This window comes from Acinonyx jubatus, chromosome D2 (assembly GCF_027475565.1).
Source record: "Acinonyx jubatus isolate Ajub_Pintada_27869175 chromosome D2, VMU_Ajub_asm_v1.0, whole genome shotgun sequence".
Taxonomy (NCBI): Eukaryota; Metazoa; Chordata; class Mammalia; order Carnivora; family Felidae; genus Acinonyx; species Acinonyx jubatus.
Window position 1 is genome coordinate 73,782,937 of NC_069393.1, and position 255,202 is coordinate 74,038,138.

A 255,202-nucleotide genomic window follows, 5' to 3' on the forward strand; every position below is an offset into this window, starting at 1 on the left:
TAATGTGGCTCAAACCTTCTTCCTTCGGAGGAGTCCCACCCCACACCATGCAAAGCAATCTGTTTGCCTGTTGTCCTCCCGTTGCTCCCCGAGTGGGTCAGCTTGCTGACCTAGGTGTTCTGTTTGTTATTTCTTCCTCCTCTCCTTTGCCTCTCCCTTCTGTTCATCTCTTCTCACTACCCCCCACGCTGCGACTCTTGCAAGGTTGCTGCCGCTCAGTAAAAATGCTACAGTTTTGAATCATTTGAGAAAACCATGCAGTAGAATGGAGCAGCTCTGCATCTAGACTCGGGCACTGGTCTGGGAGTCTCAACCCTGAAGCTTTCTGGTTAGGGGTCTTGTATTTCTCTGGCCTGTAATTTTCTTATACTTCAAATGGGACTAATAGTATCTACCTACTTTTCAGGTAGTTTGTACCTTGTTGTTCAGCACATGAATATCATTCATCACTTGCTCTGATCCAAGTATTCACTTATCACTGGTTTTTTTTTAATGTTTACGTATTAAACATTAAAAAGTTTTTTTTTTAATGTTTACGTATATTTGAGAGAGAGACAGAGACAGAGAGAGAGTGGGGAATGGGCAGAGGGAGAGGGAGACACAGAATCTGAAGCAGGCTCTAGGCTCTGAGCTGTCAGGACAGAGACCAATGCGGGGCTCAAACTCATAAGCTGTGAGATCATGACCTGATCTGAAGTCAATGCTTAACTGACTGAGACACCCAGGTGTCCCTAAACATTTTTTTTTTAATTCAGGTGAAATTCATGTTAATGAAATAAAAGTAATCATTTTATTTATTTTTAAAGATTTTTTTTAAAGTTTTTAAATGAATCTCTCTACACCCAATGTGGGGCTTGAATTTACAACCCCGGAGCCAAGAGTTACATGCTCCACTGCCCAAGTGAGCCAGGTGCCCCCAAATTAATCTTTTTAAAAAATTTCTTATTTTTAAGCAATCTCTACACCCATTGCAGGGCTCAAACTCACAACCGTGAGATCAAGAGTCATATGTGCCACTGACTGAGCTAGCCAGGTGCCCCCCAAAATTAATCATTCTATTTTTTAATTTTTACAAAATGTTTGAGAGAGAGAGCAAGAGAGTGCACATGTGCAAGTGGGGCAGAGAGAGAAGGAGAGAGAGAATCCCAAACAGGCTCTGCACTGTCAGCGCAGAGCCTGATGTGGGGCTGGAACCCACCAACGGTGAGACCATGACCTGAGCTGAAATCAAGAGCCTGTTGCTCAACTGGCTGAGCCATCCAGGTGCCCCCAAAAGTGAACAGTTTGGAGGCATTTAGTACATTCACAGTGTTGGGGGACCACCATCTTTATTTAGTTCCAAAACATTTTCATCACCCCAAGACGAAGCCTAGTCCCCCAGTAGGCAGTTTTCCTATTGCCTCTAGCCTAGCCCCTGACAACCACCAATCTATAATTCTGTCTCTATGAATTTTCTGGAAATGTCATATAAATGCAGTTAGACGCTGCCTTTTCACGTCTGGCTTCTATCACTTAGCAAAATGTTTTTGAGGTTTATCCACCCGTACCCTTGTACTTCATTCCTTTTTATTATTAAATAACATTCCACTCTATGGACACACCACAATTTGCTTATTCAGGCTTCTGCTGGTGGACATTTGGGTTGTTTCCATCTTTTGTCTATTGTGATCATGCTGCTGTGAACATTTGTGTACAGACGTGTCTTCTTCCTCTCCAGTATATATGTGGGAGTGGGAACTGCTGGACCATGTGTTAATTCTGTTTAATGTTTCAGAAACACAGATGTTTTTTTAGGGAAGAAAAAAGTTAATGTTAACAAAATCAGGGGTGATGGAATGTTGCTACATCTTGGTTATACAAGTATATACATTTGTCTAAACTCATAGAACTGGACACCAAAAAAAGGCGAATTTCATTTCCAGTTTAAAAGGTGGATGACAAAAAAATGTTCATTAATTCTTTAAAAAAATTATTGTTTCATTGTTACGGGAGAAGATTGGTAATAATAAATATGTTCATCCATGGACAGCTAGTTAAATGAGTCATGGTCCCGCCGTTCAAGGGAATGAACATCCCGCATCCTAAATAAGAACAGGCTAGCCTTTCCCCCACCTCTTCACAAAGAGTGTCCAGATTCAGCCCAGAGAGGAGGGGATTCCTTGGAATCCTCATTGGATCCTGAAGCACATGAGGGTTGTAGAGCTTTGAGATGTAAGTAATGGAAACATTCCATGACCCAGTAATCACTTCATGAGCAAAATTCCCTTCGTAGTATGTAGGAAGAGTTTGCATCATATACCAGCTGGCTTAGCCCACCCATGGACAGATTTTAGGCCACAAAAACGTGGACCCTGAGGCTTACTTTTGCCATTTGGGGGCTGGCTGCAGCTCTTCAGAGTTCATGCTAGATGGCATCCTCTCCCTATGGATGGAGGAGACCAGCTACCAGGAATGAGTGCTCCACCTGCCAGCTCCTGCACGAGCTCATTTTTACGTCACAATACCCGTGACTTTGCTTTTACAGGAGGGGCTCAGCCTGCCCCAAATCAATTGGTCCAAATTAGATATGATATTCCATTTCACGTAACTGTCAAAAAAGCCATCTGTGCAAAGCATTACATTTTTAAACTCCGAGTATTTGACAGATCCCATTTAGCATATAACTGGCTAGCTGGGACTTCAAGGAGGGAGCAAGTATGCCCTCCTTTTATTGGGTCAAATATTCACGTACCTGCCATGGCTTATTTTAGGACAGTAAAACCTTCATATTCATGTCTTGGAGATAATTGGGCCCAGAGTCTCGGGAGTAAGAGAAAGTTTATGTTATTGCAGCATTAAGGTCAAAACTGCTGGAGAGCCCCTTTCACCTATGAGTCATCTGGTTTTAAGGGCGCCAAATTTTGCATTCAATTCATCTCACCTCCTCTTTAAGAAGAAATTCTACCTTTATTGTCATGATGGTATCCATAGTTCCACTATAGGCCTCCAGGCTCCAACAAATGAAGCTGGATTTGGTCACGTCTGGCCTCATAGATGCTACTCATAAGAAGACCAGAAGTGGGTTTTTTGTTGTTGTTGTTCTTTTTTGATGATGGTTTGGATTCTTTTCTTATCTGTATTAACAGAAAATCATTGGCTTTTAAGTAGATTACTAGAAAAGAGACTATTTTTCCTCCTTCCACTCTGGATTAATTTTTATACTTTTGCTGTGCAATTTCCTTACCGAGTTAAGCATTTTCCTCCACCTAAATCTGAGTGCTCAGTGCTGAACGAAACAAAAAATGTCCAGCTTTCTGTGCACCATTTTTGGAGTGACTATCTTGTGTTTCACTCTGTCTGAAAAGTGAATTAAAATTCGTCTGCTTAGTTTAAAAAAAAAAAAATTGTGCTATCAGTTTAACTACTGGGCTGATTGCAGGAGACAGCTGGATTTGAGGGTGGAAGTGTAGCCAGAGAAGCGGGAGTTCTGGGGACTGAGATTGTCCATGACTTTCTGTGATACTGACCTCTGATACCAGGAGGTAAGTCTCCTACTTTTCCTTTTTAATATCTGATCTGGCAGGGACATGGGGATTTTGATAGTTAACTAGAATGGATTAACCGGATCCCAGAGGCCTAGGTGGGGCTACGTCATGCCATGTTTGCTCCAAGTCAGAAAATATTGCTATATACTCACAACGTGCAAGGCATTTACTAGATTCTATAGACAAGGGAATTGGAAGATGATATAGACACATTTCAGGCCGTCAAGTATAGAAGGCAGATACCTAAATGACTAGCCTCACTGCTCACTTACCCGTTGACCTTGGGCAACAGACTTCATTCTCTGAGGCTCAGTTTCCTCTCTATACAATGGAGGCAACAACTTTGTAACTATTCAGGACACAAGCTGATCTACTGTGGAGACATTCCTAACTGAATATGGCACCAAGAAGGAGGCCTTTCCTTCCCACTAAAGAAGGCCATGTTAAAGTGCTGTAGTTCCAAGAGCATAGAGACCACGTGTGGCTGGGACCATCAGTAGACGTGTGCATATTGGCAGGAACCTCTTTTCTGAACTTGCATGCAAGAACCCGATAGATGGGTGTTTAGATGTCTAAAGGTCATAATCATCTGACAACAACAGGATGAAGCCTCCCAACGCATTTATGAAGATCAGCTGGTTCATCGTGAAACCAAAGGCTGCTAAAGCTCCACATGTTGCTTGGAGGTCACTTGTTTCCAAACTGTGATGTTTCTACTACTACCCCCATTTCATAAATATTATTAATTAGAATGAATAAATGTTTTTAAAAGTGACTTGACTGTTGGGGCGCCTGGGTGGCTCAGTCGGTGAAGCGTCCGACTTCGGCTCAGGTCATGATCTGACAGTCTGTGAGTTCGAGCCCCGCATCGGGCTCTGTGCTGACCGCTCAGAGCCTGTGTCTCCCTCTCTCTCTGACCCTCCCCCGTTCATGCTCTGTCTCTCTCTGTCTCAAAAATAAATAAATGTTGAAAAAAATTTTAAAAGTGACTTGACTGTAAAGATAAATATTAAGTAAATAGAAGAATGATCAGCGGTCTACAGCATGGCAAAAATTTTAATGTCAAATTTGGTAACCCCTGGGACCATCCACGAAGGGACTTCTCAGAGGAGGGGATGTAACTGGAAACCTCACACCTCCAATCCCACGTTCAGCTCTCATTTCTCCTCTCTTGGAATCTTCCTCTCTGTTTCCAAAGTCCTTGTGTTTGTGTCCAAAATGATCCTTATTCTATTCTATCTTGGTAGTCTGCCTTCCAGTTTGCTTTCCTTCCCACTGGCCAGCTCTCATGGGAAACCACCGTTGCTTTCCCCACAGCGCTTGGCACATGGCGGTAAACTCCGAAGAAGGAAAGAATAAACGGGAGAATGAAAGCATTATCTCCAGCTGTTTCCTGATGATTAGGAAGCTGTGAGGCCAGGAAAGGCTTGAAAACTCCAGATCCAGTACTATTCAGAAAGGCAGTTGGATTACTCTGGCAAAAGCAATCTATATTTTAGGACCAAGATAAGTTTGTGGCTTTCCTGAATAGTTGATTTCTATTTACAAGAACTCTGACCCAGCAAGCAACGTTAGCCATGTCATACAGGTGCCAAATGAAGAGTGAGACACTGTGGCTTTTTTGCATTTCTGGGTCAGCTGATCCCAAGCGGATTTGGAAGTCAGTATTTGACATATGCCCATCCCTCTCAAACTCACCCACTTTTCCATTTGGATTTCCATTCTTGCGCTCAGCTAGCAAGATTCTCTACTGATCTATTGATATTTAATAGACGACTCTTTCTCGAATCAAACCCAGTTCTCTAGAAGACTGCAGCTGTTAATGCAGTTAATTGAAAGGAATAAGGCTATAATGGTGGAATTATAGGAAGCTATAACGGTGGAGTGGAAAACCCCCTTAAGTCTTAATCACTTAGCCAACTGCCTGCTTTGCTTTCTTACAATACAATTTAAGTTCACTCTGGCAGCCAAATAGGTCAATTGCAGCCAAGTTTTGCTGGCTAGCCTGAGGTAGCCAGAAATTAAGTGCATAGACTCTGAGTCAGACTGCTAGGTTCAAATCCCACATCTTCTGCTTCTTAGTTGTGTGACCTTAGGCAATTTATAAAACTTCTCCTAACCTGGTGACTTTATAAAAGTGGGCTATGTTCTCTACCTCATCCGGATGTTGTGTTCAATGCAATAATCCATGTAAAGCGCTTAGCACAGGACCTGGCCCACAGTTGGATCCAGTAAATTTAGCCACTATCATTCCATTCTCCCTTTGGAATGTCCTAATTTCCTCACAGAGGCACAGATACTTGAAGTGTAACCATTTATTTTTGTAGGCAGGATGTCTTACCATGCAGCAGAGAGAGTAGCTAGGCTTTCACTTGCTGAATGACTGTGCAGAACCCACTTATTCTCTCTGGGTCTGTTTCACATCTGTCAAATCAGTCGGCACAGGCAGGATTTTCCAGAGTTACAAACTCAAATGTCTACAAAGGCCAACTAGGTAAAATTAGGCAATCACTGGGGACCTGGGCTGGGTATAAGATAATAAGAGTGTTGGCTAACAACATAATATGATAACCATAGATAGGATAACCAGATAATATGGCTAACCATAAAACTTTGCTACTCAAAGTGTGGTCCACTGACCAGCAGGATTGACAGAAACTTGGTGTTTGTTAGAAATAGCAGAATCTCAGGACAGACCTAGTGAAACAGATCTGCATTTTAACAAGGTCCCTAGGTGATCTCTACGCACATAAAAGTTTGAGAAGGCTGCTTCGGAGCACAAACCATCTAAAGGCAATCAACTTCGCTTAGTTTTATTTTGTTTTGCTTTAATGTTCAGTCACACAAACTTTGGGTTCCAACAGGCCTCAGGCTGTAGTTGGTGAGCTCTAAGATGCGGCCAGTTCTAGGATTCAGAGAAATACCCTATCATTATAAATCACGCCTCTGGGCATGTGGATATATAGCCAAGACCAAGCCTGGCTGGGTTGCTTAGAACAGTAATTCCTGCAGTGGAAGATGCCTAAAAAGTCATCTGCTCAGCTCCCAGTCTTCTGACAGGCATACTGTTATTGCCCCCACTCTGCAGACAAGATCAAGTGAGGCCCAGGGAGACCCCCAGACCCAAACCCAGACACCAGGAAGCGGTGGTGGTGGGTGTATGGCATCAGGAACAAGACAATGCTGTGCTGTTAAAATCTGCGACCATTCCGGTTTCCAGGGCTTCGAAAGTCTATTAATTCCTGTACATTCTCCAATGTGTAGTAATTGTTCTCTGTTTCTCCCGGCACCTCCCTGCCACTTCCTGGCAGCCCTAGGGACAGAAGGTTTCCTCCTTTTTGGCAGAGAAGGCCCAGAGCCGGGTTTCTGAACGGATATCCGGCCCACAGGATGCAGAGGAGGCAAAGCCCTCATTGTTCGTTGGGGCCAGCCGCCCCTCCCCCAGCCCGGAGGACACTCGTCGCCGACCACGGGTGACTGAGGGCCCATTTCCCAGGAGTGGGACGTTCAAAGGAAGCAAGGGAGAGAGGCTGAGAGTAGATCTGAAGGTTTGATGTTCTGAGCAGACAGCTGAAAGGCGCTCAGAGCCCCAAGATAAATACGCTTGGAATCTGAAAACGTTATCTCCAACACTGGCTCCCCGCCGTTACTCATTACTGTTGTCCACGGCCGACTCGGGCGATTCCGTGTGCGTTTTCATAAATCGGAATGTTTGACTGTAACGAGGATCGTGGAATCGCGGGTCCCGCTTGCTGCAAGGCACTTTATTAGCAGAAAGGAGCCGCTTCCCACGCCCGGATCCCCCGAGTGCCCGCCAGCGCGCGGAAGCGGTGCGGAGCCCTGGGGGGCGCGGTCCGCGTGGACCTGCCGCCGCGCCGCCACCCCGTGGCCACCAGGGGGCGCTCAGGCCGCACGGCTACCCACGCCGCCACCAGTGCCGGGTCGCCGCCGGCTCGCAGACCCCTTCGCGCCCTCGGCGGAAACAAAGTACACCTTTGTCGGCGTCCCGGCTCGTGTGCCTGTGAGACCGCGCACACTGGCCGGCCGCAGCGTGCGGAGCCCGCCGGGCTGACCTTCCTCCCACCCGAGCACGCCCGGAGGGGCGGCCAGGACCCGCGCCGGCTCCTGCCGGAACGCGGCGCTACGCCCGCCGCCGCCGCCGCCGCCGCCGTGGCCCGTGGACTTCGCTTTCCCGGCTCTCGGCAAGGCGGGAAGCGGGCCAGAGGGAGCCCGGCCCCGGGACTGGGGGGGCTCCGACTCGGCCGAACCGCCTTCGATTCGCCCGCTGTCCCCTCGCAACCCCGCGCCCGCCTTGACTCTGGGTGAGAGTCCCGGGGCGGGTCTCGGACTCCGGCAGCCGCGCGCCAGTCTGGCCCCAGCGCCGCGGGTCCTGAGGACTCCAAGTCCCAGCAGGCCCGGCCCTGTGAGCGCCGAGACAGGAGGCGCGGCCCGCCTGGCGCCTGCGCAGTGCGGCCGCCCAAGGCTGCTAGTACCACACCCCCGGGAGGGACGGAGGGGAGGCAGAAGCATCCGAGGCATTAAAGCATCCGAGGGAGCCGGAGGGGTGGAGAATGGAGTGACAGAGAAACGCGGAGGGTGGGGGGTGGGGGGGAAAGTGTTGAGGGAGGGGGGAGGGGGGACACAGAGGGAGGAAGAAGCGGCGGCGGCAGCTCCTCTTCGCAGAGGGGGAAAACTCCGAGGGATAAGAGCAGGAATAATGCGGTAGGCAAGGCGGGCTGCTCGCTCCCGGCTCCCGGCTCCGGCAGCAGCAGCGGCAGCCCGAGCAGCGGCAGCAGCAGCGGCAGCACCCCCAGCAGCTGACAGCCCCGCCGGCAGGCTCCCTCGCTGACCGCCGACTGTCAATGGAGCTGGAAAACATCGTGGCCAACACGGTCTTGCTGAAAGCCAGGGAAGGTAAGAGGCAGGGCTGGTGCGTGCCTGGCGTATTCGCCACGGGCCAGGGTGCGGGTGTCGGGCCGCGAGTAGGCTGGGGTTGTGCGTGTGCAGGATGCCTGCAGTGAGTTGGTCGCGAGCAGGACACCTCGGAGAGCTGCTCTGCAGGCGCTTCAGGGTTCCTGCCCTTGGGATCACAGAATCTGGACTTGAGTAGAGAACGAGAAACGTGGAGGTTGCAGGGATTAGGATGTTAAAATATCCCTTAGTTTCCGGCTCTAACCTTACAGACCGTGCCTTCTCGGCAGCTGTTGAAAGGTCAGTTGGAAAAGCATTCATTCAGGAAGAGATGGGCAAACATGCAAACAAAATAGCTTTTCCAGTCGGCCCGGGATGGTTCTGTGAGTGTGAATTGGTGTGTGTGTGAATTGGTGTGTGTGTGTGTGTGTGTGTGTGTGTGTGTGTGTGTTGGGCGGGGAGGGGGCGGGAGTGGAATTAGCAGAAGCCAAGTCTTTGCTTGCGCAGGCTGAGTTGATATAGGCTATTGCTGGAAACCATCCGCTGGGAATGTTTCTTAGGGAAATCCCGTCGTGTGGAAGGAAGCTTTTTAAAGGCAAAGTAAGATGTTAAGGAATTAGCCTGTCCATAGAATAACGGGAGAATGGCTGTACAAATCACCTAGAAAATAATTCGGTATTTCAGAGTTGGGTTTTTTCCCCTTTGGTGATGGGAGGGAGAGGTCACTGAACTGCCTGATCTGGGTTCAGTTTAAAAAAAAAAAAAAAAAGGAAAGGTAAGTGTGCTGGGTGCTTAGATGCATTTTGGGTGCAAATTATTAGATTTCCTGCATTTAGCTGGCAGGAAATATCGTCAAAACGAAGTGGGTAAAAGCCTCGGTCAAAGCTATAAACACACATTTGGCCTCTTCCTTGAGATGAAAAGAAAAGAGAAGAAAAGAAAAAGTGGCCCAGAAACTTAGATGCTTCCTAAAATGATTGCATGTAAACATACATATTTAGGAACACCTGGAATTTATGTAACATCTCTTTTGCCAAGATTTGAGCTCTGGCGTGCAGTCATTTTACAAAAAGGGGAAGTGGTTTTTCTCTTTCATGGGAGGAGGCTTTATTTGACGCCCCAGGTAGAAGGGAGCCTAAGTAAGGTCTTGACTTCAGAAGGAGACTCAGGGGGCAGCGCACAAAAATGCCTTACCTACTTCATATTTTCATTCACCCACTTTGATGAATGAAGGAAGAATTTCTGGCTCGCAATAAAACGATTCATGTTTACCCAGCCAGTTCCATCACCTTGTGGCTCTGTACACGCTGTGCGGGTGGGTGATGCACAGCCCAGTAACTCAACCCAGGCTTCACGTCGTAATTTCGTCGTCACATGTGCTCTAAACCAGCCGCCTGGAAGGTTTGCTTTGAAAACCCCAGCAGCGTTTAAAATATGCACGTCCGTCCCCGCTCCATTGGTCAGCTTTGGTGAGAACAGATTTGTAGGCGAGGCTGTTACTTGCTGATTTCAGGTTGTAAGCCCTGAGCTTTTTTCTTTTTACCTAACTTGGCATTTTAGTGAACAGGATCGAGGTGGGATCTAGTGGGCTCTCCCCTGGACTGGGCTGTGCGTCCTGGAGGGAAAGAAGTGGTGAAAACAGCCCCCCTCTCGCTGCCTTTGCAACCGCCACCTAGTGGCGAGACGTGGTGGCATATCTTAGGGCTTGGGGGCTGGGAAAGTTTTCCACCCTCCCTCCATTCTGAAATTATTTCTTGGGAAATCACTGGATATGGTGGTGCTGGAGGCTTTGCAAATTTCACTGGTTTCTCCCCTAAGGAGAAATTCTGTTCTTTAGATTTGCCACTCTACACATCCGTTTGCCTGGGGCATGCTGTTTTCTTCTTTCAGCATTTGGTGGCTTCTTTTAAAATGTTTTGCTTGGAGTTGGCAAAGTGTTATCAATTTTCTCTCCTAAACTGGTCTCTCTCGTTTTTGTTTTTTTTTTTTCCACAGCCTGATATTTTTGTTTGGCAGGTTAACAAATTGGGTTTTTCAGAACAGTAGGGAAGAGAACTGAAGGCCGGAAACCTATATGGAATGACCGAATTACAGTGATTAAAAGTGCTGGAGAATGTGCCTTTCACTTCCTTTGCGTTTGGAAGTCTTTTCAATTTCTCGGGGAGTTTGGTAGTCATCTCACAGTGAGAAAATAACTCTGGACGATGTCTTTGAAATGGAGAGGGCCTTGTCTGTAAGGAAACAGAGAGACTGACACATGAATGAGAAAAATTAATCACTGACATGGAAGTTGCATTTTTTAATGTGTCTTTCTTTCCTTCTTTCTTATGTTTAAAGAGAATCCACGATTTTAAGTGCTTCCACTTTCTTCTCACTGGGTCTTTATTAAATATCTGAGCACATGGCTTCTAGTTAGTGTGGAAGGTTTTAGAAATAAAAGCAATTTTGGGGGAAAACTCCTTAGTTTGAAAGAGTGACTTCAAGTATATAACTGAGAAGAGAAAAATAAATTTTCTAAATATTCAGAAATGAAAATTTCAGTTTAATGAAACATCTAACGTAAAATTTCTAGTATCTTTAATAATCCAAGTTGTTTAGAATGTTCTAAAGCACTTCTTACTTGGAGATTCTTGTGAAAGGTTACAGATGAGAAATATAATGGGCGTATGTGAAATTTAATTTAGTTCACTTAACAAAATACATTGTAAACAATTTAAAATGTGGCTTTCAAGTAAAAGTCACATTTGTCCCAAACAATAGAGAAACAGGCCTTGAAGAAAGACAGACACACTTTGGAAATGTTATAAAGGAAATTGTAGTTGTCCATGTTGGTGGGTAATTTTGGGGCCTATCTTTTGTTATTATTATGCATTCTTAAAGGCAGATGGTTTCTTAATTCACTGTATATTCAAATTCTTACCATAATAAAATATGTATGAGGGGAAAACATGAATATAGCAATAAAATAGAAAATCTATAAGTGGATTAGAGTCAAATGATTCATTGTTAGTCATTACAAAACAAAGCAAACTCACGGCACCTTTGTGAAAATTGTTTTGGAATAAGAAAAGATAGATCTCGGAAGATGTAGGTTCAAAATTTTAAACCATCCAAATGTATGTTGTGGGCTGTTTATCTGTCCTGGTCTCATGAGAAAACATTGCCTTGATCACTCTTAGGAACTTCAGATTACTCTCCTAAAAAGTGGTTAAGGAAAAAGAGAAGTTGAGGCTGAATTCATGCCAGTTTATGGAAATGAGCTAAGTGATTAAGCATTTAATGAAAAGAGATCCAGACTAACTCTCTCTCTATCTATCTGTTTACATTTTAGAATCTCAGAAAATTGGCACACAAGCTGGCGTTGAAATAATAGTGAGAAAGAGTGTTTGCAGAATTCCTTTTGTGTGTTTCTTTTCAGTTTTATTGTTGCAGTAAAGGTTTTTATGTTTTTCTCATATTCTAGATCTCTCGCCTCACTCATTGAGTGAACAGTGATGAGAAGCCATTCTGCCAGGGCTCACCTTCCTTCACAGGGCCAGCAATGACCATATCTGATTGATAAGGACGACAGAGGGAGTACTGATCATATTTTCCCGCTCATGATCTTAGCAGACACTGAGCACAGGAACCCAGAAGTCAGAAATGTAATGACTTGGCCATTGGTCACAATTGCCAAAAAGCAGAGTGCGTAGGAACTTTTCTCTCCGACAACTCTGTGACTTGTTGGCCTGGCTCTTCCTGATGAGATAGGGGCCTGGGGAAAAGGTGAAGCTGTGTGCTAGCAGAGGCTAGGGATAGTAGGAGGAGGGAGGGAATCTGTGAGGGGCAGGCGCAAGGGGCAGGCTCTTCCCCCACAGCCTCAGCATTCCACAACAGGACCGAAAGTCCGTGTCTCGCCACCCCCACCCCCGCTCCCCATCCTCTTTCCCTTGCACCCCTAGTTCATGATGATAAAACCGACATGTCCGTATATTTCGTTATTAGAACGCTGGGATGTCTCTGAAGCTTAAGCCTCCTTACTGCCGTCGGCAGGCATACTGATTCCACCCCATGGCCTCTCGCTTCAATCTTAACCGTACGGGAGAGCAAGAGGAACAGCGCTCACCCTGGCGAAAAGCTGCCTGGCCCATTAAGTACAATGCCGATAAATGAAACTGCCGTTGATTTTCTCTAAGTTTCTTTTCAGTACTGACAACTGTAAGGTACAGACACCAAAAGCGATGTTTTCAGAAGGCCTAGCTCTCTTACAGAAAGACTTCAAGTGACAGTTTTAATTAATCCAGCTGCCTGTTTTAAAAATCATCAGATAAATGCTCACAAGGCTCTTATCTTCCAGTAGCTTAGCTGCTTCTTGTCAGATTCCAAACTCCAAAAAGCTTGATTCGTGCTGTGGCTCTTGCAGTGGCTTGCTAAATGATACACTTTGGGTCCGGGCTGAAGTCTTTAGTAATGTCCATGCGGATTCAGGAAAGAGCTCAATATATGGCCAAATCCACCTTTACCAAGGGCTATTCACCTCACATCTGGGAGCTCCCAGTGTTCTTGGGAAACCATTCAGGACTGCGGGCAATAGTTAAAGTTCAGATTTGTTGCCAATATATCTGTGGCTCAAGGTAAAGCATTATGATAGCTAGACATTTGTTTTGAAGTAAAAAAAAAATAAGTCTTATGGTTACCAAAAGATATCACTGCAGTGGACCATGCAACCGAAAGGAAACTTGAGAATATGAGAGAAGGTGACTACAAACAGGTGACATGTAGAGAAGGAATTTCAGGAATTTCTCCAGTCCTATTCCCTCCAGCCCCCACACCTCATATCAAAATAGAATAGTGAAGGTAAAGGGTTTTAAGGTGTGATTTTAAATGATTAAAATGGCTCATGCGGGCTTAGATAATGGGAGTGATTTCTACTTTAAAACACTTTCTGTTCTATTTCAGGGAAGATTTTATTTTAAAATATCCTAAAGATTGAAAAGATTTTAATCAATCAAACATCTTAAAATTTATCTTTTTGGGATAAAGACCATGTTGTTCCATTTACTACCATTCAAACACTGGAGGACACACACCATTTTGTATAAATCATGCTACCTTTTTTTTTTTAAGTTTATTTATTTATTTTGAGAGAGATCGAGAGAGCAGGAGCACGCACACTCAAGAGGGGAGGGACAGAAAGAGAGGGAGAGAGAGAGAATGCCAACGAGGCTCTGCACTGTCAGTGCAGAGCCCTACTTGGGGCTCGAACTCACGAACTTGTAAGATCATGATCTGAGCCTAAATCAAGAGTCAGATGCTTAACCGACTGAGGCACCCAGGCAACCCCCCCAAATCATGCTACCTTTAATTTTTAAATTATTTTTTAAATAAGAAGGTGCTATTTATTATTTTTTATTTTTTAAATGTTTATTTTTGAGGAGGGGGGAGGGGCGGAGAGAGAAGGGGGAACAGAGAATCTAAAGCAGGCTCTGCACTGTCAGCAGAGAGCCTGATGCGGGGCTCCACCTCATGAACTGTGAGATCGTGACCCGAGCCGAAGTTGGATGCTCAACCAACTGAACCACCCAGGCGCCCCAGTCATGCTACCTTTTAAAAAGAAAGCAGTTGTTTCCTCACTAGACCATCACCCATGCCCCTCCAATCATTGGTTAACCAAAGGTTAAGAAAACCATTCTTAATTTGTCTTCGGAGATTCTTAAGAGTAGAATTACTCACTCATTCATTCATTTATTCATTCATTCAGCATCTGTTGTTGAAGGACCCTGTGGGAGGATATCAGCCTTATAGACATGCTGCTAGAGGTCAGGGGCCTGTCATCATTTTCATGTTAGACTTTTAAAAATTTTGTTTATTTATTTATTTCGAGAGTGAGAGAGAGAGAGTGCACTAACAGGAGAGGGGCAGAGAGACAGAGGGAGAAGGAATCCCAAGCAGGCCCCACGCTGTCAGCACAGAGCCTGATGCAGGGGCTCAAACTCACAAACTGTGAGATCATGACCTGAGCAGAAATCAAAGAGCCCAACGCTCGACTAACTGAGCCACCCAGGTGTCCCAAGTCTTAGGCTTGTTTTTTAAGTTTATTTATTTATTTTGAGAAAGAGGGAGCATGCGTGGGGAAGGGGCAGAAAGAGAGGGGGAGAGAGAATCCCAAGCAGGCTTTGCACCATCAGCACAGAGCCCAATGTGGGGCTTGAACTCATGAGCCATGAGATCATGACCTGAGCTGAAGTCGGATGCTCAACTGACTGAGCCACCCAGCCGCCCCTTGTCTTGGGCTTTTAAACTGGTAAATCAGATATGAGTAGAACTAGACTTTTTTTCCTCCCCAAAGCTGAAGTTGATGGTGCTGTGACCTGCATAGCTAGGTTACTGTATTGCCTTCGGCGTTCTTAGAACTTGGAACTTGGTCCTCAGTAGCCTGAGGGACCAAAGTATACTTTAAGGATAATCAAAGGTCATACTTGAGGGACAGGCTGACGTGTGCAGGACAACTACTAATTTTCCAAGACATTGTGATTTCCTGAAGGTCAGTTCCTGCGTCCCTGCAAATGGAAGATACTTGAAGCAGTGGCAGAGGACCATTTGGTTGAGCCATGACAAGATCCAAGGGGAAGAGTGGTGTGCCGGCGTGCCTTCCAGGTGGAGCCTTGGAGCTAGGGCAGTGGCCTGGGTGGGGCTGATGGGCCGCCCTTCTGGAGTGACGACGGAGGAGGCCGCCTTCCTTTCTGGCTTTTTGTTGGGACTGGTTTGAGCACGTCCTCTGTCACCTGGAGTGACCTGGAAGGGTTGAAGGCATCTAGTTCTCTAGCTTGGTGTGCTGTCCAAACATGGTAACTACTAGCTGCTTGTGCTATTTACATTTGAATGATTAAAATTAAAAAATTCAGTTCCTTAAGTATGCTAACCACATTTCAAATGCAGTTACTGGGTTGGACTGCGCAGATATAGAACATTCCCAGCACTGCAAAAAGTTCATTTGGACATAGCGGCTCTAGGGTTCTGCATATTCAGTTGAAGAGGGCAATAGCCCCCTAGCTTCTGACATGAAAACTGGGGGGAAGGTAAAGGAGCAAGAGTGAGGGAAATGGGAGGGTGTGGAGAAGAGAGAGGGAAAAAGGCAGAGGCAGGGAGGGGAGCTGGGGGATTAGGGATTAGGAATGAGTCACTTTGGAGAAAAATTTAGTTCAAGGACACTCATAGATATTAGTGGTGGTGATGAGCCAGTCATATTTTTATTTTTTCATATCTTGTTGAGAAATTTGCCTAGATTGAGCAACTATCTGACTTTCCTGATTCAAATTAAGTGCATATTATAGATGCAGACAGAGCCCTATGTTCCTTCTTGAAACTCCTGATGTGAGGATATTTTATTTTATTTTTTAAAGTTTTTAAAATTTACTTTGAGAGAGAAAGAGAGAGAGTGGGGGGCATGCCCGTGTGTGAGTGCAGGAGGGGTAGAGAGAGGGAGAGAGAGAATCCCCAGTGGGCTCTGTGCTGTCATCAAGGACCCTGACACAGGACTTGATCTCACGAACCATGAGATCATGACCTGAGCCAAAACCAAGAGTTGGACGGTCAACCGACTGAGCCACCCAGGCGCCCTGAGGATATTTTAAAACAATCATTTTATTAAGAAAAAAAAAGTTATATATACAGTAAATCCACAGAAGGAAGGGGGAAAAAAAACCCCAACAACCCAACTCTTTCTGTGGACTTCAAAAAGGTGTTTTAAAATAAGGGTGAAAATAGGTAAAACAATTTTAAGGCTTTCCATTTCTTCTGAACAGGACAGATTGGAATAAGACCGTGGAGAAAGATGTCAAAAACACACCATCTTTGGATCTGCTTTCAAATGATTTCTTCTTAAAAACGGTTGCCTGTGAGAGTTGAAAGATTTTAAAGATAACCCAGTTAGAGCTCGCTTAGAGCAGCATAAGCATTGGAAACAATAAAACAGTTAGTTGCTGTTCTTTGGTGTCTGAAGCAAGGAACTCTATTTGAAGTTGTGCCAGAGTCGACTGGTAACATCCTCCTGACAGAAGTCAGTAATAAATTAGGCTAATCTCCATAGGGCCTGCCTTGTCTCTAGGAATTCGCAATCTGTGGAGTATCAATCTTTCTTTAAAAGGCAACAATGAAATGAACCTGGAAGGACAACTTCCGGGCATTTGGGGAAAGCAAAAGAAACTGAGATAAACAGATAAGATGATTGCCCTGTTGTGCAGTGGCAGAGGCCCACTGTGGCCAGTGCCTTGGCTGCCCCAAGCCTTCTCAGTTGGTCTATTAGTCTGTTCCCTACTTTCCAGACTAGAGATTACCCTGGTTTAATAGATGGGGAAACTGAGTTGAGAGAAAGGAACTCACTTGAACTGTGGGCTTTCCTCGAGCGACCTTCCGCAGTCCTTTAATGTTCCAAAATAAATCTTTCCCCTCCATGTCATGTAAGCCAAAAAGCAAACTCATTTCTCAGGGCAGTATGGTTTCTAAATGTAAATGCCCAGGGCGCCTGGGTGGCTCAGTCGGTTAAACTTCCAACTTCGGCTCAGCTCATGATCTCATAGTTTGTGAGTTCAAGCCCTGCATCGGGCTCTGTGCTGACAGCTCGGAGCCTGGAGCCTGCTTCAGATTCTGTGTCTCCCTCTCTCTCTGCCCCTCCCCTGCTTGTTCTCTCTCTCTCTCTCTCTCTCTCTCTCTCAAAAATAAATAAGCATTAAAAAAATAAATGCCCATGAGGTTGCAATTATGGAAGAGAAAGAGGGTCTCTGTCAGATTTCCTGACAAAGGCAAAATGGGAGTATAATTGCCCTCACACACCCTGATTTCAGGTCAATGCCAATTTGAGAGACATTGGATGAAGTAATTCCTACTAGGTTGTGAATGACTACTGATAGGTGAATCCTCACATTAGGTGTTTCCATTTTATTTATTTGTTTATTATTTATTTATTTATTTATTCAGACAGAGAGAGTGAGCAAGCACGGGTGGGGGAGAGGGGCTGAGGGAGAGAGAGACACCCAGGTGCCCCATAAACAGTTTTACTCTAAAATGGAAACACCTAAACAGTTTTACTTTATTTTTATTTATTTTTAATTTTTTAAATATTTATTTATTTTTGAGAGAGAGAGAAACGGAGTGTGAGCAGGGGAGGGAGAGAGAGAGAAGACACAGAATCCGAAGCAGGCTCCAGGCTCTGAGCTGTCAGCACAGAGCCCAACACGGGGCTCAAACTTATGAACTGTGAGATCATGACCTGAGCCGAAGTCGGATGTTTAACCGACTGAGCCACCCAGGTGCCACCAAACAGTTTTATTTTAAAATGGAAACACCTAGGGTGTCTGGGTGGCTCAGTTGGTTAAGCACCCAACTCTTGATTTCAGCTCACGTCATGATCTCACAGTTGTGGGATCGAGCCCTGTGTTGGGCTCCATGCTGAGAGTGGAGCCTACTTCTCTCTGTCTCTCTGTCTAAATAAATAAGTAAGTAAGTAAGTAGGTAAGTAAGTAGAACTGTTTATCAACTCAAATGAATCTGTGACTGAGGAGGGGGCTATATGTGTGCACCCATGGCTCTGGTCCTTTCTGGAGCCTCATTACTGGTGTTCTCCTTCTAGCTGCATCTTCCTCCCTCCCCCATCCCTCACACATACGGACACATCAAAAGAGCAAGGTCAGCCTCTTGGCCTGTCGTCCTGGCAGAGCTTGGTGAGAATCTTGCCACAGAGGCCACAGAATCGCCCCTCAGGGACAGGGTGTTAAACCAGATGGGTGGTGGTGAGGGTATGTCATTGCCAGCGTGCTGCTCCCTTTCCTCGGTAGAGCTGACGCATGGCACTGGGCAGGCCCGTTCCTGCTGGCATTGGCTTACCCCTTGCCGGTCACGTCTGCCCCATGCCCCCCTTCCTGGGGTGCTTGCTACCCCTTGGGAGATCCCTGACCTCAGGTACCTCTGCTTGATGGCACCTTAGGTGTGTGCTTGGGTCTCTGCAGTTTTCTTTACTTGATTAAAAAGTAGGGGGCTGGGGTGGGGGAGGTGGGGGGAGCCCGCCAGAATGAGTCCTCTGCCAGATCTCAGGACATCCCTGTCTCTGTCCCGGGGCGAGGCAGCCTTTTCCTCCAGAAAAGCTTTTCAGGGTTAACCTCTTTCCATTTTTCAGTGGTAAACTTTAAATGTTTGCATTTAGAAGACAGTAACGTGTGTGTGTGTGTGTGTGTGTGTGTGTGTGTGTGTGTGTGTGTGTGTTGCATTAATTTAGCAGCTTTACTTTCCAAGGATCTTTGCAGCTGAGAGGGTCTCTTCCTAGGGGGTCCCCGTCAAACTTGAGATGCTGGAGAGGCAGCATGATGTCACTGCCTGGTAAGGAGGGGACAGGAAGTCAGGCCTTTGCTCTGCCCCTGCAAGGGAAGGTGAACCTTCTAGCTTAACCAGGTCAGGAAGGGAGGGAGGGGTGAAGGATAGAACTACTCAGCCGCAGGACAGAGGGTGCCCAGCCAATGTAATTGGTGGGCATAGCTGATAAAAGGTCTGGAGAAACGTCATTTGAAAACGGAGTTCTACCTTGGCAAGGGTTTTACACCACTTGTGAAATGAAAACAAGCTGGAGGGTCAGCAAACGGCCCAAGAAAAACAGCTTGGTAATGGCTGATGCAGAAATGTGTTCTGCTTCATCTCGATGTTGTCTGTTAGTACACTCGGGAGGAGCTTGTTGGGATGTTCGGATAACATCTGTGAGGAGGAACTCCAAGCCCTAGGAAAAATAGGGGAGGGGTGGGGGACAAGGAATTGGGCCCCAAACTTGAATGGCAAAGAATGTCTTAGGATCCAGCTTTTCTCAAGTCTAGTGCTGTTGTGGGCCCATGTGTCTAAGCCTACAGTCACTGATTAGGGAGGGTGTCTGTCAAATGAGCACGTGCCTGGTCTGTTCAAGAAACACTTGATGGATGCTCCAAGTTGCGTGGGGGAGAGGGGGAGAGCAGAGAAAGTAAGATCTTCAAGAAATGGCCTTGATGTCACAGTAGATGGTAAATTAGGAAACGATTCGGCGTGGTTAAGAAAGATTAACGGAGGGTATAGGGCAAATTGGAAAATGTTTTCCAAATGTTTGTCTTAACTGTGAAAAATGTCTGGCAAACTCCCCCACCCCCACCCCCAATTTGGAAGGGGTTTGTTTTATTTGTTTTGGAAGAAATAAATATTTGCATTAGATCAAAACATTTGGGGCAAACTGTTCTCCCCAGTTCTGAGGCTCTGTGTGGGTTGGAGGAGATGTTTCATGCTCGTGACGCTCATACCTTTTTTGGCTAAATCGAAGGCACCTTAGGACACAATCTTCACATGTTTTTCACATCACCACTTGAACGAGGCTGAGCAAATGGAAAGAAAATAGGAAGCCAATGATCCTTCCAGACCTAGGAAAGGCTGATGGCCTGCCCTGTGAAGGATGCAATCATTATAGAAACGTTGCCTTTCTGCTTATGGGCAAAGAGGCTGGATCCAATTAAGACTAGGAAAACGTATGTTAACTTGGAGAAAAAAATTTCTAAACAGGCAATTCTGTAATCCTCTCTGGAGAGGAAGAGGCCAGCATGGCGGGGCTTTATGGATGATGCCAAACCCTGTGATATATAATAATTAGCAACCACTGGTTATTTTGCCACACACTCATTCTACAAACCACTAACCATTGCTTGGGATGGAACGCACCGAGCCTAGATATTTGCCCCAGATGTCTTCCTATCAGTACTATCCAATTAGAGGGATTTTGAAAATTAAAGCTTAATTCTCTATAACGTATAACAGAATATAAATTAAAGAAGGACAAACCTGATTTCCTCAGTGGTTCCGTGGGTTACCAAGGTGAAGGTTAGTTTCCGGGGACACTTCAAGTACACTTCTCAGTTTACATTTTGGTAACTGTTGGGTGGCTGATGGTTTTATATCATGGTGCCTGGTATTCTCACCAGTCTTTCTGGCAGCTTAAACACATCTTAGGACTGAACGTGAGGGGGTCAAGGATTTGAGAGGTCTGTTCAGAGTCAGCTTGTTCCTGGGCAAGTGCTTAGAAGTGAACCTATGTCTGCATATCATTTCATTCACCCAGGGTGGGCCTTTGCGCTCTGAATGTCTGCTTTAAATATGGGAGCTTGGGGGTTCCATGGAAGCAAAAATCTGATGGGAATGGCCCTGGATTGGCTCCTGTGTCTTGCCCGGTGTCATAAATCCAGTATCTGGTGTCTGTTTCCTGTGTACTTGGCACTGTGGCAGGCTCCAGAAAGCGGACAGGCCGAACAATGGAGTCTCCCATCTTTCTAGAAGAATCATTGAGAAATTATAAAGCCCTTTGTGTCCATTGTTTTTTATTTGATCTTTGTAATCCTGTGAGTACGCTTTATTCTTCCCGATTCTTGTAGACGAAGAATTGGAGGCTCAGAGGGGTGAACGATTTAGCACAGAGTACTCTCCTAGCTCCAGAGTCTGGACACAACACCAGGCCCCGTCTCCACGCCTGACCCTCTTTCTGCTCTGTCACAGCTGTCACAGCCCTCATCAACCTTACCAGTTATGGGAACGTCAATACTAGCATATATGAGACATTTGAAAAAGAATCCAGTGTGTGGCTGTGACTCACAATGAACTAGAAGTCATTCTGTCTAATTTTTAAGAGTAAAAAAAAATTATTTTCACAGACAATATGCCCGTTTGCTAAAGAACATTCAAACAGCAATGTGGAACATCAAGACGAAAGTAAAAATCTCTGTCTTCCCATGCGTCCCGGCTACGAGTTCCACCCCTCAGAGATAGTTACCGTCCCCATTTAGGTGGACATTTTTCCCGATCTCTGTGTCCACGCATACGTGAACATACACATACATTGTACACAAATGACGCACTGTGCACACACCATTCTGCAGCTGTGTTCAGTCAGCAATATGTTGTAGAGCCTCTGCGTATCTGTGTTTATAGTTTCCCATAAAACGGAGGGGTGTTGGGAAAAATTGTGAAACGCTTTGGAAACCGAGTGTGAGTGTCATTTCAGTGAAATGCTGAGTGTTTTCTACCAAAGCCTGAGGGGTAATCCGGTTCTAAAGGGGTCTGTGTCTTTTATCGTCTTGGGCGAGTTTAATAGTGTATTGAACCAAGCACCTATCGTGGGCCATTTAGGTTTTATGATTTTTAAGTATATTATAAACAGCATAGGAATATCCTATATGTTGTATAACATCTTGATACACTTATTTAAAGACTCTTAGTTAGTTAGTTCTAGGAGTCTCACCTTGAGAATCAAAAGCACAAATGAAAACAGTAGAATACGACAAAAACAAGTCACTGGCCCTCCCTTCCCTCTCTGTCTCCTTCCAAGAGAAGCTTGGCATGAGGGCAGAGTCTGAAGCCTAGGGTCTTCAATATTTATTTCAATATTTTCAATATTTATTTCAATATTATTTAATATTTCGGTTTTTAACTATTGGAGGAGAGAGTGGATTTTCTTCCTGGAGGCATTTGTAGATGTGTTGGCTCATGTGTTGGCTCGTACTCCAGTGCTCGCTGCTGCCTGGAAGCAGCTGGGTGACCAAACTGAGAAGGGTTGCCCATTAACTGGATAATTAGTCTGTATGTGGCCACGGGCTCTCGGTCATCTCTGAGCTCCTTTCTGCCTCAGGAGAGGGGTCTGAGGACCAGAGGAAGCCCACACAGAATGTGGTGCCAGAGCAGCAGCAGCCTCTAACATAGGACTGGTCCCCAGGCCAGGATTGTCCTCTGAGGCCATTCAGCAGCTCTGGGCCTGGATCCCAGGCTGCCATTTGTTTCCCAGGGCTACACAGTACCACCACATGGGCAGCTTAGAGCCACAGAAACTCGCTGTCTCACTGTTCTAGAGGCCAGAACTCCCTCTGGAGGTGCTAGGGAAGGGTCTGTTCCAGGCCTCTCTCCTTGCTTCCGGTGGCTTCAGGTATTCCTTGCCTTGTAGATGTCCATTTTCTTAGCTGTCTTCACACGGTCTTCCTTTTGTGTCCGGAGTTTCCCTTTTTATAAGGACACCAAACTGGATTAGGGCCCAGCCTAATGACCTCCTTTTAACTTAATCACCTCTGTAAAGACCCTGTTTCCAAATAAGGTCACATTCCGAGGTTAGGGTTTCAACATATCTTTTTTTTTTTTTTTCTTTTTGTGGGGTGGGGGAGACACAATTCAACCCATAACAAAAAGCCCTACCCATGATCTGAGTCAGAAGCTCCTGGGTAGTACCTGGGAATTTGTATTTTAAAAACTCTCCAGGATCAGCCAGGCATGGAAACCACTGCTCTAAAGATTTTCTGACTTTCTCCTGAGATGATGTTGAGCCTCTGCTCCAACCCAGCTCTCCAAATAGGGCTCCCTGCAGCTTCCCTGGCAGTGGGTTTCTGTCCTCTGCTCAAATCTTTCTAGTGTTGGGGAACTCAACTCCCTCCCTCAAGCAGCCCATCCTATTTCGAACTGTTGAAGTAAGAAGAATATTTATTAGATAGGCTTCTTGCTTTACCCATTAAATTGCAAACTCCCTGAGGGCTGGGACCAGGGTCTTTTTCTTTCCTAGTATCTCCCGGGCCTCACCAAATGCTACTGGTAAACCAAAGTCTGCAGTCAAGCCCAGGTATGCCTGGTACATTAAGTCCTCGTTCCGCTCTTTGGAGGCATCCAGAAGAAATGCACCACCCTCTGCTGAGAGGGGCCCTTCTAATATTAGAAGACAACTGTGCTCCCTACTGTAAAATTGAAACCAGAACCTCCCGCCTCTAGGTTCCCAGGTCGGTGCTTTCCTTGCACATCACATTCAAGTAACAGACACATTCAGCCGAGGATCAGACTCTGTTAGCGGATGGGGGATATTGTGTTGCTAACATCTGGCAGAGCTCAAGGACACAGCCATTTAATAACTTCCCAGAGGTGGGGTCAAGACACCCACTTTCTTTCTTTTCAAGGTAATATTGGTATTTTTTGTTGCTGTTAAGTGTCCTAAGCGAAGATGTTTCGATTCCCGAAAGGTCTATTGAGCCTCTTGCGAAAAGGTTGAAGGGGAAGGCAGAGGTGCCATCGACATGCTGTGTGGGCTTTGGCACATCACTTGACCTCCCTGAGCTGTATAAATGTACGCTTTGCCCGTGTGGTTTCCAGAGTTCTATTTACCCTTCAGATCTGAGAATTTGCTGGGTGTATTTTCCACTGATAGTAATTCAACTGCAGGTACTTCACAATAAGATTCAAGGTTTATTTGAAGAGCAGCCAGAACACGTTAAAATGGAAATTACTCCAAGGAAAGAATTAGTGCTGGGAAGGGTTACATTGTAATAGAAACAAACAGGAAAAAAACCCACCGCTGCTAATTTAACTGATGCCTGCAATCTAAGAAAGGCAAATGCATGATTCTAGTGCATTTTCTTTAGTGGATTATAGAAAGGAAAATTAAATCAAAGTCAAAAATAAACATTTTGATTGCTCTTCACTGTATTATCTTAATAAACAGTCTTCCTGGAAAGTTTAAAAATACAGAGTGTTCCGTCTGGCCAAAGAAAACAATAAGTAAATATTGTTGAGAAAATGCGAGAATTTTCCATCTAGACGTGAGTGATGGCAACATGGTCATGTAGACTTGGAGATATCCTACAAGGAGTTCGAGGTTGATAAGCATTGCCTGCTTTTCAAGGCTTGTGGTTGGGGACCTGTTGTCACCCACGGGGTTCGAATGGGAATGGGCACCACCAAGCGTTCTCATAGGCTCCTGGCAACTCCTGACCCACTTGTGCATTCGCCTGCAACGTTTGGTCTAGGCATCTGCCTTATCTTGCCTGGCCACACAGATTTCACAGTCTAGGTGGATACTGACAGGATTGGTGGTTCTCTTTTGCTTCAGTTTTCTGTGGCTGTAGGTGGCAAAGGTGGGTTGGCAATTTGGTAAATTGTCTGAGGTCACAGAGCTAGTAACGTAGCCCCTCAGTATCTTTCTCATCACGTAGGAATAATGCCCTCATGATTATAGAGACCACGTGCCAAATAGAAATAAGAGAGAAGGTCCAGATACAGATCCAAGTGTCGCCAAAACTTGGTATATAATAATGGAAGCATTTCAAATAAAAGGGGAAAGAATGGTTTACTCAGGAAATGGTGTTGAGATAATTGGCTCATGAATCACTGGGGAAGACATAACATTGGATTCCTACCTTACGCTAACTAAACAAATTATAGATGGATTGAAGATTTAGATTTGTAAAGAATGAAACCATAAGCAGTCTAGAGGAAAGTGTAGGTGAATATTTCTTACAGTTCTGAGGCACAATCATAAGAAAAAAGGCTGGCATAGTTGACAAGGCAAAAAACAAAACAAAACAAAACAAACCTCTGAAAAAAGAGGTCATAACACAAGTTGAAAGTTGAGTGACAAACTGGGAACATAGCCTTAACATATAAGATACTTTCAGAGAAATCAGAAAGAGGAAGTGCCCAGTAGAGAAATGACCACATAAAATGAAGAGGTATTTCACAAAAGAAAGAACATGTAGGAAAGAAGCTATATTAATTGTATAGGAGTCTTGGATGCAAGTGACAACAAACTAGTTTGAGCTAGTATAGGCAAGTGGGAACTCTTCTGGCGGGAAATTGGGGTATCTTGTATGTCAAGGAAGGGTGGGAAGTACAGGGACCCAAACGGCCTCAGAACCCCTGTGACCTGGAACTTGAACACTACTAGTGCTCTCCGTCTCTCTCATCTGCTTCTCGATCTACCAGCCTCCTATTTTCCTCACCACTTTCTCCATATGTTGGGAAACATGTTTCACATCTTATAACTTCCACCAGTAGAGAGAAACTGGTGTTTTCCTCCCTGATCCTGATTTGAAAAACTAAGGAATGACTCTGATTGGCCTGTCTTGTGTTGGCTGAGCACTCTGGAACAATTAATGTAGATTGCAGGCATTAATTCTTGGAATCTTAGGTTAAAGCCCATAGGGGTGAAATTGTAGGAACAGGGTGGCTCTGGTTGCAGCTAGAGAGGATGGGGGTATTAAGTGGGAAGGTGGTTTCTAGGGGGAGAAGAAAGGGTGTTGGTCAGACAAGCACTATATAGGGATTCACTACACCTGAAAATATGCTCAACTCACCAGTAAACAGAATCTCGTGTATATGCAGAATTTTAGAATGGCAAAAATGTAACATGTTGATAAGGAAGTGTGGGTAGATGGTTTTTTTTTTTCCAAACACTACACTCCCTTTGCTGATATGAGTGCAAATTGGTGTCTTTCTCAAGGAGTCTGATAATATATACATCAAAAGACTTAAAATTATGTAACCTTTGACCTTGAAATTCCAATTCTAGGATTTTATCTTAAGAAGAAAACTGTGTACAAGGATATACAGAGGGTTATAAATGGTAGAGAGTATTTATAACAGAAATTGGAAACAATTTCAGTGACCATTGGTAGGGATTAATAAAATGGATTTTGGAATCTTCAAATAACAGACTCATATGTAGCAATTAAGAATTATGGGGATCTGGGGCACCTGGGTGGCTCAGTTGGTTAAGCGTCCAACTCTTGATTTTGGTCATGATCTCACAGTTTGTGAGATCGAGCCCCACGTCAGGCTCTGCACTGGCAGTGTAGAGCCTGCTTGGGATTCTCTCTCTGCCCCTCCACTGCTCACACACACGCATGCACACACTCTCTCAAAATAAGTAAATAAAAAAAATAAGTAAATAAAAAAAAAAGTATTATGGTGATCTATTCTTATTGATGTGGAGAAATGATCATGACCTAGGGGAGATTAGGAGAACCTAGATTTTGTATAGTGAGCGTACAATATATCTATAATTGGAAAAACAAGATATTTTCATTTGGAGAAGGGAGGATGGCAATTAGTGCCTTGTAAATGTAAGTCTGCTTGGTGGGATCATAAAGAAATAAAATACTTTTAAAAAACAATGCACGTTAGGCCCTCCAGATCTCACCAAAGGATTTCCTCTTTAGCATTTCATCATGGGAAGTCATAAGATTACTCTAGCCATCTTGCTTAAATGAGTCTTGAAATTTCTCCTGGACCCATTTGTTTACTGACTGGCTTGACTGAACCTGTGTAATAAATGCCTTAGTGCATCTGGCACATTTTTTTTTTTTTTTTGACTCGGCTAAAATGGTGAATTTGCTTTCAAGGATGAATTTGATTTTTGGGAAAAGCCTATGTTCCTTTATTGTCAGGTTTGGTGCATAAAGAAGGTAGCCCCCCCTGGGTGACAGTTTTGGAGGTGGGGAGACTGGGGCAAGAAGGAAGAATGGGAACCTTCCTAGTGCCCTGGCCAGCGTTGTGGTTTATCGAAACCCCCTAGGGCATTCGCTTTGTCAGGTTGGATTTTTCTAGTTGCACAGGCACGGTATGTTTGCTTGGATGGTGACCACTGTCATTTGCTTATTTTATCCTCATGTAATAGTTTGTGGGAGGTGAGCATTTTGATTCTTATGTGACAGGCTGGGCAGTTGGTGAAGAGAGAGACACCGTGACTGTCAGGAGTCCTGTAACCAGGGATGTGCCCAGTTGGTACTGGATTTCTGTCACCCCTATCTGGTGAACTAGTGACTAATAAGCAGGAATACTTTGGGATGCACATAGTCGGAGTTAATTTCACTAATGTGATTCAGGCACCTCATGGGTATATAACACTAGTAGAGATCTTCAAGAATGCAAAGATGAAAGAGACTGCCCCTCCCTTTCCAGAAGTTCTGATCTCCTTGGGGAGGACAGGTACATGGCCAACTACATTACAAGGTGGAATCTAAGTACAAAGACGGTCATGATGGGGGAGGGGGGGAGATTCGTAAAAGCATCACAGAGAGACGGCATTTGGGTGGCGCCATGAAGTCTCGCGGCTGATCGTGTGGAGCTGCCATTAAAGAGCCCCTCTTGGGTGCCAGGTCTGTGAAAGGGACTTTGGAGAGACGGATTTTGCATTACAATCTGATAAGTTAGGGATCACTGTGATTTGCACATGACAAACCCACAGAGGCTAAAATACTTGTCCAAGGTCAAAGGGCAGGTAAATGTTAGAGCCAGGATCTGACTGACCCTTAAGCCAATGCTGTGGGAATCCTACTGCATGAGGTTACCGTGTGGAGTATGGTGAAGACAGGCTCCTGGCAGTGGGGACGGCAGAGCCAAATGGTGGTGATGGGGGAATAGCCTGAAGTAGTCGTTCACCTGGAGCATGACGAAGTTGTAGGGGGGCACAGAACAGGAAGGCTGGACCATCATATGGGGAGGTCTCTGAGTGCCAGGGTGAGAAGTTGGAGTTAAGTTTTTAGGCAAAACAGAGCCACGGAGAGTTTTTGAGCAGAGGAGGCTAATACTGGCTGAGCTGGAAGGCAGTGAATCTGGCAGCAGAGGCTGTGAGGACAAACAGGCAGTAGTTCTGAGAAGTATGTGGTCCTGCGAAAAAGAGGGGTGAGGTGGGTGGGAGCAGCTTTGGGGAGGCTGATTCTACAGAACTTGAAACATGAAGATGTATGGAAGGACAAGAGTATTAAGTTTGAACCCAGGTGACCCTGCAGGGCAGCCGGGAGATACTGCGGGCTCTGGGGAAAGATACAGGCGTGGCCTGGGCCTCACTGAGTGGAGGGATGGCCAGCTCGGAGCCTTGGAGGTCCTCAGGAGGTGAAGGCAAGGCAGCAGCTTTGCAGAACTTGGGAGCAGATGGCATTGTTGTCTTTCCCTGCCCGGCACCAGCTCTTTCTTTTTCTAACAGCACTTCCCTTTTGCTTTGGGACACCACCCCTCTTCTACATTCAGGCCTCAAGGTTACGTGGGGGTGACTTCTCATTGGCTTGGCCAATCAGAGCCCCTCTGTCTTTGACCCTCCCCCTCCCTCCACGGATTTAGGGATGAGGATGTGATTCACAGTCTGAAAAGTGCTGCTCTTCTGTTTCTGGGGTTGCCAAGCTGATGGAAGTGAAGCCTGGAGCTGCTGGTGGCCGTTGCCTGAGAATAAAGACGGTATGAATGAGAGAGAGAGAGAGAGAGAGAGAGAGAGAGAGAGAGAGAGAGATTCCTCAACACGTTATCTGATGTTTGGTCTCTAGCTGTCTCAGGAGCGAGATGTACTAACCTGGGCTTCCTGTGTGGGCAAACCAATAATTTGATGCTTACCAGTTAAGGGGTCCTGGCTCACTCAGGGTCAGAAGCCATGTCTTTAGGGGATACCTGCCTTAAACGGCCCAAGAAGGCAGGCCTGGAGGGGTGGGACGTGAATCAAGAGAATGTGGCCTGAGTCAAGGAAGGGTAGAGAGCATTTATCCCAGGCTTTGCCTGAGCATAGGGGCAGGTGCATTTGATGTTTGCCACAGACAGTACAATCCGCAGCCTGGTTGCCCTTGTGGGACTCTAGTTGTAGAAAAAAAAAATCAGGAAACAAGTAAACAAACATGCTGGTCACCATGGAAATGTAAACTCAAGGTATTAGGAACAATAGCCGTGTGTGGAGTCCGGAAGTGGAGGCAGACACTGGTTTCATCCCAGATCTGTTTCCTTGTGGGAGCCTGGACATATCCATAAACTCATTATATAGACAGCTTCCCCCAGAGAGGGTAACACCTCTTGTAAGCCTTGGTTTCATCGTCATTAAAATAGCTATAAACTTTATATGGTGCTTATGCAAACCAGGGCTCTCCTCCCAACTGCTTTCTGATACTAGTTTTATCCCCAGTTCACAGACGAGGAAAATGGAGAGAGTTTCCTTAACTTGCCCAAAGCCACAGATATTAATGAAAAAGGTGAGATTTGCAACCAGGCCTCAGAGTCTGTGCCTTTTCAACAGCCATGTTACTACCTCACGTTGGTGTTAAAAAATTTTAGTCAGAGGGGGCGCCTGGGTGGCTCAGTCGGTTAAGCGTCCCACTTCATCTCAGGTCATGATCTCACTGTTTGTGAGTTCGAGCTCCTCATCGGGCTCTGTGCTGACAGCTCGGAGCCTGGAGCCTGCTTCGGATTCTCTGTCTCCTTCTATCTCTGCCCCTCCCCCACTTGTGCTCTGTCTCTCTCTGTCTCAAAAAAATAAATAGATGTAAATTAAAAAAATTAAAAAAAATTTTAGTAAGAGTAGCTAATACTTTTGCTAAATAATACATAGCATTTGTCTTATTTTCCTGAGTCCTTACCACAAACCAATGAAGCAGGCACAGCTGGCTAATCCCACTTTATAATGAGAAAGGGAGGCACAGAGGATTTAAGAATCCTGCCCAACTTCCACAGCCAGTAGGAGGCAGAAATATATTTTGAGGTTATTTTTTTCAGATGGAGTTGAGATGCTGATGTCCCTTATTCTGGAAGCCCAGGATGGGTGTTAACTCTAATTTCTAAATCTGGCTCTCATCAGTTGTGATGTTCTTCATGTGTAGGTTTATGTTAAAGAAACAAATCAGGGGAGTGGACAGAGAATAACAGTAGCTTGATCTGTCTATGAGCATGGGAAAACCCTATCCCGGAATTCACTGACATATAAGTAATTGGACAGCATTAAAGCAAGGGAATAAGCTTCGAAAACGAAATCATACCTTTCAAGTCTATGCAGATCAGTTCCTTGGTGAAGGAGAAACCAAATGTACTACTGTTCGTGGGCTGGCTGGACGTGTTACCACTGCTGTGGAGTGGGAGTGTATGACAATTTTTTCTTCCATTGAAAGCCCATTATAAGACATACTCGGGCCACTTCAACTCCCCCAAACTCGTGAATTGGTTCAATAACAAAAAAGCATGAATCATTTTAATATGAAGATGCAAGAACATCTGCCTGAGTAATTTCTGATGCTTTTTCTTTCTTTTTGAAAATGTGTTATATTTGGGATTTATTGTTGGCAATAACAGTGGATTTGGGGACTGGTAGCCTATAAGCTTTGTGAGGACAGGGCCTGTCTTATTATTGCTCTTTTGCCATATGTCTGTATGCAGTAGGTCTCAATGAATACTTAACATTTTTTTTTTAATGTTTAATTACTTTTGAGAGAGAGAGAAAGAGAGAGAGAAAGAGAGAGAAGAGAGAAATAGCATGAGCTGGAAAGGAGCAGAGAGAGAGGGAGGGAGACACAGAATCCGAAGCAGGCTCCAGGCTCCCAGCTGTCAGTGCAGATCCCGATGCGGGGCACAAACCCACGAACTGCGAGATCATGACTGAGCTGAAGTGACACTCAACCGACTGAGCCACCCAGGTGCCCCTCAATGAATACTTTTTGAATGAATGATGAATTTAGGAACACCTGACCAAGTCCAGGCCCCTCCAGGAGGTTCCTTAGACTGGCAGATGGCCAAGAGCTAATAGAAGCTTATGGTAAGTTGGTTTGGGGCCCCAAGGTGGGGCTCTGGACAACTAGTCGAAGTGGCCCAGTTTGGGAGCCCAAGAGCCACTTTCCTCCTCGGGCTCAGCCCCAGTCTCAGTCAGCTCTTGCCATCCTGCCAGAAAGCGTGGAAGTCCCTCTCCGTCAGCACAGGAGGGGATAAAGCCGGGGGAAGGCCGAGGCAAACGACTCCAGAGGCCTCCAGGCCTGGCTTGGAGCAGACCTGAGCCTCAGCCAGATAGGGGCTCTGGGTCTGGCTGTTCCCAGAGGTGTGGGGTTGGGCATTGTGGTGACCTGCCCCGGAGACCCTGTTTCTACCCTCTGGGACCTCCAGGTCACCTCCAGCCTCAGCCCTGGGGAGCTGCCTTCATTAAGAGCTAACTGTGTTACACATGTTACATGTGTGCCATGTGCTGTGCTGGGCACTGACCTCATTCTTACTGCTTTTCCTGTCGGTTTGCCAAAATACATTGTTTTTCTAGAATAGTACTTGTATTTCACTTTCCCTTTCTGTTACAAAACGTGTTACTATCTCCACGCACAGTCCGCAGCTTAGAACGCTTTATCTCCTCGTACTTACTGAGGTCCTATTGGGATTGTGCTGTCATTGTCCCATTTCACAGAGGGGAAGATTGAGGCATCAAGAGGATAAGTAATTTGCCCAGCATCATGCGTCTTCTGAGTTGCTTAAACCAAGCAAGGGAATACGACACTTAAACCTGCTTTTCTTCTCTGCTGGGGCAGGGGCCTGTTCCCCGGCTTTGTGTTCAGGAAGGAAGGTACAGGTGTTTGTTTTATAGAGTTATTTATGCAAGTTACTGGTTTTTGCTCAATCACAGGGGCTGATGAACTGGTTTAGAGCTTTAGGCTCAGTGTACCGTGTGTATTTTTATTGAGAATAGGCCACCGCCCATCATATCTCTGCTAGATCTGTTTCAGCAAAGCTGGCTGTAAAGTGTATTTCTGTAAAGTGAGCTCATGTAAAGTGAATTACAGTAAAGTGAATCCTATTTCCTGATTGGTTTCCTTCCTAAAAAATAAGATCACTCCCAGAAAATATCCCAGGAGGAGTGGGGGTCTGGGATCCATCCGCCTTTGGCCACATGTTTGTCCTCATGCCTGCTCTCCTTCACCCACTAGGCCATGGGTACTGCCCCTGGCGCTGTGTTCCTTTGTGCAGATGGTACCAGTGCCCAATGGCACCCGGGCCCTGGTTGTGGTAGTGGTTATTTACCATCTGGTCAAGGAATTGCCGGTTATTCAGACCACACAATATTTTAAAAATTAGAAAAATTTCACATAATGTTCCTGATTTAAGATTTATTTTTAGAAAATTGGAAGTTCTAGGGGCACCTGGGTGGCTCAGCTGGCTGAGCATCTGACCAGCTTAGGTCATGATCTCGTAGTTGGTGGGTTCGACCCCCGTGTCGGGCTCTGTGGTGACAGCTCAGAGCCTGGAGCCTGCTTCTGATTCTATGTCTCCCTCCCTCTCTGCCCCTCCTCCTCTCACACTCTGTCTCTCCCTCAAAAATAAATAAACACTAAAAAAAATTTTTTTAATAAAAAAGAAAATTGGAAGTTCTAGCAATATTGGGTAAGAATTTTTGCGTAACAACATTTGTCTACAATTGAGTATCGGTTGTCTATTTTGCGGCAAAGTTCCAGGCTCTCCATTTCACCACAGACCACACTTTTCCCTCTTGCCTCACATTCAGTCCTTTCTACTCAGTTATGTCACCTGGCCAACCCCTGGGCTGGGGCCCTGGTCCTTTTCCATAGCATATTTGCCTTGTAAACTTTAAGTTGTATAATAAGAAAAAGTTTCCCTTTAAAAAAAAAAAAAGAGCAGTTTTGCAGGCACAGAGTTTACTTAAAACGCAATTTCAGCAGGCACTGATTTTGCTCATTTAATGCTGAGACCTGGCAAGAACCTTGTATGAATACCTAGCAGTAGGAGTAAGTTGGAATGAAGGACAGGGCGGGCACTATCTGAATCTCCAGCACACTAAATGGGACGGCTTCCTGTAAAGAAATGAAAAGTAACATACAATGCTCAGTGATAGAAGCTGTATTCAAAGGGCAGACCCTTAAACTTCAGGGGGACAGGAGAGGGAGTTGGGGAGGGTGGGTGGGGTGAGGTTTGTGTCCCACGGGGACACTCCACAACAAAGGAAATGCAAGCAAGGGAGCTGGGAAATACCCCAAGTATAAGCCTGAATGATGCTGTTTACAAGTCCTTACAGGAAAGACTATTACGGGCAAGCTCTTAATGGGTTGTCTGTCTGTCAAGGGGAGAGAGGCTGGGGCGGGGGAGGGGCTGGACTTTTGATGGAGTGACTCTAAGCTTTGCTTCTTGTATTTCCTGTCTTTCCATTTACAATCTGCTTGGGGATTAAAAGGCTCCAGGAGGGAGGGTGCTGAGCGAGGGAGGAAGGAGGTGTGTGTGTGTGTGTGTGTGTGTGTGTGTGAACGCACACGTGTGTTTCTGTTTCACGTTCTGAATATTTTCTAAGCCCAGAGAGGGTTTTCTGGTCTGCCAAGAAGAAGATACCCCTTGTAGGCTATGGAGGCTGAGGAGATGATGGGTGGGAGAGTTAGATGTTATCGGTTTCCTGGGTGGAGTGTGGGCTGGAAGGAGGGGTGCCTGGCCCTGAAGATCTCAATTAAACTTTGGACTGGCTCACCCAGGGAGGTGGCATGATTTCCTCTGGAGGTTTAAAATAAAGAGCAGAGATTCAATTCCATCTGGAATGATGGGTGTGGCCCTGCCTGGCGGCTGGGATGGACCCAATGATCTCCCCAGCCTTCTTTGTTCTGAGACTAGACACCCCACCCCTCACCCGCCTGAGACATTTCTGGGACTAGAAAGGTTCAGTCTCAGCACATTAGAATTACTGCTAGAAAATAAAGATCCTTAAAGCTGGGTCCTCTGGCTTCTTGGGCAACAAGCAAGAAAACACCCACCTTCTGTTAGACCTGTGGAGTCTGCAGGGACTTGAGCTCCAGTGTTAGCAAGTAGAGCAAAGAGAATCTTACCCTTACTTGAAAGAGGCCTGCGCGGTTGTTGATTCTCTCAAGGCCTGACATTAATATACCCTAATTCAATTTGCTGCCTGGAAGTGGTTTGCCACATTCTTCTGGGCTTGGATGAGAAACGGTGACCCCCCGCCCCTGACACACACACACAAAGAAGGGTGATCCTATGGTTGGTGTCAGGATTAATAGCGTCTCCTTTCATCCTTCAAAGGGTCCCTGTTTGGACAATAAATTACATAGCCAGCCTACCCGGAAAGACCAGAAGAATCTCAGTAGAAAACTGTTTTGGGAGGGGGCATTGAAACCAAGGCTTTTGAAAGGCGTGATTTCCCATTTAAATATATATGTGTTATTCTTTTTTGTAATCTAAGTGACATTACAGCATTCAGGGCCTGACTTCTTGCAGGAGAGAGAGGAAGGGAGTTTTATAATTGACAAAGCTCATTAAAAGAACCAGGAGCTTCCCAGTCGGGGGCTGTAATCAGGCTGCCGCTGTGGGGGCCCAAAGGAGGCTTGGAGCTGCCTTCTGTGAGCACGGGGCAGGCCCCCACAGAGCATGGGTTTGAAAGGAAAGAGGATGCCAAGACGTCCAGGACGTGATGTGGCACAGCTAGAACATCCGGGAATGCAGACGTCCGAGCCCAGGGGCCCTGAGGTCGGCGGGATGGTGCCAGGCCTCTCGGTCCTTTGCTGGGGCCCCTGAGCCCATCCTTGGCCATGGTTGAGTGCAAGAGTGGGGATTAGGACTTGCAAAAACAAACAAAGAAACCCCACAACTCTAAGACCTACTCACTTCTGTTAAAAGAGAAACTGAGGCATATGACAAAATTTAAGTTTATTCAAAAATGGATTCAAGTCAGGCAGTGCCAGGTGGGAAGTGGGTAGGAGGACTCCTCTGAAAGAACCAGAGGCAGGACTCACACAGAGAACGTACGCAAGCACAGGAAGACAGTTATTTGACCGGCTACGGCTTGAAGCCTCGTTGGCGGTTTATGATTGGTTGACCTTAGCATTTTGTTTTGATAACCTTGAGGCATTTACAGACTTAGACTGTAATGCCTCCTAGACTGCCACTCAATCTGATGGCCTCCTCGGTTAATTAACTTAGTACTTCCTAGGGGCAGTGACCTATGGCAAATAGCCTCGGTTTCCTCATCTGTAAAGTGGGCATGGTACCACCGCCTGTCTCCAGGGCTTCTGTGAAAACCAGATGGACGAGAGCAAAAGGCATCACTAAGCTGGGCTAAGCCACATGAGAGGAGAGCTCTGTGGCCCTTGGGTGGTCACAAGGACTGGTGTTTCCTATGGGCAAGAGGGAGCAGTAACACTGAGCGCCTTCGTGTCAGGGACATGTGACAGATGGCCTTTAGTGCACTCTCTTCCCAGCTCTGTCAGCGACTGACAGATTCAGTGAGGCTTTGCCAGGATGTTCAAGTAGCTTTTCCTAACATGTATCTTTCTTCAAAGTCTGTCCCACACTGCCGACCACAAACTTCACCGGGAACATCTTTTGCCAAGACGAAGCTGGCATAGCTGTAGAAGGAGGCAGTGTTAGGTATGATTGTGAAAAATGACACAGCGGCTGGCACATAGGATATGTTCATCCGTTCACCCGCCCTCCCAGCAAACGGCTACCGAACCCAGCTCTGGTCCCAGGCACGGGGGTGACTGGGGTGGCTTCAGCAGACACATTATCTACCTTCATCTGGAACTGGCTTCCTTGAGGGAACAACCTGCAAATAACACAAGTGATTTACAATCTGTCAAAGAAACAACAAAGACTAAGAGACCAGCGACTGAGCACTAAGTGGAAAAGTTGTATTGCCAAATCGGGAGCCTGACAGCACAGTCTCGGCTGTGAGGGATGAAGTCTAGGTGAGGAGGGACGGGGCTTTGGTCTTTCATAGCTAAACATCCTGGAGCTGTTTCTCATCGGGAAGTTACTCTGGGTGAGCATTTTGGGCTTGGCTGGTGATGCCTGGGCTTGTCGGTTAGGTGGGTACGTGGTTAACTGGGGGTGGTCTCCTGTGTAACAAGGGCTGCCCGTGGCATCGTGGCGTTCCTCCTTTGTGTCTGCCACATGAAGGGTGTACTGAGTTAGTATCGAGGCACCCAGTGAGCTCTTTGCTGGTGCCAGTAGGCTGGGTGGCCAGGTAAGAGTTTGGCCCATCTCATGGGTTATGTACCCATTAAAGATGAAGATGATTAAGATCGTGTAGAAACATGAAAAATAACACATAAACTCTTCAATGCAAGGAGTACCACAGGAAAAGATCACAATTGTAGTAGTCAGAAATCCTGCGGCAGTGAGTGACAGAAATGCAAATGTGTCTGGGAATCCAGGGGTATTCCTGGATTTCTGGATCCAGAGGTTCAAACGCCGTCCCTGGGGGCTTTCTGTCCCTGTCTCTCAGCTCTGTTGGTCTCTCGTCTGGTGATCTTCCCTTAACAACTTCGGTGCAAAGAGAGCCCCTTTTTGGAAGAGAGACAGGAGTGCCTGGAAAAGACTCTTTTTGGTAACATCGTGTCACTTGCCTGTGTGGTGGCTGGAGTTGGAAGGAGGGAAGGATGAGGGGGATCACGTGGAATAGTTGATAAAGGAGCGCTAAGCAAGTGAAAGCCACAGTTGTCCACCTGAACCTTGTAAGAATAAGGCACGTGCCGGGAGGAGCAAAGACTCAACAGTAACTCATATGCCTGGGTGCTAGGAGCTCGGATTTTAAAATTGTTTTCAGTGGCAAAAATCGCAGTGTTTAAATGAGAATGATCTGACTCAGAATTGTCCTTCCTGTCACATTATGATTGGGGCCAAAATAGACATATGCTTTTAAGCCTTGATCCAGTAATCCAGGGTTTAGCAAACTTTTTCTATAAGGAGTGGGGAGTAAACATTTTAGTTTTATGGGCCATGTGGTCTCTGTTGCAATTACTAACCTCTATTGTTTCAGGTTTAAAGGAGCCATAGCCTATACCTAAACAAAGGGTGAGGCCGTATGTCAGTAAAACTTTATTTTTAACGGACATTAGGCCAGATTTGGCCCACAGGCATTATCTTGTTGACCCCTGATATAAATGTCCAAAAAATGTATATTCCAGTAGGCCATAAGACACTGCAGTAAAGTAATCTGTTTATTTGCAAACCACGTATCTGATAAGGGATTAATATCCAAAATATAGAAAGAACTCCTAAAACACAACAGCAAAAAACCAAGTAACCTGATTAAAACACAAAGGACTCGAATAGACATTTCTCCAAAGAAAGACATACAAATGACAACAGGTACACGGAAAGATGTTCAACATCACTCATCATCAGGGAAATGCAAATCAAAACCACAGTGATGTATCACCTCACACCTGTTGAGATGGCCATTATCAGAAACCAAAAATAACCAGTGTTGGCAAGAACGTGGAGAAAGCTGGAACCCTCATGTGTTGTCGGTAGGAATGTAAAATGGTGCAGCCATTATGGAAAACCGTGTGACTGTTCTTCAAAAATTAAAAACAGAATCATCGTGTGATCCAGCAATCCCACTTCTAGGTATTTCTCTGAAAAAAACTGAAATCAGGGCATTGAAGAGATATTTGTACTCCCGGGTTCTTTGCAATGTTATTCACAATAGCCAACAGATGGAGCAGACTAAATGTTCTTCAAAGGATGAACAGATTAAGAAAATGTCGTATGTACACACAGTGGAATATTATTCAGCCTTAAAAAAGAAAAAAATCCCACCGCATGCAACAGTGTGGATAGATTTTGAGGGCATTATGCTAAGTGAAATAAGTCGGTCACAGAAGGATAAACACTGTATGATTCCACTTATATGAGGAATCTAAAGTAGTCACATTCATAGAAACAGAAAGGAGACTGGTAAGGGCTGGGAGGAAAGGAGAAATGAAAAGTTGCTGTTCAACTGGTATAAAGTTTCAGTTATGCAAGATGAAAAAGTTCTAGAAAGAGCTTTACAACACTGTGCCTATTTAACAGTCTGTGTTGTATATTTAAAAAAAATTATTGGAGTGCCTAGGTGGTTTAGTCAATTAAGCATCCGACTTCAGCTCTAGTCATGATCTTGAGGTTCGTGAGTTCGAGCCCCACGTCAGGCTCTGTGCTCAGGCTTCGAGCCTGCTTTGGGTTGTGTGTCTCTCCCTCTCTCTGCCCCTCCACCGCTCACGCTCTGTTTCTCTCTCTCTCTCTCTCTCTCTCTCTCAAAAATAAGCATTTAAAAAAATCGTTAAGAGGGTAGATCTCATGTTATTATTTTTTTCAATCACAAAAAATATATATAAACTGAATTGTGTTAATAGTTTATTTTTTGGTTCCTCATATGGCTGGGCGCATTTGGAAAACATAAGAGTGATCCTATCACAAAAGCAAAGCAAAGAATTAGAATTGCCCTGACTAAGGGGGTAAGTAATGTTCCATCACAACTGAGGATGTCAGTCGTGGTCACATCGAAGATATGGCATCTAGAGGCCCCAACAAGATGGCTCGGTTTGAACACTGGCTAGGTTAGCTTTGTCCTGCCAGTTTGGGCAGTGCATACAGTTATGTCATAAATTTGGGGTTAGCGAGGCATGCATAGTTGAAGTTTAAAGCTCCTTCCTGTACCCTCCAGACAAGGTGTTGCTTAGGATTGAAAACATTCATTGTTTGGTCAACAGAAAGCCCTCACTGTACTGATGGGAATGTCACCTAAGAAGACCCTTCTCCTCAGATTTGTCTTTTAGCATCTTCAGACTCTGCTCCAGCCAGCTGCTATTTTAATGGGCACAGAAGGACCCACTGGGGTCTGTCTGCTCTAGATCTGAGAACGAGTCTGGGGTCCTGGGTCAGAGATGGGATTCCGGACTCTCTTATTTTCTGCAGATGTGATTATCTGGTGCATGGAGGCAGCCTGGAATGCGGGGTCTCTGTAATCATCCTGAGGCATCATCCACTCCAGGACTCTCTTACCCAGGCCAATGGAAAGGCGGAAACTCTGAGAACATTCCATTTGAATAAGATGCGTTTTTAATAAAAAGCAATGGAAAATGGTAAACCTGGCTTGAGGAAAGGGAATGTACTCTTTCATGTAAAACAAACAAACAAAAAATGTGACTGTGGGAAGCATCCAAAAAAATAAGAGGACCTGGAGGCTGGATTTAAAAATTGGCACTGAGGGAAATCTCATTTCCCCAGTCCATGACTCCCCCTTCAGCTGTGCTCATGCCAGTGGAGCAAACCAAAATAACTTCATAAAGTAAAGTTTATGCAGGCAAGAAAGCTCTGCCTGGAATATCACACACCAGATGAAAACCTTGAAGCCTTTGTTTACAACTGACATCCTTGGTTTGAAGGTTAATGGTATCTAGAGAAGATTAGGTTCGACACACATGCAATTAAAAAGAAGATCACCGTTGACAGTCAAAGAGAGACATAACTGTGTTTATTTACTGTACTTTAGGCCACCTTTGTTTGCTTATTTGTTTTTCCCTCTAGAGATCATGTCTTTGTCCTGCTGTAATTAATTTAACCAGCTTTGGATTAGACCTGGTACACGGAAACTGCTCAGAGAGCTCAAAGTATGTTGGCAAGTGAGGCCTTGTAACTAGCACCTCAGTTTTTTTCTTTTATTGTATTAGTAAGAGAAGGATGCATTGGGGATGTAAAAGTTTCAGATTGCGTATAGAGCAGCTTATAGAAAGCTTGGGATTCCATCTCGCCATCTCTACCCCACGGTCCTCTCCTGCTGCTTGTACTTCCTGTCCTTTTTTTTTTTTTTTTTAATTTTTAAATTTATTTTTGAGAGAGAGAGAGAGAGAGAGAGAGAGCAGGAGAGGGGCAGAGAGAGAGGGAGACACAGAATCTGAAGCAGGCTCCAGGCTCTGTGCTGACAGCGGGGCTCGAACTCATGAACCGTGAGATCGTGACCTGAGCTGAAGCTGGACACTTAACCGACTGAGCCACCCAGGCGCCCCTAGATCTTTTTCTTATGTTCACTGTTTATGTGTCTATGAACACATGTGTATATATGTATACATACACATGTACATACTTAGTTTTATTTTGAATACATACACTGGGTCATGATACATGTATTAATGCACAACTTGCTTTTTTCACTTAGCATGCCCAGAGCTCCTTCAGGTCAGTATGTATATATATATGTATGACTTTTAATGTTGCAGAGTATCCCATAATATGAATGCATGATTTATCAAACCATTTGCCTACTCTTTCTTCTTGCTCTTAAATGAAGTAATGATAGCGTGAGATCGTGCACATGCCTTCTGGAGCCTGACTTTGACCGGAACTTCACAGACTGGGGGAATGACCCAGGGCAGAGGATGGCAAATGACTGCCCTCAAGCCAAATGCATCCTCCTCAGTTTTTGTATGGCCTGCAGGCCAAGAATGATTTTATGTTTATGTGGTTAAAAAAAAATCAATAAATAGTGTTTCCTGATACATGAAAATCACAAGAGATTCAAAATCCAGTGTCCATAAATAAAGTTTTGTTGGAACACAGCCATGTTCATTTGTTTACCTATTGTCTGGGGCTGTTTTCGTGCTACCACAGCAGAGCTGAGTAGTTGTGACAGAGACCATCTGGCTCACCTAAAATATTTACCATCTGGCCCTTTACAGAAAACATTTGCCGACCCTTGACCTAGGGCAAGTTACTAATCTCTTCGTGTCTCAACTTCCTTTTCTGTAAGATGGAGATAATAGTAATAATACCTACCTTGGAGAGCTAAGTAAGTTACTTAATGCATGTATCAAAGAAATATCACATGTGGCATATGCCAGATGTATCATGTAGGAAATGTACATACATAAATTACATGTAAAATGCATAGAATTTTTTAAATGCTCAGTAGAGGTTGGTTACTATGTTTGCATCATTGTTATTAGTGTGAGTCTTTGTGCACATACGGAGCAATATCACAGATGCCCAGAAGTGGGCTGGATGGTGAAGGGTATGTTGATAAGTGCTACCTAATTGCCTTCCAGAATGCTTCACCAGAGTTTGCTCCCATGGATGGAGTCTCTGCTGTCCCACATTCCTGACAATACCAGATATAGGGGCTCAGGCAGTCCATGAGAAAGCTGAGTCTGGGAGGAGCTTGGTGGGCTCTCTTCAGAGGCTAATCTGCCCCTCAGAGCCCTGTGCCCAGACCTGTGGGCTGTGGCTGTTGCTGGAAAGCTGTCTCCTCGAATCAGCACATACTCACCGTTTATTGTGCTCGGCCCTGCACCTGCAAATTCTCATTTTTAGTTTTCACAGCCACCTCTGTGTCACAGATGATGAAACTGGGGGTGGGGTGGGGGGTGGGGAGGGCTCAGGGAAATGAAATAACTTGCTCTGAGTCCCAAAGCTGCCAATGCTAAGTGGGGTTGGAACCCAGCTGTCAGCGACTCCCCGAAACTTTCTGCTGGAGTCCCTTACTTCCAGAAAGGGGTGAGGAGATGCCAGATGCACTGTATCTTCTCTCCTTGCTTTTCCACATTGGCATCCCAGAAACTGGGTACAAGCTACGGGAAAAATTTGCAGTGAGCCTTGAAGGGAGTGCCTTAGCTGCAGCTGACTTCATCTCCTTTCCTTCTAAGTGAAGAGAGTTGGTAATAGCGCGTCTATGTTTTTCATGCTCCGACGTCAGAGTGTGTGCTGCTCAGTCATGCTAAGAAAGATGTAGTTCTAACAGATAACCCTCCTTTGGGCGAAATGTCTATTTTTAGGCATCTCCCTGCGCTCCTGTCAAGGGCCTTTGCCCCAGCATTCCTCATGACCCATTAGCACGTCTGCAAAACACGAGGCAGATTTACCCACGTGTTCTCGACCTTGTGCACTAGGGAGATGTTTCTGGTTTTGTGTGTGTTTTCAATGACGAACATTTGCATTCTTTCCTCCCCACGCATTTTTTTTTTCTCACGTTGCCATTAAGAAACAACAACAAGACGTGGCTTACCCCGAAATTTAGAACTTGGGGTCTTAACTCGCATAGACAGTAGTTCTCTCTGAGGAATGTGAACCATTTGACAGAATTTCCTGAAGGAACAAAGAGCCACGATTCCCTGATTAAAACCACATTAAAACAAAAAGCAGCCTATATCCAAAAGACCCTGTAAGAGTACTTTCTTATTTAATCAAAAAGGCAGCCCACGCTGGTTGTTTATGGCCTCACGGAGGCCTTTCTTTGATGCTTAAACTTTTTAAGAACACTCAGAACTTCCTCTTTAGCCTGTCTTTGCTCTGAGTTATTTTCCCAAAAGGCAGCCTTCTTTTCTGCAGCCCGATTACTAATGGTCATTGTAACAGATGAAAAGCCAAAGCTTCCATTCTGATAGGCTGTGAACATTTATCTGAAGTTGTAATTGTCAGACTCCCCTGTTATTTTCTTGCTATCTTATAGAGCAATGATGAAAGGGTCTGGGGGAAAGGAGGCAAAAGGAAAAACCTTCTTCCGGAAGGCATGTGCCTGAACCAGGATCTGTCAGCCTCGACACCGCTGACATATGTGGCTGGAGCGTCCTCGGTCATGGTGGCTGGTCCAGCACCTTGTAGGTGTTTAACAGCACCCCTTGATGCCAGTAGCCTGCCATCGTGATAACCAAAAACGTCTCCAGACACTGCCAAATGTGCCAGCACTGACAGCTACTGGCCTAGATCTTGGTGGTCTTGAACTTGCACCCTGCTTCTTTGTCCTGGGCACCTCCCACCCTCAGCTCTCCCGCCAGGAAGCTTTGTTTTCTTTTTCTCATCCACCCTCACTGCCTGGGGGTATTGCTACATCTGGTGCGCCAAGCTCATCCCAGGCCCAGGTAACGGAAACAAGGCATGTGACTTGGAGCGTGGCAAGCACGGTCCCTCGTGGGTTCCTGTTGCCGCTGGTCTGCATGGTGTGCTGGTGCTGCCGGGAGCAGGTGTGTGAGGACGCTCTGGAGACAGGTGTGCAGAAGGGACACATCAGGTTGCCATGGAGTGGAGCTGGGCAGCTCCAACCTCTGGCCCTGGTGACGTGGGCCGCTGATGGAGCCCCGTGCTCTGACCCCCAGCGGCCCAGGCCTGCCATAGACAGAGCGCTGCCCTGCTTCTCCCCCTTTGGGAGCCTGAAGAGTACATACGGTGAAGTTCCTAGGAGGGGCTTGGCTGGGCCTCACTGAGCAGGAGTGCAGCCCCTTCCCAGGTCCAGGAAGTGGGGAGGCTCTGGGAATGTTTCTTTCTGGGATGTGTGGCCCCTCCAGCCTCCAGGGCACTGAGAGCTGGTGCACTGGACTGTACTGGCGAGGCAGGGGCGGGTCGCTGGACCAGGAACTCGAGGCCAGTATGGTTTCGATTCTACCCAAAGTAGCAGCATGACCTTGGGCAAAGAGTGCCTTCCTTCTGGTCTTCATCTTTCCCGTAAAGCCCCCTTCCCCTGTTCCTGTAGAACATTCTTAAAAAAAAAACTTGTTTTAGTTTATTATTTTGAGAGAGACAGAGCACGAGTGGGGGAGGGGCAGAGAGCGAGGGAGACACAGAATCTGAAGCAGGCTCCAGGCTCTGAGCTGTCAGCGCAGAGCCCGACGTGGGGCTCGAAGTCACAGACCGCGAGATCATGATCTGAGCCGAAGTCGGACGCTTTAACCGACTGAGCCACCCAGGAGCCCCTAGAACATTCTATATTTCTGTTTCTCTCCTATCTTACAGGTAAAGGTGATACTATTAAGAGATGGAATTGTGACCTTCCTGACTTGCTTTTATTTGTGAATTCCTAAGTGTGTGTGTGTGTGTGTGTGTGTGTGTGTGTGTGTGTCAGGGGGCGGGGGGGAGAATGTCGGTGAGGGGCTTAAGGGTCATTTGGTGGTTTTGGCTGTATGTTTATGGGTCTTGGAGGAGACCCCAATAAATAGCATTTCTCTTCTCTGAGCAAATTGAGAGATGAGGTCATGATTGAAAGTTTGAACTTTGGAGCTTGCCCAATTTATTTATCAGGCAAGTCCTCCTCCTCCCCTGGGACCAGTGACTCAGGCGTCCCCAAGGAGTTCTTAGGGAAAGGGACTGACGGGGGAGGGCGAGGGTCAAGGTCAGTGTAGGCTGCAAAGGCCCTGTCCCATACTGGTTAGGAGATGTTAGCCTGTCTTTCCTTGACATGCTCCCTCCTTGCTGCAGACTGGCTCTAAACCCTGGCTGTCCTAGCCTGCCAGTGATGGAGTACTGCTAGCCAGTCCCTCTGGCTCAGCGGTGGCAGCCCAGGGATGACACAGCGGTGTCCATAGCACCCTGTGCCCTCCGAGCTCAGTAGTAGAGCTCAGCTCTAGAGAGGTTACACAGGTCCTTGATGGAATCCTTAGATTCCGAGGAAGAGCATGGGGGACTGGAGCAGCCAAGAACTAGCTCAAGTTTAGCATTGCATCAGAAAATAAGTCACCTCAGGTCACCAGTGTCTACTTCTCCAGGCTCAGTGGTCTCCTCAGCCTCCTGGACCCTGTGGCTGTGAGAGACCTTGGAGAAGAGGGCCAAGCCTGCTGTCCCTTTTTCATCAGAAGCTTGGAGTCCTCAATGCGGCTGCTCAATCGCATGCGCCCAGTGGACTGAGTCCAAGCCCTGCACGGGCCTGTTCCCTGATGTGCACGGAGGGCAGGGGCGTGGCCTCTCCAAGGCTGGACCAGCAGCCTCGGCACCCATCCCCTGCACACAGCCAGCTCATTTGGAGGTCATAGCTCACCATAAAAATGGTGTGAGCGGCCAGCTCTTTCTTCACTGTGGCTCTGGGCAGCCCAGCCCAGCTCCAGGCTGAATTCGAGACCTGAGAGTGAACTTCTCTGTGAATAATGACACAATTCTGGAAAAATGCAGCATCTCCCGGATGCAGCTTCTGGAGCTTTGCCTCGGGGAAGAGGGCCTGGAGGGTGTTTTTCGTTCAAGCTCTTGGTGGTTCTTTGCCCCAGGGGTGTGTGCTGTGTGGGGTGTGTGCTTTTGCACAGGGCACACGTTTTCAGGTGTTCCTGGGGGCCATTTCTGGGAGTCCCCTAGGGAAAAGAAGAAAGCACGGAATGCTGTGACACTTAATGGACATTATCATGCCTTTGTCGCAGGGACTGGTGTGCCTCCTTTCACTGTTTCTTGCCTTTAGACCAAACCCAACCCCAGCTGGGGAGGATGAGCCACATGTGAGCCTGTTGGGGCTGGTGGCCGTCCCCTTGCAATGGCACTCTCTTAGTTCTAAGTGCCTCGTCAGTGCTTGCGTTTGCGGTCGGAGGAAGGGGCCCTGGAAGGTCATCTTGGCCAAATGGCCTGTTTTGTAGGAAGACGAAACTGAACTGTCAGTAACTCCAGTCACAGCCCCCTGCTGTCTTCTTGGGTTCTCCGGTGAGTGTTTGGAAGTCGTTTCTAATTTTTCTAATGGAAACTTTGGTCAACATTCTCCACCTGGCAGACTGGCTATATTGGGCACATTTCCCAAGTGGGCCTAGGGAGAAACAAAAGCAGTGATTCTAAAATGGGAAGGAGAATGTCCTCTCTCCCAGCTCCCCAGGTCTGACACGATGCCTCTGGAGGCACTGGCAAACCTGGGAGTATGTCGTATCTCAGGAGCTTTGGGGCAAAGTCGCTGAACCCACTGGGAAGGATGCTGTGGATGGGCTGGGCTGCCTGACCAATTTGCAGTCTTGCAGTCTTTGTTTACATGGCACGTGGGCCGCCTGGAAGAGGGGTTGTGGTGCAGCCAGTCCCAGAGTATGTTTGGGGCTCTTGCTGAGAGTATTGCCATCATTGTCTATTTCCCCACTTATCCATTAGTAAAATTCACCCTTTTAACGCGCACGGTTCTGCACATTTTAACAAATATAAGCAGCCATGTAACTGCTACCGCAATCAAAAGCATTTTTATTATGCACTGAAACTCCCCCAGACTCCTTTCTAGTCACCTCCTTCCCCACCCCCAGCCCCTGGCAACCACTGATTTGTTTTCTGCCCCTTCGTCTTGTCTTTATAAGACTGTCACGTACATGGAATTACACAGAATGGAGCCTTCTGAGTCTGTCTTCTATCTCTTGGCATAATGCATTTGGAGTCACCCATGTTGCTACGTGTATCAGTTTCCTTTTATTCCATTGTTTGTTTATCTGTTCCCCAGTTGAAGGACATTTGGGCTGTTTCCAATTTTTGGCAATTATGAATAAAGCCACTATAAACATCCATGAACAGCTTTTTGTGTGAACAGAAGTTTTTATTTCCCTTGGGTAAGTATCTAGGAGTGGGATTGCTGGGTCATATGGTAAGTTTATGTTTAACTTTATAAGAAACTTCCAAGCTGTTTCCCAAGGAGTGGTAGCATTTTGCATTCCCACCAGTGATATATGAACATTCATTACCTTTTATTATGTTCTAGGCTCCCAAACTGATCAGAGCCAATATGCACAAGGAACATATTGTACATGTTGCAAGGAACAAAGACTCACTCTGTTTACCTTACTCCTTTTAGTTTGGGTTCCCCCAGAGGTAGACTCTGAGGCAGTGATTTGAATGTAAGTGGTTTATTTGGGGGGTGGTCCCAGTGGAGAAGTGAGGAAAAGGAAGGAAGCAAGCCAATGAAGGGCATGCTTTCAAGCAACGTACCATTTTGGGCAGCTCACTCCATTCCACTGGGAACTCTTGAGAAACAGAATAGAACATGCCTGAGTTCTCTCCCAGCTGAGGGGCCAGGCATGCTCCCCATGCTCTCTCTTTCAACATGACTCTGTCCACTCGTGACTTCCTTCTCTGCTTCATAATTTCTGCTCTTGTGTGTCCCCGGTTCCCACTAACAACTAACTCTGTTGAGCTCACACTCCCCAAAGAGAGAGACTGGTTGGTGAGTTAGTCACTGCCTTTCCGGTGGGCAAAGCCTTCAATTTAGGTAATGCTGTGGACACTCTGGCTGTCCATTGGCTGCCCTTGGGTCACGTGGTCTGGTCTGGCCAATCAGCTCTGACCAGGAAAGTGAGTCAGAGCATTTGGAGTACCTCTGTCCAATAGAACCTTTCCCAATGATGGTAATGTCCTCTATTATCTGTCCAATACTATATATGCTGCTGGCCATATGTGCCTGTTGAACACTTGAAATGTAGCTAGTCCTATGGAGGAACTGAATTTTTCATTTAGTTAAATTTTAATTAAGATTTGAATTCATATAGTGGCTAGTGGCTATGATACTGGGCAGCATAGTTCTAGAACATGGACCCAGAAGGGTCATTGGCTTCTTCTCCTGGACATACAATGTGATAGTAACATTCTCTTGAGATCAGGTTTGTTTGTTTGTTTTTACATTTATTTATTTTTGAGAGACAGAGAGACAGAGCACAAGTGGGGAGGGGCAGAGAGAGAAAGAGACAGAATTCAAAGCAGGCTGCAGGCTTTGAGCTGTCAGCACAGAGCCCGACAAGGGCTGGAACTCACAAACTGTGAGATTATGACCTGAGCCGAAGTGGATGCTTAACTGACTGAGCCACCCAGGTGCCCCGAGCTCAGTTTTTTAAAAGCTAATTAGTACCTGATTCAGAATCCTTATCATTCTGATTATGAATCTTTTAAAATCTTTTTTTTTTTTTTTTTTTTTTGCCATCTGCTTCAAAAATTAGAAATACCATCATTTTAGGCAATGATGTTAAAACTGACCCAATAATATGCTGGTATGAATTCTGTTATGAATCTGCCTTTGACATATCTCCTTTTTATTCTCAGAAGTTCACTTTAATTCTGTAACCCACTGTGACATTTGTTCCAAACCAAGTTTGTGTTGTCAAACATGCGTGTGACTGATACTACCCCTCACACATGGAGACACTTGGCAGCTGGTCAGGCCCACCAGGAAGTAGGGCTGAAGTTGTCTGTTGGAATTCGGAAGCATGAGTGGTATTCCTGATGGCAACTGAAGTGTGAATTACTGAAGTCAGAGCCAAATTAGTTTCTGTGCCGTCCGAAGATTATATACAAGTGTCTTAACCTTGCCTTTTAATATTACTTTGCCTTGCCTTCAGGAAATGAGCAAAAGACGCCTGACTTAAATTCCTTTGGAGTCATTATAACAAGATGGAGCTTCAAGGAACATTGGACAGGGAGTCAAGGAACCAGAGTTCTTATTCAAGCTATACAACTGATTTGCTTGCTTCATAGGACATTTAGCACGTAACTGCATTTTTCTGAGCATTGCTTTCTTCACCTGTAAATACAGAATTTTGATTAGATCTGCATTTTATCAATGTTCCATGGAACACCACCTGCATATCTGAGAATAAGGATTCTATGGTGAAGTATTTGGGGTAGTATATTGCTTACTATATGTTTTTGGATATTCCAAATGCACGTTCTTATATCAAAGGCACTGAGAAGTCCTGCAGACAAATAACGTGTTCTTGTTCACTGTACAAATAAGGTATTCTAAAATTATTTCAGCATGGAAGCCCACCTTTTTGCTGTTCTTTTATTTTTGTGGACCATCTCTTGGTATTTTCTAGAGCACTGTTCTATAGATATATCAGTTTGGGTAACAGGAGTGGGTGATCCTTTTGGTTTAAAAAAATTTTTTTTTAAATATTTATTGAGAGAGAGCATGAGCATGAACATGAGTGGGGGAGGGGCAGAGAGAGGTGGAGTCCCAGAATCCGAAGCAGGCTCCAGGCTCTGAACTGTCCGGCACAGAGCCTGATTTAGGGCTCAAACTTGCTAACCGTGAGATCATGACGTGACCTGAAGTTGGACGCTTAACTGACCGAGCCACCCAGGTGCCCCAGGAATGGGTGATTCTTAAAGTTTTCTGGCCTGGAAGTCTGAGCCCTTGGCTAAAGAGGAAGTTGTCTTCTCCATCATGCTCTTAGCTTTTCTTTTCTAATCTTCACTTCTCATTCCTTTCTCTACTCCTTCTTCCCCCAATTTTGAAAGCCTCGCAGATGACTAATTATGGGTCTTTTCTTTTTTCATAATACACATTCTGAGAGATATGGTGGGCAGCTCGTTGGAGAGAGACTCAGAGCATCACTTTTCTCAAGTGTGATATGCTCTAGGAAGCTCTATGCTTTCTTTTTTTAAAAAATCAAACCAAGCTGCTTGCGTGCCACCTCGAGTGCTCTACGTTGGTGCTTTCAACTTGTTTCTGTGTCATCGTGCTTCTTGGATCTTCTGAGTTTCAGCAAGATAACTGAGGTTAGGTACGTCTCTCCATTATGAGTGACAGAAGCTCAACTCCAACTAGCTTAAGTGAAACCAACCGACCAACAAGCAACCCACCCACCCCGGGGAACTTGTTGGCACATGTGTCTGGGAAGTTTAGTCCCGAATGGGGCTCAAGTTCTATCATCGGGTGATTGTTCCTCTCTGTTTCCTGTCTCTCCATTTCCAAAGCTCTGTATCGGCTCTGCTTCTCCCTGAGAGTTGGCCTCTCTCTTTGCTGTGATAGCTCATCTCTTTCCCCATCATGGGAAAGATAGCCAGCTGCTGTCTGTTCCTTAAGATCTGCAACTACACCCCTACCCAAAGAAAGACCCCCCTGTCCCAACACCCATATGTCAAACTTCATTAAAGCATGCTGATCAGCTTTGCTTGGGTTTTGTGTCTATACCCACAACTGATCACTGTGAATGTGGTGTGGGGTTCTAGGAGTCATGTGCATGTAGCAAGGTGGTGCTCGGCAACGTAGCATAGTAAGTGGGGGCAGGACAACTTTTCGGCCGAGAGAGGGGCCCGGGGTGGACTAAAACAACAGTCACATACTAATGGTGCCCACTGTCTTCTCCTCGCAGCCAGGGATACCCTGAGAAGCCATGTGGGGCATGTCTCTTTAATCTTTGGTTTTCCCGGTTGGGCTTTGGAATTCAAAACCTGATCAGACAGACAGGGCGACTTTAGGTTTGAGTCTGGCCGCTTGAGTGAGAGGCCAGAGCTTGACCACATGTGTAGTAGCTGTGAGGCCACCGGCGTGTCAAACATTTAACAGTAGCTTTCTGGAAATAAAAATGTCCCGATTGGTAGCATTCACCCAGGTCCATATTCCCTCCGTGGCCTAGTTCAAGCTACCAACCTGACTTCCCTCAGCAGGCAGATGGGAGAAGATACTCCCAATTGGCCAGGTCTAGCACAGCACAGCGTGAGGCCCTCCAGGAAGATTGTCTGCAAGTTGAGGAGAGGTTATCATATTCCTAGCTTGGGAATCAGCATTCCTTGGGAATTCGTCATTCAACATTCCTATACATTCAGCAGACGGTTGAGGGGGGAGGCCAAGAGTGGGAAGCAGAAGTCCTCTTGGAAGTCAGATGACCTGGCTTCAGATTCCCACCCACCATGCAATAGGTGTCTGGATCTTCTTCCCCTTGTGAACCAGGCATGCATGTTTGGTCTCAGAGTGCTCCCCTCCAGCCCGTAATGTTTGGAGCCCTCCTCATGTGTCAGGCTCTGTCCTCCCTGATTTCTGTTCCTTAGTTTTCCTCATCCTGTGAATTCTCTGTGTGCCAAACATCACCAGCCTTGTTTACAGATGAGGAAATTGAGGCTCGGGATAGAGCAAGCCTTTGCTGAGGCTCCCAGGCAGGTGAGCGGCGGAGCAGGGATTTTGATCCAAAGTCGGTGTTACGGACTGAATGTTTGCATCCTCCAAGATCCATAGGTTGAAGCCCTCACCTCCAGTGGGATGGTATTAGGAAATGAGCCTTTAGGAGGTGATTAGGTTTAAATGAGGTTGTGAAAGTAGGACCCCATGATGACATTAATGTCCTTACAAGAAGAAGAAGTGAGACCAGAATTTTCTCTTTCCCCCATGTGAGGACATAGTGAGGAGGCAGTCATTTGCAAGCTGGGGAGAGACCCTCACCAGGGAACCACATTGGCTGGTCCCTGGATGTGGGACTTGCCAGCCTCCAGAACTATGAGAAATAAATTCCTGCTGTTTAAGCCCCCCCAGTCTACGGGACTTTTTATGGCAACTTGAGCTGACTAAGGCAGTTGGGTTCAACCCCCATTGGAGGGCCTGGGTTCCACTGTGACAGAAGTAAGAATCGCTCCTCTAGAAAGGCGTGTATGTATTTCCAGGCATTCTGGATCCTCTGGAAATCCCTGGGCTTTGCTGGTCCTAATCTAGAATTGCTGGCTCATCCCTCTTAGCTGCACTTAATTCAGAGAGGCCTCTGAGACTGCTCCGGCCAGGTCCCAGCCCCTCGGACTGAGATACCTCGGGTCCCTCTCTAGGCCTCACCCCTCCAGCTGATCCTGGGACCACCTGGAGACAGAGGATACCCCTGGCTTCTTCTAGGAGGATGTCCTGAGGTGAAACAGTTGTGTCCATTGTCTTGGGGAAGTTCATTTGAGGCTGCTGTGGGCCTGAGCATTCTGAGTGCTTAACCTGCTCTTAGAAACAATGCTGGTTGTTTTTACCAGGAAGAGCCCTTCCCGAATGGTCAGCCGCCATCCAATGAGATTTCCCTCCCTTCTGTAATTTGTATGTTTTAATTTTTTATTTTTATTTTTCATGTTTATTTATTTTTGAGAGAGAGAGAGAGAGAGAGAGAGTGTGTACACAAGTGGGGGAGGGGCAGAGAGAGAGGAAGACACAGAATCCAAGGAGGCTCCAGGCTCTGAGCTGTCAGCACAAAGCCTGACGCAGGGCTCGAACCCATGAACCATGAGATCATGACCTGAGCCGAAGTCGGACGCTTAACCGACTGAGCCACCTGGGCAGTTTTGGTATGTTTTTAAAGGTAAGGAAGCTTAAATAGTAAAGCTGCAGGGTCAGCCAAGGGAACACACTGTCTAATCCTGTGGCTGGGGTAGGAAGCAAGGAGGGTGGGTCTACTGGAGCCAAGGAGGCCTAGCTGCTGTTTCTTGCTGGGCAGCTGGTTGAGAAACCAGCGGGCTTTTTCTGCCGCTTTCCCATGAAGCCTGGATTTGGCCAGTTTGGGAGGGTTGGGATAGGGGTGGGAAGATGTTTTATTATCTAGTTCTGGTTTAGATGGTCCCTCCTGCCAGTTTGCAAGTCTGGGAGTGGGGTTCATAATTGCTGGATAAGCTGGCCACAGACCTTCTTATCTTGGCCAGACAAGGGGTTCTAAGTTGGGGCTGGACAACCCTCCCCACAGGCTGGCCAGGGGCTGGAGGCTGAGCCATACTCTCTCTGATTTAGGGACTGAGAATGGTGGCAAGTTGAGAGACAAAGTCTTAGACCAGGTCCCCTAAGGGTGGCATTTGTGCCCTTTCTTTGTAGCTGTGGTGTGAAAGAGCAAAGCTGCTCAGGGAAATGTAGGCTGTTGGGGGAGTGGTGTCAGGTGGGAAAGAAGGAGCTGAGCTGGTTGGAGACTCCAGCCAGAATCTGGATACCTCAGTGAAGAAGTAGGGCTTTAGCACTAGGGAGCTGTAAAGGTTTTAATGTTGGAGCAGCTAGTGGTTTAGAAAGCTGACCCTGTGGCCCTAGGTAGCCTCATAGGCTCAAAGGTTGGACCCGTACCCTGGAAACCATGAAAAGGCCTTTTTCTTTCTCTCTGCAGCATGCTGCTCTCACTTTAGCATTTCTCAAACTCCCATCCCCCCCTCTCTAGTCCAGGTCTAGGTCCAGTGGAGTGCTCCAGACCCTCCTGTTGGTGATTCCTCCAGAAGGGCTGTGCTTTGGGTACGACTCTGACCTACAAGGATCACGTGGGCTCTTTTCAACTGCCTTTGAAGGCTCTGCTTGCCATGTTGAACCTACCCAGGGGCTTTATGCACCAAGATGGAATGGTCTGATCTCAGGGAGGGAATCCCCATCAGAGCCCAAACCAGTAAAGCAGGATTTATTGTACCTGTACAACAGGTATCTCAAGACAAGCTCCATGAGGATTCGAAATGGGCCAGAAAATAAGGAGTAAAGGCTGTTTTTTTTTTTTTTTTTCCTGTATTTCAGGGGCTGCCTCCTGACTTAGCACGTGACCCAACATGGCAGCCTTGTTCCTCAGGTGTGTGGTCCTGTGCCCCTTATGTCTTCATAACTGAGCACCATGAGCTCTTGGAGTCTCTGGGACTGACAGATCATCTGTCCTGTCCATGCTACAGAAACCTCTTGGGTCAGGTGTCTATCCTTGTCTAAGTGGGCACATGATTGGCACTTTAAAAAAAAATTTTTTTTTTTTAGCATATATTATTTTGAGAGACCGAGCACACGCAGGGGAGGGGCAGAGAGAGAGACACACACACAGAATCTGAAGCAAGCTCCAGGCTCTGAATTGTCAGCGTAGAGCCTGATGCAGGGCTCGAACTCCCGGACTGCAGACTGTGAGGTCACAACCTGAGCCGAAGCTGGTTGCTTAACCGACTGAGCCATCCAGGTGCTTGTGCCTGATTGGCACTTCTTTTTTTTTTTTTTTTTTAATTTTTTTTTCCAACGTTTATTTATTTTTGGGACAGAGAGAGACAGAGCATGAACGGGGGAGGGGCAGAGAGAGAGGGAGACACAGAATCGGAAACAGGCTCCGGGCTCCGAGCCATCAGCTCAGGGCCCGACGCGCGGCTCGAACTCCGGGACCGCGAGATCGTGACCTGGCTGGAGTCGGACGCTTCACCGACTGCGCCACCCAGGCGCCCCCTGATTGGCACTTCTAAGTGACGAATCGAGATGGGCAGAAGTGGAGGTGAGGGTAAGGGGGGATGGCTTAGGCCCTCCCCTTCCCGGGAGAACTGCTCATGGTCTTTTAGCTACGGTGTGACAGAACACTTCAAATTCATCCCGCTGCTCTTAGAAGGTGCCTTTATGGTGTAGGGGAAAAAATGCATTTGACTTGGGTTCTACAGCAAGTAGGTCCAGCAACTACTTGTAGGAGCCTGAGTTTTAGCCTGCATGAAGTGAAGACCTCAGATGACATGGCCTCTGGGAATGTTCTCGTTCCCACTTAGGTTTTGATTGGGGGCTTTGCCCTGGCTCAGCCACACGGACAGCGGCATGGGACTAGGGAGGCTGCTGGAGCATTGGAAAATAGGCGCCCCCTGCCAGATCCAAAATGGTGGCTGCGGCCTTGCAGGACACGGGGTCCCCTGGGGAGATGAATGAAAGCTGACCAAAGTTTTGCAGATGTGAGGAAGAGGGGGATAGGGTGTCCTTGTTTGTGCTGACCCCCAAATGAGTGTCCTCTCTGGAGCCCGCCGGGTTCCGGGACCTATGGATGTGTCACTAGGGGGCAGAGAACAAGGCAGAGATGTGCCAACTCCTCCCCCGTTCTGCTCACTGGCCTCGCCTACACCCCACCCCCCCGCCGTGTCCGGTCCCAGATGGAGAAATTCTCCCTATTGGTTTTTCTCCCACCTACTCATGAAGCAGCAGATGGAAAAATGGCATTAGCAAAGTCAACTTTCAAACAACCTTTGTGTTAATTAGGTGGAAATAATGAGATTATTTAAAAACAAAATCCAACGCAGTGCTTTTCTAGTTTTTGGATGCAGTAGTTTTCTGTGCAAAGAAGTGAAGTCACTATTGGGGAAGCCCAACTTGGCTTCCCTCTACCTCTAGGCAGACCCGTTGTATTGGGGATCCCAATGACCAGCCCCGTCAATGAGCTAGGCCCCGGCCCCATTGCTGCCTTCATTGTACGAGACGGGGTGTGATTTCATGGTCAGGCCAGGCGACCTGGGCTTGAATTCTAGATCTTCTGCCAATTAGGACGAGACCTCAGGTGATTTATTTAATTAGTCTGAGCCTCTGTCTTTTCATCTGCAAGATGGGCATAATAATAGGGTTGTTGAGATTTAAGTCATTAACACGTGGCACATAATAGATGCTGACTAAGTGAGAGCTACTGTCATGGAAGTCGTGTGGCGGTAGCCATCATTGTCATCATGTCAGCATCTCAGGACAGGGAGGAGAGGTGAAGAATGGCTGGGTCACACTGTCTCTGTGATCCCTGTGGAATGCTGTCCTGGATCTGTCTCCAGGCCTGGACACCAAGGTGGGGTTCATCAGTTACCTGCACAGGCCTGGGCCCCAGCTGGCCTCACTCCTGGGTGACTTGGAGTGGGTAACAAAGGGGGTGCCCTCCTCTGGCGGTTGAGCCCCTGTGGACCCAGGAGGCCATCCTTCAGAGGAGTAGGCTGTTCTGGCCCCTCCTCAGGTCAGGGTAGAAGTGGGGCCTTGGTCATAACCTCATTCTACACTCTTCCGGGCAAGTTTCTGTTTGTTCTCTAATGGAAACACAGAAACAAGCTGGCATCATTTCTGAACAAAGAGGGACTTTTCGCAGGAAGTTTGTAGACCTGACACCTTCTCCTTGCTTGCTGTGGCGCGTGGCCCCTTCTCTGACAATGCGCTAGACTTGCTTGGGAACAATAGACGATTGTCGAGGCTTGCTTCCTGTGAGCAGGAAGAATGGGCACAGGTGGGTGTCAGGAGGCCCCGGTCCCCAAGGAAAGGATTTCCTGAGAGCATCTCGCAGCCCCTACAGTGTGGCCGGGGATTCCTCACGGTCACGGCAGCGTAGCGAGAGCCCAAGGGCCCACGGTATCCACGGATACCGTAGAGGCAATCCGGACTGGTGCAAGCTGCCGGATTCTGCTCTCCTAGCCTCTTCCTGGGAACCATCTTGGAAGAGGCTTCCCAGCCCCAGGCCTAGGGTGTTGACCTCCGGTGGGGAGGCTTGCCCCAGCTAGCCTGCGCTTCCAGCTCCATCTCACACCTGTTTCCTTTCCTTTCTGTTCCTTGATGTGCCTTCCTGGGTGCTGGTCCCACTGCCTGGAACCCCTTCCGTCCTCTCCCTGCCCTTCCCGCCTTGGGTTCCTCACTGACCTTCAGAATTTGGCAGAAACCTCACCTTCTCAGGAGGCCTCGTGTGCTGTCCGAGGTAGCTAGGCTCCCTTGGGGACCACTGCCAGCCCCATGATTCTTAACCACAGCCCCTGTTCATTTCTTTCTGTCCCCATTACTCCCCGACATCTGTCATTGTGCGTTAGTTGGTTTACTTTGCGTCTTGTCCTCCTTCCTGATGCAACAGGTAAGCTGCCCACTGCTGCCTCTGTGGTGCCAGCCTGGCTCGCAGAAGCCCTGCAGACATCGGGTGAAGGCCCGAATTGGTCAAAACGGGGGTCTCTAGGAGACTTGGAGACGTTTCTTCTGAGAGGTATGGCGTTGAGAGTTAAGTATGGTTTTGTAAGTCAGACCATCGGCATTTTCCTTCCAGCAGCTCAGACTGTCGTGTGCCTGGCACACTAAGTTCAAAGAGGAAAAAAAAAATCACTGAGTTCTTAAGAAGGTTCTGGAAATTTCTTCTGCATTTGGGCGAAGTGGCATGCTAGCCCTCTGGAGCAATACAGATGTGGAGTCTGAACTCTACCCTACCTCAGAGGGCAAGGCTAAAGTGATAGGACAAAATGCATTTAAATGTCATCAGTGTTATTATTAGTTGTAATCTTATCTTTGTTAATAATAATAACAGGACCCGCCTAGAAGTTGCTGAATAGCAGATAGGCCCTTTCCTAAGCTCAGGCTGTCTGATAGGACTGTGGAGCCTGGGGAGGCGCTGACTGACTCAGTTAACACCACTGTGAGGGACGGAGTGTGGGCCGGAAGCCCCACCCTGGCCACATTCTCCGCGCCCTGGCCATTCAGAGAGGCGCCCGTGGAGGCCCATGGCCTCTCAGACGCTGGCCTCGCCTCTTAGAGGCTCTTCAACCCCCTGCCCCCAGCTGCCAGCACCAGCAGACGGTCTGTGGGTTTGGGAACTGCAGGGCAGTTTCCCTTTAGAGATCTCTGCCTGGTCTTTCCCTTCTATTACCTTCTATTGTTTGCCACCCCAGTGACTTGCTGAAACAATGTGTTTCCTACAGATTTTGTTTGCTGGCATTGATTTCTTTGTGTTGCTCTGGTAAACAGACATTTAGCATATACAGATCTGTGTGCTCGACAAAGAGAAATCTGGAGTCCTGGACCAGCGGCTGCGCTGAGTCACTGCTCCTTGAGCCTGAGGACCTCGGATAGTCCAGAACTCATAAATGACTCATACCGTCCACGCTGGCCCGCATGTGTGGAGGTTCGGTGGCCAGCTAAGGCGATGGGGGGCGGGGATGTTGGGTCTCTTACTGGTCAGGGGGAGCCCGTGTTTGAGAACTGGATTCGTCGAGTTGGACGAACGTGTATCAGCTGTGAGACTCAGGAGAGGTTGCTTCCCTGACGCACACGTGTTGCCTCATCTGTCAAAACCGTGCCTACCCCAGGGTAGTTGGAGGGGGGAGGGCTTATGGAAGTGAATGTTCAGAAACCATCTGGTACAGAGCCTGGTGCTACTATGTGCTAGCTACTCTTGTTTGTTGGTCAGCTGGGCCCTGTTCTGTGGTCTCTCCTCAGAGGTCCCACTGGGAAAGGCTTCGCACGGACCAGTTGATCTGGAAGCGGAATCGAGGGGTCCGCTACTGTAGGCTGATGTTTTCCTTCTGGACGTTGTGGTGGTAGTCTGTTCGTCAAAAATTGTTCAGAACGTTCTGCATGTCTGCCTTGTACGGCGTGTACAGCTGAATAGGACAGTAGCTAAAGGAATTGGTACTGAATGGGACGGACCTGGGTTTGCACCCCGCTCCTGCTCTGACCAGCTGAGTCATCTTGGACATGCCGCTTCTCTTCTTTGAGCGTTTCTCATCGGTGAAATTGAGCGTGCAAAATCCCTGTTTCATAGGGGAGCCATAAGTGTTAGCTGTGCCCATGTTCGTAAGGTGCTTAGGTGGGCCTGGCACAGAGCCAGCCCACGGTGGGGCAGGGGGATGCCCTGACCCATGAGCTGTACCTGAAAAGACCAGCATTCCGCATCCTTAGAAAGAGCATTGGAAATACAACACAGTCTTGAAGAAACGGTGGGAGCAGTGGGAGCAGGGAGCAGAGGAGATGATCTACCTTTAAACTTCTCAAGGCCTGACCCTATCGGGTGATCTGTGTCATTCGTGGTCCAGCTCATAGCACAGAGTGGCAGGAGGCAAGACCCTTCCGCAGGGACTTGAGCTGCCTTGGTAAGAGTGGATTGTTGTTCTAAGAGAGCTCCAAGCAGGAACTAGATGGCCCCAGAGTGGGGTTAGGGATACGGCAGTCAGTCTTGGTAGCCTTCAAAGTCCTTTCCAGTCTGGTCACTCTGGGCTTCTTGTACAGAACCAGAGAGAATACTCCTCTTCCATACCACACGCATGCCAATCTGTGCACTTTGGAATATGAGTGCAACTAAACTGGGGGTCATTTTCACCAGTTTTAAAGGCCTGAGTTGGAGAGGAAATTACATGGGGTCTTGGGTAGACTTAATGTGGATTTCTGGAAGGAGGCCTTCCCGCTCCACCCTAAGCTCAAAGAAAGTGATTTGGAGATGCACCTACTGGCACCTGTTCTGAGGCCAGTAGTATCAGGTGCCATGGCAAACACTGTGGCATGAAGAAGACTTTGATGTGGTCCCTTCCAGATGGAGCTTCATTGTGGGATTCTATTGCCTGCCTTGGTTTGACAGGTTGTAAATAGCAGGAGTAGGTGACCTCAAGAGCACGCAGACTCCACATGACCATGTAGAAAAGATTTTAAGTAAATTCAGCCACCAGCAATTCATGTGGCCCTTAGTGGATGTGGGAAGCGGGGTGCCAGCCTCCACGCTCCAGCTTCAGGCTTCCTCAAGCCCACCCAACGTGCCCAAGGTGCTGGCACCTTAGACCACAGGTGCAGGTGGGCCACTGCTCTCTGATCCACAGGTGGGACAGGACTTAGTTCCCTAGGTTTTGTCCCTGTTGGCCACTTACTTTTTGACTCTAGTTTTGGGGTTTATTTGATGGTGGGAAAGTGGCTGGGCCATGTGCTCAGTTTTGTTTTGTTTTGTTTTGTTTGTTTTTAAGACTTCATTTTTTTTTAAGAATCGTTTTAGGTTTGCAATCAAATTGAGAGGAAGCAATGTAGAGTTCCCATCTGTCCCCTGCCCCAAGTGTGTGTGGCCGCCTCCATTAACAACACCCCCCACCAGAGTAGTGCATTTGTTAGCAGTTGATGAACCTACATGGACACGTCATAATTGTACAAAACCCATAGTTTACATTAGGGTTCAGTCTGGGTGTTGTGTATCGCATGGGTCTGAACAAATGCATAATGACACATCTCTGTCACTATAGCATCATACACGGTATTTTCACTGCCCTAAAGATCCTCTGTGCTCTGCCAATTCATCCCTCCCTCCCCCCAACCCTTGGCAACCACTGATCTTTTCACTGTCTCCATCGTTTTGATTTTTCTGGAATGTCATATAATTGGAATCACAAAATGCATAGCCTTTTTCACACTGGCATCTTTCACTTAGCAAATAGGCTTTTAGGTTTCCTCCGTGTCTTTTCATGGCTTAATAGCTCATTTCTTTTTGGTGCTAACATTTCATTTTCCGGATGTGCCACAGTTTCTTTATCCGTGCATCTACTGAAGGACATCTTGGTTGCCTCCAAGTTTGGCAATTATGAATAAAGTTTCTATAAACACCTGCATGCAGGTTTTTGTACGGACATTAAGTTTTCAACTTCTTTGAGCAAACACCAAAGAGTATGATTGCTGGAATGTAGGTAAGGAAGAGTAGGCTTCATCTTTTTTAATGTTTATTTATTTATTTTTGAGAGAGATAGAGAACGAGCAGGGAAGGGGCAGAGGGAGAGAAAGAGAGGGAGACAGAGTCCCAAGCAGGCTCCACGCTGTCAACACAGAGCCCTTTGTGGGGCTCGAACTCACAGACCATGAGATCATGACCTGCCTTGAAAGAGTCAGATGCTTAACCGACTGAGCCCCCCAGGTGCCCTTGAGAGTATGTTTAGTTTTATAAGAAATTACTGGTCTTCCCAAGTGGCTGCCATTTTGCATCCCCACCAGCAATGAGTGAGAGCTGCTTTTGCTTTATGGCCTTACCAGCATTTGGTGTTGTCATTGTTCCGGATTTTGGCCATTCCTTTAGGTGTGTAGCCGTACCTCACTGCTGTTTCAATTTGCATCTCCCTGAGGATTTATGATATGAGGCATCTTTTCATACGTTTATCACCTGCATATCGTCTTTGATGATGTGTCTGTAAAGTTTTGGCCCATTTTCTAATCAAATTGTTTGTTTTCTTATTGTTGAGTTCTAAGAGTTTTTGTGTATTTTGGATAACAGTCCTTTATTAGTTGTATCTTTTGAAAATATTTTCTCCTAGTCTGTGGCTTGTCTTCTCATTCTCTTGACATTTCTTTTACAGAGCAGAAGTGTTCTTTCTTTCTTTCTTTCTTTCCTTCTTTCTTTTTTGAGAGAGAGAGAGGGCACAAGTAAAGGAGGGACAGAGAGAGAGAGCAAGAATCCCATGAGGGGCAGACAGTGAGAGAGGGAGGAAGGGGGAGAGAGAGAGAGAGAGAGAGAGAGAGAGAGAGAGAGAGAGAAAGAAAGAGAGGCAGGGCTCACCCAAAGCAGGGCTCCTGGTTTTTTGTTTTGTTTTACCTGAAGTGGGGCTCAAGCTCAGTAGGAGCAGGGCTTGAGCTCACCCAGTGTGGGACTTGAACTCACAAACTGTGAGATCGTGACCTGAGCCGAAGTCAGATGCTTAACAGCTGAGCCACCCAGAAGTTTTTAATATTAACGAAGTCTAGCATACCAATTCTTTCTTTCGCGGGTCAGGCCTTTGGTGCTGTATTTCAAAAGCCATTGCCATATGCAAGGTCATCTAGATTTTCTCCTGTGTTATCTTCTAAAACATTTTTTTAAATGTTTGTTTATTTTTGAGAGAGAGACAGAGAGACAGAGTATGAGCAGGGGGAGGGCAGAGAGACGGGGAGACGGAATCTGAAGCAGGCTCCAGGCTCTGAGCTGTCAGCACAGAACCTGATGTGGGGCTCGGGCCCACAATCTGGGAGATCCTGACCTGACTGATGTTGGCTGCTTAACCAGCTGAGCCACCCAGGCGCCCCCGTGTTATCTTCTCATACCTATGGGTTTTCAGTGGTGTTGCCATCATCTCTGGTTGAGATTTCTGGGTAGCCTTCCCTCAATCTTTTTCTTTAGCTAGTTTGAGCTGGGTGTATATCGTTTGCGAGAGAGCCCTGAGGTGCTTGGTTTGAGGTGGAGCTCGGTTTGCCATTGACATCTGATCGGGAACTGGTTCCAGCCCAGCCATGCTTCTGAGGAACGGGTCCCAGGCACTGGCTGGCATCCAAATTGTAGCACTGACCCAGGAGGCCAGCGGTTTCCCTTGGGCCACAGGAACACAAACCACATTTATCTTGGAGATATCTGACCCTGACAAGGCTGGGAGATATGAGCCAGCAAGTGACACAATCCGGGGTGGGCCGCACATCAAGGGAAAAGCACACACATGGAGAGATAGTCCAGGCGGAACGTTGGTTTCCTGGCTTCATTAGGCTCTTACTTCCCTCAGAAGGTGATCAGCGCATTGACTCTGCCTGTCACCCTGGCACTGACAGTGGTGCCTGGGTCATCAGAAACCTGAGAGACTCGGGACAGGTCTCTTTACATGGCTGTTCTCTGGTGGCTCTGTTTCCTTCAGTGATGCCATCTTACCTCTTAAAAGCACAGGCTGGGCGTGTCTTCTCTAAAGTGTTGCCTGTTCAAGGAACTTGCAGTTTTAGGTTTCTCTGTCCCCTTAGCTGGCAGGCTCCTGCGTCCTTTAAAAGAGCTGGCCCCCTCTGGGTGGGCTGTGAGGCCCGGTCTGCAGCGCCCAGAATACTGACAGAGGAGTCAGCATCGAAGGGTTCTCACCTCGGACCCCAGCTCTCGCTAGGTGCCCTTGGGCAAACGTCCTGGCTTCCTTGAGCCACACCACAAAGTTGCTGCAGAAATGCAAAGACCCTTTTCGTGTGAAATTTCTTGGAGAGAGCGGTGTTGCAAAGCAGATTTGAATTACAGTTTGACCACATGCTAGCTTCCTAAGGCTGTTAGTTGCCTCCCCTGTAAAATGGGCTAACACTGGTCCCTACCTCACTGGGTTTGGGGCAGATGAAACGAGATGGACACTGGAGCACAGTTACTGGCACTTTGGTAAGACTCAGCAGACAGTGGCCTGTTGTGGGTGTGACCGTCGCCCTGTGGAGAGCCAGGTTCCTGACTGTCACTGAGGGTACGGCCCAGATAAGCACCCAGAGCCACGTTTTAAGGGCACACAGCTGACCAGCATCTTTGGTCTCTCTTTTCCAAGCAGTGGTCTGGACTGGTTGTGGTCATAGGACCTGCAGCTGACCTGGGACAAACGGATCACGGCAACCTGGGAGAGGTTCCTTTGCACTGGGCTGGATTGTATCTGTGACCACTGATCATGTTACTACTTCCTGGAGACAGCGAGTCCTTTCAATTTCGTGTTTCATTTATTTAAACTTTCCTGTGAAGGAGATTTGATACAGAGGAAGAGCCCATGTGGCAAACCCTTCATTTCCTGTGATAAATGACGACCTTTGGAACTGGGGTCAAGTCTGAATTTTCCAAGGCAGGATTCTTTTTTTCTGCCGTGGTTTTAAAGTCACAACATGGTGTGCTTTTGGCTGCTGTTCCTTCTGGCTGCTGATCCCAGTGAGATGCCAAGAAATTAAATGGGTGCCGTTGGAAGGCATTCAGAAATTACTCATTGGACTAAAAATGCAGCATCTGTTGGGGGACAGGGCTAAGCATGTGTAAAAATGGGTCTGATGCATTTAGCATCAACATCAAAGAGGAAAGAAGGGCCGCTGGCCTATTGCTGGGCAATATTTAAGAAGCAGACGGGGATCAGGTTGTATACACAGCTGTCCTGGCATCGAAGTTGGTGGAGAATGCCCCTGGCTGGGGTTGGAAGGAAGTCTTGCTGTCCTTCCTCATTCTTCTGCTAGATTAACATTTCAAACACATTTAGCTCCAGAGATGGGATATGCTGGGCTTTTGCTGGAAAGGTATACAGTTGAGATCCTGGTGTATAGGATGAGTTTTTAGAGTGGAATCAGAGTGTGGTTTTGGTTTTCTGGAAGTTGCTTTGACATTTTAGAAACACAGCTAGTGGAGCATGGTAGGAGACTCCAGTGGGGTATGAGATGAGCTCCAGACTGTGAAAGTGAAAGCAAGGAGGGATTGGGGTGGGGGGAGGAGTCGGGGGGGGGGGAGGAGAAGTTCTCCTTTTACATATGAGAAAACCAAGGCCCAGAGAGGGTAAGTGAAAGGTCTAACAGCATACAGCTAATTAGAGCCAGTTTGAGACCTGAACCCAAGACTTAACATGTAATCTTGGGACTCTCCCATGAAGGCCTATAACTTGTTGCAGTTCACAAGATTTTTTACAATGATCGATTATTATGCTATTTGTCACTTCTGTATCAATTTTTATTGACAAATTAAGTTTATACCATATGATGTGGTCTTTTTTTTTTCTTTCAACGTTTATTTATTTTTGGGACAGAGAGAGACAGAGCATGAACGGGGGAGGGGCAGAGAGAGAGGGAGACACAGAATCGGAAACAGGCTCCAGGCTCTGAGCCATCAGCCCAGAGCCTGATGCGGGGCTCGAACTCACGGACCACGAGATCGTGACCTGGCTGAAGTCGGACGCTTAACCGACTGCGCCACCCAGGCACCCCTATTGTGGTCTTTTTTTAAAGGGACATAATCATATTACAGAAAATTTTTTTTAAAGATTTATTTATTTTGAGAGAGAGAGAGTGCATACACGTGTGAGCAGGGCAGAGGCAGAGAGAGGGAATCTCAACCAGGCTTTGTGCTATCAGCACAGAGCCCAATGTGGGGCTGTGAGATCATGACCCGAGCCGAGATCAAGAATCAGATGCCTTAAGAGACTCTTAAAAACTGAGAACAAACTGAGGGTTGATGGGGGGAGGGAGGGAGAGGAGGGTGGGTGATGGGTATTGAGGAGGGCACCTTTTGGGATGAGCACTGGGTGTTGTATGGAAACCAATTTGACAATAAATTTCATATATTGAAAAAAAAAAAAAGAATCAGATGCTTGACCAACTGAGCCACCCAGGTGCCCCTACCTAAAATTTTCTATAAAGAGCGAAGTCCACCCACCATTAGTGTTTTGGCACATTTCTTTTCTGCCTTCATTTGTGCCTGAGCAAGTGAATGAGAAGAGAAAGGGAAAAAAAAAGGTCCACAAAGTAAATACACAAGCAGATATAACTATAATATTGTTAGACCTATCATTTAGCATGACCTTGAAGTTTATTAGAAATTGAGTTGGAGTCTCCTGATGGCCATATTTCCTGCCTTCTCCTGTGACTTGGGAAAATTTCTGTTCCTTGGCCAAACCTGGATTATATGATCCAGTTTTAGCCTCATCTGGTGAACAAAATTCTAACCTAAATGTCCTCAAGTGAAGAATTAGGTGGTGATGGGTCCAGAAGGTGGCTTGGTTGGAATCCTCTTGCTGGACACTGTCCATGGGTTACTGACATCTGGATCAGCTTAACCAGACCCATGAGTGAGCCTACCAGACCACCGTGCCACAGTGTAGAGAAGTGACAGTGGAAGGTGGCAGCCTGGGTTCCTCGCGGCTGGTTCTCATTGCTGTGCTCCAGGGTGTTGGGGAAAGCCTCAGCGCACCCCCTTTGCTCTCCTTTGTAACACCCCCACCATGACTGACTTCCACTCTCCAGAATGGCATTCAGGAATTTGTATTCTTTTAAAACCACTTTACTGGGGAATAATCGACAGATGTTAAACCGTACCTACTCATAATACAAAATTTGAGAAGTGTGGGCTCCCTCTCTGCCCCTCTCCTGCTCTCACTCTGTCTCTCTCTTTCAGTCTCAAAAATAAATGAACATTAAAAAAAAAAAAAAAAGGTGGGACCTGGGTGGCCAACTTCAGCTCAGGTCATGATCTCTCAGTTCCTGAGTTTGAGCCCCACATTGGGCTCTGTGCTGACAGCTCAGAGCCAGGAGCCTGCTTCGGATTCTGTGTCTCCCTCTCTCTCTCTGCCCCTCCCCCACTTGCACTGTCTATCTCTCTCTCAAAAATAAATAAACATGAAAAAAATTAAAAAAAAAACAATTTGAGAAGTATGGGGCAAATCCTTACACCTGTGAAGACACCACTACAGACAAGCGAGTGAACATATCCATCACCCCTAAAGGTTTCCAGATGCCCCCCATAATCCCTCCCTTGTACCCCTTATTGCCCTGCTTTCTGACACTATGGAAGAGTTGATGTTTTCTAGCTATTTCTATCAATGGAATCATATAGTAAGTGCCTTTGTTTTTGGCTGGCTTCTTTTACTCAGCATTTGAGATTCATCCAACTTGTTGCGTTTATCAATAGTTCACTCCTTTTCATCACTGAGTAGTATTCCACCATTTGGATAGACCAGAGTTGGCTTATCCACTCACCTGTTAGGACATTTGGGTTGTTTCTAGTTTTTTTGTTATTATAAATCAACCTTCTGGGAACATTGTATATGTCTTTCTGTGGACATATATATTTCCTTTTCTCTTGGGTCAATACCCGAGATGGCATGGCTGGATCATATGGTAGGTATAGGTTTAGCTTTTCTAGAAATTGGCAAACAGTTTTCTCAAGCAATTATACCACTGTACAAGGAATCTTTTTTTTGTTTATTTTTTATTTATTTTATTTTACTTGAGAGAGAGTGAGGGAGAGGGTCAGAAGGAGAGAGAGAGAGAGTGAGAGAGAATCCTAAGCAGGCCCCATGCTCAGTGCAGAACCCAACATGGGGCTCGATCCCACAACCCTGGGATCATGATCTATGCTGAAATCAAGAGTTGGGCGATCAACTGACTGAGCCACCCAGTTGCCCTGGAATCTGCTTTTTAAATAAGCTTTCCCAGTGATTCCCCTAGAGCCTTTTCCTTTCTGAGATCATCCATCTAATGGCCCTGTGGTTGGCCCTGAGTGACAGGTCTTGTGAGCATGTCTCTTCCACCTGTTCTCTCAGACACAGCTTGGCTTTGGCACCTCCCCGCAGGCTGCCCCCTCTGCATGGGGGAGCTGGAGAAGCAGAAAGGGCCTCTCAGACTCTCTCTGTCCATACATGCCTTCAACACACCCAGACGACAACAGGTGCATTGACTTTCTGTAGGGTTGACAAGCTGTGTGGCAAGGAACTGCCTTATCCTTGGCCACAGTGTCTCACACACAGGCCTTAAGCGAGAGGACAACTTCTGTGGTCTCCTTGTGAAGGCTTGGATTCCTCGGGGGTCATTTCTCGGCTGGCTTCTGGATTGACGAGAGCCCCTGAAGGGACAGTCTGTAATCTGATCTGCCCTGAGAGGTGAGTCCTCTTCAGAGAGCTCCTCTTTTCTTTCCCCTCCCCGCCTCCTCCCAGTGCTTCTAGCCATCACCCAGCCATACCCTGAGCTAGGTGCTCATCACAGAAGGAGGAACAGGTAGCTTTGTCCCTCATAGGGCTCAGCATCCTGGGAGGAAGGACAGGACGGCTAGATTTTCTGATGAAAGGAGGCCCAGAAGGGGGCAGGCCTGGTGCTCCCAGTGGGGGTGTCCGTGGAACGGTTAAGCCAGACTTGACTGCAGTGGCGAGGGCCAAGGCTGCTCATCCCCGTCCGCGCACACCCTTCACGGCATGCCACGACTCCTGAGACGTGACCAGTGGCAGCCCCCTGGCATTCTGTGGCGAAGGCTGGCCCGGGCCCCGCAGGGTGAGGATCGTGTGCCAGGCCGTGGCCAGCGGTGACATGCATGCCAGTTGCTGCTTGGTGTTTCGCGGCACCATTTTCTGGGGGCCGACGAAATGGAAGGAAGACATGCCATCACTTCATTCCTTTTGTGGCGGAATAATAGTCCGTGCTGTGGATGTAGCATGCTTTGTTTTCCCCTCCCCGCATTGACAGGCCCTTGGCTCGTCGCTGCCTTTTCGCTCTTATGAAGGATGCCCCTGCTATGAACTTGGGTGCACTAGTACCCAAGTCCCTGTCTTCAATTCTTTGGGGGTGTATGCTTACGAGTGGAATTGCTGGGTGATAGGGAGCTTCTGTGTTTTGTTTTTTGAGGATCTGCTAAGCCGTTTTCCTCTCGGAATGCTGCCGGAGGCACCGATTTCCCATCACCTGCAGGATGAAGCCTCAGTGCCTGCCTCTTGCATTCAGGACTCTTCTGATTCTGGCTCCACACCAGGATCTACTCCCACCGGATGGATTTGCCACCGCGTGGCCTGGGTCCTTCCTCTCACCTGAGACACCACTTCCCCTCCCTCCTGGACCCAGTGTGCATGCTAACTTCACTGCCTCCTTTGGGAAAAATTGTCCCTCCCTGCTGCTCCCAAGGCGGTCTGGGATCCGTGATCCCGACTGACGACTGACTGGCTAACGTGAGTTAGTAATCTCCGCCCTGAGGTTACTCTCTGCCCCTCATCTCTTGCTGTCTCGCTCCCGTTAGGGTTCCAGCGCATGGAAAGCAAGCTCGGACTGTTCCCTGCGGCCATGCCCGTGCCTGGCGTCCCCAGTCAGTGACTGCCGGCCCTTGTGCAAGCCGCTGCTCTGCTGTCAGCCTCCCTCACGTGGCGTCCTTGTCACACGGAGGAATCTGGCTGGCCCCGGCATGAGCGCGCTGAGCTGAGCCTTCATGCTGGCAGGCCGCCCTGGGTTCCCAGGGTGGTGACTGGCTGCCTCCCCCTCCTGGGCCCCTGCCCATCTGGAAGCATGCCCTCGAGCACTGCCATCCCCAAGCCAGGCCATCAGGTCACCCGATCCCCTGCTGCGGTGGCTGGGAAGCCGGCTGAATGCTCCCATTAGGAACAAGTCACAGAGAAGCAGCCTTTCGGGGGGCCGCTTCTCCTTAGGGGCTGACTTGTGGCACTGAGAGCAGCCTGAGTGGCCTCTCGCCCCAGCCAGGAGCCCAGTGTCTTCTTGCAAAAGCCCGTCCAGCTTCTCACACCGCAGACTCTTCCTCGGAAGGACGCGTCCATGCCTCCAGCTTAGACGAGCGCGGGGGCTTCCTGCACGTCCGCTCAGCTCGCACTCCCGGCTGCCTGTCCGCGCCAGTCTTCCCAGGGTTCAGATCCGAGCTGCACCCTCCAAGCCCCAGGCCGCTGATTCACTCACTGGCAGCCCCTCCCCCACCAGTCGGATCCTGGGGGTCCTGGGCCGTCTGAACGCGCCCCCCTCTCCCTCTCGCTGTCCTGTTTCCCGTGCGCGGTGTGCCAGGCCTGGAGCCTGCTCCCAGCTCTTCACCAGGCCTTCCTCCCCGGGAGGCGTATTCTGACCCTGGCTCTGTTGTCCCCGCAGCCTCCCCCACTTCCCTTCACAGCCCTGCTCACCAGACTGTCTTTAATGGTCTGTTCTCCTTCTCTGTCTCCCTCGCCGACCTCACCACAAATTGTCCCGCTGTGTCCCCAAGTCCTAGGCCAGGGCCTGGGCATGATGGGGCTGGAGAAACCTGTACCAAGTGTGGATGAACTAAGAGGTGGATGGACCGACGGGTGAATGAATGGAGGAGCAGACAGATTTATGGGTGGATGAGTTGTCGGGCAGTTGAACTCATGGGCGGATGTACTGACAGACAACAGGCAGACAACGGATGGGCTGAGGCCCTTTGTGGGTGCAGGTTTCCCCCGGGAGTGTGAAGGGTGTGGCCAACCTGTGACAGTTTCCTGCTCTCACATTCAGCAGCTGGGCATTGAGCTGTCAGCATTGGCCCAGGGTTGGTGAAGGCCCCGAGGCTTTTAGGAGGCTTTTAGAAGCATTAGAGCTGCTATCTCTTGAGCAAACAAGATGGTCTAATCTTAAAGGCAAGTTCTTGCAGGCAGGTCTTCAGCGGGGCTAGGAGGAGCCAGCATTCATTCCAGTGGAGCTGCTCTGCTGAACCAGGCTGTTCCTCTTCTTGGCCTGGAGGGTCACAGATGTCCACTGGCGATGGTCCCTCTACTGGAGGGGGCACATCTGGGGGCCTCTTGAGGTTGCCGAGAGGCCTGGCCTGCATCTGATTTTTTGTTTTGTTCTGAGGCTCCCACTTTAGTAAAAAAATTAATTCCATAGGAAGGTTATAAACATTATGGGATTTAAAACTATTTACCTTTATTAAGATGGTGCTTTTTAAACAAAGACTGCATAGGAGTTGTAGTCACAGGGTAATGACAAAATTTATAAGAACTACTGATTTATCGCATGCTCCGGGCAGGCCAGAGCTGTGACGACAGAGTCCCCTAGCCCTGTGGCTGAGCATAGTCACATTTGGAGATGATATAAAATACTTGACCTTGAGGCTTCCACGAAAGTGAGGCCAAGGCCCCCCTCCAACCCTCATCTCCTGTTTTCCTCTCCTACTCCCACCCCCTCAAGTCCTCCCAGGCTAAGAAATGAGGATATAGGAGTGGCGCCTGGGAGAAGGGGCAGGTCACACACATTCCCAGGGCTGGGGGTTGCCAGGTTTCAGGAATCCCGTCCCTGGTTTCCCTGGCCAATCAGCATGGGGCTGGGGTTGCAAATGCAATCACCCGGAACCGCTGTTCTGAGCTCTGATGCCAGCCTTCTGGGAATAGTGCCTGTTCTGTCGGGCCCTGATTGTGCTGATGGTCTCGGAGTCCTCACGCATCAGTCCCAGCTGGACATCCCACCTCTCCCTCTGCAGATGGGACCATGAGCCCCCCTCCCTGCAACATGGCTCGCTCAAGGTCACACGGTAACAAAGCTCAGGCAGGAACCTGCTTCTTCAAGGCCTGGGTTGGGGGTGCCCCTGGCAGGAGGATGTTTTGAGTTCATCTTTTCCGTCTCCAGGGCTTAGCACAGACTCTGACCTGTCAGTGGAGGATCAGGAAATCTTTGTTGAATGAGTAATAGCAGCCGGCATTTACTGAGTGCCAGAACCGCGGTAGCTGTGAATCTATGTGATTTCATTGAATCCTCCCCCAGCTCGGGGCAGCACCTTCCATCCCCTGGATGATGTGCAGCTGGAGTGCACGCAGGACCAGAAACCTGCCCAACCTCAAACTGTTAGTAAGTGGAGCTGAGGTTTGGACCCAGATAGTGGATCGGAGCCACTGCGGAGACCAGCGCTGTCCGATAGAAAAATCGTGTGAGCCTCCTGTGAAATTTGAAAATTTCTAGTTGTCGCTTAAAAAAAAAAAAAACAAACCAAAAAAGTAAAAGAGAAACAGCTGGAACTACTTTAATGATGTATTTTGTTGAATCCAATACCTGTAAAATATTATCATTTTAACATGTAGTCAATATAAAACCATGAATAAGATAGTTTAGATTCTTTCCCCCCCCCCCCCCCCAAGCAAAGTGTTCCATATCCAGTGTGATTTTAACTTACGGCACATCCCGATTTGGACCGGCCACATTCTGGGTGCTCAGTGCCTACCTGTGTCTGGTGGCTTCTGTGTTGGGCAGTGCAGCTCTGGGCCACTCTGCTACTGGGAGTTGCCATTTGGAGCTGAGGGCAGCGTGAGCATGTGGTAAAGGCGGGGGTAACAGATCGGATGGCGGACCCGAGCGTGTGTGTGGGGTTCCTGAAAGCACTCGCTGGGTCTCTCTCCCCAAGTGTGAGGGCTGGGTGAAAGCTCCCTCCTTAGCAAAGGAGTGTCTCCTGGGGGGCTGCCCCTGAAAAAAATCAAGCATCCTGCTCACTTTCTGGGAGAGCCTGGGCAGGGCTTTGGAGAACGCAGACATCCCGAGCTTCCGGCCTCTGAGTCTGCTAGTCTGCGTGGGGATCTGGCTCTGAGTGGTTGTTGCTTTTGGCCAAAGGTGGTTGCAAAACTCCTGGAGCACAGAACAGGTACGGTGTGTTCTTCAAAAAAGGTTATGAGGTTTCAGACACAACAGAGGTTCAGAGTGTAAAAATAGAGGATGTCTCAGGGCCGATGTCAGAAGTGAAGTCATCAGACCCATACATACATCATGGGGTCAACTTCGGCTGACGCATTTAGGGCACCTTGGGCTCAGAAGCGGCCTGTGGCGGGGGGGGGGGGGACTAGAAATTACAGACCCAGGAGGGGAGGTGGAGAGGTGGGCAGTAAGGAACCAGTGTCTTCTCAAATGGGTCTCAAATGAAAGGGGTCAGGGCTGTCACTTAAAACAGTTTCTAGATTGGTCCTAAGGTGCAGTGGGAAGAGGGTGGATGGTGACAGAAATCCTCCCACCCCAGACTTCCCCTAGGTTGATTCCTGCCTTGGGGGCAGAGATGGGAGGAATCTGTGGCCAGTCTCTGCCCCCACAAGGTTTCTGAAAAGGTGAGTTGGGGTTGGAATAGCTAAGGCCGGCCAGGGGCAGCGCTCGTTAGAAGGACTTGATTTATGTTGCTGGAAATGTTTTATACTGAAGACCATCCACTGGCAAACAAGCGTTTGGTTGAAAGATCCAGCAGGGAGGATGGATGCTGGGCCAAGAAGCCCTGGTGGGCCGCCGAACAGTCGAGCCACCGTGGCTTGTGGGGGCCGTGGCACAGTTCTTAAAGTCCGCCACGTGTAGTGATAGGGTGGTGGCTAGGAAACCGAGTGGGGACCAGCAAAATGTTTTAGCATTAAAAAAGGCCTGACAAGGTCGGTTGATAACAGCCACATTCTTCGAGGCAGGAGTGGAGGAGCAGGGAGCTGCTACGGGGGCTGGGGCTGGGCCACATGAAGTCCACGTATCGTCCCCGTGGCTGGGTTCATGTCCCCACTGCTTGGCTTCCTGGTAGAAAACCCTAGGGCAAATCTGAGTCTCAGCTTCCCCGTTTGCAAAATGGGGCTAATAACCCCTGCCTTCCTTGAAAGTTCAAATTAGAGGGGTGCCTGGTTGTTTCAGTCAGTTCAGCATCCGACTCTTGGTTTCGGCTCAGGTCATGATCTCTCGGCTCATGAGTTAGAGCCCTGAGTAATTAGATACCGTACATGTGGAAGGACTCTGTGGAGCAAAACGCCCCACAAATCTGGGGGTTATCATTTTTAGTAACACCAGTGTGGATGTTTTATTTTTATTCACTCCACTGCTTTAAGTTATTGTGTTGTTGGTTTATCAGGACTTTTAAAACATTTAATTATGATAAATTTCAGACATACTCAGAAACGTAGAGGACGGAATACCGGACCCACTTCAGCGATTTTTAATATTTCATTAGGGAGCTTTTGAGCTCATTTAATAATAGTCCCTTTCGTTAATTGAGTTCCCAAAGTGCTTCAAGTCCTTTGAACTAAAATCTCACTGGAGTGAATTGCCAAAAAAGAAAGCTGCCCCCTCTTTTGGGGAAAACAGTGCTTTTGTATATTAGGTTGTGATTGGCTTTTCAGCAACGTCTAATTGTTTGGTGGACAGTGTGGCATCACACGCAGGGCCTGGACAACCCTGTGACCCCCTTGCCTTTCCTTAAACCACAAGGGCAAGGTCAGCTCTCTCAGGAGTCTGGGGGATTCTGTTGACTCTGCTTTTCAACTTGCTATAATTTGAAGGCAAAAGGTTGTTCTGGAGTCTAAATGATTATTTACAAGAGAAACGTGGGAGTGGCTGGCAGGAGTAATGAGGGAGTCTGTTGTCTCCATCAGCCCGCCACGCAGGCGCCCCCCCGGAAGTGGTCACTTTGGGGGATGGTCACTCACTCCCTTGCCCGGGTGCGAAGGTTCTGGTGGGAAAGGTTGGGAGGTGGGGAGGTGGGGGTGAAGGCTGACTGGGCCTGCATCTGTCTGTTCTGGCTCAGAGCTCCTGTGTGTTATTTAGGTTTCTTAACTTGTGGTTCCTTTTCTCATCTATAAAATGGGGTTGATGATGGTACCTGGCCAATCTTACTGTGGGTGGCTATGAGGGTCAAATGTAAGCTCCAGGAGAGCACCATCTGTTTAGTTCACTGATTTGTCCTCTGTGCCTAGAACAGCACCTGGCACATATTAAGTGCTCAATAAATTTATGTCGAAGAATAGGAGGGTGGGGGGGGGAAGGAGGAAGGAGGGAGGGAGGACAGAAGGGAGGGAGAAAAGAAAAGAGGGAGGGAGAGAGAGAGGAAAACTACATTTATCTGTCTATTCATCACACATCTTTCAGGAATAAAGAAATGTCATTAGAAGGCCCCTGAGGGGAAAAAAAAATGCCTGATCCTTCTGGGCTTGGAATGCCTCTCTACTTTTTCTTTCTGTAGAAATTATGTTCTTATTCCAGGTTTAGCTCCAGTGACGTTTCATCTTTTTTAAAGTTTTTTTAAATGTTTATTTATTTTTGAGAGAGAGACGGAGGCAGAGCATGAGAGGGAGAGGGCAGAGAGAGAGAGATACAGAATCCGAAGCAGGCTCCAGGCTCTGAGCTGTCAGCACAGAGCCCGATGCGGGGCTCAAACTCACAAACTGTGAGATCATGACCTAAGCCAAAGTCGGACCCTTAACCAACTGACCCACCCAGGTGCCCCAGACGTTTCATCTTTTAATTAGAATGTTTTGGATTTTCTCTGGCAAAATCCACGGCCCCCTGCCCTGTGGTCCCACCCCGTTGTTCACGCTTCTGGAAAGCCCAGATAAGAGGATGGTCATTGTTCTGCTTTGTCAGACGGCAGCAGCAAGCTGGTCATCAGATGTACATCTACGAGGTTGGCATGGTCATCTCCACATTACCATAGGGGACACTGAGATTCAGAAAGGTGAAGTGACTCTCCCGGGTGGACGCAGCTAGTAACACGGTTGGATTTAGATCCAAATTGAGCCTTGTCTAATTCCAAAGCCACGCTCAGAGCCCTATTCCCACTGCCTTTGAGTGCATCCTAATCCTTTGCTTCTGGTTCTCCCTCTCTGGGTTTGGCCCTTCTCCTAGGTAGGAATGGAGCCAGTGCCTGTGTCTGCTGCTCCCAGGGTTAGTGCAGAGCTAGGGACACCGGAGATGTGCAGTAATCAAGCGTGGGTGCATCTCTGTGGATGGTCAGTGTAACTCCACGTTATTATGGACAGCGGGGTGGGATCTTCCCCCCTCCTCACCCCGGCTGCCTGCAGAATCCCCCAGGAGTTCAAGAGCCCCCTGGGGCAGGGGCCTGGCTTACTCCAGCCCCTGTGCAACAGTGCTCAGCACATATCAGTTCCCCGTGGGACTGGCAGGTCCACCAGGGTTGTGGGCAGGGGGTTGGAGGAAAGAGTGGAGGGGCTCTGGACACCCAAATGTAAACTCTGTGCAGACAAGGGCCTTGTCTAGCCGTCTAGTTACAGGTGCAGTGCCTGTGGCAGGATCCAGCATGCAGTAGGGCTTAATAGATACAGACTGCAGGCATTGTACAGCCGGTGGGCCAGGCTGAGCGACTACCCAGTGTGACCCTGTCTCCTGCGTGGACAGCAGTTCTGCTGCCCCTCACGGGTGTCGCTGGTCCGGCTTTTGCCTGGAGTGTGGCCTCATAACCTGGTGTGGTTGGATAAACATCCCCTAGGCCAGAGCCGGCCCCAGGGCCCTTGCTGCACCCGCTATTCCTTCCCGGTCATCCTCCATGCTCTTCTCACACACCCGCCTCTGCTTCTCAGTTCCTGAACACTCCTATCCCAAGTGGCCAGCAGGATGGTCCTCTGGAGAGGGGGACACAGTGTCCGAGCCACTAGTCCCCGGCCTTGGGCGTGCCCTGGAGCTTTCCTTTAAATGGTGTTCCGACCCCCAGCTGCATTTCAGGTCATATTCCCAGAGAGCCTGCAGATGAGGGCTCAGTCTGTTTATTTTCCGAGATTTCAGAAAACATGCCTCTTTTTTTTTTTTTTCCCCTCTGACCTTAAACAAAACTTTTCCCCCTCCGACACTTATTTGTATTTTTAACTCCATGAGAAAGTATGGTAAGGGAGCATATTTTTGTTTCAAAACTGTCATTTTAAAAGATTTTTTTTTCCACTAAAAAATAAGCTTTGGGGGATGGAGAGCGTAAGGTGGGGTTTTTTGGTGATGGTGGTCCTGTGGGAGCTATGTGGAGCTGTTTTGTGCCTAGAGCTCCTTGTATGTGGCTTCTGCTTGAGAGAGGGTTGTGCAAGGTGAGCCTGTGGCTGTTTTGGTCACTGTTGTGATCAAGGATTTTGGGGCCTCTCTCTCCTCTCCCCCCAGAAGAGCTGGGGCTGCACCAGCTGAGAGCTGTAAACAAGAATTTCCCTCCCGTGAAAGGAAGTGCTTAATGTCTCTGCTTTTGGGGGCTGGTGTCCTGGGCAGGGTACGGGCTTGTGACTCTCCTCCCACTATGGGGGTCAAGGATGGCAAACAACCCATGGGCGTGTTTGCAGTCCCTGAATTCTCTTCTGGCAGATGTGGGCTCAGAATTCCAGAGAGGGTCGAGGACGTGGCCATCGTCTCACAGCCACTCGGAAGATGATGAGTGGAGTTCTGAACGAGAGCGGCTTCCCTCTTCCTTGGTCTTTGTACCGTGGGCGCCCTACTCTCGAGTCTCTCTGTGGCCCAGCAGTGATTTGTTGATTGGCTTCCTGGAGGCATTTTGCTTCAAGCACAGACTGAGCTCTTTGGTCTGTGGTCCCCCTGTGTTCAGTTTGTACAATTGTGTTCTTTGTTCAACCACTATCGGGGTCAGGGAGGTCAAGCACATCTTTTCAGAGATGTTTCTAGAGTTTAAAACTTAGTTCAGTAATTACTTATTCATTGGGAGGCCGCTCTGCACTCAAGTAAAATAGAAAAGCGGGTCACTTCTCACAAGGAGTACTTGCTTAGCAGAGGAGGTTAAATTATGAGAGACCCCCAAATGCTGAACAGCTTCTGGAAGAATGTCTCCAGCCCCTTCTCTCCCCTCTGCTGCCACTCTGGTGGGTCAGTCTCATTCCTTCTCTCTCCTGGACCTTTGCAATGGCCCCTGACATGCTTCCTGGCCTTGCCGGCATCGTGGTGGCTCTAAACCTTGCATCGGACACGCTTCCCTTCCACAGCCTGCCTCCCACTTCTGCCCAGACTCCTCTGCCTTCCCAGGCACCCCGAGATCCAGCCATTCCCAAGGATCCCTCTCTGCTTGGACTGCTCTCCCACCCTCTGCTTGGCGGACACCTTCTTGTCCTTCTGGGTCCTCCATTGTCCCCTTCTGTTCTTCTACAGCCTTCTGTTCACACAGGTCCTGTAGATCTCCTTGTTGGGCATAATCCTCTGTTCCCACGTCTGTCTTGTCGTCCACACTGGGATCCTGTAAGGAGGGAGGGGGCTTTTATCCCTGTGTTCCTGGCAGCAAGCCCAGTGCAGTGCAAGTCTAAGATGGGCGTGTGTTTATTTAGTAAATGCACCCGGGATAGATGGGGAGGGTTGTAGCAAAACGAGAGGGACAGGAACGGGGGGTCCCTGGCTGAAGTAGAGGGAGAAGCTTTGCCGAGGTGAAACTTGAGCTGGCCCTTGAGGGGTGAGTAGACATTCGCTTGGGTGGTTTGGGGTACAGGGTCTCAGGTAGTGGAAACAGTGTGACAGAGGCTGCTGGAGTCAGCTGTGGGCAGATAGAGGCCAGGAGGCCCAGCTGCAGCGGTGAGCAACGCCGGAGGGTGATCTGATGGGGAGTTTTTCTCTGTAACCTTTAAGTTTCCTGCGGGTTGATGTCTTGCGCTTTCTGTAAGCTGACATGAGAGGCAAAGGAAGGTTCTTTTGGACTTCCCAGGTGTCACCAAATTCAGCAGGAAACTCAGGGAAGCCTGTGGCACCCTTTCAGCTACATGCCTGGCATCCTCGGAAAGACAGGTGTCTGACCACAGGCGCCTTTTGTGATCCCCCATTCACAAGGAGGTGGTGGCTGGGTGAGTGGGCATGACCTGAATGTGTTGGCCACCGAGGGTGTGACCACAGCTAACCGTGGGCGCTGGGGGATGCAGAGCTGTTGTGTGGAGCCAGGAAGGAACTGTCTTCGAGGACCTCCTCCTTGGCTTTCACAGTCGCCTGGTGCCTTCGCTTAGCCTTATCCGCTCATTGTTTCTGGGTTGTGCCCTGGGCCGGTAGCTATTCTGGGGGTCTTTCAGAGAATTCTAAAAAAATAAATAAACCCCAAACTTAGTTCTTACCCTCAGGGAATAAGTACTTTTGAAGTCAGGCACAAACTTAAGGATGCCATTTGCCAGGATGGGGTGGGACTCTCCAAACACTTTTGACTTCACGGTGCTGAGAGAACACTGCACAGACCCAAGTTCAAATCCCAGCTACCGCTTATAGAGTGCTTACTGTGTACCCGTGACCTCTTATTTGATCTTCGCAAGCGCAGTCCCCTGAGGTCTGTGTTCTTTGCTCAGTTGTTCGCTGGCTTGCTCGCCAAGATTATTGAGCTCCTATTGTGTACCAGGCATGACTGCAGGTGCTGAGTAAGGCAGACCGACTTTTCCCCCAGGAGTTTCCACCCCAGTGGGAGTTACTGAGGGTGGCAGAAAGCAGCATAGGGCTACAGTGTCATCCCCAGGAGCGGAGCAGATCCGACAGAGGCTGAGATGCTCATTATCTTTTGTGCCACATTAGACGGAATCCTGGTTTTAGCTTCATCTAATTCCATAGTTTCCAAACTTGTTTTTAAATGTCTTAGGAACCTGTTGTTCAAGTGAAATCCCCCACTTTAATGGTTTCTAAGGGGTGCCAGGGGCACCTTGTGGGGCCCTTGTGAAACAATTTGAAAGACCACAGTCTAGCCAAGCTCTCATTTTATCAGTGAGGGCTGCAGGAGAGACAGTGCCTCCAATTTCCTGATGCCATTGTGACAGTGCGCCTTCCAGGGTGCCACCATATCCCCTATTCAAACAGCCCTTTCTCCTCCCAGTGCGCTTGTCTCCAGGGACCGTGCCCATTGCACATGCTCACTGGCCAGCACTTGGGATTTTTCTTCAAACTTAAAGTGTCATTCTCCCTAAAGAAAATGCTGAAATGCTGCTGAGGAGTAGATAAATATGCATGCCCTCTGAGCCTGGGTGCCTGAGCCACAAATGCCAATGAACAGCTGTGTTTTTAAAATTGAGAGGTGCGGGGCACCTGGGTGGCTCGGTCGGTTAAGTGTCTGACTTCGGCTTAGGTCATGATCTCATGGTTTGTGAGTTCGAGCCCTGCGTCGGGTTCTGTGCTGACAGCTCGGAGCCTGGAGCCTGCTTCGGATTCTGTGTCTCCCTCTCTCTCTGCCCCTCCTCTCTCTCTCTCTCTCTCTCTCTCTCAAAAATAAATAAACATAAAGAAAAAATTTTTCTTTAATTGAGAGGTACACAGGATGTGGGCCTGGGAGGGAGGAGAAAACAAATATTCCTTTTTGTAGCCACACAACTGACATTTAAATATATATATATATATATATTTTTTTTAATGTTTTATTTACTTATTTTTGAGAGGCAGGGAAGGGGCAGAGAGAGAGGGGACAGAGGATCTGAAGCAGGCTCTGTGCTGACAGCAGAGAGCCTGATGTGGGGCTCAAACTCACGAGCTGTGAGATGGTGACCGGAGCTAAAGTCAGACGCTTAACCGACTCAGTGACCCCGGTGCCCCGAACCACTGACATTTAATTGAAGACTAGTGTGTTACCTTCCAGAGGACTAGCCACAGGGTTCGACCCCCAATCTGGGGTTAGCACTGCTAGCAACGCTCCAACAAGAGGCAGGAGCCCGTGCCCAAGAAGAGTGAGCGGTATGTGTTTTGTGGGGATGGGGAGGGGAAGGGGCAGCCCAGTCTGGACAAAGATGTCAGTGTGCAGTTAGCGAAAGACAGAGGTTGCCCCCGCTGTCATCTATATGGTGGCTCAGCTTAGAAACTCATAGTCCCAGAAAGAGGACCTGTTTCCCTTGGCTTCCTCCCTATCACAGGATGGAATAGGAAGGACATCAGGACATTGTCTCACCTGCTGTCTGCTTCTAGGAGATCAGTAGCACCTGTGTTCTAGAGCATTCTCCTTTATATTAATATATTGACCTAGGGGTTTACAAAAGATCATTTTTCTGGGTAAGCTTTTCATTGAGGTGTACTGTCCATGTAGAAAAGTACAGAAGCCAGAGCGCCTGGGTGGCTCAGTCGGTTAAACGTCTGACTTCGGCTCAGGTCATGAGCTCACAGTCTATGAGTCTGAGCCCCGCACCAGGCTCTGTGCTGACAGCTCAGAGCCTGGAGCCTCCTTTGGATTCTGGATTTGGATTCCCCCCTCTCTACCACTCCCCTGCTCCCACTCTGTCTCTCTCTCTCTTTCTCTCTCTCTCAAAAATCAACAAGCGTTAAAAAAAATTATTAAAAAAAAAAAAAAGAAAGAAAGCACAGAAGCCATGATGAACTGCTGGGTGGGTTTTCACAGGGCACACACGTCCTGGAACCAGAGCCCCCACCCTGGAGCCTTCTCCAGGCACCATCTGCCCCGAGGTGGTTCTAACACCATGGGTTGGTTTTGCTCACCTTTGAACACTGGATGAGTAGAATCTTACCGTGTTTGCCTTTTACATCTGGCTTCCTTTACTCACCCCTGTGTTTGGGATCCAGCCACATGGTTACATGTAGCTGCAGCGGGTTCGTTCTCCTGCGTGGAATCCCACTGTCTTCCACACACCCTTGATGTTCACGGCAGCCCGCAAGCGGCACAGGGTGGGGATTGTTGTTCCTGTCTTATGGAGAAGGAAGCCCACAGCTGGGAGAGGGAGGCAGCCTGCTGAGGTCACGCAGGTCATCAGAGGTGAGCTGGGGCTCCCCCAGAAATGTGTCCCCTTAGTCTCCATTCCCCAGATGCTGAGACAGTGCAGTGAGAACCTTTTCCTCCCATACCATGTAATATGTTCTGGAACTTTCCCCTCCAGTCCCCTCCGTGCTGCAATAGGAGTTAACTTGTACATATTCTTTTGTTTTGGAGAAATGGAGACTCTGTCCTTCACTCCTCTGGGAAATAATTCACATTCCCTGGAAGTCACCCTTGGCTGGCTGGCTGAGGGATGCCAGCCTCCTTGAACTCACCCTCCTTCCAACCCTATAATTATCCATGTTGCTCACCCCCAAGCCCTTCCTTAGTTAGCTGTGATTCCCAAACTGTGAACCCAGCTAGAAAACCTCCAGAGGGTTGGCTTTTCCTGGGAAGGCTGCCTCAGGTGGTCATGTTGGGAACCTTTTCCTCAGGCCTAGTGTTGAGGTGGGCACATAGGCAGAGGTGCCTACTTTGTCCTAAAAAATCACTAGGAGGCCCTGTCATTTTCTCCTGCTGTAAACCCCACTCCTGCACAGCCCTGGCACAGGCACAGAAGCCTGCTACTGGAACATTCTGTGCCCCAGCTGCTCCTTATTCTTTGTCTTGAGATGGGACGCCTGTTGTCCCACCCCACCACCGCCTCCCCAGTGCAGCAGCAAAGTGTGTTCATAACTCTAGATATTTATTTGTGGGCCCTAAAGGTCAAAGGCCCTTTCGTCTCCTGGAGAAGTCTGGAATTGTGTCACCCTGAGGAGCTGGGAGCGGATTGTTGGTTGAGCGATAGTCCAGATGGTAGTGGCTCGGGATGTGTCCCATCTGACAGCCTGCCAAGGAAGTGACTTGATCTTTCTGGGAGTGATTTGTCACCTTTGCCCTAGAAATCGCCAGTGGCGCTTTGGTCCTCCAAAAGCCCCTGGCTCTCCGTTTTGACCATGCTTCCTTACAATTGAATCCTGGGTTTTCTGAATTCCCATGCTGGTTTTGCTTTGCAGCTAAGCCTAAACAGCAAACATGTAGCATGCATAGCATTTTTCTCCCTGCCTGTGCCAGTGGCAGACATTGCTAATCGATTGTGGCACTCCTGTCCACTGAGCCTGACCCCTGTCTTAGGTCCTGGCACTCCAGGCAGCCACGGCCATCTGTTTGGAGCTCGCGGGCTTAGCGAAACCTTTTTGCCATTGTAGCTGCAAGTGGCACAAACAGAAATCCTGCTTTCTGCCCAGGAAACTTGACTTCCAATGAAAGTGACCAGAAATGAATGAAAGATACCTTTTTGAAGCAGTTGTTAGTTGCCTGGACTTTTTCTGGGTGGGAAGGCAGGGAGTGGGTGATGAGGCAGGTCTTGGCTACTGGGTATTTTGAATTCAGGAGTACACCTTCCTTTAGGATGTCATTTACTGCCTCCAGAATCACACTTTGAAGGAGACTGGAAGATAGTAAAATAAATACCTGGGCTTAGTCCCAGCCTCCTGGGGTCTCACAACTGTGGATGGTTAGTGGAGTCCTCTGGTTACAAATGTGACTGGATACAAGCCCCCACTCTGGAACAGACTCACTTTCTGCTTCCTGAGTGAGACCCCACCTGGCGGAAGGGAGGCTCTTACGGGGGGTGGGGGCAGCCCAAGGGTAGCGGTCACTTTCCCAAGGCCAGGTTTGGTCTGGGCACTCCTTGCTCTGCATGTTTATTTCCAAGGCAGCACTCCAGGGCTCACTGGAGTGCTGACCACCTCTGTTCACAAGAGCTGGTTGTTCGTTTTCTCCAGAGGCGGCTTAGGCTGAGGATGGGGTTGGGGGCCACGTGGAACCCCGGTGATTCCTCCTGTGGTCCCACCTTTGTTACTCCCCGCCTCCCCCCCACCCAGTGTACTGTGTTATTACAGCTGGACTGGCTTGGTGTATCGGCCTCTGGCCAGCCTACCTATTGGTTTAAAACCAGACTTAATCAAAACGTAAATACTTCTTGGGGCCAGAAAGTAGGTCTTTCCAGGCGTTTGAGCAGAGGCAGCAGAGCTCAGGAGCCTGAGGAGAGGGTGGGGCCTGTCAGGCTCCTTGTACGCAGAGATCTGGGGTTCCCTGGGGCCTCTATCCGGGAACTCTAGAGGAGCGCCTGTTGCCACGGTGACCGACGCCCCACCTGCCCCACTGCTGCTTGTGGACGCTATCACTGGGGCAAAGGTTGTTCTGGTGCTGACAGTATCTGCTCCCTTCCTCCTTCCCTGACCCCCCTCGCCTTCCCCACCCCCTCAGGGTCAGTGACAGGAGGTAGCATTTCACAAGGGGGAACTCAAGGCTCAGAGGGGCTCAGATGTGACCCTCTCAAGATTGCTCGGCGAGTAGAGGATGGTCACGTGCATTTATGGAGGGCTGACTTTTCACATGGTCTGGACTCTGAGGCTCAGCAGTGACCAAGGCAGATGCTCTCCCTGCCCTAGGGTGGGGGTGGTAGACTGGCAGTGAACCAGGAAGCAAACAAGATCGTGTCACGTGGAAAGAAACGATTTATAAGTACATAAACAGGAATAATTCCTGATAGTGATATGATAGATACTGTAGAGCCGATGAGATAAAGCAGAATTCGATGAGGGGAGGGGACAGTCTCTGCAAGGGGAAGTGTCACTGTAGAGGGGCCCAGGGAGCCCCCACGGGGGCATAGGATCACAGGGGTCAGAAAGGAGCCATCAGCGGATGGTGGGGCAGGAGGCACACTGGTGCAAAGGCCCGGAGGTGGGCATGAGAAAGAGGTCAGGTGCCCAGTGGAGTGTGCATCTGGGGCGTGGCAGTGGCCGAGCCGAGAGGCAGGCGGGCGCGGGTCGTGCGCAGGGCGGTTGCACGTTGGAGATCATTGGAGGACTTTAAGTGAGAGAATTCCATGGTGTGCTTTGAGCTCGGCCAACCCTGGCGGCTGGGCGGGGATGGTTTGAAGGGGGCGAGAACAGATAGGTGGGAGAGCAGGAAGGAGGCTGGGCCAGTTGAGTGGCAAGAGAGGATGCTGGCCTGGTCCAGGTGGCAGCAGTGGGGACGGAGGGAGGGAACAGGCAGGTGTTTTCGGGTAGCCCCACAGACTCGGAGATGGACTCAGTGTGGAATGTAAGGCGGGGAGGGCAGGTGAAGATCCGGGGTGTCTCCAGGGTTTGAGGCTGGAGAGGGCTTCTCTGATCCGCTCACCACCCAGGGTTGCACTGTGCCCCGTGTCCCCTCCCCAGGCAGACCCAGGATCCTGGCTTACCCTGAAGTGCCAGTGTGATGCCCGGCTCCTGCGAGTGTCCATCATCCCGCCTGGAGGCGGGCTGGCCAGTGTGATGTTACCCGGAGCTTGGGGATGGGTCCGGACTGCGTTTAGTGCCTGAGAACAGCTTGAGAGGCCGCCTTGGGCACCCCTGGCCGATGGGCGCAGGGAGCGAGATGCGGCCGGCGGAGGAGTGAACCGGGGAGAGGAAAGGCATGGGGAGAAGTGGTTGGTCCTTGGTGACAAGGATGGGACAATAGTGAGAGCGGCGGGGGACGGAGCTCTCACCGTGCACTGAGTTGGGAGCCGTACGTGTTTTCTCAGTTATTCCTCCCAACCCTGAGTGGCAAAGCAAATCTCATTCTCATTCACAGAGGCAGCGAGCAGGGCCCAAAGAGTGTTTGGCCCAGGGTCACCCAGCTAGTGAGTGGCCGGGCTCCCTGACCTGCCCCGACTCCTTAGCCCGTGCCCAGCACCGTCCTCAGTGTCCCATGTTGTCCCATTGCCAGTCGTCTGCTGAGGGCCTGTGTAGGGGTGGGAGCCCGACAACCCACTTCCCCAGGGAGGTGCTCACTCTGTGCACGTGGCTGAGACTGCAGGGACAGTGCCGACAGGGTATGTATCTTAATGGGAGTCATCTGAGGGCTCCCTTCCCCTTCTCCTCCCTCCCTTTCTTTCCTTCCTTTCCTGGAGGACTTGCTTCTGGGGTCAGGCCTGGTGGCAGCTATAGGGAGAGGGGACCTTTGGGCCTGGGCAGGAGCTCTGCTGGGCCTGCCCTTGAGGGCGTCTGAGCCCCCACAGCTGCCTGGGGCCTGCCACCTGCAACTTCCTGCCAATGGGTGGGAGGTGGAGTCCCTTCATCAGGTGTGGAGGAACTCAAAGGATTCCCTTAGGGTCTGAGGGTGAACATAATGCCAGGAGGTTGTTACATCAAGTTTTCTTTAGCAGGGAGGAGGGGTGGTCATTATTCTGACGTCCAGGAGAGGGGGTTGTGATATGCCTACCTTTTCCAAACCGCAGTTCAGGGGCTCTGGCCTGAAAGATGACCATCTGTGTCTTTATGGGGACAGGGTGTGAAACTCTGGGGCTGAACGGTGAGGTGTGGTGCCCTTCATTGCTGCCTTCTCTGTGTCTACCCGCCTCCCTACGGAAACCCCTGGGTGCAGGGTTGCTTCTGCTGCTGACCCACGGCAGACACACAGGAAGTCCTGGTTAGTGGGGCGGGTGAGACCGAACGAATTGCCCGTGGTCTTACATGCTTCTGTCTTGCTGTAGACAGGCACTAGCCAGGCCGGTAGCCGCTCGCCACATGTGGCCATGGAGCCCTTGAAATGTGGACAGTCTGAACTGGGGTGTGCTCTAAGGGTACAATATACACCGGGTGTCAAAGACTTTGTGTGAAAAGAAGTAAAAATGCCTCATTAACAATTTTTTATGCTGATTACATGTTTGCAGTGGTAATATTTTGGATTTACAGAGTTAAATAAAATATGTTCTTAAAATTAATTTTACTTTTCTTTCCTTTCTATACCTTTTAAAAAATGTTTATTTATTTTGAGAGAGAGAGAGAATGCGAGTAGGGAGGGGGCAGAGAGAGAGGGAGAGAAGGGTAGAGAGAGAATCCCAAGCAGGCTCCACGCTGCCAGCACAGAGCCTGATGCGGGGCTTGAACTCACAAACCATGAGATCATGCCCTGCACTGAGATCAAGAGTTGACGCTTAACCGACAGAGCCACCCGGGAGCTCCTCTCTTTCCTTTCTGATTGGCTAGCAGCCAACTTAAAATTGCCTATGTGACTTGTATTATTTATCTTTTGGAGCTTCTGACCGTCCAGCTTCCAGGTCTCCCTACTTCAAAGGCATTGATTGAGTGTTCATGTTTGAAAGATCTGGGTTAGAATACTAATTCTACCGTTCCTGGCTATTACCAAAGACAGGACCCTAAGCCTCAGTTTCCTCACCTCTGAAATGAGGATGGTCAGTCAAACCTTACAAGCCAGTGTCAGAATTAAATGGAGGAGGCAGGAAGTGCCTCGTGTGTAGGCCAAGATGTTTCTCAAGGAGGCAGGCTGTGATTCTGGGGGTGTTGGTCAGGTCATGATGGAGTCCTGCTCCTGGGACTTAGGTACAGGCGAGTGAAATAAAAAGGAAAATAAAATCACCACTTTTCACCGTTCCTCAGTTTCCTCATCTGTCAGAGCCAGAACTGACTTGTCGGGTAGTGGGATTGGGGCGGGTCAGCCTGTAAAGGGCGTCCTTTGGCAACAGCACCTAATGGCTGTTATTATTTTTGTTTCCTTGGCTGCCCCCCACCCAGTTTTCTGTATCCAGCACTTTCTCTTGAAGCTTTAGAAACAGAGACTTTAAGTGATTGGTAGCAAGCGAAGGCACACAGCTCAGACCTACTCCTTGGCCTGACCTCAAGGTCAGGTGTGGCCAGCAGGTGGGGGCTGGTCCATTCCAGCTGTGCGGGGATGCAAGGGAGGAGGTACAAACTCTGGCTCTCGGGGTTCCCACAGCATCAGCATGGCCGTGGCAAGTACCGCCCAGACCTGCCGTGGTGGCACAGGAGCTGGTGCCTGGCCGTGAGGAGCCGTGGGAGGGCCCGGGTGAAGTTCTCCTTAACCTCACCTTGTGAGTGAGGGTACACTGAGGGTCTGGCCCAGAGCCTCTGGCCTTCCAGTTCCCAGAGCTCCCTTCATCAGGGCACAGGGCTCTCAGATGCGGCAGGAACCCGGGGGCAGAGCAGGGGGCAGGTGGAAAGATGTGTCGGGTTCATCTCTGAGTCCTGAGTGGAAAGGAACACAGCATAGCCTGCTTCTGGGGTGATGCCTTTGCTCGGTCATTCATTCAAATACTTTCTTCTTTACAGACACTTCACTGGGCGCCAGGCAGTGTCCTGGGCACCGATCACTGGTGGCAAAAGGGATGTGGTCCCTGTTCTCTTGCAGGGAAACCTAATAAAGACACAGATTATGACATGTGCTTTAAAGGAAAGACTGGGAAGCAGTGGGAGAGAGGCAAGTGGAGACATAACTCTTGGGTTGACAGAAAGGGGGTTTAGGGAATGATGTGACGCTAAGTGAGACCTGAACACGTGGCCAGTGAAGCGGGGGCGATGTGTCTCAGAGTGCTCAGAGAAGACTTATTTGTGATGGTAAACATTTGGAAATAATAGCCTACGTGTCTCTCAATACAGAGTGAATGAATTATTTTGACAAAACCTATGTGAATGCGTATTGAAAAAATTTTATTCTCTTTAACCTTGAAATATGTCGTTGAAATGGGAAGTATATATCTGGCAGAGGGAATGACGTGTGCAAAGGCCCTGAGGCAAGAAGATATAACTTTCTCAGTGAGAAAATAAGTGAAGGCCTGGCTTTTGCCCTGGAGGCCACCCACTTTGGGCCTCTTTCTGTTCAAAAGCTGCCCCTGAGACCAGGAAAGACCCTGTACAGAACCTTATGAAGACCTTTCTAGGAGGAGCCCTTGGAGTCAGTTTGAGGACAGTGTGACGGTGGGGGAAATTGAACCATTGGGGCAGTGCCTGTCTGGGCCAGATTTATGGGAGGGGAAAGTCTTTGGGGTGAGTCAGCCCTCTGGCTGGAAGAAACAGAGCCTAACTGAGCTTCCGCCAAGGACCCATGGTGATCCCTGTCTCCTTCTAGGGAGGCATTTTGCCTGCGAAACAGGCGATCTGAGTGAAGTGAGTCACTGTGTTCCCCCCTCTGTTAATCACAGACACCTCTGAGCAGGTCTGTTCAGCCTGAACTGCACTCACTGATGAACTGTGATGCCTAGACAGGCAAGCTGGACACGTGCCTCAGCTTTGTGTCCATGCACGGCTGGCTCTTCTAGGACTCTCTGAAAGTTAGTCAGGGCCTCCCAGAAACCTGGATTGCACAGAGAAGACCACAGATCTGTCCAGCACCTTGCTTTTCTGATGTGGAAATGGAGGCCCAAAGGTGTCCAATCTGAGGTCACATAGAGAGACGGGGGCCTGGGTGCCATTTGTGCTCCAGAGCACTTTCTCTTGGCCCTGAACGTGGGTCTCTATGTCCCTAGCCAAGGTTAGTCCTGTTGACCTCTTTTGGGGAAAGATGTGTTGTGTCTGACTCTGACCCCTGAGCCTGGTGGGTGGGGTGGGAACCATACATGTGAGGTTCTGGCCGGGGCCTCTGCACCTGCAGATGTTTCCTGCAGCTGTTCTGCTGGGGAGCACTTCCCTCCCCCACTGTGTGACTCTGGCTGCTGTGTCCTTTAGTAGGTACTGGGCATAGGGCAGGGTGCCAGGGGGCCATGATCACCCTGCCAGACCCTCCTTCAGGCTAGTCCGTATCGGGTGGTGGTTAAAGGGTAACGGGGAGTTGCCTGAGAAAATACTGTATGACCTGGTGATTCACTTCTCCTCTCTGGGCCTCTTTGTCCCCAGCTGTTCAGTGAGGGGCAGGGCTGGGTGATCACCAAGGTCCCTCCCAGCTCTGACATCCATTAGTTCTGACTCTGGTGGAGTGGAGGGGATAATTACAGCCCTCTCTCACTGAGCTATCTTCACTGTGCCAAATGCTTTACACACATCATGTCCTGACTCCTATGTCTGTGAGGCACACAGGAGTCAGTTGAAGCAAAGAGAGGTTGAGTGATATGCCCAGAGTGGCACAGCTAGTAGAGGACACAGCTGGGATTTAAACCCAGGCAGCCTGGCTCTGGAACATATGGTCTTAATCATCACTGTGCCAGGCTGAATAAGGGCCCTTCAAAGATGTCGACATCCACACGTAACCTGAGTGTGTTACTGACATGGTGAAAGGGACTTTTCAGATGTGATAAAGTGAAGGATCTTGAGACGGGAGGTCATCCTGATTATCCAGGTGGGCCCAATGTAATCACAAGGGTCCTTACAATAGAGAGACTGAGGAAGATTGGACTACAGAGCAAGAGGCCAGAGTGGTGATGCTTGCAGGTGACTGCTGGTTTTGAAGATGAAGGAAAGGACCATGAGCCATGTAACGCAGGATGGATGGCCTCTGGGAGGTGGAGAAGGTGAGAGCACAGAGTCTCCTCCAGAGCCTCCAGAAGGAACCGGCCCTACTTGCACCTTGATTTTAGCCCAGTTTGACTTCCAAAACTTCAGCATAATAAATTCATGTTATTTTAAGCCACTGAGTTTGCAGTGATTTGTTACAGCATCGATAGGAAGCTAAGTCACCCATGTTCCACTTGCTGTCACCCTGTGGCAATCTCTGCTTTTTGTATTTGGATTTGATTCTGAATTTCTAAGGGTAGAAATCTCATCTGCCAAATAGAGCTCTCCCTGGCCATTTTACAGTGAAGGAAGCATATTTTAGGGGAAGACTTTGTAAGGCCAACTGCCTTGTCCCTGTTTACTCTGCTGTGTAATGGAATTAGGAGGAGAAGGTACAGAGGGAACATGGTCATGGGGGGCCTGGGACCCCAGTATAGAGCCTGCCTCTGCAAGTCCCCAGGTAGACGCTCCACTTCCCCAACCACTGTCTTTAGTCTCCTCTGAGCGGTCCTGAACACTGTATGCCTGCCACATCTTTGTGGGCCAAGCAAGCAGAGCCAGAGCCAAAGTCTATGACAGCAGTAGGTGGTGGGCTAGTCCTCAGGTCCTTGCAGGGAACACAGGTGGTTCCTGGGCTCATGGTTCAGGCTCATGGTTCATTCTCAGGTACAGTGTGCTCCTGGTGGAAGTAGCCCATGAACTTTACTGGGTCAAGAATTTACATATCCTCTAAAGGAAACAGTTCTTTCCACAGAGATGCTGCCTTGAGCTGATCTTTAAGGACAAAGTGCCGGCTCTGTAGACCCCAAGGTGAGGCCCTCTGGTTGCTTCCGGGAGCACACAGACATCCCCAGAATGTGGCTTTACTGCTTTCAGATCCATCACAAGGACCCATAGGACCTGAGAACTCCTCCACCCAGCTCCTTGTCTGGAGAAACTGAGGCCCAGAGAGGGGAAGGCTCTCATGGCTAGTTAGTTAATGGTTTCCTTGATGGAGATTCCAAGGTCTCAAACGACAGGGGATTTTTCTGGGATCACATTAAGACAGGAAATGCATTTATTCATTCATTTAACAACATTTTATTGGATACTTGCTTGGTGCCAGGCACTGGGTACAGTCATGGTGCCAGCTTCCAAAAAAGTAGCCTAAGGGATAGAGAGGAGTGGATGGTAATAAGCAGGATTAATAGATAAATGAATAAACTAATTTCAGGTCATTATAGTTTGTAAAGGGAATCCACAAGACGTAGCGATGGGGAGTACTGATGGGGAATCATGACAGGGTGATCAGTGAAGACCCCTCTGAGGAGGTGATTTCTCAGCTGGAAAGTGAAGGTAGGGCGATGGGAAGAGTGTTTCAGGCCAAATAAACAGCCAGGACATAGGCTCCGAGTGGGGAGAGCTGATGTATATGAGAAACAAAAGACAGCCCAGTGCAGCTGGAGCAGAGTGGACCAGGAGATGAGGCCAGGGAAGGGAGGCAGGTGGGCTTTGGCCTGAAGGGCCTTATGGCTCATGGCAAAGAGTTCAGGTTTCATCCCGTGGGCCACGGGGAGCCACTGGAGGAACTGGAAGTAGTTTGCATTTGTAGAATGCTACAGGCTGCAATGGGTCAGGCAGAAACCAGATGGAGTCAGAGAGGCCAGTCTGCAGTCATCCTATGAGATGTGATGGTGGCTTGGCCCGTGGCAGTGGCCGTGGAGGAGAAGGGAGATGGCAGAGTCAATACGTCATTTAGAAGTAGAATCCATAGGACTTGATGGATGGTTGCAGGCAGAAGGCAGTGTTAGTTAACTGTACTTGTGTAACAAATTGCTCTAAACTTAGCAGTTTAGAACAACAAACATTTGTTGTCTCATGTTTTTGTGGGTCAGAAATTTGGGAGCGACTTAGCTGGGTGGTTCTCACTCAGGGTCTTTTATGCGATTGCAGACAAGATGTCGGCTGGGGCTGCCATCATCCGAAGGCTTGAATGGGGCTGGAGGCTCCACTTCCAAGGGGGCTCGTTCACATGGTTGGTAAATTAATGCTGGCTGTCTGTAGGAGGTCTCAGCTCCTCCCCACATGAGCCTCTTCATAGGTCTGCACAAGTGCCCTTCACGAGAGTGATCCAAGAGAGCAGGGAGGAAGGCACACTGACTCTCATGACCTAGCCTCGGAGTCATCACTTCTGCCACATCCTGTTGATTACACAGGTTCAGTATGGGAGGGGACCATGCAGGCTATGAATACCAGGAGGCAAGAATCACTGGGCCATCTTGGAGGCTGCTTACCATAGAGGCCAGGAGGAGGATGGAATGAGAAACGACACATAGGTTTTTGGCCTCAGTGCCTGTATGAATGGTGGTGCCGTCTGCCAAGAGGGAGAAGCTGGGGGAGGAAGCACGGATGAAGGTAGATGGGAATCAAGAACTCTCTCCTGGACCCCAGTTTGGGAGACTTCATCTCTGCGTTGGAAACTCTTTTCTCTGTAGCTGTCTCTGTGCTGTACCAATTTTGGGCTTCTGTGGCCTCAGGCTTTGGGGGAATGTTCTGAGGGGTCAGTTCTCATGTGTCTCTTGAGAGAACTCCACATCAGCCTCGTGGGCTGGGAGTTAAGAACCAGGCATTCTCGGGTTCAAGTCCCAGCTTAGCCACTTAGCGGCTGTGTGAACCTGGGCCAGATACTTGGCTTCTCTGGGCTTGTTTCCTCATGTGCACAGTAAATCAACTTTGCTGTGGTGTCCTAAGGCTCAGAGAAAATGGAGCACTCAGACCAGGGCCTGGCCCTCCCTTTCCTCTTTGTACCTCAGACCTCCCAGCCCTATATGGGCAGTTGTATCTACACCACAGCATACCCAGGTCGCTGGATGGATAATGATTGGGAGGGCTTTCTAAAGGATCTGTTCAGCTTCTTTTAGGTAGGTGATGCAAAAATTCTGGGGGCAGCAGAAGTAATTATTACTCACAGGGAAATGCAAATATTTTTATGAATATCGTATGAAAAACTGGGGCATTTTTTTCATGAGCAAATAGTCCTGTTTATTTCTCCAACAAAATAGCCACAGCTGGGCCGCTGGAGCCAACTTACAGCTGCCAGTGGCTTTTCTCCGGGGTCAGCTCACACCCCCCTCTTCCCCCCCCACCCAGCCTTTCTCTTCCTTAACCGAAAGAAAACATAGTGAAGACAAAAGTAACCAAATTTGGGCTTTGCTGAGAGAAGAGGATTACTTTTGCAGTGAAAAGTTAGTTTTTGTGGCCAAACTTTCTCAACTGTGAAAACCGGTGTGGACAAAGTGTAGTAAGCCCCAGAATACATTTGAAATATGGTTTTCCTTGGAAAGGACATTTTTAAGAAGGTCATCAGTGTTTGCAAGAGGATGAGGTGTCTGCTTTCACTTGAAGGAAATTTCTCTCAAGCCCTGAAGAGACACAGAGGAATGGAGCAAACAGTGGAAAGCCCCAGGGAGGGGAGGGGAGGTCTGGGGGGGCCAGGATGGGGGGCGGCAGGGTTTAAATCATGTTAGTGCCTACCTGGTACCTGGTGCGGCGCTAGGGTTTTAAGCATGTGCTCTGTCTGACCCTTACAAAGGGCTTCTGGATGTTTTCCAAATCAGAAAACTGGCCCAGAGAGGTTGGCGAGGTGGTCTGGGGCCACTCAGGCCACGGACAGAGGCATCAGAAGTCCCACGCTGCCCATTTGATGAGAGCCCCCACCCTGCCTTTCTGCGCTGCCCATGGAGAAGGGGCTCTAAGTTCAGGGTTGGGAGAGCTGACATAACTGAGGGGAAGGGCAGGAGAGGCTGTCTGCACCCTGCCCCCTCCCAGGGAAGGCAGCTGGATTCCCATTTTGAGGGAGGAAAACACAAGCTCAGAAAAGGCTATGGTGTGTGGTATGGTTTTTTGTTTGTTTGTTTGTTTGTTTTGAAGTCCATTTGGAAACCATCTCTTCTCTTCTGGCCCTGCCTCTCTGTCTATCCATCTACTTATAAATGATTTATTGAGCCTTTACTATGTGTCGAGCACTGTTCGAGGTGCTTGGGAAATAGCAGGGAATAAAACACGATTCCTGCCCTCATGAAGCCTACATTCCAGTGGAAGGAGGGGCAGAGATAGGTGACAAACAATGGACAGAATAAAGGAGCCACACAGAATGCTACAAGGTTATGGGTGTAACACAAATGAAAAAGTAAAAGGGTTCCGGGCAAAGGGAACAGCAAGAACAGAGAAATTCAGGCAAACTAAGACCCTGGGGCCAAATCCAGTCTGCTGTCTGCTTTTGTAATAAAGTTGTATTGGAACACAGCCTGTTTGTTCACAGATTGTCTGTGACCCAGAGACTCCATGTGGCCCTTACAGAAGATGTTTGCGGACTCCTGAGCTAGAGCAGAGGTCCTCAGGTGGGAAGGTACCCAGGGCATCTGAGGATTTTGAGCAGAGTGTGGTGTGAGGGAGGGAGTCGGGGCAGGTGAGGTCAGAGAGGAAATGGGTCCATATCATGGAGGCATGATTTCCCTGTGGTACCCTCTGACAGACATGGGATAGATGCTGACATCCTGCTGATGGGGAAGTTGTGTGTGTGTGTGTGTGTGTGTGTGTGTGTGTGTGTGTGTGTGTGTTGGGGGAGGAGTGGTAGCATGGACAGATGGCTGCACTTGGAGTCAGAAGAAAGACCTGGGCCTGAGACCTGCTGTCTGTCCCTGGCCCACTCCGTGTTCTCAGTTCTGTTATCGACACAAGTCATGTAGATAGCGTGTTGATGGTGGCAGTGGTGGGCAACTGGGTGGTGGTGACGATGCTGGTGGTGGCAGCGGCCATGTTAGGGGGGAGGAGGGCATTCTTGTTAGTGATGGTGATGGTGGTGATGGCTTCGTGGGGATGGTGGTTGTAGGGATGGTGACAATGATAATGGTGGTGGTGATGATGGTGATGTTGATGTTGGAGGTTGGTGATCATGGCTGCATTTAGTGAGCCCCTACTCTATGCTGAGAACTTTGCACGCTTAGCTCTGATTCTTAACCCAGCCAAACAATGGCATAGCAGCCTCATCCTCTGCCAGAGAAAACACCGAGTGACTTAGCGAGACCACGTAGCCGCTGTGTGGCATGGCTCAGGTGACAGTGCAGGTGACAGATAAGTACCCATGTATCACATCGCAGTGAGGAAGCCTCGAGGCAGTGCGCATGCGAGTCCCTGATCCACAGCCCAGCTGTCACTCAGGGGCGGCAGCCTTTGGTCGAGGTGGCCCAGTCTCCGCCCCGCCCTCAGCAGCAAGCTTTCCTAGGAGGGCCTGTGCCCTTGCCTCCCCGCCCTGCCAAAGCCACACCAGCGGCCTCCTTTCTCGCAGGCTCAGTGAGCTGGAGAGGGGCCATGTCTCCCTGTCCCCATGGCTACCGTTTACCAGGCCTGGTGTTGGTTTGGGTTTTCCTAATTTGAGGTTGTGGGATCCTTCTGGTGGTGGCTGAGGTTTTTCTTCTCTGGAAACCCCACTGTGGTGAGGCCGTGAGGGGGGCCCGGAGGTGCTGGGACCTGCCCACAGGCCACAGGCCCCACGTGGCTTGTGCCACCCTCCGTGTTTCATGCCACTTCCACACTGCACTTCCGTTCAAGGGCATGCTGGACGTTTCAGGTTCTCGCGGCTGCAGCTGCGGCTCGGAGAGACGTTCTGGGGTCGGATAACTGTGGGTGTTTGCCTCCCCACGTCCTCCGGGCCTGGGGTGTGCGAATGCCCACCGTGGTTTTTGCCCGCCTTCCTGGTGCGGGCGGGGAGTCCCCTGAACAAAGGGAGCCCCCAGCTAAGCAGCTGAGCTCAGCTCCCAGGCGGGTTAACAGGGCCTGGAAAGGCCTTCAGTCTCTCTGCCTTCTCTCTTCGCTGACTCTGGGCAGGTGGCTCCTTGGGCTGGCTGCACCTGCACCAGACTGGCAACCTTTTGAACGGAGCCTGGGCTCAAGCCTGCCTTCTGGGCCTATCCCTTAGGTCTCTGGAGTGATAAGAAGGGTCAGTGTCCGCTGGGTGGTGACGCTGCTGGTTGTGTCGGGCCGTGGAAAGCTAGCGGCCTTGGGCGGGGAGAGGCTCAGTGCCCCCCCCCCCCCACCACCACTGCTTCCCCCTCTGGCCCACCCCTGGGGGTCCTATGCCAGCTAGGAAGGTGCAGAACACGCTCGAAGACCCTAGGCTCCGTGATGCTTCCTGAGGGGCCGTGAACGGCACAGTCTCATCTCAGGAGATTCTGGGTCAGAGATGCCTTTGGCGGCCCCAGGTTACATTTTCCTCCAAACATTCCAATCAGCGGGTAGTTATCGGGGCATCTCCACCCACCCTGTCCCCGGCACCACCAGATCCTGACCTCCCAGCTCCAGCCCTTTGGGACAGTGTGGTAGTGGAGGAACTGAGGGCAGGAGGCATCTAGAAACTTCACAGAGGAGGGCGCCCTGAGGCAGAGACCACGCAAGTGCTGCGGGGCCCAGCTGGGTCCTATAATTGGAAGTTGCCTTGTTTGGGGCCGGATGAAAAGAGCCTTTGAACCAGTGAGATGCTGCACACCCGCCTCATCAGCTTCAGCCAGGGGGCCGCTCTGGTGGTGGCAAAGGTGGCCAGGCCCGGCTGGATGGGACAGAAATATCAGTGCTGGGAGGGCAAGGGTAGGAGGCAGCAGACGCAGGGGTAACCTACCTTATCAGAAAAACCGGCCTCCTCCGCTTTGCCCGTGGCCTCTGAGAACACTCCCAGCCTCCCCGTGGTGGCATTTTCTGGAAAGCCAGTCCTGCCGGCAGTGCTTTGGAAACCGAGTCTTGAAAGCTCACCTGGGTAGAAAGGACTTGAACAGATTCTTTAGCCCCACAGACGTCACAGGTGAAATTGTAACACTACCTTCCACTTGACTGGCCAAGAGTGGGTGAGTCATGGGCCTCTTGTGCTGGGAACACAGAGAGAGATCCTTCCCACGTACAGTCACCAGGATACTCGAGAACTTCCCAGACCTTGATCAAAGTGCTTCGAGAGAGGCTCCTCCACTTTTCATGCTCCCCGCACCCCCTAAGTGTTGTAAAGACCTGCTTTACCACATAATTCGGATTTCTAACAGGTTTAGTCCCTTGCGTTAGCATAATGCTGACTTTCTCCAAGCCTTGTGGCCCCCAGCAGCCCACAGGTCATCCGCTGGAGGGAAGACCTTGTGGCAGCAGGAGGAAGAAGGGGCCCCAGTGGGAATCTGGGGGCTCCTGAAGCCTGCGCTCCTTCCCGCCACGGCCCGTGCCTTCAACCGGCAGCACCCAAATGTTCTAGAAGTGAGGGTGGTTGCTTCTGTGGTCTTGCCCAGCCCGCCTATGGTGATGTCTGGCACTGCTGCCGTGGGGGCTTCTGTTCCGAACGTTTGAGCCCGAGCCCCAGGGAGGTCTGCTGCTTGGCCAGCCTGCCTTCTTGCCCCGGGGCCTCCTTTCCGCAAGGGCCAGAACTGAGTGGATTGTGCAGAGTCTAGGCTGGCCCATGACCTGTGACCGGGACTTTAGAATCAGGGTTCTGGGGGCACCTGAGTGGCTCGGTCGGTTAAGCGTCTGACTTCGGTTCAGGTCATGATCTCATGGCCTGATCTCACGGCTGGCGAGTTCGAGCCCCGCATCAGGCTCTGTGCTTATGGCTCAAAGCCTGGAGCCTGCTTCAGATTCTGCGTCTTCCTCTCTCTCTGCCCCTATCCCACTCATGCTCTGTCTCTCTCTCTCTCAAAAATAAATAAACATTAAAAGAATCAGGGTTCTGGGAGGCAGGTGGTGAGCCAGGCCAGGGGGACCTAAGGACTCGGGGTCCTTGACAGCTACAATACATTTCTTTCTTTTTTTTTTTTGAATTTTAATTTTATTTTTTATTTTTTAAAATTTACATCCAAATTAGTTAGCATCTAGTACAACAATGATTTCAGGAGTAGATTCCTTAGTGCCCCTTCCCCATTTAGCCCATCCCCCCTCCCACAACCCCTCCAGTAACGCTCAGTTTGTTCTCCATATTTATGAGTCTCTTCTGTTTTGTCCCCCTCCCTGATTTTATATTATTTTTGTTTTCCTTCCCTTATGTTCATCTGTTTTGTCTCTTAAAGTCCTCATAGGAGTGAAGTCATATGATTTTGTCTTTCTCTGACTAATTTCACTTAGCAGAATACCCTCCAGTTCCAACCACGTAGTTGCAAATGGCAAGATTTCATTCTTTTTGATTGCCGAGTAATACTCCATTGTATATATATACCACATGTTCTTTATCCATTCATCCATCGATGGACATTTGGGCTCTTTCCATACTTTGGCTATTGTTGATAGTGCTGCTATAAACATGGGGGTGCATGTGTCCCTTCAAAACAGCACACCCATATCCCGTGGATAAATGCCTAGTAGTGCAATTGCTGGGTTGTAGGGTAGTTCTATTTTTAGTTTTTTGAGGAACCTCCATGCCGTTTTCCAGAGTGGCTGCACCAGCTTGCATTCCCAGACAGCTACAATACATTTCTGATACTAACTACCCCAGAGTTTTAGCACAGACTGCACAGATGAAGGGCACAGTCCCAGAGACTGACCTCCCTTCAGACCCCAGCAGCAAGTTTGGGGGTCCCGGGCTGCACGCACTTCTGACCGGCAGGCTACAAATTCAGGGATTCTCTCACCCCCTCAGGCTGATAATTCACTAGAATGACTCACAGACCTCAGATCACTTTACTTACAATGTTGTTAGAGCAAAAGGACACATCCAAACCAGCAAACGTGAGAGATGCATAGGGCAAGGTCTGCAGGAGACGCATCACTTTCCCAGCAGCAGCCGGCGGATTCACCTGAGCCTGGTGCCTAGAGCTTTTACCGGGGGTTTCATTACTTAGGCGGGAGTGATGGAATCGTTGGCCATGGGGTTGAGCCCAATCTCCAGTTGCTCATCTCTCCCTGGATAGTATAACCAGGCTCAGAACCTACCCGATCATATGGTTGGTCATTCTGGCGTGGTCAGCCCCACCTTGAGCCATCTTGTTAGCATAGACTCTGGTATGGTTTTGGGGGCCCCGCATGAATAAAAATGCCATTCTGTCACTTGGAAAATTCCAAGGACTTAGAGGTCACCATCCAGGAACCAGAGACAAAGGCCAAATTCTTCATTGTACACCAGTGGCCAGCTGGGCCTGTGCAAGGCGGTGAGTGAGCCTGGTATGGTCTGCAGAGGGGCAGCTGGTGGAGTGAGGGGCAGACACCCCAGCCCCAGCTTCTCCATGTCTCCATGGCCTTCTTATTCCCAAAACCCAGCTGCTCTTGGCTGCCTTTCCTTGGATTCTTAGAGGCCCCCATGATCCTGGTAACAATCCCCTTTGCAGGTCAACTCAAATGAGTCTCTCTTCCTGCTAACCTTGGCTGGAACTGTATTCACCAATACTGTTTTTCGATTTGAATTGACAAGTCTTTCCTAGAGGAACATACTCTGTGGGAAAATATTCTCCCTCCTCAGAGCCCTCGAAACACATCAGGTCCTCTCTGGACCCCAGCAAGCCCGTCTCCAGAGGTGGTTCACTCCTCTCTGGGATCCGTAGAACAGTCAAGGTCCAGAGGCTGTCAGAATGCAGAGGCACATGGTAGGGGAAATGTGTACTTACTGTTGGTACAGGAGGGATTTGTGGGGGGTCCTGTCCAGCTTGTTAGGAGCCAGGCCATGGCCTGGGGGCATGGAATAGGGTTCCCTGAGACTGGCTCCCCCACCTGGACCCTTATGGGCCAGCACTGAGCACGTTGGAAACAGGAGGGCCCTTGTACAGTTTGCCTCTCGCCCTGGCTGGTGACCTGGTAAGTGGCTCAAGCTGATTCAAGTCAGGCAGGTTGCAGGGACCTCGGTGCTTGTCAGGCAGATCCCAGGATCACTGAATATGGGGGCTGGGAGGAACACTTTTGGTGGTTTGTCCCAACTTTGCTGTGTCTCTTCAAATCCTTTTTTAGAGAGAGAAATTCCCAGAGAGAGTTGTTCCATCTCCCATGTCCCATGTGATGTTCAGGGACTTTCTCTGAATTTAGGGCAGTGGTTCTCAAGCTTGACTGAGCATCAGAATCACCTGGAGGGCTCATTAACACACAGGCTGCTGGGTGCACTCCCAGAGTTTCTGAGTCAATAGGTCTAGGGTGGGGCCCGAGAATCTGCATTTCTAACAAATTCTCCAGTGATGCTGATGCTGCCAGTCCAAGAGCCACACTCAACCTCAGATTCAAGGGCATGAAGGAAGGTTTTTCCACCAAATGCATGGAAGCTTCCCCTGATGAACTGCTCGTTGGTCAGCAGGGAAGAAAGAACTTTAGACTGAGAGTCTGGCACCTGGCTCCTGGCTCAGGTTGTGACACGGCCGCTTGAGTGATTTAAGGCAAGGTTTTTGCCTCTCTGAGACTGTTTTCTCACCTGCAAAAGGGGTTCCGTAGCAGGACCTGCCTCATGGACTTGATGTGAGAATTAAGTGCGATGATGTCATAGCTGATTGTCCCCTGACCCCAAGAGCACAGGAAGTGTCACGTTGCTTCACTTTCCGGATCAAATATATCATACCATAAGGTTAATGAGAATTCCAGGGCCAGTTGTTTTGCAGAGGTCTGTCCCACTTCCTTCCAAGGATGGGAAGAGATGCTCCAGGGCCCGAAGGAGTCCAGCCAACGAGATCACAGACCATCGGGGTCACTGCCGCCGCTGGTTTTGTCAGTGTCCTTCGGAGGAGGAGCCTCTGCTGGCAGTTCCATTCGGCTGTGCCTGTCTGGCCACGGGGCTGGAGGCTCCTCATTGCTCAGAAGCTGTCATCGCTGGGATCCAGCTGCCACAGAGCCAGAGCCCTCCTCCATACCCTTCCCCCCACCCCCCGGAGTAGACATGGGTCCACCTTGCTCTGCCCCCTCTCGTTCTCAGTGCTGTCTTCTCTCGGTCCTCTGCTCTCAGGGCACAAATACCTCCCTCTGGCACAGTACAAGCAACAAGAATAACAGTAGGCCAGCTTCTTCCCCCATAGTGACAGCTCTCTTGTGGCAGTTTATTTGGGGTGATCCTTTTATTGTTCCCTGGGGGTATCCATGGGAGCACAAGAAATGAGTGCGTGGCCCATGCTTAAGACATGGGAGCCACTATTACTTTGCCTTTTGTCCCCAAGTCCCACACTCCACTCCCTGCTAAGACTTGCCCTCCTGCCAGAGGAGCCCCCCAGCCCTCTCTGTTGGCTGCCTCTCTCCTGCCCTGCCGCCCCCTTATCACACTTCCCTTAGCTGCACCCTCCCCCGCCCCCCCTGCCCCGGGTACACCTGTGTGAGGCCATAGCTGGCAGTGGAGGGGGACGCTAGGGACTAGAGAAAGCAGCAATGATTTGCTAAGCAATTTCCTTCCTGCAAGCTGCCCCCTCCCTCCTATGGGGCCAGTTGGGGGTGAGGTCCAGAGTCAGAGAAGACTCCCATCTTCCCATTGCCCACCTTTCTCCAGGCTTTGCCTTGAGAAAAGGCAAAACTCTTTCCCGTTCCAGGATCAAGACCTGCCAACTTGATCCTTTGGTGCTTTTCCTCAGAACCGTGGGCTGGCAGACTTCAGCCCATGTCCCCCAGCATCTTGGCCTCTTCCCCTTCCTGTCTGGCCCCCTGGTCCCTGTTGCTGCCATCCCCTTCCCAGCTGGAGCTGCTCCCCACCGCGCCCCACCCCCCCCACCCCCCGCCTGCCAGGCCACCCCCATGGTCTCTGCTCTTTGAAGCCTGGAATGAACTGGATGTCCCTGAGGGCAGGGACCATGTCCAGTTCACTGATTGTTTCTGGCACATGAAAGATAAACTATGAGCAGCAGTGGGTCAGATGGTAAAGCAAATAAAACCCAAAGCTGCTCAAGACAGGAAATGGCTGGGAGTTCATTCATTGATCCCATTAATTCCTCTCCCTGAGCCTCTGGCTTCTCATCTGTGAAATGGGGCTAATGCCACCTTAGTGAACACCAAACACACAGAACCCAGTTCAGTGCTAACCTCAGACTGCTGGGGGTAGGGTGGGGTGGACATTGTCATTTATTCCGGCAAACATTCATTTACCCAGTCATTCATCCTAACTTAATGAAAGCTTGTGATTAACCAGGCATTGTGTTAGGTGCCCCACCCCCCGGAGGGACACTGAATAGGTCTGGGCCGAACTGGGAGTAGGCTGTAGGCCTGGCAAGTTGGGGGGCGGGGAGTCTTCCTCTCAAGGGCAGCCCTAGAAGGGACAGCTGGCTGGGGCTTGAAGAAAGAGCGGGCTTCAGCAGGTGGAGGGGTCAGGAACTTCTCCTGTGGGGTCATGGGGGAGAGGATGATGCATGCAGAGGTCACAGGGACAATGCTTGCATCTGCTTGGCAAATACTGTTTGCACATCCACAGTGGGCCAAGGAGAGAGCAACAGAGAGCAGAGAAACCAAGGTCTCTGCCACCATGGTCTTCCTTCAAACAGGGAGACTAAGGATTGGCAAGTAAATCACTAAATAGGAAGATGTCAGGTACTGGTAAGAGCTGGGGCTAGTCCTGGAAATCTGGTAGTAACTTCACACATACAGGTTGGACCCGTCAGTGAAAATGTGCTTAATGTGTTGGGAGAACAAGTGAATCTGTTGGGACAGATAAGTGAATCCGTCAGCTGATGAGTGTGTGCAAGAGAGACAGGCTGCCCAACTGACCAGGGCCTCCCAAACACAGTTTAATGGCAGTGGTGAAGGCAGAGAATGGGCCCCACTTCAGCTACTGAGGTCAGAGAAGGCCCTCCTGGATGGCCATACGGTGCATAGGAAGCCTTGGAGCCGAATGCCTGCGTTAAGACTTGAAGCATGGATGAAAGTCATTTACACAGTAGGTAGGCAGGAGATGTTACTGCCAGAAGGAACAGTGAGTACAAAGGTCCCGAGAGCAATGGCAGGGAGAGAAATAAAGCTTGGAAAGACTGTGACCACATGGTGAAGGGCTTTGAAACTGGTCAAGGAGAACAGATGAGCAATGGTTGATGGGCAGGCCTGGGAACTGGCCATCCCAGCTGCTGGGGCCTGGCTGGGCCCTGAGTAGTGGAGAGGTGGTGGCCTTAGCTCCCTGTAGGCCTGACATCCTCCCAAGCAGGGAGGTGGGCCTGGGGCAGCTGGGGTCACAGGGCCAGGACACGCAAGGAACTTCTGCAGCAGGGTGTTGGGCCTTACCACCTCAGGGTCCTGAGAGACAGTCAGGTCTGACTGAAACAATAGAGTATTGACACTTCAGTCATCAAATATGTCATCTAATAACCCAGCAGCACACGTAAGAGCTAACTATTTGTCTGGAAGTGGCAACCTCTTTGAGTTATGGAGGGGCAGGGTTTGTGTCCAAGGAACTGGAGGCCAGGTGAGTTCAGGATCCCAGTGGCCATTTAGGGGGACACCCCTAATGGCCAGAGCGTCCCTGGATTAGTTTCCTTTCGCCGCTGTAACAAATACCACAAACCCAATGGATTAAAAGAACACCAATTAATGAGTTACATTTCAGGAGGTCAGAAGTCTGACATGGGTCTTACTGGGTTAAAACTAGGGTGTGGGCAGGGCTCCGTTCTTTCTGGAGGCTCCCAGGGAGAATCTGTTTTCTTGCCTTTTGTGGTTTCTAGAGGCCACCCGCCTTCTCGTGGCCCCTTCCGTCTTCAAAGCCGGCAGTGGCTTTCTGGTCTTTCTCACACAGCATGGCTCTAAACTGACTCTTCTTCCCCCTCTTCCACATGTAAGGACTCTAACCATTACACTGGGTCCACCGAGACCACCTGAGATAATGTTCCCACTGTTATCCTTAATTCCATCTGTAATATTCGTTCCCCTTTGTGATATAGGCTAACATGTTCAGGTGACACTTTGGGGAGCATTATTCTGCCTACCACAGTCCCTGCCCTGTTCTGGGGGCTCCTACTCCTTAGGAGTAAAGGAGCCCCACATGGGCCGGAAGGTCTGCCCCCTTGGCCCGGGACAGCTCCCTGGGTGGTACCCCCTCCCTTCCTAACTCCAGCTTCAGCGACATGTTGCCCCAAACATGTCTCCCCCAAACCCTGCCCTTCTGAGTGCTGGTCCAAATGCTTGTTAAATAAAGCAGTGTGTCTCTACCTCAGCACTATTGACATTTTGGGGCAGATCGCTCCGTTGTGGGGGGGCTGCCTCACGCATTGTACAGTGCTCAACCACGTTCTTGGCCTCTGCCTACCTGATGCCAGTAGCACCCCCACCCCGGCTGTGACGACCAAAAATATCTCTAGACATTGCCGGTTGTCCCCCAGAGGACAAAGTTGTCCCCCCGCTTCGAGCCACTGAAATAAAGCCTTTGATGTCTGTCTTCCTTGCTAGGTTGGAAGCCCCAAGATGGTGACACCCTGTGTCTCTTGTCCCAGCTCCTTCTAGTAGATGTTCAACATATATTGGTTGAGTGAATGAATGAGTCTGGGTTAATGTTCCTAATGGTTCAATTAATCCGTAAGAACTATGCACACACACACACACACACACACACACACACACACACACACGTATATGCATGTAAAATAGTCTCCTGGTTTCCATACACTGGCCACTTGAGAATCACCTGGTGGGGGGTAGGGGGATGGGCCTTTCCAGAAGTCACATCCCTGGGTTCTGATCACAGAGAGTTGGGAGACAGCCTGATGCAGTATAGCCTGGTGATCTGTACTGTCCAGAAGACTTCATCAGTTCTGCAGAAAAGTGGAACTACAATATGACCCAGTGATTCCACTCCTGGACATATACCCCAAAGAGTTAAAAGCAGGGACTCAGATATCCATAGTAGCACCGATCACAAAAGCCAAGTGGTGGGAACAACCCAAGTGTCCATCAGTAGATGAATGGTTGGTGGCGCCTGGGTGGCTCAGTCGGTTAAGCGTCTGACTTCAGCTCAGGTTGTGATCTCACAGTTCGTGGGTTTGAGCCCCATGTCAGGCTCTGTGCTGACAGCTCGGAGCCTGGAGTGTGCTTCGGATTCCGTGTCTCCTCTCTCTGCTCCTCCCCCACTCACGCTCTGTCTCTCTCTGTCTCTCAAAAATGTATGAATGGTAAAAAAAATTTAAAAAAATGGATGGAATGGATAAACCAAATGTGGTACCTACACACAATGGGATGTTATTTGGTCTTAAAAACTGAATGAAATCTGACACACGCCGCAACATGAACGAACCTCGTGTACATTACACTAAGTACAATGAGCCAGTCACAAGTGGATATACTGTGTGATTTCACTGGAGGAGTGAAATTCACAGAGACAGAAAGTAGAATGGTGTCTGCCAGGGGCTGGGGGGAGGAGGGAGCTAGTGTTTAATAGGTCCCGAGTTCCAGTCTGGGGTGATGAAAGAGTTCTGGAGGTGGATGGTGGTGATGGCTGCATAACAATGTGAATGTATCCGTGCCATTGGACCGTATACCTAATCATGGGTAAGATGGCACATTTCATGTTGTGTATATTTTATCGTACACACACAAATGTGCTTTCTTCCAGCCAGATCTGGGAGCGAGTGTGCAGGAATAGGAAAGGACAAGGACTTAGTTCTTGTTCTAATGGCCCCTTTTGACCTCCCAGCCTGGTGGGGGCTGAGATGGGAGCATCTGACTTTGCTGATGTCTCCAGAGGGCGGCCCTTTTCTAGGGGATGCACATTTTAATCCCTACAGAGGCCAAGCAGGCCATACGGCCTGTCCACGGGAGCAGCTGTTCCCTAGCTCTAACCCATTCTTGCCATGTGGGATGCTTCGTTATGGAGAGAAATCTGAAATCTGGATTTGCATGTGAAGTCTCCTCGTGGTTTGAAATCTTGACAACTAGTTCAGTGGACAGCAAACAAACAAGCCATGTGTGGGTCAAGCAGAACAAGTTTGCAGGTGTCTGGGGTGACGTCTTTTCTCAGAGCTTGCAAGCTTGGGCCCCGGCTAGAGAGATCCCCTTTCCTGCTCCTCTTACTCAATGCTGCATCACTTCTGTGGTCTGACCCCAGCAATTTTTTTTTATCCCTGAGAATTTCCCTGGCTTTCAATGTACCCCAAAGGGAGGTTTACAGACAGAAGGGTGAGGGTGAGTGCCTGGGGTCCAGAGTCTACTCAAGTTGGGGCCTTGGCTCTGCTATTAATAAGCCAGTAAAGAAAGCCACTTGCTTCTTTCTTCCCCATGCCTCAGTTTCCTTATTTGTCAGGGGGGAACAGTAATAGTCCTGCCTTGTAGATTTAGAGTAAGGACTGCAGAGAGTCCAGGGAAGGGTCCCGGGGAAGGACTCTGCAGTGTGCGCACATGTGTGTTGACCCTGGTTAGAGGAAAGAGCAAGTGTGGAGTCAGATGGGTCGTCAGCCGGTGAGTTGCTCAACCTTGGATATTTGTTTCTTCATCTGTGACGTGGCTCACAGTGATCTCTTCCTCAACGAGACATTCTGAGGATTACACAAGATAATGTTCAAATGGTGCCTGGCCACAGCAAATGCCCAATGTACACTTGTTCTGTCCTGTAGAGTCTGAGGCCTTTGCCCTCTGCAGAGGCTTGAGAGGAAAAGAAGACAGGACAAGCAGAGAGCAGAGAAAGGACCCCCACCATCAGCTCCCTCTCCTATTTCCCAGCCCCCAGGGTGGGGGTCCTGGTCCCAGCCTCAGAAGCCAACCCACTTGCTAATGGGGAACCCGGCCTTAGCTTTCCAGGGCAGCAGGGTTGACAGTTGGGGATCCCCACTCCTTAAGACCAGCTCCCTGCCAGCCCTGGGGCACACACTGGGCCTGGGTGGGCACAAGCTAAGCCCTTCTGTATCCCTTGGTTTGCTGGTTGGAGAGGGGGGCCCAGGCACGCTGTGGAAGGGTTAAAGGTTGGAGGTGCTGCACACCCAACCCCGAGCAAGGAGCAGGCCCAGGGTGCCGAGGCCCTACCCCAGATCCTGTGTCTCTAACTGGGCTCTAAAGTCCACAGGTGTTGGGGTATTGACTACATGGAGGAGGGTGAGAGGCCCTCAATATCCTAAAATACTGAGGGACCTAAAGAGCTATGTGATCTTTAGTGATGTGGTATCTAAGGCCACTCTGGAGGTGGATGGTAGTAATGGCATCTCAGTCCCTGGAAGGTCCTGGCCACTAGACACAGAGGGGCCTCCAGGTCTGAGGCTCAAATGCCGGTAGGCTCAGGAACACAGGCCAGAGTTGGTGCCTCCCCTTGCTGTTTGTATACCTGAGCGTTCGGACACCTGTCCACTGTCCCTTGGATAAGACTAGTGTGGTTGGTGGGAATGCCCTGAGTGTGTACCTTACTCAGCTCCACGTGTTTATTGCATGTTCATTACGTGTGCATGTTCCTTGTGTGTGCAGATTCATTGCACGTGTGCTGATCATGCATGCACGTCCATCACACGTGCGTATCCCTAGCATGTGCGTGTTCATCGCACATGCACACAGAGGAAGATGCGAGGCAGGATGGGGCCCTTCAGGAGTCCTTCCAGCCTTGAGTATACATCCTCTGAGACCCTGGGGTTTGTGGGGGAGGGAGAAGAAGGGGGTACACAAGACAAGTGGAAATTGAAGTCCTTGTTCCCAACATCTGGCCTCCAGTTGGGGAACGGGACTCTCCACAGGAAACAAGAGGACAAAAGGAGGCAGTGAGGCGGCTGCAGTGCACTCACTTGTGGATCCATTCCGCAAGGACTTCCCAAGCCCGAAGGCAATATTAAGTCCAGCCGGCCTGGCCCCTGCTGTGGGAAGGTTGGGGTCTAGTCTGACGCCAGAGACTGGGCACCCAGGGGGCCTGAAGAGCAGGGGGAGATGTGGAGAAAGAACAGGGCAACTGGTGTGGGTTCAGGCACGGATGACTGGAGGGGCTCGTCTGCTCCTGCTGCTTGAGGAGAGCTGTGTGGGGAGAACACACAGGCTTGATGCTGGCCAGGAGGGAGTGTGTGTGCCTGGGGGGTTTGGGGTGTGCCACTGACTTGACCTTGAGCCCCCTGGCTGTCTCCCAGCCCCTGGAGCTGGTGGACAGGCTTGCTGGGATGGGAAACAGGCTCTGGAGCCTTCCACAAGACCAACCTGAGTCCGACATCTTTTCCCCCCATTTCTGCAGGGGGCGGAGGAAAGCGCAAGGGGAAAAGCAAGAAGTGGAAGGAAATCCTGAAGTTTCCTCACATCAGCCAGTGTGAAGACCTCCGAAGGACCATAGGTAAGCTGCCCTGCCTGGAGGGGGCATGGGAAGGGGCTGGGAGGGGAGCAAGGAGCCCACTTACAACCAAACCATTTGGACAGTGAGTCAAATACGAAACAATTAGTGCAGCAAAGTGATTCCAGATAGGAGCTCCAGGCTGACATCCTTGCTAATTGACATAAAGATGGAACTAACACTCATTGACTCTTTGGTGTGTGCTGGGCAGGATTATCTCCCAATTACCCTTGGAGGCAAGTACTGTTTTGTTTTGTTTTTTACGTTTATGTATTTATTTTGAGAGGGGGGATAGTGGGGAGAGAGAGAGGGAGAAAGGGAGAGAGAATTCCAAGCAGGCTCCGTGCTGTCAGCTTGGAGCCCAACGCTGGGCTCAATCCCATGAACCATGAGATCGTGACATGAGCAAAATCAAGTCGGACACCCAACCAACTAAGGTACCCAGGCGCCCTGCAAGTACTGTTTTTTTTTTTTTTTTTTTTTTTTTTTTACTCCATCTCTTGGGTGGGAAAACTGAGGTTCTGCAACCAGCCCAAAGTTGCACAGCTTGTAGGAGGGTGGTGGAGGTGGGCCAGGCCTGGCACTGAGCGCCCACATATAGCTTTCCACCCTTCTTTCCTGGAGACTGTGGGCTCTGCCCTCAGCAAGCAAAGCTTTGGGAATTGAGGGTGAGGCGAATGTCTAGGCTCCCTGTGCTCTTGCTGAGGATGTTGATGTGCTCACTGAGGGGCCACCCTGTTCAGTGGTAACAGCCCAGAACTCTTTATCCAGCACCCACACAGCAAAGCACCTCGAACAGCAGAGGGACCTTGTTTCTTAAGGGGCTGGCACAGCCAAACTCACCAAATGAGGACACAGGGCTCCCACGGAGCGGGTGGGCATGGTGGGGCTCCTCCTTACTGGTGGGGGCCCTGGCCCTTCTCCCCTGTGTGCCCCATGTACACCAGCCCCTACTGCGTGAAGCCTTCTTATCTGCTCCTGTCTGTCGGAGCGCTTGTGGACGTGCTAACCACTGTTTATTAGACCGAGATCCATTGAATGCTGGATAGAGGATGGCCCAGTCACCCAGAACTCTGTGGGCCTTGCTGCTCTTGGGACTTCTGTCCAGGGCTGTGGGTGAACTGCCCAGTGCCTGCTATGAAATGTGAGGCCACTCAAAACCACTTAGCTTTTCCGAATGGCTTTTCCATGTGGCCTGGCCTCCACCAGTTCCCCAGGCTAGGCGGGACTTACATGGCCCCCCAGGGCTGCTTAGTCCTGGCCGCTTAGCCCACCCTCCAGATTCTTCTGCCTTGCTGTCACAGCAGATGACAACTGCTTGTTCTGTGTGCCCTGCATGCCCACCGTGGAGGGAGGAGCTCGCTTAATTAGTGTTTATGAAATGAAAGGAAGCCACCTGTACCCGATGAAGACAGATGTGAGCAGGTGAAGAAGGTGGGGTGCTAATGCATGGGAAGTGTCCTCAAGATCTACCTCAGATCAGACCCCCACGGTGTTCTTAGGGTGAGTGGAGCTGGCCTAAGGGATCAGGGTCTCTGGGTCCAGACAGACTTGGGTTCAAATCTCACCCTCTCTACTGGCCCCCTGACGAGTCACTTAATCTGACTGAGCCTCTGTTTCCTCGGGTGAAAGAAATGATCATGAACCCACTCAAGTGAGACCATGTGTAAAGGGCTTCACTGGAGCTATCCTCAGGAGCCCAGGACACCTCCCTTAGCACTTCAGCTTTCTTTCTGGGAGGCCCAGCAGCCATCACTCTGCTAGGTCCTTCCTGTGCTGGGGGTGCCACATTCACCCTTGATGTTCACCCTTTGGGGCACATGGGGCAGGGTGGGAGAGAAGATGGGCACATCTCCTGGGGCTGGGAGAGTTTTGCCAGTTAAACTCCAAGTGGCTTTCAGAGAGAAGACAGGAAGAGCTTATCTGGAGTTGGCCCATTATTTCCAGGGGCCATTTTGTTCTTCATGCTAATTTATGCTTGGAGAGAATAGGGCTAGGGGTGGAGACCTCAGTTGCCATGGTTGTCATACCCCCTTGGGGAGACAAGCCCTCTCCTGTCCAGGGTGAGCAAGTTCACCGGAGACCAGAATGTCTTTCCTGGGTGCTGAGCCCAGTTTTCCTCAGTGGGCCCAAGGAGGGGCTCCCACTCATGCTTACAGCCAAAGGACTGATGCAAGAGACCTTTCTGGGGTGTTGATTTAGAGGAGAGAGCTTGAATAGGAGGTAAGAACCCCTGCCCTCAAAGTGGAGAGCTGTGCAGAGAGGTGGGGTCACTGTGTGAGAGCCAGGCTTATTTGGGAGGGGCCTTACCTGCAAAGCTTGTTCTTGGGAAGCCATTTGCTTCTCTGCTTTTGGGTAGACTGCCCACAGGTGGTGGTACCAGGAATGCCCTGTGGGGCACAGTCAGGCCCCAAGACCACTTCCTCAGAGAATTTATTTATTTATTTATTTATTTATTTATTTATTTATTTATTTATTAAAAAATAATGTATTGTCAAGTTAGCTAACATACAGTGTATACAGGGTAGTCTTGGCTTCAGGAGTAGATTCCCATGATTCATCACTTACATACACCACCCAGTGCTCATCCTAACAAGTGCCCTCCTCAATGCCCATCTCCCATTTTCCCCTCCCCCCCAACCCCTTGCCCCCATCAACCCTCAGTTTGTTCTCTGTATTTAAGAGTCTCTCATGGTTTGCCTCCCTCTCTGTTTGCCATTTATTTTTCCTTCCCTTCCCCTATGGTCTTCTGTTAAGTTTCTCAAATTCCACCTATGAGTGAAAACATATGATATCTGTCTTTTTCTGACTTATTTCACTCAGCATAATACCCTCCAGTTCCATCTATGTTGTTGCAAATGGCAAGAGTTCATTCTTTTTCATCACTGAGTAGTATTCCATTGTATATATATATACACCGTATCTTCTTTATCCATTCATCAGTTGATGGACATTTGGGCTCTTTCCATACTTTGGCTATCGTTGAAAGTGCTGGTATAAACACTTGAAAGCATGTGCCCCTTCGAATCAGCACTCCTGTATCCCTTGGATAAATTCCTAGTAGTGCTATTGCTGGGTCATAGGGTAGTTTTATTTTTAATTTTTTGAGGAACCTCCACACTGTTTTCCAGAGCAGCTGTACCAGTTTGCATTCCCACCAACAGTACAAGAGGGTTCCCGTTTCTCCACATCCTCGCCAATATCTGTTGTTTCCTGAGTCGTTCATTTTAGCCACTCTAAAGTGTGAGGTGGTATCTCATTGTGGTTTTGATTTGTATTTCCCTGATGAGGAGTGATGTTGAACGTCTTTTCATGTGTTGGTTGGCCATCTGGATGTCTTCTTTGGAAAAGTGTCTGTTCATGTCTTCCTCAGAGAATTTAAATTACCCCCCTGGCCAGGGTCTTTCAGAGCGCACTGTTCTCTTCTGTGGGGGTACCCTGCCTCAGCTGTGGTTTGCTGTCTGCTCACCCCAAGTGGGAAAGGCTCTTTGGGAAGGATCTTTTAAATTCTCTACTGTGTACCTGGTGCCTGGAGGCTCACAGCAGACAGCTGGGCAGCTGAATGAGCAAAGGAAAGGATGAAGGGGCATAACAATCAACTTATACAGTGTTTCCAATAAATGGAAGAGCATTGAAAGCCGTGTAAAGGGCATTCCTGCCATGCAGGTTAAAGAAACCTGAGTAATCTCTATATTTGAGTCATGTGTTGCTTAAAAATATGAAACATATAAGTATGAAATACAGGACTTCTGGTTCCAGACACGATAGAAGAGATGTATTGTCCCTGGCCCTCCCACCAAGGACAGGCCAAAGCTCTGGACATTACGTACGAAACAAATATAGGAAAATTCTGAAAAGTGGAGACAAGAAGGCAGGCTGGCTGGGGGCCCGGGAATGTGAAGAATGACCTGACAGTGAGCTCCTGGGTTCTCTTTTCTGCCTTCCTTATTCCCAGGCACCGGGTGCTGGAGACACTCACAGCCCAGAAATGCCAATGGGTGTAGACAAAAAAAATCAACCTCCTCCCCCTCCAAAGAAACCCCAGCGTGTTCTTTTCTAGTCAGAAGCCTGGGAAAGGGGCTCTGAGCTGAACGGGCAGCGGTTGGTGTAGCTGTCTGCTAGAGCTGTCTCTCTTCTGCTGGTCCTCATCAGCAACATGGGTGCCTCAGTTTCCTTTTCTGCTCACTAAATCTGGTTCCAAAGTCCCGGTGCCCGCCTCCTCTCCACTCCTCTCGGATGCTGTTCTGATCCTTCGAGGTGAGCCAGTCCTGCCCTTCCCAGCCCCCTCCCCCATACCCCACACTGCATCCCTGCCCCCCATGAGCTTTCTAGCACCGCCCCAGAAACACCACAAATGTCCCTCACCTTCCAGTTGGCCAGACCTCAGTCTCACCTCTGGTCTGGGGGATCTGGGAGCATGGGATTCAGCTCTCAGATTTTCTGAGGACCCCACCCGCGGGCCCCCTCCCCATCTGTCCCTGTATGTCCATAAACAGGCCTCCTGGCAGGGTCCACCCCCTGGGGAGGGTGAGAGAAACGTGTGTGCTGGTGTGTGCAAATGGATTCTTCTGTTCTCCTGGAGGGCATTGAAAAGACTCAGTGTGTGAGAGAGCAGTGTGAAGAGAGGCCCGGGGAAAACAGGAAGGCCGCCATAAAGCTGCCGCTCGGGGCAGTGGGTCCCGGTGCTCGGGCCTTCCCGAGTGTTCACCGTCCATCAGCCTGGTGTTTGCCCAGCCTCTGCCGGGGTCCTGCTGGAAGGCTTTCTAAAGAACAAATCTCGTTTCTGTTCTGGACCAATATTCAAACCAAACAGTGGCAAAGGCCGCATTTATTTTTCTTGTGGACACGCGTGCTCACTTTCTGAAGCTCTTTGGGAGGATGCCCTGGGGTGGGCTTTGGGCCAAGTGACAGGGCTCCTCTGTGTCAAGAGGGCAGCATGAGGTGGTGTGGTGGGTGGGTGGGAGAGGCTTGGGAAGAGCCCTCGAGGCCCCAGGGGCGCTGCCCCCTCCACATTGCCCAGGACAGAGGTCGGAGTAGGCCATGCCCTCACTTGCCTTTGGCACCACCTTGCACGAGCACAGTCTTCTCCCACAGCCAGGGTGACTTTGCAGCCTGGAGGCTGCAGCCCATGAAACCTGTGGAAAGCACGTCAGCAGTACTCTGTCCCTCCTGGAGTAGAAATCGAACTCCTTGTGAGCACTTTGGCCGTCGGGTGAAGCCTAGGGACCCCTTCTCAGAATAATGCTTTTCCTTATATAAAACAAAATATGTAGGGTTACAAAGGAAACCAGTTCTTTTCAGATTCAGTTATGAGATACTTTAAAAATTTATGATGTTGAAATATATGTGCTCCTTTGTTAACACTTTAGATAGTAGCGTCCAACTGGCTGGTCTAACAGCTGTAACTGTAACTCTGGGTTTGTGATGAGCAGAAGTGATGTTTCCAGATGCTGCCACAGTGGTGTTATGAATGCATCTACAGTATCTTGTTGTTGACGAATGCTTGGCACCACTAACGTCACTGTCGGTTGTTGTTGGCATTCGTGACTGAAGGAAGTGCTCATTTTCAGGTAAAGTCTGGTGAAAAGAGAGATGACATTTTTCTCCCTCCAAGTCCACGAACCCTCTCAATCTTACCCACGGACGTCTTGGCAATGCCCTTCCCAGCCTGCCCTGCATGGGCAGACCCTCACCTTCGTCTCGGGTCACCCCCTCCTGCCCCATTCACGAGCCGCACGGGTTACCTTTCTGTTCTCCAATTACGCCACGTATGTTTCCAGCCTGGAGCCTTTGCACCTGCTGTTCCCTCCACCTGGAATGTTCTTCCTACGTTTTGCCAGGTAGTTGTTAGGTCTCAGCTCAGATAGAAGCCTTCCCAACCAGCTTCTCCCTCTACTTGCTGCCTCTCACATGGTGCAAAAAAATTTTTTATGTTGACGTTTGTTTGTTTGTTTGTTTGTTTGTTTATTTATTGAGAGAGAGAGAGAGAGTAGGGGAGGGGCAGAGAGAGTGAGGACAAAGAATCCAAAGTGGGCTCTGTGCTGACAGCAGACAGCCCAATGAGGGGCTAGAACTCACAAACCATGAGATCATGACCTGAGCCAAAGTCGGATGCCTAACCCACTGAGCCACCCAGGCACCCCTCACAATTTCTTAATGTTCTTTGCCCATACTGCATCTGGAATCATCTTTTGTTCAGCTGTTGATTTGTGTATTCTCTGTCTCCCCAACTGGACTGGATGTTCCACAACAGTAGTGACTGTGTCTTGTCTGGTTCACCACTAGAACAGTGCCCGGCACATAGTAGGGCCTCACCAAATATTGGGTGAATCAAGGAGTGAGTGAGGTGTGCAGTGTTGGAAGTTGGGGCTCTTTTAAAAATCATGTGACCTGTTCTTGCTGTACCCAAATTTCATCTTAGCCAGTCTCCTCCACTTAAAGTACTAGAAGCTTGGACTTGGGAAGCATCTAGTCTATGGCACCCTTTCCCCAACCCTTGCTGTGTGCATGAAGAAGCTTCATACACTTACAAGATGGGGCCATGGTCTCACATCTGCTAGATGGGGGAGTCCAGCCAGGCCCCTATTCCTTGAGGCTGCAGTTTGACCAATTCTCCCAGGGATGTGAGGTTTTCATAGAGTGCCCGACTCAAGGAACTGAAAGCATCTTCTCCAACCACACATTTCGGACCTAAGTATACAGGCTCCAAGAGTAGAAGTGACCTGCCAGGAGGGTCCGGGCCCCAGGCCCTGAGCTACAGCTTTCCACTCCCCAACATCAGATTGACTCATAAACATCTTGGGCATCAGGCCACAGCCAGTATTCAAAGCAGAGTTGGTCTTTTTCTGTCTTTATTTTATTTCATAAGAATGGATTGTGTGTTCATTTGCTTTTTCAAAAAGTACTTATTGAGAAACTTATTATTTTTTAAGTGTTTATTTATTTTGAGAGGGGGGAGGGGCAGAGAGAGAGGGAGAGAGGGAGAATCCCAAGCAGACTCCACGCCGTCTGCATGGAGCCAGATGCGGGGCTTGATCCCACAAACCATGAGATCATGACTTGAGCTGAAAATCAAGAGGCGGATGCTTACCCACGGTAAGCTGAGCTAGAGAACAATACTGAGGTCTCCACCCATGAGGAACATTCCTGGAGGACGTGGCCTCACTCTGAGCCTCCCAGGGCATCTCTTTGTGTGAGATCTCTGAAGGTATGGACCATGTCATTTCTATCATGGAGGTCTCCATGGCTGGCACAGTGAATGGATGGATGGGTGGGTGGGCGGATGGATAAAGTGGCTGAATGGACATTGCCTCCCTACCCAGCCTGAAACCAGACCTGTGATGGTCAGCAATGAGTAGAGATTCCTTGCCACATGTATCTGTTTCCAGTGTGAGCCCAGACGTGAGTAACTGATTTCAGACAGCCCTGGTGGAGGGTGGGCAGACCGCAAGAGAGGGAAGTGGTTCTCTAAGGTCTGTTCAAAGCACCATCGAATAATGACATTATTAGTTAATAAACTAATTGTTCCCATAAGACAATTAGAGAACCCAAATCAAAGACGTTCTCAGAATGCCCAAAACTGAGAAGGTTGGACGTCATCATGAAGATAAAAGATTGTTGAGGTCTGTAAATATTCCTCAGTGACGCAGAAAGTTCTGTTGGGCAAAAGTGTGGCATTTTTATTTATTTAGTTCGGGCTCATTGCGTACTTTATTCTTTCATTAAAAAAAAAAAAGTATGAGGGGCTTGAGTGAAAGAGTTGATTATTCCTCTATTTGGCAGTATTTCTGGAGGAACTGTCCAAAAGCCATATAATAAATCAAGTCCCCCTCCCCACCCCCTGGCGGGACTGACGTTCACGAGGAGGCCATTCACAGAAAGTAACTGCCGTGATGCCCTGTGCACTCACAGATGGATGGGGGACATTTCGTTTGCCTTGTGGGAGAGCTTCTTGCCAAAGCCTTAACTCTCCAGGAGCAGAAGCTCTAGATTATCAGGGATGCCTAGAAGAAAATATAGATTCTTAACTTAAAAAACAAAACAAAACAACCCCCAAACACTGTAATAGCGTGAAAATTGCCTTGGACTGCCTAGTCCTTGATTATTCACCCAACATTGCTCATGCTCTTTACACAAGAAGTCAGCCTACAACTATTTGTGGAGCCCCTGATGTGTGCCAGGCATTGTTGAGGCCCAAGAGCTGTAGCACTGGCCACAGAAGCAGTGCAGTCCTGTGGAGGGACCTCCAGCATTGGCATTATGGTCAATGGTGCCCCCAGCCATGTGACATTAAGCAACTTGCTTAATTTCTCTGGGCTGCAGTTTCACTGCCTGTAAAACGGAAACACTGATGTCACAGCAGGAGAACTGTTATTAGGGCCAGCAGAGTGTCCGGCACATGCCTTCATTGTCATTGTCCTTGTCATCCTCATCCTCATCATCATGGTGCTGGTGGTGGGAGGGCAAAGGCGAGGGCCCTTTGGGAGGGCTTGAGAGAGGCTGAATTGGCTACAAATGATGAACGGGGCTCTTTTTGTGCTGACATCACATGGGTCCAGTCCCCAGGGACACCTGCCTTGGGGTCATCAGTGAATCCTACCTTTCCTTGAGCCCCCACCTCCAGACCCCTTCTCCTGGAGATTCACCCTGATTCCTGCAGTCCTCAGCCTTCTCTCCTTCCCTTTGCCCCACCGCACACCTTGGGAAGCCCATAGTGTCACACACTCTGCCCTGACCCCTAGCCTGGTGGATCTCTTTGAAAGGACGTGTGGATGTTCTGAAAGGTGGCACCCCATAGTCCTAACAGTGGTTGCCCCAGGGGAGGCATGGAAGTCAGAGGGGACATCAGCTTTATCTATAAGGTGACTTTTTTAAAAAAGGAGAATGCATTGGCATGTTATTTGGGTACTTAAAAGTTGAATGAGGGGCTCCTGGGTGGCTCAGTCGGTGAAGCATCCAATTCTTGATTGCGGCTCAAGTCACGATCTCATGGTTTGTGGGATCGAGCCCCACATTGGACTCTGCGCTGACAGTGCAGAGCCTGCTTGGGATTCTCTCTCTCCCTCTCTTTCTGCCTCTCTCCCGCTCATGCTCTCTCTCTCTTTCTCTGTCTCAAAAAACAAACAACCAAAGTTGAGTGAATAAAGACTGAATCCCCCACCTGATTCCACGGCAGGGCAGAATCTTCTTTCCTTGTTGACTTCATGTCCCCTAATGAGTCTGTGGGCTCCGAGAGGATGGTCAGAGCCTCATCCCCTTTGATCTGCAGGACCGTGGCTGAGGGGCACTTGCTCCATTCTGCTTGGATGCTGGCAGGCAGGAACCATCCTGTAGCCTTCAGCAGGTGGGGTTGTAGGGCCTCTGTCTGGTGAGGGAAGCCCAGGCCCCCATCAGCCCAGTCTGACCCTGGACACTATCCCTAGAGACTGGGCTGCTCAGCTCTGCTTTCTGACCATCAGTGGCCCCTTAATCCAGCCCCCAGTGGTCTGCCCGCACACTGTTGGTGCTCACTGAGTGTTCTCTTTCTTCCTCTTCCTGTGTGGAATGGGACGCCTTGGGTCCTCCCCCAGGGATGCAACAGGGACTGGTCCTTACTGCGAACAGCCTCCCCTTCTGTGCACCCTTCCTCAGGGGCCATTGGCTCCCCCTCCCTGCCCCAGCATCGCGAGGCACACTTAAGGGTCTGGAAAGGAATCCGGGCTCCTGGGACAGGTCCCACCCCACCTGAGGGCCTGCGTGACCCAGTCCCCGTCCGTCCTCCTGGCACGTGAGCTCTTGATTTCATCGTCAGGGAGACCAAGTCTTTCTGCGGACGTCATTCCCGTCCTTGGGGCGATAAGGGCGCGTCACGTCTGTCATTCTGCCACTTACCATGCTCTGATAAGGCACAGCATCTGCTCGTCCTTGGAGGGCAAGATAAATTTAGATGTGGTGGATTTAGAACATCAGGTGACCTGTTTGCAGCTGTAGCTCTCAGGAGGGACAGGGCAGCCTGGCTTATCTGCCCGGTTTTCCGGGTATTAGCCTCACCTCTCCATCAAGACCAACAGCCTCTTGAAGGCAAAGGGGTTGGGTTCCCGGTGTCCGGAGCAAGCTTGGGTGCATGTGAGATGCTCAGTGATCCTAGTTGGTGGGTTTCGAGTTTGGAGGTTCTTAGAATAGGGTATTGACCAAGATTTTACAGATGATCTGGAATTGTTTTCAAAGGCTGCTCTGCAGGGAGGGGGTATGGTCCAGAGTAGGCTTCTAACTGATCAGGGTTTCTTTTTACCTTTTATGTTCGTACCTCTTTGTAAGATTTTATTCCCAAGGTTAAAACCATGTTTAAAACCCACTGCTGTAGGCCAGGTCTCCCATTTTCCATGTAGATAAACCGAGTCCCAGGGAAAGAAGTGACTTGCAATGTTCTCCCCGTGACTTGACTCCATGGTAGGCTTTCCTTTGCTGTCTTGGTTTACTTTCGCTGCCATAACAAAGCGTCACAGACTGGGTGGTTTAAACAACAGATTTACTGTCTCACAGTTCTGGAGGCTGGAAGTTTGGGATCAAGCCCTTCCCCTAGCTTCTGGTGGTTCCTGGCAATCTTTGGCTTTGCTCTGTTTGTAGAAGCATCACTTTGATCTCTGCCTTCACCCTCACCTGTCCTTTTCTGTATGTGTGTTTGTGTGTTCACATTTCCCCTTTTTATAAGGACTCTGGTCATACTGGATTAGGGTCTACCCTAATGATCTCATTTTAACTCTATTACCTCTGTAAAGACCCTATTTCCAAATAAGGTCACATTCTGGAGTACTAGAAGTTAGGACTCTAATCTGTCTTTTCTTTTCTAGGGTATTCTAATACCCACATTCTTACCTGGTCTTTGGAAGTCAAGTTCAAGGGGCCAGAGGCTCCCAGTTCCCACCAGGTCTGAGCATAGATCCCCCCACTCCCTGCTGACCCTGGCTCAGGGTTAACTCTGGCAGGCCCAGGCTGACTGCTTCCCCACAGGCCACAGGACCATCTAGAGAGGATTAACAGCTTTCTGAACCATGCTGCACGCTACGTTTTTATTCCGTCTTTATCATTGTTGTCTTTGTTCAAGTCATTGTAATTGGTAAATTACTTTGCTTAAACACATACAGAAAATTGTAAGGAAAGGTCACCCATAACTTTAGCACTCAGCTAGTCATAGTCAACACTTTTCATGTAATTCCTTCTGGCATTTTCCCCCATGCACATACTTACCTTTTCTTTCTTACTTTTTTCTTAATATAATTTCAAAAATATTTCTCATGTCATGAACATTCTCCATACATGTGATTTATGTTTTTCCATTTGATGCATATTTATTGAGTGTCAGGCACTGGGGATACATCAGTGAAGAAAACACAGAAATTTCTATTCTCATGGGCTGCCCTTCTCCAGGGGAGTGGGCATACAAATGGGCAATGGGGAACTGGCCTAATGCCTTCTACCTAGCATTGGTCCAGGTCTGCAGTCTATCCTTACCTGTGGCTTATTTATTTTTTGTGGGCATATTCTTCCTTTAAACTATCTTGAAAATAAGCCCTTGCCCATAAGTATAGCATAAACTTGATTTTTGAAGGCTTCATATTGATTATACATACACATATATATACATATACATATCTATATATACATACATATACATACATATATATACATATATATGTATATATACATACATATGTATGTATATATATACACACATACATATACGTACACATATATATACATATACATATATATATACACATATATATGTGTATGTATACACACACACACACACACACACACACACACACACACAGTGAGAACTATTTGTTTCTCTTTTCCAGTGGTTTTTACCATTACAGTTAGTATTCAGATTAACACCTTTGTACCTCATTGTGGCATTTTGATCTCTGGCTCAGAGGCCAGAAAGCCCATACTGTCTTTTTGAAGGCCAGACACATTAGCTAAACTCAAGCAGTGAGTGTAGTGGCCTCTCCACCTCCTTTGCTTCCTCTGGAATGTTCCATTTCCAGCCTGTGCTTGCATCTGCAGACGCCATTAACCTGAACCGTGTCTCTCTGACAGACAAAGCAAACCAGGTTTGGTGAGCGCCCTGGGCCCTGCTTGCCAGCCCCAAGTCACGGCAGTCGCAGGCATGAGAAGGGCTTTTCTGTCTGTTTTAAGGCTCGTCGCCGAAAGTGGGAAAAACAAGCTAGTTTATGCAGCAATGGGGACCTCAACCCAGCACAAGAGGCCAGCTGACCCGCAGCAGCCTGAGCATGACAGCGTTCTGCCCCATAAAGAGACACTAGGACAACACTTTTAATGGTCTCTGCCCAGACTCTATTTACGAATTTATTTCCCGGGCTCCGTCTGCTCAGCAGCCCCTTGGCAACATCTCTCGCGGCATCTGCCTCAGCGCATTAAACACCCCTTGTTCCGAGTACCTCGGAGCTAGCACCCAAGAGAGTGAGAAGAAAAAATGTGGGTGGAAGGAGATTTGGGGCCAATATAAACGTTTAAATTAAAAAAAAAAAATCACCAAAGAACAACAACAAAAAGTTTATCCCCTAAAGAGCGCCTGTGGGCACGGGTTCCTGACTCCCTTCGCAGCTAGTGTCAGAAAGGAAAATGCAAACTCAAGAAACATTCTGAGTGCTGGTGTTTGTTTTTTTCTGTTTCATGGTTGTGCTGTCCTTGTATCATCTTTAAAAATTATTTTTAGAATTATCTTTTAGTTCGTTGTCTCTTTACAAAAATAAAATCCATCCATTGATGACATTTCCAAAATATAATCTAAAGAGAGGAAAATTTAAATGGCCAGTGAGATACCCAACTACGAACATTTTGGTCTGTGGCCCCGTCATAGTTCTGCTTTATGGCAAGAGAATTGTATCCTCTGTCATTTGTTTCCCTGCCCAGAAATCAGATACTGTTTTATTTTGTTTTGTTTTCTTTTATTTATTTTATTTAATTTTATTTTTTAAATGTTCATTTTTGAGAGAGACAGAGAAAGAGAGCGCAAGTGGGGCAGAGCAGAGAGAGAGAGGACAGAGGATCTGAAGCAGGCTCCGTGCTGACAGCAGTAAGCCCGATGTGGGGCTTGAACTCATGAACTGCAAGGTCATGACCTGCGCCAAAGTCAGATGCTCAACCAACTGGGCCACCCAGGTGTCCCCAGATATCGTTTTAAATGGAAACATATGGCTGTAGAGTCCCTGCTAGACTGGGAGCGAGAAGACTGAGACTCTCATGCCTCCCCCTTGATTCCATGGCCTTGGGAAAGTCCCTTAACCTCGATTTGCTCATCTTTGAAATGGGGACCCAGCAGTCCTTACCTTAGTGGATGATCAGGTGGCCACAGGAGTTCCTGGTAGGAAACGCTTTGTAAAGTGCTCCGCAGTTTGTTGCTGGCCGTTTTCAGTGTGGTCGTGTAATCCATGGTAAGGACAAGTGGCTGACGTAATTTTCCTGTAGCCCTGATGAACTGCGCGCGACCCTTTCTTCTAAAGCTGCCTCTGTGTTTGATCTTGGTGCAAATCACCACCCTAAACCATGCTGCCCAGAGACCCGGGGGCCTCCCTCTCCCTCTGCCCTGCCTACCCTCCCCTGCCCAGCACACATGGCCAATCCAAGTCCGGGCCCCTCTGCATCCCAGTATCTCTGGAGTCGGGCCTCTCTCCCCACCCCCACTGTTTCCCTCACCCTGGCCACCTCCCTCTCCTGCCTCAACTCCTTTGTCTCCCCCTACCCTGACTCCATCCAGGCTTACCTGTGTCCAGCCACGCTCCACACAGCAGCCAGGAAGCTCTTTCTAAAATGTCCATCTCATCATGCCACCACCTGCTACGATAGGCCAAGGGTCTTATCAGAGCTGACCAGGCCCTGCCTCACCTGTCCTCGCTTACCACTCCAACTCTGCACCCCCCACCCTGCCCCCGACTCAGCCGCTCCTTCACGTTTCCTCTCTTCTCCATGCCTTCACCAGACACACTTCCCTGATTCTGCCTGGGAATCGACTCAACCCTGGGCCTCTCTACCTTGCAGGTCACTTCCCCCTGGAAGCCTTCTCTGGTGACCCCACCAGGCCCGGCTTTTGTCCTTATCCTTGCCACAGTCTGATGACTGACCTCCGTCCTCCACTTGACCACAGGGCTCCGTGAGGGTGGAGCCTGGATCTGCCTGGTGCTGTTTCCCAGCCCTCAACACAGGTGTTTCCTCTTCACCAGCCTCTTTCGGAATCTTGATTTTCTTTCTTTCTTGTGTTATTTTTAAAAAAATGTTTATGTACTTTTGAGAGAGACAGAGACAGAGCATGAGTGGGGGCGGGGGGGGGGGGCGCACAGAGAGAGAGGGAGGCACAGAATCCGAAGCAGGGTCCAGGCTCTGAGCAGTCAGCACAGAGCCCCACATGGGGCCCGAACTCATGAGCCGTGAGATCACTACCTGAGTCAAAGTCGGATGCTCAACTGACTGAGCCACCCAGGTGCCCTTTGATTTTCTTTTTTCGCTCAGATATTTTTGTTCTCCTCTGGGGATGGAAAACAAAAAAATCTTAGTCTTCCCAAATCCTGGAGTGATTGCTGATGGGTCTTTTTTTTCTCTCTGAGTCCTTTTAAAAGACCCTGCTTTTCTCTCCCCTTCTGGGCCCCGGCTGGCCTGAGGGGGGAGGCATAGGAGAGTTGAGAGAGGGGTGCATGCTTCCAGCTGTCATGCTGGCCCCTTCTGGCTGTCAGAGCCTGATTGGCCAGGCAGAGGTGGACACAAAAATGGATGCTGCTCCGGGACTTTGGCTGAGCCCAGCTTGGAGCAGAGTAGAGCACAGAGAATGGCTTTGCCCAGAGACTCCAACATCAGGCTTCGGTGTCGGCCTGGGAGCGCCCAGCCGCTGTTGGCACCGGGCTTATGTCTCAGGGACAAAGCTCCTGAAGGGCTAACCCAGCTCAGTCAAGTCTGGGGGGAGACAACAGTGAGGGGCATGAGCTCTGGTGTCAGAGGGACCTGGGTTTGGCGAGGCTCGATTCTTTACTGACTGTGACTTTGGACAAGTGATTTGCCTTCTCTAATCCTCAGTCTCCCTACCTGCAAAATGGGAATAGGAGGGTCGCAAGGAGCAAATGAAGAAACGCACCGGGAGGGCTCTGCAGAGGGTCTGGCACGCAGCAGGCACGCAGACACCGAAGCTGCCCTGTCACTGCTATCCGCTGCCATCATGTCGGCAATAGTCCTGCTCGGTTCGAAGCTTTGTTTCCTGGTTCCCCTGTGGGTGGTGGTTGCCAGGTCCTGCTGGGCTTAAGTTTATCTGTTCATTCATTCGTTCATTCATTCTGTTATGCCCTTGCTCTGTGCCAGGGATCTGGGGAGCTGCCAGGTGGTGGAGAGCTGCTTTCGGGAGTGGCTCCTGGCATCACGGGCTGGGCCACCTTTATTGCCTTTATGTAACCTGAATATCACCCCTTTCCCCTTAGCCTACTTCCATCCCTCAAAGCTCTGTTTACTAACTCTCTGCAGACCTCAGAGGTTCGGGATGGTACCCCGCCCCCTGAACGAAGGCCACCTTACGCATCCCTCTGCATCCGGGCAGGAGGGGCCTCAATCAACTCAGACACATGGGGTAATAGCCAGTTCCAGCCATGAACCCCTGTTCAGCTTTTACTCTGGGCAGGGCCCTGCCGAGGGTCCCGAGGGGGGAGGTAAGGAGGTGTCCCTAGTTGGGAAGACAGGGCAGAAAGCACACACGTGATGCTGGTTAACAGCCGTGTGAAAGTGGGCAGCTGTCAGATGTTGGTCTTCAGTACCAAGTGCATGGAGGTGGGCCGGGACGGGAAACAGACATCTCTGCAGGATGGGAAGGTGGTAGAAAAGGAAGACTTTTGGAGTCAGCAGGCGCAGCATCGTACAGCCGGCAAGCATTTCCTTTCCTAGGCACTTACTGTGGCCAAGAATTGGGCTATTTGCTTTACAGACACACACTCATTGAATCGTTATGAAACCCCATGGGCCAGGCGCCATTTCCCCCACCCTCTATTTTATGAATAAAGATGCAGAGACTCAGAGAGATTTGTAAACTGCTCAGAGTTACAGAGATTTGGAAGAAGCAGAGCCCAGATTCAAACCTGGGCCTGAGTCAAGCCTATGCTGGCCGTGGATCCCCACCATGTTGGCCACGCTTTCCCCATGACAGTAGGGCACCATGGGGCACCTTTGGGGAGTGATGTATGCACTGCTTCGATGGGCTTAGTGCAGACAAGTCATGAGGGAAAAGGTCCAAGGGAGGCTGCGTCAGGCCCGAGACACCATCTGTGCCTCTGGCCTGAAAGGTTAGGTCTTTGTCCTACAGGTAGTAGGGAGCCACTAAATGTTCCTGTGAGAGCCCCTGCAGCAGTCCGCAGGGTGAGAACAGAGAACGAAGGGGAGCCATGGACAGAGCAAGCAGGGCTTTCAGGGTGATATGAGATCCATTCACTGCTCCAGATATTTATCATTTACTTACTGTGCGCCAGGGAGAAATTAGACAGCGCTTCTCAAGTGGCCAGCCAGGACCTGAAATGTACCATAAATGGCCTCTATTCCTGGGGACGCTCTTGCATAGCTCAGGTAACACCATGGGAGGCAGGAGCCGCTGGGGCTTTGGTCTCCTGTGGTGTCAGGCTGGGAGCAGGTTTCTCTGTGACGCTGGGTCACAGGATGCCTTTCACACCACCCATGAGGTCTCTGCTTTGGCAGCTGTTTCTGCTGTCCACCTGTCTCTTCCTCCCTCTTCTCAGAGGTGGTTCCTCGCTCCCCTGCTGTCGGTTCCCCCCGCCACCCCCCCCCCACCACAGGGCCTTTCGGGAGGCAGCAGATGGGCATGAATGTGACACTGGCTGTCTCTGAGAGACCACCTCGGGGGCCACCAGGTGGGGCTTGCAGGGCACGTGCTAACCGGGGGTCAGGATGTGGGTGTGGGTGCAGAGGGGGCTGTCCACCCCGACAGCCTCCTGGCTGCCTCCTTGGGCCAGCCGGCCATGAGACGTATTCTGTTAGGGCTTTTGCTCCCCTCCATTCCCATCTGACTTTAACATGGAAGGAATAGTTCTCAGCCACGCTTACCTGCTGCTGGGTTAACTTCTCACCCATTCCCACCCTGCACCCTTCCTAGATTTCCATGTCCCACAGTGGCTTTACCAGCCTCACCAGGTAGAAACCTCAGAGTTCCTGTCCCCACTCAGTTAGGTCAGCCCCCTCTTCTCCATCCTACTGCCCTGACACTCCTCACCCTGCTGGGACTGATGCAGTAGCCTCTCCATTGGTCCACTATTAATGGCTCGTTTCTTTTTCCTTCTTGCCCATCCAATCTGACCTTGTTTGCTGACTTTAGCACTTAGAAGCTTCTTTTCTGAAGACATCAGAGCTGAGACTTCTAGCAGATATAAATGGCTCACCCACTGTCCATAGGATAGAGTCCAAGCCCACAGCCCTAAGACAGGGCATCTTACCAAGCCTGGCCTCTGCCCCCTTAAAATGGCTCACTGACTTGCTATACGAAGCTACCCAGAGTGGTCCTCTCCCCAGCCCCAGAAGCCTTCGGGCTTCTCATGCCTTTGAGTAAACCTCTACCAGCATGGGGGTTATCAGCACGTCACAGCACAAAATCCCTGCTTTTTATTTACGAGCTGTGTAGCTTCGGGCAATTTGCTTAACCGCCCCCCACTCCTTGCAAAAATAATAATGATAATGATAGCCATCACTGACCATGTGATAATGATAGCCATCACTGACCATCATTTATCATGTGCCAGATACTGTGCCCAGCACTTTGCATTGCCTCTTCGTACCTACCCCAAAACCCTAAGAGAGAGGTGTTTTTAGGCTTCTTTGGCAAATAAGGAAATCGGGGTTTGTGGCAGTGAAACCCCTTGCCTAAGGTCACACACTACTCAGAAGCAGAGGCAGACTCAGGTCCTGTCCTCGCCTGGTCCTCACCTGTAGATACGGGGACCACTCTGGAGGTGGTCTCAGGGTTGCTGGAGACTTTAAATGCAGGGACACGTTTGGGAACATCTGTCCAGTGCTGAGCACCCAGGCCCTTGGTAAACAGGTTTTCTTCCTGCTTCTGGCTTTGCTCAGGCCACATCCTCTGTCCTCCTCCCTACCTGGCCAGGTCCTACCTCCAAAGTCAATGGAATAACCACCCACCCCCTCCACCCGGGCCCTAGAGTGTTCCACACATGCCGCCACCAAACCCTGGCCACGGGGAACAGAACTGGGCTTCAGGTGTCTATTTTCCTAGAAGGTGCGTGACACCTTTGTAAGCCCTGGCCCTCCCCTAGTGCCTGGGCCTCCGTGGGGAGATGGGAAGGTGTCCACAGAGCCAGCGAGTCAGCAGAGGAATCTATGAGGATGGGAAGGGAGGAGCGGAAGATGAGAAGCCACTGTCATGCAGGGACCCGAGGAGTGGTCCTCTGGCGCCCATGCAGCTGGATACCTCCCTCCACCCCTGCCTGGCGGTCCTGTCCTCCCACCCTCACGATCTGCCGTTTGGGGCATTTGCTTGTTATTCCCTGACTGTGACCTCCTGGGTCAGAGTTTTCATTTCCGGGGACAGGAAGGGAAAAGCCCCATGGGGCTGGGTTTATGGAGGGTGAACACTCTTCTGTTGCAGCTTCCTGCCTGTGGGGCCCTGTAGTCGAGCCTTGGCCTCATGGCGCTGGCTGCCCCACTCTGGGAGTGGCCTCAGGTCTCTGTGGGACGTGTGGGCTGGAGCTGTGAGGCTGAGCACCTCGGCCAGCTCGCATGCCACCTGCCTGACCGTCAGACACCATCAGAGGGGGCTAGCTGGCCGACCTGTGGGCCCTGCTCGGAAGGACTGGGGGGTCCTCGCTGTTCACCCGATCCCTGGGCCCTGGCTGGGGCCCTGGTGAAACCAGCTCACCAGGGAGCTCAGTAGAATGAGTCGGTCTTTCTTGTTGTCTTTTGCACCCCTCTGAGGACACAGCCGGCTGGGCTCTCTCTCAGGCTAGAATCTTTCACCCAGGAATGGAAGGCAATTGGGCTGATTGGCTGTCCATGAGACTCCCTCTCCCCACCTCAGCATCAAGGTGTAGTCCTGATTTCCGGGAGCCATTTCATTTTGGTTCACTGCCTCATCCTGAGGCCTCAGGTACAACCGTGACCCAACTTATGTGAGAGGAACCTCGGCTTTTGTTATCTGTTGCTGTCCAGCCTTCTGGAAGAATCTGCAGGGATTCTTTCTTGTTGATAGGACACAGCGTGGCATTTGTGATCCATCCCTGTATTATGTGAGTGAGTGAGTGTGTGTGTGTGTGTGTGTGTGTGTGTGTGTGTGTGTGTGAATGTCTCCAGATTAAGTACCCTGAAGGCAGGCTGCTGGCTGTCTTGTAGGCCTCCCACCTCAACAGATGTCAGGGAAAATGACTCTGACCCGGAGACAAAACTGGCAAGAGACGGCCGTGGTTATGGTAGAGAGTCTCCTAGGCCAGAAGCTAGACCTTTCAAATTCTGTATGGCCCCTGATTATGAGTCACACTGCCTCCCTAAGTCTCAAAGAGAAGGGACTTGTCAGGGCCACTGGCTGGTGAGTAGGAGAGCCTAACCCAAGGGTCCAAAGAGGCAGTGTGTGTGCCGGGGAAGGGGGAGCTGCCTCTGCTTCTGCCTCCTGCTGAGAGGGTCCCAAGGGTTGTAAGGCTCGGAGAATCTCCCCAGGAGCAGCTTTGATCTCTTCCATGTTGGTTTGCAGCAGGAAGTAAGCTCAGCCCCTCCCTTTGGCCACTGAGCTCACACGTCCTTCCGTCCTGGTGGCTCCTTCCAGGTGGCGGTGCCAGTGCCTGGAGCTGAGGATCCACGTTCTGGTCCAGTTTCCCCACTAACAAGTTAGGATTTTTCTATAATGTGAGAGCTGGAAAACCTCCGTCCTGTGTGAGCCTTACTGCCTCGCTGCCAGGTGGGGAAACTGAGGCCCTGCAAAAGGGATGGACAGGGCAGGCTGGAGGCTGAGGATGTCAGGAAACAAGGAGGAAGCAGGTCTGTTGGCTTTGTGGACCCAGGAGGTGCCTGGCAGTTCCCAGAAGTGGCATCTCGCGTGAGGGGCATAGGGCTAGAGCTGGGAGAAGCATTTCTGGGCCTGTGGCAGGAAGGGACTCCGTGCTGGTCCCTGACCTCCTCACATCCTGCCTTAGAGGTAACTGCAGGGCATATAGGCAAGGCTGTGCACTCCGATTTAGGGAGGCTCCGAACCTTCCCTAGGGGACGAGGACAGCTTGGCAAGTGGAGAGGACAGCCTCACTTGTTCCTGTGGGTGTGGCCAGGGGATGCCAGGTGACACTGTCCTTTGTCCCATTCTGTTCCAGCGTCTCTACCATCCCTGCTACTTGAGGGAGGGCAGAGTGATGCCCCCCGCCCCCCGGGAGCTCTTCACTTGCCCACCAAACTTTGCCTGCCTGCCCTCGTGGACAGGGGCTGAATCTCAGTCCCCGGTGCCCCCGACATGTAGCCAGTGCCTGCACACAGTAGGTGCTCGTGGTCTGTTTACTTAATGAGGAGCCCTGAAGCCTGGTTTTAGTTTCTCCTCCCCGCCCAGCACCACCACGAACCACCCACCCGTGTCTCTCTTTGTTCAAACTGCGAGGAAGCCCACAGCCAAGTTTCATGCTGAAAGCATAGCGCTCCTGCGTCAGATGTCCTGGGGGGGAGCTCATTTTATTCTCCCCTCCCTCTTCGCTGCTTATTTCCTGCTCTTTGTCTTTCATTGAACAATTGAAACGTGCTTTTATTGGGACACACTGTGGGTCCTTTTTGGAAAGTAAGCGAGCAATAAATAACTCCGTACATTAGACATGAAGAGGTGAAAAATCTTCTTGCTGCCCCTGGGAAGCGCGTGTGTCTGAGTCCTGCTCCTCCTCTCTGCAGAGTGGGCAAAGTGGCAGCCGTCCTTGCTGGCTTCGAGGAACACAGGAGAGGACTGTATTATGACAGGCCAGCGTGCCGGGCTGTGCCAGGCCAGGGCCTGCCCCGGGGCTCTGCGAGGTGGGGTTGCTCAGGCAGAAAGATGCAGTGGGCCTCCACGGAATTGGCCGTGGGACAGCCGGCCTGGAGGGGCTCCGAGCTTGCCCAGCTGGGCACAGCTGGCCAGCTCCCCGTTTTGGAGAAACTGGCTGAGAGCTTGGCTAGACAGGCCATCGGAAGGTGCCCCGGAGGGCAATCAGACATCATCAGTTGCAGCACTGGTGGCAAGCCAACTATGTTTGATTCGTCGCTGTGCTTCCCCCTTCCTGGTAAAGAGACACAAGGACCGAGCTTCCACAGTGAGCCCAAAGGGCAACATTGTCCAAAAAAGGAGATAGCTGGATTGAGAGGTATAAATAGGAGTGTGTGTGTGCTGGGGGTGGGCCGGGGGGTGCGGGGAGCAGATGACAGGACTGCTCTGCTCACTCCCTCGGCCACCGCAGGAGGGCTGCTCTTGAAGTCCTGGCCACCACAGGAGATAGATTTTTTTTGAGATGTCGGCAAGGGAGGAGAGGCGAGCTATCCCCCACCGTCCTCCACTCCCCTGCCCCCTCCCCTTTGCTCTCCCCAGGCCCTGCCATCACAAGAGAGAGAGTTTGAGAGAATGAGCTCTAGGTGGAGAGGTTAAACATAGTCTGTTTGCTGAGTTCAGAGGCGAGCTCGTGTGGGAAGGACACAGGGAGGGAGCTGACGGGCTGTTAGCCCTGGGCCGAGGCTTACAAAGGCAAACAAAAGGAAGACGGCAGCTACAGGCAGGGGCTTTGGGAGGTGGGCTGAGGGGATGCTGTGTTAGATCATATTTCTGATGGTTCTGGAAGGAGAGCGATGTCTTTAAAACCAGACTAGGCTCCTTCTTTGTGTTTCCACTTACTCGCTGAACAGCCTTGGGCAAGTCTGTCACCTTTAGGACGCAGTTCCTCACCTGTACTCTGGAGTAAATAAGTAACACCTCCTGGCATCTCCATGAACTTCAACTAAGACCCCTGTGCACAGGGCGGGCCTCTGCAGGGTGGAAGGCATCTCTCCGGAGCCTACGATGGTCATCAGCAGTGGGTGTGGGGTCTGTTTCTCTGCATTTCTGCTGATAGCCTCTCCAGGGTCTCTGGCCGGCAGCCAATTATTTTCCCAGTTGGGTCTGGATGGGGAAAGCCAGCTCTCCCTTCGGGGATGGATTCAGCTACTGGTACCTCCTATGCCTCTGAATTTCAGGGTTTCCTATGATCCTCAAAATCACCACCGGCCTGTGGGGCTCACTCAGGCCACATGCCGCTGGCTGTTGCTCTGAGTGTGGCTGTGTCCCTCCCCGTAGAGGCAGCGGGCTGCTGTGCAGCTTGCCAAGCTCTTCTCACACCCCCTGAGCGCACGCCGTCCCCCAGCAATCCTGCGGGAAGTGGCATTTTCCTTCTCAGATCAGGCTTCCAGAAGTTGCCTAAGTTGCCGGTTTACAGGCAAGGCCTGGATGTGACTTCGTACTGCTGCCTCTCGGGGCTTGATGGTTGTGACGACCACGCAGCATCCTACCCAGGATGGGGTGAGGACACAGTGTAGATGGGGCCGGAGGGTCGAGCTCGTTCCTGCTGGATGAACTTCCCGCCAGGCGGGCATCCTCCAGCTCCGGCATGTAGTCTCTGGTCCTTTGGTCCCAAGCAACCTCCTGCCTACACCTGCCTCATTGTTTCAGTCTGCCATTTGGCCACGGAAGGTGGAGGTGGCAGGGGAAGTGAGTTACCGTCCAGCCTGAATTGGCGTGGATTTGCCAAATGAAACATTTTCCTTATGCCCCAAAACAGTTTGCTTGGTTACTCCTTAACAGGCCAAGTGCACTATTTTCCGTGAAAACATTTCCACCGTCAAAGAAGTATCTCTGACCCAGAAGCTGGGTCCTGCTGCATCCTTGTTACAGCTCACATTTTATTTGGGATCCAGTGTTTTCATAATGTCACCACCTCTTGCTTTGCATAAGGACTACACTCCCTGATGGAAATATTTTGCAAGAATGTATTCAGCTGTTGAGGAGGTGCAAAACTCCTTCAGAAGGTCCTCTTTGTCCAGCTCGGAGAAGGACCCCTTTTCTGTGAAGTCCCTGCCACGTTTCACTGGCCAGTACGGGTCTCTCCAGGGCGTCATGAAATGGATCAAATCCCATCACAGCAAAAGCCATTTAAGGTTCATGGAAGTGTTTGTGGAAACAATTGCAAACTCCTTTGCTGACAGCCCACTTCTTACGTGTGATTTTTTTTTTTTTTTTTTTTTTTTATGGAACATGCACCCAGCACAGCAGAAGAATTTGGATGGCCCTCAGAATGTGCTGGAATGGAATTTGGCTCGGCTCTCCGATAATGGCTGCGAGAGAATGTTTTCCTGGTCATTAGGCAGATATTCAATGGACTTCCTTTGTGTCCCGGATGCTGGGTTAGTCAGAGACAAGTGCCACCCAGGCCCCATCTTCAAGGAACCTGGTTGATAGGGAACAGAAGATATATGTACACTTCATTCCTCAGTACATCAGAATGACATTAGGAAGGGTGGCAGTCACCTCTTGGTGTGTGTGATGATTGTAGGTAGCACACTGAATTGTGGTTATGCATTTAAAAAAATTTTTTAATCTTTATTTTTTGAGAGAGAGAGAGAGAGAGAGCACAAGCAGGGGAGGAGCAGAGAGAGAGGGAGACACAGATTCTGAAGCAGACTCCAGGTTCTGAGCTGTCAGCATAGAGCCCAATGAGGGGCTTGAACTCACGAAAGCGAGTTCATGACCTGAGCCGAAGTCAGACGTTTAACCGACTGAGCCACCCAGGTGCCCCGTGGTTATGCATTTTTTTAAATGTATGTCATAAAAAATACACAGTAACAGCAGTAATTTTCCATATATAATTGCTTAACAGGTAGGAGGGAGAGTCCATTAACACCCAAGTTAAAGAGAAATATCGAGTCAATGCTATAGTAATGGGAACTGTTGCAGTTGATAGATTATGGCAAAGGTTGTGGTAAAAAAAAAAAAATCACAACAGTGGCTTACAAATGGCTGATGGCTACAAAAGTTAGGTCATGTTTATTGTGTGCTGATGGAATGCCAGGGGCTTTACCTATATTATGGTCCAAGCCTCAGGAAGCTCCCGGTAGTGTTTCCATCCCAACTGACAGCAGATGAAACTGGGTCTGAAAGAGGTGAAATGATTTGCCCGAAGTCACATGACTAGTGAGTGGAAGAACTTGGATTTGCACTCTGGTCTGTCTGGCTCCTGATAATAAATTCTTAATTGCTATACTAGAGGACAAAGTACTGCAGTTGGTCAAATAAAGAAGTGATTTTTCCCTCCCTTGGGTATAATCCAAGAAAACTTCCTAGAGGAGGCAGCCTTGACTGAGTGGTAGGATTTAGCAAGGGAAGTTTTGGTGGTAAGGCAAGTATCCCATGGATTAGATACCCATGATTACTGGCTGGATGGTTTGAACAGCACATTTTTTCTTCACGTAAATGAAGTCTGGAAGTAGGCCGTGGATTGGCAGTTCTGTGTCATCAAGGACCCGGGTTCCTTCTATCTTTCTGCTCTACCAGATACCTCATGGCCTACTACGGCTGATGCAGCTCCAGCCATCACATTCTTGTTCCAAGCAGTAGAAAAAAAGAATAGAAGGAAAAGGAAAAATGCACATTTCTCTCAATGAGTCAATGACCTTGAAGGAGCTTTTCTGGAAGCTGAACCTAACAGCTTGTCCTCGTCTCACTGGCCAGCTCTGCTTCTGAGGGAGGCTGCCTACTGTGTGTTAGGCATATGCAAGTGGAGGACAAACGTCCTGTCCTCGAGGCTCTTCCAGTAGAGTGAGCTGCTTCCAGTTTGAGGCGTTAGAGGGATCAGCAGTTGAGTGGAGAGGAAAAAGCTTCCTCTGGACTGGAACTTGCTTTTGGAGGGGTCCCCGGAAGCTTGGTCTGTTTTGGATTATTCAGCACGTTCATTTGGTGTCTAATTGGAGTGTAGAGTTGCAGCAATTAGGCTGCCTGAGGCGGCCCCTGCCTGCCATCCCATCAGCGCCTTTGAAAAGACAAGAACCACTCTTGAGTACAAACGAATCCAGCTCCCCAACCTTCCACCCTCCAGAGCAATTAGAGCAGGAGCCACAGAGCCCGCTTTTCACTGAATCCTGGGCTGTGATTTAGAGCCCAGCGTGGTGCTCACAAGCCCCAAGGTGGGCATGGGGTGTTCTGTGCAGCTCGCGGGCAGGTGTGAGACCTGGAAACCGCAGCCTGCCTGGTACCACCCTCCCGGCTCAACACCCCCACCCCTACCCCGGCCCTGGGGGCTTGAGTTTGCTTTTCACTTCTCAGCTCTCAGGGGTGCGTGCTGGCTGGTTGCCGGGAATATCAGGTTTGGAGCGTTCTTTAAAAATCAGTGATGCTCTTGTGAGTTGCCAACGTTGTCCTGGGACTCGTTCATAGACCGTCGATCCTTATTCGTGTGAGGCCGTCTCTGCTGGGACTTGGGTTCTTTTGGGTCTGAAATGCTCTGTTTTCACTTTTGGGGAATCAGGTCGTCAGACCATGGAAAGGTTAGGGCTAAAATGGGTGCGAGTGGGGGGGATCAGCCTCCACGCCTCCATGTTCTTGAGCAGAAACTTGGCTGCAGGCTGGTTAGAGGCAGAACCGGAGAGCAGGCTTCCGCCCTCTGGGGCTCTGTCTCTGTTCTGTAATTACCTCCAAGCAGATAGTATTGTAGAGGCTGGAGAGATGCTTTCCTACGGCCTTAGAAATCAAACCGCTATTAATATGCTAATTACAACCATTTGTATTTACCATCAAAGCAGGTCCTGGAGAGCTTCTCCTCAGCAGCATTATTAGACATTCTGTTCTTGAAATAGAAAGTCCATATTATTTTTTAATGAAAGCTCTAAATCCAGAGCTTCCCTATGTTCTGCCAGCCCCTTTCCTTGAATTTAGCGGGCCCAGCCCTGGGCTCCTGAAATGAAGGCCAGGTGGGTGGAGGGTGAAGACAGATTGATCACCTCACAAAGCAGACCAGAGCTCAAGATGTCGGTTAGATGCTGGGGCCCTGCAGTTCCCAGGTCAGTTACCTGCTGATGTCATTGTACGTGTAAGCATTATTTTTAGCAGTGGCTTCTCTCCTAAAACCAGTCCTACTGGATTTATTTTTAGACCGGATGATGCAGGTGCTGTTTGGAAAATGTCTGCTTCTCCCCATATCACTTTTGTCCTGGAACTACCCAGTTTATGAGGAAAACAAAATGGCACCCGCAGCCAGGGACAATACAGCTTCTTGTTTCGGAAACAGAGGGATGAGGGCCTTATTTGCTTTGAGGGTAGATTCCAGGGAATCCATAGCTCTTGACTTTCCAAGGAGCTGTGTGGGACAGGAGCCCCCTCTGATCTGGGGGCTTTCATTCACCGGCAAACGAGAGAGTGACTTCTTGTTCCACTCATGGATTGAAGATATCCCATGAAGGTTGTGGGACTTTTCTAAAGAGTAGGCGGTAGATTCCAGAAGAATAATACACTAGCTATGGTATTTTATAAATCTAACAAATATTTAGACCTAATGTGCCAGACCTAAATGTGCCAGACCTAAATTAGAAATTTAGGAATGTTCCATCTACTACCAATGAGTGATGTAGTGAAATAAAACAAACATCATGCTCATGGATTCTGTAGATCCAGAATTCAAAGAGAGTAAAGCAGGGATGGCTTATTTCTGCTTCATGTTGTTCAAGGCCTGAGTGCAAGACTTGAAGGTTGGAAGACTAACCCACTTACACGTCTGGCAGTTGATGCTGGCTGTTAATGGGTCCCCAGCTCCTCCCCATGTGGCTTTACCATGTGGCCTGGACTTCCTCACAGCATGGTGGCTTATCCCACGGATAAGCATCCCAGAAATGGAGAGTGAAGCAGGAGCTACATCCCTTTTGTGACCCAGCCTCAGAAATCACAAAGCATCACCTTCGCCACATTCTACTCATTGGAGTAGTGACAAACCCCTACCCAGATTCAAAGAGAGGGAACAGAGACACCAGCCCTTGGCAGGGGGCGGGGCCTCAGTCACATTGCACGAAGAGCATATGGGATATAGGTATATTTTAAGAAGTATAAGAGAGACTTGGAAATATGAACAAGGAAGAAGAGGCTATAAAAATGGCAAAGCATATAAAAGGTGAGGAAGAAAACTTTAAAAAACGAAGGTGGAATAATCAGAATTAAAGCATTTGAAACTCTGTCTTTTGGAAGCAAATATTGATTAACCTCAGATTTGTTAAGAACAGACAGCAAAACTTCAAAACTGATAGAGTAGCAGTTTCTAAATGTGAATTGGGACACTCCGGGGTCCCTGAGACTCTTTAAGCAAGATGGAAACTGTGTTCATAATGATACATAATAACCCATCACGGTACTATTCTCTTTTTTCACTCTTATTCTCTCACAAGTGCAGAAATTTCTAGAGCCCATTTGACACAAGATGATATCATCACTTGAACAGTTAACAGAATATATATGCTTGTGTATTCCTGTGTTTGCATTTTTTCTCAATTTTATTTTCTAATATGGAAAGTATTAATAGATATAACCCACATAAACAAAAGCAGTTGGGGGGGGGATGTTGATAATTTCTAGAGGTGTGACAATTTCCTGAGGCCATGAAGTTTGAGAACCTCCATTGTAGGAGAGGGCACAAAAGTGGGAGAGAAACAGAGACAATCCTTGTGAAATACCATTTCCTGGGCTCTGAGAAACAAATGGCGGTGATTGTTCATTATAAGTTATTCTTCTATAACTTCATTCATACTTATTCTTCATTCTAAGATAATTCAAGATAGAAACTTTTAAATCTGGAGGACTGATGGAGAACGGTACTAACCTGTGTGCAGGCTAGAGAACAGGGACCTGGAAGAATTTCAGGACTGGGTCGTGTTCATCCTGTGTTACAGCGACACCTACTGAACACCGGGGATATTGCAACCCAGCTGTATGGAACAAATGACCAGCAAGAGTAAATACTGTATTCATACCAAAAAGGACATAGAAAAGAGCAAATTCTGTCAGGCAGAATATGACATTATAACAGGCATAGACAGGCATTCTTAGACAAAACAGAGGGCAACTCAAAAAAGACATAGTGAAATTTCCATTGCCTATGCACCCTCTTCCTCGGTTAGATGGAAAATTAGTGGTTTCAACTGGGAGCCCAGGGCAGAGCCTAATATCAGAGCCACCTTGGAGCATTTAAGAAATAAATAGTTCTAAGGCTTTATGGAATCAAGAGTCTCTGGGCCCAGAATTTTATAATTTTAAAAAGTTCGCCAGAGAATGTAGTCCTAGCTACAGTATCTGGCCCAGAATGGGTCTGCTGACGATGGTTTCTGTCCCATAGGAGCCATGTCAGGGCTGGACAGGCTGAGCTATTCTGGTGTCAACCCCAAGCTCTTCCACTGGTCCCACTGCCGTATTCCTTCCACTGCTGTCAATGCCCAGGTTTGGAGCTCCAAGTCCTTGGACTTTAGACCGTGTTCATGCCTCTTGATTTCTGGGGTCCTGTCTGATTTCCAAGTTTGATCTTGCTCAAGTCCTGTTCGCCCGATGCCCTATCAGAGTACCCCCTTTACTATGCCTGGGTGTCTACTCCCAGCATGGCCTAAATCCAAATTTTGAGACACTTTGGGCCCTTCCAGCTCCTTCTCTCTCCTTTGATCCTAGGCTTATTTCCATTTATGCCCCAGAACCATCAACACGGAAGGGTCTAGAATCGAGAGAACTATCAAAAATAAAAAAACAAACAACAAAACTGAACCCCAGCCCTCTGTGTGCCAAGGCCTAGCCTAAGCCACCACTGACCCCTCTTGTCACAAGCTTTCAAAACAGCCTATGGGGGGATTTGTCTTCTCGTATGAGAACCTTTCTCAAAACTGACAAAAGGAAAAAGGCTTTGCTTTACTGAAATTTGCACGGCCAGCCCTCCCTTTCACAACCTACCAGTTCCAGGCTGTCTCATGATACCTCCACGGCTTTGTCAGCAGAGACCCAGCCCCAGGACAAGGAGCTTCCACGCCCACAGAAGAACAGCATGTGGGTGAAACCTGGCTAGGGAAGTGAAAAATTCTTAATAACCAGTGGGGTGTGAAAGGGGGTGGTGGCCAACCAGAGCCCAGAGCCCAGGCGGAGTGAAGTTGATGCCAAATGCTTCGCCCTATCCAAGGTAATGAAAGTGATCTGAGTGGTGTTTTTTTTCCTTTTAAATGACAGAGCAGAGCTGGCTGGGGAATAGTGTTTGACCAACGTAACCATAAATGTAGGCGAAGCTTATTTATACTGTGAAGATAAAGCAGCGAATGGGAGACAGGGTGGGCTGTAGCCTTCCACTGCGTTTGGAAGCTGTTCCCTTTCTCTGGGCAAATTCCCTGAAGTCCGAGACCATCCCAGCACAAGGAGGAAGCGCCTTCGGAAGGACCTGTGTCATGTGTGCAGATCTGCCCCCGGGAGATGGTGGCTGAGGCACACGTGGGAGTGGCTCACTGAGGTGCCTGCACTCTGGGAGATGTTGCAGGGGCTGTGGCCCATAACAGGGAGGGCGTCCCTCCAGCCCTGGTGGGGAATGTTCCATTCTGGTGCACACCTGGCTGTTCTCCAGAGATCTGTGTCCTGAAATTCGTTCAGTGTTAGCGATAGCAGCTCAAACTCGGCACCCCTGTGCTCTGCAGGTGTTTCTTTCCATGCGAGCAAGGGGCCCTTGGTTCCCTGCCGGCCACTCACCTCCCTGCCTGCCGACATGGCCATGCGGTGAGTCAGGGCTTCCCATCTTCAGCAGCCACAACATCCGCATGTGGGTGGCGGGTGGGTGGGGGGATGCTTCTTCACGCATATGCCCTGGCCCCTTGGGGACTGGATTTTAGATGGGTGTTGAGGCAGCCTTCTGAGCCAGGCTGGGCAGTGTCTGCTGAGGGGTTCCCATCCCCTTGGAGTGGCTGCGTCAATGACACCTCAAGGGGAGAGGCCTCAGCGTGGAAAGTATATGAGCTTTGGACATTGCTGCAGATGGCCTGGAATGCTTTGGCCCCTTCTTCCAAGGCCCCGGCTGATTTCCCCATTGTGCAGTGGGAAGGAGCAAAGGGCCAGCTCTCCCCAGTTCCTGGAGCACCAGCCAGTGTTCTGGGGCCAACAGTGGTGAGGGCTGGGAGGCAGCATTCCGGGGTGGTTGCCCAGAGGGCATGGCTGGTCCTGATTTGGGTGCTGTGCCCACTGTAGCAGGTGGCTGTCACTCCCACGAACAGCAGGGTTCTCATTGCCATTGCTCAGCTGATTGTGCCTGGTACATAGCAAATGCTCTGCTTATGCCAGCCGCCCTGATCATGTGATCTGTCTGGGGTCACCCAGAAGGTGAGTGGTGGGGCCAGGATTGGCCTCATTTCCATCTCACACCCCGGCCCAGGCCCGCCTACCCTGCAGTGGGGCCACCTTCTCCCTGGACCTCCATAGGCGTCTCAGGGAGGCAGGGTAGAGGGTCAGTAGCTCCATTCCACAGACCAGGAAACTGAGGCCAAGGGATTTGTCACAGATCACTGAGCTTATAAATGACAGAACTAAGCCTCAAACTTTGCTCTTTTGATCACCCGCCCGATATTAGCCACAACTCAGGTTGCCATGAGAAAATGACACAGGCTCAGGGGCTTTAACAACAGAATTTATTTTCTCACAGTTCTGGAGGCTGGAAGTCTCAGGATGGGTTTCTGGTGAGACCTCTTTTCCTGGCTTGTAGATGGCTGCCTTCCTGCTGTGTCCTCACAGGGCCTTTCCTCTGTGCTCATAGAGAGAGAGACAGCAATCTCTGGTGTCTCTTTACCTTCTTATGAGGACACCAGCCCTCCAACTAGGGCTCCATCCTTAGGACCAAGTTTAACCTTTATTATTTCCATAAAGGCCATATCTCCAAATACAGTTGCTTTGAGGGTTAGGGCTTCAACATGGTAATTGTGGAAGGGGCACAATTCAGCCCATAATACGGCTTTGAGCCCCCATATCACAGCAGGAAATAGGTGCTACTACATATCAAGGTACTCGTTTTGGAGTGGTTGTGCTGGAGCCTAGAAATGCATTTGGGCCAATCTTCCTCCTTCCTGGAGGAAGAAGGGTGTGTGTGTGTGTGTGTGTGTGTGTGTGTGCACATATGCTAGACTTGGGTAGCATGTGTACTTAGGGGGGGTCTAGCCCACTTCAGGGAACCCCATATACAGTCCACCCCAGTAACTCAGATGAGCTGTGGCTATTTCCCAGGAGCCACTTTCTCTCTGTGGCCATGGTAAGAGGGGACCGTCTGGTTCCTGCTTGGCCCAGCAAGGGAGCTGTAGCTCCATTCAGCCAATCAGGTGGCGTTTCAGGTCTTCAATGTGGAAGGGAGTGGGATTCCAGGTGGGCGGGGAGGGGCAAAGGCAGGCAGAAGTAGAGCCAAGAACCCGTGGAACCCCCTCCAGCAGAGAGAGACATCTGCAGGGCAGGGTGGCAGCATGTGGTGGCCAGGCTCCTGCCACTGTGGTCTGGCTGCTGGGAAGGCCGATCCTTCCGTCAAGATGGACTGTGTTAGGACAGCATTGTGTGCACAGGCCCTTGCCATAATCTCTCTTCTTCACCTCGTGTCTGTCCTCTGCCCTGAGACTCACACGCCAGATTCAGCTGGTAAAGGGAGTCCTCACTGCCAGGTTTAGAAAATTGAAATGTCTTCAGTGTCTTTGTTTCTGGAGTGAGGACAGTGTTCTTGGGGCAGGAGTGTGGGTTCATGCACTGAGTCCTATGTGGGGTCCAGAGAAGATCCAGGTCCCAGGCAGGGTTGCAGAAGGTATCAGCAAGGAGGCTGGGGAAGCTGAGGAGGCTGGGAGGCTAGGCAGGCTGGGCTGGGAGGCTGGGGAGGCTGGGAGGCTAGGGAGGCTGGGAGGCTGGAGAAGCTGGGAGGCTGAGGAGGCTGGGAGGCTGAGGAAGCTGGGGAGGCTGGGAGGCTGGGAGGCTGGGGAGGCTGCTCTTTTGGTGGAACTTCCTATTTCTCACATTTCCTCCATGAAGGCCACAGGACCCATCCCTCCCCCAAAGTAGAGTCTATGAGCCCATCCATACTGGGGGTGCAGAGCCTGGTTTTGGCCTCTCTTGTATCTGTCCCTCAGCTTAGCTCACTTGGGCCCCTGGTGGGCTCCAAAGGTGTTCAGTAAGTTGCTTTTTTTCAGAGTTTTGACCCGAGCCTGTCTATGAGGGAAAACTCCATCCTGAAGTACCAGACGTGGTTGCATCCCCCTCGTCATGAGAATATTTATTCTCCCTGCATCTCCCATCCCTTATATTCCTCCTCTGCACCTGGCCCAGGGCCCTTTGCTCGGGGTCATGCTCTGTTCCCAGGCCCTGTGTCTCCCTGGGTCTCTCTTCCTCCCTGATGGAGGCCCTGAGTGTTTCTGAGCCTGTGTGTCCTTGCTTCTCTGGTGGGAAATGGTCGCTTCCTCCTAAGGGAAGAGCAAGTTGCTGGCTTCTCTCTGTTTCCCAAGGGTGAGCCTCTCCACTGCCACTTTATGACCTTGGGCAAGTCCCTGAGGCTGGCTGTGCCAGGGGGCAGTACTCTCCACCCACAGGGTAGCAGTAAGTGAGAGAGTAGAGTCTTAAAGCATTGGGCTCCTAGTAGGTGCCAAGTACCCGTGCGCCCACTACGGTTTGAGTGTTCCGGTGTCCGGCTGGTGACCGTGACCAGATGGCCACACACACGTGTCAGTGTATGACCTCTGCTGCTGTCTGACTGTCTAGGTGGAGAGGCCTCATCTTCATCATGCTCGAAATCATTCCCTTCTTCAGTAAGCGCCAGCCACCGTCCATTCATCCGTGCTCCCATTTCTGCGAGCCGGCCTTGCACCAGGCTTTGCTCTGGGGAGCACAGTTAGGAATCCGACCGAGTGGGGCTTATGCTCCATTTCCAGGCAGCAGGCGGGGAGGGAAGTAAATCAAGCAATCTTACCCAGGCCGATTTCGAAGATCACCAGGAGCCCGGGTGTTGAGTGCCAGGAGCCCGGACTAGGGGCCCATGTTGGTGCCCAGCACCAGGTGAGGCTCAGAGGGGATTCAGAGTTGAAAGGCAGCTTAGCTCTTGAAAGCATGGGCTCCAGCTGCAGGCTGCCCCCACTCCGTGCTCTGTGACCGTCAGAGGCAGTGATCCTGCAAGAAGGAAGTCAATATTTAAAAAAAGGAACATCAGTTCTTAGGAAGCCCTTAGTTGCCCTGTATACAATCTTGCATTTAGCCACTTACACAAAGCCTGGGGTCAGAGACTGCCTGGATGTCTTCCCCTTGAGTACACACACCTCACCCACCTTCCCAGGCAATATCGGCCCAGGTGCTGGTGTGGCCAGCTTGGGATTGCCCCTTGCCTGTGTCCTTCGGAAACCCTAGAGACACATGAGTCTGATGTGGCCGGGAACAGGGGCAGTTTGCACAACACATGCATCTTGGGAAAACAAATGTGGTTCTCCATGTGCTCCCTGGAGTTCCTGGAACCGAGTGTTTATTTTATGTAATATACAGCAAAACCAGTTCTGTTGACTTCAGAACCTTCCAGCATCTGAACGATAATTTTTCCTCAAATACTCTTTCAGTGTGGATTACTCAGAATATCGTAGGGAAGGAAGACTGAATTGTGTTCGCTGGGGAGGAAAAATGTTCTGCATCTCAGGCTACCCTCTTTCGAAATGAACACAAGCTTTTTGAGACTCGGGTGCCTTAAATCCATCAGGGAAACAGTCCTGCACGTGCTCACGTGGAGGGCCTGCCAGAGGAGCAGAGGGCTCCTGGAGCCTTATAACGGCAACCTGGGTCGTGCCGAGGGAGGTCGGGTGGGTATATTGTGTGGGAAGCAATGCCACGGTCTCCCACTCTGCGGCAAAGGAGCATCTGAAACAATGCTTGATTTAGATGAGGCTGAAGTGGGCGAATATTGGTTCTAGTTAAGCCCTCTGTAGCCGTGCGTGTTCACACTCTTTCCTGGCTGAGCAGTGAAGGGGGTGGGTGCAGCGGATTTGGACAGGAGTACCGGTGGCGGCTGCTTATGACAATGGTGGATAGATCGTATTTACTGAGGGTCTAGCATGTGCCAGGCACTGTGCTAAGCGCCTTGATTGAGCCGTACCTATGAGGTAGGTCATCGTCTCATTATCTCCGTTTTAGGACCAAGAAAATGAGTCTCAGGAAAGGTCATACAGCTAGTAGGTGGCTGGATCAAGCAGCCTTGATACAGGTTCTGCTGCTATAGCCAAGACCCAGGCTAACACTGGTTTAAACAAGGTGGAAGCTTGTTTCTCTGTCCTGGAACAGTACTTGGGTAGGAGCCTAGGGCTGCTATGGAAGTTCTATATGGCTATTCAGTTCCAGTCTCTTCTGATTGTAAGGTGTTTCCTTCTTCTTCATGGTCCCAGGTGGGACCCCACAGCATCTGCCTTCTAGGCGTGTGTGTCTGTGGGAAGGGGGACAGTGAAGGAAAAGGCACACGCCCTTTCCCTTGAAGGGCATAACCCGGAACTAACTTGGAGCCTTTGCTTCTGCACACATTCTGCACACTTTGACAACTTGGTCATATGGCCACACCTAGCTGCAAAGGTGGCTGGGAAGTGAGTTCCTGCCTCTCCCTCTCACCTCTCCACTGCTTCTCATCCTGGAGGAGTTCTAGGTTAGCTCCAAGGAAAAGAGCCTAGAGCTGGACCGGCTTCTTGGATGCTTGGGGTAGTAGGTGTTTCTGGTGATCACTTGATCCTCTGGCCTAGCACAGCTCAGGGCACCAAGTAGGTGCTCAGTAAATTAATCTTAAAAGAAGGGTGGGGAAGGGCGTCCTGGCCTGTCAAATCCAATCCCAGCTAATGAGTTGAAAAAAGCTGGATGCAAGTATGAGGGAGCTGGAAACTTTGGGGACAAACTACCAGAAGGCAGCCAGGTCTGGGGGGATTCCCTTCCACAGTGGAGCTCTGGAGCTGTTTTGGTCTGGATCAGAGGTTCAGGGTATCCTGTTGGCTCCCTGGCTTTACCCCAACCGTGAACAACGTCTGTGAGCTGTGCTTCAAGTTGGAAATTTGATTCCGAGCCCCCTTTGGGAGGAACTGGATTCCTTCGTAGTGGTGGACACTTGGGCTGTGCCATGTACATTCCTGATTCGGTTCCAAGTGTGCATAGGTCCGGTTTGTCAGCTGCTGGCCCCCAGGCGGACCCTGTCTGTAAGGAAGGGTCTCAGCCTCCCTCCTGCGGGCCTCTGGTCGCCTACTTTAGCTGGCCCTGACTCAGCTAGAGCAAAATGCAGTTACAGGCTCGCCTGTCAGAACCCAGGTCCCCATTACGAAGTCCTCGGAGGGTTTCTGGTACAGCATGCTAAGAGCTGCTGAGAGTTCCCCTATCCCTTTTACCACTTACATTTTCTGAGCAAAGCTTCTTTCCGTGCAGGTGCTCAGAAGGAAAAATAAGTAAGCACTGGAGGTTCCAGAGTGGAATTTTTCAATCATCTGAACATTGTTCTTGGCAAGGAATAATTTAAAACAAACAGCCATTATGGGTTACATTTTCAGACCAGTTAGAAATAGGAATATTCTCTGATCATCCCAGTCACTTCTTTTTTTCTGTTCCCAGTTATCTGTCTTGTGCTGAGTCGCTGAGAAGGATCCCTATTAGGCTTAACAGCGGTTAAATATTTGTCAAACTGTCTGTCACGAGCCTGGCAGCCAGAGGGAAGGGAAAAAGCATTAATGGAGAGCCGAGCTCCAGGCTGAGCTGGTGCTTACGTGGTCTAGACAGTTAAGAGATACGTGGGGCCCTGAAAAAAGAGAGAAGGGACGAAAGAAAAACATGTGCTTTTGGGTCCTGCATGCTTTGATTCTGTACTTGGATGTACAGAAAAAGAAAGCTTCCGTTGAAAATAAGTGGTTTTTGGCGAGAAGCAGTGCTGCACGTTGCAAATTGATTGTGCTCTTCTACTTAGATAAAAATGAAAACGCATGAGGTATTTTGCTTTTTTTCTTCTTGACGATTAAAAGCCTCCACTCGGCTCCATGCAGAGACGGCCCTTGAAGATTTATATGAGGCACCTGTGTGGCATCGATTACAGGTCTTCAGGCTGCCAGAAGCAGCTACACTTGCCCGCGCACAAAATGCCAGATCCCAAGAGGGACTTTTAAAAGACTCGACTGGGCGTCTCTGTGCCAGGCCTGGGGGGGACTCTTGGGTGAGGGTCTTTGAGTTTTACTAGACGACTTCCACTCCCTGATCACTGTTGGAACGTCCGAGGCGGCTGAGCGAGCCCTGAGGTGATGGATAAGATGAGACCCTTTCCCTACCCGGGCCTCAGTTTCCCCACCTGGGAGGTGAGGGTGTCAGACTGGCTTTCTTCCAGGTTTTCTGCGGAGTAGATGGCCACGCTCTGCAACATGCCCTTTCTCCAGCTCTGACATTATTGCATTGTGAAGGGGGGCCATGTCAGTGCTGGAAAGGGGCTCCATTTCCAGTATGGCAGCTCCATTCGTTAACTTGACCCAGCCCAGGGAGGAATTTGGAAACAGGTATGTTAGGACATAGCCAATGGCTAGCAAATTGATGAGTTAGGTCGTTAATGTATTCTATTCATTCACTCGTCGAATGTTCCTGCGCCACGGTTCCAGCCAGGCTCGGTGCCAGGTGCTGGGCTTTGCAGGGAACAAGGCAGCCTGGCCCTGCCTGCTCCAAGTTGGGTCTGGCCCTGCTTGGACTTCTGTCCTGTTGGCTTAAGGACTTGCCTCCGTGTAGGTCCAAGCCCAGGAATGTGCTATGAAATGCAGTTCCAACACCCTATTAAAAGCCAAGCATTTACTTCTAGACACCAAGGACTTTAAGACTTCTATCTTCAAGGAGCAAGGGATTTGTTTTGACAAAAGAAGTATAAACAGGATCCCAGTGAATAACTTTTCTCATGGCTGCTTCTGCTTCAATCAATCCTATATTTATTGGTGACCTCATAGTGTCCAGACTGTCCCAGACTCTACAGAGGATCCAAAGGGGGTGGCAGTGGAGAGAGAATTTACAGTTTGCGGCTCAGCCGAAGAGGCAAGGCCAACTCTGGGGATAAGAGCCCGAGGAATAGAGACAGCACATAAGTTACGTGATCACAGGTGTGCTGCAGGCCTCGGAGCTGAAGGAGCTCAGAGCCAGGGAGGGGACAGCATACTTGGATCATGTGTTCTGGAGGAGGAGAGGAAAGAAGGCATTCCAGATCATTCTCCTGTGCTGGCCCAGCCCGCGGCGTGTAACTGTCCAGCTGATAGCCGGCCGCTGAGCTGTCATGGCTTTTCCAGTACTTCGTGTGTGGAGGCTGGAGCTCCCAGGCTCAGCGTGCAGAGCAGCCTTGGGCCCGTGATCATGGGACGACCCCTGGCCATAGGGAGGTCCGGGTTACAGGGGTGCCCCATTCCCCATGGACCCCCCAGAAGTTGCCAGATGGTGCCACCAGTGAGATCTCGCCCCACTTCTCGGGGTCTCGGGTCCTTGCCTGCTGCTGCTGTGGATCCCTAGAAGCTAAAAGTTCCAGAACAGTTGTCCCACTACCAGGAAGAGCTGAGTTCAAATCCTGCCTCTGTCATTTGCTGCTCTGTGGCCTTGTACTAATCCTTCTCTGTGCCTCTGTTGGCATCTAAAAATAGGTTGATCATAGCATCCTTTTCATAGGCCTATTAGGAGGACTGCAGGAAACAAGCATGCAACATGCCTAGCAAGGTGCCTGGGATACAGCAAGCAGCCCATTCATGTCAGCTATTATTGTTCCTACTATCGTCGTTATACATCAAGTGGCAAAGTGGGAAAGCCGCTGCCTGGCCCAGAGGTCATCTCTTTCTGGAAACTAGCTCTGCCAAACACTCTAAAAGTCCATGTCTAGAATCCTCACCCCCTTGAGCTATAGCTCAGCCAAGCATTCTGAATCGAGACTGCAGCTTTCTCTGTGTTAGTTTCTGCGGAAACAACATGCCTCTCCCGTCTCTTGTCTGGAACATGGACATCGGGTGAACTCTGCCGTGAACATCTTCCCCGCTCTAGCCCCTCGTGCGTCTGGGGCTGACCTAGGCAAGGACGGCTTGATGGGAGCTGTTGACGCGGTTTCACGTTTAATTGCCAAAAACCTGGATCGGGTTCCAGCGGGCCAAGCCCTCCGGGGAAACAGTTTGGGTGCATCATGTGGCTGGTATTCTGGGAAGTCATAAGGTAGCGGCTAGAGGAAACCAGTTTACCTGCAAGAGGGCCCTGGGACCAGAGAATAACTGTCACCTGACATTCATTTTCTGCATCCCAAGAATGAGGACCTAGGAGCAGGTATTATAGAAAGGCAGGTTTGACCTCACAATAAGAATGGACTCTTAACATGATGTTGACAAAGGGCACTGGACACTCTGCAGGTAAAGCGCTTCCAGCTCCTGGAAGTGTACAAACTCAGGTCGGCTGAGTCTCTGATGGGGCTCATGGCAAGAGGATTATTGTAGCTGGGGGTCTTCAGACCCTGAGACGTCACGACTTTCAGGAGGTCATCAGTTGCTTCCACCTTCCCGGGCATTCATTTCTCAAGTGACCTTGGCCAGCACAGCTGTGAGCCTTACTGGGCCCTGGCCCCCGGCCCAGGAAGAAGCAGCTGCCTCTCTGTATAGAGGCTGCTATTTGCCTTGGCCCCTGCTTGCCCAGCCATTTCCTGGCCCCGCCCTGCCGTGGCTTTTGCTTCATGAGCTCATAGCTCCAGGTGAAGCCAGTCCCTGGGGCCCTGGATGGCGCAGCCCTGGAGGCTTCAGGGCCCCCACACCTCCCAGGCCAGCGCAGCTCACAGTAAAGGTGGGCCAGGCATCGCCATCCAAGAGTAAACCAGAAAAGCCCTCGAGAGAGACTGAGGCACAGAGAGCGGGGAGTAACAACCCCAGGGCCTCATGGCAAAGTATAGTGGGCTTTGATAGAAACCAGGGCTCCCGGCCCCCAGACAGCACCCTTCCTGGGCCTTCTGGACATTTTGCCTCTAAGCGTGTGCTTGCTCTGTTCCTGCGCTGGTCACAGTGCAGATGTGGGCGGGAAGGCAGCTTTGTGGGCTGCAGGCCCCCGAAGGTTGTGTGCTCTACTTGGAGTTCCGATGTTGGAGAAAGGCCCCATGCCCCGTGGTGTCTCCATCCCCACGAGGCTCCTCACAGGAACTGCCAAATTGGGAGTTCATTTAAGCTCCGCTCAGTCATCAGGCTCACTTTGTAGAAGGGGAAACCAAGGTCCAGGGACAACAATAATGGGTCTGAGGTCATAGAGGGGTCAGAGAAGGTGCTGGAGGCAAAGTCCAGTCCCCTGGCCCCATTCCTATGGCTCTGGCTGAGCTTTCCGGAAAGCAGGGTCGAGCAGGACCCCACGTTCAGGCCCACCTCACTTCTGGGGGCTCTGGACCCACCCCGGTGTCCCCTCCGAGCATAGCATGCAGCCTTGCCTCGGCTCAGGCACCCTGAGCCCTTTTGTTTCTCTTGGACTGAAGCCCTGCTAGGAACGACTCTGTCCTCTAGTTCTACAGGGGGACCTTCATTTCTGGCAGATCAACCACTGGGGGGTGTGTCAGGGGGCGGGGTGTGGGCCCGAGATGTCTACTCCCCTGTTTGGCAGCCAGTGGCCTCCACGTCACATTGATTTGTTCGTTCCCTGGTTCCATCTTTTGTCTGTTGGCACATACACCTGCATTTCTGCTCCAGCCAGGCACTGCTCCGGGGGCTGGGGCTGAAATGTGAGCTCAGACCTTACAGTTAACACAGAGCCGGAATCACCCCGGGAGCTTTAAAAACCCCTGACGCATCTCCAGAGATTTGATGCAGTTGGCCCGGGTGTGGCCTGGGTATTTCAGTTCCTAAAACTGCCTGTATCTGCATGGCAATTTTTTTTTTTCAAGGAGAAAAGAGCTGGTAGAAAGAATGCGACTGTAGAGAATAGCATCCTCAGGCTGGTTGTGGGCAGAGTGGGGCAAGGGAGGGCCTTGGGTCACAAGGGAGGGACAGCGTCCACCATTGGTGTTGCTGTCCCGGTGGCCAGCGCCACAGCAGGCCTGGCACCAGTCTCCAGAAGGTTGCATCGCAGGCCACTCGGGGTGAACACGGAGTGCCCATAAGCACCTGCATGTGACCCGGGTCCTGCAACTAAAAGGGGGACATGTCTGGTGGTTACAGCTCCTTTGCTTCCAAGGGCCTTCTTGGTCTCAGTGATTTCGTAGCTGTGTTTTTAGAACAGGTGCTTTCCCCTCGTTTGCAAAAATACTGAAAATCTAGACACATAGAAAGAACCAGAGGCCACACATCGGCGTGTCTCCCGTTCTGCCGGGAGCTTTTCAGGAGCTACCACAGCTGATATACCGGGGGCCTTCCTGCTAATGCCCTTGGTTTGCCACGCTCAGCTAGTGCTAGCGTGGAAGGAAGGCTTCCAGTCACAGAGCAGTGGGCTCACAGCATAGAAGAGGGCTCGGAGCACAGTGGTTCGGGACTCTCATCTGATGGTGGCAGGTAGAGGAGCCGGGCCCGGAACCCGGGTCCCAGCTCGGCCCCCGACTCTTTCCAACGTGCCACCCTCATCCCAGCCACTGCCTGCACAGTGTCTCTGTCCACCTGGCTGCTCCCTGGGTCCACCTGCACCACCCACTCCTCCGCTCCCCCACCCAATTCTTGGTTTCATCACCACTGCAAGGGAATATCTAAATTGTTTGCTTTTCTTGGCCTTGAGGATAAGGGAAAGGTCATTGCCTGACTCTGGGGCCCCATTATTGCCCAGAGGGCCCTGCGGCGACGGCATATGCTCTGTGTCCTGTCCAGCTCAGCCCCGGCTCTTTCCCAGACTCGCAGTAAAACTCGAGACCAGAATGAGGGGGACAAGAGGCCCAGGAAGATGGGGCTTGGCTTGGGTGTGTTTGTGTAATGTGCCATATGTCATTTTCTTTTCACATAAAAACATCTCTGTTGAAGCAACAGGAACCCTCTCAGCTGACCAAATACCAAATGTTTCCCTTCCCCTCTCTTGCTCCTTCCAAGAGGTGGGCTGTGAGGAATTGCTGTTATCCGTGATGCTATCTTGCCTTTCAAACGTCAGAGAGCTTTTTCCTTAGAGCAAGCACTTGATTGTTTTTTCCAGCTTTGGCAGGAATTTTTAAGAGAAAGCTCTCTTCAAATCACTTTTCTGTTTATTGTTGTGGACCTGGGGTATGGCAAAGTGAAGGGCTCGTGGCCCCTGCCTAATCCACTCTCCTCACATCTGTTTTCCTAAATTACCTTAGGACACATCAGCACCTCCCCACCCCCCGAAAAAAAACAAAAACCTAAAAACAAAACCAACCCCCAAAACCTGGTATTTTGGAAAAAACAATGTTAAATAAAACAAAATGAAACAAAATGAAGTAATATAAACCTCCAGTTGGTAGAAAAATGGCTCCAGAAATCGCCTTTGGGGCTCCCCCCACCCTCCAACCCCTCATGTACAATAAACATGTGGTTTCATTTCCAAGGGCTCCGGTGTTAGCGTTTCCATTTCCTCAGGAAGCCGCCTTTCTTGCTCTTACTTCTGAAATGGAACGTGCATTTTCATTGGCCCAAGTTCAAGGAGCGCCTGGGGCAACAGTGAAAACAGTCCCAAGCAGCTTTCAGTCAGCGACACCCCCCCCCACCAAGCTGTGACTTCTCCTTGCTCCCCATCCGTGAGGGACAGAGGCCAACTCTCCCAGCCGGGGGCAGAGGGTGGCGGCCTCGCTCACTTGGGTCTGTGGCCTTCTGAGGGGAGCCACGCTGTCCTCGCTGCCTGTGTTCTGGCCTTCAGTTGGGAAAATCTGGTTGCCCTCCAAGCATCCGCATACCACAGCTCTTAATTAAGAAAGTATGTTCCCATTTCATGTCACTCGAAAAGAATGAAAACAGTGACAGCATTTATTTATCTGCACTATCAATATCATTCCTGGTTCTGAGTCCACTGGGGGTTATGAGTCTTGAAGGAATTGACTGGGTTGTGAGAGCCTAACCTCGGCCATGTGCTGTGGGGACGTGTGGCTTCTCTCTGAGAGGGAGGCTCCAAGTGAGGCAGAGGAGGGCCGGCAGCACCCTGGCCCCTGCCCTCTCCCAGCCGGGAGTCCACTGCTCAGCGACAGGAGGGGCGGCCTTTGCCTTCTTTGGTGTGATGTGGAGTCCAGTCCCCTTTCACTGACTACCTCCCATTTTCTTTCTGAACCTTCCAAGAAGTAAAAGCCACCATTTCTTGAGTCTTCTAGAAGAGCTGCGATCTGTCTGAGGGGCGACTTTTCATGTGGGACCTGCTAGGTGCTGACACCGGGCAGGGGCTCTCCCGTCTTGCTAATCCCCCCAAGCGGCCTCGGCCTAACCCAGCATGTCCGGGTGAGACGTGAGGCGGCTGGGCCCCTGTTAAGAGACTTGCCCAAGACGATAGAGCAAATAAGTCCATTCCAGCTGCTGGAACAGAACACCACAGACTGGGTATTTGAAACAACAGACATTTCTTTCTCACAGCTCTGGAGGCTGAATGTCCAAAATCAAGGTGCCGGCAGGTTCGGTGTCTGCTGAGAGCTTGCTTTCTGGTTCACAAACGCACATCTGCTTGCTGTGTCCTCACATGGCAGAAGAGGTGAGGGAGCTCTCAGGAGTCTCTTTTGTAAGGGCACTAATACCGCTCTTGAGCAGGCTCCCTGCTTGCCACCCCATTGCCCAGCATCCTGTGCACTGTACTTGAATAATATGTGCTCTAATATGATCCGTGGTGGGACACTGAATCCATTCCAGTCTCCTTGGCATCGGAACCCAGCCCTTTCCTGGGCCCAGCCTGCCTTTGCAACATATTATCTCCCACCACACTCCTGTGTGCACCTAGGGGCTGGTGAACCCAGCCTCTCCCTGGGGCACTCAGCCCTTTGATCAAGGACACAGCTCGCTGTCCTAGAGCTTATAAGGGGCCTAGAGCCTTCCCCATTTCTAGTCACCTTCCTCTAGATATGCTCCAGCCTGCCATATTCACTAGATCTCTGTTAACCACAGCGAAGGTCAGATGTCATGTCACACAGGCCACACCCCCATTCTTGGTCTCAACTGACCACCAGCTGTTAACGCTAAGCCCATTACTGGATCATTAACCGGCCAGTAAGTTTAAGATATGTTTCCTCCCACTCTTCCACACACCCCCCCAGTTGTTGAATTCAAGAAGAGAGGCTTAAAGTTGAAGCAACCTTCTTGTATCAAAAATCAGGAGAGCTTGGATGACAGTTTGTTAAATGAAGGACCCACAAGAGTAAAGCTAGAATAATTAGATGATCGGTGGGTACTTTGGGATAGAGGAGCCTGATGCTCCCTCATAACTTGAATAACGATAGCTTCTTTCTGGCTTGGAGGGAAGGGCCAATGAGACACATAGCCCAAAGCAGGATTTTCACTTTCTAGAAGAGTGGGCATGTGTGTGTGTGTGTGTGTGTGTGTGTGTGCAGCACGTGCATGCCTATGTGCATAACATCCCAGGGTTCTCTCAGCCTGAGAGATAGAGAGATTCAGAGACAGAGAGAAAAAGCTCTGTTCTTCTTTCCTGGAAGATCCTCCCCACCAAGCCCAACAGATCACACTTTGGAGGAGGGGTGTGGGCAGGGCCCTTGCAAGCTGGGTTTCAATGACAGGGAGGCTTCTGTGGAAACCGAGAAGAAAGGTCCCCTCTGCAGACGTATTACAGACCTCCCTGTGCTTCCAACTTGTATGGTCTGACTTTGCAGAAGCGACCAGCACCTTGGGTTTGCACTTGCCAATTTGCATCTCCTCCTGTCATTCTGATCACTTTCCAAATTCATAGCCTCCCTTCTATGGCCTCCGTCTTTATTTCTAAAGGAACCACAAATGTTGCATTTTGATTTTGGTGGTGGTGGTGGCAATGCTTCCTCAGAAGATAAGCCCATTTATCTTTATAGAAGCCTGAGAAAAGAATCCAAATAGATGATTACCGATTCTTTTCTTTCTTTCCGGGCTTCCAGTGAGTGGCTTTCTTGCCTGGGATCCTCTGTACAGCTGGGAGAGGCATGGAACTGAGGTGCTGACAGCTTGTGTTGGAATCACATGGTGTTTACTGTGCTGCGAGTTTATAACAGTCTTGTTTCCATACTGACAGCAAACGCCATATGGAGAGAAAAAATCCTGTCAGATGAACCCTTAAGGAATCACAATATGGTACATGAAATCTCTTAATTGCTTTTGGAAATGGGGAGGGGCCCATCGTTCAAATCACATCAGCCATGTGGTTCTCTCTGCCATAACTGAATAAAACTGGAGTTTGACACAAGGTACTTTACTTCCATTCTGTCTGTGCTGGGGAGGTTCGGCTGATTGGGAAAGGATGAGGTAGCTTGCTTTCCTCACCTCGGTGGGGGGATCAGGTTCAGTGGGAGGCAGTGAGAACACAGGCTGTATCTACAGGGCATCATGCTAACAGGTGCAGGCCACAGACCTGTCACCCTCTTAGCTCCCTCCCTCCCAGATTCCCTGCTGTGGCTGATGATAACACTCATCTAACTTGACATTTTATTACTGTCACTTGGGATCTTGTCTGCTCACGCACACATTCCACCCTGTTCAACAGAATCCAAGCCCCCTGAGGGCTGGGACTGCATCCCGTTCCCTCCCCCCCCCCCAATTCTGGCACACATCGAGGTGGGTTAAATGTTTGTTGGAGTGGCCATTTGTGAACCATCTGTGCATGGAAAGGTAAGGGAGTTAAGGCAGCAGTCCAAGGCGAGTTTCATCCCCAAAACCACTTGACGAGGGATCAAGAGTGGGAACTTGGAAGGTGGCTATCTGTGTTGATCAAAGCATCCACTCAGGAGAGAATGAGAAATTTTTGAGTGCCTTACACAGTGTACTTAGAACTGGTGACTGCCCACAAAAACAGTTCCTGCCTTCAGCCAGTTTACCCATGAGAGGAGAAGTGGGCTGTAAAACTCTCCAGCCTGTATGCCTAGGCACTTGCTCTTTTGGTTGTCAGACACAAACCCAACACCAAATTACTTCAACATTCTGTCGGGTAAATAAATGTGCAGGCACCAGGCTGGCCTCGGTGAGGCTGGCTTCACGGGCTCCTGAGATGTTCACACCACGGTGTTTCTTCCTTGGGCACTCAGTCCTGCTTTCTCCCCTGCTTCATCCTCTGTGGGTTCTCACTGCTCAGTGGGAGAGACAACTGTGGCAGCTCTTGGTGGACTGGTCCTGAGACCTCGGCATCCAAAGGAGAAGCAAGTGCCCTTCCTGTAACTTCTACAGGACTCCCACCAACTCAACTCGTATGCCTTGAACCACCATTGCGGCCTGGAGATAGAGGGCTCTGATTGGCTAGCACTGAGTCACATGTCTGTTTCTGAACCTATCACTGTGGCAGAAACAGGGACCTCTTATTGTTTAGGGCTGAGTCAGGTGCCCGTCCTTCATCCGGTCTTGTGGCTGGGAGATGAGGGCTCTGATTGGTTAGCCCAGGGTCATGTGCCCGTCGTGCGGCTCCCTTGGAACCCAGGGCTGGATTTTTGCAGACTCAGCGGAGATTCCTTGAAGGAATGGAGATGGAACAGACCAAAAACCCGACAAACACAATGATGACATGGTGTTTAGTAAGCACTTTCTATGTGTTATGCTCTGTTCTGAGTCTTTCCTATGCATTGTCTTAGTCCTCATGACAGTCCTAGAAGATAGGTATGACTACTGTCCCCAGTTTACAGATGGAGAAACTGGGGTATAAAAGTGTTAAGTCAGTTGCCTCAGGGCACAGGCAGTGACTGGTGAGGCTGGGGTTTGAACCCAGGCAGTTTAGCTCCCGAGCCGGTGCTCACAGCCACCACTCTCCTTTCGAGTCAGAGCTTTACTTTCTGTAAAGCTCTTTGGGTGTGAAAGTGAGTTGATGTGATGGTTGCATGCATATCCTTATTGTGTTTCTGATGTCCAGAGGAACTCCCCCCCCCCACCCCACCCTTTCTCCTCCTCTGCATTTGAGGAGGATACAGTCGTTCCTTCTGGTTTGCTCCTGAGGTCACCTGACTGTTTCTAGTGCAGCTGCACAATCAAAGATCCGGTGTTCAGTGCTTGAGAGGGCAGGAGGCACCGTGTCTCAGTCGGTCCTTTGAGCATCTTTCTGGTCAAAGAAATCACCTGTGGAGGCTTTGGCATCATTAAGGAAGAACGAGAAGATCCCCTCTCCCCCATCTTACTTCCAACGTGTGCCTTTATTTTTCAGAGGAAGACTGAGGCCTAGAGAGCAAGTGAGTTGCTTAAAGTCACATAGCAGGTCATTGGCTCACACCCGGTCTCCAGGCGTCCAGGCTGGGAGTGTTACACTACATTTCCTCTTTAGAACTCTCTTGGCTGCTGAGTGGCTGAGGGCTGGTCACTTCTCGTTTCCATGCCTCTAGCTCCTCAGCTGGAAGATGCAGGGTTTTCATAATTTGAAATGCTTTGGATTATAAGTAATTTTGAAATCAGCTCATAAATCAACTTTTCGGATGTGGTTTGAGCTGCAGGCATGGTTTGATCCAGAGATTCATGACACCGTGAGGACACGGTGGTGGGTGTCATTTTCCCAGCTCTGACCTCTTCTGTGCATGAGCCTCATTATCACAACAACTTTCCTTGCAGGGTCAAGAACACGGCAAGTAGACCCTGGTCTCACCCCCATGCACCCCAGCACCCAGAGGGAGAGAGAGCACTTCTGCTTGGTGTGCCCAGGCACAGTCTGTGGTCCACTCTGATCAGAACTGGCTTGGGTTACATGCCTGCCACCCTTATCCAGTCACTAACTGGGGAGTGTGACAGGGTGATCGGCCACCCAAGGCGTGGAGGCATCATCCCCAGAACTGCTGGCATCTGGCATCAGGAAGGAGGAGTGAGCTAGGAACTAGAGTTTGGGTCATAACCGGTCCTTCCTCTACACCACCCTTGTCCCCTCTGAGTCTGCACAGCCTGGAGATAAATAAGGGGTCCTGAGAATTTGCCAGTCATCTTGCTCCATCCATCTGGGGCTCCGGATCCAGGTGTGGGTTGATTGGACGGCCCAGCCTGGCTCTCTCCTACATCTCACCACATTCTTTTTTTTCCCCCCTCTGTTTCCAGACAGAGATTACTGCAGTTTATGTGACAAGCAGCCAATTGGGAGGCTGCTTTTCCGGCAGTTCTGCGAAACCAGGCCCGGGCTGGAGTGTTACATTCAGTTCCTGGACTCAGTGGTAAGTCCCTGCTCCCGGGGAGGCCCTGTGGTCCTCTGTGACCAGTGATTGTGTTTGCCCAAAGGAGAAGATAGGCCACATCATTTATAAGGGTGAGAATGAAATTGTTGCTCAAGAGATGTCCAGCGCAGACTTTGAGAGTACTGACTTGTCTGCAAGTCTGCACCTGCTGGGTGACCATGGGTGACCCACCTTCCTCTGTGGGCCTCGGTGACTGCTGCTTTAAAGTGAAGCCCTGTCAGTTCTCTGATTCTGGGATCCTGGGTTAGTATACCAGGTAGTGCCTGAGGAACTTGGATGACACCCCAAGATGACGCTTGGATTCCATGACCCCTTCTCTTGGCTGAAAACCCATTTTCTAAAAGTCCAAAGCTTGTGTTTGTGTACCTGTTTACTGTCTACTTCTCTGCTAGAATGCAAGCTCCCTGAGGCCAGGACCCTGAGCTTCCTAGCACAGGGCCTGGCACCTACAGGCATTAAGTGGACTTTTGTGGGATGAACATGTGCTGGTCATTTCAAGCCAATCTGACAGTTGCTGGCTCCGGCGGCTGCTGGCATGTGTAGCTATGTTTGATACCATATGGAGACTTTCTTCAGATTTCCTAGTCATTGGTTTAACAAACGGTGCTTGATCAGCATGGGCTTTTAGGACAGGGTGTAGGAATGAGCAGGAATTTCTCAGCACTTGTGCAGGAAGGCCTCTCACCTCAGCCTGGAAGACCGCCCTTTGGGTGTCTATCCAAGGAAGGTGGACAGTGGGTGGGAGGGCAAGGAATGGAGACCAGTCATGAAAGGAGTGGGGTATTTCCAGGCTCCCGAGAGACCGCTGTTTTCTAGCGGCCCTAATGCCACCCTTGGCTGCGGCCATCCTGACCTTTGTCTCGGTTTGGGGGACAGCGCTGTGGGGCCCAAGTTTCTGTGTCTGCTTCAGGGTCTCAATGTGGATCTGTAGATTTGCAAGCCAAATTGCCCACTGAGCGTCTCCGCCAAAAGTCGCCTTCCCCCAGATCCCCAAAGCTACCAGGCCTGACATGTTCCCTACTCCAGTGACCAGCACCCATAGTCACCCAAGCCTGAAATCTTTGCAATGTCCTTGACCTCTCTATCTTCCTCATCTCCTCCCCCATCTAATCAAAGACCATGTGCTTGGTTCCTTGGCCTCCCACGGACCAGTTCCCTCCATCACCTCTGTCTTGGTCTCAGTGGAGGCTCCCAGCATGTCTCACATAAGCGACTACGATGGTTTTCAACCTTGGTTGAGCAGTAGAAACACCTGGGGAGCCTTCAAAAAATACCAGTGCCTGAGCTGAAGCCCAGACTCATTAATTTGAATCTCTGTGGGGTGGAGGGTGAGAGCTAATATTTTCATAACTTCTCATAGTTTCAAACTGTAAAAAGTAAAGTCAAAGAATAGTCTATGCACCCTTCACCCTTCTTCAACAATTACAAACTCTTGGCCGGTCTTGTTTGACCATGTCCTCCCCGTCTGTAGCATTTTGTAGTAAATATCATATATATTTTGCCCGTGAACATTTCAGTAGGTATCCCTACACGATAAGGGCTCTCTCTCTCTCTCTCTCTCTCTCTCTCTCTCTCTCACACACACACACACACACACACACACACACACATCACCACAATACCCTTAGTGCAGCTCTAAAAAAGTAATTATTATCATCAAATATTTGTGTTTAAATTTCCAACTTTCTCATACTTTTCATAAATGCATGTTTTGACAGGTTATAACCATCTCTCCTTGTTCATCCAGAAGAGTGATCCATAGTCTGAATTCTGCTCTGTCACCCCATGTGTCATGTAATAGGTTTCTCTGTGTTGCTTGTAAATTGCTCATTGAATCCAGAAACCTGATCATATTCAGGTTCCTTTTTTTTTCCCCCCAGCAGGGGCTGGGGGACTGACTTCATAAGTGGTTTTGTGTTCTTCCGTCAGGGGACATTACTATCTGCTTGTCTTTCTTTTAGAGATGGCAGCAGGTTTAGGTATTCAGTGCCTAAATCTGTTGATAAATTAGGGGTTGCAGCATGCCGACATTCTAATTTTGTCATTCCTTCTTCATTTGCTAACTGGGTGACAGTTCCTTTCAATTACTGTTTGGTTACCCACTGACAAAGTTCGTTCATTCTATCCCTGTATTTATGCTTTTAAAGTACCAAATCAGTTCACCAGCACCCTTCTGTAGTAGTAACCAATTTGTTTTGAAGGTGTGGATTTAAACACGGGATGCATTTCGATGCATGGTGGTTGATTCTCCATGGTCTCGTTGTTGGCCCCCAGGTTGGCTTCTGAGCCCTTGAGAAGACCCAGGAGTCATGGACAGTCTCTTTGCTAAGTGGTAGGATGTGATGTGACAGCTCATCTTGTATGTTTCCTGCCCTAGACGTAGAGTCCATTGTATCTCCAAGGAGCCCTGGTTCCTTCTACTGGGAAATGGTACTTGGAGACCACAGTTTGACACTAGGGGTGCTCATTACCAGTGGATGGGCCCTTATTTCTAATAGACATTGGTATTTTCCAAGTCACCCATGACTGTACTGTGTATCCAGGGCTGGGGGACATGGACAACCAGGATAAAGTCCACGTTCTGAGGCCGAATACCAGACCTCCCTCTGACAGGCCCCCGAACCTGCACTTTCATCCTCGACCTTCGCCTGGGTCTTTCTTGAGCTGTGCGTTCCGGCCCTGCCACCTGACTTGCCGCCACAGAGGCTGAAGTCTCTCGGCCCCGGCTCCCTCACTCTCGATGCCTGAAATGCCCCCCACCTCCCCTCTGCCTGTTGAATGCCTGCTTGTTGTCTCGTACCCTACTCTCAGAAGCATTCCCCAACACCCCCTCCCTGCTGCACCCTCTGCTCGGGTTCCTCCCTCCAGCACGCACCCGAGCCTCAGTACTGGGCTGCGCTGGCAGAATGGTATGTTAGTAGGGAGTGCGGGCTCCAGAGAAAGACTGAAGGAACTGGCTGGTGGGGAGACCTCGGGCCGGGAGACCTTGCGGAACCCTCTGTAAGAGTTAGCCAGGTGAGTGTGTGGTGGAACAGCATGGCAGGCAGGGGAACAGCTAGTGTGGCGGCCTGCAGGCATGGAATCTGTGGCTGGAGTGGAGGGAGCAAGGGCAGAGGGGGGTCTAGGAGAGGTGTGGTGATGAAAGAACTTTGTGCCATTAAAGAACTTTGACTTTGAGTGAAATGGGGAGCCACTGGAGGATTTTGAACAGAGCAGTGGCATGATCCGACAGGTTTCTAAAAGATCCCTGAGGCTCCTGTGTTGGAACAGGTAGGAGCTCTGATAGGAGCTACTAAAGATGAGAGCTGATGGTTGCTCGAGCCAGCGTGGGAGCATTCGGCAGTGGTGACAGTGACTGCATTTGGGGCGTGTTTTTGAGGCAGAGTTGACAGTACTTTCAGATGCAGTGTGGGCGAGACAGAAGAGTTATGGATGGCTTCAAAGTGTTGACCTGATCGGATGGAAGGGTGGTGGGAGAGAAAGACTGTGGGAGGTGCGTTTGGGGGAAGACCAGGAACTCCGTTTTAGGCACAGGCGGCTGGATGGTCTCTCGGACACCCAAGTGGAGATGATTGAGGGGAGATTGATGTTCAATTCTGGGGTCTGCGAGAAAGTTCTGGGCTGGAGATGGAAGACTGGGACTTGTCAACACACAGCTGGTATTTAGGGCCATGGGCTGGGCAAACTGACCAAGGAGACAAATGTGGAAGGAAAGATGAGGACCAGAGCCTGAGCCCTGGACCAAGACTGCTCCCCATTTGGAAACGATGAGGCATCACCAGCTTTGAGACTCATCTAGAGAGTTGATGAGGCAGAGCAGGGCAAGGCTGAACCCAGGAGCCAGTGGAATTTTCCAGCCACGTGTCTTGTTAGACACTTATAGTCAGTTTGAGAAGAAGAAAAAAAAAATCCAATGGATGCCCATTTTCATTCTGGTCGTGCAGACGCTCCCTTTTGCTGGGCCTGTACCAAGAGCTTTTTTTTCTGGAAAGGAAATGTGAGTCTGGCTCCTCTGTTGATGCGACAAATGCTCTTCACATACGTCTTAACGCGGCCGCCACTCCTAGAGCCGACCCGCCCCTTGCGTTTTGTCTGCATCTCTGGGAATGAGCGGGGCCTTTTCATCACCCATCTTGACGTCAGATGACCAGCCTTTGGAACACCTCTTTTACGCAGGAAGACTTTATTGAGTTTTCCAGGGCTGGCGCAATTCTTGTCTGAAATATGTTTTTTCCTTCCATCCTGCCTGCAACTCCAAGGAGGCAGCATACAGCCCCGGTGCTCCCTGGCTCAGCCAGCACCGTCCACACCATTCCCACCTCTGTGTTGAATTCCTACCAAGTGGAGTTTATTAAAAATAACCCGTCCTCGTCAGGCTCTGACGTAGTCCCCGGGAAAGGCTGCTCTCCTGCACAGTCCTAATGTCTGAGTTTTTCAAGTCAAGCAGGGGACTCATGGCTGTCTTAAAATGGGGCCTGGGTGATTCGGGGGTGGGGCGCAGGATGGTGTGTGTATCGTTCATCAGAGGTAATTCTGCAGGGGTCATTCAGCCTTCATCTCGGTTTTCAAGGGCTTTCTGGGAGCCTCAGAAGGACTCTCTCATTGCCTCCCACAGAGAAACAGAGTGGCCAGAGTCAAAGCCATGACTAGATTTGGTTTCAAAGAGGATTTGGCCATCTGGTCAGGGTTCCAGTGTAACCTCCTCAGGACAACAGAGTCTTTGCACAGACTCCTTGAAGATTGATGTACTGCCTCTCTCACCTGTTTTCTGGGAGCCTTGATGGCATCCCGGCTCACCTGAAACCCTCCTATCCCCCCACTTGGGTGTGACTGAAACTTTGCAGGTTTCTTCTCTTTGGGGTCAGGGGAGGTTTGGCAGATACTCAACCAGTTTTTCAGCACTTCTTTACTGAATATATCCAGTATATCATACTCCGTTCTAGCGGTTGGCGGCTACACGCTGAGCAGAAATAAGTGCCTGCCCTCATGGCACTGGCTTTTTGATTAAATGAAAGATTGAAAAATAAATACATAAAGGAAAATTTCAATGAAGTGAGTGATACTAGCCACGAGTTTAGAAAACTAAGTATTCATTATCTATTGCTGTGTAAGAAATTACCTCAACACTTAGCAGCTTGAAACAACAAGAAACACTTACTATCTCACGGCTTTTGTGGGTCAAAAATTTTGGAATGCTTTCCCGAGATGCTGCTGGCTCAGTTTCTTAAAAGGTTCTATTAAGATGTTGGCTGGGGCTGCAGTCATTCAAGGCTTGATCTGTTTCCAAGTTTATGCACTTGGCTGGTGGCTGTTTCCAAGTTTATGCACTTGGTGGTGGCTGTTGGTTGGAGGCCTCTGTGTTTTCCATGTGAACCTCCCCACGGGGCTGCTTGAGTGTCCTTCTAACATGGCTGGCTTTCCCCAGAGTCAGTGGTCCAAGACAGCCTGCTAGAAGCTGCAATGTCTTTTATGACCTAGCCTCAGAGATTCCATACTATCATGGCCCCATTATCATGTTTACACAGGTTAGCCCTTTTCAGTATGGAAAGAGACTTCTCAAGAGCATGAGTAGCAGAAGGCAAGGATTATTAAAGTCTCCATCTTGGAGACTGGCAGCTACAACTATGAGGTTACAACGAATGAAATCTTGTATCAGGAAATGCTGAAAGGCACTTCAAGCCATTCATTAGACTATAGGGAATCACTTGAAATCAGTGTGCAATCACCTGGCTTTAAATATGCCTGGTTATTCTGAAATTATTTGTAAAACAATTTGCTGTGTCTCATCAGAGTAGTTAAGCATCCTGCTTTTCTTATAATTCAGACCCAGTATTTGTCTTGTCTTTCTATCACTTTTGTGCTCTCCCCCAAAGAGGAAGCTGGGAGGGGAGTAACCATTCTTCAGATGGACGTAGAGACCCTCAGAACAGTTGGTGAAGCCAGACCCAGGGATCAGGGTCATTTGAAGAAGTCTAACACTTATAAAATGGGTTCATATAGCAGAAGCCTATGGAATTTTCCAGTGTCCTGGATACCTCACCCATTCTCCTGTCCTAGAAGCTGCCATGTTGTTAATGGTGTGACCCACAGTCCACAGTTTTCTGGAGCAGGGATGAGCATGTGAGCCAATGTAGGCCAATGAGCTCTTTCTCTAGAATTTGTAAGCTGGAGAAGAAGTCCTTCTCTGGTAAAGAAGGCTTAAAATAAAAATATTGAGAGCTGTTGACTGCCATGTGCCACTGGAGCAAGCCAGTCAGCACTGAGAGAGAACGAGGCACGTGTGGGCACGTGTGCACGCGCACACGCACACAGATGAGAGTGGGTTCCAGAAGGCCTCACGTTGCTGGTTCCTGGTGGTCCAGGCCTGGCTGCATTTTCATTCTCCTCACAATTTGGTTATTCAATCCATCCTTGATTTCTAGGAGCTAAGAGATAATGGTTCTGCCCGAACTAGGTTAGGTTGACGTTCTTCTTCCTTAGAACTGAAAGAGTAATAGGGAGAGTGAAAGGCCTTTGCACAGTGAGCCTTGTTGGAGAATGAGGATGGAGAAATAATTCTGGGGCTAGGGGAGAGAGGAGCAGCAGCTAGGCAGCCCAGGGGTGGTGGACGGGGTGGGGAGAGAGCCACTCTGGGCTGAGGCTGTCAGGAGGGCGATGGGATAAGCAGAAGGTGAGGGTGTGGCCCCTTTGCTATGGGAGCCTGACAGCTGCTGGTGAATATGTCACCTCACCCCAGAGGTCCTTCCTTCTTTTTAACCTTTGCCCCAGCCAGGGTATGTTGCACAAGCACACAAGGACTGTGGTGCTGTCGAGGATAGTCTGGGGTCCCCTTGGGGTCACTGCTACCACTCTCGGGTTGTGTTCCTACATGGCCAGGAGGCAGCTCCTCCCTCCCTTCTTTGTCTGGTCACATCCCATCTGTTGCCTTTGGGGGGGGGGCGGGGCCAGTGACTCCTTTCCTGACCTAGGCCCAAGAGGGCTCTTCAGATGGCAGCTGGAGACCAGAGAACATTCTGCCCAGGTAGATACAGGCTTTGGGGCTGACCAGGCCCACCCCACCGTCAGACCCCTGGGGGATGCCCCTTTGTAAGTACTTCTTCATTCCAGCTGGGGAGCAGAGAAGCAGCAAGGTCAGGGCCCAGCTATCTGAAGGACTATTCAGTCAGGATCCCGGCAGGAGATGGAAGGCCCACCCACGAGTGAGTGCGGGGCTGCTGATGCAGTGCCAGGCAGGGTGGGGACATCAGTGGCGCTGATGCGGTAAGTCAGGGCCTTTGCCACCTCTAGGTCTGCAGGGACCAGGGAAGGGACCGATGCAGGCCAGCATACACCAGCTGGGTCTTTAGAAGTGGGGTCCGGGAACCATGGTGCCCAGGTGGGCAGGTGACTGCCCACCCTGTCGCCTGCCCCACACCAGGGTGGAGAGTGATTCCACAGAGGCACATGGAGACCTCCAGACCACACGGGCAGCACAGGCAAGGCGCCGAGGCCGGTGTGGGTGGAGCTGGGTGTTTCTCCAGAAAGGGCCGTGGTGAGCAGCACTGCCAGCCAAGCACGTCACTTGTCCCTGCCGCGAGGACTGTGGAAAAGCTGACCACATTGGTAATTACAGCAGCCGGAGGTGGCAAGACCTCATAGCATCTCTGACTTCATCTTCTTGTCGGGGCAGGAGAAGGTCTCCCAGGAGGAGGAGGTGACATCTGAAGTTGGTCAGAGGCCGAGAGGGATCCGGCTCAGCCTCCGCTCTTTAAACCAGTGCCGGCTTCTTTGAAAACGTGGCAGGTCCCCTTGTACTGGCTTGCGGGCCTCGCATTTTTAGAAATCATCAGAGGAAAGTGTGTTTTAATAGGCCATATTTTCACCGGCATTTTCTGAGATTGATGATGTAATTAGAGCAGACCAAGAGGATGAAACATTAGGTTTATAAACTAGGATGCGCACAGATGTTTATACTCTTCGGCAGGCACAGATCTGTAAATGATTTTTTTGCCTTAAACCTAACGTAGTGTTTTGCTCTTTGTGTTATAGCAGCATCTCCTCCACAAAGGCCATTTCTGCGTTTGGCATAAATCACAGTGCGAACAGAGGCTCATGAAATGGTGCCTCCCTCCGTTGGATGTACGTCGGGAAGAGAAATGCCCTCCAAGTGGATCGGCATAGGTGCCCTTTGGCACTCTGGCTGTTAGGGTTGAGCTCACAGGTTTCAAATGGGCCTTACAGCAGGGACGACGGCTCGTGTCCCCTCTGGTGAGGGAAGGGGAGAAGACCTATCACCCTCTCTGGGTGGAGGGAACCTCCTTACAGATGGAGGTCACAGGGGCATTCCTCGCATGTAGTTTTCTCTCTTCTCATTGAAGTCCTTGTGTGCCCTTGCCCGAGCCAACGCTAATTGTAAATTTCTAGGCTGTTGGCCCAACCTCTTATTTGCTGCTCATGTTTTCTGGTTTTAGCTGATTTCAGCAGCTTCTGCCCACTACCTGGGCAAGAGTGTTCCCATAGCAGTGGATTCCCGGGTGGTCCCCTGCCTCTGGTGCTGTGATCTGCCTGAGCTCTGCCGGCCAAGCTGAGCCGCCATGGTGCCTACTCTCTGTCGGAGGCCTCTCGGGGGTCACCGTAGAGACACGGCCTGTCACTCCAGGTGACTTAATCAGTGTGGAAAGCCCAGCTGGAAGCCTTCTGTTGGTTTTCTGCCTCCCAACACAAATGCTCTTCAGGTGGTGGTGACCTGACATGGACTCTCAAAGAAAGGCCTTTTGATCCTGGGCTGGGGATGCCTGTCCCCGCGTGCTCCCGGCTGCCTCCCTGTGGAACTGTGGCGCCCAGCCGCCCAGCCGGGCCTCTGCTGGGAGGCAGCTGACCTGAAAGTGATGTTATTTTTTTAACGTGGGTTTTAGTACCCAGAGCAATAATATTTTCAGCTGGTTATTGAGGCTGATTAATGAGCTTCAAGCCTCCATTTGGTTAAATAGAGCTGCCTTCACAGATGTATTTTGGGACAGTGCAAATCCAGGGTTCTGCATGGGATTGAGTTACCCCGAAAGGTGGTCGGCCATTTGCCCGGGGCCTGGGCCCTGCAAAGCAGTCTGGGTAATTCCCATGGTGCCAGACCACTAGGCGGGTTTTCAGAGCAACAGGACACTGGGTGCTTCTCTCTTCATCCTCGAAAAATGGTGGTCAGTCGTGCTCTAGAACGATGAGCCCCTTTGGAGACATAGTTCCCAGCCCTCTCACATGCTCACTCTATTGTATTTGAACTGGTTATTGGTGTTCTCAGAGCCTCAGTTTCTTCATCTGTAAATTGGGTGAGCCTATAACCTACTCCACACTATGTGTGTCCGGGGGGCGGGGGGAGGGCAGATGTGCACACATGTGTTAGTTTGGGGGGATTGTTGGGGACATAGGGGGGACAAAAGCAGGAAAAACTCCAGGGGAAAGAGCCACCGTCTCTCCTTAAATAGTCTCACGAAATCATCAATCAAATCAATTCAAGAAATGATCAATCCCACGAGACTAGTCTTAATAAAGGTGTGGAGGCACTGGCCTTGGCAGGGACATGCACTGAGACGGGTGGCCCAATGGAAGTCAGGAGGCTTGTGCTCCTGTCCTGGCTCTGCTGTGACCAGCTGTATGATTTTAGGTCAGTCCTTTCCTTCCCTGAGGCTTGGTGTCCAGCTCTGAAAAGTGAGGGAGTCGGATTCCTTCCAGAACCACGATCCCATCGCTCTGTGATCCAAATCATTGAAGTGTTCATATTTCTTCCTTGGTGAAAATCACTGAGTCTTGATTCTCTGTGGGAAGAGAAACGGTAGCACAAGGAAACTCAGCCACGTTGTGGGGAAGTGTGCCAGGCTGCATCCGTGGGCTTTCCAAATGTGCCCGTGCTTTCCCTTGTCCAGGAGGCTCCTCTGGACTGGCCTAGGGGAGAAACTGGACCCTAGGCACTGGGCTGAGGGGCTGCCCTGAACCACGCCAGGAGGGCTGGGGCGCCTGGCTCCACGGTGTTTCCGTCTGTCTGTGTTGACGTCATTTCCTCTGTCTCTTTTGAAATAGCTGTGCTTTTGGACCGAGGTTGACAAATCCTTGGGTGGTGGATTTTGAAATGGTTGTAAACAATGTGCAATTAGTTCTCTTGTCTAAATGAGAAAGGCAGGCTTACCCAGGCTTCTTGTTAACCGGAGGCCTTTCCTCCTCTTGGCAAAGGCATCAGATGTGAGTGAAGGAGCCCCTTTTGAGGTCAAGGAAAATAAGGTTTGTCTTTTGGAGGTCCACTGACTTGGCCAGCGATCTGGAGTCCTAAATTCCTTGGTGTTGTTGACAAAGAGCTCTGGTGTGGAGGTCGGCTGCTACCTCCCTGAATGACCCTTGGGCATGTCTGCCGAACCTCTCCTGCCCTTCACATGCGGATGAAGGGGTATGGCAGTGGGCCCCCCCCCCCCCCCCCGGCCTCCCATGTCACTATCTGGGCTTTTTTAAGGTTCAGATAAGAACATATGAAAAATCTCTGTGTGTTCATTTTATAAGCTGAAAGCTGCAAAATGTAAGGCATCGATATTAATGTTTTCTCTTGGAAGGCATAATAATGATGGGGTGATAATTATGCAACTGTTCATTGAGCAGTATTTTTTTATTTTTTTATTATTTTTTTGATGTTTATTTATTTTTTAAGAGAGAGAGTGTGAACAAGGGAGGGGCAGAGAGAGAGGGAGACACAGAATCCGAAGCAGGCTCCAGGCTCTCTCTGAGCTGTCAGCACAGAGCCTGACATGGGGCTCAAACCCACAAGCTGTGAGATCATGACCTGAGCCGAAGTCAGACGCTTAACTGACTGAGCCACCCAGACGCCCCCATTTGAGCAGTATTATTATGTGCCTGGCTCTGGGCTAAGAACTTTACCACTTTCTGTCTGCACAAGTGCCTTGTAGTAGGTGCTTTTTCTATCTGCATTTTAGAGTTTAAGGAATTTGTCTAAGGTCACGCAGCTGTAAGGTCTGAGTGACCTGAGGGCAGGACAACCTCTCCGGACCTTCCCGTTTGGTGGCTGGTTATTTTCCAGGGGCTTCCTGTGATTTATCGAAGTTGGTGGCTCTCAACCCCTAGCTGCCAGGGGCCCTGCCCTCACAGCTAGAGGGTCTGTCGGTTGGTGTGGGGTGGTCTGTTTGCTCCTGATGATTCTAACGTGCAGCCCGAGAGGAGAGGGCCTGCCCTGAGCACGTGTTCACGGATGGTGCCAAGTAGGCTGGGCTGGACGTCAAGGCTCCTTGGCCAGGTCGGCTCCCCAGTCCAGGCCTCAGCTTCCTGCCCTGTGGAGGAGGGATTAGTCCCTTGACCTCCATGGTGTCTTCTCTGGGGCCGCTGAGGTTGTGTAACCATGAGAAGCTCATGAGCAGTTCTGATACTGTTCTTGTGCTTTTTCTCTTTCAGGCAGAATATGAAGTTACTCCAGATGAAAAACTGGGGGAGAAAGGGAAGGAAATTATGACCAAGTACCTCACCCCAAAGGTAAGAGGCTGCCCCAACCCCACAGCAAGAGGAAAAGGGAGGTCTTTTAGAGGAATTTGGGCCCTGGATCCGTGCCAGGCCATGTGGGGGGCTGTAAAGCACATGTAAAGCACGCACAGCCACGGGGCTGCAGAGACCCCGTATCTCATCCTCCCCCAGCAAGTGCCCAAGACTGGCGAGGCCCAAGGCGGGTGGGCCTGGGTGGGGAGGCCTGCTCGCTGGGGCCCAGTCCCCTCCAGGGACCCCATGCTGGCCATACCCAAGGATTTATAGCTGGACAGGTGGAGGCCTGGCCCAGCTGGGGTCAGGAGTGCCCAGAAGAAAGGGCACAGCAGGCGTGGTTTGGAGAGGTTGGTGTGGAGGGAAAGGGCCCAGGGGTGGGCAGGAAGGAAATGGGGTGGCAGAGGCGACATTGGGTGAATACATACAGAATGTGGAGGATCCTAAAGTATGTTCTGGGTATACTGATGGGAGAGTATACCCCATCAGTACCTGGCCCTACCTCAGGAGCACCCACACCCCAATGCTGAAGGAATAGTACCAGCCCCTGGGGTCCTGGTGGTCTTGGTTCCCTAGAATCTGTTCCTTCTCACCCCCAACTTGACAGATAAAGGTGGTCTCCATCTGGTTCAGAACTTGGCCTGGGAGCCTGGGGTTCTGGTGCAATTTTTTCTCCCCACACAATCCAGTCATGTTCCCTCACTGGGCCTCAGTTTCCGTTTCTTAAATGTGGCCCTCCCTGCCAGACCCACCTTCTAGAGGTCTTAAGAGTCTGAGTTGAGACCTGTACCCACACAGTTTTGGGTGTGTCCTGTACCCTTGTGGGCCAGCAGTGCCTTCCTCCTCCTCTGGGACTGGGCACGCCCTCTGTCCCAGGCTGCTGGTGGACTGGGGCTACCACAGCCTGTGTGATGGGGTCCTGGCTGTTCACCCGTCCACACAGAGTGTGCCAGGGAGTAGCAACACAGGCATGCAGATCAGGAAACGGCTTCACCCCTAGTTTACCATGTGACCTTGGTCCTCCTCTCCCGGGGTCTCAGTGTTCTTTGCTGTAAAATGGGTGAGACTTGACCAGATAATGGCAGAGGGTCCCTGCAAATGGGCTCATCGTGGACTCCGTTCTCTCAGCCTACACTGAATGACACGTGATTCACAAGATAAGAACCAAACAAGGAGAAAAATGGGAGGTGCTTCAGTCAGAGAGAGAGGGGAGTTGGCAACGAGGCATAGAGACTCCCCGGATGTGACATTTAGCCCCTGATAAAAGACCAGCCCTGCCCCTACCTGCCTGCCACCTTGGGGGCGCTGCCCCGTGGCTGGTGTCCCTTCGCAGCCGCACCAAAGCAGGATGCAGTTACACTGGTTTTCGGCCGCTGCTCAGGGTGACTCCACTCAGACAGGGAGGGTTGTGGGCAGAACAATCCGGGTCACGTACGGCTCCTTCAGCACCAGGTGGCCTTCTGACAGCCAGCGACACCCTTGCAAAGGCATCCAGGGTGACCTCAGGGCTTTCTACCCACAGCAGCTCCTTCAGACTTTGAAATCAGGCCTCCTCTCCCCTGCTCCTACACTGTCTCTGCATATTTGTGTAGGTTTTAACTCCGTGACATGAAAGTCCCTTGAAGTGGTACACCCCATCTTGATGTTCTCAGCAAGGGTCCCAGGGGGTCCTTGGCAGCTCTGGTCCCACCTCACACCCTTGCTGCCCTCTCGGGAGTTACGGAGGTCCGGGGGGCCCTGAGCGTGTGGGGTTCCCCCACCGCCAGGGTCTCTCGTACCACACCGAGTCCCGCTCCGGGTGCTCATCTCCAGCATCTGCAGGTGGCCAGGGGGCATCCCTGTGCAGTCTCACACCCAGAGATGTCTCCTGCGTCACTTCCTGCCACTCGTGCCGAGCCCTCACCCCTACTTGTCATTCTCTCGCTGCCTCCCCTTGGGGTCTCTGTGTTTCTGCTTCCTTCTGTCCGCGTGATGGGCAAGCGCTCGCGGTACGTCGGCACATTTCAGAAATGAGAGGATTCAGTTCGTAAAATGCCCCCAGACGCTGAGCGGGGCCGGCTCCCTCTGCACACGGCGTGGCCCTGGGCACATGTGGCTGCCCACTCCGTCTGCGGGGCCCCTGGGCAGCTCTGCCCTGCTTTGTTTCAGACACAGGCCTCTTTGGCGTCTATGGAAGTGTTCAGGTTGAAAGTGGTCAAGAAGGAGACGTGTCTGAGCGGGGTCCCTGTCCACCCACACTTACAGCTGCTGATGTGCGGCTTTTGACCTGGTCACCTCTTGAAACAGCAGGAACGCCTTGGGCATAAGCAGGGCCCAGAGGCCCGGGGAGGTGGGTGAGAGCAACAGCTCACCAGCTGAGTGCCCCCCAGGCGTTGTGTGTGCTGGCTTCCATCTCTGGGACACAAGAGGTGGCCAGGTGGCGGCCAGGGCCCAGGGAGGCGAGTAACATGCTGCGGCCACTCAAACGCTAGAGTCTTCAGCTGCCCTCAGCAAAGGCGGTTTCCGCAGTGCTTGAGCTTTGCCAGTCCGGCTCTGCATCTGCGCCCAGTTTGGGGCTGCCCACCCGCTTGTATTCCCCCAGACATGTGTTGAGGACCCACTGTGTGCAGACACGCTCACCTGATCCCTGCAGCTACCACGTGATGTGATTCTGTTGGCTCCGTCTTATGGTTGAGCTCGGGGAGGTTCAGGAGGGGCTGTCACCGTCCCAGGTCATGCAGCTGGGACTTGAGCCCTTGGTCTTCACCCCGTGGTGCACTGTTTCCCACTCCTGGCCCCTCACTGCCCTCCTGCCACCCTGCCCGGGAGCATCTGCGGGCCTGGCTGTGATCCACAGGGAGGATGAAGTATTCCTCTGCTTGGCCCTGCTAGCTCCTCAGGCCCATCCAAGGGCTGCTGCAGGGGACTGTTTCACTCTCTGCCGACCAGAAGCCTCTGCGGGTGGACCCCATCCCGCCCTCCAGACCTCCCTGCCCCTGCTCAGCGCTGCCTCCATTTCCTGGAGGGATGGGGCCCAGACTCCTCATCAGCTCAGATGGTTTTACAAGTGCCTCAGAGCCTGCCAACATTTTTTCCTTAAGTACTCCTCAATTTAAAGAATTTAAACCACACCATGTGTTATGGCCCAGGGGCCTGGGGGAGGTGGTCGAAGCAGTCCCATGGGGCGACTGTTTTCCTACAATAAATTTCACACTGCCTCCCAGTCCTTCCTGTAGACAATCTCTCAGGAGCCGTTTTCACTTCTCAGTTCTGCAGATGGCCCAGGTGCTGGAGAGCCAGGGGTGAGGCTCCGGCATTGGCCCTCAGGTCTCTGAACAACCCCCAGAGTCATTGTCCCCAAACCCAGACTGTCCTTACCTTGAGCGTGTCTCAGCTCTAAACAGCAATTCCAAAGGGTAGGCTGAAGGACACTGATCATCTGAGAAGCTCTGTGGGCAACTACATGTGGGCAACACTATCTGCTGCATGTGCCCCTTGTGAAAATTCACCTGGCACGTGAACATCTCAAAGTCCCTAAGAAGTCCTGCAATAAAGAAACCTGTTTAACCGCAGACAAAGCATTTCCCAAACTTATTTGACCATAAAACCTTCCACCCCCCCGCCGCCCAAATTTTACACCCTGCTGAATACATCTGTGGCTACAGAACACATCCAAGGGGCTTCATGACCTGGTTTCCTTCTGCTTCAAAATGCTTTCTCCTGATACCCCTCCCACAGGCCCCACACTGGGCTTTGGCCCAGTCTCTTCTTGACGACCACATCTCGTTGTCCCTATTCAGGCCATTCCCCACAAGGCCCTTCACCTAGACCCTTACTCTGTTTTTCTCCCTTCCCTGTTCCTCAGCCTGATACCTTGGCTGCACACAGCCCCTTGCCACTGATCAGATGCCATCACACCTACTTGGGCGGTCACCAAGCACACCGCACTGTGTACTCATGCAAGTACATGAGGTCGGTGCTTCCGTGCCCCGGAGCAGGGGTTCTGAGGAGCCCGCCCTGCAGAGGGTGACACACATCAACGGGTCCGTCAGCGGCAATGTGACGGGAACAGTGGCGGAACCGTGCAAAGGGAAAAGGGAAGACGGGAGGAGGATCCTGAGAAGCTGCCCCTAGACCACCCTGGACAAGCCAGGGAGGCTTCTGAGAGGTGAAGCAGCTGAATCAAATTTTAAGGTGATGAGGAGGAAGAGACCAGGTATGAATGAAAGGAAAGAAGGGCGTTTCATGGGCAAAGGTATAGAGCATCACCTGGGAATGTTTTGCCCCCCAGGGGACAGTTGACATAGACTGGAGATATTTTTGATTGGCACAACTAGGGGGAGGTGCTACCGGCATCTAACAGGTAGGGGCCAAGGGTCCTGTTGAGCATCCTACGATGCACGGGACAGCCCCATAACAAAGTATTTTCTGACCCCAAATGTCAGTGGCGTTGAGGTTGAGAAACCCTGGTATAGACGTGGGCAAGGGTGTAGTGGGAGTAGAAGGTAGGGGGATGGGGATGCCCTGGGCAGCAGGGCCTGGCAAACCATGCTGAGGAGATTGACACCATCCTGGAGGCAGTGGGAGCCGTTTGCGGTTGAGGCTGGTTCCTCTGACCACATGGAGAGCAGGGGATTGGTGGGGGGACTGGAGGCAGGAGACTAGGGAGCTGATGCAGGTGCCACGGGAGTGACTGTGACCCATGCTGGGACATGACAGCACGAGGGTCTTGGGAAATGTTAGCAGGAAGGAGTTCTTGGGGGCGGCCAGGTGTGGGGTGTGAAGGGGAAGGGCAGGAGACCCAGGTGACTCCTGGTTTTCATCTTGAGTCACTGAGTGGGTGCAGCACCCCCAGGAAAGACAGAGGACATGGGACATGGGCAGAGATGGTGGCATCTGTTCTTTGTGGGTGTCCCCTGCACCTGCCAGTGCTGGACTCACGGCTTGCATTGTGAGCTGCTTTGAATGAGACAGCGAGAGGGCCCTGGGAAGCTTCCTTCCGCGAGCCCCTCACCTCGTGTCCCTTGTGTCTTTTCTTGGGGAGCTGCCACTTGGCTGGTTTTTGTTCCCCGGCGTCTGACATGGTGTGTTTGCTAGGAGTCTGGCTGGAAAATCCCTCTCGTTCTAAGTCAGAATTTATGCCTGGAGCTGAATTCTCACTCCCTGTGCGATAACGCCCTTCAAACCCTGGCTTGAAGGCTTCCTTCCTGAGAGGCAAGCCCACTCCTTGGATACTGCCCAGATCTTGCATCGGTTGGCCAGACATGGCCAGCTTTGCCCTGGGGGCTGTTGGAGACACCAGCCCTGGGTGGGCTTTGGAGTGCACCGAAAGCGGGGCTCTAACACAAAGGCGGCAGAGAGCTGCAAGAAGACCTTCTGGAACCAGGTCGACCTGGGTCGGAGGGCAGACTTGGCCTCTTTCAGCTGCGTGGCCTTGGGACAGTTACTAGCCTTCCAGCTGTCAAGTGGGTGGGGTGGTGGCGAGGGTCCCAAATGCCAGCAACTACACAGCCCAGGGGCTGGTCCGTGTTAGACACTCGCTCAGTGGGGGCTAGCGTCTGACTTTCCCCCTCCTCTCTGTGCTTTCAGTACGAGGCTGTTGAATGAGGAAATCACTCAGACGTGAACTCCAGCTGTGGGGTTGAGCGAGGCCAAGGAGGGGTCTGGAGGGCCCCCAGCCACAGAGGCTGGCCAGAGAGGCCAGGCTCGTTAGAAGGCGATACGTTCGTCAGGATGATTAATACTAGCTGCTACAAGAAACAACCCCCAAACCTCAGGGCCTTCGCACAACAGAGATCCTTTCTTTCTTAGGCACAATCTGATTGGGTCTTCAGCTCTCCTGGGTGAAGACCAGGGGTCCTGGCTGCTTTTGTGGCCCCACCATCTTGAAGGTGTTGTCTCCTGGTCACTGCCAAAGGGGAGGAGATGAGTGAAGGAAGCGCTCAAGCATGAACTGCCTTGTTAAAGCTCCCCTGGCCAGCAAGGGAGGTTGAAAGATTTGGGGGAGCATATGGAATACGTCTTTCTGCCTACCTTCTCACCCCCCAAACCCCTAAACTGAAAACATTGTCTCTGTGGCAGGCTAGTCTCTGATGCTGGTGAGACAGCCATGAACATGGCATGTCCTAGAAATAGTCAAAGGTATGTCAGCTTGGAGAAGCTGGCCCCCGGGGCAGATCAGATGTGTGTGCTGAGCTCTGTAGAGATCCAGGCAGCTCCTCTTCTAGGTACCTGCAGACCAGAGGTGATATAGGTGTTCGGAGTGGTGGGGGGAGGGGCAGGCTTGCTCTGAGCTGGGGTGGACCAGGAAGTAGTTTTAATTATAGTAATAAATAAAAATATGTGATCACGAAAGCATCCATCACTACAGACTTTAAAATATTGGCTTTATGGAGATGTAATTCACATACCATAAAAGTTATCCTTTTAAAGTGTGCAGTTCAGTGGTTTAAAATATTCACGGAGTTGTACCACTATCACCACTATTTGCATCCAGGACATTTTATCACCCCCAATAGAAACTCTACTCATTAGCAGTCATCCCCTGTCTCCCTTTCCTCCCAGCCCCTGGCAAAAACTAATCTACTTCCTGTCTCTGTGGACTTGCCTATTCTGGACATTTCATATAAATGGAGTCATAGAGCGCGTGCGTGCCTTTTGTATCTTCTTCTACTTAGTATAATGTTTCAGGGTGTACCCATGTTGTAACGTATTTAAGTACTTCATCCTTTTTCATGGCTGGATAGTATCCCACTGTATGGATAGATCCCATTGTTTTTATCTTGTCACCAATGGATGGACACTTGGTTTGTTTACACTTTGGGGCTGTAACGAGAAACATTGCTGTGAACATTTGTGTACAGGTTTCTTCCTGGACATGTGTTTCCATCCCCCTTGGAGAGATACTTGGGAGTGGAGTAGCGGGTCACGGGGTAACTCAGTGCTTAGTCATGTGAGGAACCGTCGAGAATACTCTGGAGGGGCTGCGCCATTTTGCATTTCCCCCCGGCTGTGCATGAGGGTTCCCGTTTCTCTGCATCCTCACCAGCACTCGCCGTTTTCCCTCTTTTTAATTTTATTCATCTTAGAGGGTGTGAAATGGTATCTCGTGGCGGTTTTGATTTGCATTTTCCTGATGACTGACGATGCTGAACGCTGTTTCATGTGCTTATCGGCCATTTGTGGATCTGCTTGGGAGAACTGTCTATTCAGACCCTTTGTTCATCTTCAAATTCGGTTGATGATCTTCTTAAAGTTGACTCCTAAGGCTTCTTTGTATGCTCTGCATACGAGGCATTGATCAGATATGTGATTTGCAAGTATTTTCTCCCATCCTGTGAGTGGTCCTTTTACTTTTGTGATAGTGTCCTCTGAAGCACAACGGGTTTTAATTTTGATGAAATTCGGATTCAGTTTTGTTACTTGTTTTTAAATGACTTGCTTTCACTTTGTCTTATCTATCCTTGTCAGAAGGCCTCGGGGTTTGGGGGAGCAGGGTGCATATGGGGACAAATAAATCATAGTGCACGTTAGGCCCATGAATCTGGCTTCCCCTGGAGAAACAAAGCCCCATTGCCAGTTGGGAAAAGCAGGGCCAGGCACGGTCCTTCACGAATACTCAAAAAGTCCCTCTATATTTCTTAGGCTGTCTGTCTCCAACACGGCAATGCCATCTTACACACCTGCTCTTGGCTCCTTCTATAGCAACTCTCCAAGCTGGGTATTAGTGTACCCATTTTACAGGTCAGGCAGCCAAGGTCGGGGAAAGGAAGAGGCTGGTCTAGAATTGTGGGGGCAGGGCTTCAGGCGAGTCCCCGAGTATCCTGCGTCAGCCATGTCGTTTGTAGGACGTCTCGCCATGATTCATTTTAACTGGGCTCATAAGCAGTTGTGCTGGGCCTCCGTCTTTGAGCTGTGCCAGCCCAGTCACTGAGGCCTGGCAGATGGCTCCCAGTTTTGATGTGGGTTTGCTAGGTAGTAAAAGGGGTAGCTCAGACCTGGTAGTGGGTTCTGCTGAAAGGGCCTGGACACCAAGGTGCACTGGTAGGTTGGGTCAGCCTTCTGACATGAGCCGGCTTGGCAGCCTCTGTGGGATGCTGGGAACGCCCAGGGCGGGCAGCTTCTAGAGGGCACTTCTTGCTGGAGGTCTGCCGGCAGGATATTGTTCTCTGGGCCCCACATAGACACATGCCCCTTTGCTTCTATAAACAATGATAGGGTAAAGCAGGGAAGTTTGTTCTCGTTAAGGGGAAGTTACCCATCAGCCTGAGTTTTTGCACAAAAGAAATCTATTCCTAGTGCTGGTGTGGCTCTCCGGAAAACATCCACCTTTTAAAAAGTAAAGAGCTTGAATGAAAGGAAATAATAATTATTCCGAGTTCCTCTTTCTCTGGCCCCTTGTCCCCTGCTCACTTCACTGGCACCTCCCCCTTCCCGACCCGGGAAGCAGATTAGAAGTCAGCTAGCCCAGGCTGGCTAGCTTCTTGGTGGGGACAGTTCCTCGGCCTTGAGGAGGGCAGTCGGTGGCTTCAGTCCTTGCCCTGAAGAGCACACAGAGCCCCAGTTCTGCCCCTTCCAGCTCTACATCCTTGGAGCCTCAGTCTCCCCGTCCAAGTATCATGGCCATCCTTCATTCCTTTCTAAAAAAAATTTTGTTAATGTTTATTATTCATTCATTTATTTATTTATTTTTAAAATTTTTAATGTTTATTTTTGAGAGAGAGAGACAGAGACAGAACATGAGCGGGGGAGGGGCAGAGAGAGAAGGAGACACAGAATCTGAAGCAGGCTCCAAGGCTCTGAGCTGTCGCACAGAGCCTGATGTGGGACTCAAACCCACAAACTGTGAGCTCATGACCTGAGCCGAAGTCCGGCGCTTAACTCACTGAACCACCCAGGCACCCTTATTATTTATTCTTTGAGAGAGAGAGAGAGAGAGAGAGAGAGAGCACAAGGGAGGGTCAGAGAGAGAGAGGGAGACATAGAATCTGAAATAGACTCCAGGCTCTGAGCTGTCAGCACAGAGCCTGATGTGGAGCTTGAACTCATGAACCGTGAGATCATGACCTGAGCTAAAGTTGGACACTTAATTGACTGAGCCACCCAGGCACCCCCCATCCTTCATTGTTGCTGTACCTTCACAGATTTTGCTGAATCTGCATACCAACCTTACAATTGTTTATAGTTTTTTTTTTTTCTTTTAAGTTAACTCATGTCTTTCTGTTTAATTTAAAATAAATGAGTTTCGGGGCACCTGACTGGGTCAATCGGTGGAGCCTGCAACTCTTGATCTTGAGGTTGTAAGTTCGGGCCCCACGTTGGGTGTAGAGATTACTTAAAAATAAAATCTTTTAAAAAATAAAGTTTCAGAAGAAACTTGTGTTCAGGAACATGCCTGGAAAACCAGTATTTGTTTGTCATACAGAAAGACAACTGGGAAAGTGGCATTAAATCCTAGCTGCATCCTCTTGTGCCAGCCTAAGGCTCTGAGCCTAAGGCCACCTTTCTCTTTGTTTGGAAGGGAGATTAGTGAGTATGGGAGAGGTGTTAGCAAGATGGTGGCATCACACCGAGACTTTCTTCTTGATGACAGGAGGCTCAAAGGAGAATTGAAAAGGGAATACCTTGTTCACCGAGAGCGATTCGGAGTATTGTGTCCCTGCACCTCCTAAGACCATCTCATCATCTTCGGAAAATGCTGGGCTGGCTGTCAGTTTCCCAGCTGTGATGCATTTTATAAATGCTGGCCTGTTGTTAGGGACAGCATGATCTAGAGCAAGGAGCACTGGACTAGGAGACAGGCTCATTCCCCATCTCCCTTCCTGCAGTCTGTGGTCTGGCGGGGAGCTGGCTTGGAGTCTGCCTAACCATCTAACCAAGCCTTGGTCACCAGGGTAACCCAGGGCATGGGATATGGGGGGCTTGGGCAAATCCCTCCCTTCCATGTGCCTGCCCCATCCTTCATGGGGTTTGGGCTTCCAGACACTAGCCCCGGACCCAGCATTTCATCTCTGCTAGATTGCTTGGCCCTCATCTGTCTCCCAGCACCTGGAACAGCATCTCTATCCTGTTGTCAATGAATCCAGGGAGCTCGGAGTCCGCCTTCGCTTGAGCCCCTCCTGAGCAGGATGCGGCTGGGCAGCTGGCTGGGCTGGAGGGGCAGCTGGGCCATGCACCCTGGCTTTTCCTGCTTTTTGCCACAGCACTGCAAAAAGACTCCCAGAAGAGGACTGAAAAGGAAACTCAAGAGAGCAACTTCTGGAGTTTTCTCAAGCAGCAGTGGGGAAGTGGAGGCTGGGTCTCTTCCTCTTCCAGTTTTGGGAACAGCAGAGAGCGGAATTCAAAACGAATAAAGGCACATTTGTGCTTACTAGCTATCAGGGGCAAGACAGAAGGGAGCTAGCATGTATTGAGCAACTACTGCATGCCTGGAACTCCGTGTCCCTGTTGTACTCAGTCCTCATAACAGCCAGCTGAAAGGAGGAGAAATGAGAGCTCAGAGGGGTTGAGTAATTGCCCAAGAACACCAAGCTTAGGCAGGGTAGGGAATTGAACCCGGGCCTGTGCTCCAAATTCTGCCCTCTTCTCACTCCCCTCACAGCCAGATGCCTCCTCTCCCTGGGCCTCAGTTTCCATCAGTAGAGTGAGGAGGTTGGCCATCCTACTCCACATCCCTGCAGATCTAGGGACGGCTCTCACTCTGTACCAGACAGGAGTCCAAGGGCTTTAAAGAACTCACTTAATCCTCACATCTACCCCCATGGATTACTGTCTCCATTTCAAAGGTGAAGAGATGAAGACACAGAGAGGTTGAGTAACTCTCTGAAGGTCTCGGGGATGGGGGAAGCTGAGACTTCAGAGTCTGTGCTCTTGACCCTACCCATCCTGCTCTTACGATGACCTAATCTGGCTCTTGGGCTCTGCTTAAGTCTCTTCTTGATTGAAGGTTTGTTAATGACCCAGAAGCAGTCACCAGGGAGCTAGGGTGCTGTTGGGAGAACAGCAGGGCCTATGAGGGCTCATTTGAAGTTCACCCCAGTGCCCAGCACAGCACCACTCCCGATGAAGGGCCCCTGCTGCTTAAGCCGCCTTCTTGAATGGAGGCCTGAGCCTCAGAAATGCTGGTATGTTGGGAGAGGAGCTGAGAGCCCATCCTGCAGGATCATTCCTTTAGTTTACACTGAGGGGACAGAGGATACCTCCCGGGGTGGGCCATGGCACCCAGGGGAATCTCAGAGGCCACCTAATCCATGGCCTTGCAAATAGCTTTAGCTAAAGATTCCTAGTATGTAAAGACACAGACCAGCTGCAGTTGAGCGGCCTGGGGGCTGGACTCCCTTTTGCCTCCATCCCCATCCCCTATCTTTTAAAGAACGCTTCGGGGTCGGGGGGCACCTGGGTGGCTCAGTGGTTGAGTGTCCGACTCTTGACTTCAGCTCAGGTCACGGTCTCATGGTTCATGGGATCGAGCCCTGCGTTGGGCTCTGCATTAACAGCATGGAACCTGCTTGGGATTCTCTCTCTCCCTCTGTCTCTGCTCCTCCCCCACTCATGCTCGCTCTCTCTCTCTCTCTCTCTCTCTCTCTCTCTCAAAATGAGTAAACTTAAAAGAAAATAAAGAACACTACTGGCTTAGTGGAACCCAGCTTTAAGACCAGAACTAAGCCTAACTTCTCATTCCCTACGTGAGGGGACTGAGGCCCAAAGAGGGGCTGCACCCTTCCCCTATAAGTGTCACATGGCTTGGAAGAGGAGACTGGAATGTTCCTTGCCAGGCTTTCCCCAACCCTACGCTGGAAGCTTGGTGAGAAGACACCAGAAGGAACTGACTTCATTTTCCAGTTCCTACTGTCGTTGGCCTGCAGCTGGGCCTGAATTCCCCTGAGGCTCTTATTCTTCTGTGTCTAAATACTGAGACCTTTGCTGCATCCAAGCCAAGCAGAGAAGCTGCTGGTGCCGGAAGTTCCACCATGTAATCATCCGTGTTTTTAAATGGAGACACTTGAAGGGGGAATCGTTAACTCTTTCCTAAGAGTGGATTCTAAGACAGGGGTGGGGGGGCTATGTGAACAAGTAAGGTTAATTTAGTACCGACTGTATGCTATATGCTCTGTACCTCTCTCTTGTCCCATCTTCATGGCAGTCCCGCAGCCTGGATGCACTTGACCCTTCTGTGTTGGGCAGAGGTCTCTCGCTATTGAGAGGGCAGGCTGGGAGAGTTGAACACAGGGACTCCAACAGGTACCTGTATGCAGATATATATATATAGCAGCGCTATTCAGTCTCCAGAAGGTGGAAAGGACCCAGTGCCCGTCAACAGATGAATGGATAAGCAGAACGTGGTCTGTCCACCCAGTGGAGTATTATTCAGCCATAAATAGGAACAAAGTCCTGACATAGGCTACCACATGGGTGAACCTTGAAGACATAATGCAAAGTGAAGGAAGCCAGACATAAAAGGCCACACATTGTATAATCGCACTTATGTGAAATATCAATATAGGCAGATCTGTCGAGACAGAAATAGATTAGAATTTACCGGGGGCCCATGCGAGGGAGAGATAGGGTATTACTGCATAACAGGGTGATGAGAAAATTTTGGAAAAAGATGGCGGGTGATAGTTGTCATTATAAATACAATTATCACCACTGAGCTGTACTCTTTAAAAATGGTGGAAATGGCCATTTTTATGTTACATATATTTTATAATAAAAGAAAAAGATCAACAACAAAAAAAGTGAAGCTGAGATATAAGCCCAGTCTATCTGATTCAGAGCCTGTGATCTTTCTCCTCCACGGTGCTGTCTTCTCAAAAGTTAACCAGAGATAGGGGCGCCTGGGTGGCTTGGTCGGTTAAGCGTCCGACTTCGGCTCAGGTCACAATCTCGCGGTCTGTGAGTTCGAGCCCCGCGTCGGGCTCTGTGCTGACAGCTCAGAGCCTGGAGCCTGTTTCAGATTCTGTGTCTCCCTCTCTCTCTGCCCCTCCCCTGTTCATGCTCTGTCTCTCTCTGTCTCAAAAATAAGCGTTAAAAAAAAAAAAAGTTAACCAGAGACAGACTTCGCCCCAAATCAGTGTCCCAGGTGCTACAGGAATGAGCAGGTCTGGGAATACCAGGGTGCTGCCATCTGTAGGCTGTACGTGCTGGCTGCTCTTTCCTGGCCCTTATCCAGCCGCTGGCCCTGAACCTGAGGCTTGGCTTTCACTCTGCCCCGGGTCATTAGCACTGTCTCTTGTCCCAGTCTCCCCGCACAGCACTTTTAACGGCTGTGCATTTGTCCTTCAAAGAGACATACTTATCTTTCTCCCCTAACCTTTCCTGGAAAACAAATTCTCTTTGCCCGCAGCCTGACTTCTTTTCAGCTCCTTCTGACATCCTGGAGGCAAACGTGCCAGCCCGGGCTCCTCACAGCATGCCCGTCTGGGTCCCTTTCCTTTCTCGTGACCCTCCAGGTCAGAAAATTGGATGCTCCTTTGATGCCGATGGAGCCAGCTCCGCCTCCGATCCCCATTCCTGCGTGTGTGTATAGTATTTCCTGCCCGGCATTCCTGTCTTTAGAGTGGCTGGAGACAGAGCAGTCAGCCTTAGGGTTCCTGAGGACACCCCCCCTCCCCCACCTCCCCAGATCTGCCCTGGGTGGGCAGCGATGCTGGGCTCTGTGCTGCCTGTTCTCCACTGACTGTGTAGTCTGACGGTCCCCTCCCCGTCCCTGGGCCTTGGGCAGAGAAATGACATCATGGGGGGTAGGGGGTGGGGGGTTTCGGTTAAATTCCCTGGATCTTTGGAAATTCCTGCCCCTCCTTCACTCCCAAGCCCCACGGAATGAAATCTTCACTGGAGAAATACCTTCCAAGGCCAAGATATTTCCAACACAATTTCAGACTGAAGCCGGTTCGGAAGCCGGGGAACGGGAGGGTGTTTTGGAAGATGGAAAGTTGGCTTGCTGTGCCCGTGCCTCTCACGCACAAGGAATGAGGGACACTCCCTGCCCTGAGCGTCCTGCACTCCAGCCCCTTCGGACCAGAGCACCACTCATGAGTTACCTGCATGCGGCTGCACTGACCCAGAGGACAGGGGGCTGGATTCAAACAACTCGCCAGGAAAAGTCACGCTTCTCTGGGTCCCGACAGCCAGTGTGTGCGGCCTGCGGGTAAACAGCACATCCTCCCCCATCCAATGCTTTGCGCCCACAGGTCATGGCCGGGGATTATCAAATTGACAGAGCCCGGCTGGCCCCTCACTCCACGTCCAGACACGTTTCATTCTGTTAATTATCGCCTCTTGCTTTTGACGTAAAGAGTCAAGGCCTGGGTCAGGGTCACTCATGTATTTTCCTCTTTCTCATTAAAATTGCCCAGCTCTCGGGGCCCCTGGCTAAATTCTGCCAATGTTTAAAAATGTCCTGTCTCTCTCTCTCTCCGTGACCCCTAAACATCCTTCCTCCCGATTTCTGCAAAGCCACTTGAACAGCAAAGGAAATACAGGTCAAGCCCCTTTAAGCCCCAATCTGCTTTTCCATTTTTGAAGGGTTGTGGCCGTTTCTCAAGGGCTATGTTTCTCCACTTTGCTGACCCAGGAGACGTGACACCTTGTGACTTGGGGCGTCCAGGTCAGCAGGGCCACTGTCCGAAAGGGTGGGAAGCCCGTTCAGAGGCAGCAGGCTTGCTCAGAGCACTTCCGGGCCTCACAGCCCTTCACTCAGTTGGTGACCTCTGTGAGTCTGCTGTTTGGGGTCCTCAAAGACAATGCTGCCATCTTAAATTTGTCCAGAAATTTTTGCCACAGGACAAGAATTGATTTTGTTTTTAAGCTTTTTTTATTTTTGAGAGAGAGAGAGAGAGAGAGAGAGAGAGAGAGAGAGAGAGAGAGCACATGCGAGCTCGAGATGGGGAGGGGCAGAGAGAGAGAGAGGGAAAGAGAATTCTAAGCAGGCTTCATGCTCGCAGTGCAGAGCCTGATGCAGAGCTTGATCGCACAAACCATGAGATCATGACCTGAGCCGAAATCAAGAGTCAGATGCTTAACTGACTGAGCCACCCAGGCGCCCAAGAATGGATTCTTCTAGAGCGCTGGGCTTCTCACAATACTTCAGTGTGCAAATGCCAGGACCTAAAAGCAGGAAAGGTCCTCCTCCTCATTGCTTAACCAAGCCCCTGCATCCTCGGGGCCTTAGACCTCACTGGTGATCAGCCTTGAAGCCACTTGTATCCTGATGATACTGCCTCTCTGAGCTCTTCTCCTGGGGGCTGAGAGGCTGCACCACACTCTTAGTCTCTTAGCCATCCTTAGTCCCCAGCAGTCTTGAACTGCTTCCTGCCATTGGCCGAGTAAGTTGGTCTATGAGGTCCTTGGGGTGCAACTCATGACCTGAGCTCAGAACGGACACTCAGGGAACCTATGTGGCTGACGGACTAATTCAGCTCAGACTCCAGCAGGAGAGGTGGGGAGCTCCTTGCTTCTGACTGTTCACAAGCACCTCCTCAGCTCTGCTTCCAAAGACAGCTCTCATCCCTTGCAGTGTCCTCCTGGCCTGGTGGGGTAACCAGCTCTCCCCAGACTCACCCCCAAAGTGGTACAAGAGACTGTTCCTCGGGGGCGCCTGGGTGGCTCAGTCGGTTGAATGTCTGACACACTCACACTCCGTGAGTTCGAGCCCTGCGTCAGGCTCTGTGCCAACAGCTTGGAGCCTGGAGCCTGCTTCGTATTCTGTGTCTCCCCCTCTCTCTGCCCCTCCCCTGCTCATGCTCTGCCTCTCTCTGTCTCAAAAATAAATAAAAACATTAAAAAAATTTTTTTAAATAAATAAATAAAGAGACTGTCACTCAAAGAATGAAGGAGATGGCCAGGGTGGTCCCGTGTATCTGCATCATAATGGGATCGTGGGCCTTACAGAGGATGCCAGGCTACTTCTCAACAATGTCAGGGTATTGCCTTCTGAACCTTCTCCCCTTTCCACGAGAAGCTCCAGGGAGCCCCGTGAGCTCCTCAGACTCTGGGTCTTTGGCTGTTCACCGTGGAAAGACAAAGGTGAAGATCGGTCTCCTGAAGACTTGGTAGCAGACAAAAGGTGGACTCCTGGGTGTGTCTCCAGGGAAGGCCCCTGGGAGACAAAGTGCTGTCCATTGGAGACGAGGGAAGATCCAGGTGTTGTGGGGACTGAAGCTGAAATAACTTGGAGACGGTCCTCATTCCAAAAAGGAAGAGAAGATGAGGTGCAAAAGCATTTCATGAGAATGAGAAAAGAAATCACAACAAATGACTGGAGCCTCGGAGACTCGGGCCCTTTTTATCCGAGATCTCAGTTTACCCAAAGTGAGTGAAGTGAGTATCTCAGTGCCTGTGCAGAAACGCTTCCCTCCCACCTAGAGCTCTCGGTGGCTCCCAGGACAGCAAGCAAAGGGCTCCACAGCTTAAGCTTTCTCTGCTTCAGGGAATCGCTTCTGACTGGAGACTGTGCGCATCCTGAGGGGAAGCGGTGAGCTCCCTTAGAACTCAAAAGGGGCACAATGGGACTTGTCGTTTTTTGGCTTCTACCCCTGGGACCTCTGGCCACCGGCTGCCTGTCCAGCCTGTGTCTCTGCCCGGTGGGGCTACATCTGGCACGGTGCTCGGGCCTTAAAGCCCACCAATCAGGCTGACCATGTGGACCCTCGGGGAGGCGTTGGGGACGGTTCAGCTGAGAGCTGGAGGGTCCAGACATCAAGCCTTGAGCGGAGGGAGCCACAGCCCCACGGCGCTTTGCTCACGAGCATTTGTCTGAGCTGATTTATTTCTTCCCCCCGGTGGCCAAGAAAACAAAACCCTGACTTTGTCCTTCGGTTCTATTCTCATTTGGGGCTCGCGGATTGTGTCTGCTTCCCGGCCGTGGTCAGAGGGAGGAACTGCTCGACAGTGGCTTTTGCACAAGGCACTGAAGGTTTTGATTAAAAAGGTGGAATACTGGTGCTTTTTCTTCCTGCCAGCCAGACCTCACATCCACCCTCGAGTGAGGAAACTCTCTGTCCAAGGCTGCCGTTCAGGAAACTCCCTCCTTTGTCTTCTTGGTCGAGATTGTACAAGCAGGTTTCATTTCAAGCCAGGATTTGGGGTTAAAAGGAGCCCTGCCCCACCCGCCTCCTGCCAGTCCTGGTCCCCATCCCTAGAGTCAGGGGGGCTGGGCTGAGTTCACAGAGCTTAGAAGCAGCCGACTTGAGAGGTGGCGGGGAAGGAAACGCAAGGAGAGAGGAAAGGTCTGGTGGCTCGGGTCTTGTTTGGGGGGGGGTCCTCCCCGCCCTACCGCCTCATTTTACGCGTCGTGAACTCGTCCGGGTTATTGGCAGCAAGCGGCAGATGCCTAACTCCCAGTTGCTCAAACAAAGGAGGAATTTATGGGGAGGGTGGGGATATGATGAAATGAAACCGGAGGGAGACACAGCTGTGCTTGGGCCGAGGGACCCGGGCACCGGGATCTGCCCCCGAGGGCAGCTCCAGGTTCTCCCCCAAGCCTCCAGCCCACAGTTTCTGCCCGAGGCGGGCGCTCCCAACCAGTTGTAACTAAGAACATCTTGAAGAACTACGGCCTGGTTGTCACAAAGGCAGGGTAGACCAGATGACCTCATAAGGGTATTACTACTTCTTCTTTTCTTTTTTTTAATTAAAAAAGAAATTTTTTTAATGTTTATTTACCTTTGAGAGAGAGAAAGAGACAGAGCACGAGCAGGGGAGGAGTAGAGAGAGAGGGAGGCACAGAATCCGAAGCAGGCTCCAGGCTCTGAGCTATCAGCACAGGGGCTTGAAGTCACGAGCCGTGAGATCATGACCTGAGTCCGAAGTCTGATGCTTAACCGACTGAGCCACCCAGGCGCCCCTTATGAGGGTACTTCTGATGGACAAGACAGCGTTGCTCTCTGCTTCCCTCTTTCCTGCTATAAATGTGAATGTACACACACACGTTTATTCAACAGATACATTGAGTACTATTGTGTGCCATCATCAGTTCATTTCAGCAGAGCAAAGCAGAGAGATAAACAGGTTTTGGAGGCAGCCAGGCCTGGATTTGAGTCTCGGGCCCACCTTTTGCCAACTGTTCCATCTAGGAGCATGTAGGGGGTACTAGATGCCCATCTAGTATTCTGATTCTGGTAAGACAGGAATGACCAACTTCCCTGCCCTTCAAAGAGCTGTCTGTGGCTCGGTTTCCATGTCTACAACCCCGGAACAACAAGCCCCACCAAATGGCATTGTTCTGGGGAGCAACAGAAGTATAAATCTGTGGGAAAACTCACACCGAGGGGCCGTACCTACCAGGCCGGCTTCCCTTGCAGGCAACCACACCGCCTCTGGCCCTGGCCCTGCTGGAGGCCTGGCTCCTACCCCTGCCCCCGCCCACAGCCAGGCCCTGGCAGCTCCGTGCGCAGGGCTTCCCGAGGCTGACGCAGATCCCCTCGGGAAGGTCAAGGGGTGGCCAGGGTACGGCTGTGGGCGCACCCTTCCCCTGTTCCCTTCCTGGAGGAGAAATGGGAAATGGGGGTCGCCCCCCAAGAAACAGCTGTCTGCACCCTGGAATGGGCCAGACAGGCAAACCTCTAAGCAGCCCTTTCTGGAAGGCAGGGGGCCCTCCAGATGCCCTTTCCCACTCAGCTTTTCCTGAAAGCGGAGCCTGTCCACACTGGGAAATTGCAAATAGTTTACATGGGGAATGTCAGCTGCCCACATATGAAAATATACACATCATTAAGCCCTAAGTGCTTGCGTCTGGAGATAGAGCGGACAGTCTTCTGGGCTGACCTTTTGTTCACTGATGCAACCACTGCTAATGAGCACGGAGCTCCTCGGTGGGATGTTTTCATATGTTGAAGCGAAGCATATGTTGGCTATTAGCTTGTGTGTGTGTGTGTGTGTGTGTGTGCGTGCGCGCGTGTGCGCACGCACACACACACACATGAGCACGTGTTTGTGTGGTACGTACAACACTGTACAAATAGTGTTTACCCAAACATGCAGAGTCCATTTTATCTCATTATCTAGCCCCCATGGACCTCTAAGACCAAAGTCACATCCTTCTCACAATGGCATTCTTGGAGGACATGGTGGTGTTTAGGAATAAGGCTCTTTGACCAGATTACCTGGCTTTGAATCCTGTCTTTGCTCCCATGCTAGCTTTGTGACTTTGGATGAGTTGTTTAACTTCTCTGAGCCTATTTATGCATCTGTAAAATGGAGATTGTAATAATTAAAACCTACCTTGAGGGAATTTAGAACAATAACCCCATGTAAAGCTTCTAGGACTTAACATATAGTAGGTGCTCGGGAAATAGCAGTGGTGATGATGGTGACACTTCTTACTGGGAGCTGGGATTGGGTGGAAGATCTCTCCTGCTCAGAAAATCAACTTGGATGAGGTTGTATTGGAAGTGGGTCCTGAAGACTGGGTGGAATTTGGACATGTCCTGATGGGACAAGAAAGGCTTCTTCCAAGGGAATGAGCAAAGGTCCAGCAGTTAGAAAGCTAGAGCTTGCCCAGGAAGCGATGCATATGGGGTGAGCATCCATGAGCCAAAGGCAGGAAGGGGAAGCAGGTCAAGAAGGGCGTTTGGGTTCAGGACCAAGAAGGCAGTGGGCTCTGTCCTGTGGAGTAGAGACCATCTCTCCTGTGTGGTATGGAAAAACTCCCTTGGGGGCCATTGTGTCAATGCTGGAGCAAGCGGTAGCAGGTTCGAGAAGAGAATTCTTGAATGCAGGGCAGTGAGGTGGGGGATGGAGAGGAGGGGTGGGTGAGAGAGATACCAGGGCTGGCATTGCTGTATGTGCATGTCCCCTCTGTGAGGTGCGGGACAAGCTGGATCTCAGTGGGTCCAACGAGACCAAAGCTATGCCCTTCCCCTAGAGCTGGCTCAGGACACCTGGTTTAGAGCCAGTGCAGCTCAGATCCACTCAGTCCGCTCAGATCTGCCATAGAGGACCTCCAGGTGTTACTGCTGGCTGTACCATGGGCCACAGTATGACCTTGGAGGGGTCTCCTTCCTTCTTGGTCCCTTGTCTTGTTAACACATCTATGCTATGAGAGGCTTGAACCAGCTAGACTCTGACAGGTCTTTCCAGGAAAGCCCTCTGTGATCACTTCCTCCTGTTCCACCTTGGGTCCTGAATCTGTGAACAGTGCAGGGCATGTGTTTCCAGAAGGCTCTGAGGGTGACCCCAGGGGCACTTCAGGATTATTGACAACTACTAAGGAGGTAGGGGAGGTAGTTCTGAAGGGCTTTTCACAGCCCAACCATGCCTCCATCCCTGGCTGCCTCCAGAGACACCAGCCACATACAGCTGATCCCCTTTCTCATGTCTTTACACAAAAGACTTTGAAGCTGGGGGATGCTTCAGGAACAAGGTTTTCAGACACGCGGAGTTCCTCACTCATGCGAGAAATGACATCCCTTCGTGTTGCCAGTTGTCACGATGCAGAGGGAGACAGCAGTGCCCAGGGGGAGCAGGTGCAGCCGCTGGGGCAGCCGACGGCAGGGCCCTCAGGGTGCCACCCTCGGGCTAACGATTCAGCAGTCCGCGAGAAACAGCCTCGCGGAGACGGCATGTGCCATCAACGTCAGCTCTCCCTGCTTTTTTAACATCTTCTAGATGAGTTCTCCTCACCCGGCGCGCCCCCTCCCTGCTTTCTGCGGCCTCCTGGCCCTTGTCCATGCCGTGCCAGCCTCCTCCACCTGCGTAAATCCGGCCTCTCCCTCAAGGTCCAGCTCTCGCCTTCCCTCCCCGGGGCTCCCTCCCGGGCCGATTTCTCATTCTCCCCCTCAACCGTTCCGGCAAGGGCTGCACGCCTCAGGTCTGAGATGAATCACTGGGTAATTATTTCAGGTGTGCCATCTGGCCTCCCTCTTCGGAGGCCGGGGAGGCTGGGCCCCCCGGCGGGGTGAGTGCGCAGCGAGGGGCTCCGTGGCGCCACCGTGTGGGCGGACTCCTGGGCGGGCCGAGGCTGAAGGACCTGGGCTGTGGAAGCAGAGCTGGGGTTGGGCTGCCCTGAGACTTCAGCAGCTCTCTGTGAAGTCACTGAGATGGGTGTTGGCGCCCCCCAAGAGGCAGAGCCTTGGGTGCGGTGGGTGATCAGCGGCTGCTTCCTGCACCTTGTACTGAGTAAAGCACCCTGGGGTGGCTTCCTGCCGAGGCCAGGCCCCTGCGTTCCCCGCCACCATCTGTCCCTCTCTAGCCCTGCCTCAGTCCCTGAAACGCCCGGATGGTCCTGCCTCGGGTGTCGCACAGAAGGCCCTTAGGAAGCTGCAGTTATGACCTGGGAGGGTGGACCCCTGAGTAATCGCAGCACCCAGTGGCCCTGGGGTAGTTCTAGACTTCCCGCGGGTATTTTGTTAGCTGGAAGTCACCCAAACCAAGTGTGGAACGAAGGTGGGGAGTGGGGTCTACAAATGCAGCTTCAGGCCAAGTCCTCAGCTCTCCCACCCCCACCCCCACCACCTCCATCCTTCCCCTTACAACCTTCTCTTTAGAAATCCTGAGGCCTCCGGGGCATTGATTCGTTACTGGTCGTCAATACTGTGCCTCAGTATTGCAGAGGCTACTCTGGATGGAGCAGAGGGTAAGAGGAGTCTAGCTTGGGCCACCTGTCAGAATTTAGGGTCACGGGCAGCAGTAGAGGCAGCATGACGGCACAGAGCACTCAGCCAGGGTGGGAACAAAGGGGAGGAGAGGGACCCACGGGACAGTGATGGTGCGAAGCCCACTGGCCCCATTCACCCCCGTCAAGGGTCTTCCCTCCCCGTGTTCAAAGCAGCAGGAGGGGCTCTGCTCAGTCTGCTGCGGTGCCCAGAGAAACACCCATGCGGCCTCCACCTCTTGCTGCTTGAGAAGGTGGGTTCTGATTAGCGCGGACAGCAGGAGCTGCCCGTATCCCCAGAACCCGTGGCGTAAGCATCAGGAACGGCAGAGAGTGAGTCTGGGCCACCAGGGCAGGAGGTAAGAGGGAGCAGATATTCTGAGGGATTCGGAGAGGCAGTTACTGCCCAGCACACACGTGCCGAGTCTGTCCCGCCAGCTGCGGTGCTGGCAGCCGGTCCCCAGCCAAGAGGGGCCCAAGTTCCTCTGGTACCGGAGATAGATTCAAGGTCAATTTCTCACTCCAAAGGAGGTGGAGCAGGTTCTTTCCCCTGGGGGCGAGGGGGGCTCTTATCCAGAGGCACAGAGTCACGGAGGGTGGGTAAAGCGTGCCCAAGGTTTAATGCCCCCTCTCTTCGCCAGCAGCTTTGGGGGAAAACAGTGGGGAGGAGCCTTAGCCAAAGAGGGGAGCATAGTACAGATTCTCTTGCTCCGGTTGTGATTTCAGGGGCAGGACAGGTGCCCCATGCAGCTTACGGTTCGTCAAGGAAGCTGAGTTCTTTCTTGTCAGTTGTGGGGCGGGGGGCGGGGGGGGGGGAGGGGATGGAGAGCAGCCCCTGGCAAGCATAGTCATGTCCCCACGGCATGTCTTGCTGTTTTAAGCTGTCCTAGGAGTTGGCCATGGAGCACTCCTTAATAGCAGCTGGGGGTCATCCTGACTGTCATCAGAGTGGGCTTTCTGGCAGGGCTGGGCATACGATCACATGGCGGTTGGCCAGCTGGTTAGCTTCAGTGCCCAAGACCATCAGGAGGCCAGGCATTCATGACAGGGCCTCCAGCAGAGAAACCCTGTCCCTAATTCCTTCTTCCTGTCCTCGGAAGGTGTACCACCAAGAGCTAATTCCACACCTTTCGCAGGAAACTTGATGCCTAGATTCACACTGCTGTGTTAAAAATCAAGGCTTGCTGGCTGGAGCTACTTGAGGAGACCATCTGGTGACCAAAGAAATAAAGCGTCACTTCAAAGTACTACTGGCCCCAGGGGACCTTTTAGCAGAGACCTCCATTAGACCTGCTCTCCTGGCTGCTTTCAGCCCTGCAAATATCTAAGGACCATAGGGCCTTTTCTGTTTGATTAGAAATTAGGGGGACACCTTTGATATGGAGGAGGATGGCTCCCACCCTTCTCCCCGCCCTGACCTCTGCTTCATCCCAGAGGGTCAGTTCCTGCTAGAAAGGGCCACACTGCTAGCTGTAGTTCCCCTGCATCCCTGAGCCTTCTCGCGGTGAGGGTGACATTCCTGTCCAGACCCCACCTGGCCTGAAGGATTCACCCCTCCCTTCCCTGGCCCCCCTCAAAGCCTCCTGGGACCAGAAGGGATTAGCTTCCTGGAATGAGATCTGAAACTGTGGAATTCTGTCTTCAAGCCACAGGGGGCGGATTGGGCTGTGGTTGCTCTGGGTGCCTGGGGGTGCTTTGTCTTATGGGGTGTGTTAGACCTTGCCTGTGGACTGGGGAGAGCCTTCCTAATGTGTCTCCCTTGGAAACTGACTTCTCTGACCTGGAGGGGAAGGACCAATACCCTCCGATTCTACTGATGCAGGTTGCAAATGTCCCACTGAAATGTCCCCTAGGTGTCACTCTCCTAGTGGGTTTGGGTTTCGGCTCCCAGCTTAAACTGGCCAACAGCTTCTGATTCCCATACTGGCAGAGGCGTTAGTCCGTGGAGTCACTTGAAAGGAGGGTTGGTGGGAATCACTTAATCTCTTCATGTGGAGCCAGAGACTGAGTTTAAACCCATGGTCGTTAAACCTACTCATTAACTCCTATTGGGGCTTTGGCCGTGGGCAGCGTCCCCAGAGAGAGAGAGAGTAGTGTGACTTCACACACACAGCTGGGTCACCCCTAGACCCTGCACGGCCCCTCCCATCTGCTTAGGAAGGAAGCAGAGTGCGATCATCCAGGCATGTGGAAAGATCCATGAGGAGTGGGAGGTCTGAGCCCAAACTCTGCTTGGTCTCTGACCCTGTCTTCCATGAAGCCTTTCCTAGATGACCTTGCCCCTTAATGATCTCCTGCCTCTGCTGGAGGGCTGCACAGTGCCCTGCTCATCCTGAGGGCTAAGGGACTCCTGGGAGACGGGGGAATGAGTGGGAGGAGCACAGGGGGCCCAGACATCCCCCCACCTTCAACCACACTCGCTCTAGACCCACCCACCCAACCTGTGTTCAGATCGCCTGTCTGCCACTTATTGGCTGGGTGACCTTGGGCAAGTGACTTAACCTTTCTGAACCTCAGCTTGCTCATCTGTGAGATGAGCATTATAATAGTATTTACCTCACAGAGTCTTAACAGAGATTAGATGAAATAATGCATATAAGGTATTTCTCACAGTGCCCGACCAGAGTTGGCTTTCAGTGGAGGCAAACCAGGGCTACCCATTAAGTTATTTCCACTGATTTTAAATACTGGATCTGTAGATAAATTTCATGTGGAAGAGGAAAAAAGACGTTTGCTAGTAAAAAAGAAAAAAAAAAAAGTTTGAGAGCCATTGAGTTCAATCAGCCCCTTTTATACATCACCACAGATGCCCAGAGAGAACTTCCCCGTTAGGGTATTGCCTGATTTCTGTGTTTTCTGTCTTTACTGGAGAAAAAGTGATTTATAGTTGAGGGCTACCCTGGCTTCACCTTTTAACACTCTCATAATGTGCCCGACACCAGCTTCAGCCACTGCTGGTGAGGGTGGATCCTCCCTGGGCAGAGTCAGCTGACAAGACAGGGGCAGAGCGGACTGCATGCAGGTGGGCAACTCAGGTGCCTCTTCTGAGGTCCAGGAAATGGTGGTTTTCCCCCCATGACCATCCCGCCCAGCATCTCTGAGTCCTCCCAGATTCGAGTCGCATCCTGGCACAACACCTTGTTTCACGTGATGTAGTGGGGACACCAGCCCTGCGCCGGGCCCTTCAAACCAAGGCTGCCCAGCCATCAGCTCTCTTGAAGCAAATTTGCCTGTGGCCTCTGGGTTTTGTTTTAGGATCCGATTGCTCTGAAGTAGCCCAGAGTTACTGATCCCCAAGAGATTCAGCTGCCAGAATTCCCAAGAAAGTTCCCCGAGTCTTAGATGCAGCCCTCCCCGCCCCCCCCCCCAACAACTATCAATTCCTGAATCTTGAAAGACCCACAGAGCATCTCTGCAGCAGCCCTTTCCTGTAACAGAGGAGGAGACAGAGGCACAAAATGGCCAATGGCAGAGGGTGGACCGGTGTGTGGGGCTCCCATTTCTCTGTCTTGGGCTCCTTCTGCAACATCGAGCATCATTTCTGCAAAACAAGCATCAGAAGCCAGTACGCTACAGGCTGCTTTTCTGCAGTTCCACTTATCAATATTTTTAGCTAGGGAGGGAGGTACGGCCAGGGACAGAAGGGGAGGCAAGGTGGGAGAGAACCACAACCACCCAGGACTGGTGATGGCAAACAAGCCTGCTGTGTGGTGTCATTGGGTGCGCCCACGGCATTTGCCGTCACTGCGGCCACCCCCCCCCCCAACATCTAAGGCTCCCCCACATAGGGGCCCTCCTCCAGAGGGAGCAGGACCTAGGAGAGAAGAAAGAAGGAAGGAACTCAGGAATGTGGGCTTTCAGAGGCTTGATGAATAGAAAATGAGCCACTGATTTCATTCATCAGGACCCCTTACTGCCAGCGCCCCTCACATGGACCCCCCCCCCCCACACACACACACAGACACTGCCCAGTGGGCTTAGCAGGGAATTCAGCTCCATAGTCGCATTTCAGTAGCTGAAAGGAGAAAGCAGGCCTTTCCAATTTCAGCATCTTTGGGGGAGAAAGATGTATTTACCTCCCCTCTGTCTGAGCCCACTCCTGGCAATTTTCTCAAATATCCCTGCCATTTGTTAAAAACCCAGCTTGTGGCCCAGCTGGTGCACGAACAGCTGATGGAGGGTGAATGGTCGCAGGAAGAGGGAAGGTGAGGCCGCCTTCTGGTGGTCCCAGCACTTTCCCAGAGCTGACCGCTGCTCTTGGGTGCAGAAACTCTCAGAACTGTCCTTTCAAGCTGAAACGCTGAGGCCACACACAGCTTCACCTGGAAGGAGAAGGAAATGACGGCAGTGATGTTTATTGCACATTCTCCACCAGGTGTCACATCTGGGCCACATGCCGGACCCAGAGGTTTCACTGATTCTCTTGGGGAGACACTCTTATTCCTGATAATCTTCCCGATAACAGGGGGCTGAGTCCAGACCAAGGTCCCACAGCTACAAGTGGCAGATCTGGGATCCGAACCCCCGTCTGTTAGTTGAAGCTGTGCCCGCCGAGCACCCTTCCCCTGGTGCTGTCCTTTTGCTGGCCCTTCTGCCATTCCAGACCCTGTCACGCAGGCCCTGAGGGCTGGGCAGGTGTTCCCCTTGCCTGCTGAGCAGACAGGCCCAGCACGGGCAGGGGTCATCAGCAAGGTCACAGGGGGCTCCCCGACCAGCCAGGCCTCGTTGCACAGCCCCGTAACCACGAGTTCTCACACATCTCGTTTGAGTCTGACCACAAGCCCGGGACACAGGGGCATCATTATCCGTGTTCTGCAGAGGAGCCAAGTGACCACGCTGCGTGTGGCCCAGGGCCAGGTGGCACTCCGCTCCTGCCCCTCACTGACGCCCCCCCTCTTCTCTTCCTCCAGTCCCCAGTCTTCATAGCCCAAGTTGGCCAGGACCTGGTCTCCCAGACGGAGGAGAGGCTCCTACAGAGGCCCTGCAAGGAAGTCTTTTCTGCCTGTGCACAGTAAGTGCTCGCTCCCTCCCCAGACCGAGCATCGGGGCCCTTCAGCCTCCTCTGGGCAGCCACACAGCCTCTCCCCCGCCACTGACAGAGAATGCCTCTCCCCCACACCTGGCATGCTGGGCACCAGGGCAGGGCTTCAGTGCCCGGGGGCCCCGGCCAAGCCACCCAGCTGTTTGTATACTTCTTATGAAGGAAAAAGATACCAAAGTTCCAAGTCCAAAGAAAACATCTGCCTCAAAGGGTGTTGAAAGCAAGTGGTCTCCAGGCTGTTGAGACAGAGGAATGTGTAAAAACTTGACCCCGTCTGGGTGGTTTGGAAGTCCTTTCTGGCCCCCAACCCCCACTGCTGCCACCAACCAGAGCTGGGTGGTGCTGCTGCAGGAAGGGGGGCTACAGGCCGCCTTCTCAGTCACCCCATCACCTTGTCTGCAGGCCATACAGCGATCCTGATGCAATAGCAGACAAATCGGTGCATGTGCTGTTGGCCAGGCACCAATGAAGTCCCCACTGGTCCCTCACACACGTACTATGAAGGCCTGAGCCACTAGGCACACACACGTTCATGTGTCCGCATGTGTACCCTTCTGCATAAGCCAGTATGTGCACCAAAATCTTCTGGATCCTCATCACCTCTGAATAAGTCTGGGGACTTGCTGTGCGCCCTTGGTCAGCCTTTGTACCACAGACAACCAGGCACCTGCTGTGTGTCTGACACCTAGCACAGGGGATACCATGGTGAGCAAGAACCCAGTCCCAGCTTTCAGGAAGCTTACAGCCAGGCAGGAAAACCAGTGCCCCTGTGCACTGTGGGAAGAGCCGGGAGCACCATGATGAGAATGGACATTTGGGGAGGGCCAGCTGGGGACCCAGCCCTGGTAGGTGCCAGGGAGAGACCCCCATAAGCAGAAACAAACATGGTTGCTGCCCTCTTGGAGCTGGCTGAGGGTTAGATCTGACAGTGGGTGAGGTCCCTGGGCTGTCACTGTGACCCCGAGGGAGTGGACAACCTGGTGCCCTACACTGGCCCCTGCTGTCATGTCTGGCGGGACACAGTGTCCCACATGCCTCTACTGTATATGCCCCGCACTGCACCCCCCCCCCCCCCCCCGCACTGCCGCAGCCATCTGCAGGTCCCAAGTGCTTGGGCTACACTTGGTCAGCATTGCCACTTTTTTTTTTTTTTTTTTTTAATTTGAGGGAGAGAGGGAGAGAGAAAGAGAGAGCCCAGGCTGCACATACCAGTAGAGGAAAGGGGGAAAGAGAATCTCTGAGCGCAATGCAAGTCTCCATCCCATGACCCTGGGATCATGACCTGAGCTGAAATCCAGAGTCAGACACTCAACTGGCTGAGCCACCCAGGCATCCCAGCGTTGCCACTTTTTAAAGGGAAGAAGCACATCCATCCCTGCCTGCAGCCAGTTTCAGAACCCTCCCTCCAGGCCTGGCCCAGAGCAGGCGACCAGGAAATTCAGCTGTGGAGATGGAAACTTCCCAGGGGCTTCACTGGTCCTGGACCAGATCCAGAGCCTGGGATCTCAGGGGGTTCATCCCTGCTCTGCCCCTACCCCCCACACACCCCTGCACCCCGTTAAGTACTCCTCTGTCCTCATTGCAGCTCGAGTCCCTTCTTGGGGTGCCTGGGTGGCTCAGTCAGTCGGTTGAGCATCCGACTCTTGATTTCAGCTCAGGTCATGATTACATGGCCGGGGGTGGAGGGTGGACCTCACTTAACCCTCTCTCATGAGCACATGCCTCTGCAGCAGTTTATTAGATGTTTGTTACTTGCTGGTTGTGTCCCATATCGCGATGCCAACTTCGTGCTCACGGCTGTACCCCAGGCCTAGAGCAGTGCTGTGGCAGGTACCCAGTAAGTGTTTGTAGGATCAGCCCATCACTTTGGCAGGATGCTGGGCCTCTGAGGCTGGTGGTTAACCTGCTGGATATATGGCTCCTCCTGTCTGCTTAAGGTCAGGATTATAAAATGTTTGTTGGTTCCCTCCGAGCTAGGTCTGTCCACGACTACCTGAAGGGCGAACCATTCCATGAGTATCTGGACAGCATGTATTTTGATCGCTTTCTCCAGTGGAAGTGGTTGGAAAGGTGAGTGCTCCCCTTGTACACCCACCTACAAGTGTGTGCCAGGGTGTGGGGGGCAGGGGGCGAGAGTACACGCCTGTCACCTGAAAACCCACATACAAATCCGTTACCTCCATGGGTCCATGGTTCAAATAAAATTAGCCATCCTTCTCCCGTTGCTGAAGTTCTTGGCTATTCTTCTAGAAACGCTCTGTTCTTATTAAAGTGTACACGCGATTCACACCCTCATACATGCATACATACTTATCCTTATTTTTTTGGTTCACTGTCTTTGGGAATTCTTCCTCTGCCAGTGAATAAAGAGCTGCCATATTTTTGGGCGAATTACACATCCCTTATTTAGCCCAATCCCCTGTTGATGGACATGGAGGTTGCTCTCAATTTTGTGTACCATCTTCCCTAAATAATGAATAGCTTTATACATACGTCTTCCTGCCCTTTCGCAAGTACGTCCATAGAAATCTCTAGCAGAGGAATGTCTGGGTCACAAAGCACTGCTTTTAAACCACGAGGAACTGCTAGATTGCCCTCCCAACAGCTGCCCTCGTCTCCAGTCCTGCCAGTGCCCCAGTGCCCTCTTCCCTCTCAGCTTCATTAACACCAGTCTCGTGCCTTCCCATGTGAGCATCGGGCTTTCCTTGTTTATGTTTTCATCTCTGATAATGGGTGAGACCAAGCATCTTTTCCTGTTTTACTTGCTACCTTTCTGCTGCAAAGTGCTCTCGCAGACATGGCGGTGGCTTGGCCTGACAGCTGCGGCCTCCATGTGACCGATGAGGAGGGAGACCCACAGAGAGGGCGTGGTTGGCCTCATCACACAGCAGGCGAGCAGTGCAGCCGAGGGGGACCCCCAGCACCAGGCTCTGCCTACCATACTGTTGCAGGATTTGCAGAACGGGGCGATGCCTACGTTGTATCCGTGCTGGGCTCAGCTGCGGGATGAGGGTGGGAGCATCCCCTCCCACAGCCCAGGGTTCCCTGTGCCAGAGTTCCGACGCTCATGGGTATCTGGGCATGTTTTGGTTAGAAGGCAAGGAGCCATCTTGCTTCTGTGTGTCACCACCTTTGCTGGCCAAGTGCCCTGCAGACTCTGAGGAAGCCGCAGGACAGGAACGCCCTAGAAACCCCATTCATGACCCTTCCCTTCCCACTTCAGGAAGCCCAGAAGAAAACACCCTGTTCTGTACCACTGGGGGGGCATTTCTTTCCACCCCCACTGGTGGGAATTGACAGTGGAACAGGGGACAGTCTTCTCTGTTGGCCACTCACTGCCACTGGCCCCCTCGCACATGCACATCATGGCTCCAGGAGAGCCAGAGAAGTGAGGGGTCAGTGCAGACATCCTGCGGAGGGCCCCAGAGCCACAGTCTGGGTCTGAGTCCCGGCTCGACCGTCTCCAGAGGGACCTCAGGAAGGGTTGCTCACCTCTCCCCTCCTCAGTCTCCTTATCCGAAAAATGGGGATAATAATAGTGCCTGCCTTTGTAGGCTTGGGTGGGGATGAGATGAACTAAGCATAGTCCTCGCCTAGAATAAGGCAAGTGCTCCAGAAAGGTCAGCCGTCTGGCCCCAGGAAGTCAAACTGCTGGATACGGTTGTTGTGGTTGCCGTTGAGGTCATCAGTGTTGCTGTGGCTGTCATCCTCAAGCTTCTGATATGGGAAGGAACAGCTGGCCCTTGTGTTTCTGATGATCACAGGAAAGTCTGGTGGGGACGTAGTCATCGTGCCCCCTCGCCCCGCCCCAGAGCCCTAGGCTGTGTGCCACACGACCCGATCTGTACCCACCTTCCCAGGGTGGCAGTGTGGGTGTGAGACGCGGGATGTGGGCTCTGCAACATCCTTCTTGGGATCCCGGCTTTGACACCACCACCACCCCCCTCATGACCTAGGGCAACTCACTTCCCTTCTCAGAGCCTCGGCATTCTCGCCTGCAGAAGGGGGACAGTCCCACCTCCTGAGGCAGGCGTGAGGATCACATTAGTGTGCATGCAAGGTGCTTCAAGCAGTGGGGACTGTTGCCATAAAGACCCCCAGAGGAGACATGTCCTTTATTCCTGGAGTTTTAGTAGGGATGTCTGACTACATCAGCCTACAAAGCTGCCTTGTCAGTATCTCCATTTTACTGAAGACACAAGCCTCAGAGAGGTTGATCGATTGACCCTGGCTCACACTCAAGGGCCTGGCACGGCTGGAACCTGAACCCAAGGTTCTTGATCCAGTCCTTCACCCAGTCCTCATTCCACCCAGCACTCTGTTCCAATAGAATCCTTTAGCTGTGGCCACTGGCTTGCATTTTACTTGTCTGTACTGAACACTCGAAATGGGGAAACAGACTTTTTGAATCCATGCGCTGGCTGCAAAGAAGTCAGGCCCTTTTGTGGGCGTTAAGTTGTTGAAGCCAGTAGGGCAGGACTGGCCTAGAAATGCCCCAAGTGACTGACAGCAGCCTGCTTCCTCCCTTTCCTTTTTCTTTCTTTTTTTTTTTTTTTTGCTAACAAGATCATGGCCTGTTGGTGCTGCCCTGTTGAAATAGTAAAGGGATTTTTTTTTTCCCTCCCAAGGTTAACCAAGAAATTCCTCGGAAATTGTATTACACTCATTTCCCCTAGCAGAGGAGCTCTGTGGTAATGTCGACCGACTGTTTGTTCTCCATGTATCGTAAACTGTTAGGCCCGGGCGCCTTCATGTGGTTTCGAGGGCGGCTGTGGAAAGGCTTCCCAGGGCCACATGGCGGGTGCAGCCGTATGGCAGGCCTCGCTGCAGCCCGTTTGCTCGCGTGCAGAAGGATATGGGGCCGGGGAGAGCCCTGCGGAGGGGCGGCCCTGTGCTCCCAGCAGGGTCGGGCCCCGCTTCCTAAAGAAACAGAAGAGAGAGTGGGTCAGGGCGTGTGAACTCCAGGCAGAGCCCTGGCGTCTCAGGACTGTCCTGAGAGAAGTGTGGTGCCCAGGACCTGAAATCCAAATCCTCCTCAGGACCCAGCAGCCGGAAAGGTTTCCACAGAAGCTTCATTCAGGAGCTGCTGGGTGAGCAGAGGCTCACTGGTCTTTCCCAAGCTGACCCAATTATTTGGGCCAATTCAGTCACACCCCGGCCTCTGCCCTGGTCCGGCCTCTGGGGTGGGGTCGGATGCTCAGAAATAGTCCTGGAGCTCCAAGAGCTAAGTTCAGCATCCTAAAAGTGGGTTGTTCTTTAGCTGCTCATGGTCCAAGGACACTCAGGTTTTTCCATATCTTCGCCGTTGTGAATAATGCTGCCAGGAGCACGGGAGGGAAAGTGTGGCAAATACATACAACGGAATATTATTCAGCCTTCAAAGAGAAGGAAATCCTGACATTTATGGTAACGGGGCGGGGGGGGTGGGGGGGGATGCCCGGAGGACATTACACCAAGTGAAATAAGGCAGACACAGACAAATACTGTCTGATCTCACTTATATGTGGAATCTAAAATAACGTCAGAGTCCTAGAGGCAGAGTAGACTGGTGGTTGCCTGGGGGTGGGGGAAATGGGGAGACATGTAGGTCAAGGGGTGTAAAGTTTCAGTTCATCGTGCGAGATGAATACGCTCCGGAGATCTGATGTACAGTGAGTAACACTAGTTAACGGTACTGTATTGTGTGCTTGAAATTTGCTGAGATGGTAAATCTTAAGTGTTCTCACCAGGGAGAGAGAGCGAGAGAGGAAGAGAAAAAACGGTAACTACGTGAGGTGACAGAATGTTGGTTAGCTTGATCGTGGTGATCGTTTCACATGTACGTGCATCGTTTGTGTACGTGCATCAAAACACCAAGTTGGATGCCGTTTGTCAGTTATACCTCAGAAAAGCTGGGGTGGCGGGGCCAAAGGAAGCTGGTTATTTTTAACCAAACAGGCCAGTGATGAAAAAGCCCAAGTTGTCTGCACCATGGGGTTCTTCGAGGCAATTTTAGATGACTGATTATTTACTCTGTGAAGTCCCACCCTGGCCTCATAGAGGGCCTGCCTGATTAGACATCATAAATGGCCTCAGCTAATTAAAATGGGGGGTCAGGAGACACAAAGCGATGATTACTTCATAAATCCCGCTTTGGGCAGACAGGACCGTCTAGTGTTCTGGAGCTCAGGGGGAAATGTGATAAAGGGACCCTCGGGGGTGGAAAGGCTGGGGACCGGTGGTCAAGGATGACCAGCAGCCTTTCTCCCTGGGGACCGGAGGTGGGCAGGTGGGCGAGATGTGCAGGTGTGGGGAGGACTGCTGTGCCCTCCCTGGGACACTGAACCTCTGTGGCTCCTGGGCCCCTCCCTTCTCCCTGCAGAGAACACAGCTTCTTTCTGAGCTTAGCCACCTGATTTTCACTGGGGAGAGAGAGGGGAACCACACGGAAAGTGTGGTGAAGCAGCTTTAGCACACATCTCCGGGCCTCCACTCTTCCCTCCAAGCCGGCGAGGACTGGCAGGTGTCCCAGGCCGCAGGGGGCCGAGGGCGGGTGGCCGGGGATGTGAACAGCCAGCCGCGGAGCCGGTCCTTGGGGGTCCCACCCGCAGGGAGGAATCCTGGCTCGTTCGGGAAGGTGTGCGATGCTGCTGCTGTCGATTTTTTGGGGATTCTGCATCTCCGCAACGTGAGACCCATGTTGGATTCTTGCTTTTTTCCAGGCAACCGGTGACCAAGAACACTTTCCGGCAGTACAGAGTGCTGGGAAAAGGGGGCTTTGGGGAGGTGAGTGAACGTCCACGTCTTTGGAAGTTCCCAGACTCTGTCACTGTTTTTGTCCCTTCCGGAGGCACCTACGGTGCCCTGCGCCCCCTGGTGGAGAGGGGAGTGGGGCATAGGGCCTGGAGGTGCCACCAAGGTGAGACACGAGGCTGTCCCGCAGGGCCCGTGGGACAGAGGTCCTCTTGGAACCAGCCTCAGTCAGGGTTTGAGTCTGAAGAGGAGAAACGGTGTTCTTAGCTGTCTTTGGAGGGAGGAGTGGCCAGATGCTGCTGTTAATAGGTGCTGTTGTATTTCGTCTGATGTTCCCAGACTGGGAGGCAAGCCTTGTTATTCCCATTTTAGGGATGACGAAAGCTGAGGGTCAGAATGGTTGATGACCCAGGCCAAGGTCACACAACCAAAGAGGCGTGGAGTCAAGAAGACAAGACCCCAAATGCCCCGGCTCCCGTTCTGCTGAGTTACAAAGTCGGGGTTGTTAGGGGTCCGACACCAAAACAAGCTTCCCTTACCAGCAGCTGGTGCCTGGAAATCCCCAGTTAGCAATGGCCGCATCCTGTTGGAAGCGTGGGACGGAGAAAATCTAGTTGCCTCTGAGAGAGGGACAGTACTTTAGGCCTTGGCCAGTCCTCTAAACATCTGCGTAAATGGCTGATGGTGCACCTTCAAGGGCCAGGATTCATGTGAAGGACGAAGGAGGGAGGGTAACGGGGCACTAAAGCCAGATCTTGAGGGCAGGGCCTGGGGCAGGGGTGGGTCCAAGGCCAGGCATCCTTGGGCCCCAAGACTGGGAACACCCTTAGGCATATCAGTTCCCAGCCCTGCAGACCCAGCCACGGAAGAGCCTGGGGCAGACCTCCACCTGTTCCATACCCTTGTGGTCTTTCTTGCACCTCAGGTCTGTGCCTGCCAGGTCCGGGCCACGGGTAAAATGTATGCCTGCAAGCGCTTGGAGAAGAAGAGGATCAAAAAGAGGAAAGGGGAGTCCATGGCACTCAACGAGAAGCAGATCCTGGAGAAGGTCAACAGCCAGTTTGTGGTGAGTGTCCAGGCCCCAGCGACAGGCCACCCTTCTGGTGACCAGGGCTTCCATGCCTAGGGAAGGGAGTGGCCGTCCAGTGTGGCAGCAATGAGCTGCGGAAAGGCAGCCAGGCATTCCCTCCATCACGAGGCTACTCGTGGTCAATTGTGGCTGCCTTGGTCCTGTCACTAGAACTGTCCTGGCTCCCCTCTGTGTGGGACCATGGCCTCTGTTCTCCGGGACCACCTGGGACACTCCTCAGGGGACAAAAGCAGCCCACCTTGGGCCCGGCCAAGGAGCTTTGTTTCCACAGATCCCTGTAGGCTGGTTTCATCACAGGGGAGACCTAAGCGTCAGTATCCTGGAGAGCCGCCATCTTGTTTATGTGCCTTGTGTCACCATGACCAGGCCAGGCTCTGCTGCAGGAACTAACCCCCAGCTCGAAGTAGCTGGAAACAACACGGGCCAGCGTCACACACGTAGGGTCCAGCCAGATCCGGCCACCCTCCCCCACCTTACAGCTGCCCCACCTGGAGTCTTGAAAGCGTGTGCCGGGGGGTGGGGCTTGCCCAGGGACCCTCACTGCCTCAGCTGCAGGAACATCCTTCACTCCGCCCACAGGCTGTTGGCCAGAACCAGTCCCTGCAAGGGACAAACCAGCTGCAGGGAGGTGTGGAAGAGTACGTGGGTGTTTGGTCAGCTCGAAATGCCTCTGCCACACGTCACTGTAAAAAACAATATATATGTACAGGGTCGACACTCAAACAGCACAAACAGGCTCAAACTGAAAACAAAAGCTTTTGTCTTTGGGTAGCCATTCCAACATGTCTGATTCATGTATGGGCTTTATTATTTTTAGCCAGGGGAGTCCTACCAGACATCTTTCGCTGCAGTGATTTCCCCTTAAATTGTAGGTCTTTTCCTGTGGCCAGATCTACGGCGGCACCTCTTTTTTTCATGCCGCACACCATCCCCTGCGACACAGCAAAGAGATAAACCATAAGCTGTGCAGCCTGTCCCCACAGATACAGATGGGTTCTGGTCTCCAAGCCACTGCGAACAAGGCTGCCGTGTCACCCCTTGAACATGCCTTTGGCACATCTCCGTGTGTCCGTAGGATGTACTCCCTGTGGAGGAAGGCAGTGTCAGAGGGTGTGTGCGTTTTCCATTTGGAAGCAGTTCCCAGATGGCTCTCCGTGAAGGTTGTGCCAGCTAAACGCCCACCAGCTGTGTGGGAGCGAGAGAGGCCATCAACCCAGTGCTTCAGTCGTTCCCCGGAGGGCGTGGTTCTGTAAGGCGACGCTCAGAGGGGACGGGAGCGTGCATTCTCCCCCTCATCTCAGGCTGCCCTCGGCTGCCGGCCCCATCCTGGGCAGTGTGATGGTGCTGTGCTCCCACCAGCTGGCATTTTGGCCCTAGGCCCCTTTGAGGCCAGAACCTTCCTCTCTGCTGCCGGCTCCCTTCAATTGGGACCATAGGTCACTGCCTCAGTGCTGCCTGTGGAACCCCCATCATTAAAGGAAGGGGCAGCACTGGCTCTCACAGGGGTTGGTGATGGTGGGTCCTCCTCCAGGGAGAAGGGCCGTGTGCCTGATAAATGGGGTGGCACATCATCAAGGACCCAGACCGCCTTCCACCGTGCCCTGCCCCCTGCCCCTGGCAGGGAGTCCCCGTAGTGCCCTCCAGGAGCCCCTCCTTGGTGATCGTAGGCAGGTGTGGGGAGGAGGGCCAGCTCAGAGGCTGGCACCCAGCACAGTCCCCAGAGCCCTCCTGCTCGGCTCCCGTTCTGTTTCCTTCCCTCAGAAATAATTCTCATCGTTCCTGACTTTTGCATCCGAGTTTTATGGCCCAGCCTGTCCCCAGCCTGGTCCGTGGTGGCCAGATTTCATTTGTATTGGCTCCCTAAGTGGAGAGGGACGAGAACCACCCAGCGTACTTTGCCTCAGACCCAGCCCTGCCGCCTCTCCCGCAGTCTCATGGCCTGCATCCATTCTTGGGCAGCTGGTCTGCACCGGCAAGGAACTAGGTCCTGCCTGTTGATGGTCCCTTTGACTGGATGTGTCCTGCATGCAAGAGGAGGCAGTCTTTGCCAAACTGCACTCCACTTCACAGAGTCCCACTGGCCACCTCCACAGCCTGCTCCCAGCGTCCCCGTGACAATGAGACCCCAGCCCAAAAGGCATCTGGGCCCCGCTTTTCTTAACTGGCCAGCTAAGGCAACCCACAGTTTTAACTAAATGAAGCAGGCACGTGCTTTTGTCTGTGTAAACGTACAGGCACCATCTGTCAGGCTTCCCAAAAGGGCTGAGTACCAGCCTGCCCTCCCCCACTTTGCCTCCTCGCCTGGAACCGCCATATTGGAAGGTCCGAGTCCTTCGTCAGCCAAGAGGGGCAATGGGCAGCAGTGCTGTGAGGCTGCCCGGGTGCAGGGCGGTGGCACGAAGGTGCTGAGAGCCCCCCCCCACTCCGGCCCTCCCCCTCCAGCCTCGAGGACCCTGAGGAGGAAGAGTGGAAGCGGATAGCGGTGGCTGGAACCTCACCGCAGGGCTGTCTTGTGCTCCCAGGTCAACCTGGCCTATGCCTACGAGACCAAGGACGCGCTGTGCTTGGTTCTGACCATCATGAACGGGGGTGACCTGAAGTTCCACATCTACAACATGGGCAACCCTGGCTTCGAGGAGGAGCGAGCCTTGTTTTATGCGGCAGAAATCCTCTGTGGCTTGGAAGACCTCCACCGGGAGGACACCGTGTACAGGTGAGCGGGCTCACCGCCTGGTCCCGCCACCAGCGGCTGAGTGGGGGCTGACCTTCCACACCCGGGGTCAGGCAGGGACCCCCGCCCTGGGACTCGGGGCCCGGCCGTCACCAGAGAAACTCACGCCCTGGACCACGTAAGTGAGGCGGGCTGCTTGGGGGGCCAAGTGTATGAGGTGCTAGTCCTTCAGAGTTGATGAGGATGGGCCAAGGCCACCGGTGCCTTCCAGCCCGGCCCGCCAGAAGCTCGGTGAGCCGGTCCCAGAAAGACAGTAGGATCGTCACCACAGCAGCACGGACCTCGGTCCATCCCATATTGTTTGACTTTATGGGTTCCACAAGCAGTGGTTTTCAAACTTTTCTCACTGCCCCTCTCAAGGAAATTTGAAAATCTGTGTGCCCTCATACATCAAGGAGACATCCTAAATAGTATATCATTTGTTAAAACAGTGGCTGATATTTTGAAGCTCAGCAATTAACATCGCATTTTTGAAGGTATCCAGTGGAATCTAATTGCTACAGCAAATGGATTTCCACCAAAAATGCATGACGGGGTGCCTGGGTGGCTCAGTCTGTTCAGCGTCCCACCCGAGCTGCTTTCGGCTCAGGTCACGATCTCACAATTTGTGAGTTCAAGCCCTGCATTGGGCTCCGCACTGACGGCAAGGAGCCCGCTTGGGATTCTCTCTCACCCTCTCTCTCCTCCCCTGCATATGCGCTCTCTCTCAGAATAAATAAATAGACTTAAGAAAATAGTTTTTTTAAAGTCAAAACGCCTGACAGGGGTGCCTGGGTGGCTCAGCCAGTTAAGCATCTGACTTTGGCTCAGGTCATGATCTCACAGTTCGTGAGTTCAAGCCCCATGTCAAGCTCTGTGCTGACAGCTCAGAGCCTGGAGCCTGCTTCCGATTTGGTGTCTCCCTCTCTCTGTCCATCCCCCCCAAAATTAAATAAACATTAATAATTAATTAATTAATTATAAAAAATCCATGAAAACTCTTTAAAGGTGAGGGATCTATCACTCTCTTCCCCACTCCCTTCCTCCCCCACAGAATGTTATTATAACATCATCTCTTTTTTGGCCTAAAAGTCTATCATTGAGCAGCATGTGGACCTGAAATGGATGGATATATATAAGATTTTTATTTTAATTTCCTTTCACCATAGGCTCTCAGTGTTAAAATAACTTGTGTTAAGTTGCCATTGTAACGATTTTAGTAGAACCCATTTCTTTTTTTTTTTAATTTTTTTAAATGTGTATTTATTTTTGAGTGGGGGGAGGGGCAGAGAGAGAGAGGGAGACAGAGCGCCAGCAGGGCAAGGGCAGAGAGAGACAGAGACACAGAATCTGAAGCGGGCTCCAGGCTCTGAGCTGGCAGCACAGAGCCTGGCTTGGGGCTCGAACTCACGGACCACGAGATCATGACCTGAGCCGAAGTCGGACACATAACCGCCTGAGCCACCCGGGTGCTCCTAGTAGAACCCATTTCTGATTGGGGTCCTGGAGCAGGACACCATAGCAATCAGATCAAGAAGGAGGCTGCTTTTCTTCTGTCAGTTGGAATCTGCCCAGTGAGAAAGGGCACGTGGTGGGGAGATCCCAGAGAATGCCAGGACAGGGCCTTCTCAGGTTAAAGATCTAGAAATACACGTTCTTGAAAACCTCAGCCCACAGAGAACCCCCTGGACTGTTCCCGCAGACCCAGTGGACACACACACCCCAGTTGGAGACCTTTGCCACAGAGCTCTTGGCAGGGATGATCTTGGGAGTCCAAGAACGTTTTGAAACAAGAAGGAATGGTCTTGACCCCCCCAACATTCTCACGCCCCCACATTCTCACACCCCCAATATTCTCACCCCCCCGACAATCTCACCCCCCCAACATTCTCACACCCCGACATTCTCACACCCCAACATTCTGGCATCCCAACATTCTCACCCCCCCAACATTCCCACCCGCCAACATTCTCACCCCCCCAACATTCTCACACCCCAACATTCCCACCCCCCTACATTCTCACACCCCAACATTCTCACACCACATTATCACGCCCCCAACATTCTCACCCCCCCAACATTATCACGCCCCCAACATTCTCACACCACCAATATTCTCACACCCTGACATTATCACCCCCCAACATTCTCACACCCCAACATTCCCACCCCCAACATTCCCACCCCCCAACATTCTCACCCCCTCAACATTCTCACACCCCAACATTCCCACCCCCCAACATTCTCACACCCCCGACATTCTCACCCCCCAACATTCTCACCCCCCCAACATTCTCACAACCCAACATTCTCAAACCCCCAACATTCCCACTCCCCAACATTCTCACCCCCTGAATATTCTCACCCCCCCAACATTCTCACGTCCTCAACATTCTCACCCCCCCACAACATTCTCACCCCCCCAACATTCTCACCCCCTCAACATTCTCACACCCCCAACATTCTCACCCCCCCAACATTCTCACCCCCTCAACATTCTCACACCCCAACATTCTAACACCCCCAACATTCTCACCCCCTCAACATTCTCACCCCCTAAACATTCTCAACCCCCAACATTCTCACACCCCCAACATTCTCACCCCCTCAACATTCTCACCCCCACAACATTCTCACCCCCCAGCATTCTCACACCCCAACATTCTCATACCCCAACATTCCCACCCCCCAACAGTCTCGCCCCCCCAACATTCTCACACCCCCAACATTCTCACACCCTCAACATTCTCACCCCCTCAACATTCTCACCCCCTCAACATTCTCACACCCCCAACATTCTCACACCCCCAACATTCTCACCCCCTCAACATTCTCACCCCCTAAACATTCTCAACCCCCAACATTCTCACCCCCTAAACATTCTCAACCCCCAACATTCTCACACCCCCAACATTCTCACCCCCTCAACATTCTCACCCCCCACAACATTCTCACCCCCCAACATTCTCACCCCCAACATTCTCACCCCCTCAACATTCTCTCCCCCACCACATTCTCACCTCCCCAACATTCTCACACCCCCGCATTCTCACCCCCCAACATTCTCACCCCCCAACATTCTCACCCCCCCATAACATTCTCACACCCCAACATTCTCACACACTCCAACATTCCCAACCCCTAACATTCTCACCCCCTGAACATTCTCACCCCCCCAACACTCACACCCCAATATTCTCACCCCCTCAACGTTCTCACCCCCCACAACATTCTCACACCCCAACATTCTCACCCCCTAACATTCTCACACCCCAAAATTCCCACTCCCAACATTCTCACCCCCTCAACATTCTCACACACCCCAACATTCCCACCCCCCAATATTCTCACCCCCCAACATTCCTACCCCCCAACATTCTCACCCCCCAACATTCTCACCCCCCCAACATTCTCCCCATTTAGGCTTTTGTTTTGTTTTCATTCAAGTGAAAAGAGAAAAAAATTCCTTTTGGGTTGAAAAAAGAAATCCCCACTTGATGGCTTTTCTCTTAAAACAAAAAGAAAGGCGGTCCTCCAAGCTCTGGCCCTTATTCTCGGAGGAAGAGAACCACAGCGCTTCCCTGGCTTCCACCACTTGGACCACTTGCCGTGGCCTCTCCATGGGTTTGGGCTCTGGCCCTAGTCCGCCAGCTATCTTTCCAACCCTGTGGCTGCTGGCTTACTGAGAGGGTGGCTCTTGCCCTTATTTGGAACGGTTAATACATCAAAGAACACGAATTAAATAAGAGCAACAAAGTATTTGTGTTTATTTGTGATAAATAACCCCATACAAACGCATTATCACCTTGTGAGGCTTCCCCACTGGATTTGAACACATTAACCATTCCCCATGAGGACAGCTGCCAGCAGTTAAATAAACAAAGCCAGTTGGTGGAGAGTCGGATCCTCAATCCAGATGCTAATGGCTTAACTGAGTCGCACATGCTATCCTACTGGCTGTTCTTTTACCCGTGGAAAGGACCTTCTAGTAAAACCAGACACTGTTGCTACCTCCCCCAGTTGGGTGGGGAGGGGCTTGTTATTATGAAGAGTGATTGTGTCATCAGAGAGAAGAGAGGAGGGACAGATGGAGACGGGCACACCTACAGCTGTGCTTTCTTGGGCTTATGACTCTGCTGGAGTTGGGGGACAAGGGGTTTCCTTCCCCAAGGGGGCCTGCCCTCTACAATTCTCTGCCCCAGTTCTACAGCTGGTGCTGTGTTCTCAGTAACTTCTCCTCCCTAATTCCCAGGCCCCGCTCTGCCTTCAGGGCATCCCAGAGCATCCTGAGACCTCCGGGTGTTCCCAGCCCTAGAGGGGTCTGTCACCACACCAGCCAGAAGTATTCTCCGCCCCTGGTGTGGTCAGTGTGTGGATAGGAGCCAGGGCTGGCCCTTGCCTGACCCCTTCCCAGTCATCTCCAGGTCGGGAAGATACCTATGGCAACAGCGGCATTTGTTTTACATACTGGGAGGAAGGAAATTAGTCCAAGACTGTCTGGATCCAGAAAGAGACCAGACAGCCTGAGCCAAGAGATGGGAAGGAAACACGGCAAGAAGTCAACCCAGACGCCATGCCCTGGTGCTGAGAGTGCCCACACTCACATGCTTGTCCTCTTCCTCTTTCAGAGATTTGAAACCCGAAAATATCCTGCTAGATGATTATGGTAAGTTGGGGAGCCACTTGGGAAACCCCTTTCCTGCTCTGTAGCCAAGGAGAACATCATAATCCAAAAGGAGCAGGGGGCCTTCCTGCAGAGACTCTCAGAGGCACGACCCTGGGACTGTGGGAGAGCAGTGGGCAAAGAGGGAGAGCACCCACTCCCTCTCCCCAATCCTGGGTACCCAGGGCAGGCAGTGGGCATGGTGACGCAGCAGTGTGGCATGGCCAAAAGAGAGACGGAGAGCACTGACTGAGGAGTCCAGAATTTCAGAGATCCTGGGCAAGTACTTCACTCTCACACAACTTCCTGGTACCCCGTCTCCCTTGCTGGTGAAATGGAAACATGGGCCCTGCTCTGCCTACTTCAGAGGGTGGGGTGGAGGTGAGGCTCCAATAAAATAGCTTAAAGGGCAATTGTTTCACCAGCTATAGCCAGCTCTAAATGTGTTAGGCATTATCTGTGCATTACCATTGTTGTTTTCCTGTGTGTGTGTGTGTGTGTGTGTGTGTGTGTGTGCGCGCGCGCGCGCGCGCACACATGCATATGCGGACATGTACACACACAGAGGTAACATGTTTAGCCTCTCACACCTGGGGAATGGTGTTCACATCTGTTATCAGACTAGATGTTCCCATTTCTGCAGAGGGGGCAGGGCCAGCATCCCTGTGCCCATATTATAGATGACAAAATTGAGGCTTAGAGGAGCCAACAAGCCCAGGTCACCCAGCAATCAGTGGCGAGCTGAGACCAGCATGCCTCAGATGCCAGGCAGCCCCTGGCAGGGGGAGGGAGAAAGGGAGGCAGGTCATTGGTGACTTGGACAGAGGTTTGAGTGGGGAAGTGGGCAGAGGGCCCAGGGCCTGCGCCCTTCTTGGATGAGCCCAGGGCCCACTGGGGTTCTTCTGCTGCTCTCAGAACCATGCCCACCACTGATCTGCAGCCTGATAGCTGGAACCTGTGTGCTCTCTTCTCCCCTCCCCACCTTCATCAGGGCTGCTGAGCCAGGGAGTTTGCACCCCTCTGGCCTGGTGGGGAGTCCCTGACATTGGACCTCACTGGGGTCCGGGCTGTGGGTCCCTGGTGTGGCCATGACCCTGCCTCAGTGGGCCACCAAGCAAGACAGAGCTGTAAGCGCTGTGTCATCTTGGCCTTTGGAGGGGAGTCCTGGATTCCATTTCATCTCAGTCTCCCCATGGCCTGGATGACTTCACTCTTGTCTCTCCAAAGGCAGAGTGCAAAGAACCTCCAAAGAGCAACAGGGAAGGACAGGGAGTTGCCTCCCGAATTGCTTTATAATTTTTCCCCTTAAGCAAACTGTAAAAGTTCAGGAAAATCTCACATTTTTCCCATGAAGCAATCATAGAATCAGGCCAAGGTCTTTTAAACTTGGTGATCTCAGCCTTCCAAGAAGCCCATTAGGGCATTTTATGGGTAGGCTGGCCATCGTCCAGCCAAATCCAGACATCCTTTCCCGTCTTTATGTTTTCCTCCTGTAAAGTAATGATTTACCCACATCCTCTGACACCTGGATGCCCCCAAGGGTCTGCAGTCACCCTGAGGTGGCTGATTGGGATGCCCCTCTTGGGGCCGAGAGTCTGTGTACCTTGACCAGGGGCAAGCAAGTCTCTGGACCGCCCAGGGTGGGCCATGTGTCCACTGACTGTCCCAGCGACCCGCTAACTCTGCTCTCCCCGCCTCAGGCCACATTCGGATTTCAGACCTGGGTCTGGCTGTGAAGATTCCCGATGGAGACCTGATCCGCGGCCGGGTGGGCACCGTGGGCTACATGGGTGAGTGTGGGCCCGGACCCTCCCTGAGCCCACCTCTTGGGCCTCCCTCCTCTATGCAGCTCTGATCAGAAGTGGAGCCACAGCAGGCAGTGAGAGGTCTTAGCTGGGGCAGGTGGAGCGTTGAGGCCCAGGGTTCATCTTGCTTAAACTGAGCATTCTGAGCCCCCCACCACAGCCCCACCTGCACCTCAAAGCCAAGCCACTCTCAGGATCAACAGTCAGTGCAGGCACATGGTGCTGTTTGGAGAGGCTAAACCCAAGTAGGGGTCTGGTGATTGGCAGGCAGCCTTTCAGGGGGCCCCTGAGAGGAGTGAGGTCACTAGGAAAGGCCCAGAAAGGAGAGGACTGCACCACCTGCTGTGTCACTAGGCATGATGCTAAGTGGAGACCAGTCTTAGCCTCCTTGCCCTGCCCCCCAGCCCCCACCACAAGCCTACTCTAGGACCACCATCCTGGGGGCTGCAGGGAAAAGACTGGAGCTACATCTGGTCCTCCTGAATCCCTCTCTGGTGATGGGCATCCCCTGGGCTTCCTCCTGCATGTACCTCACACACATGTCCACTTGTCCCAGGGGGTAGGGGGCTCCAGAAAGCTCTGGGTACTGAGGATGCTGCTGTCCTCCACTAGGCTCATGCCAGCAGCACTTGTACAGGATTCTGTGTGTTGTCTCTACTGCTAGAAGGTCCTTTTCAGGTTGCATGTTATTGGCGAACCTGTGTGTATCTATGTATATGTGGCTGTGTGTGTACCCATGCAAATGCGGATGGATGGATGGATGGATGGATGGATGGATGGATGGATGGAAAGAAGGATAGAAGGAAGGAAGGAAGGAAGGAAGGAAGGAAGGAAGGAAGGAAGGAAGGATAAATGGATAGAAGGAAGGAAGGAAGGATGGATGGATGGATGGATGGATGGAAGAATGGAAGGATGAATGGATGGATGGAAGAATGGAAGGATAGATGGATGGATGAGTGGATGGATGGAGGGATGGATGGATGGAAGGGTAGATGGATAGATAGAAGGCTGGAAGGATGGATGGAAGGAAGGATGGATGGATGGATAGATGGATAGGTGGATGGATGGAATGATGGATGGATGGATGGATGGATGGATGGATGGATGGATGGAAGAATGGAAGGATGGATGGATGGGTGGATGGATGGAAGGATAGATGGATGGAAAGAAGGAAAGATGGATGGAAGTAAGGAAGGATGGATGGATGGATGGATGGATGGATAGATGGATGATGGAAGTATGGGTGAATGGAAGGGTGGATGGATGGATGGATGGATGGATGGAAGAATGGAAGGATGGATGGATGGATGGATGGATGGATGGATGGATGAACGGAAGGATGTATGGATGGATGGGTGGATGGATGGAAGGAAGGATGGATGGAAGGATGGATGGATGGATGGATGGAAGGATGGATGGATGGAAGGAAGGAAGGATGGATGGATGGATGGATGGATGGATGGATGGATGGAAGTATGGGTGAATGGAAGGGTGGATGGATGGATGGATGGATGAAAGAATGGAAGGATGAATGGATGGATGGATGGATGGATGGATGGATGGATGGGTGGATGGATGGATGGATGGATGGATAGGTGGATGGATGGATGGATGGATGGATGTGTGGATGGATGGAAGGAAGGAAGGAAGGATGGATGAAAGGAAGGAAGGATAGAAGGATGGATGGATATAAGGAAGGAAGGATGGATGGATGGATGGATATATGGAAGGAAGGAAGGAAGGAAGGAAGGAAGGAAGGAAGGAAGGAAGGGTGGGTGGATGGAAGGAAGGAAGGAAGAAAGGAAGGAAGGAAGGATGGATCTGCACACCTTTGTGTACCTGTATGTCTGTCTCGCACAGAGTGCTGCCTGCCTCCATCTGCAGGGCCTCTGTTATACGTGTTATCCAGCACATGTGTTGATGCATTTGCCTCTGGATGCTTGTCACCTGCCTGAAGACATGAAACTTAACCTTTTTTGCACTTCTATGGTTAATCTAAAATTCATTTTATCAAAGTAGTGGGGAAGCCATAGTGAGAGGCTGTTTGAATTCCAGGTAACCTTAAAATCCTCTTTTCTTTGGGTGGACACACTTTCCTTCCTGACAATAATGTGTGCAGCACCTACCCTGTGCCAGATGTCATACCTGTTACTGGGACACAGCAGTGAATAAGGCAGCTCAGGTTCTAGTCGGGGAGACATCAAGGGAACAGGCCATTTCCATCCACTGTGATCAAGCTTCTGAAGCCAGAAGCACAGAGGAGAGCAGTCAGGGTGGGCTCCCTGGAAGAGACAGTATTTATGGCATTTGGTGAGTAGGAGTCAGCAGGGGAAGCCTGTCCTTGCCATGAAGCTCCAGGCGTTCTGTGAGCAACACCATCACTCGTGGATGCAGTTGGTGTGAGTCACAACCCTGGCCCCGTGTGCCCTGACTCCGCCCTGCCACCAGCTCTCTCTTACCTCCCCTCGCTCCCCCCCTCTACCCCCAGCCCCAGAGGTCCTGAACAATCAGAGATACGGCCTGAGCCCTGACTACTGGGGTCTGGGCTGCCTCATCTATGAGATGATCGAGGGCCAGTCGCCATTCCGGGGCCGCAAAGAGAAGGTGAAGCGGGAGGAAGTGGACCGCCGCGTCCTGGAGACGGAGGAGGTGTACTCTTCAAAGTTCTCTGAGGAGGCCAAGTCCATCTGCAAAATGGTGAGCTCCTGGTGGGCCAGACGCTGCCCGCGGGCTGGCTGTCCGGTGGTGGCTCCCCTCCTGCGCAAACAGGCTGACAGGGACAGGGTCAGGCACACTGGGGTAGGAGTAGTGGCAGCACCGAGCCAGAGGAACGAGCAGTCCTGGTCGTGGACCGGGGTGGTCGGCCGCGGCTGCCAGGAGAAGGCCCGGGGTGCAGGCAGGGAGGCCCCATGGCAGGGAAGGGGCTGGGGCGAACCACGGGAGACACCCAGATCCGGCCTTGTTGGGGCAAATCAACGTCTTGGAGAAAGGAGAGGATCCCAGCTGGCTCCCCGAGGCACAAAGGGATCTTGGGGCATCCCCTACCCTTGACCTTGGCGCCCTGCGGCCTCAAACTCTGGATCCCAGGCACTGACTGAGGCCAGCAGGTGCAACGCAGGTGCTGGGGTGGTGATATTTTCAGTCTTTGAACATCTTACAACAGAGTTTTCCTTCCACTCCATGGAATGCTGGCCACACTAGCTTAGGTCCTGCATGACAGCAATCTAAGGACCGTGGGACTCCATCGTCCGTGGGGACGGTGCAGGTGGGGAGCACCGTTTAGACAAGCTGGGTGGGCAGGACCAGACTGGGGCTAGGAAGCCTGATAGAGGAAGTAGTGACCGGAGCCATCAAAAATGGAGCTGGGCAGGGGGTGGGGCACCTGGGTGGCTCCGTCGGTTAAGTGACCAAGTTCGGGTCAGGTTATGATCTCACAGTTCGTGGGTTCAAGCCCCGTGTCAGGCTCTGTGCTGATGGCTCAGAGCCTAGAGCCTGCTTCAGATTCTGTCGTCCTCTCTCCGCCCCTCCCCCACCCTCTCTCTCAAAGACAAACATTAAAAAAAATTTTTTTTTGAAGCGGGGCTGGGAGAGAGTCCACCCCTGGCTGCTGCCCCTCCTCCCCCAGCCCAAGTGGCTCACCAGAGGCTTTGTGGAGGGAATGGCCCCACCTGGCTCTCGTGCTCCCGAGCTCTGCCTGTGTCCCCTTGGGGCCTCTCCCTCTGATGCAGGCCCAACTGTGCTGCACCCCCACCCCAGGCAGCTGCCCTCCAGTGCCAGGCACGCACGGACAGGAGGGCCTGGATGCCCCACTCCGGGTACCCATGAGCCCTCAGACTTCCTCTCCCTGGAGCGCTGCTGCACCTGGAACAGCAGACAGCAGGGGTGAGGCTGCCCTCCCTGCCACCTCTCTGACTCGAGTGTATAAACCACGAGGCTGGAGTGTATAGAACAGCAGGCCCGACATGCTGATTAAAGTAGTGAAGCTTCTGCTTCCAGAAAAGTCAAGGCCGCTCTATTAGTGGCCCAGGCTCCCCACCCTGAGGAGGACCCTCTCTGGAGCTATCCACTCACTGCTTGACCACTTCCTCTTACCGGCTTCAGTCTGATGTCACAGAGCCTTGGGAAGAAGGATTTGGGGCAAGATCTGCCATTTGAGCACTTCCAAAAAAGAGGACCCATAGATCTGCCATCGACATGTGTGGGAGTCACTGAAGGAGGCTTGCAGACACACACCCAAACCACGTGGCCTGTGGGCTGGCCTGTAGCCGGGCACTTGCCTGCACCCCTGGGCCTCCCAGAAACCCAAGGAGTCATGGCAGCCAGAGGTGGGGTAGGGGACAGAAGTAAGGTAGGTGGAAATGTGGGACCCTAAGGACATTTGAAAACTGGGGTAGGAGACCCGCCAATATTTGGCTTAGACGCAAGGTGTCTGTCTGGTGGGGCCAAACTGGGCGAAGGATAGAAGAGGGAAGTCATCAGCCATGGTCAGAGCATCACCAAATATCCCAGGTCAGGGTCGGGGACTCAGAGAAGCAGAACAACCCCAGCAGGACACAGGACATGCTGGGAGGACGGAGAGGCAGAGAGGCTCCGGCCCGCTGTCTGGGTGCCTGTCCGGGCACCAGGACTAGGGGCACTGCTGGCCCTCTGCTGCCCCCTGGTGGCTACTGCGGGAAAGGCGGTGGCTGAGCCTGGGACTCTGAGTGGACCTTGGCCAATGGCTTTCAAAGGTCGAGCCAGTGTCCCCTCATCTTTCTCTGCTGGAAGAACTGACAAAGCCCTCTGGCCTTGCTGCATCTTCTTAAAAATGACCATAGGGTCATGGGATTCTGGCCTTGGGCTTCCTGGCCACCCCTCCCCACAGCCTGTCCGGTCTGGCAGCCAGGCTGGCCCTGTCGCCTCCAAGAGGTGCCAGCTCAGGACACAGCAGGGCTTGTCTGTGAGGAAATCATGAAGGCTTGGGGCACATTGGACTGTTTCTAGACTCTGGCAGCTCCAGCCCTGCCTGCCCAAGAAGGCCACTCCACAGACTGCAGGGAGGCTGGTCCCTGGCCGCCTGTTCCTTCCCTGATTCCACCCTGGTGCTACAAGACCCTCTCCACTGCCCCCTGGGGTCCAGAAAATTCATACGTGTCAGTGCCCTGTCCCCTGGTCCAGTCCCTAGGCCCAGACCTCAGCCCCACCTCTGTAGGTCCCTGCTGAGTTCCAGAACTGGCCCTGACCTCCTCACAGGACCCTCCCTCTGGCCCTTCAGCCACCTCAGCCTTAATCAGCCTTCCAGCCCATCTCTTCTCCTCCTTCAGGAAGCCCACTCTGCCTGCCCCACTTGCCCAGCTCACACCACCTCTCCCTCTCACTTCTGGTGTATACCTGATACCAGGGCTGCAATCAGGTAGCACATAGATGGCTGTTCAGCCTGCACGGTGTTTTAGAAAGAGGTGGATGGCAGGTTAATTGCCAAGATTTCAAGCAGGAGAGATTTCACATGAGAACCTGGACTTTCGGCCCTGGGCACAAGCCAACACTCCAGGCAGAACTGATGGGCGGCCTGGCACAGCCCTCCCAGCCCACCTCGCCTTTATTGTCCTTGTTCGTGTTTCTGGCTGGCCGGCCCTGCAGGCTCTGGGGTCCACAGCTGGGAGGACCAGCCTCTATTCAGGGAGCCTTGCCTCTTTGGGACTTCTCAGAACAGGGAGGAGCCCTGGCCCAGCAGAGCCTGATTCCTGGAGCCTTTGTGGAACTGCAAAGCCTCTGGAGAAGACAAGCTAAAGTCCCGAGGCACCGGCTCACTGGGCAAAACATGCCTGGGTGATCGGTGGACCAGAGGTTGACATAGTGATTCTCACAGCTTAAGTCTTTTCTAGGCTGTGACCTGGTGTTTGCCCAGGTGCCGCCTTTGAGTCCTCTGTTTGAAGGGGAATGGGAAGGGAATGGCTCCTGCAAGCCTCCGCCTCTAGACCATGAACCTCAGCAGGCCCGCCTGCCCGCTGGCCCACCACCGCAACCCCAGCCCCCACGGCCAGCTGCAAATGTGCATGGTAGGAGAGCACACACAGGGTGCCAGCATATTGGAGAGAGAATGGCCTGAGGTCAGGCCATCCACTCTGATTCTGGTCTCAGAGCAAACAGATGCCCGGGGGTCAGCTGGTGGTCCTCCAGCATCACAGCCTGCCCTTCCCAGCCCCCTCCCAGCGCCGCCCCCCACTCTCCTGCCGCCCCGCCCCCCCCCCCCCCACCTCGTTCATACCTTTACCGTCTGGCCTGGCTGACTGCTTCTGCAGCCTCTTCCTGCCCTATGAACCTCCCCACCTGTGGCTTCTGAGAAGGACACTCCTCTACCCTGACCAGCATTCTCTCCAGCCAGTTCACCCTGGCCCATCCCCCGCCCCTTCATCCTTCGCCCAGACTCAAAGACAGGTGTTCCCCAAGGCTGCCCTCAGGTCTCCACCACCCGCTTTTGACAGCCGATGCCTTCCCCACCTCCCCACTCCTGGAAAGCCTGTAGCAAATGCCCTTTCCCTGCAAAGCTTCCCCGTCCCCCCAGCTGGCAGCCAGGTCGTGTTCCTCTGCCATCATGGTGTCGTACCTGTATTGCCCTGATGGGTCCTCTGAACGTGGCCTTGCTGAGGCCAGGTACTCCGTGCCCGTCGCTGGTCTCTGCACAGAGGTTTGTGCCAACTAGATACCTATCTACAGGGTACTCGGGCGTTGAGTAGACGAATGAGTGAGACCTGCAGAGACCATCCGTGCCCTTTGTAGCTTGCCTGTAGCAGAAGAAGTAACACAGTGCCACAGACATAGGCGGTGCCCAGTGTGCCGCAGGGTCGGTGTGCTGCTGTGGGGAGGGCAGGCAGGACCCCCCGCCCTCCTGCAGCCTCCAGGCATCTAAGCACGCTGCAAGGCCCGAGCAGGCCAAGGCAGTGTCCACTGGGTATCTGGGGGCGGCTCGGGCCCCGCAGAGGCTGGAGGAGGACGTGTGGGAGGCTCCGGGGTGCACCCGTGAAAGGAGATGATCACAGGGGCCTGAAGCCCCAAACCCCCTGTGGCCTTCCGCGGGAGGAAAGGCCCACCCAGCCATGACCTCTCACGGCTCTCTTGTCACAGCTGCTCACCAAAGATGCAAAACAGAGACTGGGCTGCCAGGAGGAGGGGGCTGCTGAGGTCAAGAGACACCCCTTCTTCAGGAACATGAACTTCAAGCGCTTAGAAGCCGGGATGTTGGACCCTCCCTTCATTCCAGATGTGAGTTGCCTCCCCGACCCAGGCTGCACCTGTGCACAGACTCACGACTTCAACTTAGTGAATGTCCACACTGGGCCCTGGGAGGCCACCCCGACTGACCTTGAACTCCTAGAGGGCAGGGCCAGTGGGCAAGTGAGAACAGTGGATGTTAGTGCTCTAATAGCCACAGCTCATGGTTCCGGTGCCCAGCTCCATGGTGGGCACTTACATCAGCCCCACGGCATAGGTTTTCCTAATGTCCCCACTTTGCAGGTGCGAAGACTGAGGCCAACAGGGGATATGTGACTTTCCCAGAGTTCCTAAGCATCGCGGCTGGGAGCCCAGCCCAGGCCTGTCTGGCTGCAGAGCCTGGGTGCCCGGTAGTGAGAAGTACCTGGAGGTTGTCTCTGGGCCACATGTCTCTCTGGCCCTGGGTCCCCAGCATCAGATCTCTCTGTGGGGGACAGGCTGGAGGCCCCAGCTGGGGCAGCCCTTGTTTGGACGGAGGTGCCCGGAAACACTTCCCTCATCCTGATCCTGTGGGCTCTGGGGAAAAAGAAAACCTGCTGGGGGCGTGGGGATCCCCAGGGGTGCCAAGGAACGTGAGGTCAGAGAGGGCATGTTCAGTCTCCCCACCGTGGCCCCAGCCTGGAGAGTGGGGAGGCCTGCAGCCGGCCGAAGGCCGGTGGCGGGAAGGAGCCCCTTGGCAGATCTGAGAGAGAGCAGCACCGGTCCCCTGCAAGGTGCCCCCTGCCCCCATCAGAGCCCGAGGCTGGGGGCACCGGGCCCGGGGCGGGACCCTGTGTGACCGAGCCCTCTGCCCGCAGCCCCGCGCCGTGTACTGCAAGGACGTGCTGGACATCGAGCAGTTCTCCACCGTGAAGGGCGTCAACCTGGACCACACAGACGACGATTTCTACTCCAAGTTCTCCACGGGCTCCGTGCCCATCCCGTGGCAGAGTGAGGTGAGCAGGGCGGTGGCCACATGCACCCTGAAGGGGGCCGCTGGGTCGAGGGCACCAGGCCTGGCCCAGGGCACCGTTGGCGGGGGGTCAGAAGAGGAAAAGGAGGTGAGATGGACACGGCCGTCTTTGCCGGCTGCCTCGGGAAGTCTGGCTGGGAGAGAGGAGGAAAAACAGGACCGTGGCTGGACGCACAGGTGGGAATGAGCTGGGGGAGTCGGCGCTGCTTCCAGTGGGTTGGAAATGATGGGGCAGGGGAGGGGGCGCTGGCAGGCGGAAGGGCCCGGAGCATGTGGGTGGCCTGGGCTTGGGGAGGTCTACCGGCTTGGTAGCTGGATGATGAGCACACCCTTGCGGCCAGCCGGCAGGGGAGAGGCAGTGGCAGGCAAGGAGCGGCCTGGGCCCGGGGCCCCTGAAGGACGCAGGGCAGGGGGAGGGCCTATTGGAAGCCGGCTCCAGGCAGGGTGGTGGCCCGGCCTCCGGGGCTCCTGTCCACCTAAGACGATGAACACAGCTGCTCACGCCACCTGTGGTTTGCACCCCTTCCCCAGATGATAGAAACCGAGTGCTTTAAGGAGCTGAACGTGTTTGGACCTAACGGTACCCTCTCGCCGGACCTGAATAGGAGTCACCCTCCAGAACCGCCAAAGAAAGGGCTGCTCCAGAGGATCTTCAAGCGTCAGGTGAGGGATGCCCCCACCATGGCCGGCTGTCCTGGCATTGGCCCCGGGGACGCCCTGGGGCCCAGGTACTTCCCTGAGACCAGAGCTGTGGCCTTCTCCCAGTAGCCCGTCCCAGCCCCTGAAGCCCACCGGCTGGGTAGAAGGGGCAGGGCCGGCCCAGAGCTCACCCTTCACGAGGGTTTGTCAGCCTTGGCACCGTTGGCATTCTGGGTGAATTCTCTGTCGTGGGGGCCGTCGTGTGCAGTGAGGGATACCCAGCAGCCTCCCGGCGTCTCCCCGCCAGGAGCGCCCCACTCCCGCTGTGCAAGTCAAAAACGTCTCCAGACCTTACCCAGTGTCTCTGGGGCACAGCCTCCCTGACGGAGAGCTAACTGCCCCATGTGGCCACTGTAAGGACTCCAGTTCTGTACGTAACTGCTGAACGTGACAAAGAACGGGGAGAACAGGTGTGGGAGAGGTGGTCCCCACAGAGCCTTGTGGCTCCTGGGCTGGGGCCCCATACATGGCGGCTGTGCCCCCCAGCTGGCAGCCAGAGGACACTCTGCCCCTTGAGAAGACGCATTTTTCCTCAGAGTCTGCCCCTGGATTAAGGGCTGGTGTGGGCCAGACAGAAGACGTGTCCCCACAGGCCTGTGAGTGAGAGGCCACTGAGGCCCCCACCTCATCCCCTCGTCCACCCTCCTGGCCTGGCCCCTGAAGGAGGCATGGCCCCCCCATTGCGCCCATGCCACAGCCTGGGAGGCTCCTGTGACTTATACTCCTCCCCGCCCCCCACCCCAAGGGAGCTGTGCCTCTCCCAGGAGGACGAAGAAGGAGAGGCTGTGAAGCTCTGGTCCCCAGGCCCCAGGAATCCCAGCTCCCCCACCCCCACCCCGCTAACAGGATGGGGTGGCTGTTTATGGCATTGTGGTGTGGACCAGCTCTGCACTGGCTGCTTTTTGAGAGCTTCTCCTAATTAAGCTCCACAAAAGCCCGGGCCTCCGTCCAACCATTCATTCATTCAGCCAATATGTATTGAGTGCCTACTGTGTGCTAGGCTGTTTTCTCAGGGCTGGGGATGCATCAGCAAGCCAAACTGGGATCCTTCCTTTGGGACATGCTGGTGCCATGTGAGCCCAGCGTGTGTACGATTAACCCACTTCACAGGTAGGGAAACTGAGGCTGAGGGGGTCAAGGAACTTGCCCACAGTCACAAGGCCAGTGAGCCCCTGCGAAGGATTTGGGGTTAATGGCGGGGAGCACGGATCAGACATGTGGAGAGAAAATGCAGACTGATGCCAAGTTTGGGGTTTTATCTAAAAGCTTCATGTGAGTTTCACATCCTTTTCCAAAATATACTCATGTTCATATACTATAAAAATATAATTTTTAAATGCTTCCACCAAGGAAAATGGAAGCTCCCAAAAGAAAGGAACCTGTCTCCTCCCACATGGCTGAGTCCCCAGGTCCTGGGACAGGCATTTGCTGTGGAGGCTCCCCGACTTGGGGTTCAAATCTGGCCCTGACTCTTCCTGCTACTTGGGTGGCACTGTACCGCCCCTGTCCCAGCCTTTGTGTGCCCGTCTCAAAGGTCAGTGCCCAGAGCAGGGAAGAGGGAAGTGGAGGTCAGCGGCCCTCTGCACAGCGCCCAGCACTACCACCGGGGAAGCAGATGGCCCGGGTCTCTCTCCTCCTCCCTGCAGGTGTGGGGGACCCGCACCCACGGGTATGCCAAGAGGATGCCAGGGGCACCAAAACAAGCAGCCTGTGGTTCTCGGGCCAGGCACTCGCTCAGGCCCTCTCTGCACACAGCTTGGCCCTGTGGAGAAACAACTCTTCCCCTACACTACAGGCAGGGCAACCAAGACATTTAATAACTCACCCAAGGTCACTCAGCTAAGTGGCAGGTGTCAGGCTCAAACGCATGGCAGTTTAACCTTGGGCCTGCGGTACTTAGCCGCGTAGATGTTCTGGGAGGGGCCACCTTCTCCCTCCCTGCCTGGGATTTTCTTAATTCCATACCTCCCCCTGCCTTGAGGGGTGGCCTCTGACCCTGGGTCTGCGGCAGGTGGGGGCGGGGGGGGGGGGGGTGATGTACAAGGCAGCGGAAAAAAAGAGATGGTCAGCAAGCCCTGATCGTGGCCCTGTTTTCAGATTCAGAGGCCTCTCCTGTCCACTAGGACTAACTCTCTCTCTCTCTCTCTCTCTCTCTCTCTCTCTCTCTCTCTCCTCCAGCATCAAAACAATTCCAAGAGTTCACCCAACCCCAAGACCAGTTTTAACCACCACATGAATTCAAACCATGTCAGTTCAAACTCCACGGGAAGCAGCTAGTTAGCGCTCTGGCCTTGAAGTCCACGGTGGGACCAGCCCTAGACCCTTGTCCTTAGAAACAGAACTTACGGACAGGGGAGCCCTCCAGGAGCCGGGGATGGAGGCTGCTCACCCCCTCGACGCAGAGCCTCCAGGTTTCTCAAAGAGATTTCCACTCAGGTCTGTCTCCAGAGGTGGCCCTCAAGCCGAGGTGGAACATTGCAATAGAAATCCAATTGGATACGACGACTTGCACGTATTTTAATAGCGTCATACCTAGAACTGAATTTTGTCTTTATTATTTTTAAAGAAAAGTTTTGTAAATTTCTCTATTGTCTCAGTTTACATTTTGTATATTTGTATTTAAATGAAAGTCAGACTTTGAGGGTGTATATTTTCTGTGCAGCCACTGTTAAGCCATGTGTTTTAAGACATTTTAGAGTGGGGGGGGGTGGGGGTGGGGATTTACAAAACAAAAAATGTGACTCAAGACTTCCAGAGCCTCAAATGAGAAAATGTTTTTATTAAATGTAGAAAAGGACTCACATTTCACCTTTAAAGGATTGGTTGTATCCATCTCTGTGACCTTTCCCTCACATTGATGTCACCGTGCTTTTGGCTTGTAACGATCCGAATTAAGTGCTCAAGACACAATTGGGACTTCGCCCCCCAGTCAGAATGTCCTCTGTGGGGTCTCCGGGGTCACCTGGGGCCGATGTGCTCTTTTCCTTTAGAGGCACACGATGCCAGTGTTGCTTCAGCCTTGGCCTTCTCTTCCTTCTGGAACGTGGCCGGTACGCAGAACTGGGTCTCTTTCTTTCTAAGCAGGTTCTGACTGCTGAAACCGGTATGCTTTAAGAGGCTTGCCTTTAGGGACTTTTGTTTTATTCTATTTTTAAGAGAAGCATAGCGGTGATAAGGTGTAGTCATGGAACCCCAACTATCCCAAATCCTCACGGCCCAAGGAAGCATCAGGGAGTGAGGGTCAATGGAATCATCCTGAATGAGTCCCTGGAGGGGGAGGGAGGCTTGCCCAGGGACTCCTGGCGCATTCCTTAAGCGTTTACGGGACCACAGGGTCTGGAGAGCTTCCCAAGGCCCCACAGATTCACCGGCCCAGGCGGCATGGATGGAGTTCACTCTCTAAGCAAATGGGATGCTCTAGGGGAGGGCCGGGACCCAAAGAGGCTCAAGGCCACTGTCCCTTCCTGGGAGGAGTGGGACAAAGGCAAGATGTAACGGGGCATCTCAAAACTCCAGGCACAAATAGCCCTCAGGAGGACTTGGTGGCTTTGCCAGACCAGGGTCTTCTGAAGGCAGTGTCCAGGCCCTCTGAGCACGGCCGTCCAGCAGCAAGGAGCCACCGGCCTCCTCCTGTTGCCTCCACAAGGTGACAAGAAGCAAATCCACCCTTGCCTCCCCCCCACTCCAGAATAGGGTGAGTGGTTGACAGCCCTGCTCCCCTGCCTGGCTGCGTCCCCGGCGGCTGAGCCAGCCTCCTCCTGACGGCACCGCCTGGCAGTCGCCAGGATTTCGCCCAGTGTGGAGCCTGCACTTCTGTCATCGGCATCTCCCGTCAACATGCAGATTCCTGGGCTCCACCCCAAGCCTGTGGGATGGGATGCTTTAGAAGCAGGGCCCCAGAATCTGCATCTAAAGAAGTTCTCCAGAACATTCTGACGCACCCTCAAGGAAGGGCACGTGAGCCTTGGCTGCAGTGGGGCTTTGGATGGGACCCAAAACGATTTCTTTAGGTGACGCGGGCAGTGCGAAGCATGAGCTTTTAGGGAGGAGACAGTGGCGGGGCACGGCAGCCTCATGCCCCACGCCCGTGCTCTTGCCCCCAAACTGGAGCACGCCGCTGGAGAGGGGCTGCCTTCGGGACGGGTCATTTTAGGGCGTGTGACCGATAAGTGGGAGAGAAGCAACCGGTGGGCTTCCCTCGGGTCCTCTAATGCACAGTATTATTTTCTTCAAGACCGGCTCTCGCCTCACGAGGCTGCTTCTGTTACTTTCCTGGGCTGCATACAAGATAAGTACAAACAGCCATACTCCGTTTCTGCCAAGGAAGTGGAAAGCCCCTGGCCAGTATTTTAAGAGCCTCAAGATCTTGCTGACCCTCCTTTCTTAATGGAAAGGACAGTCATCTTCCTGGGACCATCACCAGCCCGAGCCCCCACTCTCCTTCCTTCCTTGTGCCCCGTTCACAGCAACTCAGTGCTTCCCGGTGACCCGTGTAGAGAAGCCATCTCTTAATTCCTCAAAGCCCCACACTGGCCATTTGTAGGACCAGAATCATCAAGAGACAAGAGGGAAAAACATCCATCGCTGTGTGTTTCTGCATCGTGGGAGCTCAGACGATATGCACAGGCCTTTGTGGGACTCTTAAAACGACTGGAGTCTTCCTTCTCGTTCGCTGCCTGTCCCCACCCAGTGCCCATAGGACGTGGGGCCAGAGTCACCCGCCTTCCTGATCATCCTGTTCCTACTGCCCATTGTTTCCTATGAGAGTAGGGAAGTCCGTTTCAAACAATGCCTGAAAATCAGCCCTCCTTTCCAAGAAGTCCAACAAGTAGGTCCTGCCCCCCACCCTCTCCCTAGCTTCTACTCTGACTTGTTTCCTGTAGCTGCATTTTTAAAAGGCATTTTTAAATTAAGGAGGGGGAACCCACTTTCGCACCGATCCACTTATCTGGGATGAGGAGTATTTGGGCAGTGAATGAATTTAATTTTTTTTTTTAAACTGCATTTGAGCTCTTCATAGAAGGGCCTCTCTTTCTCCAAGCATGACATTTTTCTCACTGGACGCTCGCCGACCTCGTGCCTTTGAGGTGAGACGCAGGGCCTCGCAGAAGCATCTCTGCTTCTACTTTTCCGGAGACAAGCTGCTGCCCCCAGTGGGACGGGGTGGTCTCCGCCATGAGCACCACCACCAAGTGTCTATCAAGCCCCCAGGGGGGCTCCCATAATATGGCCCATAACCACACACATGCCTGACCCCTGCCTTCACAGAGGACGGCACCCTCCCCCGCCCCCCAAACGCACCACTCACTTTCTACTCTTTCTAGGCCGGGAACATCACTTTTTAAGCCATGAGGTCTCGAGGTCACTTGCACCGTTGCTAAGTGTTGCCATGTCTGGAGCAGCCCCAGGCTTATTTCCTGAAATGCACTGTTCTTAGCAGAGACTGGGGCTCCGAGGGGCAGGCAGCAGGGAGGCCGGCTGGGTGGAAGAGAGCAGGGTACCTCGTCTTGATGCACCCTTGACATGCACCACTGCAAAGAATGGTGGTGAGTTCTGGGGACTCGTGCGGACGCCACCTTGACCTCGAAGGCACAGCAGCATGCGGCCGCTTGCCCTTGAGCCTGGCAAGTCCCGACAATGCTGAGGGCATGCCCTCTGAGAAGCCAGGCTCTCCACGCCTGCTGTCGAAGCTCCTCGTTCTTCCACACCCCTGTCCTTTCCCGAAAGGTTCAGGGCGTCAGTTTCCCACGGACTCGACTGAGCTACTGACCCAGACCTCAATTCGGAGGGAACACGGCTGCCTCCTTGCACCTGGCGTCCAGGCCTTGCCAGAGGAAACAGGAGCCTCGCGGACGAGCAGAAGCCCACCGGGATGAAGTGCCACCCGGATGACATCAGCTCTCCTCTTGGGCTTCTGTGGACTCCCCCGTCCGTGTGAGCACTTGCGTCCTTCCAAGGGCAACCTCACCCGGTGTCCCCTGGCCTCATAACCCCACCCTCTGACACAGGACCTCCTAAACTTTACAGCCTTTGTTCCGAAGAAGGAGTGTGAAACCTCCGTGCATTTTGAAGGCACAGGGCTGAGACGTGACCAGCAGGGAACTCACTTCTTTCTGTCACAACGGACCAGTGAAGCCTCGTCCCCGAGGCCCCTTCCCCTTCCCCCGGACCCCACCCCACGGGCTTTCACAACCAACCCGTCCAGCTGTCAAAGCCCAGAGGGGGCGGGTCAGAGCCTGCTCGGGTGCAGGGCAGGGTTCTCGGCTGGTCTTATGCTGGGGACGGTGGTTAAAACATTTGGAAACTTAGCTCTCCCCAGGACGGAAAGACGCTTCCTCAAAGAATCTAGATTATCGTTCCCCAGTCCATCAAGACGTCATTTTTGTAATAGATCAAAAGCAAATGTTCTCGATTAGAAGAGCTTAGTGGCTGTTGGTAGCGTTAAAATAAATAATCCTTCTAGTATCCAAAGGTTTCTATTTTTTTTTTCAGGGAAATTTAAACTTTGATGGTGAATGAAAATAGTTCCCTTTTGGAGGTCATTCCTGAAGATAACGGCTTTTGTTCTGTTCTGAATCTTTGTCCGTTCCGTCTCCTATGTCACTGTGCTGCTGTATCTAGATCGAACCACTGTTGTTTTTTTAAGAGAAATAAATTCCTTAATGAAAAGAGTATTTCTTTCTTTCTGCACACGGCTGTCACCGCTGAGATGCCAGCATCTGCTGCCACCGCGTCTTGATTAACCCTCTCCTTAGGCGGACAGCTCAGGCCCCGCTGAAGCTCTGGCCCACATACACCACCCCCCACCCCCCCGCCCCGACCGCGGGAGAGAGTCCACTGGGGGAAAGTGCATGCTCTGAGCCTCTGAACTGGGGGCCCCGTCACAGGGGGGCTGTTCCCTCCGGGTCCCCAGGGCTTTCTCTGGGACCTTCTCCAGAAGCCTCCACTGACTGAGCCAGCCTCCCAGGCAGACAGAAGCCACCATCCTCCTGGGACACATGGTCTGAGGGAGAAACTCCCGGCCCACAGCACCCGCCCACCCCACCACTTACACCCCTCTGCCTGGCAACTTTGGTCCCTTCCCAAGCAGACAGGCAGGCTGGGGGCAGGTGGCTCCTTCCCTCACCTCCTGCACCCACTCAGGTCCCTTCCCTTCCTCCAGCTCCAGACAGCCATGGATTCAGTAATCAGGGGCACCGGAATGGTCTCCACCTCCTTTGTTTCCAGGATAGCTTCAAAGTGGGCATCCCCAGGGCACCAAGGAACTTAAGGCCACTATCTCTCTGGGAGGGGCATCCACAGGGTTTCAGGATCTAACTGCCCCCCTACCCCAGAGACTGAAGAGGAGGAAAGTCGGGGCCTCAGGAACAGGTTCTCAAGGTGCAGAGGGCCAGGACTCCTGGCACCACTTTGCTGCAGGCATAGGTCAGTTGCTGGGGGCCTCGCTCCGCTGTTTTGGGGGGGGGGGGGAGCAGCAGGAAAGAGGCCCGTGCAGTTGGCTAGAGGGTGAATTCTCCTTCCTACTCAGCCATTCAGCAGGTGAATTCCTACTATATCCTCAACACTATCTCGGAACCAAATCAGATAAGGCCCCTGCCCTCCTGTACCTTGCATCCCAGGAGGACGTTGCCACCGCTGGTGGATAAACCAGAGGGCATGGGAGACAGGGCAGTGCCTCTCACACTTTGAGGAGCATAGACTCACCTGGGCATTTTGAGAAAATACAGACTCTGATTCAGTAGGTCTGAGTCTGGGTCTGCATTTCTAACAAGCTCCCAGGAGAACCTGCTGGTCCGGGGACTGCCTTTGCGAAGAGGGGCCAAAACCCCAACATCAGGCCAAGGTCTGTAGTCAAATCAGGACCTACATTGCCATTGCTGTCCCTTTCTGGAACTGCATCCAGAAGTGATGTCAGGGAGGCACCTGGGTGGCTCAGTCGGTTAAGCGACGGCCTCTTGACTTCTGCTCAGCTCATGATCTCCCAGTCATGAGATCGAGTCCTGCATCCTGCTCCACACTGGGCATGGAACCTGCTTAAGATTCTCTCTCTCCCTCCTTTTCTGCCCTCCCCCACTCACACACGATCTCTCCCTCTTTCTCAAAAAAAAAAAAAAGTATAGATTTCTTAATACTCACATATGCACTACCCTTGAGGGGAGTTCATACTGTCTTCTCAAAGTCTGGCCCCTGGCCCAGTAGTGGCCACCGCCCTGGGAACTTGGGAAAGAGGGCATTCTCCACCTCCACCCCGGATCTAACCAGAAGCTCGGAGGGCAGGAGCTGATAGCAGGCCTGCCAGGTCATTCGGATGCACACTCAAGTTTGAGGATGGCTGATTTACAGAGCGCTTTCCCCTCCTTGAAATCGCATTGAAACGCCCGACAGATTCCTGTGAGGAAACGGCAGAGGCTCCGGTGGTTGAGACGCTCACCTGTAAACGGGAAACGGTGTGGAGACGTGTTTGCCTTTGTTCTTTAAAACTAGGAGCGAGGAGGGACGTCTGGGTGCCTCGGTCGGTGAGGCATCCGACTTGAGCTCAGATCATGATCCCGTGGGTCGTGACCTCAAGCTCCATGTCAGGCTCTCTGCTGTCGGCGCAGAGCCTGCTTCATTACAGTTTTATTTATTTATTTATTTATTTATTTATTTTTGAGGGAGAGAGAATTCAAAGCAGGCTCCGGCCTGACAGCACAGAGCCCAATGTGAGGCTTGAGCTTGAACTCACGAACCAGGAGATGACGACTTGAGCCAAAGTCAGACGCTCAAATGACTGAGCCACCTGCGTGCCCCACAGAGCCTGCTTCAGGTCCTCTATCCCCCTCTCGTGAGCTCTCTCTCAAAAATCAACACTTTTTAAAAATGGGAGCAAGGGGGGGCACCAGCGTGGCTAAGTCAGTGAAGTGGCCGACTTTGGTTCAGGTCACGATCTCCCAGCTCGTGAGTTTGAGTCCCACGTCAGGCTCACTGCTGTCAGCCTGTCAGTACAGAGCCTGGAGCCTGCTTTGGGTTCTGTGTCTCCCTCTCTGCTCCTCCTCTGCTGGCACTCTGTCTTTGTCTCTGTCTCCCTCTTTCTGTCAAAATAAATAAATAAATAAACATTAAAAAAAATTTTAAAAACGGGGTGCCTGGGTGGCTCAGTCGGTTGAGCGTCTGACTTTGGCTCAGGTCATGATCTCCTGGTTCATAAGTTTGAGCCCCGTGTCAGACTCTGTGCTGACAGCTCAGAGCCTGGAGACTGCTTCGGGTTCTGTGTCTCCCTCCCTCTCTGCCCCTCCCCCACTCACACATGTGCTCTCTCTCTCTCACCACTAGACATTAAAAAATTTTTCAATAAATAAAAATAAAAATGGGAGCAAGGATACAACAACATACATTGTTGTCATATTGCCGTATGTTTTTAAAAATGAAAGGATAAGGCAAAATTGAAAAAAAAATTATACAGAGAGGTGGCCAACAGGGGGACAGGCGGAGGGGGTAGATATAAAAACCAAGACTTCGCTGAATGTGTCTTGTCTTGTAGATTTGACTTTGGAAGCAAGTATCAAATGGAAAACAAATCTGGATTTAGTCAGGAGAGACTTTTATTCGAAAGGAACTATTGCAACAGTGGGTAGAGATAGCATAGAGGAGAAGATACTTTGACCCTACGATCTGCAAGGTCTCAAGTCTCAGGTGAATAGGGGTTTGCTCTACGGAGAGGAGCAAACAAGGTTCCTCATATCCCACTTGCCCACACCCAGATCTTTCTAGAAGAGAATGCCGGAGGCCAACCTATTGTCAGAAGGGGCTGTATGCTGACAGCCATATTGGGTGAATATGGGCCAAAGTTCAGGGTCCCGGAGCAAGGGGAGAGACTGAACCAAAGTTTGGTTACCAAGCACTTTGTTCTGATGAATCAATCAGGACTGATCAGACGGTCCAGCTAATCATTTATGAGGCAAAGGATGGGGATTTGGAGGGCCCAAGTCATAGTCAAACAAGTGGGGGGTGGGGGTGGGAAATCCCTGGGTCTTATCTAAGTCATAAGGAGAAGGGTGGTTTGGGGCTGTTTTCCCAGAGAACAAAATGGTGAGAGGGACTCGCAGAGAGGTGAGCACAGGGCTCAGGTAAAATTCAACAATGTCACATGTAAATGGTTTAGATAATTATAAAAATTTTTTTATTACACTTATTTATTTTTGAGAGACAGAGTAAGAGCACAAGCAGAGGTGGGGTAGAGAGAGAAGGAGACACAGAATCCGAAGCAGGCTCCAGGCTCCAGGCTGTCCGCACAGACGTGGACCTCAAACCCACAAATCATGAGATCATGACCTGAGCCAAAGTCGGTCACTCAACCGACTGAGCCTCCCAGGAGCCCCTGGTTTAGGTAATTATAAAACAAAACTAAATGTTTTTTAATTAAGTAGGTGTCACACCCAATGCAGAGCCCAAAGTGGGGCTTCAACTCAAACCCTGAGATCAAGACCTGAGCTGAGATCAAGAGTCGGATGCTTAATTTGACTGAGCCACCCAGATGACCCCAAAACTAAACGTTTTTAAAACAATCCCTAAAAATCAAAAGATGAGTAGAACAAATCTGTCTGGGTATGCAGTTGGTGTCATAACCACACAGAGAACATTTCCAAGTGGCTTTAAAACACAGAAATGAGACGTGCATTCTTCTACTGGGCCATATCCTAAGGACAAAAAGAACTGCCAAAAAATATTAAACTATCTTCCCTAAGCATATTGTTAGTAATAATATGGGTATTATTATTCTGCAATTCTTATATGTTATAGGGAAAAACAAGTAATTCTGTCAATGACATTAAAAACAAAAATTTTCAATGTAAGGAAAAATAATAACATAAAGTCAAAGAAGTCACGTAAAAGCAATCTGATTCCAAAAAATTAACTTTCTCTTTAAAAAAAAAAAATGTGTACCCTTTAGAAGAAATGACCGATCTGGTGGCAGGGGGGACCATGGGTCCCAGATGGTGACCTCAAGTACCATTTCCAACTTAAAAGCCACCAGGGCTCCCAGAGAAATGGCTGATTCCAAGTCTGAAGAAGGAAATGCCCAAGAGGAGCCTGGAGCATTTTGCTCATCCCAGCAAACAAGGACGTTATCAAAGATTGTTAGGATTGTGTCCAAAATACTCAGGAGCAACTTGAAGGAGTTCCCACTGGCCCAACAGGGGACAATTGGAGCATTAGTTAGAATAATAAGTGACAGAAATTAAAACACATTAAGCCTGTTTAAATCCAAGAGCTCAAAATAAAATTTTCTTAAAAACAACAACAAGAAAAACAAAAAAAACACCAGAGATGCCTGGGTGACCTGGTGTTGACTCTTGATTTTGGCTCAGGTCATGATCCCAGAGTCATGAGATCGACTGGGCATGGGGCCTGTTTGAGAGTCTCTCTCTTTCTCTCTCTCTCTCTCTCTCTCTCTCTGCTCCTCTCTCCCACTCACACTCTCTCTTTCTCTCTCTAAAAAGAGTAAATATATAAAATAAATAAATAAAAGCCGCATTAGTCCCCTTTAGAAAAGTCTAGGTGGGGAGCCTGGGTGGTTCAGTTGGTTAAGCATCTGCCTCTTGGTTCAGATCAGGTCATGATCTTACAGTTGGTGAGTTCAAGCCCTGAGTGGCCTCCTCACTGACAGTGCAGACCCTGCTTAGGATTCTCTTTCTCTCTCTCTGTCCCTTCTCTGCTCACACATGCGCGTGCGTGTGCTCCCTCTCGCTTGCTCTCTCTCAAAATAAATACACTTAAAAAAAAAGTCTAGAGAACTAACACATTATCTTGAAAACTAGTAAATAATGAGAAAGAATCAAGTCCCATTTGTCACCCAAATAGTAGATGGAGTTGATGCTGGCCAGGAATACAAGTTTAGTTTAACATTCAAAAGTCTATCAGTGTAATTCAACACATTAACAGAACAAAGAACAATCATATGATCATCTCAAAACATACAGAAAAAGCATTTGAGGAAAAAAAAACAACTGAGCACTCATATATATGATAAAAAAAAAAATCTCAGAAAATTTAAGATAGAAAGGAATTTCCTGAACCCAGCAAAGCATCTAACATCATATTTGGTAGTGAAATTTTGAACACATTCTCTCTAAAAGCAGGAAAAAAGGAAAGACTTTTAATTAACACCAAATTAGAGGTTCTAACCAATGTATTACCGGAAAAAGAGTTTGAAAGACATAAGATTGGGAGAAACTAAATAGAGCTGTCTATTTATAAATAACATAATTGTATACAAAAGAAATCCAAAAACAAAAAACCAAACGCAACACATGCACACATGAAATCTGATAAACTCAGCAAGGTCTCAGGACACAAAGTCAATATATAGAAATCAATGGTGCACCTTTATATTTATATTAGCAACAAACAGAAAACGAAATTTAAAAATTTATAACATCTGAAAACATAAAACACCTAGGGATAAACTTAACAAAAAATGTAAAATATTTCTACGCCAAACAAAAAAAATGTTGCTGAAAGAAATTAAAGAAGATGCAAATACTCCCTGCTCATGAATTGGGAGACTCCATACTATAAAGATATCCATTTTTCCCAGTTTTAACTATAGATTCCAGGTGATTCTCATCAAAACCCCAGCAGGATTTTTTTTTGTACAAATTGTTGGGTTTGTAGGATTCTTATTCCTTGTTCCTAAAAAGCTAGGGTTGTTAGTCTTTCTAAGCAACCACATCTCTGAGCCTCCTTCATTTCCTCAATACAAATGGATCTCTAGCCTCCTTGTGCTAATTCTGTCCTCTTGTGCAGATTGGGCAGCCGTATATGGAGCATTGTGTCTACACTGGGAGTGTGGACTCCCGATGAAGGTCTGATTAAGCTAAGTATGCACTTCGAGGGCGTGGACTGAAGTTAGTTTCCACATATGTATTATTCCACTGTTTGTACCAAAGTATTTCAAAGTAAACTACACACAAGATAACCCTGGGGGGAGGCAATGCCTCAGACCCCCAATATTATGGAGCTCATCTAAGCGTGGAAGAAACTGAACTTGACTTTTGCCCAAATGTGGAAATAGAGGTTTTCAAAGCAAATAAATGTTCAGCTACTGGGAGAAAATACACTCAGCAAGGCTAGGGAAAACATTTTACATTTAAAGTTGGTTTCTTGTGGGCCACCTAGAGTTGGGTCTTGCTTTTTTTTATCCAATCAGACAACCTCTCTCTTTTAACTGGTATGTTCGGACTAATCACATTTAAAATAATTATACAGCAATTGCACCACTAGGTAGTTACCCAACGAATACAAAATACTAATTCAAAGGAATACATACATCCTGATGTTTGTAGCAGCATTATCTACAATAGGCAAATTACAGAAGCAGCCCAAGTGTCCATTGAATGATGAATGGATAAAGAGGATGTGATACACACACACACACACACACACACACACACACACACTAGAATATTACTCAGCCATCAAAAAAGAACAAAACCTTGCCATTTACAATGGCATGGATGGAGCTGGAGTACATTACGTTAAGCAAAATAAGTCAGAGAAAGACAATTACAATGTGATTTTACTCATATGTGGAATTTAAGAAACAAAACAAATGAGCAAAGGGGAAAAAAGAGAGAGAGCGAGAGAGGCAAACCAAGAAACAGACTCTCACCTGTAGAGAACAGATGGTTACGGTGGGGGTGGGGGGTGGGGGGATGGGTTAAATAGGTGATGGGGGCTAAGGAACACACTTGTTGTGATGAGCATTGGGTGATGTACAGAAGTTGCATCACTATATTGTACCTGAAACTAATATTACACTGTATGGTAAGTAACTGGAATTTAAGAACATAAAAAATAATTATAAATATGGGTGGATTAAAATCTACCATCTTGTTTGCTATTTTTTTAAAGTTTATTTATTTTTGAGAGAGAGAGAATGAGTGGAGGAGGGAAGAGAGAGAGGGGGACAGAGGATCTGAAGGAGGTTCCATGCTGGCGTCAGAGAGCCTGACGTGGGGCTCGAATTCACGAACTGCGAGATCATGACCTGAGCCGAAGTTGGATGCTTAACCAACTGAGCCACCCAGGTGCCCCACTATTTGTTCTATTTGTTCTTTGTTTCTCTTTTCCTCCTTTTCTGCCTTCTGTGGGTGTAAGTGAGCATTTTTTGTGATTTCATTTAACTCCTCTATTGGATTATTATGCCTCTTGTTAAAGATGGGTAGAGACAGGGTGTGTCTGACCAAGGGGGAGAAGAGCCCCCTCCACTAATGACGGGCCAGGAGGATGGGGAGAGATCTTCCTCTCCTCATACCTGCCTCCTTCTAATTCATTCTCAAAAAGGCATCCAAGATAGGGGCACCTGAGTGGCTCGGTCGGCTAAGGTCATGGTCAGCTCAAGACATGATCTCATGGTTCGTGGGTTTGAGCCCCTCATCGGGCTCCTCACTGTGTGGAGCCTGCTTGGGATTCTTTCTCTCTCCCTCTCCCTCTCTCTCTCAAAAGAAGTAAATAAACTTAACAACAAAAGACAACCAAGATAGAAAACTTGCTCCTCTGATGGGTTTTGCCCCTTGTAATGTGACATGAAGAATAAGCCTTCCCCACACCACCAACTCAAGGGTTTGTCCCCAAGTGGAGGGTGGCCTCCAACAGAGAGAGAGAAGGTGGCAGGGAGCGGGGACACTGCAGACAAATTAGCTAGCAATTTAATTAACAAATTAACGAAGTAGAGAAAAGCTTCCAAGTTTCTGCCCATCTGCGTAAGGAGTGGGGCCGCTGTGGGGCCCGCTTTGTCAATGCGCCTGTTTCCCCCCATGGCTCTGCACACAGCATAGGAGCCAGGGGAAGGAGCAGCCCAGCATCAACATGTGAACACCCAGTCAAGAGCAAGGAGTCTGGGCAGATGATTCTGATTTTGCATTTGCAAAAGGTCCCCTTCCCAGATAGAGACCCGGGTCCCCCGGGCTCTGAGTGAGGATCGCTCCCTGGGACTTGCAGGTGGGCACCAATCCGTTACTAGTTACACACCTGAAGCCCGGGAGATCTGGAGGCTTTCATGGAGGGGGTTTGGTGAAAAACCACTGGAGTGCTTGTACTGAAGCCCCCCAGGGGGAGAATGTTCTGAGAAACTCAGGGCCTTGTCTAGATACTAGGTTCTTGAACAGCCCGAGCGGACAAAAGTGGCCAGATTGGAAAACAAGGCCAATGTTCTGTTGTGACTGTTTGAAAAGTAAGTGGGAAGGGTAGGTCGGCTCTGGGCCCGCTCCCAGCAAAGGGTCCACCCTGACACAGGGCTTGGACCTGGGGTGTGTCCTTGAAGAAGCCCTTGGGAAGGACTGACTCTGCATCTTTGGGTCATGGGAGCATATTCTGGGTCCAGTTTCAAGCTGTGCCTTCCCACCCTGTGGTGTAATTTCTTCTGGGTCCCACCTTCAGAGAGTCTGTTATAGATGCAGGGCCTCCTGAGGGAGGAGGGGAGACTGAGGGACTTGGGACCTTCCACACAAGTCCCCTCTGCAGCATTCAGGTGGTTTTAGAGAAAAGGCAGGAGCCCACAGCCCAGAGAGAACCGTGGAGCCCACGGTTTTAGAGAACAGGCAGGGGCACGGGCCCAGACAAGGACAAGTGAGCACAGAAGGGGTCTGAAGTGTGAAACAGATGCTTGGTGGATGACACCCCCCAAGCATTTTTCTTAGTATACTGAAAGAAGGTGAGCTTCAAAGAGGGGCAGAGGGCTATAGACAGAATGCTCATTCCAGAGCACAGGCTAATCATGTCTTCTGCTGCGTAAAACACTCTATAGCTCCCCATTACCACCTCTCACCTCTCACTTCCAGGCCTTGCACATGCTGTGCCCCTGCCTGTACCACCATCAGCTCCTCTTCTCAGCTGACTCCTTTTTATTTTTTTAATGTTTATTTATTTTTGAGAGAGAGAGAGACAGAGAGCTGGGGAAGGGGCAGAGAGAGGGAGACACAGAGTCCGAAGCAGGCTCCAGGCTCCGAAGTGTCAGCACAGAGCCCGATGCAGGGCTCGAACTCACGACCATGAGATCATGACCCGAGCAGAAGTCAGACCCTCAACCGACTGAGCCACCAGGCGCCCCTTGGCTGACTCCTGTTTGTCACTCGGGTCCTCAGTTGGCCACCCCCCTCTGGGCAGTGATACCTTGCCTGTCTGGGCTGGCTGCCCTCCCTACGTGCTCTTACCTATGCAGTGTTGGACTTGGTTGGTAAGCTTCTCTCCTCTATTAGAACATGAGCTCCTTGAGGGACTGTGGTAGGCAGAACAGTGGTCCCTGGAACCTCTGTATGTTATGCTGTATGGACAGGTGGAATTCAAGCTGGGATAGAATTAAGGTTCCCAATCAGCTAACCTTAAAGTAGGGAGGTTGTTCTGCATTACTGGGCAGGGTGGGGGGGGGGGGTCAATGTCATCACAAGGGCCCTTAAGAGTGGAGGAGGAGGCAGAACAGTCAGTGTCAGGGTGATGTGAGGAGGGCTTGACTGACCATTGCTGGCCTCCAAGATGGAGGAAGGGGCCCCAAGCCATGAAACATAGATGGCCTTTAGAAGCCAGAACAGGCCAGAAAACGCATTCTCCTCCAGGGCCCCCAGAAAGAACATAACTGCTGACACCTTGATTTTAGCCCCGTGAGACCCATGCCAGCTTGATCTCCAGAACCAAATGTATATTGTTTCAAGCCACTGAGTTTGTGTAAGAAGCCGTAGGAAACCAACACAGCGACTTGTTCATAGTGTCCCCACAGTGTAGAGCTGGGACCTAAGAATGAATGCAGGAGGACGGCAGAGCCGCTGTCCCATACGCCATCTTTAACCTCTGTGGCACCAGCAACATTGAACTGTGGGAAGTTACACCCAACTTCCCCTGGGGGAGCTGTCCTAGGAGACAGTTGCATGGGGCATATGGGACATCAGCATGTCCGGATCACCAGACTCTGTGGTCAAGTCAGGCACGCTCCAGGCTCCAGCCCACATGGTCCCCTGACCAGCTGTCATGGCCCCACCGCAACAATCTCAAGATTGTCCTGGGGGTGCCTGGCCAAAGTGACTCCTCGGGTCCATTAGGGATCCCTGGGTTGGGCCTTCTGGTCTCAAGGCTCCTGAGGGCTGCCGGTGGCATGCCAAAATAGCCCTGCAGATTCTATCTGAAAATCTCTATCTTTGCACAACTCCCTATGGCTTGGGCCAGAGGAGTTTCTGGTGTCTTGGGCTAACATTGGATCAGTTCCTTTTTCTGAACGCCTGGGGATTTGGGCTCATTCCCAGAGCCCTGGAAGTCCATCATGTGGTGAAGTAAGAGGGAAGAGGAGGAGACCTGATCACAGGGCCGATGGGAGACATCTATGGTGCTACTGAGCCCTACCCAAAACTTTGACAAAGACCAAGAGAGCATAGCAGGTGCTTCAAGGTCAGGCTGTTTAACCAGCCCTGCTGAGAATTATTTTCCTTGGCTTGATTATCATGTGATTACATGCAATGAAATTCAACAATTTTAAGTGTACAATTCAATGAATTTTAACAAGTGTATATAGTCAGAAATCCCTCAGTTAAGATATAGGACATTTCCATCACCCTGAAAAGTTCCCCCGTGTCCCTTTGCAGTCAAGTGCCTCCCATCCCCCCTCCAAATTCCTACCTGTTATCTGGGAGCCAGGAGGATAGATGTGTAGTAGCCCAGATAAAGGACCACAGTCCAGTGGGGTCTCCTAATATGAAGCTTATTTTCGTTTATGGTTTTCATTATTATTATTATTATTAATTTAAAAAATATTTGGGGTCACCTGAATGGCTCAGTCGGTTGAGCATCTGACTGCTGGTTTTGGCTCAGGTCACAATCTCACGGGTGTGTGGGATCGAGCCCCACGTCAGGCTCTGCGCTGACAGCACTGAGCCTGCTTGGGATTCTCTCTTGCGCCCTCTGTGCCCCTTCCCCATGCTCACTCTCTCTCTGAAAAGAAATAAATATATATATATTTTGTAGCGATGTACTCTAGGTCAGTAGAGGTCACAGAGCACCGCAAGTGTAGGCAAGTTTCCAAGGGACATTTCCCCACCTGCCAGTCCCACCCAACAGCCTTGCCACCTGTTTTGGACTTCTGGCCTCCAGAATGAGAGATAATAAACGTGTGATGTTTTAAGCTACTAAGTTTATGGTAATTTGTTACAGCAGAAGTAGGAAACAAATGCAGTAATTGATATGAATATATTCATTATATTAATCGTGTTTCACACGAATATTGTGCTCCACTAATTATCAAGCATTTTACATCCTTGTCTCCCCACTTAGATGATAAATGCCTTAAGGGTGTGAGTCACCTTCTACCCTTGTCTTGCACCCCAATAGCGCCTAACACTGCTCTAGGAACTTAGGAAGTGAGGAGGAAAGGAAGGAAAAGAGCAGTGTTTATCCAGTATACGTTATGTCCCAGACACTATCCTAAGCATTTCATATGCTTTATCTCATTAAATCTTCATGCTCCTTAAAAAAAAAAAAAGAAAAAAAGAAAAAAGAATATTTCACAAATTCAACATTTTATAAGTCCTCATGTTTCCCTTGTTTATTTCCCTTTGGCTTTGCGGGTTGTCAGTAAAGTTCCATTTTGAAAACCCCTGCCGGTGTCCTTTAAGCCAAGGAAAACACAGAAACGGGAACCACTTTGCCCATGCTTGGCCAGAGAGAAGAAGGAGCCGGGGGCCGGCATGGGGCTGAGCCTGGGGCTTTGAGCAAAGAGAGCTGGTGCAAGACCGAGCTCTGCAACCTACTGGCTCCAGGACGTTGGGCAGGTCACCTACAGTCCCTACATCTAAATCTCTTCCTCGGTCAAACCCATGCAACAGTCTCTCTGTGGTGTTTATTGAACTATTGCATGCCAGGCACTGTCTCTGGCCCTAGAGACGCAGCAATGAACCAAAGAAGCCAAAGTCACAGCATTAAGGGGCTGGCCTTCCAGAGGGGGTATGGGAAATAAATAAGACACATGAATAAACACAAAGTCTGTTTGTCAAAAACGCTAAGGAGAGAACAATAAAGCAGGGAAACAAATGCCTTTTGATAAGTGAACGGATAAATACACTGGTACATCCGATATCGTGGAATACTACTCAGCAAGAAAAAGTATCTATACTCACAACCTGGATGGATCTCAAGGGGATTATGCGTCATTCGCAAATTCTAGAGATGGGAGACAGGTTAGAGGTTTCCAGAGCTTGAGGGGGCGTGGTTGTAAAGGGTGGCATGAGAGAGATGCCTGTGATGATGGAATAGTTCTGTACCTTGGTTGTAGTGGTGAATACACAGATCTACACATGGATAAAAACGGCGCAAAACTACACACACACATCGGACCAACGTCAATTTCCTGGCTCTGGTATTGCATTATCATGACGTGAGATGCAGCCATTGGGGGAAACTGGGAAGAGGGTACCAGAGACCCCTCTGTACTGTCTTGCCACTCGCTGTGAATCTATAATCATTTCAAAATTAAAAGTTTTTATTTAATATGTAAGAAAAAGTAAACTAAAGTAGGGAGGAAGTATAGGCACTGTCTCTGTGGGCAGCCAGTGTTGAAATTTTGGCTAGGGCATAACATTATGTGACCACTACAGAGGGCAGGTTGGTGGTTTAAGTGAGATATGATGTGAATCCAGAATGCTGCAAATACTGAATGCTAGTGTATTATTATTCTTGTTAGAGAATATAGTGTTGTGTTTGAAAACCTCCATTCATATTGCTGTGGTCACGTTTCTTTTAAAAGTCCCTAACTTCTGGAGATGCATACAGAAACGCTTACAAATGACATGACACACGGTCTGGGATTTCAAAATGAAAAAGAAGACAGAGAAGTGGACAGAGAATGGGTGCACACAGGGTTGGCGATGGCTTGGGGCTGGGCTGGGCTGGGTTGTGAAGACAGTGGTGACCTTCCTTGAATTCTGTCGCAAGGACACAGCAACCTCCCTTCCCAATCCCAATCCGAGCCCAGCAGAGGTCGTGTCTTCCGCACGCCCGTGAGGTCATATCGTTGGCTCCTGGTGTTACTCACATGGACTCCCAGTGGACCCACATCTTTGTGGGGGGTCTGTACGGGTAGATCTAAAAGGGCCCCTCTTTCTCCTTTTCCAGCTCAGGCCGTTTCTTTGGTTTGTTGTTTGGAACTGTTGTCAGTTCATCGCTGTTTTCTTTCTCAATGATCTGTTCACTAGAAAGCCAGAGTTTGAGAGGAGGCAGGGCAGCGGAACGGTGTTCCAGCAAACTTGTTCTAGCAAACAGAACCTTCCCCACCCCGCAACAAATCCTCATGAGTCATCGAAATGCCAGAAGCAGACAGCCTTTCAATATTTTTGTTGTGTGATCTTGGGGAGAGTGCTTCTTCTGGGTTTTGGTGTCTTTTGCAAAGCACTTTATAGTTTGGCCCCAACTGCAAAGAACTGCTCAGCTCCAGATGGCAGGCAGTCTGGGAGGGCACGCCTGTCTTGGAGCTGGGAAACTGGGCACAGAGGGTGCTGTTGTTTGCTCTGAACTGCATGGTGGGTGATGGTGAAACCACATATGTCTTCCACCATGCCCCACGGAGGGCAGACGGGCAGCCTCGCCCCTGCAGCCCCAGGCGCCAAGTCCAGTGATGCGGGCAGGCATCTGCCAGTGTGCCCTCGAGGCAGTCAGAGCCCGACAGCCCCCACATGGAGAGAACCACCTAGTGTCAGACTCGTCTGCCCCCTGACCACCCAGGGGATAGTCACAGCACCCCAGCCAGGTATCTTAAGGAAAAGGGGGTTTCCACTTCCTGCAGCCCTCTAAGGAACAGTGGCCTAGGTGAGAAGTCTTTATTTTCTATAATTTTTTTTATGTTTATTTATTTCTGAGACAGAGAGAGGCAGAGCATGAGCGGGGGAGGGGCAGAGAGAGAGGGAGACACAGAATCGGAAGCAGGCTCCAGGCTCCGAGCGGTCGGCACAGAGCCTGACGCGGGGCTCGAACTCACGGACCGCGAGATCGTGACCTGAGCCGAAGTTGGACGCTTAACCGACTGAGCCCCCCAGGCGCCCTGAGGGGGCTTTATTAATAACGACAATGTTAACGATACTTTGTGGGTCATGTGCTTAGTGCATTTCTTTCCCAATTCTCCCAACTACCCAGACTGTTTGGACGTCATTATGATTATTACCTTTATTTCACAGATCAGGACACTGAGGTCTGTAGATGTAAAAGAATCTACCCAAAATCATCTCGCCAGCAAGGAATACAACCAGGACACAAAGCCCAGGTCTGTCTGATTCCCTAGGCCTCACTTTTTTTTTTCTTTTCTTCTCTTTTCTTTTTTCTTTTCTCCCCTCCCCCCCCCCTTTTTTTTCATTATCCCTTTATCAGTGGAGGACAGTTGTTATTTCTCCTGAAGCTCTCCGGAGATACTCTCTGCACACGGATTCCTATCTTACTCACAATGGGGGCTCTGTAGACACTCTCCACCCGGCTTTTCCCCTTAACAACACACAGTGAAGACAGATCCGTACCAGCACATACAGATTTGCCTCTTCAGTTGTCATCTGCGTGGTGTTCTGTACGTATGGGCATACAGATTCTTTCCATCGGCCTCCTATAAATGACCACTTAGGTGGGCTCCAGAGATTTCTGACCCCAACACCACTAATGCCGACGCTCACACCCTGCCCACCTTGCGAATGCCTCTCATCGGACAACGTGGCCGCATCTTCTCCCTGGGCTGGGTGTCTACAAGTCTTTCCAGTCCCCACTACAGCCTGTGATCCTTCCGTTGGAGAAGGGCTGAGTGCCTGTTCTCAGTCCCTCCTGCTGTGGGAGGAAGGCCCTCCAGGAGGGCGTGAGGGCAGTGAAGCGTCCGCTGGTCCCTTTGCCCTTCTTCTCCAGACAGGGCCCTGTGAAGACCAACCCTTCCCCCCCAGAAGACCCGCCTGCTCCCTTGGAAGAAGAAACCCACTTGGCACTTTGTGCCCTCATCATCCTTTCTTACCCTTCCTACCTGGGCCTGAGCCTCTCACTCCCACTTTTTCCTGTTTTGTAACCTCAGGACAACTTTTCCTCCCTTATGCTCCCTCTGCAGAGAGCTGACACTGTCACAGGATGGGGTGGATGGAGACCGGTCAGGGTCAGCACCGCCTCTCCGGGGAGGTGGCCCTCGGATGGCGTGGGGACTCCGTGTTGGCAGGCAGCAGGCCCGGGGCCTGTGACAGGAGCCGCCTGGACATAAAGCCATGGCAGGACAGCAAGGCCACAGTCAGGCTGGTGAGTCACCCCAAACCCAGAAGTGCCCCCTTGTCCTGACCAAATCAAATTCATCGCTGATTGAACTGCACCAAAGCTTCCCGTAGTTTCCCTCTACTCTTACAAGACTTAAGAGAAAAGCAGGAAGGGGAAGAGAAAAGAAGCATCTTTCTCGGGGTGGCACTAAAGAACGTGGGCCTTGGGGGCAGTGAGAACTGGCTTTGAGTCTGGAGCACAGCAGCGACATGACCTGGGAATTAGTTACCCACTCTAGGCCTCAGTTTTATCAGCTGTGAAATGGGGGCAAGAGTATCCACCTCATGGGGCACCTGGGGGGCTCAGTCCATTAAGCATCTGACTCTTGATCTCAGCTCAGGTCATGATCTCACGGTTTGTGAGTTCAAGCCCTGCATCAGACTCTGAGCTCATGGCTCAGAGCCTGCTTAGAATTCTCTCTCCCTCTCTCTGCCCCTACCCTGCTCATGCTCTGTCTCTGTCTCTCTCTCTCAAAAAATAAATACACTTAAAAAAAAAGTGCCAAATCACACATGAGTGAGCCCACGGTTCTGTCACTGACAGTCATTCGATAAGGTCTGCCAGGAAGGGCTGTGTTTTCCAGTAATACGAAACCAGTCTCAAATCTAAACCTACACAATTAAGTCCTTGGATTTTGTTCATTTCCTCTTAATGTATGTTCAATTCTTTGGGCCCCTTCCATTGTTCTCCAGGCGGTGTACAACATGTTTATTACAAGATCCAGCTTTGGATAAAGAGAGAGAGCGGATCATGGCGTTGCCACGTACTAGCTGTGTGACCTTGGGCAGGTTACTTAATCTCTCTGAGTCTGTTCCTTGTCTGTTAAACTGATCGAACAGCAGCTGTCCCAAATGGCCAACATGACATTTGCTGAGGTAGGAAGCATCAAGCCCCGAGTATCATGCTTGGCAGGGAGGTTTGTCCCAAGAGGAAGAAGTGTTTCTGCAGAAGGGGGACCTCCCAGCCCACTAAGGACACTTTGGGAGTAAGAGAGGCTGGTGTGATGGCCCCCAGGGGCTGGGAAGGGTGGGGCCACCCAGGCTAACTTCTCTTCCAGCTTGCTGGCCGTCAGGTATCTACTACTGCCTCTGAGATCTGAGAGCCCAGCCCCTAGCAGGCCATGATTTTAATCACTCAGCAGTCAGGTAAGTCTCTGTTTCCTCAGTGCTCACAGGGCTCCTGAACCCTGAGGGAGGCTCTTGGTACAATCCCAGACCTGGTGGGGGCTTGGCGAGCCGGGCAGAGGCTGGAGGGTCACTCACCCCCTGCTGTCCCAGTGAGAAGGACTAGGGAGGCAGCCAGACTTGCTTCTCTCCGGGAGGTGCCCAGGACTGGGGGAGAGGTAGTGATGGGGGGGGGGGGAGGTGTTAACGATACTTTGGGGGTCATGTGGGCTGGAGGCACCCCTGAGCCTCTAAGTGCCCTACACCCTTCCCAGTGGCCTCTTGGGATGAGGAGGGTGGCTGCGTTCATTCTCCAAACTGCCTCCACCCCCCAGGAGACATTCCAGGGTCAATGACTCCAGAGACCCCACCTGCCTCCCCGTCAGCTGCTGGGAGGACCACTGTCAGGAGGGGCAGGACCAGTCCGAGAAAAGCCTCAGTGCCTCCTTCCTTCTCCATCCCACAGTCTGTCCTGCTCTCTTTGTCTCTGTCTGGTCTTTCTCTCCCATGCTCTCCTCCGGCCCCACCTCCCCTCAGCCCTCCCCTCACTCCTGGGGTTTTCTCTCTCTGAAACGAAGCCCGTTCCCTGTGCGCCAAAACCCCAACCCTCTGAGGTTTCGGAACTCAGGCCAGGCCCCCAGAAGCCGAGCAGGGAATCAGCAGCTCCCCGAGAGCTGTGGCTTTGGCCACCCTTTCATCTGGTCTCTTTAACTCATTTCTTTCTAACACATCCCACATGGAGTGACAAACAGCCAGTGCATCCTCTCCCCCAGGGCCCCTTCCTTCCAAGGCACTTCGTCATCCAAAATTTCTTGTCTCCAGAGCAGGGAGAGATGAAGGAGCCTGACCCCCGCCAGCAGGGTCTGAGGGCAGCGAGCTGGGCTTTCTGGGTGTTTCCCACAGCCCATCCAGTCCACCTCGGTTTGGAATCAGCTGAATTTGCCGCACACTGGGCTAGAATGGCGTAATATGTGCGGAAGATGCCCGGGGGCCAGGAGGATGGGTTATTGGGAGACCCTCTTCATCTGCAGGAACACATCTGACACCCTGGCTGTCACTGGGACTGGGGACAGAGGGTGGTCCCCAGCAGAACGTGTTGCTGGGCCCTCGGGACCTGGCTGATGGCACAACAGGGCTCCGATTCAGTCGGTGGGATTGAGTCATGTCCATTATTACCTCTGCACCACCCTGTGGCATCTGGTGCCACCTGGCACAGCAGACCAGTGCCTCGGGCACCTCTCAGCAGCTGGCCAAGCTCTTCCGAGTTCACCCCTTTGCAATCGCCAGGCCTCCAGCTGTCCAGCCCTATTTTGACTGGAAGCAGGTTGGCACAGAGCAAACCCAGTGCCCTCTGCCAACTTCCTCACCACCTAGCTTTTGACTGCACAGCCATCTTTACGCCCGTCCCACAAAAGGGAGCCCAAACCAGCAACAACAAAGAGGTAAAAACAGCAATAAAATGGGATGGACTCGGTGGGTTTTTACACCAGGTGTTTCGGGGTGGGGGTGGGGTGGGTTTCAGAGAAGTCCTTCTGTGCAGCCCAGCCTGGGCCTGAGACAAGGACTGAGCATCTGGGCCGAGTGACTGGCCTCGCTACAAAGGCCACCCTTCAGTGGCCCGGGCCTCACCGAGGATGCCAAAAACAACACGAGGGTTTGAGGTTGGAAAGTGTAGTTCAGGGATTTTGCTCATGTTTTTGTAAATGATACACAAGTATTCACCCAAGTGAATGGGAAAACCTTAGGTGATTTAAACATAATGTAGCAAGGAAGGCAGGGCAGTGGTGACGCCCTTGGGCTCTGTTCCCCTGGAGGAGGGGGACGGGCAGGCTGTGGGCGGTGTTTGCAGAAAAGGCTTTGTCCTCTCAGCAGCTGGTCTCGAAGCTGGGTGTTGGGGCCATTTCTAGAGGGCCAGGAGGGGTCAGTGACACCACACCTCTTTGCAACCTAACTGTGGAAATTCTGAAAAGCTGAAGAAGGAAATGAGTTTTAAGAATAATCTTTTTAGGGGCGCCTGGATGGCTCAGTGGGTTAAGTGTCCGACTTCGGCTCGGGTCATGATCTTGCGGTCTCTGATTTCAAGTCCCGCGTCGGGCTCTGTGCTGACAGCTCGGAGCCTGGAGCCTCCTTCAGATTCTGTGTCTCCCTCTCTCTTTGCCCCTCCTCCGCTCGTGCTTTTTGTCTCTCTCTCTCTCTCTCTCTCTCTCTCTCAAAAATAAACATTAAGAAAATTTTTTTAAAACGATATTTTTATCTTCTAAAGAATTGATCTGAACTTCATCTCTGTCCTAAATCTGCTTAATAGGTGTTTCTCTGTTCATTTCCTCCTGTTCTTCACTGACCACTGCCCTGGTCTGAGTTCACCGCTTCCCCGTTTTGTCCTATTTGCCCGTTGCCCAACGGAGGATGTGTTTCTGTCCTACGAATGAACCCCACCCCCACCCCCGGGCCTATGAATTAGATAGATAGATGCTAGATAGGCAGCACTATCTATGAGAGAGAGCACCTGTGCCTGGGAGTGCTCAGTGATGTGCTGATACGTGTTTAGCAACAGGTTCTTCGGGGAGGGCGGTGAAAAGCCCTAACACCAGCCATCCCTGGGGTTAAGTATTCCCACCACAGCTGACTGTACCACCGACGTGATGTCCCGGAAGGCGGCCCTCAGAAGACATGCACGTGATTGGCTCTCACGGGCTGTATTAGCTGCATCCAGACACCACATGGGACATCATTATGGGATGGATACACATGGCCTCTGGGGCCAGAAGTCCCCCTGGTTCCTTCTTCTGTCCACCATAGCCCCCTGGGGGGGGGGGTGGAAGCACTTTCCTCTTGGCTAGTTTTACCCTTTCCCCTCAATTCCTGCTCCACTCCATCCCCCAGTAAGTGCAGACCAGAAGGTCAACAATCCTTATCAGCCTGTGGACCAAAGCCAGCCAGAATAACACGGCCTTTATTTGTTTAAAAACAGAACTATAAACCAAACCAAATAAATTTATTTTTTTCCAGATATGTAAAAAGGAAATATATGCTTGTTATTGAAAGTGAAGAGTGAGGAAAAGGAAATGGGTGGTGGCCACTGAAGGAACAGACTCCCACCAAAGTGGCCAGGCTGGCGTTGGCATGAGGGGCCCCAGCCCCAGAAGGTCATGGCCTCTCACTATGCAGTTTGTGGTTCATGGGGCCTCAGGAAAGGAGGAGGGAGGCATATCTGGGCTGAAAGAGGTCAACTCGGAGCCTTAGGAAGTGGTAGAAGGAAAGGGAATGTATGTATGTAGGGTCAGGGCTGAGGGACAGGACCCCAGGCATCATCTGAGAGCCACCGAGTACAAGATGGTCGCATCATTTTTTTATTATTATTTTTGAGAGAGAGAGAGAGAGCGCGCGCATGCACGCATGAGCAGGGGAGGGGCAGAGAGAGAGATGGAGAGAGAGAATCTCAAGGAGACTCCATCCTCAGCGCGAGCCCGATGGGGGGCTCAAATTCACGACCCCGGGATCACGACCTGAGCTGAAATCAAGAGTCGGACACTCAACCGACTGAGCCACACAGGCGCCCCAAGGTCACATAATTTATATGACCATTTATATAGTTGAGGCAATCCCACACCCCATCTCATGCAGGGAGGCTGTCTCTCCTGAGTAAGAGCAAGGGGGACACGGGAGTCTGATCAGCTGGCCCCACTGTCCCACTTGGCGAGGTCATCTTGCCACTGGGTGTGATTCTGCTGTTTAAAGATGTGTATTTTTCACCAGGCCCGGGCCCTCCATCGAGGCCGACCACTCCGCTGGGCACTGGTCCTCAGACCCGGGAATCTGTCCCACCCTGGAGGGAAGCAAGACATGTTGGTCTTCAAGCCAGCGCCCTCCCGGGGGGTTTCCACAGGAAATTCTGACCAAGCACGATTTTTTGCCTGAGGCAAAGGAGCAGGGAGAGGGGGATGATGAGGCTCCTGGAACCAAAGGAGGGCAGACTTAGGGGTCTATTGGATCTCGGGAACTTGAGAGAATAAAGCTGCTTCCCTCTGACCCAAAGTCTCCTCAGGCTGACCTCGCCTTGCCCGTAGGAGGCTGGACAACTACTGCTACCAACGGGTCCCCTTGGTGACTCTGGGGTGAATCCCGGGCACTTCCAGGGGTGGCCACCCCCACCCCACCTCACCCTCGCTGAGGTCTTAGCCCCTCCTCACTTTATGGCCTTAAGCCTCTGGTGAAATGGGGCATAAACTTCTCCCCTGGAAAATGTGGGGACCCCGAACTAGATGTCCAGCCACTTCCCCAACATAGGAGATGCTTGTGGGTCGCGTTCAGACCCAGACTTAAATAACATAAATTGACATCCTGGAAAAATCATTTCCTTTCCACGGATTTTTAAGCTTTCCTGTTACCTTACCGGGAAAGCCTGTATGGGTCCACTAGAATTGCCACCGAGTGCCACAGAGTGGGGGCTTAAACAGCAGAGATTTATTCCCTCACGGTTCTCCAGAGCTGTGGAGGCCAGAAGTCCAACAGGAAGTGCCAGCAAGCTCGTTTTCTCCTGGGGCCTCTCTTCCCGACTTGCAGACGGCCGTCTTCCCCCTCAGTCCTCACGTGGTCTTCCCTTTCTGTGCCCCTGTGTCCCCATCTCCTCTTTCCGCAGGGACACCAGTCAGACCGGATTAGGTCACTCTCAGGACCTCATTTTCACTTACTCACCTCTTTAAAGGCCCTGTCTCCAAAGACGGTCCCACTCTGGGGCCCTGGGGGCTGGGACTTCTACCTATGAACTTGGGGCGGGGGAGCCATAAACATTCAGACCATAGCATTTTGAGAGTATGGTCTTATGAGTCTTGACCCCCCACCCCCACCCCGCTTCCAGGCTGCGACACGCCAGGCAGGTCTCTTAAATTCTGTGGGCTTCTGTCAGTATCTCACAGCCGGTGGTGAGGATTAAGTGAGCTAATATCCATGGAGTGCTTAGCCTGGTTCCAGGCCTGCAGTGAGTCCTTGATTTATATTAGGTATTGGTCATGACCAGAAACAGAACCATGAAACAGCTGAATCCAAGTGTGTGTGTGTTTCTTTTTTAAAGGAAAAAAATCTAGAAACCAACAACCCACACAATTCCAGCACAGGTAAGCAGTCACTCTGTGGAAGGAAGGGAACGTGTGCACCACTCTCCATGGGCTCTTCCCAGGGCCATGTTGAAATGCAGGTCCCTGGGCCCATCCCAGAACAGGGACTCTGCAAGCAGGAAGGGACTTGGGAATCTACTTTAACAAGGACTCTGGGAAATTCTGATGTGCTGTACGTGTTAGAGCCACTGACCCACAGCCAAGCTTGTCTTCCTGTAGGGCCTGCAGGCCGGTCAGCCTTTAGACAGGCCCATCATCCCCCCTGCTAGCTCCTGAATGAAACAACCTTTCTCAAGAACGTACACTGTCAGAAGTATTTCCCCATCTGGACTGTAATATGGAGACACAGGGAGTTTTGTTGCTGTTATGTTCTGTTTGTTTGTTTTTAATATTTTTAATGTTTTTATTTATTTTTGAGAGACAGAGAGCGAGCAGGGGAGGGGCAGAGAGAGAGGGAGGAAGACACAGAATCCAAAGCAGGCTCCAGGCTCGAAGATGTCAGCACAGAGCCCGAGGTGGGGCTCCAACTCACAAGCCGTGAGATCATGACCTGAGCGAAAGCCAGACACCCAACCGACTGAGCCACCCAGGCACCCTCGTTCTGTTTGTTTTTTAAGTCAACTTTTTTTCTTTGGAGATCACTGCAGATTCATAGGCAGTGTTAAGAAAGAATAGAGAGAGATTCCATGTACCCCTCACCCTGTTCCCCCCCAACGGTGGCATCTTACAAAACTCTAATACAACACCACAACCAGGATATTGACACAGATCCAGCATACAGAGGACATCCATCACCACAGGGGCCCCTAATGATGCCATTTTATAACCACCCCCTTACTCATGCCCCACCCCCCCCCACTGCCTCCTTAATGCCTGGCAGAGGCAAAGTAAGTGGCAGAAAGGGAGGCCACTACAGAGTGCACGTGCTTGAAACAGAGCTACTGGTCCAGAGGTAGGAGAATGCTGAGGGCTTGGCAGCATGAGCCAAAGGGGCTCATTGTTCTAGAAAAATACTCCAGAGACAAGTCTGTTAAACAAATCAGCACTGATTGAGGGATTGAGGGAAGCTGTAAGGGGGGTGAACTTGACCTCTACAAAGACTCAAAGGGGCAGCGGAAGGGATACAGGATGGGGCATCAGGGCTGCATGCTCTCTGCCAGCTTCTGTTGGGGAGTTGGGGGCACAGCCCATGGTGGGGGGGGGGGGAGGGTCACGGGATTTCTGCCTCTCGGCGTCTGGACTGACACCAGTCAGCCCCTTCCCACTCTAGACCTCTCTGATACTTCAAGTAAGTTTCGTAGGGTAAATAGCATCTTGGAACCTGTTTTTTCTACAATACAATAAAAAATAGGCCAGTGAACTGGTTCCACCTCTGAAGAAACTGTGTGGTTTCTACAGCCCGAGCTTGAGCAACCCTGGAATATCAGGAAATTCTTTCCTTGTGGAAAGAATGTGGAAAGATGTGGCGCCTTCTCTCTCTTATTCCCTCTTCCATTTCATGCAGAAAGCAGGGCAAATGAGTTGTCTCAAAAAATACATTTTATGGTCCCTTTTTCTCATTCCTGTGCACCCTTCCAGCACCCTCGCCTCCGCTGGGACCCACAGAAGGAGGGTCTCGTGGGAGGAGCGGCACACGTCCCCTCTGAAATAAGCTGCCAAGTGGTTCTTCTTTTCTTTTCCATCTAAACTCCAAGTACCTCAGACCCAGCACCTGCCGTCTTCCCTGACGGACCCTTTGAACTCGTTGCACGTTAAACCATGGAAGGTTCCATTTCTCAGTGGCCTTCCCCCACCCCACTGGTGTCGGAGAAACACCCTGTTCCTCTTTTTCTATCTCCGCCCCCCACCCCCAGCAACAACAAAATGGAAACACAAGCCTCCACAACGTGCTGGGCTCTCTGTAAACACCCGGGAGAAACCACAGCCCTGTCTCCCTTGGTCCTCTGCCTTTCACGTCTCAGCTGAGAACACCATAAACAGTAACCGTGCTGAGGGCACACGGGCGCATCCAGACAGGACAGATGTAATTAGCAGCATCGTTCCTTTGTGTGTGCAGAATAGATAGCAGAATGCCACCACCCACATGATGCTTTGGCAAAAGTACTGTCTCTCATTTTCACAAACAATTCGACGGGCTTTTAAAAAACGCCTACCACAAGCAAAGAAAGGCCTGGAAGAAAAAAAAAAAAAACACAACAAACAAAGAAGAACAATTCAGTCTTGCGTTCCAAAGTTATTTGGGAGTTGTCCTGGGGAGAGAGAAGCCAAACCAACTTGGTGACTCTTCAGGCCAAAGTTTGGATGGAGAGAGAGCCTGGTGCTCACAGGGCAGGCAGGAGCACAAGAGCCAGATTCGCAGTTTGAAGTGAGTTAAAACCCGGGTGTTCCTTGCAGCCATGATATATGCCTCTGAGCCTTACTTTTGCCATCTGCTTAATGGGCACAGTGATACCTGTATGCTATCTCCGGACTTGCAGTGGGGCTCAAAGGAAATCATTTGGAAGAGTGAGTGCTTTATGGGGTGGGCATTGTTGGTCAGGGAGCTCCTAAGACCATCCCGTTGCTAAGGTAAAGCAAGGGAGCAGAGCCTCCCTCACCACACCCTACAACACCAGGCACTAACTCCTCCACGGTGGCAGTGCCACCAGCCTCTCCTCGTGAACTCCAGAGTTAATGAAGTAACCTTTAGAAAACCCAGAACCTACACGGCCCAGACTCAGAGCAGAGAAGAAACACAGTCTAATGCGTTTTCCTTCTGTTCCCCCAAAACGCTGAAGGAGCTCAAAATACCAAGTTCCAGGAACTTAATAAAATCCCTTTTTCTCCCCCACCTTCTTCCCTCACCCCTCCTCTCCCCAGTCCCCCACCCCCAGCCCTCCCCAACGATGTTTGGCATCTCCCCCTGCCCCTCCCTCCCTCCCTCTCCACCTTTCTGGGTCGTGTGGCTCAATCTAACCTCTCTGGGCCAGAAAGAACCCCTTCTTCTTTGTGTGTGGGATGGACCCAGCTGGCAAGGATGGGATTCTTGTGGGCAGCTGGTAACAGAGGAAGGCTCCCGGGTTAATATTTATTATTCTATTGAAATTGTTTCATTTGATGGTACCCTCAAAGCTCTCCAGGGCCCAGACTTAAGAGCCTGTACAAATGTTGAAACGACTCTTGCCACTTGGGATATTTTTTCTGTCCTAAATCTTTTAAGCTCACTTCCTGCTTTCCCTCAGGGTGAAAATGAACATGTGATTCCTGTCTTTCTTAAGAAGCATCTTCCAGGGATGCCTGGGTGGCTCAGTGGGTTAAGCAACCGACTTCGGCTCTGGTCATGATCTCACAATTTGTGAGTTCAAGCTCCACGTTGGGCTCTGGGCTGACAGCTCGGAGCCTGGAGGCTGTTTCGGATTCTGTGTTTCCCTCTTCGTGCTCTGTCTCTCAGAAATAAATAAACGTTAAAAAAAAAAAAAAGGTCTTCCAGAGCATAAATCCATGGCCTCTCAGAGGTGAAAGAGGCTTCAGGGCTCAGCTGGTCCAATCTCAACTGACGTCTGCACATTGCCAGGCCACGGCCCACAGGTGAGTGCCAGGCCCCTGCGCAAATATCTCCAGAGTCAGGGGACTCTCCTCCTGCCTCCTGAGGCAGAGCAGGTGATGCCTGGCTTCTTCCCAAGCAAACCCCCCTGAAGGGCACTCTGGCCTTCGATGCCCGACTCTGCACCTCCCCTCCCCCCATCCTGGCTCCCTATGGGGGCTGGAGGAAGTCAAAAGAGATGACCCGGAAGCATCTACGCGGTGCCTGGTGGATAAGAGGTGCCCCCAAATGTTTGAGCAGATGACAATTTTGAAGGCACACAATTTCACCTCAACCAATCAGAATTCCGATGGCTTCTTCTCAGATTTGCCAAGAAGGGGACAGGAAAGTTGCTGCAGTCAAGGAGCCGCAGCAGGTCGTGGGAGCAGCCCGGCCAGCCACCAGCCACCTTTCTACCGGGGCCACATTGCTTTCCATCTATAAGATGGGGCTACCGTTCCCTACTCCTCCGGCCTCACAGCCTGCTTTTACCTTCAGTGGAGATAATGTAGGTGTATACGGGATATAAATTTATGAAGGAATGAAGAAAGAAAACCTACAAAGACCCCCGATATTTCCATTTAGAATTTTAAATAATTCACTCTGGAAATGTTAATAATTGCATAGAAAAAGAGCTCCCAGGGGCACCTGGGCGGCTCAGTCAGTTAAGCGTCCGGCTTTGACCCAGGTCATGATCTCACGGTTGGTGAGTTCAAGCCCTGCGTCGGGCTCTGTGCTGACAGCTCAGAGCCTGGAGCCTGCTTTGGATTCTGTCTCCCTCTCTCTCTGCCCCTCCCTCACTCGTGCTCTCTGTCTCTCTCAAAAAGAAATAAACATTGAAAAAAAAAAAGAAAAAAGGAAGAAAAGAGCTCCCAATCCCTCCCCCAAGTACTGAGATTTGGGGGGAATGGCCTTATTTGGTATGGAATGGGAAGGAGAAAACACAGGGTGACATCAGTCAATAGCCCTGAAAACTGTAACACCACTGTCTAAAGCTGTCCGGACACTAAGCTGTGCCTCGAAGACACATTATCTCCATCACTCTCGTCTTACTCGGCTGGGGGACCTCAAGAGCTGGGCGGGCTTGTCCACCTCTGGGTCCCCTGCTGCCCAGAGCTCAGGAACTGCCACCTGAGATGTGCTTAATCAGTGTGCAGTTCAAGAGAACAAGCGAGTGAGAGGCATTCACAAGGCCATGGAAGTCACTCTGTTGGCCGGAGCAAGACCCAGGCTTTGTTGGCTGACTTTCCTTTTCTGTCTTTTCCCATTTTCTTCTCTGAGAGTGAACTCTGTGTCAGAGATGAACGGGAAGTTTTGTCCTAACACCAGGGTCCCTAGATTATTTAGACCACTGGGGAGTTGCTCCCTTTTTAAACAGATACCTGAAACCTGAATCGGCTCCTCCGGGGTGGGGCTCAGGAGTCTTAGGTGGGGTCAGGAGTTTCCCAGATGTTTCTGAAGCAAAGCCGACTTAAGACAACAGCTCTAGGTTACAAGGCGGTGTTCCCTGTTCACTTAGTTGAGACAAACCTGTGCCGTTCACTGGGCCTTCAAACAGCTTAAAATCCTTGCAGAGGAAGTTACCAGGGGCTGTAGTCACACCATAGTCCCCAGCTGCCCACTGAGGCACCCAGATGCCACAGCAAACCAACAGGAATGCCCTAGGATATTTTAAATTTTCAAGGGAAATACAGTGACAGTTGATACTGTGAATTAGCTCAAGTCAGTTCACAATTTCAACATTACTTCATGCTACGTTCCTTTTGATGGAGTCCTGTCTTTGCAGAGCTGGGTTTTTGTGGTTGCTGTGACAAAAAAATAAGTACCACACAAAAATCACTGTGGGACAGGGGCCCCTGGGTGGCTCAGTCGGTTACGCATCCGACTTTCGGCTTCGGCTCAGGTCATGACTTTGTGGTTCCGTGAGTTCGAGCCCTGTGTGGGGCTGTGCACTGGCTGTGTGGAGTTGGCTTGGGATTCTCTCTCTCTCTCTCTGCCCCTCCCCGGCTCACACAGTCTCTGTCTCTCTCAAAATAAATAAACTTAAGAATTTTTGTTAAAAACCATTGTGGGATAAGACATAAGCCTGGTGGCATCGATCTGATTCCATGGTCTGAGCTGTGTGGTGCCCACAGGGGCACACATTCCGTTAGTAAGTATTCTTCGTTATTTTTTAAAAGATTTTTTTAATGTTGGTTTATTTATTTATTTGTTTGTTTATTTATTTTTGAGAGAGACAGAGTGTGAGCGGGGGATGGGCAGAGAGAGAGGGAGACACAGAATCCAAAGCAGGCTCCAGGCTCCGAGCTGTCAGCACAGAGTCTGACGCAGGCTCGAACCCACAAATGTAAGATCACAACCTGAGCCAAAGTCAGATGCTCAACTGACTGAGCCACCCAGGCATCCCTAGTATTCTTGGTTATTTTTGAATGAAAAAAAAAATTCTTATAAATTTTTCAATTTATGTTAGGTTTCCTTTTCTGTTTTTTTTTTTTTTTCCTCAACCAGCTACTAAGCTGTTAGAAATACTTGTGAAGTTCTGTGGACCTGTTTAATAAATGTAACAATTACATTTTTGTTTGTTTAACCTAGGGATGTTGTGAAAAATTTCCTGAGACCCCAGTGGCATCATGAACTGAGAAAATTCAGAAGCATCTGGACTAACGGGAAAGGTCAGCAGAGGTAATGTTATTTCCTTTTCAGAAGCAAAGGAGCGGCACCTGGGAAGCTCAGTTAAGCATCTGACTCTTGATTTTACCTCAGGTCATGATCTCACAGTTTGTGAGTTCGAGCCCCACATCAGGCTCTGTGTTGACAGTGTGGAGCCTGCTTGGGATTCTCTCTCTCCCCCTCTCTCCGCCCCACTCTATCCCCTCTCAAAATAAATATATGAACTTAAAAAAAAAAAAAAAAGGAAAGGAAATATAAATTAAAGGACACAATGAAGAAACAAGAACCCAAACGAAAATGTAGGGCATTTTACATTATATTTAACCTGGTTTGTTCATTATATAAAAATCAAAAAGATTGGGAGAGTGGTCTAAATTCAGAGACATTATAATGCCTGCTCCTTGATTGTCCTGGTTTGAAAAAAGGACAATTTCCAAGTGTGCTCTAACTTGGAAAGTTTGAATATGGAGTAGGTATTAGATGATATTGGGAATAATTAGTTTTATTAGATATGATAAATGTTCCTCTTTTAGGTGAACCATCATGTCTAACTTTTTTAAATGTTTGTATTTTTTTATTTTTGAGAGACAGTGAGAGAGACAGGGAGTAAGCAGGGGAGGGACAGAGAGAGGGAGACCCAGAATCTGAAGCAGGCTCCAGGCTCCGAGCTGTCAGCACAGAGCCCGACGCGGGGCACGAACTCACAAACCGCGAGATCATGACCTGAGCCGAAGAAGTCGGACACTCAACCGACTGAGCCACCCAGGCGCCCATCATGTCTAATTTTTCAAAAAACAGTTTGGCAAAAAAAATATGAACAGATCTAGGAAATATGGCAGAGTGCCAATAATTATTAAATACAGACAATAGTTTTATTATAATCATAATTTAACTTTTAAATATTTTGAAATTATTCCTATAAAAAGTCTTTTTTTCTTTTTTTAAGTAATGGTTTAGTGGTAAGCTGAGCAAGACAACCTGTCAGCACTGAAGAAGCAGGGATCTAAAGACATGGACAAGTTCCCTGAAAATCCCTCCCAAATCCCACAAGATTGTATGAGGGCAAAATGGCACCTTGACTGCTAAAGATTTTGCCAAGCGGCTAATTTCCCTCATGGAAAAAAATCAGATGAAAGTCTCAAAGAGCTCCGTGCATGAGGGAGAGGCCACTTCGTTCTCGCTCCGCACAGCTGGACAAGGAGTCGGGGATGGGGGACGGACGGTCCCCCTCTGCTGAGATGCTGGGAGCGGAGACATAAAATGGGAAGGTAGAAGGATGACAAGCAGAGTGGGAACCCTGGCTTCCTCAACACCCCCCCTCCCCGGTCCCAGGGTTCAGGTTATTGTTCCTTAAGAAGACGCCCCTTAAAAACTATACTCCGGATGCTGGTGGTATTCTGTGGCTGGGCCCAGTGGTGACTCCAAGTGTGTAAACAAACATTCACATTCACTGAGCTGCCCACCTGAGATTTGTCTCCTTTACCGAACATTAGTTTTATCTCACTTAACGCCCCCTCCCCAAATAGCGCATCCCAGAGAACAGGGTTGGAAAGAGTAAAATTTCAGCCTTTTATCTTAGAAGCTTCAGAAACAATAACTACATTTCAGAACAAACACCAGAGATGAAAGATGGGGATTTAGAGAAAAATGTTAAAATCCAGCGATGGGAGAGGCAGAGACTTAATATCTCTACCGTTTTAAACCTTTAAGCCTCTGTGCACACAGCCAGTCATTTCTTGATCTCGTTACTATAACTTTTAGTACCAGGCAGCTTATTGCACAAAGTCCTGCAGGTCTTTAAGTAATAAACTCACATCAAAACATTGTTACCAAGTGTTTTTAAAAAATTAGCAGTGGGGCACCTGGGTGTCGCAGTCTGTTAAGCGTCAGAGTCTTGACCTTGGCTCAGGTCGTGATCTCGCAGTTCGTGAGTTCAAGCCCTGCATCTGGCTCTGCGCTCACAGTGCAGAGCCTGCTTGGGATTCTGTCTATCCTCTCTGCCTCTCCCCAACTTGTTCTCTCTCTGTCTCTCTCTCTCTGTCTCTCTCTCAAAATAAATAAATAAACTTTTAAACAATTTAAAAATAATTAGCAGTGACTTTAGAAATGAATGAAATGAAGGCAACAGTCTCTCACTGATGGCCCGGTGGGATATCTGGGGTCTCTGGAGCCAGCAGAGGTCAAGGGCAGAGGTCAAGGTGGCAGGTGAGGGGGACAGGTGGGGGATCAAGAACCAGTGAAAGGAGAAAGAAGACCTCAGAGCAAGCCCAGAACTGCCTCGTCCTCCTGCCTGAACAGCCATGGAACCATGGGGGCTGGGAAGGATACAGCAGCTGCCCCACCATCCTGCCCAGTCCCAGCCTCGGTGTCACTCACACCTGGAAGCCTTGGTCAGGTGGCACAGAGCTCGTAGTGCCAGGACTGCCCCATCCCTGGGCCCATGCTCTCTGAAGCTGATTGGCACAAATACACCTTTACAACTGGACCTGGGCAGGAGCCACCCCAGTGCACTTAGGCATCGTGATGCCCAGGGCTTCAGAGGGTCCTGTGCTCCAGGGACCCAGCCACTCACTCCCTCTACAGCTCACCAGCTCCCCCGTGAGCCCGAGCCAGGAACTTCAGGAAGGCTGTCCCGCCAGGTTCCTCCTCTTGGAGGAATCTGGGGTGCCCAGGCTATCCTGCAAAGCACGAGGGCAGGTCCTCCCTGGCATGCCTGCCAAGGGAAAGTCACTGAAGATACGACGGGCTCCCCAAAGGATGTCTGGTCCCAAAGGACCCTTCCCTATCCTTCCGATGCAAAATAATGCCTCCAGAGGAGACTACTGGCTCCCTATTTTCACTGCTTTTTCCTTGTGGGGTGGGCATCCCACTGCTGTCAGTGACCCCTCTCAAACTTCCTTCCCTTTAGCTTGGCCACTTGGCTGGCCTAGGAACCTGGCTCTAGGTTAGCAGTGGAGCTATCCCCCGGCCTCGTTACCAAATCCCAGGCCGGCTCAGGTCCCTCCTCACCTTCCTGGCTGCGTCTGCTGGGGCCTCCTCCTGGGTCCTCACCCTCTCCTGCTTGGAGACCCACCTACTTCAACTTCAGTCATTTTAAGGACGTTTGGATCCTGCTCCCTGACCCTGGGCCTCCTCTTACTGCCAAACAGCAGGGGAAACAGCCCCAGCCAAGGAGTTAGAAATCAGCCCAGCCCAGGAATCTGGTATGCCTTCCCTGTGTGACCTTGGACAGACCACACAACCTCTCTGGATCACCAATATTTATTGACCTGCTAGGGACCAGGCACAGTGTTATGCACATTATGTGTCTTATCTCCTTGCATCTTATGTCGGGACCAATGTTATCCCCATCAAACAGGTGCAGACACAGAGCTTGGAAAGATATGTGACTTTCCCAAGATCCCACAGCTAAAAAGTGACAGACCTGGGTTAGAATTTTGGTAGTCAATTTCCATGACACGACCTTTTTAAAAAAATTTTTTTAGTAGGCTCCATGCCCAATGT

General features: G+C 50.8%; 1 protein-coding gene and 3 long non-coding RNA genes across 6 annotated transcripts; 1 reads left to right on the forward strand and 3 right to left on the reverse strand.

Annotated features, from left to right (window-relative positions):
- The first annotated feature begins 8,147 nt into the window (after window positions 1-8,147).
- GRK5 (G protein-coupled receptor kinase 5) lies at window positions 8,148-219,492 on the forward strand. 2 transcript variants are annotated; one of them, XM_015065880.3, is made up of 16 exons: window positions 8,148-8,438; window positions 105,542-105,637; window positions 152,762-152,874; window positions 164,317-164,394; window positions 190,876-190,976; window positions 192,984-193,076; window positions 197,708-197,771; window positions 198,664-198,804; window positions 201,351-201,541; window positions 206,167-206,204; window positions 207,902-207,991; window positions 210,495-210,703; window positions 215,111-215,248; window positions 216,055-216,192; window positions 216,741-216,872; window positions 219,087-219,492. In XM_015065880.3, the coding sequence occupies exons 1-16, from the start codon at window positions 8,387-8,389 to the stop codon at window positions 219,183-219,185; spliced, it is 1,773 nt and encodes a 590-aa protein (XP_014921366.3). In that variant the 5' UTR covers window positions 8,148-8,386; the 3' UTR covers window positions 219,186-219,492. The 2 variants fall into 2 exon arrangements, with proteins under 2 accessions (XP_014921366.3, XP_026919033.2); XM_027063232.2 differs by lacking the exon at window positions 164,317-164,394.
- LOC113600320 (uncharacterized) lies at window positions 88,549-94,578 on the reverse strand. The gene is made up of 2 exons (XR_003421327.2): window positions 94,145-94,578; window positions 88,549-89,862 (listed from the first exon to the last, which is right to left on the reverse strand). It is a non-coding gene; the product is annotated as an uncharacterized LOC113600320 (long non-coding RNA).
- On the reverse strand, window positions 110,572-119,897 carry LOC128312630 (uncharacterized). The gene is made up of 3 exons (XR_008292153.1): window positions 119,671-119,897; window positions 118,969-119,476; window positions 110,572-111,211 (listed from the first exon to the last, which is right to left on the reverse strand). It is a non-coding gene; the product is annotated as an uncharacterized LOC128312630 (long non-coding RNA).
- LOC113600319 (uncharacterized) lies at window positions 129,256-134,717 on the reverse strand. Of its 2 annotated transcripts, XR_008292152.1 has the most exons (3): window positions 134,610-134,717; window positions 131,427-133,603; window positions 129,256-130,668 (listed from the first exon to the last, which is right to left on the reverse strand). It is a non-coding gene; the product is annotated as an uncharacterized LOC113600319 (long non-coding RNA). The 2 variants fall into 2 exon arrangements; XR_008292151.1 differs by having other exon boundaries at window positions 129,256-133,603.
- Window positions 219,493-255,202: the final 35,710 nt, after the last annotated feature.

Bases quoted from the DNA above. Each gene is read 5' to 3' on its own strand.
- GRK5 (XM_015065880.3), top strand. From the start codon at position 8,387: ATGGAGCTGGAAAACATCGTGGCCAACACGGTCTTGCTGAAAGCCAGG. The intron at 198,805-201,350 runs GTGAGTGTCCAG...TTGTGCTCCCAG, and splicing joins AGGTCAACAGCCAGTTTGTG to GTCAACCTGGCCTATGCCTA. The intron at 206,205-207,901 runs GTAAGTTGGGGA...TCCCCGCCTCAG, and splicing joins TATCCTGCTAGATGATTATG to GCCACATTCGGATTTCAGAC.